This window comes from Pongo pygmaeus, chromosome 7, assembly GCF_028885625.2.
Source record: "Pongo pygmaeus isolate AG05252 chromosome 7, NHGRI_mPonPyg2-v2.0_pri, whole genome shotgun sequence".
Taxonomy (NCBI): Eukaryota; Metazoa; Chordata; class Mammalia; order Primates; family Hominidae; genus Pongo; species Pongo pygmaeus.
In genome coordinates this window covers 78,059,895-78,303,665 of record NC_072380.2, presented here as the reverse complement: position 1 = coordinate 78,303,665, position 243,771 = coordinate 78,059,895, and the positions used below count along the sequence as shown (strand labels likewise).

General features: G+C 41.1%; 3 protein-coding genes, 1 long non-coding RNA gene and 3 other non-coding genes across 12 annotated transcripts; 2 read left to right on the top strand and 5 right to left on the bottom strand.

The window, feature by feature from the left end:
* The first annotated feature begins 18,528 nt into the window (after window positions 1–18,528).
* CRH (corticotropin releasing hormone) lies at window positions 18,529–28,867 on the top strand. 2 transcript variants are annotated; one of them, XM_054497531.1, is made up of 5 exons: window positions 18,529–18,637; window positions 22,264–22,364; window positions 23,367–23,425; window positions 26,651–26,955; window positions 27,744–28,867. In XM_054497531.1, exon 5 carries the CDS (start codon window positions 27,758–27,760, stop codon window positions 28,355–28,357), a length of 600 nt encoding a protein of 199 aa, XP_054353506.1. In that variant the 5' UTR covers window positions 18,529–18,637; window positions 22,264–22,364; window positions 23,367–23,425; window positions 26,651–26,955; window positions 27,744–27,757; the 3' UTR covers window positions 28,358–28,867. The 2 variants fall into 2 exon arrangements, with proteins under 2 accessions (XP_054353506.1, XP_054353505.1); XM_054497530.1 differs by having other exon boundaries at window positions 18,547–18,598; window positions 27,744–28,843.
* An 893-nt stretch (window positions 28,868–29,760) lies between these two features.
* On the bottom strand, window positions 29,761–94,619 carry TRIM55 (tripartite motif containing 55). 2 transcript variants are annotated; one of them, XM_054497529.2, is made up of 12 exons: window positions 91,010–94,619; window positions 78,433–79,329; window positions 77,389–77,561; window positions 70,720–70,885; window positions 68,692–68,787; window positions 56,004–56,237; window positions 55,643–55,665; window positions 55,416–55,540; window positions 53,259–53,509; window positions 51,481–51,768; window positions 50,104–50,191; window positions 29,761–30,780 (listed from the first exon to the last, which is right to left on the bottom strand). In XM_054497529.2, the coding sequence occupies exons 2-12, from the start codon at window positions 78,598–78,600 to the stop codon at window positions 30,770–30,772; spliced, it is 1,623 nt and encodes a 540-aa protein (XP_054353504.2). In that variant the 5' UTR covers window positions 78,601–79,329; window positions 91,010–94,619; the 3' UTR covers window positions 29,761–30,769. The 2 variants fall into 2 exon arrangements, with proteins under 2 accessions (XP_054353504.2, XP_063524888.1); XM_063668818.1 differs by lacking the exons at window positions 50,104–50,191; window positions 51,481–51,768.
* Window positions 91,526–91,598, bottom strand: TRNAA-AGC (transfer RNA alanine (anticodon AGC)). Its single transcript has one exon. It is a non-coding gene; the product is annotated as a tRNA-Ala (tRNA).
* Window positions 91,703–91,791, bottom strand: TRNAY-GUA (transfer RNA tyrosine (anticodon GUA)). Its single transcript is given in 2 exon segments — window positions 91,703–91,738; window positions 91,755–91,791. It is a non-coding gene; the product is annotated as a tRNA-Tyr (tRNA).
* TRNAY-GUA (transfer RNA tyrosine (anticodon GUA)) lies at window positions 92,321–92,413 on the bottom strand. Its single transcript has 2 exons — window positions 92,377–92,413; window positions 92,321–92,356 (listed from the first exon to the last, which is right to left on the bottom strand). It is a non-coding gene; the product is annotated as a tRNA-Tyr (tRNA).
* A 10,858-nt stretch (window positions 94,620–105,477) lies between the features above and the next one.
* On the bottom strand, window positions 105,478–229,533 carry DNAJC5B (DnaJ heat shock protein family (Hsp40) member C5 beta). Of its 4 annotated transcripts, XM_054497528.1 has the most exons (9): window positions 229,449–229,533; window positions 205,181–205,286; window positions 204,242–204,342; window positions 203,950–204,073; window positions 162,728–162,851; window positions 154,660–154,795; window positions 128,841–129,054; window positions 125,189–125,360; window positions 105,478–105,801 (listed from the first exon to the last, which is right to left on the bottom strand). In XM_054497528.1, the coding sequence occupies exons 6-9, from the start codon at window positions 154,776–154,778 to the stop codon at window positions 105,701–105,703; spliced, it is 606 nt and encodes a 201-aa protein (XP_054353503.1). In that variant the 5' UTR covers window positions 154,779–154,795; window positions 162,728–162,851; window positions 203,950–204,073; window positions 204,242–204,342; window positions 205,181–205,286; window positions 229,449–229,533; the 3' UTR covers window positions 105,478–105,700. The 4 variants fall into 4 exon arrangements, with proteins under 4 accessions (XP_054353503.1, XP_054353501.1, XP_054353502.1 ...); XM_054497526.1 differs by lacking the exons at window positions 203,950–204,073; window positions 204,242–204,342; XM_054497527.1 differs by lacking the exons at window positions 203,950–204,073; window positions 204,242–204,342; window positions 205,181–205,286 and having other exon boundaries at window positions 229,449–229,531.
* LOC129041992 (uncharacterized) lies at window positions 182,982–186,886 on the top strand. Its single transcript, XR_008504038.1, has 3 exons — window positions 182,982–183,080; window positions 183,189–183,333; window positions 186,807–186,886. It is a non-coding gene; the product is annotated as an uncharacterized LOC129041992 (long non-coding RNA).
* Window positions 229,534–243,771: the final 14,238 nt, after the last annotated feature.

Sequence of the window (243,771 nt, the reverse complement as noted above, 5' to 3'; positions counted from 1 at the left end):
TCTTGTAAGTTTATATAAACAGCAATAAGACTATAGCTCTTCTTACAGGATACTTTGTTATTTCTTAATGGGACTGTCTATCCTGTAGGCTATGAGCTATTTGAGGGCAAAGAATATTCTATTCATCTTTATATTCCTGGCACATGATAGGCACTCAGTAATGCTGCTGCTGAATTGAATTGGCTGTGGGAAAAAAACAAAATGCGTCTCCTCAGTCAGCATTTGTTTTCTAGGCTCTATTCCAATATATTTCCAACAAAAATATGAGATTTAAAAGATAGGCAGAGAGTGAATTGAACTGAATATTGCACAAAAACTCCTTGTCTTTAAAGGTGGAAACAAAATCCACCACCTTCCCAAGATAGCTGTTCTGTCTCACATCTTCTTGAAGCAATGAAATGATGAGTGCTGTGATCAGAGAGGACCCTCAGAAAATAAATAAAAACCCAGCTCTACAAATGCAGCCGTAAGCCAGGAGGATATGACGAAGGATATCATTATCATCCTGATATTTTTAGAAGTTCTTTGGTGACAGGTCAGATTTTTGAGAATCAGAAAATGATAAAAATAATCTTGTTATTCCACAAAGGAGGCTCTATATATATCAGGCCAATTTTGAACACTGCCTGAGAATGTTGAGAAAATATTTTTAAATGTTAGTGAAATGATAGGCTTTGGGGGCAGACCCAGCCTCGCTTTAGAAAAAGCTTTATTTTGGGGGGATTGAGAGATTTTAGTGATGTGAGCATCATAAAGAATCAGCGGTGAGTGGATGTAAGTTTTTGTTTTCCAATTTTCCAGAGGAGGGTCCACATGGAAAGAATTTCATGAAATTTACAGAAATCTGAAAATTGCTTTTGAAGCTATTACAGGTACCTGGGGAGTCCTCCTTGCTCCCACAGGCTGACTACACTATCTAGATCTTAAGGGACCCTCATCTTTCCTAACTTCTAGGCTGCAGGATTCTGCAGAATTACTTCTGCAGCTTCCATTTGTAGCTATTGCTAAGTGGACCCATAGCTATATGGGATGTGGGGCTCTGGATTTCAGGTAGAAATGACCCTTTGTTTATTTGAGATGTTTGCTTCTTTAAATACTCAGCCATCTGACTCTCTAATTGTTTAGGATTAGTCATAAGTTAAGTAGGACAGGGAAGATGTTATAAATAGTTTATTGCATATCCATTCAAGAAATTTAGGCTAAGTTTATATATTTTACCTTCTGAAAGGAGAAAGCCTATGTGTTTATTTAAAGCATTGTAGTTTTTTTCTCATTTAGAATATATGAGTCTAATATAAAAATTGATTCTAGATGATTTATATGTAAGTTGCTGTTTTCTTCATACTTATTTTGCTAACTTTTTATTTCATGTTTTTTCTTAAGTATGACTTTGAGCCTTCAAAAGTATTTCCTTTATGTCTCTTTTGAATATTAAAAACAACATGAATTAAAAATAGAAGTCTACATATCAAGGAAACTTTGTATATATATTTCTTTGGAGTTAGGGGGTGATTTCTGTCATTATTCTGAGTTTATTTTACTGAACAGTATATTTTTGAGAAAGTGGATCATACTATGACCAATAAGACTTGATTATAAAACTAAAATAATACCAAAATATAATACTGATAAACATATAGGTGCCTAAAGGAAAATGTTGCATATTTCTACAGCAGGGCAATTAACTGTAAGACTTCTAAGAGGCCTATGTCACATAGGGCCCACACATTCCTCCATCTGCCAAGCCTTTAAATTTAGGCACCAGAGATCACCTGCAAAATGCAAGCATGTTATCGGGAGGCGCAATACAATAGTACCTACCATCTGGTGGTGTTAGTTATTAAGTCACTGGCCTGTCTCCTAAGCGTAGCTCTGAGACAAGGGGAAAGAAGGAAGAGATCTGAGGAGGCAATGTTGTTCTGGCCCACCTGGGGGAGAACCATGAAATCCATCTCTGAGCAGCCAGCATCCCAGGAGGGAAAAGGAAGTCAGAGGGACCATGGGGGAGCCAGGGGGACCACACTGACTTCACAAGGTTGCTATGAGGCTGCAATTACCCATGTGGCAGATCCACTTGGAGTAAGTAATATTTTCATGGAAGTTTATGTAAGCTCTGTCCAGTGTTTCATGGAGTTTCTGCAGGTAAAGGACTGTGTGATAATATTTCCAGTAAACAACTTCTTTAGAAACTCTGCAGCCCAACAGCACCAAGCATGAGTTTGATGCAGGTAAGTTGAGTGGACAACACATTCTGGGAAGACAGGTATTGGGAGTTCTCTTTGGCAGGTGTGAGTGGTATCTCGGAGTGTTCCTGGAGTTCCCACTCTGAATGGCTGCCTGTGCTGAAAGCATTCTCACTGCAGCACGAGAGAGAAATGCAGAAGTGTCTCATCATGACTTGAGACTTGCAAAAGATGTCAAGAATGAGAGTGGGTCAAAGATAAGGAACAGTGCTCAGTTGGGGTCTAAATGGTCTCATCCAGTACCCTTTGGATGCTGCACACTGTGTTGGTGCCAATCACTTAGGATGAGTCTTTCCAGGTTCTTATGAGCCTCACAGCCTTGGTGAAGTGTGTTGTCAGATGGCTGATATTCATGACCCCAAGTGGAGAAGGAGGCTATAGTTTGCCAGCCTGCTCCATCAGATTCCCAAAGGAGCTACCCTATAACCTCAGGGCAGTGCATTTATATAGACATCTTACTGAAGGATTGGCTCTTGGGCAGATAATTGTTCTTACTTTCTCTTTCTGCTCAACCAAAAGCGTAATGCGGTGGGAGAGAAAATGACTTAGTGTGGTGAGGCCATGAATTTAATCTCATTCTAACAATTTAAAACTCATGTCATTCAGGACAATTAATTTAGTCTCATGAATCCCATCTTTGAAATGCAGATGATCATAATAATTGCTTCAGAGGGCTGTTGAGAAGATAAAATAAGGTCAGGAGTGAAAATCTGACATTTATCAAAATGTTTGCGAGGTTCCTAGTGGCATGAACTGGCTCCTAATAAGACAGTCAGCTTGAATATATACCAGACTTTCTGAAGGGAAAAGTTCCAGGGTTCCTCCTGAGTAGACTAAGCTTTGGGAGCACTTAGTATGAATTTTAGATATAAAAGAAACCTTAGAAATAATCTTGTATAGCCACCTTTTAAAAAAATTGTATTTAGAATTTAATTTTATGAAAGAAACCTCTGTATATATTTTTAAAATCAAATATTTATAATGAAAAGTAACAATTTCCTACCCCACTGTGTCTCAAATCCCATTCCCTAGAAGCTAATAGCCTGATAAATTCAAGGAATTCAATGTTATACGTTATCTAGTATGTACTGCTCTAATATATGAGTATTTATTTTATTACACTCACAATTTCTCTACCCATCCTCCCAATATAGTCTTATCACTACATTTAGTTTCTCCATGGGATAACTTTGTAACTGTAAAACATATACAATTTTATTTCTACATTTGTCATTGGGCTGTAATCCTTGATTCCACATTTTGATGAATCCTTGATTTTCACAACTTTGAAAGATGAGGTCATCCAACTTTTCCTTCACCCCTCTGCACTACTTCCCACTTCCAAGTCTTTATCATTTGAATTTTTATCTCTCTGCTGTTAAAAGTTAATGACATTTACATTTTATTTATGAGCACAATTGTGTCTCATGCCTTGTTTATAGGTTGTATATAAAAGCTTAAAATCAATTAACAGTGTTTAGCTAAGTAAATGTGGTTTACTGTAGAATCAAGTGGAATACATTGATTAGTTTCCTGTTTTGTACAGCATTTTGTTTTTCCAAGAGTTTCTAATTGCCTTTATTTTTCTTCATAGCAATTTTGCCTTATCATTTACTTATTTCAAAATGTTAAAATTATATTAGCTATTCTTTTTTTATTTTATTATTATTATACTTTAAGTTTTAGGGTACATGTGCAGTCTAAGAGCTTGACCTTGAAACTGTCAAGATCAGGAACTCTCCATTCCCCAGGGACTCTCTACTCTCCCCCCAGAAACTCTGTTCTTTCCTTCTGATCAACACTGGTTGACTTCTAGACTGGGGTTTATATTTTTTATCTTAAGATTTGCCTTTTTTCTTTTCTGGGTTGAATCTCCTGTTTCTTGGATCCCAAGATTTCTGTTTTCTTGATTTACTTGCTGGGCTGAGGCACATCCTCAAGTAACTCCCTAACAACAGGGTTGCTCCTAGATGTGTGGGGCCTCAGATAAATATTTTTTTGTGGGACCTTTTTCTAAATAAATAATTTGACTAAGAAAGTATTACAAAATTCATGGGCCCATGTGGGGTATAGTGTTTTATTGAAAATCATTCAGAATAATGGATAGAGATGAGGTACTTACATATTCATTACTTAATCAGTGCATGTGAGAATTCTTTCTTCATAATGTCCAAGCAGTATCTCTGTGTTCTTGGCTAATTCCATATCTCCAGTCATGAAGAAAAGTAGCAATACTGTCATTACTCACAATGCCAAGTTCTTGGGAACTTGTTTACAATGAACAATATAGATCTGTACTACTTTTGCAATACAATTTATTGAAGTCTGGTTATATTGTTATAGATGATGCTGCACCATGAATACTGGCTTTCAATGACTTTCTCAAAAGTTGTTGCTGTGCTTCATTGTTGATGACCAAAAATGCAAGTCTTATCCACAGTATGCAAGAAAATGTGAACAATAATTTGTTTTCTGATTATGTTGAATTTACTCTTTATAATCTAAACATAGAGTATGTCTTCCAACTCTATCTTCTCTTAAACTCTATGCTGTAATTACTACATTCCTAGACAGTGATTCTTTTAATGTTAACTGCACTCCCGCCTTCCAATCAGTGCCACCAGTGGAGAGGACTAAATGAATGAGAAGAGCAGTGTCATCGGCACAAGGAATGTCTCTCATCAGGAATGGCTTCAGCTGATCCAGGAGTGCTTGACATCCCCACATCTGTGGAGGCAGGGGAGGACATCAATTGGAAAAGCCCCTTGCTGTTGAAGAGCAAAGATCTTGAAAGCACCAGGTAGAGGAAGATGTAGCCATTATCAAAAGACTGACTGTCAGATGATTGGGGCAGTGGGATGACCACACTGGGTATCAGTGGTAAAGTCAAATGGAGTAAAGGATGCCTGTTTCCACCCCAGCTGTACTTGGGTGCTGAAGATCAGAAGTGAAACTACAGAACAAATCCAGATGAGAGCTGACCTAGGGGCTCACACATATAGTTCAGGCCAAGGTTCAGTGATGGACCATCATCAGTACTCAGAGCACTGAACTTGTCCTGGGTGTGATGTATTTGAGAGTCACTTAAAATCGTCATATCGCTGCCATTTTAGCCACCCAATCTCACAGGATTCTGTAAAACAAATATGGCACTGGGCAGCAGGAGCAATCCACTTGTCAGGAATCCCTCCTGGAATCAGGGCTTGGCCAAGGACTTCAAGCCAACCACCCAAGGCATGAATCCCAGAACTCCTGGGGGCATCTGGCAACTTCATGTGCAGAATATATCTTCTCTGACCTAGTGTGGCTGATGATGAGAGGTCTGATGCTGGTTGAAGTTCTTGGTTTTCACAGGTATCTTTTAAATTTCTATCTTTCCTGCTAAACCTTCTCAATATCTTCTATTATGGATGTATTGAAGTTTTATAGTGATGGGTCTAGATGTGTGTGTGTATGTCTGCATGTGTATGCACATATGTGAGTTGTCAACCTGAGCACTTGGGTACTTGATTGGCTTCTTAATTTGGATACTTATGTCCTTTGACTCTGGGACAATCCTTTGCAATAATTCTTTGATTTCTTTCTTTTTGTTTTTCTCTTTTTGTCACTCCTATTGATCAGATGTGGGGCCTCTTGGACTGATCCTCGACACATCTTACCTGTCTCATTTTCTTACATCTTCTTGCCTTTGTTCTACAACATTAGTTTTATTATATTTTACCTACTATTAGAATTTCAGGCTCATATATTTATTTTTCAACAGTTTTTCCTTGTTAGCTAGTTGTACTTTGTTGATGCAATAATTTTTTTTACTACTCTTTCTAAGAATATTTATTAAAGAGTTTTTAAAGGTTAAATTGTGTTTCCAAATTATTTCTGTTCTTTCCAGCGTTGCATATGCTGCTTGTTAATCTTGGTTTCTCTCTGTTGTGTTGTAGATGTTCCTCAGAGATCTTTGGGTGTTACGTCACATTTAAGAGCCAGACAATAAGCTGATCTTGAGCTGTGTGTTGTGTGTGTGTGAGGCGGGAGTGGGTGGGTGGGGAACAGTGATTGTAGGCTGGCAGTTCCCTTTAATGTGATGTAGGGGAGTAGGCAATAATTCTGGGGACCCATAATTACCAGATTGGAGGTCTTTTCTCTGTGTTCATCCCATTTCTTTGGAGAAGAACCCTCTCATTACTTGCGTAGTGGGTGTATTAGTTTTCTTGGGCTGTTATAATAAAGTATTACAGACTGGATGGCTTAAACAACAGAAATTCATTCTCACAGTTCTGGAGGCTGGAAGTCTAAGATCAAGGTGTTGGCAGAGTTGATTTCTTTTGAGGCCTTCCTCCGTGGTTTGTGGATGGCTGCCTTCTCTCTGTGTTCTTATGCAATCTTTTCTTTGTGCATGTGCATCGCTGGTGTCTCTCTGTGTGTCCTAATCTCCTCTTCTTATAAGGACACAAGTCAGATCAGATAAGGGCTTACTCTAAAGGTCTCATTTTAACTTAGTTACTTCTTTAATGGCCCCATCTCTAAATGCAGTCACATTCTGAGGTACTGGGGATTAGGTCTTCAACATATAAATTTTGAGGAGAAAAATTCAGCCCATAACAGTGAGGTAGATGGATATCTGTTAGTCTTCAAATATGAAGAAGGTTTCAGAGTGGGAGATCAACTCTTGGGTGTAGAGTGGAGTTTCTTAACTTTGAGATTTTTGACATTTTGAGCTGTATAACTCTTTGCCAATGGGGCTGTCCTGTGCATGGTAGTATGTTTGGCAGCATCTCTGGCTTCTAACCCCCAGGTGTCAGGAGCACCTCCCAGTCATGATACTCAAAGATGTCTCCAAACATTGACAAATGTCCCCTGAGGGTGGGGCAAAATCATGCCAGTCCAGAATCAATCTGTGGCTTGCTCCGATGCTTAATTATAACTGGTGTTCCAGAATCCCAAGTCTCTCCAAGGTTCAGTAAGGTGCATGGCTGTATTTATTTCTTTGTTACTGTCTCCTGTGGCTTCCTCCACCTTGTTTGATCAGTCACCACCTACCCAATAACCCAATGTCTTCCACCCTGGAAATGTATTGATGTCCTGCACCCACAGTGGGTTCTTATGGTTAAAGAGCTTAGCCTTTGTTTTTAAAAATATCTTAGGAGGATCTTAAGAGGGCACATAAATATGGATGTATGGAGGGGTAATGCCCTATATTTAAGTAAAGACTCTCTACTCCGCTCCCCAAATTATAAATGAGAAAATGGAGACTCAGAGAGAAGAAGAAATTTGCATACAGTTACATTTAAAAATAGTAAAAAAAAGGCAGGATTGAAACCCAGTTCAATTGGCGCCCAGTCCAGGGCCATTGCCACTAACTTGACTCTGTGGCTTCAGCGTGACGACATTGGTAACATGGCTGTTTTCTTCAGAAGTTTCCACTCTTTAAAGGAAAAACAATTCCGAAAAACTTATTGAATTCTGAAAAACAATAAACCCCGGCAACAGTAAAAGTTTTGGGGGAACATTTTACCCTAAGATTTTAAATTTCTTTTAAAAATAAACTCCAATATTAATAAATGTTTAAAACTGGGATGGTTGAGAGTAGGTGGCTATTATTCTCCATCCTCTGTTAAATGATTACAGATAAAATAATGATTTCATTCATTCATTTATTCAATTTTTTTTTTAAAAGCTATTACCTTAAACTCTTAGGATGAGGACAAGCCTTACAATGGTGTGTGAGTGTGAGTGTGTGTTCATGCATACACTCACATCCCTGTGTCTGAGTGTTGTGGGTGTGTGATGTCTGAGCATTTCTATGTGGTATGTATTCATATGCATGTGTATTGGGTACACTAAATTTGGGTTTGCACAGAAAAGAATAAACAGAATTGTACTGGAATAGTCTACCTAGTGCTTCCTCTAAGAACAGCACACACTTCATTCAGTTTTGCTGATTTTCATCCTCTGCATCCACAGAGCACTCTAAGGTCTTTCCTATCACCTTGACAATGGGGATTTGACCCCAACCATCTCCACCACAGTTGGAATGACAGGCAGCATGTGCTGCCCATCAAAGACAGCTCTGAGGAGGCTTTCGGGAGACACCCAGGTGCCAGGCTGGTGTGAGAGAGTGGCATGACTGGGCTGCTAAAGGCACTGGATCCTAGGCTAGGAGGAGAAAGGGTGCTGTGAAGTGGAGTCGCCAGAGATCCAGAAGAGGGACAGCTGCCTGGAGATGAGACTGCAAGGGAGAAAAAGCACAGCTTTAGAAGAAGGAGAGTGGGGTTCAGTCATCTTCTTACCACATGGGCTCATTCGTTTTGTTTCTTCAAATATTAAAAATTTGATGATAGAATTTCTGTTTTCTTTTTCAATATCGCCCATAGGGCCCAGCAGATAGTTTCTGAATGCTAGTTGACTGATAGACGTACCCTATTCTCTGTTCCAATAGTACTTACATGAGGATTTCATTCATCAGACATTCAACAAATAGTTATTGAATGTCTACTTTGTGACAAGCAGCATTTAACTCCAGTTACAACAGTGAACAAAACAGACAAAAATCCCTGCCTTTAATGAGACTTACATCCTGGGGTGGAAGATAACAAGAAATCAGATAATTCAGTGAGATAGAATTTGAGTGCCAAGGAGAACAAGCAGAAAGGGAGAGTTCAAGTGTGCAGGAGAAAGCAGTTGAAAATTTTTGAAAGGGTGGTCCGGGAAGGCCTGAGTGAAGATCTGAGTGAAGGCCTAAAGATTTCCTAGGCTGGAGATGAGAGGAACTTTCAGTTGGGATCACTTTGTATCAGACCCAGCACATCAACACATCGCCACCTACAAAGTGCATGCTTCTGGGAAACATCTTTCTTTACTTCTCAGAAGAATCCATGTTCTTGCTTCTGTGTTAGCCAATTCCTTCTTGAAGTTCTGGCTCTGCCTCCATCCCTTACCTTAGTTCAGATAATGACAATTGTAGTTACAAAGTGCTTAACTCTTCCGGAAGCACTGGATTCCACCATCCTGTCTCCTTCAGTATAGTCTGTAGTATATCTGTAGTATAGTCTGTAGTAGGTCTGTCTTATGCAGTTGAGATGAGGACTGAGATACGCCCTGGTCTCCTGCAGTACCCTCAGGCTTATTAGGGTAGGGAAAAATTCCACCCTGGTAAATTTGTGATCAGACCTGTTCTCTGCTCTCGAACCCTGTTTTCTGTTGTTTAAGATGTTTATCAATACAATATGTGCACTGCTGAACAGAGACCCTTATCAGTGATTCTGCTTTTGCTCTTTGCCCTGTGATCTTTGTTAGACACTTATTAGTAGCTCTGCTTTTTGCCCTTTGAAGCATGTGATATTTGTACCTACTCCCTGTTCTTACACCCCCTTCCCTTTTGAAACCCTTAGTAAAAACTTGCTCCTCCAAGACTCAGGCGGACTTCATGGTCCTACTGATATGTGATGTCACCCCCAGCAGCCCAGCTGTAAAATTCCTCTCTTTGTACTCTTTCTCTTTATTTCTCAGCCAACTGACACTTACGGAAAATAGAAAGAACCTATGTTGAAATATTGGGGGCGGGTTCCCCTGATACCTCTTGTTCTTAACATGCCTTGAAGTTCTTGCTCTGTCTTCAGTCCTTACCATTGTTCAGATAATGTGAACTACACTTAGAAATCACTTAACTCTTCCAGAAGCCAAAGTAAGGACATCACATACATCTACGCATTTAATCCTCACAGCAATACCTCTATGAGGTAGGTCCTGTTTTCCTCGTTTCACCAATGAAGAAACTGAGAGACAGAGAAGTTCCCTGAGCTACGTAGCCACATAACTAATAACCCACAGAGCTGGGATCTGGATCTGGGAAGGCATGGGTCTGTTAACTACGCTGTTTGACAGCTTCTTTGGCACCTTGGGCTGCTCCCAGCGGACCCAACTCAGTTGGAAGATTTCTGACTGGTGTCTGTGTCCTTGCCATCCCAGCATTGTGCCTGGCACACAGTGGACACCCAATATGCTCATTATCATCTTTACTTGACATGTCCATCTAGCCCAACAAGCTTGAGTGTGTTTTCTAAAATATACATCCTCCCATGTATTTTCCTTGTTAAAAGCCCTCATTGACTCTGTCCACCAAGAACCACATCTCAGATTCAGGAGCAGGCCTTTGCTGACTTGTCTAGCTTTACCTGTGAGAGCTTTCCTGTGTGCACAACTTCATACACTCTAGGAAACCACTTGTAGTTTCTGGAACACTGGGAACTTCCTCACAGCTTTGCTTATGTTGGGAGCACCCTGTCTAGAATGAGCCCCCTTCTGCTGCTCGTTGGCCAGCTCCTGATCCTCTTTCCAGTTTCATGGCAGGCATTGCCTCCTCTGGGAGCTCTTCTCGAACCCTTCCTCCTTCCCCTACCAGAGGTAGATTCCCTCCTCTGTACCTGCAGAGTGCTCACCGTAAATGTTGTCTTTAATGTGTCTTCCTCCAGTGGGCAGAGGATACCTCAAAGGCAGCAGGACATTCACCTGTTCATTTTTATCTTCACCTCTAGCACAGGCTCTAGGGCATAGTAGACGCTCAGTAAATGTTGGGATTGAGTAATAACTGTTTTCCCTACTCTCTGGCTGGTTGGCATTCAGAGGTCAGAACCTAAATTGGGGCCTTTCTCTGGATACAAGTGTATCAGCTGAGGGAAAAGTTACAGAAACAGGAGTCACCTGTGTCAGGTTGACTTTGGCAGGGTAACCTTTGCTGCCTGGCAGTCCCTTGGATAATATAAGAAAATTTTGGCAAAACAGTGTTACCTGTGCTTGGCTCTCAGAATCCTCCCAAATGGTGGAGAAACAAGAAGCAAGACTCACAGCAAAGGCAGAATGCTAATCAGCTCTCTGTGTCTTGTCTTGTGTTGGAAGAAAAAGGAATCATGCAAATGTTGCCTAATTGTTTACTTCATTATGTGAGCTTCTTCCTCACCTCATTATGCACAGAATTTGCAAGTTGCTTTCTACCTTCCTCCCATTTCAAATAGCTGATCTGAAACTTCAGCAAAGATTCATATTAATTAGCAAGCCTCCATATAGCAAATATTAATTTGGAAACTGATGTGAGGCATCAACATCAACTTATAACATCCATTATAGAATGAGAAAGTGCAAATCTTTCCCAGGCCCTAAGATGTGGGGAGGTTTGGTTCTATTTTGAGGATCTGCATAAGCACATTTGTTAGTAGGTTGTAACCATTGCTCCTGGGAATGGCCCCACTAAGGATGGACAGAATGGATGTTGAGCATGGTTTTTACAGAAGAGGTGTAAGGATTAAAATTGATGAAGGAAACCCAGCAGCAAACAGAAGAATTACTGTGGATAATGCTCAGGTAAGTTTCCAGGGACGCTCTGGCTGAGCCTGCTGGTTTAGTCTTCTCTTGAACAACATGAGCATGAACAGTGAGTATTCCTCATGATCACGCCTTGTAGTCAGTGCTGAGGGAAGAGGCAAACTGGTAGCATGGCATACATATGGGGTTCTCCCTTCAAAACCATGTGATGCTGTCCTACTCCTCCCCAGATTGAGAAGGAGGAGATAAAGGGAAAGAAGGGGCTCTTTGGGAACCCCAACACCCCTCCACATATCAGCTGGGAGACATCAGCCAAGTTACTTACCCACTCTGAGCTCTGCTTCTTCCTCTATGGAATGTGGATAATCACTTCTACTTCCTAGCAGAGTTCCAGGAGACAGGATGAGAGAGAAAAAAAAAAAAGAAAGAAAACACATAAAACTTCTAGAAGAATCATAAACAAGAGAAGCCATGATTGCACTTTTTTTGACCAAAAGAGAAGGAGCTGTAGTGCCCCAGAGTTCCCAGAGGAAAAGTCTCAGTGGTTAGTTCTGAGAACTGCTTAGTGCCTTTTAGTTCCTGTATTGGTCAGGGTTCTCTAGAGGCACAGAACTAATAGGATAGATGTATACATGAAGGGGAGTTTATTTAGGAGTATTGACTCACATGATCACAAGGTGAAGTCCCACAATAGGCCGTCTGCAAGCTGAGCAGCAAGGAAGCCAGTCTGAGTCCCAAAACCTCAAAAGTAGGGAAGCCGACAGTGCGGCTTTCAGTCTGTGGCCGAAGATCTAAGAGCCCCTGGCAAAACACTGGTGTAAGTCCAAGAGTTCAAAAGCTGAAGAACTTGGAGTCTGATATTCAAGGGCAGAAGGCATCCAGCACAGGGGAAAAGTGAAGGCCGGCAGATTCAACAAGTGTTCTTATCTTATCTTCCAACTTCGGCCTGCTTTTATTCTAGCCACACTGGCAGCTGATTAGATGGTGCCCAACCAGATTGAGGGTAGGTTAGCCTCTCCCAGTCCACTGGGAGGTTAACCTACTGGGAGAGGTTAGCCTCTCCCAGTCAAATATTACCTCGTTTGGCAACACCTTCACAAACACACTCAGGAACAATACTTTGCTTCCTTCAATCCAATCAAGTTGACGCTCAATATTAACCATCACAGTTCCCCTAGAAGATTTCTGATAAAACCCCAGCAGATACAAATGTGATTGGTATTTTTGTATTTCATAAAAAACCTAAAACCCCAATTTTCAGCCATTGTTAATGTTTATTCTTCGTCTTCTTCTTGGTTCTTAGTCAACTACTTTGCTCAAAGAACCTAGGGGCTTAGTATTGGAGAGTTGATGTGGCTTCAGGGGCTTGACACTGCTTTGGGGATGTGAATGAAACTTGCATGGACACAAGGGCCCTGCATTGAGCCATCTCTTTCTTGGTGCCCCCAACCCCATTTTGACCAGGCTCACCTCACTCACTCTGCACCAGGGGTCAGCCCGTATGTGGGAGAATCAGTGACTCACCAGTACAATGCTCTTTGATCAGGAGCTGCCCCCATGATTAGATGCAGAAATGACAGCAGGAAGGAAACAACAGCTCCTTTAAAGAAATCCAAACCACCCAGCCTCAGGCAGTTTGGTGAAGAACCTTCTCTTTCCCCCGTCCATGAAAAGTTCAAGGGCCAGGAAGGTGGCTTTTTAAAAAGCACTCCAAAAGCCAAGTAAATATATTTGTGCATTTTCTAAACTAAGACCAGTGGAGTGACATACTGCTTGTAAGTGCTTGAAGGATATAAACTTTAAAAAGCTGAGAGGGAAGACTGAAGGGCTGCAGAAGAAACTGTATCTTAGAGTATCTAGTGGAACAGGACGAACACAAAATTATCAAGGAAATTAAGTCTGGAAGAGGCCTGCTCATCTGGGGCTGGCCTCCTGGGAAGGCATGAAGGCAGCTGTATCTGTGCTGTCCCCATCTCCTTGTTGCAGGAAATCAGGGACCCTGAACGGAGGGACCAGCTGGAGCCACAGCAGAGGAACATAAATTGTGAAGATTTCATGGACGTTTATCAGTTCCCAAATAATACTTTTATAATTTCTTATGCCTGTCTTTACTTTAATCTCTTAATCCTGTTATCTTTGTAAGCTAAGGATGTATGTCATCTCAGGACCACTGTGATAATTGTGTTAACTGTACAAATTGATTGTAAAACATGTGTGTTTGAACAATATGAAATCAGTGCACCTTGAAAAAGAACAGAATAACAGTGACTTTTAGGGAACAAGGGAAGACAACCATGAGGTCTGACTGCCTGCAGGGTTGGGCAAAAAGAGCCATATTTTTCTTCTTGCAGAGAGCCTATAAATGGATGTGCAAGTAGGAGAGCTATCACTAAATTCTTTTCCTAGCAAGGAATACTAATATTAATACCCTGGGAAAGGAATGCATTCCTGGGGGGAGGTCTATAAATGGCCACTCTGGGAGTGTCTGTCTTATGCTGTTGAGATAAGGACTGAGATATGTCCTGGTCTCCTGCAGTACCCTAAGGCTTATTAGGGTGGGGAAAATCTCTGCCCTTGGTAAATTTGTGGTCAGACCAGTTCTGTGCTCTCTAACCCTGTTTTCTGTTGTTTAAGATGTTTATCAAGGCAATATGTGCATAGCTGAATATAGACCCTTATCAGTAGTTCTGCTTTGCCTTTGTCCTGTTCCCTCAGAAGCATGTGATCTTTGTTTTGCTTTTTGCCCTTTGAAGCATGTGATCTTTGTGCCTACTCACTGTTTTACACCCTCTTGGCTTTTGAAACCCTTAATAAAAAACTTGCTGGTTTGAGCCTCAGGCAAGTATCATGGTCCTACTGATATGTGATGTCACCCCTGGTGGCCCAGCTGTAAAATTCCTCTCTTTGTACTCTTTCTCTTTATTTCTCAGCTGATGACACTTATGGAAAATAGAGAGAACCTACGTTGAAATATTGGGGGTGGGTTCCCCCGATATCTCAAGCTGGAGAAAAAGAGGATCCTCCAGAGATGCAATCAGGGAGACAGACAAGATGAGTAAAAGGGGAGTTTTAAAATTTATGATGAATGATTCTTTTCTATTACCCTGACCTTAGAGAGAGAGACCAAGAATGGAATGATAGTAAGGTCATCCAGAAGCAATTAAGTTATAGATAATTATAATAAAAAAAAAGAATTTCTAGCCAGTTTGCTATGAGTAATAATTCATGTTTCCTTAGGAGAATCTGACAGGTCCCTAACAGCCTGTGGTATAATTGAGGCTCCCACCAAGAAGTGATGGACTTACTAATCATGAAAGGAAAAAGGTATACATATACTCTTGAATTTTACCTTTAATTAGCAGTTCATTACCAATTAGCATTTAATTACTAATCATTTTTAATCATTGTTTTTAACCTCTCCTTAAGATGCAAAAGTCCCCTTTAAGTGTACCTGTTTTCAGTTAAATTAATAAATTAGACAAAGAATAGGGGTTTCAACAAGGAACTAGTCCTTAAGTGAGCATTTACTAAGAAGAGAAACATTAGCCAAATGGATAATTCCCATAAAAATGGCCCTATTCCTAAGTAAAAGCATAGCTTTGTTTGAATAAACATGGAGGAACTTACACATATAAAATATATATTGTGTAAGTGAAAAAAACCAGTCAGAAAAGGCTCCATACTGTGTGATTCCAACTGCATGTCTTTCTAGGAAAAAAGCAAAATTACAGAAACTAAAAGGATGAATGGTTGCCAGGGGCTGAAGGGAGGAAGGGATGAATAGGGGAAGTGCAGGGGACTGTTAGGGCAGTGAAACTCTTCTGTATGATACTGTAATGGTGGATACATGAGATAATGCATTTGTCAAAGCTCACAGAATATAAAATGCCAACAGTGAACCCTAATGGAAACCATGGGCTTTAGTTAATAATAATGCATCAATATTGGCTCATCAATTGAAACAAATGCAAGATGTTAATAATAGGGTAAAACTAAAGGGAGGGGTGGTATAGGGGTGGGGAGAAAGAATCTCTCAGAACTGTCTACTTTCTGCTCATTTTTTCTCTCAATCTAAAATCGCTGTTATAAAATAAAGTCTATAAATTGAAAAAATAATCTTCAATCAACTAGGTGGCTGAAAGCTTCTAATATTAGAAGAAAAACCTAGTGAGTATATTTATCTTATTCTTTTATTTCATTAATAAACACTTATTGTGACTGAGCACAGAAAGGTAGGCTTGGAGGACCTGAGATTAGACAGAATTGCCACCTTCAACAGTACCAAGCAACACATCATTACCCCAACAACAATGACAAATGTTTATTGAATACTTATAACTAGGCCCTGAGTGCACTATCTCATTTACTCCCACAAGAGAAACAAATAAGGGGACTTACATTTTATATTGGCTTGACAAAAAAAAAAAAGGAAATGAGTTTGGAAAATTTAAATAAATTGCCCAAGGTCAGCCAGCTAGAAAGCAAGAGTCAGACCTGTATTCAGGTAGCTTGACAAATGTCATACTTAGAAGTCTAGTGTGTCCCCACAGAAAAGTGTTGTAAAGCTGCTTTGAAGTGCTTTGTTTTTAGTGAAATATTTAAGTAAAGATATTAGAACAAATTCCATTACAAACAAGAATCAAATATGCTTCTTACTTTAATCAGTTCGGGCTGCCAAAAAAAAACCAAAAAAAACAAAAAAAAAAACAAACCATAGACTAGGTGGCTTCAATAACAAACATTTATTTCCCACAGTTCTGGAGGCTGGGACATCCAAGATCAAGGTGCCAGTGGATCCAGTGTCTGGCAAGGGCCTTCTTCCTAGTTTGCAGATGGATGACTTCTCACTGTATCTTCACGTGGCCAAGAGGAAGAGAGATCATCTCTTCTGTCTCTTTTTATAAGGGCACTAATCCCACTTGTGGGGTTTCCACCCTCATGACCTAATTACCTTCCAAAGGTCCCACCTCCAAATACCATCACATTGGGGATTAGGCTTTAACATATGAATTTTGGGGGCACACAAACATTTAGTTCCAGGCACTGTCCTACTTCAAAAAGCAGAATAGCACTTTTATAGAATAAATCTATCAGGTTATAAAATTGTATTTCTCCATTCAAATAAAAAACATCCCTTTATTACAAGTATCATTTTTTCTGGAAAGATAAAAGTACATTAGCACAAGGCAGAACTTTATAGCTATTAGGAATTACAGTACAAAGAAAACAAGTTGAAAAATGAGGTGAGGGTCAAATATGTATCTATATTTAACTTTATATAAATAGGAGAATTAAACATCACTGCTGCTTTGGGCTGTTAAGTCTTTTTCTATTATCCTGGCAATGTTGTTGCTCAGATCACTCCTAAAATGCAAAAAGAATAGTGACTATGGGAAATCAGATCCTTTCTTTTTCAGACATAGGTTTCCCACAATCACACTTCAAGGACTCATTGACTTTCACAGTTATAAGACCATCTTGAATTGATGTAGCCTTTCTCCTAAGTAGGACACACATAGTCAATCCCCAACAACAAATATGTACCATGCATAAGCAGTATATTATGAGTCATGGACTAAAAGAAGTGGGAGGTAAATTCATAACTGAACTGGAGGACAGACAGATAAACACACACACAAACAAAAATAACTGGCTCTCAAAATGGAAGAGAATGTTCTACAGATGGATAACAGAAGGAAGATGAAAAGATCTTGTTCCAAGGTTTGCAAAAGGTCTGAACCCACAACCTGTAACATCTTTGAAATCCACAGCTCCTGAATGTTGGCCTCCCAAGTTTCTGTCCACCTCTGTAGCCCTCATTGCTTGCTGTTTCTTGAATAACTGACTTTCCCTTATGAAAAGCCCAACTTCATCCATTGCAACTACTTTTGTCTAGGACATGCGTGCCTACTCTAAGAGGGTTCTCCTTTGCAAGGTAGGTCCATGGATTTCCACTGGGCTACATTTCTGTAAAGACCAACTCCTTCCTCTGACCAGGAACTTTATAGCTATTAGGAATTAAAGTACAAAGAAAACAAGTTGGAAAATGAGGTGAGGCTCAAATATGTATCTATATTTAACTTTATATGTATAGGAGCATTAAACATCACTGCTGCTTAGGGCCGCTAAGTCTTTTTCTATTATCCTGACAATGCTGTTGCTCAGATCACTCCTAAAATGCAAAAAGAATAGTGAATGTGGAAAATCAGATCCTTTCTTTTTCAGACATAGGTTTGCCATAATCACCTTTCAAGGGTGATTACACAAACAGAGTTGACCATTTTATGGACGGTAAGCAGAGGTTTGGCAGCTTCTTGCTGGAAGGTGACCTTTCCCAGGGCAGGTAATCCTCAGAAGCAGTGAAAACAGACAAGTTTCCATACCCTGGGACCCTCTCTTCAAGGGCAAACAGTGACATTTAAAATTTTCTCCTTGGAGTGGTAGAAAATTACTAGTAGCTCTAATCATGAACTTAAATATCAAATGGTAAAGAAAAAAAGTCTAGCTGGACTCCTCATAAAATGCCTTTGGGCTTATAATATTTCCCAGCTAGTCCAATGATATACATGTTCTGTGGTCAAATGAGTCTGGGAAATGCTAAAGACTTAGGGATTTACACTGCTGAATAAAAATTTAAAAACACTAACAAATTCTGCAGTAAAATATGAGTTTAACTTTTCTTTAACTTTTCCCTTCCCTTTTTATGACACCAGCAACGTTCCTACGAGGCTTCTTTGGGAACTCTTTCTTCAGAGTCAAGTGATGTTCATGAATATAAATACCTGTTTGGGGTGCCTGGTTGATGAATTTCTTTTTTCTGAGCGACTGTTGTAAGATGATTAGTTCCTGTAAATTGTCTTTCATGACAGAAAGTTCACACACATCCTTTCACAGCCCTCCATCCATTACCTGGAGTCTGAAACAGAACAATCGATGTATTATGATGTAAATAGAAAGGACAATCGTGTCTGTCAAGACCAGGGCTTGTAAGAGAAGCAGAAACGTGCTGGTTTTCTGATGCTCTGAGTCATCTTCCCAGGGTCTGTTACTTCTCAACTTATGGAAAAATAGAGGCATAGGTAACAAAGTCCTTGCCGTTTTCTCAGGAAAGGAGATAAGACACTCAGTGATGACTCATGGGTGCTGACAGAATTTTTATTGATGGGGAACTGTCCCCACCAAAACGTGGACAGCGATGTGGCTGCCCATAGGTAGAGAGTCCTGGGCTCCTGGGATGCTGCCCTTGCCTTCTGCACCTCCTGTCATCCCTGGGCCTGTGATGTTCATTCTGCAGAGGCCCAAGGCTAATAACCCAAAGACCATAAGTCTCTTTTCTGCCTTCTTGCCCCACCAATGTACCCTCCCTCCATACTGCATTCAGAGGGGTCTTTCCAAAATGCTTGTGTGTTTACCTCTCATTTCTATGAGACTCCATTAAAATGATAGTATAAACCCCAAATGATGAAAATAACAGGATAAAAAACATAAGCAGGTGAGAGGGTTTAGCAAACTTCTGAAATAATGAAAGCAGAGAAGATGGTGTTTGAGGAAGAAAGGGAGAGAAAGCAGCTGTAAGGGGTCCACAAGGGGACAGGAAGGAGGAGGACAGAGAAGATGGAGTGTCTCCCGAGGAAAATGCAGACGAAGCGGCTGTAGGAGGCAGGCAGCTGAGGGAGGAGTCCATCTGCAGAGCCTGGGAGGGGCTCAAGGCTCAGAATCTCCAAGTCTCGCCAAAGACAGGAATGAGAAAAGGGTCAAAAATACGGGGAATACTTGAAAGTTTATATATGGAAGAGTCAACCTCTCCACCAGCTTTTCTCATCCCATGTGAAGAATGCCAGGCATTCAAATGTCTGCCTGTTAGGCAACAAGCAAATAAAGAAATAAACATTGGCAGGTATATTGTTATTGGCCTAAATGTGTCTCCTAGATGTAGAAAAATTCACATGTTGAAGTCCTAACTTCCCATATTTCAGAATGTGACTGTATTTGGAAACAGAGCCTTTAAAGAGATAATTAAGGTTAAATTAGGTCATATGGGTTAGCCCTAATCCAATACGGCTGATGTCGTTGTAGGCAGAGGAGATGGAAGCATGGACATGCACAGACGAAAGGCCGTGTGAAAGCACAGGGAGAAGATGGCCAACTACAGGCCAAGGAGAGAGGCCTGGGAAGAAAGCAACTCTGGTGACTTTGATCTTGGACTTCTAGCCTCCAGAAGGGAGAAAATAAATTTCTGCTGTTTAAGTTATCCAGACTGGTATTTGCTATGGCATACTCAGAAAACTAATACATACATTTTTCTTAAATAAAATTGAATGGCTACAGAGAGGAATTCTCTACAATATGACATTCATGGGTATCCTGAGTAAAGACTAGCTCACCATGTGATCACCCTGGAACGAAGGCTGCTTGGCGAGAAGCAGGCTCCTTACCCTGCACATAGAGTTCTTCATCAACTTTGTACTGAATAATTATGAAACATGAGGGTGCTACCAATCATACACAGGGTCACCTTCAGGGATTTCACAAAGATCTCCAGCATAAAATTGAGAAATTAAGATAAATAAAGATTTTTAAATGACCACGGATGGAATAGATAATTCAGGGAAAGAAAGAAAACTTAGAAACCTTCTAGTTAACATTCTTAAAGAAATCAGAGAGAACATTCCACTGTAAAGCAAGAGAACAGGAGTTATGAAAAAGGAATGGAGAAAGAATAAAAAGTCTGGAGATTGAATATACAGTTGTAAAATGAAAGTAACTGAAGAGCTGGAAGACATTGAAGACTATCTTAGAAAGTAGAATCGCAAGCTAAAAGTTCAAACATGACAGAAAATAGTAAACACAGATGGCCAATAGAGGGGAGAACATCTCATAATAGAAATCCCCAAAAAGAAAGAATAGAGAAAATGGAAAAAATTATAATATAAATAATACAGGAGTTTTTTTTCACTGTTGAAGAGTAAGAACCTCCAAATTAAAATGAGTACATGGAAAAAAGACCCAAAGACCATTCTAAAATTTCAGAACATCAACAAAAAAAGAAGAGACTAAAAGCTTGAAGAGAGAATAAGAAAAAAGGTCCTGTGAAAATGAGAATCAGGCTGGGCATGGTGGCTCACTCCTGTAATCCCAGCACTTTGGGAGGCCGAGGTGGGTGGATCACTTGAGGTCAGGAGTTCAAGACCAGCCTGGCCAACATAGTGAAACTCCATCTCTACTAAAAATACAAAAATTAGCCAGGCGTGATGGCACATGCCTGTAGTCCCAGCTACTTGGGAAGCTGAGGTAGGAGAATTGCTTGAATCTGGGAGGCAGAGATTGCAGTGATTTGAGATCGCACCACTACACTGTCCAGCGTGGGCAGCAGAGTGAGACTCCACGAAAAAAAAGAAAGAAAGAAAAGGAAAATTAGAATGATACTGGATTTCTTATCAGCAGCACTGGATAATACAACACAAGAGAATAATACTTTAAGTTCTAGAAGAGAATTATATTTAACTTGAAATTATATACCTTGGTAAAGCATCATTCAAATATCTGGGTGAAATATAACCATTTTCAGGAATGCAAGGAGTCAGAAAACATGCTTCTCATACATCCTTTCCTAGAAAGTTACCTGAGGATGTTCTCCAGCAAAATAAAATTCAGAAATCAAAAGGGAAAAAGTCCTGTGATTCTGGACAGGGAATTCAATCCAGGGAAGAAGAAAAGAGAAGTCCCAGGAAGAAACCTGCACGTCAGATTGAGAAAGTAACTAGTTTGAAAGCAGCAGGTTAGCATGCTCAAGGATCGAGGTCTTAAAAAGAGGGGGAGGACTTAACAGATTACTTATCATGATTGAAAATTTGAAAAAATATGAGAACAAAATTAAGGCAGTTCATAATTTTAGGAAAAATCCAAACTGGGATTATAAAAAATATAAAAGTGTCAATTGAAAATTATAGAAAAAAAAACAAGATAGGAAATGTAATCAGAGTCTATGATCTTATTATTCAGTGAACAATTTACATAGTCAATAATTAAAAACTATATTGACTTCCCACTTTTAGAATCTATCTATCTATCTATCTATCTATCTATCTATCTATCTATCTATCTATCTACCTATCTATCTATCATCTATCTATCTATATCTATCTAGAGCTTCTTGGCCCTTTGGCTAAGATCGAGTGTAGAATCAATCATAGTAAAAGCACAAAAGCATGGGAGATTTAACTATGATTGTAAAAATAATTAACATGGACAATCTAGAAGTAAAAGTATAGATGAAAGACACTGAGAGATCAAGGTGCAGGAGGGTGTCTGAAAAGTTGAAGGGATAAATAATCTCATCTTACAATCTGGGAGTTAACAGATATTGTTTATATTTGAAGAATCAAGAAATAATTCTGTGGGTATATTACTTAAAAGTGCAAGGGTAAGATGAAAAAGAATAAAAAGCAGGTCATTAGGGCAGGGATCAACAATGAAGAATGAATAGAAAATTTGGCACATATTGATGCAATACCACGCAATAAAAAAAGGATTTCATTTGGATATAGGAAAATGCTTGAGATATAATTTTAAGTGGAAAAAAGTAGATTATAAAATTTTAACTATAAAATGTTATTTAGTTATGTCTGGATAATATGTATGGTTTATGGGTAATTTTTATACTTCATTCATTCAACAGATTTTCTGCATTTCATTCATTCAACAGGCTTACTGGAAATCTACCATGTTTGGGGCAAGAGAAATGGATATGGCAACTTACAAAGATGATCAAAGCCCTCCTACACAGTTTGCTGTCCAGCAAAGGAGGTACATATTGTACCAGTAACTATAACAAAATGTGAGGTTTACAATGAAGGACATTCATGCTGTTAGGAAAATATAAAGCACAGGTGCTGAACATAATATAGGAATCTGGGAAAGATTTCTTCAACAAATTATTTTGCAATGAATTAATTAATTAATGTAAATTGACAAATAAAAATTGTATATGTTCATGGTGTATGACATGTTTTGATATATGCGTATATTGTGGAATGGCTAAATCAAGTTATTAACATATCCATTACCTCACTTACTTACCAATTTCTGGCGATGAGAACATTTAAAATTTACTCTCTCAATTATTTTAAATGTTAAAATGAGAGATTTTTTTTTAAAGCAGAGATTCAGTATTAAGAACATGGTGTTATCAAAATTGTGATTATGAGCTCAGGAAAAATGCTCAAGGGAAACAACAAAATATTATCTGTGACGATCTTTAGATTCTGATATTCTGAGGAATTTTATATTCTTTATGCTTTTCTGATTTTTCTAAGTTTTCCGCAAAGAGCACATATGGCTTTGATAATCAGAAGAGACTAACAAAAGTTATTGTTGCCAGTGAAGCAGTTAGATATTTTGCTGTTTGAGAGCCTTTCCTTAGTCCTCCTGTGGAAGCAGAAGGCAGTTACTTAACCTATCTAAAGAACAGTTACAATTACCAAACCACCTGTCCACCCTAGGCATTTCTGAAGGCTGTCATTGGAAACAGTAGATTTATTTCAACAAATGTTTCTGTTAGCCAACTTGGAAATGGTGTTTGTTCGCCACGAGCTGTGCTACTAATAGAAGCTTGTGAAGGTACAAGATGTGAGTGACAAAAATATGCCCACCAGTTACCTATTATTTCTGATATTTCTTTATTAGACTGTTGTGTTGGGTCTGTTTTAATTTACCTATACCGTATATTATGTAGCCATTGAAGAATATTATTTAAGACATGAAGTAATCCCTGTTTTTGTGCCCATGTTTCTTGGATTGTGTTTTTAGGTTCTAAAAGCATTGAAATTGATTCTCCAATGACTCCTTTCCAGAAGTTATTCTTACATGTAAGATCAGATCTGTCAGTGGTGATTTCTATGGATTTGGATATTTAGTTTACGGCACATTTAAGTTATCTGCATTATGTTATTTCTCAAATCATAGATCTATATTATAATTTTAAGAATCCCTTTCACCCTCCATACTGTATCCAAAGATCACTTTTTTCAAAGGTCACCTAGGCAGAATAATCAAATTAATGCTTTTAATTTGGTAATACTGAAAAGTAAATTGCAATGTATGCACACACAGATTGAAAATCAGGTGCCACAGACATGAGCATGCACAAAGAATTTCTGCATTCTCATGCCTTTGTTTATCAAATAAGGAAAATGTATAAAAAGCTACTCCACAATTGGTGTGTGAATATATTACTTTATCTAAATGCATCTTCTCAGACCAGGCATGGTGATTGATGCCTATAATTCCAACTGCTCAGGAGTCTGAGGATCGCTTGAGCCCTGGAGTTCTAGGCTGCAGTGAGCTATCACAGTGCCTTCAGCCTGGGCAAGAAAGTGAGATTCTAGCTCTAAAACGTTTTAAAATTCATCTTTTCACCTCAGTTTGTGTGCCTCTGCTGGAAAAGAAAGTCCAAAGGTTATTGTTACATTATGCAAATAATATGGGCTGGCAATCAAAAGAGCTGGGTCCTAATTCTCACTTTACCACTAACTAGCTGAGTGACTTCAGGTAAGTCACTTAACTTATCTGGTTCTCATTTAAACCAAGTGATATCTTTAAGTCATTTCTAATGTGAACACTGGGTGATTTAATGAGATATACATTTTGGATAATGATATGGTTAGGTTGTGTCCCCACCCAAATCTCATCTTGAATTGTAGCCCCCATAATTCTCACATGTCGTGGGAGAGACCTGTTGGGAGGTAACTGAATCATAAGGGTGAGTCGTTCCCATGCTGTTCTTGTGATAGTAAATAAGTCTCATCAGATCTGATGGTTTTAGAAAGGGGAGTTCTCTTTCACATGCTATCTCTTGCCTGCCACCATGTAAGACGTGCCTTTGCTTCTCCATTGCCTTCTGCCATGATTGTGAGGCCTCCCCTACCACGTGAAAATGTGAGTCCATTAAACTGCTTTCCTTTATAAATTACTCAGTCTCAGGTATGTCTTTATTAGCAGTGTGAGAACAGACAAATACAGATAAATTGTGGCTGTGCATAGCTTCTCTTCCTCTGGGGTTCAGGAACATTTTTTTCCTTACTCCCTAGTTGGAGCCACTTTGGCTCCATTAATGACTTACCCCAAGAAAACCTCACAGCAAAGACTCAACAGTGATGAGGGAGCTATACTAAAACAATATCCCCCAGATAGCCCAATGGGAGAGAGATTGGTACGGGCATGAGGTTAGTCAGAGCCCAAAACTTGTGTCTTCTCTGGAAGAACCTCCCAGACCTCCCCAGCTAAACTCATAACCACATCCCTTTCCTAGTTTATCTTCTGTATCCATTTACTGCACTGAAACTTCCTATTCCAAGTCAACGTTTCACCTCCAGATTGACATCCAAGCTGAAATCTGCTAACAGGGTCAGAAAACAGGTCATAAAAGAAAGTAAGCAAAAATGTTGAACCCATTCCAGCTTAATAAAAAAAAAAAAAGCCCACAATAACAAAATCTAAGGTTCTGTGTGCTTTCCTACCAATATAAAACACAGCTTTCTCCCAGAAACTCAACCATTTTCCATAATCATGATCTTTTATTAACAACTCACATCTTTCCAAGTAGGCACATTCTCTCTGTTCTCTTGTGTCAAAAGTACATAACATGGTGCAGTGATCCAACTATGGGCTGGCTTCTCTGCAAACTGTCAGCATTTCTCTCCCTGCCTTCCTTTTGTTCCTAAGAGCAGTTGTGGATTGGTATAGACCCAAAATGGAAGTTGAAATATGCATTGCATCATTTGTCACATTAGCTACAAAGGAAGCAGCAGAAGTAATCAGAAATGAGGAGCAGGAAATTTCCGATAAACAACTCTGATGGTTATCTGGAAGCTGAATTGAGTCACAGGCACAAGAGCTTAGAATTGCATTTTGAATTGCAGAATTAGAGGTAACTGCCTCCCACCTATATGATAGTGTCAATTAATTCAAAAATTGAGTATAGTTTTACAGGCTTAGCATTCCATTCCATTCTGCGACGTGTCAGAGAGCATTTATTTATTTAACAGGCTCACATGAAGCACATTTGCATTTGGAAAAAGAAATGATTAAAAAGAACCATCCTGGGTGGCCCAGATGTGGATACTATTATGGATATTGATAGTATTTGGAGGTGAAATGAATGAGATTATTTTTTTACAGACTCAATATTGACCAATGAAAACATGTAACTGATGAATTTAGCCCTGTAGTCAAGCAGTTTAAGCCTTTTTCAACATAGATTAGGAGGTTAGAATGGATGTCCCTCACTGAGTTTGCATTTAGTAGAATAAGTAAAGCTTGTTTAACTCATGCATCTCTCACTGGCCTTCTCTCTCTTTAATTTGGGAATAGAAAAGGGAGTCCACAATTAATTTTAGATTGTGAGAAGAGAGACAAAGAAGGAGCAGAGAGTTTCTGAGATAACCTAAAATCTTTGTGGCACCCCTTACTAACCCTGATTTGTGCCCCTTCACTGTGGGAGTAGCTCTTGTCATCATTTAAAAAACTTGAACTACATTTTGAGAGACTTATTGGCCTTGCTTCTGCAGGCTCATAACTCCTTTATGTGCTTGCTCTTGGGAGGAAAAAGCAGATAGACGTTTAAAAGCTGGATGTTCCTGCACACCCCTCTCCTGATGCTTCATTCTTTTCCAGGCAGAAAGATGGTGGGACTCTGTCTCTAGCAAAGGGATATTTCCAGATACTGAGGTGTTGTCAGAGACAGCTGGTCAGGGAGGTTAGGAGAAGGGGCATCCAGATCCACCCCCTCCAACTGGCTGCTGCTTTCCTGGCAGGGCTGCACTGGGACACCTCACTTCCTTCCCACTTCCCCTTCCTCCTCCCATTCGCTGTCTCTTTGCACACCCCTAATATGGCCTTTCATAGTAAGAGGTCAATATGTTTTCACACTTGGGAAATCTCATTCAAGAATTTTTGTCAATGGACAAGTCATAAGAAGCCCTTCCATTTTAGGGCTCGTTGACGTCACCAAGAGGCGATAAATATCTGTTGATATAATTGGATGTGAGATTCAGTGTTGAGATAGCAAAATTCTGCCCCTCGTTCCTTGGCAGGGCCCTATGATTTATGCAGGAGCAGAGGCAGCACGCAATCGAGCTGTCAAGAGAGCGTCAGCTTATTAGGCAAATGCTGCGTGGTTTTTGAAGAGGGTCGACACTATAAAATCCCACTCCAGGCTCTGGAGTGAAGAAACTCGGAGACCAAGTCCGTTGAGAGACTGAGGGGAAAGAGAGGAGAGAAAGAAAAAGAGAGTGGGAACAGTAAAGAGAAAGGAAGACAACCTCCAGAGAAAGCCCCCGGAGACGTCCCTCTGCAGAGAGGCGGCAGCACCCGGCTCACCTGCGAAGCGCCTGGGAAGGTAGGGAGCGCCTGGACGGAACACGCCACCAACTTAGCGTTGCCTGAGCTGCCGCGATGTGCGCCGCGGAGCCGGCTGCCCCTGCCTGTGTACCTGTGTATGCATGTGTGTGTGCGTATGTGTGTGTGTGTATGCATGTGTGTATGCGTGTGTGTGTGTATGCGCACGTGCGTGCGTGTGTGCGCGCGTGTTCGCGGACTGTTCCTTAAGATTACAATAGTAGCTGGGATGTGGCAAAAGCAAACTTAGACGGCTGCTCTTCGTTACCCGTGCTGCCAGTTGCTCCTTGCTGGCTGTGTAAAGGAGCTCCCCCACCCCTTCTATCCTAATCCCCGAGATAAGGCAGCAAGGGCAGGAGTGGAGAGGGAGGACCAGGAGGCAGTAGTTCTCAATTTGGAAGAAAATGCTGAAATATCCGGAAGGGAGGTAGCGCGGGTGGGATCTTAAATCTGTGGCTCTTCTCTAGGATTGGAAAAATTAGTTTTGAGGATCGTTAGGAAGACGACGCAGGGACCGTCCCTTCAGAGTCTAGAAAGAAGGGTCACTCCTGGCCGGTGAGCGCGTGAGCTTAGGTGCGGAGCCCTGCAGGCGCCCCCTTTCCCCACTCCCCAGGCGCTTCAGCACCGCGGACAGCGCCCACACGACCCACCGAGGCCAGATCCCAGCACGTCTAAGGTAGTCCCGTAGGAAGACCCTGTGTGCACCTCCCAGCTGAGCGAACTCTAACCAACTCTTTCTTTCTCTCTTACCCTCTCTCATTCCGCCCTCCGCCCACCTCTGTGCCGCAGCGAGTGCCCCTAACATGCGGCTGCCGCTGCTCGTGTCCGCGGGCGTCCTGCTGGTGGCTCTCCTGCCCTGCCCGCCATGCAGGGCGCTCCTGAATCGCGGGCCGGTCCCGGGAGCTCGGCAGGCGCCGCAGTACCCTCAGCCCTTGGATTTCTTACAGCCGCCGCCGCAGTCCGAGCAGCCCCAGCAGCCCCAGCAGCCGCAGACTCGGCCGGTCCTGCTCCGCATGGGAGAGGAGTACTTCCTCCGCCTGGGGAACCTCAACAAGAGCCCGGCCGCTCCCCTTTCGCCCGCCTCCTCGCTCCTCGCCGGCGGCAGCGGCAGCCGCCCTTCGCCGGAACAGGCGACCGCCAACTTTTTCCGCGTGTTGCTGCAGCAGCTGCTGCTGCCTCGGCGCTCGCTCGACAGCCCCGCGGCTCTCGCGGAGCGCGGCGCTGAGAATGCCCTCGGCCGCCACCAGGAGGCACCGGAGAGAGAAAGGCGGTCCGAGGAGCCTCCCATCTCCCTGGATCTCACCTTCCACCTCCTCCGGGAAGTCTTGGAAATGGCCAGGGCCGAGCAGTTAGCGCAGCAAGCTCATAGCAACAGGAAACTCATGGAGATTATTGGGAAATAAAACGGTGCGTTTGGCCAAAAAGAATCTGCATTTAGCACAAAAAAATAAAAAAAAATACAGTATTCTGTACCATAGCGCTGCTCTTATGCCATTTGTTTATTTTTATATAGCTTGAAACATAGAGGGAGAGAGGGAGAGAGCCTATACCCCTTACTTAGCATGCACAAAGTGTATTCACGTGCAGCAGCAACACAATGTTATTCGTTTTGTCTACGTTTAGTTTCCGTTTCCAGGTGTTTATAGTGGTGTTTTAAAGAGAATGTAGACCTGTGAGAAAACGTTTTGTTCGAAAAAGCAGACAGAAGTCACCCAATTGTTTTTGTTGTGGTCTTAGTCAAAGAGAATGCCATTCTCTTGGGTGGGTAAGACTAAATCTGTAAGCTCTTTGAAACAACTTTCTCTTGTAAACGTTTCAGTAATAAAACATCTTTCCAGTCCTTGGTCAGTTTGGTTGTGTAAGAGAATGTTGAATATTTATATTTTTAATAAAAGTTGCAAAGGTAACCATGACTTTATTTTTTCTCTTCAGTGCTCATACACTGGAAATACTCTCTTAGCTTCCTCCAAATTGTCTTCAGCACCAGAAAAGAAAAACAAAACTTCCTGCATTATATTTTTCCACTAAAAATGCAAACGTATGTCAGTGGCTTACACAGACCCTGCAATCACGTTGGGCTCATCTCTGTGCCATGGACTACTTCTCTGAGGTTGAGTTAATAATTCAGGAAGTTGCTCCCAGCAGCTCTAAAACATGGTAATTCTAAAAGGGAAGATCATTTTATAATGGAAATAACATTTAGCCCTGATCAATTAAAAGATGTGAAATAATTGGAGATAGTGGGGAAAAGATGAAAGGAAGAGAGACGTGTCAAGGTAGAAATTCCTCCAAATTATATGGCCAAAATGCTGCATTCTTTTTCTATGAGAAAGACTCACTCTGTCAAACTACTACTGTGGTACCATAAAACTATTTTTTCTGAACTATTTTCCAATGACTACGTCTAATAAGAGAAACTTAATAGCATCTCCACTTAAGACGACTAAATTTAGTCATTATAAAATGTCACATAGGAAAAATTTTCTTATGAAGAACATTTTGACTTTAATAATTACACAGATATCCTCCACATTTATGCCTATGTCAACCCTAATCACGTTTATTCTTAGGAACAGGAACTACCTTTGTTCATTTCTAAAACTGAACAGCACATTTAATTAGTTTTACAGTGCATTTGCCTTTGGTAGTTTAGTTATAGCTTTAAACAATTCAATCAAATGTTTAATACTTCAAAATTAATTTGTCTGTATGAAGATGCATCTTATCCTGGGACCCTTGAAATAAACTTAACTAACAGATGAATAAGATAATACAGAACATTGAATAAATCATTATAAGACGAAGCTTTTAAAAACATCATTTATTTAAGAGTTCATATAGAGTAAAGTTACACTTATGTTCTGAAGGAGGCATTATGGTGGGACAAATATTAACAAAGCATGATTTAAATATATATATATTTAATGTGTGATATGTTTGTATATATATTAAAACACATGCAATTGTTCTACAATTTACCAGATTGGTGCCACAGTGAATACAAGAGAAAGTAGACAGCTTTTGCTGGAAGATTCAACTAAAGTGCCTAATATGTGAAAATCTAAAACTAATATTAGAAAAATGTCACAAGAGATGCCCAGGCCTTCAGCTTTCTGGACCATGAAAGTGTCACCAAATTCAAAGAACATTTCTGAATGTACATCCAGTGACATCTGTTATGTAAAAGAGGAAAACTTTGTGAAACATTTCATAGCTTTGGTCAATGATTTACTTTTTGTCCATGTATTGATAAATCAGTCACTTCTGAGTTGACACTGATTTTCACTGACCACCTGCACTGTTAAAGAGTAAAGGAAATGAGAGCTACTATAATATAATAACAAAAAGTCAGTGCCTATGAGAGACAAGAGCATAGTGACCACTTTTTTCACCATTTGCCACTTGTTACTGACATACACATGTACCACACCTACACACCCTTCACAACGTTTTCCACACAATAAAAGATTTGTATAAGATCAAGTTTATTATTTCCAGTGCTTTCTGCAACTATTTTCTCAAAATATTCTTTCCCCCCAAGATGTTAGATAAGTCATCTGGAATTACAGTTTGGGGTTATTTTTGCAGAAATCCTGTTCAGAGGTCCCTTTCATCATCTGCATAATATGAATTTCACTTGGGCTTCCTGCTGCCCACATGCATCTCAGCCAGGCAGACAGAGGGGCAGCAGTTGGAATGAATATCATTCATTTAGGGAGTTCAACCAGGAAAAGGAGAAGATATGGCGAGCTGGCTCAGAATCAGCTCCACTGCCACTCGCTGGAGCTGCAGCCTGTCCCTGGAGGGGAGGAGCCTCAAATCCAATCTGCAATGGAAGAAAATGGGAATCAGAGAAAAAAGAGGTTTGTTCTTTTTGGATTGGTCCAGTTACTTTTCTACTGAGGAGAAAGTATAATAATAATAACAATTATTATTATAATAACAATATTATTATATGGCATGTAATTATTAGAAATAGAAAGCAAGCTCAGATTATTTTGGCTACAGCCAAGAGTCATGAAAATAATTCACACTCATGATACAAAAAGAAGGAACAGTAATGCATGCAGTGGAGAGAAGTTCTTGGGAAAAAGGAGTTCAGGCTATTCTAGTTTTTTTTTTTTAAGTCCACTTGTACATGATTTATTCAGATGAAAGTCTCATTGAAACTGCTAGGAATTGGGTTTAGAAAGGGTTGCAGAATTTTAAAAAATTCCAAATTTAAATGGCACTGCTGTGCCACATGACATTGTGGGACATATTAATATAATCCCTCCACTGCTGAAGAAGTTTCTACCATGCATATACATATATATTTTCTTACTATAATTTTTACAAAACTACAGGCTTAATTTTGGGCAAATCATGATGGGATTTTTTTTCCATAGGTAATAAAATCTAATAACCATATCTATATTAAATCAAATCCAATATAAGCATGTCTAAAGAAATAATTATCTTTTGTAGACACCTGAGATAGACAGGTTGCAATTCTGAATTCATTGATTAATCTAATGTCATAAGCAAAATTTACTTATGTTGTTTTGCCTTTAAAAATCACAACTTAATGGAATGAGGGACAATCATGAAGAAGTCTTGCTGAGATGCAATTTGATTTTATGAGCTCAAACTCTTTACATTTCAAGGTACCATGACAAACACCGTTCTTCCTAGGAGAACTATGGATAAATAAGCAAACATGTTCCAACGACATCACTGGTAAAACTATCCCACCAGATTAGAATGCCACTGATTTCAAAGCAATGAGGTAGCCACATGCATTCAGCTCAGAAGCCCTGGATGATTTTATGAAGCTGCGATACGAATGGATAATACCTGGCGCAAGCAAAGCAGAACTTTGGTTAAGTACGTGGTTTTACTGCCACTCAAAATAGTCTTGAGAGCAAAATGAGTTATTGGCCTGCACTTTACCAGATTTTACCCTAAACATATGTTTGGGGATGATGTTTCAAGAGCAATAAAATTATCCTAAGTCTTTATGGCTTTGGGATAATCCTTTGTACTGCCACGTTGCTTCCTGATAGAAAGTTAAAAAGGGCCATGAAATCATATTAGCCACAGTAGAATAAAACTGAAATATGTAGTTTTCTATGAAGGAATAGTGGAAACATCAAGTAAAATTGGGCTTTTTGAAAAAGAATGTTACTAGATTCTGTTGGTAATGTGTCAGATACCTCAATGTCCTTGAAAGTGAAGTAAAATAAACATTATCCTGACAGAATCCTGCACCTATTTTTACACGTCAAACTCCTCCCTTGCCCACCATAGTCCTCTTACTCTGGCTGATAAAAAAACAAAAAACAAACCCTTAAGTGTCATGTATGGTTTATGCAAAAAACAACAACAACAAAAAACCCCGAAAGCCCAAATGACCTGGGCATATATGAAAAGACTTATTTCTAACCATTCAATTTGAGTGAATAGCGAATTCCGCCTGGATGAACAGACCATAAGGTCCATTTTGTGGCCTCGTTTTCTTGAAGGCAGTTTCTAATCTAAAGGGAACTTCCATGGCAGCTGTTCTGACATAGCTGAAGGGTGACACAAGTTGGGTAATGTGTTTTCTGCAGAAGGCATAATCTTTGGGAAACTGCTGGTAGCGAACAAGCCCCTGGGAATGCTTTTGGAATGTGTATAAATTTTTGTGCTTTCCTGTACTAGAGATTGACATCTATCTTCCATTTAAAATGTTTTAGTTGTTAACCCACTATTGCCTTCATATTTGGGATTACATAGTTTGGGTTGGCTTCTCTTACACCTCCATGTTTCCAGGAAATTATTAAGTTTTCCTCCAAACAATATGGACCAATGCTATCTTTCAGAAAAGAAAAGCCAGTACCAGAGTGGGGGATTATCCAATAGCAGAGGTTATCCTGAGTATCTTTAGATAATTGCACCATCTCCTTGGTCTTGTTTATATCCACTGAGGACCCAACAACCAGCTCAGCAAAGAAAGTTCTGTACAAAGAGGCTTAGCCTAGTTTTGAATCCCACACCAACTACTTATTAGCTGTATGACTTGGACAAGTTAGTTAACTCTCTGAGCCTTAGTTTTCTCTTCTGTAAAATAGAGATAAGAACCTAACTTACAAGGTTGTTGTAAGGACTGAATAAAGTAATACACATAAAGCACTTTACACATGCCTCACTTATATTATGTTGGTCCTTCCTTCCTTCCTTCTTTCCTTCCTTCCTTCCCCTCTTCCCCCTCTCCTTTCTTTCAACAGTGAAGAGGCTCCTCTGCCATGCAGAATCACCTGGGTACTGTTTATGACAAACCATATACAATAGCACCGACCCCCAGTAAGAAAAGACAACAGTATTTGCAATCTCATTTTTCCAGAATTGGGCATTTTTTCTATGATTTAATCCCTTCAGTGTGCTGTAATCACAGGCATCAATGACACTGTCCAGTGTATCTCCAACAGGCCCAACTTCATACATGGCTACTTCATAAAGGAAGAATGAGTTAAAGATCTAAAACTCTTTTCTGTAAGCACAGCCCATCAAATCAAAAGCAGATCTTTTTCCTACAGCCTTCCCGAGATGGAGTTGTATATATGTGTTCCTTAAAATAGTTTCCTAAATGCTGTCTCTCCTTTATCACAGGAAGTGCTATTTCTTGGGAATAGTGATGTTCTATGAAGCAGAACAAGGGACAGAGAATTACAAGCACTGATCTCCTCTACCTGCTTGGGAGCTTGTCCTGCATTCCAGTTTGGTCTGATATGTATAAAAAGGAAAACAACAGATTGTTAGTTCCATATTACAGTCACATGTTTTTTAATGACAGGGATACCTTCTAATAAATGCATCCTTAGATACTAAGCAGACATAAAAAAGAACAAGATCATGTCTTTTGCAGAGACATGGATGGAGTGGGAGGCCATTATCCTTAGCAAACTAACACAGAAACGGAAAACCAAATACCACGTTCTCACTTATCAGTGGGAGCTAAATGATGAGAACACATGAACACATAGAGGGGAAAAACACACACTGGGGCCTTTCGGAGGGTGGAGGGTGGGAGGAGGGAGAGGATCAGGAAAAACAACTAAGTGCTAGGCTTACTACCTGGGTGATGAAATAATCTGTACAACAAACCCCCATGACACAAGTTTACCTATGTAACAAACCTGTACCCCTGAACTTAAAATAAAGTGTTTTTAAAAAAGAAATGCATCCTTAGGTGATTTTGTTGTTACGTAAACATTATAGAATGTACTTACACGAACCTTAGTTTGGGTTAGGCAAACACTGCCCGTAACGTGGAACTGTCCTGTACACAGAGACAGATGTCCACAAGGCTCTGTCACAATGCATGCTCATTAACACCCATCAACAAGAAATGATTTTAGATTTAGGTTGCTTCTACCTCTTGGCTATTGTGAATAATGTTGCTTGAACAGGAGTGTGCAAATATCTGTGTGAGGCCCTGCTTTCAATTCTTTTGAGTATATACTCAGAAATGGAATTGCAGGATTTTATGGTAACTCTGTTAAATTTTTTGAGGAACCTCTGTACTGTTTTCTATAGCAGCTGCTATGGACCATTTTACATTCTCCCAGCAGTGCATAAGGGTTCCAATTTTACCACATCCTCACTCCTAATTGCTTAATGTTTGCAATGTATTTTTTTTTAATGTGAATTTGTTGCAAACAAAAAAGAAGGACCTGGCACAGATACTTGCCATGTTCACAGAAACATTATTCACAGTAGCCAAGAGGTAGAAACAACCCAAGTGACCATCCGTGGAGAAGTGGATAAACAAAATATCATGCGTACATACATTGTCAAGAATCAATGGAATACAATGGAACACTGTTCAGCCTTAAAAAGGAGAAAAATTCTGGCACATGCTACAACATGGATGAACCTTGAGGACCTTATGCTAGGTGAAATAAGCCAGACACAAAGGGACAAATATTATATGATTCCACTTACATGACGTATCTAGATAGTCAAATTCATAGACAGAAACTAGGATGATGGTTACCAGGGGCTGGGGAAGGGTGAAATGGGGAGTTTTTGTTTAATGTGTATAGTGCTTCTGTTTTGCAAGATGAAAAAGTTCTAGCAATTGGTTGCACAATAGTGTGAATATACTTAACACTACTGAACTGGACACTTAGAATGTGTAATGGGAGTATACACATTATATACTCCCATTTTCTGTTATACTGTTTATACTAACTTTTTTTTCTGTTACCTGGCCTGCTTTTTCATTCATGTTACCTTCTTGGCTCCTAAAGAAACAGAAATTTATTGCTCTTAACAGACACTATAGACACTTAGAATGTGTAATGGGAGTGGTTAAGATGGTAAATTTATGTTCTACATTCTTCACTAGAATTAAAAATTTTAAAAAAATTCAGGCAACATCACATTAAAATCTGGATTTGCAGGTTCTTTGGACAAAGCAAAAATGAACAACCCAGAACTTGCATGGAGAGCTAAGCAGTGTTGTGCCTTGGATTGGGAATGCTCCCTCCCTTCTGCCCATCTCGGTCAGGGTCACAGTGCCCAACACTTCCTTTGCTGCTGCAAGGCTGGTTTCAGTTGCCATTTATCTTTGTGCTTACACAGTTGCTATGCTCAGAGTAAAAAGGAAAGCAAGCAATGTCTTGTATTTATGCTTCTATTAACATTTTTCTGTTACCTGGCTTGCTTTTTCATTCATGTTACCTTCTTGGCTCCTAAAGGCACACAATCTTACTGCTCTTAACAGAAGGTTAATTTTTAGTATGAAGGTGTCAAAGAAAAGAAAGTAAAATGCTCAGTGGAGATTTGGCTTGATTTTTATGTTAAATGTGATGAGTGATTTTTTTTAAAGCTAAAGTGTGTCTCATGGCAAGAATCTTGACAGTGAAAGCATGAAACTGCCTTTAAAATTCATTTGAGTGCAGATTAGTCCCCAGGATCTTAGCATAGGGAATATAACTGGATGCAGATTGGTGGATATGTGCTTGTTTGGGCTTGGGGGGTCAATGCCAGTAGCCCCCTTTACCTAAATGCATCTCACCCCACCTCTTCTACCTAATGAAACTAAACAAATGCTTTGCTGGCATTCACTCTGGCACAAGTTTGGGTAGCCACATTTGGAGGGGAGGGGCATTATTTTTTTTTTTAGCTGCCCCAAAGTAGAAGAGTGAGCTCATTTTAATCAGTGACCAGTGCCTTTGAGTCTCTAAGTTTCCCAGGGCCTCCATGACATGCCAGCATCAACCCTTGCCCAAATGGTCATTCTCTACATCATCCATGACTCTGATCCACTAATGCTTACTGGTCTTGTGTTCCATTCCTTAAGGCTCAGTCAAGCGATAGCAGTCAAGCTGAGAAGATGCATTGCAACGAAGACATTAATGGATAATGATGGCCTCATGTATGCTCCTGCCAGATAATACTTTACCTAGAAATATTCATGTCTTATCCTGAGGGATGACTGATGCCAGGCCATTGAGGAGATATTGGGGGCCTTGAAGAAATTTACGCCCAGGCCCCCACAGCTGGGCTGCCATTTCCTCAATCTCTGAGTACTGCAGGGAATGCCAGTCAGAAATTCACCCTGACATAGGATCTGGTTACCAATGCACGTTAAATGCCTGTCTTTCTGGGTCAATTTAAAGAAACCTTTGCCCATCTATCATGAAATGCCTTTGCCTTAAAGAAATGTGGACAGGAGGGGTACGGCTAGACTTAAGGCTGCTGAGTGGACAACCACCCAGTATCCATCTTGCACCTGCTAGGCTGGGTCAGAGAACCAAAGCCAGATGCTGGAAGCAGGTGTGAGTAGGAATGCTGAGACCAAGTTTAGAATGTTTATTCAGAAAGACCAAGCCCAAGCATTGGCCTGCTCCCCTACTTAGCATTCCTGAACCTCAGGCTCTTGGATAGTTTAGGTGTTACAGATTCCTAACTGGGAAGGAGAGTACAGCCAAGAACCCAGGCCAGTCACCCATGGTGAGAAGTAACTGAGGCACTATCTCTGACTCACAGCCAAGGGTTGAAGCTTTAGAAACTCTGTTAGGCAGCTCTGCCATCATGAGTGTCTCTTTCACAGGAATGCAGACATTTCTGCTTGGGACAGAGCAATCAAGGTATGTTAGGAATGAAATGTGGAGCTGTGAAAATACAGCACAGCTAGAGGAAGCAGAAAATAGGAACCCCCAAAAAGAGCCTGGAAGGAAAACACTCACTAAAATGCATTTTCTGGCCAGGCATGATGGCTCATGCCTGTAATCCCAGTGCTTTGGCAAGCTGAGGCAGGAGAATTGCTTGAGGTCAGGAGTTTGAGGCCAGCCTGGGCAATATGGCATGACCCCACCCCTACAAAAAACTTCTAAAAAATTGCTGGATGTGGTGGCACGTGCCTGTAGTCCTAGCTACTCAGGAGGCTGGGTGGGAGAATCATTTGAACTCAGGAGTTCAAGGTTGTAATGAGCTATGATCACACCACTGCATTCTAGCCTGGATGTCAGAGAGAGATCCTTTTTCTAAAAAAAAGAAAAGCATTTTTTCTTGGGAGGATTCACAGCCATACAAACTAAGTGATTAAGGGTGTGTGTGGAGTGAACTGACTAGGGGGCTTTGTTGCCATCAGCTGCCTCCTCCTTGCTAAGAGAAAATCGGAAATGAGAATAATTTCCTGAGGCCCATCAAACAAGCAGGAATTAAACTCACTTCTTCCTGACGTGGAGGAGGATGCTGTGGTGTGTACTGTTTGGTTTGTGTTAAGTGTGTTGTCCAGGAATTGATGGGATCAGGGTGGAGAGGACAGGTTATGGAAGTTGATATCACAGTCTGGCAAAAACTTGCAGCCAGCCTTCTTCTCAGATATGGAGCTGACAATTTTGTGTCATGTAGAGAGTGTGTATGTATTCCTGCTCTTCCTGAAAAGAGAACTGGATTGTGAAGAATTAGGTCATTAATTCTTCACAGACAGGGGTTTCTTACATTGCGTTAGGCAAACAGACCCAACAGGTTGTCCTTAAGAACCATGGGAGGTCGATAGTATTATTATCAGTTATAGATGAGAAAGTTCAGACTCAAGAAGTTTGAGGACCTTGCTCAAAGTAACTCTAGGATAAAGTGCCAAGAGTTGTTCATAGAGACCAGAAGTCCAAAGGGAAAGAGGGCAGCTGGTGTTGTTGCACACCTGAGACTTGGGACGGGGTCAGCCTCTCCACTGAAGGCAGACAGAGAGGCAGGTTGGTTGACAGCATGGGATGCAACTGAAGGATCGGCTCGCCCTCATTTGCAGTGGACAGCTACATCCCTGCCAGCAGTGGAGGCCTAGAAACGACCCATCTGTGCTTGTGAGGCTGTGCCAATCTATCCAGAGTGGTGAGTCAAAGCAGAACAGCCCCTGGTCACACTGATTTTTGCCTCAGTCCCATGAACCTAAGTGAAGTGGGGATTCATCCACTTTTCTTAGATGCTGCTTGGCTTCCATTACACTGCATGCCCCACTTGGTGGAGGACGAGAGATCAAAAGGCAACAAGCTCCCAGCTACTCTGTGATCCTAAGCAAGTCATGCCTCCTCTAGAATCCTCATTTTCCTCCACTATAAAATGGAGAAGTTTAACAGTTCCTACTCTAGTGGGCTGTTGTGAGGTTTAAACGAGAGAATCCTTATGAAAGACTTTGTAGATGATAAAGCAATGGGCACACATTTGTTACAGCCACTGCCACGTGCCATTGTTTTTTCAGATGCATTAACACCTTGGTGGACTAACTCTTCACTTCGTGGAGTGTAGTGGAAGAAAAGATGTACCATGGAAATCACTGAGATACACAAATAAACACAGAAAAAACCCCACAGGATGTATAACACTAACAAAAGTCTTAGGTTAAATCAGAATAATAAACAATTTGAAAACACAGGAAGCTTAGCTCAGCTAGCTGTGTCATAACAGCTCCCCAAGAGAGCTCTCCCAGAGCTGTGTTCACAGAATTGTAGAGTTGTAGGCACAGGTTGCCAGGGGAAATGAATGAATTCATTACCCTACTCACACACAATTTACATTATATTTTCCTCTTTAAAATGGATACATCCATTTTAGCTTCTTATTAAAGTGACATTTACTTAGCATGCCATTTGATCCTGAGAAATGTAGTCTACGATTTTAGTATTGACTTTTTTTTTTGTCCTTCTGGTAAAACACCCAAACTGACAGTTAATAGGAGATATAGTGACAGATATTGGGGGCCTTGAGGAGATTGAGGAGATGGCAGCCCAGCTGTGGAGTCCTGGATGTAAATTTCCTTAAGGCCCCCAATATCTGGCACTTTCTCAGCAGGAAAAAAAAAAGCCCAGAAAAACAATATTGCAGTTGTAGGGTACAAATGAAAAAGCATTAATAATGTTAATATAAAGGTCTCATTCAAACTTACTTCTTAAAAAAATCTTACCCTCTCCTACAATTTTTTTTCCTAGGTAAGAATGTCTGCATCTCACTACCATAGCTTCTTATAATTTCCAGGATTATTAGGCCCCGGACAATGTTTTGAAGTAAATATAGGCCAGTCCTGAGGACTGATCAGTTTTTCTCTATTGTTATCAAGTTGAAATTCCAGCACAGTCAGGGCGCCTGGCATATCAGCAATTTGTAAGCTTGAATCTCCTAATTTGTAAAACACGTAGCAATTGCTCTCAGTAGGGATCTCTGTTTGAAAATAATTTGACACCCTGAATCCTTCAATTAAATTTAGAGAACAGAGTTAAATTTTCATTCACTTCCGTTTGTTTTGGAAAATTAAATAGATCATTTCAAAGAACCTGAGACCTATAGTCACACTCATGGGAAATCATGTTCTTAGCCTCTGGTTTTTTTTTTTAATGCTTTGTAATATCTTGTGAAATTAATCTTCCTCAGAAAAGCAGCTTCCTGGCCCTCTAGCCTCCTGCATCTCTCACCTCTCAGTCTCTAGTGGCAGCTGGAGTGGATGTTTGCACTTGAAATCAGAATGTATAGCTTGGTCTCAAAAATCATTTGCATAAAAGTGCCTTTATCTTTTTGCATGCTATACCCAGTAGAGATGTGGGGCTCACAAAGGTTACTCCTCCTTGGAACTTTGGCCCATTGTCCATCCTGGCTTAGGAAAATATGAATATTTTCAAGGGCACTGAACCTTGAGTGATGAGAAAGGCTCAGGTCTGGGGACACATGTATTGGTTTCTGAAAGCCTGGGAAATAAACCCTGGGCTTCAAGAGGGAAAAGAGTCTTTGCTACCCCCTTCCTCCCTCACCCGCTACCAGTCTTTTAAACCATTTAAACCATAAGTCCCCTCCTTCCTTCCTTCCTTCCTTCCTCTCTTCCTTCCTTCCTTCCTCCCTCCCATTTTTCCTTTCCCTTCCATTTTCCTTTCCTCCCTGTTTTTTTCTGTAATGTAAGATTTTTTATTTTCCTCTGGGATCACCTTTATAATCTTACAAAACAACTATTGCAGAGCCTGGGTTGGAGACTAAGAGGACCGCAGGCTGGTTTTCCTTGGCGACATTTTCTCCACTGCATCTGCCTATAGTAGGCCATTGGCCTTGCCCTCTGCATCTCTGCTATTTGAGAGTGAAGAGCCATAAGGTGTGAGGAACCCACTTTGTTCCTGAGGCTGTCTCTGAGATAATGACATGTCAGATAGAAAGAAACTGGGGACACTTGGGAAAGGGGAAGGGACTATTTGCACCTTTTTGTTGATACTTGGGCTGGGAACCATTGGACTTTCTCAGCCAAGAGGACAAGCCAGTGCTGGAAGTCACTGGTCCATGACAGGTGGCCTCTGCAGTTTTGTGGAAACTGGTTTAGACAGAACAAGGGATGAACTAGGGCACAGGTATGTCATGAAAATGTACAAGAGATATCAGCTTCTAAAGCAAGTGATATCAAAACTAAAAATAGAGCCCCACAGAACAGTGACAACTAATTATCAGACTGTGAGGTTCAGCTTAGACACTTAAAGGTATCAGGCACCTCAACTGCACCAGTCTTTGTTGTGCTTGGCCGTGCTTGTGGCTGAAGGAGGAAGGGGACGCAGGCTTGTTGGATTCAGGCAGTGAAGCCTTCCCCATGGCCTGCCATGTGGAATAACGCCTTAATGACTGTCAGCATAGTTCCCCTCCAGGTGCCCCACCCCTATCTTTTTAAAGTTACCTTGGAAGATGTCGTATGTGAATGAGGACCCTCTCTCTACCCATTTCAGCATGCAGACACAAAAAGAGGGAGGTAGACAAGTTTTGCTTTAAAAAAAAACACTTATCTTGGAATCAATTCTTCAAGAAAATAAACAATGCTAAATGTGAATGTACCTAAACAGTTTCCAAATACATGAGTAAAAACTGATACTGTAAGAATAGACAAATCCACAATTCTAGTCAAAGATCTCAAAATTCCTCTCTCAGAAACTGATGAAACAGGTAAACTGAAAATCCGTATGGACATAGTAGACTTAAACAACACTATCAACCAACTGCCTTAATTGACAGGTACAGAACACTATGCCCAACAACAAGAGAAAACACTTGTGTTTTCCCATGCATGTGGAACATTCACCAAGGTTGATCACATTCTGAGACATAAAACAAATCTTAATAAACTTAAAAAGATTGGAAACATATAAAGAATATTCTGGTCTTTCTCCACAACAGAATTAAACTGCAAGTCAAAAAGAAAGATATCTGAAAATCTTCAAATATCTGGAAATGAAATGCCACTCATCTAAATAACCCATGGGTCAAAGAAGAAACTACAAAGTAAGCTAGAAAATGTTTTAAGTTAAATAAAAATGAAAATACAACATATCAAAACTTGTGGGATGCAGCAATAGCAGTGATGAGAAGTAACTTTATAGCATTGAAAGCTTATATCAGAAAGCAAGAAAAATCTCATGTCAATAATCAGAGCTTTAACCCTAACAAACAGAAAGAGAAGAGAAAATTAAACCCAAAGTAAGCACAATGAAGAAAATCATTAAGAGCAGAAATGAATAGAATAGAAAAACTGACCAAAAAATGGAGAACACCAACAAAGCCAAAAGCTGGGTTTTTTTAAAAGATAAATAATCAAAACATTGTGGAAACTAGATTGAATTTGGAGACTACATTGACTTATTTGGAGGCTTCTATTAAAGCTATAATAATCAAGACAGTGTGGTATTGGGGGAGGGACAAACATATATATCAGTGGCACAAAATACAAGTCCAGAAATAGACTCACACATATATGGTCAATTGAATTTCTACAAAAGAATTAAGGTAATTCACTGAGGAAAAGGATAGCTTTTTAACAAATAGTGCTGGAATAAATGAATATCTATATCAAAAAGCAAATAACAAACTTTGATCCTTACCTCATCTACACAAAAATCAACAAAATGATCTTAGACCTAATTTAAGAGCTAAAACTATAAAAATTCTAGAAGAAAACATTGGAGAAAATCTCTGTAATTTTGAGGTAAGCAAAGTTTTCTTAAATGGGACATAAAAAGCACAAACTATAAAGAAAACAAAATTGGGCTTCATCAAAACTAAAAATGTTTACTCCTCAAAATATTCTAAGAAATGAATAACAAGCAGCGAGATTGAAATCGTAATAAAAACATTGCCAACAAAAAAAGTCTAGGACCAGATGGATTCATAGCTGAATTCTATCAGACATTCAGAGAAGAATTGGTACCAATCCTATTGACACTACTCCAAAAGAGAGAGAAAAAGGGAAGGGAATCCTCCTTAAATCATTCTATGAAGTCAGTATTACCCTAATACCAAAACCAGGGGAGGACATTACAAAAAAAGAAAACTACAGTCCAATATCCCTGATGAACATAGATGCAAAAATCCTCAACAAAATACTAGCAAACTGAATCCAACAGCATATTAAAAATTTAGTTCACCATGATCAAGTGGGTTTCATACCAGGAATGCAAGGATGGTTTAATATACATAAGCCAATAAATGTGATATGCCACATAAACAGAATTAAAAACAAAAATCACATGATCATCTCAATAGATGCAGAAAAAGCATTTGACAAAATCCAGCATCCCTTTATGATTAAAACCCTCAGCAAAATTAGCATAGAAGGGACATACCTTAAGGTAATAAAAAACCATTTACAACAAACCCACAGCCAACAATGAACAGGGAGAAGTTGAAAGCATTCCCCCTGAGAACAAGAACAAGACAAGGATGCCCACTTTCACCATTTCTATTCAACATAGTACTGGAAATCTGGAAATCCTAGCCAGAGCAATCAGACAAGAGAAGGGATAAAGGCATCCAAATCGGTAAAGAGGAAGTCAAACTATTGCTTTTTGCTGATGATAGGATCGCATACCTACAAAATCCTAATGATTCATCCAAAAAGCTCTAGAACTGGTAAATGAATTCAGCAAAGTTTCAGGATACAAAATCAACATACACAAATCAGTAGCTCTGCTATACACCAGCAGCAACCAAGCTATTCTTGATCAAATCAAGAACTCAAACCCCTTTCATAATACTTGCAAAAAAAAAAAAAAAAAAACCTTAGGAATATATCTAACCAAGGACATGAATGACCTCTACCAGGAAAACTACAAAACACTGTGGAAAGAAATCGTAGATGATACAAACAAATGGAAACACATCCCATGCTCATGGATGGGTAGAATCAATGACCATACTGCCAAAAGCAATCTAAAAATTCAATGCAATTCCCATCAAAATACACCATCATTCTTCACAGAACTAGAAAAAAGAATCCAAAATTCATATAGAACCAAAAAAGAGCCCTCATAAGCCAAAGAAAGACTAAGCAAAAAGAACAAATCAGTAGGCCTCACATTACCCAACTTCAAACTATCCTAGAAGGCCGTAATTACCAAAAGAGCATGGTACTGGTATAAAAATAGGCACATAGACCAATGGAACAGAATAGAGAACCTGGAAATAAAGCCAAATACTTACAGCCAACTCATCTTTGACAAAACAAACAAAAACATAAAGTGGGGAAAGGACACCATATTTAACAAATGGTGCTGGGATAATTGGCAAGCCACATGTAGTAGAATGAAACTTGATCCTCATATTGCACCTTATACAAAAATCAACTCCAGATGGATCTTAAATCCGTCTTAAATCTAAGACCTGAAACCATAAAAATTCTAGACAATAGCATCAGAAAAACCCTTCTAGACATTGGCTTAGGAAAAGACTTCATGACCAAGAATCCAAAAGCAAATATAACAAAAACAAAGACAAATAGATGGGACTTAATTAAACTAAAAAGCTTCTGCAAAGCAAAATAAATATCAGCAGAGTTAACAGACAACCCACAGAGTGGAAGAAAATCTGCACAATCTATACATCTAACAAAGGACGAATATCCAGAATCTACAAGGAATTCAAACAAATCAGCAAGAAAAAAAAACAAACAAACAATCCCTCAAAAAGTGGGCAAAGGACATGAACAGACAATTCTCAAAAGAAGATATACAAATGGCCAACAAGCATACAGAAAAATGCTCAACCTCACTAATTATCAGGGAAATGCAAATCAAAGCCACAATGCGACACCACCTCACTCCTGCAAGAATGGCCGTAATCAAAATATTAAAAAAAAAAAGTTGGTGGGGATGAGGTGAAAAGGGAACAATTTACTCTGTTGGTGGGAATGTAAACTAGTACAACCACTATGGAAAACAGTTTGGAGATTCCTTAAAGAACTAAAAGTAGATCTACAATTTGATCCAGCAATACCACTACTGGGTATCTACCCAGAGGAAAATAAGTCATTATACAAAAAAGATACTTGCACATGCATGTTTATAGCAGCACAATTCACGATTGAAAAATTATGAAACCAGCCCAAATGCCCATCAGTCAATGAGTGGCTAAAGAAATGTGATATATATATATATATACACACACACACACACACCCCCCATGGAATATTACTCAGCCATAAAAAGGAATGAAGTAATGGCATTTGCAACAACCTGGATGGAATTGGAGACTATTATTCTAAGTGAAGTAACTCAGGAATGGAAAACCAAACATTGTATGTTCTCACTTATATGTGGGAGCTAAGCTATAAGGATGCAAAGGCATAAGAATAATACATGGGACTTTGGGGACTTGGGAGAAAGAGTAGGGGTTGGGGAGGGATAGAAGACTACACACTGGGTACACTGTACACTGCTTGGGTGCACCAAAATCTCAGAAATCACCACTAAAAAACTTATTCATGTAATCAAACACCACCTGTTCCCCAAAAACCTACTGAAATAAAAAAATAAAAAATTAAAAGAAATGAAAGGGAAAGCCACAGACTGGGAGAAATTATTTGCAAAACATCTACCTGATAAGGAAGTTTTATCCAGAACACATAAAGAACTTCTCTCTAAGAAGATAAACAACTGAATAAAAAGTTGGGCAAAAGATGTGTACATTTACTTCACCAAAGAAAATATAAAGATGACCAATAAGCACAAGAAAAGGTGCTAACCATTAGTCTTTGTCAAAATGCAAATTAAAACCATAAAGAGATACCATGCATAATCATCCACCCAGAATAGCTGAAATATGAAAGATTGACACAATACCATGAACTGGTAGAACGTAGAGTAGGTAGAGCTCTCTTACCTTGCTGGTGGAAACAGAAAAAGTTGAATAACCACTACGGAAAACAGTTTGACAGTTTCTTATGAAGTTAACCACAAACTTACCATACAATCCAGCAATTCCACTCCTTCATTTACTCAAGAGAGATGAAAACATGTATTCACACAAAGACCTATATGTGAGTGTTCACAGCAGCTTTACTTATTATAGCCAAAGCTGCTAAGAACACAAACATCCATCAAGTGATGAATAGATAAATAACTAGTGGCATACCCACACAATAGAATACCACTTGGGAATAAAAAGAACTGAGATACTATACATGCCACAAAATAAACAAATCTCAGAAGCATTACGCTAAGTGAAAAAAAGCCAGTTATAAAAGCATACAATAATGTATGTTTTCATTCACAGGACAGTTTGGAACTGGCAGAACTATAATGACAATCAAACACATCAGTGGTTGCCAGAGGCAGGGATGCGGGGAAGGGATTTAATGGTAAAGACACATGAGGGAACTTTCTGGGGTGATGAAAATATTCTACATTTTAACTGTGGTGGTAGCTATACAATGCTACACATTTGTCCAAACTCACTGAACTGTACACTTAAAACGGGTAAATTTTAGTGTATGTATATCTCAATAAAGTTGATTTAAAAAATCACATCTTTCATTTCTTCATCCATTGACTGTTCTGTGTCTGCCTCTGCTGTGTACATCCTGTCTTTGCTCTACTGAGCAGTGAGGTTTGTAAGTAACTTTAGGCAACTTCAGAGTGGAGTCATCATGGATGTGGAGTTCATGGAATCTGAAGGAGGTAATAGCAGCTGTGTAAACATTCAGCTAAATGAGTGCCTAGTGAGAAATCTGGAAAATGGTTTGGGAAATTGGGATTTATGTAAGAGCTTCAAGTCAAGAAATGTACTTTGAGAAATGCAATGGACTCTCTAACTCACTGAGAATCTGTTGTAATTATTGTCACACATAATGACTTGTGTCAGGCCTAAGTCCATAACCCTCCCAATGAAAATACCTGAAACAAATTATAAAATTCCTAGTGCTAGATTTTTCACTGCCCAGTGTGAAAATAAATGAATCTACTTGTTGAGTAGTCTCTTTATTTTCCTGATGAGAAAACTGAGGCTCAAAGAATTTAAATGCCCAGAGTCAGACACTGAAGCAGCTCCAGGACCAGATCTGAAGTCCTTTCTTCTAACTTTTGGATCCTTCCACAGTCTTGAGCTTTGGCAAAATTTCTACCCAATTTGTTTGTCTATTTTTCAGGCTTGAAGAATAGAATGTGAAAAATGGATATCTTTGAAACAACAAATCGCTATGATATAGTAAAGCTTTCAGGGCCTCTTATCACTGCAACTTTGTGTTCTGGTGAAATACTGAGCTGTGGTTCTATATAGAGGGAGAAATCGCAAAGATTTCAATGCCAAAGTCCCTATCTCCAAAGCAATTGGCTCTGGCTGCAGAGTGTGTGTGTGTGTGTGTGTGTGTGTGTGTGTATGTGTGTGTGTGTGGTGGGGAGATCCTCTTACCCTGAGGCAGCTGCTGTGTCCAGCTCAAGTATCAGCCAGAGCAGCTGCTGAGTTAATCCACCAAATAGAGAGACATTTCTCTGGAAACCCCTGTTCCCTGCATAGCTCCCATTAAATGGTGTGGGCAAATTCTTCCAGGTGAGGCCACTAAGATGCACTGGGAAGGGAGGAAGGGGAACTGGGAGGGGGATTTCATTGCTGCTGCTCCCACCTTTATAACAATTTGATTGCCACACATAGCCCCAATAAAATGCCCAACGTCCATGGGGAGTGGGTAGGGGGTGGAAGCAGACTGGAAAAGAAATGGCCATAAGAAGGCATGCCCGAGAGACAAGGCCTCACAGAGACTGCTTCCAAGGCCGCCAACCTGTCTCACAGCATCCTTCTCCCACCTTATTCATGCCTTGTTTTCTGAGGTTGACTAGGGCATGGTGTAATTCCTTCAAAATAAATTTTAAAATTAACATATGAAATAAATCAAAGGTTATTTCTACCAAACTCTCTTTGCATTGACTGAGAATACAGCAGGCCTGGCTCAGAAGGGCAGAAACTGAGAGGATGACTCTGCAGCTTAAGATCAGTTCATAAGTGAGGGCTTTGCACGGTTTTCTGGGAGGACTGGGGTTTGTGGAGGTTTCAAGTGCATCCTGTAGAAGCCCGAGGAAACGGGGGCCTTTGATGAGTTCAAATTCACCACAAGGATGAATCCAAACCTTGCTTTTTCTTAGAGAATGCCCATGGGGGAGCTACAGCACTCTTCTGATCTAACAAAAAGTAGTGGTCCTGTCCATCACTGGTAGAGGAAGCTGATGTTTGGTTTTTGCCATGACCAGTTTTTTTGCCCGTGTACTTGGGTGAAGAGAGAAGGTATGTGATAAAGTAGAAATTGTTCAGCACCAGAAACCACAGGCAGTAAAATCAAGGGCATGTTTCACTGTGTACATGGATATGAGGAAAGCACCAGGAAATAGAGCATTTGCTTCTAAAAGGTTTGCAGTTCAGCTGTTGTGGGCTGAATGTAGTTTACAGGTCAGCAAGTGAGCCTGAGATGCTTCTGAGTTTTAAAAGCAACATTACTCTGACATGGGACCACCTAGTAAAGAGAGATAAGACCACCACTGAATCAAAGAGAACTCTTAGCACATCGTAAATGTTCAAGGTAAGCCTAGTGATGAAATGTGAAATTCCAGCACTCTAACCTTGAATTGGACAAATATGAATCTGGTAAACTGAGTTCTGAAGTGGTGAAGGTGAATCAGACCTGCAAAATATTCTCAGAGGCCAGGAATTTGCTACTATAGTGAGGTCTCTATCAGCCTGCCCATATCCCATTTCTGGGATCAAAGAGTAGTACTCCATCATGAACAGGTGTCCTTCTCTATGTGAAAGGCCCTTCCTCAAATACCAAGAACTATACAGCAAGGTTCTTTGCAATACTGGATGTCAATGCCCTCCCCACACCTGCTCCACCTGCCCCCACCCTCCTCTCCCCAGGCAGGCATGTGGATGTCAGCATACATGACATGGGCTCAGTGGATGGCAGCCTTGAAGCATGACACTCCCTCTGCAGCCTCAGAGAAGCAATACAAGACATATATGTAGTGACAAAGCCCCAAACCCGAATTCTCAGAATGTAAACAGAACCCTTCAGACAATTATTCAGATCCACAATTAGGTCCTGGTTCCAATAAAGCATGGAGTTTTTTCTCTCACCATTCACCCCTCTGAGTCCATGGCCAATACATCCTCCCACTCCTTTTTACCACAGATAACGTCTGAAGGAGTTGGGCAGCTGAGCAGACTGTAAGGACACTCAGGACACTCTAAGGTGCACAGGTTTCCAGCTGACTATTGGACATTGTGGGCAGGTCCTGCTCACACACAGTTCCAGACAAGGCAGAGACCAATGGAGACACCACCGCCATTGCTGAGCAGATGGCTAATGAGGCAGAAAGTCTATGAAGGGAGCTTCTAGAAGAGTCAGTGTCAACCCAGGGAAAAGTCAGTGAGCCAGAAATAGCCGAGGCCTTTCAGCACCATTGACCCTGAACTGCCTTTGAGCTACAGGCACAAGGAGCTGGGTCTCAGGCCCAGCAGGGTCATTTACACAAAAGTACATGGAAGTTGGAATCTTTAAATATTATTAATTAAACTGAGAACTTTCAAAAGGGTATTAAAGGATTATGATGTCAGTCCTCAAGCAAACCTCATAACAGCAATCAAGCAAAGGCTTGGCTATGAGAATGGTGACTTGGAAATAATATACATGGACTGCTTGATGACTTTATGGCTTAGTTCTTTGGTTCTAATTCCTAATAGCTGGTAAGTGCACATTGATCCTCTGGCTGTTAATTCATTCAGGTCTCACGTGGCTGCAATCCCCCAGATATTTCTTCAGTCAGGGCATCTTTCTCTCAGGGACCTCCTCTCCCAGGAGAAACTCTGTAGAGTCTGAAGGTTCAAAGAGAACCCACCTGCTCACCTGCATAGGAACTGCCTAGAACAGCATCCCACCAGGATTCACTTGGCCACCTCCTGGGCATCTCTGGTGTAAGCAGATGAAATGCTTCTACTTAATCTATGGAAACCTGCATTTTCCTGCAGGAGTCCTTTGCCGCTCCTTTCTCTACAAGCAGTAAGTCCTCACCGCATTATGGACACTTGAAACTGGCCTCCCCTAATGACCATTCCGGAGGGTTTGCTTCTCCTGGATTACTGAATAATTGCCCATGGAGTCACTGTTCTCAGTTAAGGTTCCCCTCCATGCAGGAATAGATAATGGAGCAATTCTCCTCAGGAAGAGGTCTTGAAGCGATTGCATTGTGGGAGCTTGAGGCCTCCAGTATAATCTGAGAACAATGTTCTTTTGGGAGGACTGAGCCTCAAGATTTGGGGAGAAATTAATCTCTGGGCCTACAGAAGAGGAACATTATGGAAGAAACTATGTGAGATGTTAGTCAAGGGAAAAAAAAATATTTCCTACCCATTAAAGTAAAAATCAAGCACTGAATCTGACTCCAGATGTAGTGAAGTATAAGAAAAGCCAAAAGCACTAGGCAGATTACTAACTCCTGTGAGAAAACAAGAAGAAAGCTTCACTGATATTATCACAAATAATTATATTCAACATTATTTCAACGGACTTTTCATTCTGGCTTGAGCCCTACTACGTGCTCTTCATGGGGTAGTGCGCTACCGTTTTCAGAAAACAGCCCCTCCGCACACAGCTTCTACTACCATGTATAAGAATTGCCATATATTTTCTAGAAATAATCAGTCTACTGCATCTTTTACCTAAAAACCACCTCAAAAGATTTCTTCACACCAAACATTTATTTTTGTCATTTTATCTGTGAAAATAAACATCCAACCCCAAAGCATGTTACTTTTAATTTTCCAAAATCATTTCCTTTTACTACCTCATGGAATTGAAGTCTACTTGAGCAGATACAATCAAAATAATAAGTCATTTTCTGATTTTTGAGAACATGTTGTTTGTGGTTCATAATCCATCACCTGATGACCCAGGAGCATGGAACTGGAGAGTGCTTTCCGGCAGCCTCTTGCCTGGGCAACACTCACACCTTACACATCATTTAAGAATGCTCATGAGTATGGAGTCACCATGAACATTCTTCCTTGTGAAGAAATTGTAAAAGATTTCTTCTGTGGACTCTTCGAGACATGCAAACATCTAACCAAGTGTTAGGGGAAAGACATGGACTTCAAATTCATTATGTAAAGAAAGAGTCTCTTGAAAAAAATCTCTATGGAGGAGCACCTGTGCTTTTCCACTCCCAGGAGCACATGCTTAGGAAGCACAGGTTTAGTCAAGCCAAGACTGTCTCTGTCTAGCTGTAGCCAGCACACTCCAAGAATCCATGAATCAGAGGTTATTCTCCAGAACAGACTTAAAACTCAAGTGTGCTCCTTGGGGGTTTCTGGGAATGACACAAAAGCAGGGGATTAGTCTTTAGAAGCCCAAGGAGGACACAGGGAAGGCTGAGCAAGGGCAAGTGGCCACTGGTAAGGAGGACTAGGGACACAGCCAGTCACTGCAGATGAAGCAGCGCTCAGTAGCATGCCTAAGGGCCAGGCTCACTTGCGCCCCTCCCCTGGGAAGCCAGGTGTGAGGTCACCATGCACCAGCAGAGTGAACTCAAATTTGTTTTGTTTTATGTTTTCTTTTATATAGAGCTCAAAACAAGCCAACATTGGGGGATGAATTGTTTCTGTACTTTTCCCCTGGCTGAGGTTTCTCTCTGCCCCTTTGAAAACCCTTTTTCTTCTTGCTGTGGCCTGTTCCAGTGGGACCCTAGGGGGCACGGGAAAGCATAGACACAAGTGCATCATCACTAACCTGAGAAGTAGCTGCAGGTGCACTAGTTTCCTTACCACTCATAGCTGCCCTCTCACTCGTTGCAGCTGCTGCCACTTCTGCCTTCTGTACATTCGAATCCTCAGAACCTGGAGGCCCTATTTGCCCCAGACCTTCGCTCCCTGGGGTGCAAGGTGGGTTGGTGGTGGCTTTCCGGGTTTGGCCTTTATACCAACTAGGGTAAAACAAGGGATCCGCAGTTTCCGCTGCTGCAGGGACTGGAGTTTCAGACTCTGTGGTCTGCTCAGAGTCAGTGGGTACAACCTCCCCCTTAATCAGAACAGATAAATTCAAAAGTTAAAAAAAAAAAAAAAAGAAGAAGAAGAAGAAGAAAAAGCAGTTGATTTTAGCTCCCTTTGGGTTTGAACACTGCGCGCTCCCTGCATGCAGTGCCTTGGTGGCCGTTTTAGTTCCCTTTGGGTTTGAACACTGCGCGCTCCCTGCATGCAGTGCCTTGGTGGCCGTTTTAGTTCATCCCACCCTCCAGAAGTGCTAAGGGCAGAATGGTGACCACAGTGTCCCTCTGTCCAGCATCTGGATGTGTGCCCTCTTCTTTTCTGAGCTTGTCTTTCACTCATTGGGAGCCCAGGTAGGCAGAAAGCAGAAACCTCAGTGAATGTTGGTTATAAAATACCAGATATGGGAAAAGGGTCAAACTATTGACTAGAATAATTTGTTGGCATTATACGTGAGTCCCAAAAACCTCGTTATAAAAAACAAAAATTAATCTTATTGATCAAATCCAACCCTCACTTAGTTACTATATCTCTTTCAATTTTAGTACAACTGAAATACTCAGAATTTAAAAATTCTAGACTATAAATGGCATTTTAGCCTGGTTTCCTGTGGAGACAGAGCATAGAAATACAATTCCACCTCTGAGATCCCCCTCTGGAATTTTGTTTCAATCCACTTCAAAAGCAGTTGCAGAAGCAGGACTCCTCTCTGATGAGTCTGCACTGCCTGCAAACTCAAAAGGTTGGGATCCTGTCTGCTGAAGTATCATGGAGTCTGCACGAAGGCTTGAAAACTGGACGGTGACATATTAGAAACATGAGGTCAACCAATTAGGTGCAACATCTGGGGTGAGCTTATTTCCTAAGATATGTTTTAAACAATTCTGTCAACACACAATCTCATCAAATGACAAATCTATAGAAAATCAGGCTTCATTGTTTGCTCACTGAAGGAAAAATACATAAGTTGTATTTCAGGGTAAGCAACAGGAACATAAACTAGTGTAGTTTTTCTATTTACCCCCTCAATTATCTACAGAAAATTCAAAGTTCTGAAAGTATAATCACTTTTATTTCTTACTCTATATGCTATTTATTTCTCATCCTATACCCTACATCTACGTTCACTAAGTAACAAAGAGCAGACCCAGTCCCCATGATATCAGCTCTCTATGAATTAACATGACACACAGACATGGACACACACACACACACACACACACACACACACACACACACACAATTTCTAGACAAAGATTGCCTTTGATTTGAGGGCATTACTTCGATTTAAGGGAAAGTTGTATTAAATTTTGTTAACTAACAATAACAACAAAGAACCTGTTGAATCACCAAGAGGACTTTTCTCCCCGACATGGGGACTGTCCTGAAATCTTTTATCTACCATATACAAACGTCTGGCATATAGTTATCTTTTTCTTAAGGCAGAATAGGGTAAATTGTTTAGGCTATTCAGTAAGGAGACACGCCCACGTGCCCTGTAGAAAGAGACTCAGGAGGGGTTACCTGTGTCACAGGGGCATCCGCAGCAGGTGGCAGGGCTGGAGGTGGCTCTGGAGAGGAAACTGGAAGTGCCCCAGGGGCAGCCTGCAGCTCCACCTGAGAGAGCTCTGAAGCTTTTTCTGGGCTTTCATCTTCTCCTGGAAACTCTGTTTGAACATTTTCTACCTCTTCCACTTCTGCTGCTTCTCCTCCCACTTCTCCTTCTCCTTCTCTTTTTCCTTCTCCGCCTTCTTCTTCTTCTTCATCTTCATCTTCTGGTAAGGTAAGGTAAGGTATCTTGTAAATTTTTATAACTATCCCTGCAGCCATGGACACAGTTAATGGCCAGTGCTTATAGCCCTAGTTAAGGTCAAGGCTGGGGAGTTTTTCTCTGACAGACACTTGACAATGGTCCAAGTGTCCCTTGCCGAGGCTTTGTGCTTCTAGTGGAATGTGGACTCGACAAATGTGAAGGAACCATCCCTATCCTCCTTGTTCTCCTCCCCAGTACAAAGTCTTCACCCCTGCTGTGCATCATGCCCTTCACCTTCCAGAGCCCGTCCACAGTTTTATTACAGTCTGCCACATCTGCAAGCTCCTGGAGGCCTGGGATTGTCACTTATTTATCTCTGTCAGATTAAATGGAAGTGCAACTGTCTTCCCTATCTCAGAAAACATACAAAGTCCTTTTGTCATTTTAGCTTTCTACCTCCGTTGTTCAGTGAATATTGACTTTTCCCATAATTAATGTCATGACTTATTTATTTATTTATTTATTTATTTATTTATTATTTTTTGAGACAGAGTCTCACTCTGTCACCCAGGCTGGAGTGCAGTGGTGCAATCTCGGCTCACTGGAACCTCCACTTCCTGGGTTCAAGTGATTCTCTTGCCTCAGTCTCTGGAGTAGCTGGGATTACAGGCATACGCCACCATGCCCGGCTAATTTTTTTGTGTTTTTAGTAGAGATGGGGTTTCACCATGTTGGCCAGGCTGGTCTCAAACTCCTGGCCTTAAGTGATCCACCCGCCTTGGCCTCCCAAAGTGCTGGAATGCCGTGACTCTTTTCCTGACTCACTGATCTTAATATTCCCTCAGGCAACATTAAGGACAGGCAATATTAAGCGATTTTTTAAAAAAAGATACATCCTAAAGATTTGCCTTTAAAATTTTGTCTGTGGATGTTGGTGCAGCCTCATAGCATTACTAGTGGTCTAGTGGTCTAGCTGAGGGGTGTAATCATCTAGGCGGGCTAGCATGAGTCAAGGTGATCAAAGTTTTGGTCAGCTCCAAGATTATTTTCCACTTTTCAATTATTTAATCAGGATAAAATTTCAGAAATGGGACTTCTGGGCCAAAAGGTAGGAATGTGGTTATAGCTCAGGGAGTATAACTAATCACACAGACCCAGGTTTATGTTCAGGTTGTGACTTATTCTATGAGTTGTTACTGTTCTTGTCCTCTAAAATTTGATTAAGTTGATGTGCTGCAATATCTATCCCACATGCCTCCTATGTATTGTTTTTATCTCATCTTTAACCTTGCTCCTGCTGACGCTTTACATTATTTTGGCTAACACTGTGCATAGGATTGAAGTTGAGATATCATCATTATCAATTATGAAGCATTTGCTTATCCAGAGTCAAATACCCAACCTGACATTAAAATAGGCACCAGGCTGGGCATGGTGGCTCACTTCTATAATCCCAGCACTTTGGGAGGCCGAGGCAGGTGGATCCCCTGAGGTCAGAAGTTCGAGACCAGCCTGGCCAAAATGGCGAAACCCTACCTCTCTAATAATTCAAAAATTAGCCGGGTGTGGTGGCAGGTGCCTGTAATCCCAGCTACTCAGGAGGCTGAGGCGGAAGAATTGCTTGAACCCAGGAGGTGGAGGTTGCAGTGAGCCAAGATTGCGCCATTGCACTCTAGGCTGGGCGACAGAGTGAGAGTCCATAAAAAAAAAAAAAAAAAAAAAAGCACCATATATGCAAAGCTAAATAAACACTGTCAACAAACGACGTGATCCTGTAATGAAATAGAGCTTCACATTGGATATGATCCTTGTAAAGTTGTCGACATTGATTCTGGAGGTGATTCTGAATCCCGCTTTCCTCCCACCCAACTCTTCAGCAGCTTTCACACACCTGCAACTTCGGCCAAATGGTCAAAAGAATAACAAACCTCTGTAAAAGTCAATTTCACGTATTATCTTTTCTTCTCTATTGAGGTTGACTGTGAAGTGGTTCATGTTCTCATAGCCATGTTCTATTTTCTCCATCTGAAATGCCTTTGATGCTTCCGAGATTCTGCAACAAAGACAAGTTGCCACTTTCTGTCACTGTTTAAAATTGGATAGCCTTGGGTAAAGGGGAAAATATGCATTTTTACATAAAATAAAAAGTTCTTACTTTTGTAGCAGGGTTTTGGCATTCTGTGAAAGCAAACAAAAGATAGTCTTACTTAAATTATTTCCATAAAAGACAGTGGTAAGACAATTATTTCCTTTGTTGACTCTGAGAATCTCATAGCTTAGTTTCTAAATGTCATAAATAACTGCTGTCTTATAACAGAACCCTATTAGATTTAAGCAGTATCATAGACATGCTTTTTAAGTTGTTTAAATAGATTAATATATAAGCATATGGGGTTTATATTTTAGTTGGTAAAATAAATAAAAACTGAAATGTACATAAAATAATAAAAATGTGATAACTAATTTTCCAGCACCTACCTTTTGGGTTGTTACCTTGGTGCCAAAAAGAGACTTACCTGAAGAAACACTGCCATTTCTGGCTCATCCATAAACTGAATTCCTGACTCAACCAACTTTGAGACGTTCTCCAAATGATCAGAATACTTTTTGATCAGAGCACGGACATGTTCCAGTTTCTCCTCTTGGGTTCGGGTAATGACTTGGGTCATTTCACTCTTCCTCTCCTCCAAAATGCCATACAGGTAATCAAACTTCTCACAAAGCTCTTGTTTCTGTTTTCTGCAACATTCCTATTAGTTGGGTTAGCTAATGTTAGAAAGTATTTGAAACAAAGTCGATTTGGAGAAATCACCTAGTTTTCCTGGGCAAGAAGAACATTTACTTATGTAGGATATTTTTTCTTTTCCCTGAAGATGTCCATTTAGGTATGGATACCCACTATGTTGGTGCTTTGGAAATTCCATTTTTAACAAATTTGATATTTAGACTATCTAAAACTCAATTAAACTGGCTACATGAATCAATGGTTTTCTAATCTTCTGTTCTTTATAAATGGAGAATTTCATAGAAATAAAGAATGATTTTCTTTTATATTATATTTGGGTTACATAGGTTTTAGGTTATATTTTGCTTTGGAGTGTGTGTGCATGTGTGTGTACACAAGGAAAATGCTATGATACTTCCTAGTTTGTACTTTAAAGTCTCTTTCTGCTCCACCTATACCAATATTGTCCTAGTTTCAGTCCTCCTATATAGATTTTGTAGCTTCCCAAGGGCCTCTGCAGCTAGGATTCCCTCCTCCCAGCCAACTCACACACTGCAATCAAGTTAATTTTCTCAGAGTATAGTTCTAATCATGTTTTTTTGTTCTTTCCGTTCTTTCTTTTTTGAGATAGAGTCTAGCTCTGTTGTCCACGCTAGAGTACAGTGGTGTGATCTTGGCTCATTGAAACCTCCGCCTCCCAGGTTCAGGCAATTCTCCTGCCTCAGCATCCTGAGTAGCTAGAATTACAGGCACCTGCCACCACACCCAGCTAATTTTTGAATTTTTAGTAGAGATGGGGTTTCACCACATTGGCCAGGCCAGTCTTGAACTCCTGACCTAAAGTGATCCGCCCACCTCAGCCTCCCAAAGTGCTGGGATTACAGGCGTGAGCCACCGTGCCCGGCCTTAATCATGTTTTTTTCTATGACTCCCCCCCATTACACAAAGAATAACACTGAAACTTCCTAACTAGCTTTCAAGACCCCTCCACGATCTGGTTCCAATTTCTCTCATAACATTCTACTATCCTCTATTGTATAGCCTGAATTCCAGCAAAAATAAACCACTCACTTTCTTTGTTCATGCTTTCCCTTCTGTCTACAATGTTCTTCCCCAAGTCACCACTGCAAACTCTAAGCAATCTCAAAGACATTGTCAGACTACCACTTCTTCCATAAAGTGTCCCTTGATGTTTATGGCTGAATGCAACTTTTAACTTTCTGAAATCTCATAATAGTTACCATTGATAGCATATATCTGTATCTACCAGATCCTCTATTTATCCAATACTGCCTAAGAATGGGAAATACTGCATCCGGTCTATGCTCTTGGAGAGAAAGGCTGTGTTGGAAGTCTGGCTTGCACATTTGTGTTGTGTGGCTGAAGTATCTCCAGTACCATCCAGATCCCTTTACTCTGGGCCCATCTTTAAATCATAATTAATTATCCAGTTCATCTAGTCATTGGCCTTTTAGTTTTTCAGTCCCTGGTAAGCTTGGTGTGCATGTATGCCAATCTCCTTGGACTTGACCATCTGTGGGTCCAGGGCCTTTATAGCTGAGAGCAGGCTGTGAGCCATAATGATCTAACCTAGCTCTCCCGCACAGTGAGAGCTTCTTGGGAATCCAGCAAATTTATTTCTGACATCTCTGACCATTCTATAGCCTTTATTACATATTCTTTCATCTTGGTAAACATTGAAGTGTTTTATGTCATGTATTGCTTCCTTCCTTTATGTGAATTTCTTAAATATCTAAACTATATATTTTTTTGAGGGTAGAATCTGGGTCTGCCTAGGACACAGAGCACCTTGGATAGTAGCTGTTCAGTAAATATCTGTTGAATAGATTTTGTGGGTTTTTTTTTTTTTTGAGATGGAGTCATGCTCTGTCGCCCACGCTGGAGTGCAATGGCATGATCTCGGCTCACTGCCACCTCCACCTCCTGGATTCAAGTGACTCTCCTGCCTCAGGCTCATGAGTAGCTGGGATTACAGGCACACGCCACCTTGCCTTGCTAATTTTTGTATTTTTAGTAAAGACGGGGTTTCACCATATTGGTCAGGCTGGTCTCAAACTCCTGACCTCATGATCCACCCGCCTCAGTCTCCCAAAATGCTGGGATTACAGGTGTGAGCCACCAATCCTGGCAGAATAGATTTTTTTTAAATGTGTTTCATTTCCTCTCAATTTCTCTACTATTCTCAGTATGGAGTCGGGGAGAATGACCTAAACCAAATTGTTGATTATGAAGATACTCTGCAAATGTACAAGAAATACATCCCTTACTCCATTGCCTTCCTTGGAACACAGTCAGTTCTCATCACAGTTCCTAACCAAATTATAACGCATGGAGATCCAGTGGTGCCAACTATTTTAACAGTAAATGCCTTACCACTGTCATCCACACATTCATTCATGGATTTAACAAACAATGCATGTCATTTGTGTCAAGACTCTGGGGATCCAAAAAAGAATTAACATAGTTCCTATTCTCAAGGAGCTCACAGTTCACTGAGAAAGACTATAGACCAATAATGTAATTCAATATGGTAGGCTGAATAATGTAAATATTTTAGAGATTTATACCAGATGCTTTAGAAGCATTTATGGAATCTTTGTCCAACCCTTTGTGTAGGTGGAGGAACTTTGAGGGGAGCCAGAAATGTTGACTCAGGAAGAGTTTCTTAGAGGAATTAGTGCTTGAGCTTGACCTTAAGGAGGAATAGGAGTAAAGGAGGTTGGGGAGGGGAGGAAAATGCTTGAAGTCCTAGCAGTTGTCAAAGTAATGGAACAAGGGCCCATGCAGCATGTCAAGATGTGGAAATTGCCTGGCTTGACAAATTTCCACTCATTTCCAGCCCTTTAGCTTGAGAGTCAGACTGTTCAACCAGGCCTAGAAACTGAAACCTATTAGTAGCTTTCCAATCAAACTCTCTTTCACTGTATTATCTTTTGTTCCAACCTTCAGGCAACCAGGTGCCCACTGTACACATGAAATAAGCCTCTCTGATATTTAGAAGCTCTACTGTGATCATATAATGGTTTCCAGCTTGTTTCTCCCAAATGAGTTGTGCACTTGAAACATTTATAATATAATGAGTATTATATTAAGATGTAATACAGGTAGAAAGTCTTTGATTCACAAAAATTTTTTCCTATGTGATTTAATATGTGGAACATTCAAGTTTATGGCAGCCAAGTCATTTACCATGAGACAGATGTGAAGTCATGTGTAATCTAGTGTACTCTCTCAAGTCAAATAAAGATTAAATCACTTATTTTGACCATATAATTTTTTTGGCAGTTTAAATGGAATAACTAATTTCATTCCTATATTACTTCCAATTCCAAGCATTATTTTATTTCTTTTTTCTTAAATAACTTATATTGAATGTCAGTAAAATTACTATCATTTGTTTATACTTTATAGTGCAGGCAATGCTACCCCATATGTGGTCTATGCTTTATTAAAATTATTATATCATTAAATACTTTGTAAAGTGCTTATAATACTACCTGGCATATATTGGTACTGGATCAGTGTCTATTAAATTTAGGTCCAAATTCCTTAATCTGAATTATTCAGTTGTGGAATTTTGAAGCTGCATGGAATATTAGAAGTAACCTACTCCAAATCAATCATGTCACTCATGTGGAAACTGAAACCCAGCAGAGCTGTCACTTTCTCAAGGCCATCCGACCATTTATTATGGGTGCCTGGCCTACAGTCAAGGTCTTTGAACTCCTGGGTCATTGCTATTCTCACCACACCCAGCTGGGCCCATATTTTAAGTAACTTTAAAAAATTATATGAAGTGCTTGTAAATGGAATATATGCCTTTTAACCAATATACTGGCCAGGCGCAGTGGCTCACACCTATAATCCTAGCACTTTGGGAGGCCGAGGCAGGAGGTGGAGGCTGCAGTGAGCCGAGATCACACCATTGTGCTCCAGCCTGGGTGACAGAGTGAGACTCCACCTCCAAAAGAGGAAAAAAAAAAAAACAAACCCAAATTCACTATGCTTAAGGTAGGTTTTTTAAAGGCAAGGCATCTTAAATTGTTTCAGAATTATATTCACTAGTTCTTTCAACAAAATTCACCAACTACTCACTTTGTACCTGGCATTGTGTGATCTAATAACCTGCCATAATTTTCCATTGTTCTGGAGAATAATGAAGAAAAAAAAGTATCATAAATGATAAATGTAAAATTATTATATTTTCTAATTCCTAATGGAAAAAACATTTTTCTCTTGTTTAATTAGCTTTTAATATAATTCTATGCAAAAAAATGGTAAGAGTTAGATAAATCTGTTTCTGAAACGGCAAAAATACATGCCTCTTCCTTAGAATTATGAAATTGGAACTTACAGACTTTTAGAAATTAACTCAAAATGTTCAGGTTAACCTAATATCATATTCAAATGTGAAATACTCCATGAAATGAAGTCTCCTATTTTTTCACACTCTTTGAGGTAGAACCCACACACAAGAGACTAACTTTGGTGCCCCCTAATCTTTCTTGGCTTCAAGACCATCAAAGTGCTGTGAAAGTCAGGGAACAATAAGCACCTCAGGTTATCAATTTGCCCTCTAAGCTGATGAGGGAACAGATATGTGCCATGAAAAAAAAAAAAATGTTCTCAGAGGCCACCTAGCTACTGACAGTGATGACTCTGAATTTCAGTACCTACTGTGCCTTTGTTAATGTGAATCTGCAACACTTTCAGCAGTGACTTTCTAGCAGCCTGAAAAATGGAATAGGAAAAAATGTGGACTTTTGCATTGTGAAAACGTCTGCAGACAGAACACTTTAAAGGACTGTTGTTACCCACAAAAGCATGACAGCAACCATATTTGTCTCTTCTCCACAAAAACTTCCTCATCTCAAAGATTGCTCCTTGCTTTTAGCATACTTTTTCATTTACTTGAGTAAAAAGGTATGTATCTTTAAGACCAATTCGGAGCCATATACCTCCCCTCTTCTCTGGACAGTAACTCAATCAAGATATACACTTTTTGAGCTTTCGAGTTTATCTTTTCAAATAGTCTCCATTTTCATCCTTTTGATGTCTGTGGTTCCTACATCCTCTGTGTGTGTGCACCTGTGTGAGTGTGCTTAGCAATTGAAGTATACCTCCACCATAAATGAAGTAGGTATTGGACTCCGGGCATACTCTGATGCAAAGCCTCTGGCTGCTGCACAGCCTTCCTCCTGGGTCTGCTAGGACAGTTATATTTCTTGGCTTCTTGGGAGAACCAAATTAAAGTTGTCTATAATATTTTAATGAAAATAAAATTCATCCCATCTCTAGGGAGAATGCAGTATGGATGCAATATACCAAAAGGGGATGATTTTATAAAATGAAGATCATCCTTCCCATATTGAAACGGTAAGATGATGATGGGTGGGATATTTGTTTCTAACCAATGCCAACATTTCTGGATGTAGAGAAAAAAAATCAAATGGTCATTTGGTTGTTTCCTTAGAAGTGAGTAGGTAACATTTACCATTGATCTAAAGCCATTGTTGAACTGTCGCCATCATGGAAATGTTAAAATTGGCAAACTCCAATTTCTAGCCACCTTTATATTTTAGTAGTAATAAGAAAAACAAAATATGCAACTGCAAAGAGAACCTTTCATGGAAAGAAAAATCAACAATAGATGACCTTACATTAAAAGAGAAGACAGCCTTCCAAGCAAAGCACCACCATACCACTGTTTTAAATGGCTAGATTTTTATTGGTTCACTTTTCTCTCAGGTAATTATCACTCTCTAAAATGATCTTGTTGTTCATTTGATTACTGCCTAACTCCTCTATTAGAATAAAAAATGCCTGTGAACAGAACCTTTTATGTTTAGCTCACCACTAGTTCCCAGCATTATGTGTACAGAACATGGCACACAATGCACTCTTGAGAAATATAGATTGAAAGAAAGAATGAATGAATGAATAACATGTGACTTGCATCTAGAAATATTCAGCCTTCATGCAAAAGCTTCAATTTTGTTCTGTTCCAAAGAAATAGGTATTTAAGTGGATATTCCAAGCTTCTGCTTCATTCAGTGTTAAAAAAAAACAAAAAAAACCCCAAAACCAAGAAACAGTAAAATATAGCTATGCAACCTTTGGGAAACCATTGAACCTCAGGACAGTTGTTAGTATGTTTGTATTTGTACAGTGAAAGATTGAATTATATAATTGCTAAAGTCCCTTCTGACTCTACAGTTCCAAGACTCTCTAATTTCAGGTAAATGTGACGAAGTTTCAGAGAGTCATTAGGCTATGATGTGCCTCCCTCTGTTCCTGGCAAGTCTTGTGTCATCGACAGCATTAAGATATACATTACATGTCCTAGCCCTGAAAGCTCAGCACTAGCTTGCACATGTGCCATGGCCACAATAGGAAAAAAACCTAAGGCAACAATGACCACTGCTCTTACCATGTAAGGAACACAGCTCTGTGACCAAAATAGAGCTGAAGATAAGCTCTTAGACCCACCACTTGTCACTGAGCAACTGTGGCTTGATTAGGCCCATTCATATCTCCACCACATTCCTCCAACATTCATCGAGACATACTTGTTAGAGCTATACCTTCATTTGAAATAAGGAACTTCAAAATTCCCTTCAATAAGCAAACAGGATTTCCTGCCACCAACCCTCCAAAAAAGAAAAAAAAAGCAGCCTGTAGATTAACAATACTAAAAAAAGAACTGCATTAAAGTAAGAAGTTCCAAGAAAATCAAATCCAGCCTTTCATTCATAAAGCTCCAGTTACAAGCACTTGGAGAAGTCCCATGAGTACAGACTAGGGTGTCCCTAGAAAGGGGACAGATAAACTACAGAGACACCAACTTTTGGGCACCCAGGCTGGGATTCAGCCCTCCATCAGCTGGCCCCTTTGTGTAGTGCTCAGCAAACAACTCCATTCAGTGGCCGTGGATCTCGGGTCTTCCAAACTCAGGCTGTTTTCTACTACTTTATGTTGCCGCTCCATGTTCAAAGGATAATTATGCCATAATTTGAGGGATTTCTAACACTTACTCTTGGGATTCTTGGCATTTTGGTTCTTCTGGGCTAGGCCAGATCATTTAGAATCTTCTTGAGTAGACGGTATGAGGGCTGAGGGCCAGGTGGGCCTGTTCTGACTGGAGCCCCATGGTTCAGCGAAAGCCACTTGTCAGACTGAGCAGATGTTTATCTCACTCTGGTCTGCTGTGGGTAGTCACCATGTTTCCCAGAAGAGGCTCAGTCTCCCTTGGTTGTCAATATTTCCAGTTGCCACAAAGCCTCTTAGATAAAGAACGGAAGTCATGTCTAGCTCCATTCATTCTCAACGTGTCCCTCTAGAGGGAGTTTCTCAGTCCTGCCATCACAATTAACTAGGACCTGATAGTCTTCTGACACCATTTAAAAGATGCTCCAGAATCTCTAGAGGTTCCTATTGGATCACATCATCAGAATAAGTGTGTGCTTTCCAAGCTGACTCTGAGGCTGTAAGGTGACATTTACCAAGCCCCTGCCATGTACCTCTTATTTCAACTTTGTCATCATGACAATGCTGTGAAGAAGGTATTATCATCCCCACTGTAACGCTGAGGAAGCCGAGGGACAGGAAGCTTAAGTAACGTGCCCAATGTCGTGTAATTAAGCAACAGAACTAAAACTCAAACTCTGAAATCTGTTCTTTTAAACATATGTGATATTGCCTTTAAAATTCTGGCATGCTATTTAAACAATTCTAATTATATTCATACTTCATATTTGTAATGGCATGGACAATGTCTCAGAGACTAGAAAAGGTCATTTTGGGTAAAATCACTGTTTTGGAAATACAATGAATTTGTTATCACTGCAAAATCATTGGAGGGTTTTATTCAAGTTGTCCTTTTTCAGAGATTGGAAATGCTCAATATCAAATATTTATTATTTACTTGGAACAGTTTCCACTAGACAGGCCATACAAAACAGGGATGTTTCTAGGCCTGCCAGCCTGCCTTTGGGATGGCCAGTATTAACAGCCTGTGCCCTTAAGTATCCAGTGACATAGGATAAGTGCCATTGGTAAAGTTTACAAGAGGTAGATTATGTTCTCTAGGGATGAGGAGTGAAAGTCAAGCATGTTTCCCTGGAATCAGAGAGCTCCCCAGTGGACATTTCCATTCCTACAGGCAGCCCCCCATCCAGTTCCATTCCGTCCCAGAATATCTCCAGGCCTAGAAAGGCAAGTGAACCTTCAGATCATGCTGGGCTCATGGAACAGCCCAGAAGCCCTCCATCAACCTGCAGTCCGGAGTTCAGGGAACATCTTAGGCCAAGCCACTCTCAAGAAGCGGAGGTAAAAAGACTCACGGCTCAGTTCATTCACCATCAGCCCACAGCACGGAAGGAAAATGCCACTCCCCCTTTCAGACCACCCTTTTGCAACTATAGGCATTCTCAAATCCTTCTTCATTATCACAGTAAATTCATGTTAAGTGCAGACATTATTCTTAAAGGATAACAAGGAGTCCACAGTGTAATTTACCCTAAGCTCAGCATTGCTTCAGGGCTGGTCCTGGGACAGGTGCCTCCCCAGGCCAGTCCTGTGTGACATTACATGATTAGGACAAAATTAGACATGTGCAAGGAAGGCACAGCCACCAAAGGGCTCTGGGGCAGGTGTCAGGGCCCCAGGCGGGGAGAGGCTGTGTAATTATGGAAGGATAATACCCACCCCAGGGACTACTTCATTTCCCATCCCTAAGGAGCTCTTCACCAATCAGAAAAGAGAATTCTTTAACAACAGCTCTCCACCCCCTGGCCAGGAACCACTCATAGCTTCTCAGAAAATGTTTCTGGGCAGGTGGGAGCAAAGCCAGAAAGGGAAACGAACTCCGGGCAGAACTGGAGACACAAGAGCACTGTGGCCCTGACCCCGGTAGATAATCCACCCAGCTCTCAAGCTAGGACCATTTCACTGCAAGCCAAGGACCTGGTTTGCTCCATGTTGTCCTGCCTTGCAGGCTGGCAAGAAGCTGAGCCTCTGGGCTTTGCCCACTGATATGGAACTGGCTCTGGGAGATCACCCCAGCGATGACAGATGCACAGGGTGGCCATCTGGAAGCGCCCCTGTCCTCAGGGATGCTTCAAACAAAGGTTAATGTGTCAAGAGGGATTCATAAAGTCAGAGACCTCCATGGGGCTTTGAGATATTCTCTACATCTCCAGATGAGCCACCTAAACTGATCTGAAAGAACCATGCTCATGTGAGTCATATTCACTCATTCTTTATTTTGCTGGTTATTAAAAATGTCAGACTTACTTTATAAAAATGTGAATACAGGAATATATAAGGGAGGCAGTGAAAATCACCTGCAGTCCCACTATTCACAGCCCTTAAACTTTTGGTGTTTTTCATTCCTAATTTCTCCCCATGAATGTATAGGAGGCTACACGTAAATATCCACAGTCATGGGTTGCTTAACTAGTATGTTCTGAGAAGTGCATCCTTACGTAGTTCCATTGTGTGAGCATCACAGAATGTACTTACACAAACCTACATGGCAGAGCCTACTGCCCATTTAGGTTGTATAGCACAATCTATTGCTCCTAGGCCACAAACCTGTACAGCATGCTACAGTACTGAATACTATGGGAAAATGTAACACATGGTATTTGTGCATCTAAGCATATCTAAACATAGAAAAGGCACAGTAAAAATATGATATTATAATCTTATGAGACCTCCATCATATATGCAGTTCATCATTGACCAAAATGTTACATGGTGCACGATTGTACTTTCTATACTGTTATATATGAACATACATCTTAAACAATAAATAAGAACGTATACTTGCCATGTTTTTTCATCTTATAAAAACAGGTATGAAAGAAATGAAAGAAATGAAAATAAACAGGTAAAAGGATGGATTTTTAAGACTCCTGATAATTTGCAGCCTCATCGTAAGTCCTGCAGGGAATGATTACATACCCTCCCCTAGCCACCTGTGAAAATACTTATTAGAAAAGTGTGTCATGTTCAATGAATTGTATTGCCAATAAGAATGGGGGTAATGATCCTGCCCTTCCCTGCCAGGACGTTCTTCCTTACATCTGCACTAATCCCTTCTGCTGATTTAACTTCAAACCTGTTCCTTCTTGTCATTTCGGTGAATAAAAACAGCACTTCCTACCATGCCCCTGATCGGCTTCTATGAAGAAAACCTATTGTCAAATCTCTGCGGCCCACTCAGCGTCCTCTGATGCTGGCTAAAGGGAGCCCCAGTCATTTGCATTTGCTCAAGAATCAAATTGCTCAAGGCCCAGATGGACCCCCCCAGGACTCTTCTCCTGTGCATTCTCCAGCTTCTCCATCCCAGACAGAAAGCCTGTTCCTTCCAACAGACATCTCCAGTAAAGCCCTGAGATTACCTCGCTCACCCACAAGCAACATGTTCCTATTTATAAACTCAAGACTCAGCTTGGTACTACCCTGGAGTGCTGATTCACGGTGTTATGACCGAATTGTATTTTGCCTTTACTGTAAATAAGTACAAAGAAAAAAGTTTGTACTGTCTGTTTCCTAATCTCTTTCGGCTCTTCACCAAGAGAAAACTTTCCTTCTATAAATGGATCCCAGACTGATCATGGATCTTTTCAGGAATATGAGTGTGGAGAAGAAACGAGATTGATTTTAATAATGTGCAAATTTAAAATGAGATAAGTATAGCTAATGTCCTAAAGCCCTCATTTAGAAAATGGCCTTTAGCTTTCAACAGAACTTGCCTTCCTAGTGATAAAATAATAAGAATAGTATTTACTGAACACTCACCACATGCCAGGCACCGTGCTAAGCATTTTGCTTCTGCTTATCTAATTATTCGTAGTAACTCTATAAGGTAGGTACCATGATTGCCCCATTTTTACAGAGGAGAAAACTGAGGAACTGAATCTCCTTGTAGCAATACGAATGGATCTTAAAAACATAATGCTGGCTGGGCGTGGTGGCTCACGCCTGTGATCCCAGCACTTTGGGAATCCGAGGCAGGCAGATCAGGACGTCAGGAGTTTCAGACAAGCCTGGCCAACAGAATGAGAGCCCACCTCTACTAAAAATACAAAAACTTAGCTGGGCTTGGTGGCGGGAGCCTGTAATGCCAGCTACTCAGGAGGCTGAGGCAGGAGAACCGCTTGAACCCGGGAGGCAGAGGTTGCAGTGAGCCAAGATCATGCCATTGCACTCCAGCCTGGGTGACAGTGTAAGACTCCATCCCAAAAAACAAACAAAAACCCCAAAAACATAATGCTTAGTTTTTTAAAAATAAGAAGCAGAATGAAAAATACCACCTAATACCATTTATAAAATTAAAAGACATGTATATAACACAATACTTATTTTATAAGAATACAAACAGAACATCAAACATGTTAGAGTGGCAATCTATGGGGAGGAGAACAAGAGTGGGAAATGAGGACAATGGGAAATAAATAGATAACAAGAGAGGCTTGCACACAGCAATGAGAACTATATGCCATGAACTGAACAGCATCATACCTCCACCCTCTGCACAGAGGTCCAACTACAAAAACAATGACCCCAAATCTTAGAGCAGGGAGACTGTAATGGACTGCTCCAGTTACAGAGCCAGGGCCTGGACTTGAACCCAGGTGTCTTGCACCTGCCCCAGAGCAGCATGGATGTAACTAGTCAGTGAATCTTCAATTCCTGAAAAGATATATGCCACATAGCTAACTCTCTTTAGGCTTCCACACTTTAAAGGCCTCCGGTAGTGACATACTTTATGTTTGATCTTGAGGGACAAGTAGATTTGCTCTATTTATTATACGGCAAGCTCAAATATGAGCTAAACAACCGGCCACTCATCTCTTCATTCAGCAAGATTTTTTTTTTTTTCTTAGTGTTGATTATGTGCCAGGCATTGGGCCAGGCAGAGGGCAAGTGGAGATGAATGAGCTCGAACTCTGGCCTCCATGAGCTCCCAGCGACTGAGCCATTCTCTAACTACAGCTAGGCAGATCTTTCTCCTCCTTATGGCCACTTCGCAGCACTGCTGTAAGAGCAGAGAAGTGCAGCTCAAACCTGCCTATGACTGTCTAAAGCACTGATGAACATTTCCTAAGACAGTTTGGATTTCCACCAAGAAAGTTTGCTGTAATAGCAACAACACTGATTTCCATGATGGGGGATTTATTTTTCTTGTAGCTAATCTTTCAAAAGGAAGAAAGAACAACACATGCAACAACAGCCCTAGTAATTGTGGTAACATCTGCCTCAGTGACTCATGTGGTAATGTCTCTTTCTGTGCAGGAGGTGAATATTTCAGAGACATATCAGGAAGGAGGCCATTCTAGAAGCAAAGAATGAAAGGTCAGAATAGGGATGTCTAGTGTGGCACTGAGGAAGTCATAAACCCCCGGGCGTTGCAGGCTTGGTTGAGACACTGTGGGAGTCACCTGACTCACCTCGATAGTTTTGCAGGTGTCTTCCAGCTGGCTGATCACTCCCTGGACTCGATCGTTGCTGCCCACGAGGATGGCGATGCCATCACTGAGCTCAGACTAATGAAGAGAAAACATGAATCCAATATCTTAGGGGTTTCCTAGTCACCTCGACTGTGAGTTGGTCATAATATTGTCTTTACAGGTTCTTAATTTAGGATCCATGCAACCCCTAAGGACTAACAGGGAGGCCTGTGGACCTCCTGATATTGCAAGCAAACCTTTGTGTATGAATCCATTTGTGCAGGGAAAGGTTTCAGTTTTCATCAGTCTTAATATTGAGATCAACATGTTCAAGCTAAAGAATTCTAAGTATTGTTTATAAATGGCATGGAGACCAATATGTGACTTCAGGGACCCAAATGGAATTATTTGCCTAGTGGAACTAAGGGTCAATTTTACTTGGGAAATGTGTATAGTAAATACTCATTTATTCAACAAATACTTATTATGGGCATAAGAATGTAGTGTATACAGACACAAACACTCACACATTAGACTAAGTCATCACAAACTTCACACCGAAACAAAGAACTAGTTCTAGGGGAGAAATGTCAACTTTGAAATTCCTTTGCTCTTTTGACTTAGGAAGAGATTCTATTGTTCCTATTCACCCCCTTCCCAAGACTGGCTGATGGAGCCACCAGGAGCACTGGAGGGGCACTTGGGAGACCCATGCACTTGGTCCAACTCTACCCCCAACTTCTCTGTGATGTTGGGCAAAACATATATTCAATTTCGACCCTAATTTTCTCACATTTAGAAGGAGAAGATTGGACCAGAACAGTGATTATAAAATATTTGAAAGCTGCAGAACCTTCTTCAAGTGAAAGCTAATATGGAGGTGAAGCTGCTTTGGCCAAACAGGAGCAAGGGTGAGGGTCCTACCAGTCTGTTCTTCTGTCCATCTCACATGAGTCTCCAGGCTCTGAAGGAAGGAGTGTGAAACAGCTACCATTCAGTTCTATCATGCTATGCTTTGGGGGAGGTGGGCAGAAGAGAAGGGGGAATAAATTGTAACTGGATTCGAAAATAAACAAATGTGGATAATTTGCAAAATCTGCTTCTTTAGGACTTAGTGGCCACTAGTTGTAATTGGTGTTGCCCAAGAGTTTTGCTTCCAAATTTGATTCCAGCACTGATCTTCACAGTAAAACACTGATCAAATGTGGAATGATGATTCTAAATGAAAGAAACTGAGAGGTGGAACTGCTCAAGTTCTCAGTGCCTGGAGTGGCTGCACCTATTGGAGTACCCAACTCCACTTTTATCTGCACCAGATGGATAAATTCTGACCTGCTTGTGAATGAAACCAGGTTGGCAGGTTGGTAATGTGTAGAGGGAGACACTATCTTTCCGTCTGCTCAGAATTAGGGGGCTATGGCTGACGCCCTGGGGCCAGGGGGCAACACCACACTCAGAGGGGCTTTTAGGCAACTGGCCCTGGTGACAGGAGGGCCAGCACAAGTCTGTGTTTTAAAGCTGTTCTGTAACTGCATGTCATTAGTGTAACCCTCCCTCACTAAGAGTGCGGGATAAAAGGCGTTGAGGAGGGCCAAAGAAACCTTTCATGGGTGGATGAAGAGAAGTATTCTGTGACTAGGGTAAAAAGCTGTCATTTTCTCATCTGTAGTCTAAACTTCACATAATCTTGAGCAGTTTGAGCTTTTGCTGGGTCCCCTAACATTGCTCATCTTCAGCAACCTCCAAAGGGCACAAAAACAGGGATCCTGCCGTTCTGCACCCCTTCCTGAACGTGGGCACCCCTGCCCTGTCTCGCCTTGCCCCCCACCGTCCAGGGAATTTGATGTGTGCCTCGTGCACAACTGTGCACATGTTTTCCTGCAGACCTTGTGTGCCCTCCAGTGTCCCATGGCCCTGCGTGGCTTGGGCTCCTCCTCCACCGCAGGGAGCCACTCACACTGGCCCCAGGAAGGGCCTGAGGTGTGGGGGTGGGGAGGGGTTGTGGGAGGGAGGGAGCAGCTCTGTTACCTTCTGTCTCTGGAACACATGAGTGAGGGGAGCCACCTGGCAGTCCTTGTGTGCACCAAACACCTTGCACAGAGAGCAGGTGGGTACTTCGCAGTTCAGACAGTAGATGTTGATGCGCTCCTCTTCATGTTCCTCGCACATGGGCTGGTCGGATTTCTTTTCTGGCCTGGGAGGAGGTAGGCAGATAAATGTCCATTGGCTCTCACTGGGGCACTCTCATCAAGGCAGAGCTGATGTTGCTGTGCCTTGCAAATTCCCTCTCGTCCCTGTATGCCCAGCAATTCTATTCCAGAAGACCCCCAGGGGCCCTTTCACGTGCTCAGAGCCCACCAAATTCAGCTTCCCTGCAGGTGTAGCAGGGGAGTGCTGGCAAATCTCTAACAACCTGCTTGGGGTAGGGACAGAGACGTGGAGATCCTGATTTGTACCATTTGCCCATTTCCATGGTGTATTTCCACATGGCCGATTTTAAGTTATTTAAGGTTTAAGAATCTGCTAGTGAAATTCCTGAAAGTTGAATATCGAACCCTGGTGAGCCATCAGGAACGTGGTCCAGCACTGTGTCTACATGCTGGAGTTTCTCAAGGGACACTTTCCCATTATGGACCAAGAACAGGAAGTTGTTGATGAACTAAAAGTCAAGTTTGCACCAGCTTTTAGGAGTAGCTAGATCGCCCCCCTCCAGCCTCTGGCCCCAGGAAAGACCCTTTTCACCTGAAGAAATGAGGATAGGTGTGGCTCACATGGAACCGAAATCTTCTGATTATTAATTCAAGTACTGGTTGGATGCAACTGTGTATGAGAGGCAAGTGTGGGTGTACCTCCTTATATAAACCCCAGGAATTCTGATATATCCTATCTAATGACTGAGGCTGCTAATAGTTTTCAGAAGTATTCAAAAAATTCAAATCCAAATCCAGAAGCTTTCTTCAAATTTCCAAACACATAGTTATTTAGCAACATCTTAGATTTGGGACTACATTTTTTTTTGTTGCTATACAGATCCAATTTTTAAAAACTACACGTTTTTATGAGCCATGAAATCAATTTAGGGAGCTATGATCTGCATTGTTAAAATAAAAATAGAATGGAATAGCAAATACTGTGAATTACATGTAGTAAGAATAAGTATTGCTGTTCGAAACTTTTGTTTCAGGTGTACGTGTGCATATATGTGACTGAAACAAAAGTGTATGTGTGTTTGTGTGTGTGTGTGTTTGTGTATGTGTGTATATACGTATGTACGGGTGTGTATATATATCCATCCATATATGTAAGTGGTCACAATGTAAAATGCACTTCCTACTGTGAATCATGAATACAAGTGTTTGAAACCCATCGTTTTTGATGTGTGGTATCTTGTAGCTGCAGACCCAGAACTCAGAGAAAGGCAGAGAACATGCTGATGTGCCTCTGTAAGACGCTAATGTTCCTTTATAAGTTGCTAGGTGGACGTCAATTACTTGAGATTAGGCTAAACATTGAGTGAAGCCCTGGGTCTTGTAAGAAAATTGCATGGACTTCCAGTTTCAAAATGTTAGAATCTGACTGTTGCAAAAGGAATTTCTGTCTGGTCTTGCAGCAATATGCTTTCCATGAAGTCTATGACCTTCTGATTTGACCACATTATTTGGAACTCAAATAAGGAAAGTCAACTCCAAAATGGAGAAAATTATCCTCCTCTCAGGTCTGTCTGTTTCCTCCACTAGAATATCAGCTCCATGAGGGCAGGGGCCATGATGAGTCTTCTTTTTTGCTGCATCTCCAGTACTCGGAACAGTGCCTTGCACAGAGGCAGTGGCTCCGTAAATGTTTGTTGCACAAATGAGTGAGACAATGAAAGGGAATTTGACCTATTAATGGACAATATTCCCTGTGCTCTAGTGTAACACCACCCAGCTGGAGAAGGCATGGGAAATATGGGGAAAGCCTGGGATCACCTGGCACTCCTGAGTGGCAGAGGAAGAGACCAGAACACATCCCGATTACTCCTTTAATAAATGACAGTGTCCTCTGGGGTTTGGACTGGCAAGTTGGTCTCTGCCTGGTCAAAGGCTTCTTCCCCTCTAAACCCTTCCCTCCTAGGTATCTCCACCTTATTATTAATGTGGGTCAAGCAAGAGTGGGCAGCTTGAGTCCCACATGCTGTTCTGATATCAACAGCTGTGACCAGAGATAGCGTCATAGAGCACAGGTCTATTCAGTATATGCAAATATTGAAAATGTGAAAACAGCCATAAGGCTCTACATTTAGTTTTGTTTGTGATTCAATTTATTTATTTTTTTCATGGTGCTGTACACACTGAGAACGATTTCCCATATTCCTCATTGGGTTTTTCTTATTTAGGTTGTAGCCCAGCCCCAGAGGCACCACTTACTCGTAGATGAGCGTATAATGAAACCTCTGTACGACTTCAAACGTGTAACAGACTTGGGACAGATGTAAAAGAAAGACACAAATACATGTTTATGAGGTGAGAGCAGCCAAGCTCACAGCTATGGTCAGGGCCCAATGCTAAATGTTGGCTGTGGCCCCTCACCGTTCAGTGTAGGCTAGACTGAGGAGTATGTAGCCTGCTGTTTCTGGTCTCTGAGGTTCCTGGGGCCACCCTAGAGTTTCCTGAGGAGTGGGCATCTGGTCTTGGTGAAGCAATTCAAGTAGTAACTTTGTAGTCAAACTGATATTTTTTTGAGATGGAGTTTTGCTCGTCACCCAGGCTGGAGTGCAATGGCTCAATCTCGGCTCACTGCAACCTCCACCTCCTGGGTTCAAGCGTTTCTCTTGCCTCAGTCTCCCAAGTTGCTGGGATTACAGGCGCCTGCCACCATACCTGGCTAATTTTTCTTGTATTTAGTAGAGATGGGGTTTCACCATGTTGGTCAGGCTGGTCTCAAACTCCTAACCTCAGGTGATCTGTCCACCTCAGCCTCCCAAAGTGCTGGGATTACAGGTGTGAGCCACCGTGCCTGGCCAAACTGATCTTAAAGCTTCATTCCAGCTCAGCTTCTCCATGTAGTGGCTATGTGGCCTTAGACAAGTTACTTAACCTCTTTTGGTCTCAGTTTTTACTCATATCAAAAATCGGATTAAGGGTCTTCTAATTAAATGTGGCAGAATGAACACAAGCATGTATTTATTTATGTATTTATATATGTACATATGTATTTATGTATTTATTCTGCTGACATCCCGGTGAAATGAGGATAAGGAAATAAAAGGGCATAAATCAATAAGGACAAAAAGTGAGCACAGTTGACAGCAGATGAGAGATGTCAACCAAATGTTGGAAATTAGGAACATCTGGAAGAAGGGACATGACCTACTTGAGTTGCATCTTAGTTCTGTTACATTCCTGCAGTGAGAAGCTTACAATAAGCAAGCTGACTTGAGCTATGGAACCCTGGAAAGGCTCTGGAACTGCAGGAGCCAGGAGTCCTTAAGGTGGAAGTAGGCAGTGATGGAGTGGGAGAGGCTGAAAAGAGGAGGACTTTGTGCACGTTTTAAGAGATTACTTGAGGATGTGCTCCATAGAAACAAGAGAGTAAGCCACCAAACAAGCAGACCTGGAATCCAAGGAGCAAGGGATTCAACCCAGGGGAGAGTAAAAGAATTCCCAAGTAGAGAGTAAAGCCCAGCCATGTGAGGGCTCAGTCCTAATCGTCTAAAGTGCAAAGTCAATAGAAAATGTCTAAAATTGAAAAATCAAAGAATAGGAGCATACCAGTAGTATGCACATGTCATTGGTGATAAATAGCAGAAAAACAGCTAAAAGAATTAAAAGTGGTTGACTCTGGGGAATGAGGCTTGGGGGTAGGTAAAGAGAGAACAGAGTGGAGGCAGCATTTCTCTTCAGAGGCCTAGTAGTAATGAATTTTAAAAACTGTGTATGTTGATTACTTTAAGGCACTAAAAACTTTAATAGGGTAGCAGTAATTATAATAATCAACACCTCACAGGATTATTGTGAGAATTAAAGAATTGCACATGATTCATGTGTTAGGCACCCTGAACAATGTCTGGCACATAGCACATAGTAGTTTTACTTGTTCTATTTTAAAGTTAATTATTATTATATTAATTATTAATATTAGCCAAAATAGTACCTTCTCTTACCATCTCCCACTCCCAACTGTGGCTAGTCTGGCACCATGCAGAATTCTGGATAAGAATGCCAGGTTTTGGCTGGGTGCGGTGGCTCATGCCTGTAATCCCAGCACTTTGGGAGGCCGAGGGGGGTGGATCACGAGGTCAGGAGATCAAGACTATCCTGGCTAACACGGTGAAACCCCATCTCTACTAAAAATACAAAAAAATTAGCCAGGCGTGGTGGCAGGCACCTGTAGTCCCAGCTACTTGGGAGGCTGAGACAGGAGAATGGCATGAACCCGGGAGGCAGAGCTTGCAGTGAGCCAAGATTGTGCCACTGCACTCCAGCCTGGGCAACAAAGTGAGACTCCATCTCAAAAAAAAAAAAAAAAGAATGCTAGGTTTTGTGGAGACTTACAGTCTCCAGCCTTTCTGGAGGAGGTCAGAGTTGACCAATAATATCCCAGTCTGTGATTGGTCACCCCCCACCCCCACCCCCTTCCAACAGCCACAGCTGAACTCTTCTCACTCTGTATATCCAAGGTCATTCCAGCGTTACCTAACGTACCCTGAGGCTCAGGGTTCTGGTCTAGTAAGGCTGCCTGCCCCCAGGGGACACCTGCGTTTCCTCCCAGACATGTGGCCAAGTGCTCTGTGCAACTTGTGGTTTTGCTACCAAGTAAAATTGTCCCACAGGCAAGTCTCAAGTTCAAGAAAAAACAGCATAACAAAATCACAGAAAATCACAAAAGCATCCCTAGTCCACTCAACTATGAGCTTTATTGTTGGAAATTTGGTTCGTTGCTTTTACGCAATTCACTTCCCAGCCCTGGGTACTATTTTTGGCAGCTGCACCAAGCCAACTTCATAGTTAAGGTGAAGATGTGTTTTGTAGTTTTACTAATACTGCAAGTTTTAACATCTGTTCTCTGGATTTCATAACAAGTATTGCTGTTTTTTCATGTCTCAAGTTCCCACTGTGACAAGTAACAAAACATAAATTTATTGCAATAAATAGAACATGTAAGAATATTTGTGGTGTTGCTTAATCAGCTGGGATTTATGGGGCAACTATTCTGTGCAAGGCACTGTACTAGCTCTGAAACTTGTTATGTAAGAATATTTGTGGTATTGCTTAATCAGCTGGGATTTATGGAGCAACTATTCTGTGCAAGGCACTGGACTAGCACTGAAACTCTTGTTATATAAACTCTCTTAATATTAGGTTGGTGGAAAAGTAATTGCTGTTTTGGCCATGAAAAGTAATTGCAAAAATCGCAATTACTTTTGCATCAATCTCATAATTAATTGGTTTTCAATTGGCTGGTTAAGTTTTTAAGAGACAAGTGTGTATTTGTATTTTAAAGTAGTGAAATACAATGAGATCAAATCTGTAAAGTAACAGCAACAGCAATAGTACTTTTGTTCTTGTCAAGAGACTTTGGAAGCAAGGGAAACAGCCAGCTGCAATCTCTGCAATATGTCATCAGCAATTCTTCCCCAAACCCATCTAGATCCTGGTACTGTCTAATTTAGTTTTGGATCTTTAGCGGAAATTAATAGCTATAATAATTATAATAATTATGTTAGATTTATAGAACAGCTTTCCTTCCAAGAGCACAAGCCTCTTCGAGCTCTGCAGATGTTCCATAAATACATGTCCCCTAATGGAATCACAATGAGGCCATTTCTAGATGGTCTCAATATTGCTATCAAGCTTTGTGGACTGGACTGACCTGCACACAATTGAAAAGGGGCTCTTCACACCGTGCCTTCTAGGAATAAGCTTCCCGCAGCATTGTGTCTAGGAAAGGAATTCTATAGCTAATGTGGTTTGGTGAATAAGAAGACTTTTTTGTTATTTTTAAAAAATGAATGGATAGATATATAATGCTATCACAATGCTATTCACAATCAACAAGTGAATGCTGACTATGCAGTAAATACAGTATAAGGAATAGGGAAACATAACCTGAATTTCATCTTTTTTTTTCCTCATGGCTCTGAAGTTTAAGTCCCTAAAGGCCAGGGTTTTGCCTTGCTTTGTGACTTCCCTTAGAGTAAATACAGTGACAACCTATGTTAGAGGATTTTGTTTTTATTATTATCATCCAAACAATTTTAAGGCAAGACTGTCTGAACTAGGAACTGGGCTACTTTGGAAGATGCCATTTCTATTAATTTTCTATTAAGTTTTTACTAGATTTTTTTTTTCTTTGCTTTGTAGGGATCTGGAGCTACAAAGTACCTGTGAAGTGCAAAATGTGTAAAATGGATGTAATACCAGGCTTTAAGGTGGAGGGGGACAGCAGTATGTCTCTTTCAGCATCACCATCTGGAATGGATTAGTGTTAATGAGTCACTTCATTCTTAAATTGATACAAAAGCATGGGCACAAACTCCCCTCTCTCCTGCTGTGAGCAACTCTCAGTCTCACTGGGAAGGACTGACTTGGAAAACCATTTTTCCATAAAACAGTCTGTGATTGATAAACAAGCATTCAGAGTAGCAACCCATTAAAACAAACAAACAAAAACAAGTTTCAGATGGGCTTGACACATGGAAGAGTGGAAGAGTGTTACCTGGTGGACTCCTGCTTGTAGATGTCAATGATATTTTCCACCAGCAGGTTCCTCTGAAGTCCATATACCCCATGTCTATCCAAAACCACTTCATGTCTACAGGATGGGCAGCGGAATCGGCCCCCTGATGCCATGGTGGTGCCTCCTCTTGTGGGCAAATACGGGTTAGAGGCCTGTTCTTGCCAAGTAAGAAAAAAGGAATTGGGTAATGCCACAAGCAGCTTCTCTGAGACTTATTTTCACTCTGTGCTACTACAAACAACATGAACTTCTACTTTAAGCTTGCCATAAGATCATCCCTCAGGGCTTTCTCAGCAAGTGGTCCTGAAACACAGGGCCAGACCTTATCCACAGTCATCTGCGAATACGCCATTGTCCACATAACGTGCTTTTCCGTCCACCACTTTCAGAACCAAAAGTTCCAGCCAGAAACTCCACACTCATGTCTTCAGCAGTTACTCATTCATAGTTTTGAAACACATTAAATGGTTTGATTTAAAAAGATATATGATTCTTAGTATTAAAATAAAACTGGATTTGGGAGTAAAGAGGACACAAACCAAATCATTAAAAGAAACATGTTTTTCTTGAAAGTAAATGCAACTTTATGAAGTTTTTTTGTTTGTTTGTTTGTTTTTCTTTTTTTGAGACAGAGTCTCGCTCCGTTGCCCAGGCCGGAGTGCAATGGCACGATCTTGACTCACTGCAATCTCCGCCTCCTGGGTTCAAGCAATTCTCCTGCCTCAGCCTCCCAAGTACCTGAGATTATAGGTGCCCGCCACCATGCCCAGCTAATTTTTTTTTTTTTGTATTTTTAGTGGAGATGGGGTTTTGCCATGTTGGCCAGCCTGGTCTCGAATGCCTGACCTCAGGTGATCCACTGGCCTCAGCCTCCCAAAGTGCTGGGATTACAGGCATGAGCCACCACGCCCGGCAACCTTATAAAGTTTTTTAAAGGATTTCACCTCAATGTTAAGCACTTGATTCCAAGAGGAAGGAATCTTTTCCACCCCCTCCCCTCAACCAAATTCCAAACAAACCTACCTGGAAAATATCACTGGCACATTTCCTACACAGGTTGTGCTGACAAGGGAGAATGACCACAGGTTTCGTGAACATCTCTAAGCAGATAGGACAGATGAGTTGCTTCTCTAAGTTATCCATGGTCTGCTGCTCTTTGGAAAAAGATTTGTAATTCAGAGATGCACTCATCTCCTTGCTGTCCCCAAGTGTGCTGCCAGGGAAGGGTGCTGCGAGTGGTTCCAGCAAGTGTTTCCTGGATATTATTCCAGGGATTGTGTGATCAAGTGTCCTTTACGTTTCTCTCGGTGGAGGACATTGTTTCAGGCCCTGGTTTGGAGTGGGTGTCGGAGCTGTTTTTAGCAGCCTGCGGTCACGTGATGGTGGGCTGACGTGTCCATATAAGCCAGTGACAGGAGGATGGATCCTGACAGGTGACGGAGAGCAGGAGTCAACATTCTTGCCCCAGGGAGTGAAGAGAGTGGGTGGGAAGGAGGATTACAAACCCCATTTAGATGGGGTTGTGAGGAGAAGGAGGTCGAAGCTGACAGTTGTCAACAACAAATGCAAATGTGCATGCCTAGCCACTGAACCATGCCCTCTGTGAGCACTCATTGAGAACTTGGCGATGGCTTCTCCAGGAAGGGGCAGAATGCAGCACAGAGTCTGTGTAACTAATGCCAGCCCCGTCTTGAGAGTGTAGGAATTGAGTCACCGAAAGTAGCCTAATAGCACCTTCTTAGGTGAAAATGAACAAAACATGTCTTGAAAATTGTTATCCTGGCTTCACAAAGGCAATCATCAAAAAGACTTTCTTAATGTTAAGTATTTCATCTTTGCCAGCTGGGGTTGTGGTCTTTGAAAAATTCCAATTTAAAAGCTAAATTCAAATCCAAATCCCTTCACCATAAAGGTATCCACCTAATAAATAAATAAATACATGCATAAATAAAAATTCAAAATCAGTGGATGATCTAATTATTTGAGAATAAAGTTATATTATAAAACAACTCTAGTATGCTGTTTGCTCTTCCACATTGCTTTCCTCTTCCTTGGCCCTTTTTCATCCTATACTGTCCCACCTCCTAAATACAACCAAAAGCACAAAGAAAATTTGATAGTCTTTTACTAATTATTTAAATTCTTAAATTATATAATAGTTTGCAACAATAATCAGTAGTGAGGTAGTAACTGGAAGGCGCCTGGAGGTGGCAGATCTATTATTTCATTTTGTTATCCCTTGGGGGACAGTTACCAGTGCCATTGACAACTGAAGTATAAATGGAGTCCTACCTCCATATCTGCATGTCATCTGCCTCCAAAATACCTATTCTCCCTTGCATTTCCCCTTCCTCCAAGGTGACTTTTTAAACCATAGTTTCCCTGGTCATTTCTGATATTCTTGGTCTGCTCTTGAGTCATAAACATCGATTCTGACATTCATCAGGATTTTGTGAAGCGACAGTTTAACCAATACAAATTGTATTTAAAAATTTTAAATCAGATCAAAAATAAAAAAATCCAAGTCTGTTTATATGTGATAAATTTCGGCTTTCTTTCTCCTTGATTTTAAAAACCTTGGACAATGGACACATTTTGTTAACATATCCCTGGTGTGAATTAAATTACCAGTGAAGTGTAGGTCAATTATGTGTGGTCTTAGTGCTGTGTGCACGGAGAGCTTATTGAGAATCTAGTAAGCTCTATTAACTAATAATAAGTTATATGTATTCATAAGCATATCAGGGATCTTTAGAGAATTATCTTAGTCCTTTCAATATTTATTTAGCAACTACAGTGAAGACGGGAACTGGTAAAGTTTTTTTACTGAGTTACTTCGGTTCACCCAGCCTAGGCAGTTAATTGTGTTTATCAATTCATGGGCTATGGAGGGGAGGTCTGAGTACAATATGTGAGATATTTGCTAGGAAAGATTAAGTTTCTACTGCAAAAGACCTTGCAATCTAAGTAAAAGCACTTAAACTAATCGTGCACATTGCAGCAGAGTCTTTTCTTGTAGAAGGAATTCATTCCTTCAAAATACATTCATTGATTATGTGTAGTGTGTCTCCATTGTGTGAGGCTCTGGGGATTGAAAGATGAACAAGACATAGGTCATTGTCCTCAAGGAGCTCAGTATAAGAATGGAGATGAGACATGCACACAAAGAACATAGTACAAAATAAAATGTGATAAAGAGTGCAAGCCAAAAAGTACCTGAGACAGGTGTCAATCGAGAAAGTTTGTTTTGTCAAGGTTAAGGGCGCGTGCCAGGAGGCAGGCCTGCACCTTTCTCCAAACAAGATTTCGAAGGCTTTAATATTTAAAGGGAAAAGAATGGATATTGGGGAAAGAGAAAAAAAAAATTTCAGTTGTGGGTAGATAAGAGGCAAACAGTTGCATTCTTCTGAGTCTTTGATCAGCCTTTCACCAAATACATAACTTACATGTTGGGGCTGGGCAGTGGGTAGAGGAATAATAGTCATTTATGTCTTCCTTTAGTTCAGTGAGTCTGCATTTTTACATCAGAGGAAGAAAGCAGATATGCATTTGTCTCAAGTGAGCAGAGAGATGACTTAGAGTTCTGTCCTTTGTACCATGCCTATGAAGATAAGCTGTCAATTTACATTGTCAGGGTAAAATTCAACAAAACTGTTTTAGGGTAAAGATATTGGGGCCTGTAAGGAATTTCCCAGTGTGCAAATTGTAAGGGAGGTATGTAGTGTTTAAATCTTTGTAGCTATCTTATTTAGGAATAATGTGGGAGGCAGGTTTGCCTGACGCAGTTCCCAGCTTGACTTTTCCCTTTGGCTTAATGATTTTGGGGTCCCAATATTTATTTTCCTTTCACAACAGCTACGGCATTTCAGGGTCAGAAGAATCAGAAGGGCTTCATGGGTGGGGGTAGCGTTTGAACTGCTGCACCGAGGATCTCAGAGGGATGGACGTGTAGTTAGGTGGGGCATGGCTGGGGCTTTCCAAGAGAAGGCACAGAAGCAGCAACATGGGCATGCACAGGCATGCAGGGGATCTCAGAGCCACGGTGGCTTGAGGGGGAGTGCAGGCACGCTGCTCAAGCATTGGCTGGCCATGGATACTGTGCTAAAGAGTTTTTAACACTTAATAAATTAAGCAGCAGGAAGTCGTTAAAAGTTTCTCACTGGACACTTTCGTGAGAGCAGTGGTTGGTTAGATTGATCTTTCAGCGATGATTGGGTTAGATTAGCATGAAGGTGACTGGCTAAAGACCAGATCAGAGGCTGTTGCCAATAGTCCAGGTGAGAGGTCGCGAAGCCCTGGCACAGGTCATGGCAGTGGGGAAGGAAAGGAGGAAATGATCCCTGGGGCTGCTATGAAAGTAGAATCCACACAGATGACTCAGATGCCTGAGCTTGAGTAACCGATGATGTAGTGAGAGGCTGCAGAGTGAGTCAGAGACAGTCAGGCTTTCTCCCAGCTTCTGCATCTACCTCCCTTTGTGGTCTTGGAAAGTGACTTCACCTAGGAGGATTTCAGTTCTGCCATCTATAAGTGAGTGGGGTTCATAACCTAACTTAGCAATATTTGTAGAAAAAAACAAAAACCTCTGAAACAGAATTTTCTTTTAAGAGACAGAGGGTCACTTTGTTGCCCAAACCGGAGTGCAGTGGCGCAATCATAGCTCACTGAAACCTCAAACTCCTGGGCTCAAGCAATCCCCCCACCTCAGCCTCCTGAGTAGCTGGTACTACAGGCGTGTACCACTATGCCTGGCTAATTTTTTAAATTTTTTGCAGAGACGAGGGTCTTGCTATGTTGCCCAGGCTGGTTTTGAACTCCTGGTTTCAAGCCATCCTGCTGCCTTGGCCTCCCAAAGCTCTGGGATTACAGAGCTGATCTCTATCTTCCTTTCTCTCTCTCTTTTTTTTTTCTCTCTGTTCTTTCTTGCTCCCTGCCTTTTGCTTTTTCTTAGAACTGTCTCTGGAGGCTACACAGGAAAACAGCACGAATCCCATAGGCGTAAGAGCCCAGTTGATGAATGTCAATGAAAAAGATTTACTCTGTAAAATATTTGAAAAGATTTACTCTGAGCCAAATATGAGGACCATGACCTGTGACAGCCCCAGGAGGTCCCGAGAATAGGTGCCCAAGGTGGTCAGGCTACAGTGTAGTTTTATAAGTTTCAGGGAGACATAAGACATCAATCAATATATGTGGGGATATACATTAATTTGGTCTGAAAGATGGGACAGCTCAAAGTGGGGGCTTCCAGGTCATAGGTAGATTTGAAGATTTTCTGATTGGCAGTTGGTTAAAAGAGTTAAGATATTATCTAAGGACCTGGAATTTATAGTAAGGTATGTCTGGGTTTAGATAAGGGGTTGTGGAGACCAATGCCCTTGTGCAGAAGAAGCTTCCAAGTAGCAGTCTTCAGAGAGAATAGAAGTTAAATCTTAGTTAAATCTCTCCTGGATCAGGGAAAAGACCTGGAAAAGGAAGGGATTCTCTATAGAATGTAGATTTTCCTCAGAAGAAACAGTGTTGCAGGGCCATTTCAAAATATTTCAAAGAAATATATTTTGGGGTAAAATACTTCAATTTCTTTCAGGGCCTGCTATCTGTCATATGATGCTATACTAGAGTCAGATTGGAATTTGGTATCTTATTGCTACAAAGAGTCTGTTTTTACAGTCTTAAGATCTCTGTTTTAGTGTTAATGCTGATCAGCTGAACCTGAATTCTAACAGGGAGAGGCTAGAAGGAGGCATGTGTGATCTTCCCATAATGGCCTGAACTAGTTTTTTAGGTTTACTTTGGAATGACCTTGGCTGAGAAGGGGCATCCATCAGTGAGTTGGGGGGCTTAGAATCATATTTTTGGTTTACCTTGTGAACCCCAAAAATCTGAGACAGGTCTCAGTTAATTTAGAAAGTTAATTTTGCCAAGGTTGAGGATGCATATCTGTGACACGGCCTCAGGAGGTTCTAACAACGTGTGCCCAAGGTGATCAGAGCACAGCTTGTTTTTATACGTTCTAGGGAGACATGACACATCAATCAACACATGCAAGATGAACATTGGCTTGGTCTGGAAATGTGGGACAGCTCGAAGCAAAGGTGGGAAGATTCGAAGTGGGGAGGGGGATTCCAGGTCCTAGGTAGATAAGAGACAAATGGTTGCATTCTTTTCAGTTTCTGATTAGCCTCTCCATTTATGCGTTTATCTCAGTGAGCAGAGGGGTGACTTTGAATAGAATGAGAGGTAGTTTGGCCCTAAACAGTTCCCAGCTTGACTTTTCCCTTTAGCTTAGTGATTTGGGGGCCCCAAGATTTATTTTCCCTTCACAACATGAATAATAACCACCTTCCTCTCTGCATTCTTTTTTCTCCATTCCTTGCTCCTCCCTGCTCTCAGACACCAATCCATGGGGTGGGTGTGTGAGCTGGAAGTGGGACACAGGAGGGAGTGCTCTGCTCTAAGGAGAAGTCAGAACATTTTATTCACTCCCAAATCATTCACAGGGTCCAGGAGGTTGGGGAAATTCTGGACTTGAATCAGAATTTAAGTCATCTTCAGGCTCTGGGATCTGGAGTGGACCTGAGCCTGCGCAGGGACATGAAAACCAGCTGATAAAAGAAAAAATTTAGACAAATTAAAATTAACAAAATTTAATAGAACAAAGGATGATTCATGAACGGGGCAGCCCTCAGAACAAGAATAGATTCAGAGATTCAAGGGCTGCCCTACAGTTGGATAAGATTTATGGACTGAGAAAAGGAAGTGATGTACAGAAAACAGAAGTGAGGTACAGAGTTAGCTGGACTGGTGACAGCTCAGCGTTTGCCTTATTTGAACCCGGTTTAACAGCTGACCACCTGGGATTGGCTGACACTCAGCGACCTGTTACAAGAGCACATTACAGTCTGTTTAGACACCCAGTTGGGTGACAGTTCACTATGTACAAGAAATCTTTAGGTGAAACCTAAAATATGTATGAAGGTAGCTTCAGGTCAAACTTAATTTAACAAAGCGTAGTCTCCCGAAGGTATTTTGGTTTATATAGAAGGAGTGCTTTGCTTGCCCCACTTCCACCCCCACTCTTACCACACACATCAGGACAGAGGCTAGAAACTGATCGGGAGCAATTACACAGGGAGCTGCCATGGTTGGAAGTCCTGGTTGTCCCTCATTTCTGAGTCCCACCAGCCAGCGGCTGGAGTATGTTTAGACACATCGAAAAACTGAAGCAAAGTCACCACCACCCTCCCCTCTTTCAACAGTTTTCCAGTCTCCCAGGTATGTCTGGGGAAATTAGATGGGTCCCTAGGAACCTGAGTGTGCACCCAACAGTGGATGTGACACTGAAGGGTAACAACAAAAAGAGAAGGCTTTTGACCTCTTTCAACCTGTAGCTGCCGGGCCAAATGGAACCAGGCTTTTTCAGGGGCCAGGGCCCAGGAAAGAGATGTAGATCTGCAATGGAATTCTGACATGACCTACCTGGAGTTAGGCCAAATTTCACAAGTAAAGGGCATGGTCTGTCCTCACTTCATACACCAGCAGCAAACTCTGGGGTTCCCAGGTCCTGCACTTCTGACCAACTGGCTACAAATTTGGGGGTTCCCACTACCTCCTCAGTTTGGTAGAATGACTCACAGAACTCAGGAAAACATTATATTTATGATCACAGTTTTATTAGAGCCAAAAAGAATACAAATTAAGACCGGCCAAAAGAAGAAATGCCTAGGGCAAGGTTGCAGGGTGTCTCAAATGTGAACTTCCATGTCCTCTCCCAGTGGAGTCAGGATGCATCACCCTTCTGGCACACGAATGTATAACAATGCACACAGAGTGCTGTTAACCAGGGAAGGTCACCCGAGCTTCTGTGTCCAGAGTTCTTACGGGGGTTTCATTATGCAGGCATGATTGATGGAATCATTAGCTTTGTGAATGATCTCAATCTTCAGCTTCTCCTTCCCTCCCTGGAGGTTGGGCTGACATCACGTGGCTTAAAGCCCCAAGATTCTCATCTCATGGTTGGTCTTTCTGACATGGCCAGCCCCACCCCCTCTTCCCCGTCTGCAGTTATCTCATTAGCATAAACTAGCAGGGCCCACGATGAATAACAAAGGCATGTCTGTCACTTGGGAAATTCTAAGGATTTAGAGGCTCCCACTCAGGGACTTGGGACAAAGACCAGCTAAGTTCTTTATTATATAGGAAGAGCTCAGTGTGTTTTTCATCTAGGGAAGAGAGGAAAGGGATGCTAAAATTATTTTTACTACTATACCACTACAACAAATATGATAAATATGTACTGAATACCCATTACTTCATGTCATAGCTCCCTGTCTCAGGTATTATTATCTTCACTGAGTCAACTGTGGCTGAGCAAGTTAAGTAGTTGCCCTGAGTCACGTGGCTGCTGAACTGTGATGCAGACTGAGAGACACATCTTTTGAGCACAGAGCCCATGACCTCACCCACTAAGCTGCACCACACCCATGCTTTAGAAGGGCACTGTCCATAAGAATTTCCACTAATGATGGAAATGTTCTATATCTGTAGTGTCCAATCTCTAGCCACTTGTGGTTCTTGAGTACTTGGAATGTGCACAGTGCAGCTCTGAAACTAAATTTTAAACTGTATTAATTTAAACTTATATTTAAATGTCCACATGTGGATAGTGGTTATTATACTAGACAACCAGCCCTAGAACATGAGATATAAAAAAATATTGGGGGCAAACTCAAATGCATATGAAGGACTCTCCAACAAGAACTGGGTCTCCGTCTTTTGGTGATTTTGTACTCTCTGGCTAGAGTGATGTGAATCCCCACTTGCCCCAGAATGGTCAGAAAAGCAGCACCGATTCTTCACTGTAACTGTCAAAATAGGTCAGAGCATTCTGAGAATAGGAGACATTAGAAAATCCCAAAGAATACTGAAGATTCCAGAACATCCTTGGCATTTCATTTACCCATGTTCTTTTGTCTCTTTGGTGTAGGTAATTGCAAGTCCAGGTACTTGAAAATAATCCAGGCTTAGTTTAAGGAGCCATTTGTTCATCAAACAGAGCAGAGAACTTATGGTTAGATGGAGAGTAGAGCTAAAAGGAAATGAAAAACAGATACGGTTTGAAGCAAAACAGTGAGCAGAGAGAGTGCAGTCCTGATGAAAGAGAAAACAAGAGGAGTCGGAAGACTGATCTTACTCCTGGCTCAGCCTCTAAGGTAGAAAGGAAGTATTCTTGCTTTCTTGTGCCCACTGGAAGTGAGAAAGGGGGTGGCTGACTAAAGAATTAAAACAGGGAAAGAACATCAGATGATGTGGATGTGGAGGAAGAGAGTCAGTGATTGCTGAAGAAGGAAGTTTAGTTGGGCTGGAGCACTAGGGCATCAGTGGACCAAGACTTTCAGGTCAACTCCAGCACCAATATAATTTGAAAATTATTTTAATCCCATGCCAAAACAAAGGTCAACACTTAATCTTGTGCAAACCAGGTCCTCTTAAACTAAGCCAGTGAGGCTGTTAATTCTTTCTTGCAATATTCACACATGCATGCATGCATCCACCCGTTCATCCATCCATCCATCCATCCATCCATCCATCCATCCATCCATCCATCCATCCATCCATCCCACCCTTTTTTAGTGAGAACACCACTCATGACCAGTGGAGAGAAGGCCACACTTCATTTGGGATTTCAATGAGCTGGTGTTCCAAGCACCAGGCTCTGTTATCAGTCCTGCCAGATATAACCCATGTGACCACAGAAGGCATAATGTTATTTCCTTTGGTATCCTAGAGCTCAGGGTGTGGCCCAAATAAAGCACTTTCTAACCATTATTTGGCTTAGAAATTTTCCTCCATGTAACAACTTTAAAAGTTATTCCAAAAAATATAACCCAGAACTCTCTTTCCATACAAAGATTCTTGCCATCCCCTTGCACTGAGGACTTGACCCATGACATCTACAAAATACTTAATGTTTTCCCTCTGCCTGTGTCATCAGTCTTTTCTATTTAGCTGTCTACCTGGCAATAGGTAGCTTGCATATGTGATTTTTAAATTTTAAATGAAAAGAAACATCTTACAAAATCTAAAATCAAAAAGAAATGAACTTGAAAAGCACTAAACAGCAGCTAACACTGGCATTTCTTTCATTAGATGGTTTGCCAACTTCTCCTTGAAATCTTTTGTTCATTTGATAATCACTCCTTCTTCAAATCTGTTGTTTATAAATTTTACTTCATCATAAAGATTTCTGAGGAAATGTTAGTAAAATGAACATATTTTACTTTCCTTTCCTCTGAACACTTCTTGGAAATAAGAAACACTCATTATATATGTACCAGAAATAAGCAGTGACAGTCCCAACAAGTAGCGAATACTTTAGCCCAAGCTCTTCCCAATGGCCCATGTCTGAACCCCACACGTTGGCTTCACCCTCACCACCCATACCCACCCCCACTTCTCCTCCACCCCAGCTTCTTAACTGATTTCTCTGAATTCACTCTTGCCTTCTGCAATCCACTTCTCACAAGTCACCCCTTATTTAAATCCTATTAATGGTCACATCACCTCCAGGATAAAGATATTAATCCTCACTGTGGTCCCAAGACCTGATGTGATCTGGCCCTTGCCTATCTCTCCGACTTGCACTGTCCAAAGAAATAAGATATATGTGACAAATATGAGCCATATACATGATTTTAAATTTTGTAGTAGCCACATTTTAAAAAATCTAAAAATAAATAAAAACAATATTATTATATTTTACTTAACCCCAGAACATCTAAAATATTATCATTTCAACATGTAACCAATATTGTTTAAAAGTTAGACGTGCACACAGAGACAGTTTTCCCTCTTCCTTTCCTATGTGGAGGTCTTTTACTTCATTTCCTTTGCTTTATTGCCCTGGCAAGAGCTGAAAACTCAGAATGGACACCCTTGCCTTGGTCTTGGTCTTAGGAGGAAAGCACTGTTCTTTAATATTAAGCATAATGTAAGCTGCATATGTTTCACTTATGTCCTTTATCAGGTTGAATAAGTTCCCTTCCCCTCCAAATTTGCTGACAGTTTTAAAAAGCAGGAATGGATGTTGAATTTGGTCAAATGTTTTTGCTGCTTCTGCTGAGATGATCACATGATTTTTTTCCTTTAATCTGTTTAATGTTATGAATTTGAATGTTGAGCCAGTCTTGTATTCCTGGGATAAATCTCACTTAGTCATAATGTATTTTCCTTTTTATATGTTGTTGGATTTACTTGGCTAAAATTTTGTTGAGAATTTTTGCATCTATATTAATAAGCTATATTGGTCTGTAGTTTTCTTTTTCTGTAATGTCTTTGCCTGATTTTGGTATCAGAGACTTCACAGAATGAGTTGGAAAGTACTCCCTTTTCATCAGCTTTTTGGAAAAATTTGTATATAATTGGTATTTTTTTCTTCCTTAATTGTTTGGTAGAATTCACTACTGAAGCCCCAGGGGCTGGTGTTCTCTTTATGAGAGAAATATGTTACAACATTTAAAGTACCTACAGCTGTGCTCAGCTTGTAGTAAGTGCTGGGTAGATGTTAGCGGTTAATTTTTTTAAAGTCATCCATATTTCCAATTTAAAAATAATGTTTATTTCAGAAAACTTAGAAAATAGTTTAAAATTTTAAGGAAAAAATACCACAGTAATCATACTACCAAAGATCATTACTGTTGTTAACATTTTAATGCATGTTTCCAGTCTTTTTTTCTTTCTTTCTTTCTTTTTTTTTTTTTTGAGACAGGGTCTCCCTCTGTTGCCCAAGCTAGAGTGCAGTGGCGCAATCACTGCTCACTGCAGCCTTGACCTCTCAGGTTCAAGAGATCCTCCTACCTTACCCTCCTGAGCAGCTGGGATCACAGGTACACGCCACTGCACACAGCTACTTTTTGTATTTTTTGTAGAGACAGGGTTTCACCATGTTGCCCAGGCTGGTCTCAAACTCCTGAGCTCAAGGGATCTGTCTTCCTGGGCCTCTCAAAGTGCTGGGATTATAGGCATGAGCCACCATGCCAGCTTGTTTCTAGTCTTTTCTATAAATAACTTATGCTTGTTTATATTGCTTATTGTTTATATTGCTCTATACCTACTTTATTTCTTAGAATTTGATTATTAACATTTCCCGTGTCAATATAAGTTCTTAATAAATATAATTTTGAGGGCTATATATATTTCATTACATGGCCACACCATAATATATCTAAGCATCATATTGTATTTTTAGCATTGTTTTTCCTACTTTCCCTACACAGTAGATCCAAGCACCTCTTTCCAAGCACTTCCATATATATTTATATAAACGCATATACAAACCCTTAGACTAATTCCCCCAGGCCTTGGCTGTATGATGCTATGCTTGCCCGGCCTCTAGGTGCTGAAATGTGTCCGAATCTCTACAGTTTGCCAGGGAAATGACACTTTATGTTTCTGTTTCTTCCTTCCTTGCACACTGGTAACGGCTAATGTTTACTTTGTGTTTACTATGTGCCAGGCACTGTACTAAGGCCTTTGCATGTTATATCTTAATTAAAAGTAGGTATCATTATTATATCCCCACTTGAGAAACAAAGACACTGAAGCACCGAAATGTCAAGCAACCTGCCTGTGGTCATGCAGCTGGAAGTAGCAAAGCCAAGAAAGGCCATCAGGTTTTACAGTCTGCCTGACTAACCACTATGCATTACTGCTTCCTGATTTGTACCTTTGAGCTTTGTATGTGAATTTCATTCCCAGCTTGGGTTGCTGACTCGGAGATATCCTTTGAGCTCTGGCCCAGGTCACCTCCCCCAAACGTGTGTCCTCCACTGGGTTTTGGGTGCATTACTTCCTATTCCTTTGACTTGCTACTTACTTCTTGCTCTTTCGGTCACTTAAAGTTTCACTGCCAGTTCTTCCCCTCAGCCAGCTAGAACACCCATAATCCCAAACTAGAAACTGGGACATGTCATCTGATAAAAGAATTCTTTTTCTTACTTTGTGAATTTGTTTTTATGAACATCCTGATGTTATATTTCAAGTAATTTACAATACATTCAACTAAAAGACTATTGAAAATAATAAAATGAGGTAAAAATGGAGACCACCCTAGAAAATGAAAGATAGCAATAAACCATAGCATGTTGTATACACTGGTAACAAAAGCATACAGGTTGCCTAGGACCCTAAAGAAACATCATTTATTTGCTGCACTCCTCACAAAGGATGATACTGTATTTCTGCCTTTGTGTGGAAGATGTGTTTTGTCTTGTGAGAACTGCGCGGTGGCTTCAACAGCTTTTTTTCTAGAAAATTAGGATAGGGAGATTTTATTACCAGAAAACTATTTGTGTTCTGTGCAATCTCTGAATCTTTCAGTGAGTGTGTGGATGTGTGTTTAGGTTTTACTCGTTTTGTTGTTGTCTTGTCTTTGCTTCACAAAATTACGCTCAAGGACTGTCCTAGATAGAACTTTTATCCAATTAATTCTCTCTCAGCGCTGGTCTCTAGTTAATTCTCCACAGTTACTTCCACAGGAGGACAATGACATTATAACCTCCTCCAACGGCAGCCCCTGTGTCCAGGGACTTTATCCACTCACCTCTCCAGGGCTACCTTTTGCCTTGTCCTATCCACCTCGGATCTGCCCAGAGCCAGGCAGCCCGCCCTGCGGACTTGAGATGGGGCCGAACAGTTCCTGCTTCCTCGGTTGAGCAAACGTTCAAAGTAATCAGCGTCCGTTTCCAAGTTCTGTTTCTTGTTTTGTTTTCCCTGTGGGTCTCCCCGAACTATGGGCAGCTTAGCCTCAGATGAGTCCCTGGAAATGCAGCCATCTTATCACAAATCATAAAGGATTCTGAGTGATAATACATGTGACGGCAATCTGTCGCCATTTTTGAAGCAAAAATAACCAGTTTCGTGAATTTCCCCCAATTAAATGGGTCTAAAAATTTAAAGCTAGAAGAATACACTGCTAGCGCCCACCACTTCTTGTCTGGGAAGTTTTAGAGTGGTAAGCTGGAGCTCGCCGTACTCTTCACTTGACTTGTCTGACTTTTCAGCTCTAGTTTGGGATAAGAGAATCGAAAGAAAAACCGTAAGGGACCGTAAAGAAAACTGGAGGATGCGGGCATCGATCCCGCTACCTCTCGCATGCTAAGCGAGCGCTCTACCATTTGAGCTAATCCCCCACGACTGGGCAGGGCTTATTATCTGTTCCTCTAGAGAAGGGTCAGAACATTGAGCACTGAAGATAGGTTTTTTTTGGACCAAAGCAACAAAATAACAACGTCTCTCCTTCGAGCCGGAATCGAACCAGCGACCTAAGGATGGCCACGGGCGCGCGCCTACAGTCCTCCGCTCTACCAGCTGAGCTATCGAAGGGAGCGGGCACAATTGCCCCGGTGACGCCTTGTCTCCATAACATTGTGTCATTTTTTAGGCTTCGTGTTTTTAGTATTGTGTTCTCTCTCTTTCTGATTCCCAGGTTCCGGGAGCACCAGATCCCTCTTCCCGCGGACCCCCTCACCTCCTCACGGCAGCCGTTGCGAGCCCTTGGGTCGCAGAAGCTGCCCGGGGCTCTCAGGAGTTCCTCGCCTGGCCCCCTGGAGCCGGCGCTGCCTCCTGTGTGACTCGGGGGCCCGGGCAATGCCAAAGACGGGTTAGAAAGACGGAGAAGTCGTGACCCGGCAGTCGCTCGGCCGAGCGCAGACCCACAGTTGCGCTGGGAACCTGCCCGGGCACGTTCCCGCAGGGCGAATCGCTAAAAAGAATTACCGTGCAGGTTGGGAGACCCAAAATGGGGAGAAAGCGCTAGACTTTCCAACTGCTCCTTGGAATGCAGTGTGTCATTGAAGGCACCCAAGGAAAGGGCCGTAAGTCATCGGGAGCTGGAAAAAAGACCGCCCTTGTCTCCTTCGAGCCGGAATCGAACCAGCGACCTAAGGATGTCTCCTGCTGAGGAAGTAGCTACAGTCCTCCGCTCTACCAGCTGAGCTATCGAAGGGACGAGTGCGTATATCAGCGCCCGTGAGGTTCAGCACAGAAAAACCGGAGCGCCAGTCCAGGCAGCCGGAGATTGCACTGAGCATGCGTAATTCGAGGAGCGCAGAACCCCAGAGCCGGACTGTGTGCTCTACGCGTGCGCAGAAAGACAATACGCTCCGGCTCGTTAGCCTGACTGACCCGGGAAAGGCCCTCAACCCAGGTGTCTGCGGTCCGCGGTGCCAAGACTCTGCGATTCCACCGCCTCACCTCGTGGTACTTTTCTTTTACCAGCCTGCGTTGTCCTTTAAAGTGGTTGCCGAGTGTGTTCTCAACACGCAGTAATCCAACGGCGAGTGAAGGAGTTGCGTGGTAGGCCACTGGCGCAATGGATAACGTGTCTGACCACGCATCAGAAGACTGTAGGTCCAGCTCCTGCCTGGCTCGGCATTATTGTCACTTGAGGTTAACAAACCAGAAATCATTACCTCCTCTGGCGTCCCCAAACCGCGAATGCCAGCAGTTTGGATTTCTGCAGTGTCCGTTGCACTTTGAGCCCGGGAGGCCTTACCAGCGCCGCCCGTCCAGCTTCCGCGGAGTGAAGGAAAGGCCCTGAGGGTCTCGGAACGCCCCCGGCAGGCAAGCCCGGTTAGGAAGACGCCACTGAAGCCCGCGGTTCTGTAGACAGAGCTGGTTCCACCGCATCTACTAAGACATCAGAGTCACTAAGTTCCTAGAGAAAGTCCCCTCACCAACCCCCAGCTAAGCAAAGAGAGGGAAGAAAATTAAGATTGCATAAAATGTCTTCTTGATCTGGTTCCTATTTTATGCTTAATTTTAACAAAGTTATTCAATCCCAGATAGGCCTATAATCCTGCTTCGTCGGCCTATTTTTGTAAGGTCATAGCGTTTATAAATTGTTAAAGGTTAGCTGCCATATTCCCACTCAGTTTTTAGCGTAGCATAAAAACCATCCAACGACCTGGGTTTTGCCCTTAGAGATCTTTTAACCAAGAAGGCATCATGTTGGTTTGGGCAAACTGAGTTTCTATGTTAATGTTATTATAGTAATATTTTTGGAAGGGAGATTGGAATTATTTCTTAAATCTCCCCTATAAGATAGCAGTTCCCAAAAGTAAAAGCTTTAATAAAATGGAAAATTAGGGAAGATAAAATACGAAGTTACAGAAAAGAAAAGGGCTGGATTTTTAAGTGGGAAAGCGGCTTCCTTAAGGCTGCACAAACATGAGATTATTTTTGTTTCCTGGTGAACATTTTGCCATTTTTGCATGTAACAAGCTGAAGTTATACAGCGTTTCTGAGAGTTTGAGAAAATGACCTCTGAGAGGTGGAGGAGGTGAGTTGTATCCCCTGGCTCAAGTTTGTGGACAGAACCATGAAAATCAGGCTAAGAGAAAAGAGCCTCCTTTTACTCCTACCTTCTCCTCATTTTACAAAGGTGGCAAGCAGGGTGTTTATTAAATTATTATTATCATTATTTTTTAGAAAAAGAGTCTTGCTTTGTTACCCAGGTTGGGGTGCAGTGATGCCATCATAGCTCACTGCAGCCTCAAACTTCTGTGCTCAAGTGATTCTCCTGCCTCAGCCTCCTGGGATTACAGGCATGTGCCGCCTCACCTGGCTCTGACTTTATTGCCCAGGCTGGTCTTGAACTCTTGGCTTCAAGTGATCTTCCCGCCTCAGCCTCCCAAAGTGCTGGGATTAAGGCATGAGCTACCATACCTAGCCAAGCCCTCTTCCCCAACAGCCAACCTTACTTGAGTAATAGGTTTCAGGGAGGCCAAACATGTGATTTTTGGCCTTCTTACTTGTAAGTGACAGAAATTCCCAAGAGTTAGTACAAGCAGGACATTTATTATAATGATACAGGGGTGTCCCCAGGAAACCAAAGATGAAATGTAACTAGGCCTCCTTAAAGGTTTCTCTCCCAGTGTTTCTCAGTTCTGCTGTAGTGCACACAGTTGGAAACATGGTGCTGTCCCCCACCCTAAAAGTTCTGGAGCTTTATTCTTCACAGTCTATCACACAGAGGGTTACTTCTCTTTCTCAGGCCTCACTGCAAAACTCTCCGTTATTCTTGGCCTCACTTAGGTGCTCACCCACTGTGTCCAGGGATCAGGATTACATATATGAAGGTTGGGCGCATACGACTATACCCCTTCCTCCCCAGGAGTACATTGAAAAGATGATAAAAATACACAAAAGAAAAAAAATCTATTGCAACATGGAAAACTACAGTAGGTATAATTAACAAATAGAGATTTTAAATAACTTCTAGAAGGTGAAAATTAAATGAGATTATAATGGAGAAAAATACAGCTCCAAATGCACATTCTGCAAACTAGCAGACAAAACCATTCTCCCCGTGGAGCTCACAAGAGACTCCAGGCACAGAGACAGCAGCACAGAGGTCAGCCGCCCACAATGTTGTGCAGCTGTTGCTGAATTTTTTGCCAGGGAGATCCCACTGGAGAATGGCTTAAGCAGAGTAGATTTGCCAGACTAGAGTCTGTGGAGTGGTATAGGGCTAGGGAGTAAGGCAGAGTAGAGCCTAATAGAGATGGAAAGAACAGGAAGGCCACCCCACCCAACTCTCAGAGTGAGTTCTTCCTTGAGTTGGTAGGTTGGGGGATCTTGGGCCAGCATGGCTGTTCGCCACGCATGCACCATAAATGCAAAGCCTGATTGTCCCCAGGACACAGCCATTTTTACAGATAGCAATGTATTCCTTCATGTGTGTTTACCAGACATTTGGGAGGAAATAACAACTTCAAAAAGAAAGTCCAAGATGAACAAGTTAAATAAATGACCGAGGAGAAAACAGAGATAATGCAAGGAAAGAACAGAACTATTTAACAAAAAAGTAGTTAGGGATATCCTTAGGGACATCCAAGAGAGAGTTACAGCAATGAAAACCAAAATACAGTGATATTAACCAGAGCAACTAGGGAAGAAAATTCCTGAATACTAAAAGTATTATTGCTAAGTTGAAAAGTAACATACTGGTCATGGCTAAAGATCAACTATGAAGATATAGAAGACAGAATGGAAAATATATCCCAGGACATCAGACCATGGAAAGCAAAAAATAAAAACTTGACACTGGGTACGGTGGCTCACCTCTGTAATTCCAGTACTTTGGGAGGCCGGGGCGGGAGGATTGCTTGAAGCTAAGAGTTTAAGACCAGCCTGGGCAACAAAGCAAGACCCCCATCTCTACAAAAGATACGAAAATTAGCTGGACATGGTGGTGTGCACGTGTAGTCCCAGCTACTTGAGAGGCTGAGGCAGAAGGATCTCTTGAGCCCAGGAGTTCAAAGCTGCTGTGGGCTATGATTGGTTGCACCATTGCACTCCAGCTCCTGGGACAGAGTGAGATCCTGTTACACCCCCCCCAAAAAAAAAGACAGAAAAGAAAAAAAAAAGAAAGAAAAGATAGATCCTGAAGACATGAAGAGTATCTAATATGAGCTCCAGAAAGAGAAAACAGAGACAATGCAGGGGTAAGAATAAAAGAAAGACATTGGTCATCAGATGGAAAGGATCATGCAAGTTAGGATGAATGAAAAATAACCATGCCTGGACACAGCCTAGTGACATTCAAAAGCATTGAGGATAAAGATGACACCCTGTAACTTTCAGAGATGGAGGAAAACAAAACAAAATCTAAACAAGAACTAGGCTAGCTACAAAGGAATAAGAATTGGATTATAATCAGACTTCTCATCATCATTACTGGATGTTAGAAGATAGTTGAGCATGGCCTTCAAAGCTCTGCAAAGAAATAATTTTAAGCCTAGAATTGTAGACCAATCAAAGTAGCAATCACATATGAGGACAAATAGTTCATAGTTGCAAGGTCTCATAAAGTTTAAATCTATGATTCCTTTCTGAAACAAATAAAAAGTAAGTAAACATTATTTGAGGATGTCATACTGGATGGGTTCTTCAGTAAGCTGAAGCTCATGCAGAATTAGAGCACAACATTTTACAGGGGGGTAACATCTGTGAATGGAAAAGGGGAGGACACAGGATTGGGTACGGGTAGTCATTAGACAGTGATGCAGACCCGACAAAGTTTCTGCCAACCCTCTTGGTGGCTCCAGAGCAAAGATTTCCTTTTGGAGGAGTCTCAAGTTGGGCAGAAATGATGGGGCCCTAGCATCACCACCTTGCTCAGTCATTGGCCAGAGGCTTAGAACCTCGGCTAGAGGAGTTAACACCTGGTGGCTACTAGTTAACCATCCTTGCAGCTGGGCAGTGAGTTCTTTCTTGAAAGACAGTCTAGCAGCATGTCTCTGTGTATGCCATGGATGTACTTCAGCAAAGCAAAGTAAGAATCCAAGAAGGAGGAGTACACAGGATTTAAGAAAAAAGGAAACCAACCCAGGGACCCAATGAAAATAAAATCTCAGGTTGACAGTGATGCAGCTGGCAAAGAAAGCAATCAGGGCAAATTAAGGGGAGGAAAAAAAAAGTTAGAGGGCTCTGGGAAGTTTATTTTTCAAAAAGAAGCAGATTCTTTTACAGTAGTAGTGTGATTAAGGATCTGGGAGACCTTAGAGATATGATAAAGGCACATGTCACTTTTCTCTAAAAGACAGAACGAAGATACTTAGGGATTTCTAAAAAAAAAAAAAAACTTTATAAAAAATATGCGGTTCAAATATAAAGCAAAATGAAATATGGCAGAATTTTCAGAAATTGGTGGCATGCTTGTTGTTGGGCTGAATTGTGTTCTGCCTTCCCTCCCCACCCCAATTTATTTGTTGAAGACCTAACCGCTAGTACTTCAGAATGTGACTGTATTTGGAGTTAAGGCCTTTAAAGAGGTAATTAAGCAAAAATGAGGTCATTAGGGTGAACCCTGATCCAATACAACTGGTGTCCTTATAAGAACAGAATACAGAGACAGCAGGCACATGCATGCATAAAGAGACGGCTACAGGAAGACGCAGAGAGAAGATGGCCATCTACAAGCCATGGAGAGAGGTCTCAGAAGAAACCAAACCTGCCAATACCTTGAGCTTAGACTTCTAGCCTCTAGAAGTGTGAGAAAATAAAATTTATCTTTTTAAAAGCCAGCCAGTCTGTGATATTTTGTTATGATAGCCCTAACAAACTATATGGGGATGGTGAAGAAATTTGCTTTTGTTTCTGCATTTTTTGACATCATTACATTTTTGTTTAACCATATGTAAGTTATTTTACATAACATGTACGGGTCAGAGTGTCCCATAATTGTCATCTAATTATAGATATTCTGTAATAAAAATTGCTTAAGAATGAAGAAACTGAGGCCCAAAGATGTGAAATGACTATCCAAGGTAACAGAGGGGAGAAGTGGCATATGAGATCTTAGGCCTCCTGAGTCACAGCCAAGGGCTCCTTTCTGTGGCACTGCTTGGTGTCTCTGTCCTCAGATGGACACTTGGGTTAGGGATATTGGGCTGGTGGCTGCTACTCTGGGAGGAAGGAGGTTGAAAGGCAGGTTCTGATACCAGTACGGTCAGAAAATGGACATTCTGGGAGTAGCAAAGTGTTCTATCTATTAAAGGGTATTCTCTTCTCACCTCTAAATCCAAAGGTGAAATCCCTTAAATTTGTTAACAGCAGTGCTCCAAGGAGGTGTGTCAAGACTCTGTGAAATGTGAAAAAAAAGCCATTGTTTACTTGAAAAATTATTCCTTAGACATATGTGCACTAAAGAGCCTTCAAATTTTTCCTTTCAGTCAAGGAAACCATTCTACAGATCAGGAAGCTCTATCCAGAAAGATTAAACAATGTCTTTAGGATGACCGTCCAGATTAGGGGAGCAGGGCTAGATTCAGGCTTACTGACTTATCCATGGTTTTCTCTAAATATGCACCATCTCCAAGAAGGATATTTGTGAGAAACCACAGAGATGTTGTTTCTAGGTCAGAAAGGGAACTATTCTGGGGAATTCCAGGGAAGGTACACTTGATTCTCATTATTCATGTAATTGCATTATATAAAGTCATTTTGCACTCTGATTTAGTGAATGCTGAAACCATTGCTCCCAGGGGAAATAAAGGGAGGCTCTGGCCATAATGTTTTTGTTAACTGATCAATAGATAATCTTGTTTTATGTGTGTTTCTGTTGAAAGACACCTTATTTAATACAGTTGATCCTTGAAAAACAAGAATTTAAACTGGGTAGGTCCATTCATACATAGATTTCTTTCAATGAATATATTGGAAATTTTTTTGGAGATCTGAAACAATTTGAAAAAACTTGACATGAGCCAAATAGCCTAGAAATATCAAAAAATTAAGAAAAAGGTATATCATGAATGCATAAAATACATGTAGATAGTAGTCTATTTTGTCATGTATTACCATAAAATTTTAAGAAATTAACATTTCTCAAAACTTATACAAACCCAAATTGTACATGGCACCATGTACAGTTAAAAGAATTGTGAATAAACATAAAGATGCAATATTAAATCACAGCTGCATAAAATTAACCATAGTACATACTGTACTACTGTGATAATTTCATAGCCACCTCCCATTGCTACTGTGGTGACCTCAAGTATTTCGAATATCTGCTTAAAATGCCATGTATGTGACTTTAATAATCTCCCTATGAGCAGTTTGTCTCCAGTAAATTGCCTGTGGCAGTGAAAAGTGATCTCTTGTGGTTCTCGAGGATTTTTTAATTGTATGTAGTGAAATACCACAAACCTTGAATAACACCACAGGACCCATACGAAGTGCCACTCGTGATGCTGGATATGCTCCCAAGAAGCAGAGAAAAGTCTTGATCCAAAAAGAAAAAGTTGAATTGCTTAATATGGACCATAGATTGAGGTCTACAGCTGTGGTTTCCAGGCATTTCAAGATAAATGAATCCAGTGTAAGGACCTTTGTGAAGCCGTCACTGCAGCTAGGCTAGCAGGCATAAAACCCTTGCACGTTTTGCCAAAAACCTCTTTATCTTGTATTGAAAATGCAGCTTTTACATGGGTACAGAATTGCTCTAAGAAAGACATACCTGTAGACTCTAATATAATTCTAGAGAAAACAAAGTCATTATATGACAACTTAAGGCAAAAGGAAGGGGAAGGGTCTAAAGCTGGAGAATTTAATGCCAGCAAAGGAAGATTTGATAATTTTAGAAAGCAGTTTTGGCTTTAAAAATGTCAAGATAACAAGAGCAGCTTCCTGACCAAGAGGCAGCAGGTGAATTTCCAGATGTCATTAAGAAAATCATTGAGGAGAAAAGACATCTGCCTGAATGGTATTTAATGCAGATGACAATGCCCTATTCTGGAAAAAAAATGCCACAAAGGACATGTATTAGTAGGGATGAGAAGTAAGCCCCAAGATTTAAGGCAGGAAGGGATAGGCTACCTCTACTGTTTTGTGCCAATGCCATTGGGTTTATGAGTTAGACTGCCCTTATCTGTGAAGCTGCTAACAACCAAGCCTTGAAGGAAAAAGATAAAACACCAGCAGCCAGTCTTTTGGTTGCACAACAAGGAGGCCTGGACAATGAGAACCCTTTTTCTGGATTGCTTCCATCCATGCTTTATCCTTGAAGTCAGGAAGTACTTTGCCAGTAAGGTACTATCTTTTAAAAAGTTCTTTGATATTGAACAATGCCCCTGGCCACTCACAACCCCACAGTCTACTATACCCAGACCAAGCCCCTTTGTCTTGCCACATCCCTAATATTTATCATTCTTTGTTTAAAAAGGTACTTAAGCTTTTGGACCTAATGTCTTCTTTGGGTCTTCATTTTTCTTATAAAGACTTCCATGGACATATAAATATTAAATAAGATGCGTATGCTTTTCTCCTGTTAATATGTTTTATGCTATTATTGTTTAATTCTTAGGCCCAGCCATAGAACCTAAGATGACAGAAGGAAGTATTTCCTCCCCTACAGTTTGTGTAAAGAAAGTTTGTCCTCTTCTAGGTAGGTAACTCCACAAATATGGAATGAAGATTGACTGCATTATTCATCCAAATGCAATCCTGAATTATATGCCAAATCACTACATCAAAAGATATTTAATGAGACCAAGCCCCAGCCTACCTCCCCTTTGAAGGGGTTAACATTTGTACTACTGGGAGATGGCAAGGCCAACCCATCTCATTCCCAGGGCTCCATAAGCCCTGCAAGCTCACTTGCAGTCTTCAACGCTCGGGGAAGTGGGAGCATCATCTTGCTCATACAGCATCTTTCCCAAAGGTATGATTGGTGGTGGTGGGAGGGTGTGGCCAGGAGGTTTTCTTCAGAGACTCACATTTATTCTTTTACCAAATATTTATTTAGTCCATACTATGTGCTAGGCATTGTTCTAGAGCTGAGGATAAGGATACAGCAGTAAGCAAAGCAGACAGAAATCTCTATCTTGGTGGAGCACACATTCTGGAAGGGTAAATAGACAATAAGAAGACAATAAATAATATATGCAGTAGGCTCTACAGTAATTAATGCCAAAGAGAAAAATAAAGCACAGTAGAGCAGGAGTGTGGCAGGTGTTGTGCTTCCCATAATGGCAAAATGACACAGATGACCAGAAGCAAAATAAATTGCTTATGGTATATAGGCATCTATGTATATATACACACATGCACATACCACACACATATATTCATACACATATACACACAAATGTATTCATACACATGAACATACACACATGTTCTTTATTTTAAATAGCAACAAAGTTCTTTTTAAAAATTTGCAAATTGTATTTCCTTTGTATAATACTGTGAAAAATAATAAAGGATTGCTAATTTAGTAGTCTGGCAGATTCAATGGTATGTTTTAACTTCATAATTTGTATGATATTTTGTACAATGGAGAAATTGGGTAGAATTTCACTTTTATTATGAATAGATAACATGAAAATATTTTACTTCTAATTGTATGAGTGATATTAAGATGACTTATTTTTATATATAGTAACAAATGTTCCCACCCCAATCTTATGGACTCAGAATAATAGAGCAAATTGTATTAACTTGGATTTATAAGCTTATGGTATTCACTTTTGTTGAGAGGGACAAATTAGAATATACTCAATGTATACACTATTTTGACATTAAATAAGCAGTTGTAAATCCAAGCTTAAAGAATTCAAATATGTCTTAGGGCACCAAGGTGGCATAGTAATTAAGCAGACAGATGCTACAACCAGACTAGCTGAGTTCAAATGCTGGCTCTCCCATTATTAACAGCCTGAGTTAATTAATGACTTTCTGCTGCCCAATTTTCCCATCTGTGAAATGGGAAATAGTAATTGTGCCTACCTCATAGGGTTGCTGTGTGAATTACATGAGTTAACCTATATTAAGCAGCTAGAATCGTGTCTGGCACATAGTAAGCACAACATATGTTTGCTATTTTATCCTTAAAAGTTTTCTCGGCACTATCTAAACATCCTGGAAAATTATGGCAGGAAGTTATGTATCAGAACTTTTAAAATCACAATTATTAATACCAGCTACTCTAGAATCACTTTGAAAATTTTTTTAAAATCCAACTTTTCACTTTTTAGGGTTGCAGTTATGGGTTAGTCAGAGAAGAGAAGGTGGTAAAGACATAGCTGCTAAGACCACAGAGATCTCCCAAGTAAGGAAGTGCTGGGGTGGCGGGGAGCAGGGAGAGGAAGAAAAAGGGGGAGGGGAAGGAGTGGGAGGGAAGTAAGAGATATAGGAAGCCTTCAGATTTGCTCTTGAGGAAGTCACAGGGAATTAACAAGGAAGATTTCTTAGAGGGATCTCCTTAAGCTGCAAAGGGCAGTTGAAGAGAAAGGTAGTTAATAAAGGGAGTGACAGAGTGAGTATATTCTCTTGAAAGTCAGAGAACTCTGGGAAAGAGTTGGATGGGGAGTGGGGAAGAGACTAGGATTCATTTTCAAGAACAAATGTAGTTGGAAACACAAGGTCATCCTGGAGAGGCTATATAGTGCAGCTGTTAATATCGTGGCCTCAGGACCAGCCTGCTCTACTCCATAGCTAGGTGATCTTAGCCAAGTTACTTATCTTTTCTGTGTTCCAGTTACATAGTCTAAAAAATGACAGATGATGATGGTGACAGTACTTCTCTCACAGGTTGTTGTATTAAATGAATCAATATAAAGCTCTTAGGGCAGTGTCAGGTACTAAGCACTAAGACTCTTGGTTATTATTCTCTTAGAAATTTTATTTTTAATTTATGAAAGAATAAATCATCTTTCTCAAATACAAGTAAATGCACCTATGAGCCTAAGGCCAACACTTTCAAATCCTCTATTTTGGGGGATGGGATGAGAAGGGAAGAGGTAAAAGAGAGAGCTAAGAAATGCAGAATATGAGTAGGAAGGTGACTCATTTTATTTTGTTAAAACTTTACCCTTTGACTCAGAATAACATGTATCTTTCAAGTTTTGGTAGCTAAAAATTTAATTTTCTAGTACGTTACACATTGATTTAAAAAAATAATTTCCATGCCAAATACAATAAAAAATTTTTTGAAATGAAGGCATTTTATATAAAACTATTATGCTAATAAGTTAATCAATGTAGCCGGGCATGGTTGTTCACACCTGTAATCCCAGCACTTTGGGAGGCCTAGGCGGGCAGATCACCTGAGGTCAGGAGTTCGAGATCAGCCTGGCCAACATGGTGAAACCCTGTCTCTACTAAAAATACAAAAATTAGCTGGGTGTGGTGGCACGTGACTGTAGTCCCAGCTACTCGGGAGACTGAGGCACAAGAATTGCTTGAACCCAGGAGGCAGAGATTGCAGTGAGACTCTGTCTCAAAAAAATAATGATAATAAGTTAATTAATGTATAGACAGTTTTTTCGTTCTAGATATAGAATGTCACTTATTCTAAAAGAATTGAGAGAGAGATATATATATATGTGTGTGTGTTTTGGTAAAGAAAAATGCACATGTATGTTTTTTATTATGTTCTACTGTAAGACAGCAAAAAAATAAATGGATGACCCATGGAACTTTTTAAGAAGTCTCCCATTTCAGTAGCACAGTGCCCAGGATAGGTGGTAAGCTGTTGACGCGGGCTGTTCATTGGACTCTGTGCGACCACTGATGAGGCTCACGCTCAGCATTTCTCTTCTTGCCTTGAAACTTCCCTGCTAAGGGAAGACTTCTTGTGGGTTCGGAATGACTGCCAGTGCTTCTGGATAGCACTTCTGTAGACCCCCACAATATACTTCAGGAGCTCCTCCTCTGATGAAGAGTGGATTCTTGTATCTCTGTAGCTGAAGGAGCATTCTGCAGAATTCATTCCCTCATTCATAGGTATTCAAGTGCTTGCATTTGTCACACATCATTGTAACCAGAAACTAGCCCTTTGTGAGGAACATTGGCCAGAACCCCTCTAGCAATTTGATTGTACCATCTGATTCTGATTCTGATCCATGTCCTGTTCTCATCTTAACCGCTCTTGGATCAGCTTCCTGGGGAACTAGGAGTGGAGGCAAAAAATTCCACGTGAGAAAGGAAAATGAGGTCTGGGCGAGAAAGAGAAGGTGAGCTTTGTAATCTGTAAGTTGCTTTTCAAAATAGACCTAACCTTTTGCTTAAAAAGACCACAGGAAGGAAATGGAATGGCTCAAATTATCCACAGATTGCGCTATTTATCCTATTGTTTCCTCCAAATGGAAAGTAGCATTTGTTTGTTGAATACAGCGTTCTAAGCACTTGCTGGTTACTGGGGCTGTTAATACTGGGTGTCTCCATGGGTCTTGTTGGGTGAGAGAGTTTATATGCATCAAGAGTCACAGTACATTTGTCTGTGTGCGTCAACATATACAAATTCATTTAAAACCACCTCACATTTGTTGAACATTTGACTTTTCAGATTTCTTTCACTTTAGCCATTTTATCTGGTCATCCAGCAACTTGGAAGGTGGTCAGGGCAGATATGGAAACAGAGCCATAGAGAGATTAGCCACGTTATTTTCATCTCACTTGGTCACAAGGCTAGTTAATGAAAGCTTAGATTAGAACCAGGTTTCTTAACTTTCAAACCAAGGCTTTGTCTACTTGATTACATAGAAAAAGAATTTCAGTAACTAAAGAGTTAGAGCGGAATTTTAATGACTTCAGAACTGTCAGAGCTATAACACTAATTCTCACTTACAATATATATTTAGCAGATATTAACTTAATTTTTTGGGGGGGAATAAGAAACAAGAAAAAAGATAAAGGCATTTTATACAATATTATGTAAAAACATAATAAGATCTTGAAAATGCAATATTATATAAAGAATTAAGAAAGACCTAGAAAAACGAACACTTTTTCTGCCATAGTATTTTAGAAATAGAACATGGTTTCTACCACATAATAAATATAAGAATCAAACAAGCAAATGCAGAGATGACCTCTGGGATTAAATTGTGTAACATGCACAGAGCTGAGCAATTTCTGGTCAAGGCAACTAATTTTAACAAAAATGAGGTGATATGTGTTTTGGTGTAAATTTAGGCTCTAGAGTATAGAGTTTTACCCCTTCATGTGTTTTTTTTTCCCTTAGTCTGGCTAATCTGAGCCAGTTATACAAAAATTATTTTACTAGAAAATGATCAACATGCTGATGGGGCGGGTTCAGACTCAGAATGATTTTCTGGTTGACTTACAACGTTTAACCAGGTTGAAGTTTTGTTTTGTTTTGTTTTTAAGCCAATCTAAAAGTACACACAAAACCTATTTCTTCCTGGTTTTACTTACCAGTTTTCAGTAAATGCCAATTTTTAATGTTCAAAAAATATACCTTAAAAATGTGATTTTTAAAAAAATATAATCATCCCTTTCTGGCTCTTGAAACATTTCTATAACTTTATTGAATATTGACATGGAAGAGGCTCCACACACAAAAACTCTCCATAAGTTCTCATATATTTTGATGATCATGTTCGTGGTAGATATGAATATTGTGTTAAATGGAAGAAAAGTGGCTTTTGTTCTGGAATATTACTTTGGTCAGTTAGGAATCAGATCTGCCTCACATAAAGGGCAGGTTCATAAAGGCTGTACAATTCCACTGTCCTACATCAGGCAAGGAGCGTAAAATAACTCTTCAGGCCTTTATTCACCCAAATTGAATGTGTTTCATAAGAAATTCTACTCAGAAAGTCTGCATACTGAGAAAATTATATAGCAATCATGTTTTCCTCACCCAAAAATAAAACACCAAGATGGAAAAGTTCACAGCACTTTATGCCCCACACGCTCCCCTATGACCATCTGGAGACAAGACTGAACTGAGAGGAGGGACTGTGGACTCTCTGAGGGCTCAATATCTAGAGTCTGTGCAATAACTTCGAGATTCTTCTTTGATTAGCTGTGTTTTCTCATTTGCATTTGTAGGCTGGAGAAAAACTGGAAAGTCCACATCTAAAAATAAACAAAGCAAAGCAATAAACACTCTCATCATGTTACAGTTCTTTTAATGAAGCGAGTGATAGGTATTTTTGTTGAAATCATGACTGGCAAATCAACTCAATTCATAAGATATCAATATACCTACCATTTTAAGGACTTCAAAAGGGAGGAGACACTGTCTTTACTCTTTATTCAAGTTTTGTCAGTTATGGAATTATAAAACCAAAGCACCAAACCCAGCTTTCACCTGGAGGGTACTTGCTAAACCTGGTGAACTTGAACTTTAGTTTTCACCATCTTGTGGGGATACAGACAGAACCATCACATATAGTTGTGCAGATTGGAAACTGAACACTATCAAAGGGCACCTTTCATATAGACTACAACGTATATCTACAGGAAAGGTATAGTTTATATGAAAGATGCACCCTGGCATTACGTAGTGTACAATTGGATGACTGGCCCTTGTTGGGACAGGAGTCAAAACTGAGAGTTTACTTAGAGGGAGAGTCTAATAGAAATCTCCTCACATAAAGGTAGTGCCCAAAATGGTTATGCTTTCTCTAAAATAACTAAATCTACTCCTAAATCTACAGAGAGATTTGTTAGCCTTTGATTTGGGTGCTGAGTTGAGAAAGCTGCCCTAAAAATGTTCAATGGCAAGCCAATGAATACACAAGTTGGTGGACCAAGTTTTCAATACCTCTGTGTTCTAAGAAACCTCAAGATGATAATTTAGTTTAAAGAGGTCCAGTGCAAGATGTGCTCTCAGGCACTTAGCAAAAGTGAATGACCTCACCTTCAACCTAGGCCTCAAAATATCATTATAAAATTGCAAGAAACATGAGCTCATAGTAAAAACTATTAGAGGTAGAGAAATAGATGTGTGTGTGTGTGTGTGTGTGACAGAGAGAGAGAGAGAGAGAAAGAGAGAGAGAGACAGAGAGAGAGATTACATATAGAAACAATGCATGCTAAGATCCAATATAAACAGCAGAAGGCCAAATCAGACCCAGAAAGACTTCAAGAACTGCTTTTATCAGACACAGAATACAAAAGAATTATGTTTTAAAAGTAATTAAATAAAATAATAATCTTAAAAATTTTAAACAGAATTTCTGGAGATTAAAACATGGAAAAAACTTTCTTGAATTGGCTTAACAGCTAAAGAAAGAATTAGTGAAGTAGAAAACAGATTGGAAGAGATTATCCAAAATTTAAGAGAGACAAAGAGAAAATATAAAAGAGGTTAAAGGACATGATGGATAGAATTATAAGGTCTAACATATCTAACATAACTTTCAGAAAGAAATAAAAAAAAGAGAGACAATATTTGAAGATTTGATGGCTGAGCTTATTATGGAATTGATGAAATACACCAATCCATAGATCCAAGAACAAGCCAGGATAAATTAAAGAGTGCAGTGGCTCACTCCTGTAATCCCAGCACTTTTGGAGGCCGAAGCAGGCGGATCACAAGGTCAGGAGATCAAGACCATTCTGGCCAACATGGTGAAACTCTATCTCTACTAAAAATCCAAAAAATTAGCTGGGCATGGTGGCACAGACCTGTGGTCCCAGTATTCGGGAGGCTGGGCAAGGAGAATTGTTTGAACCTGGGAGGCAGAGGTTGCAGTGAGCTAAGATCACGCCACTGCATTCCAGCCTGGTGACAGAGTGAGACTATGTCTCCAAAAAAAAAAAAACAAAAAAAAACCCATATTTAAAACATCTTAGTCACATTGCAGAACAAAAGACAAGGATTTTGGGCTGGGTGCAGTGGCTCACACCTGTAATCCCAGCACTTTGGGAGGCCGAGGCAGGCAGATCACCTGAGGTCAGGAGTTCAAAACCAGCCTGGCCAAAGTGGTGAAAGCCCGTCTCTACTAAAAGTACAGAAAAAAATTAGCCAGGCGTGGTGGCAGGTGCCTGTAAGCCCAGCTATTTGGGAGGCTGGGGCAGGAGAATCACTTGAACCCGGGAGGTGGAGGTTGCAGTGAGCCAAGATTGTGCCACTGTACTCCAGCCTGGGTGACAAGAGCGAAACTCCGTCTCAAAAAAAAAAAAAAAGACAAGGATTTTAAAAGCAATCTTACTTCTCAATAGCAAATATGGAAGCTAAAACTATGGAGCTAAAAAAACTATGAGCTAAAACATATTGAAACTATGTCTCCAATACACTGAAAGAAGACATAAATCTATATTTATTGACAAACCCTCTTAATAAGTTACATTTCTTTTTTAAAAAAGCATGATAAAGATATTTTCAGACAGTAGAAACAAATTTTTCTAACTGCAGACCCAATTTAGAAGATATAATTCAGGCAGAAACAGTTATCATATGAAAGAATTGAGCTGTAAAAAGAAAATAATTGAAAAAAAACCCAGTAAATATGTCAGTAAAACCAAATAATTATTGAATATATAAAGCAATAATAAAAATTTATGAGGCTTAAAATTGAGAAAAATCTAAAATATAAAAATAATGTATCAGTCAGAAATAGGTTGATCAGGGTTAAAGTGCTACAAAATTCTTGTATTGTTCAAGAGGAGGGTAAAGATAAGAATTGACTTTAAACTTTGACAAATTAAGTGCATTTGATCAATTTTCAGGGTAATTCCAAAAGACCAGAAAAGAGAATATAATTTCCAAATCAGAGGACAGAAGGAAATCAAATAAGAAAAGACACTCTGACAATTTAAAAGAAAAAAAAAGAGAAACAGGAAAAACATGTCAACTTAAAGTGATAAATATAATGATAAAAAATTACCAGAAAGTAGGTATATGTATATATCTTATTACATGTCCAGCAGTGTTCTTAGCACTTTACGTATATTAACTCACTCAATAGTTATAATAATGCTATGAGGTAGGGTTGTTATTATAACCATTTTACAAATGAGAAAATGGGCACAGACTGTGTAACTAGGCCAAGGTTACACGGATAGTAAGTAATAGAGATGATATTCAAACCAAGGCAGTGTTTCTCAGAGGTCTGTTCTTTTCAAGACTATTTCTCTATTGCCTCTCACAAAAAGTAAGTTAGTAGAAAAAGATCAAAGTACATTATATTGAAGATAATAAATACCAATGGATATAATACTCTATTTAAAAGAAAAATATTGTTAGACTGAATTTTAAAAACCCAAGCTACATTAAAAAATAAGGATAAAAATAGAGAGTAAAATGATGAAAACATATTTACCACACAAACACTAGTGGGAAGAAAGCTAATGTAAGTATATTTTAACAGACAAAATAAGATATAAGGCAAAAGCATTTCTGGAGCTAGAAATAACTCCATAATAATAAAATGTTTAATTCACCAAGTAGCTATAAATATTCTGAACATATATATTTATAACATAACCTCAAAATCAAAATCATAAATCAAAAATCGAGAGAACTTTATAGAGAAATAGAAAAATTCATCATCACAGTGGAAAATTTGACTGCTTTCAGCACCTAACTCATGAAATCAAGCAAGGAAATCTTATGTAGAATTTGAAAAGGACTATGTTATGGACTGAATTGTGTCTTCCCAAAATTCGTATGTTGAAGTCCTAATTCCTAGTACCTTACGATGTGATCATATTTGGAGATAGGGTCTTTAAAGAGGTAATTAAGTTAGAAGGAAGTCACTAGAGTGGGCCCTAATCCAATAGGACTGGTGTCCTAATAAGAAGAGATTTGGACACAGAGGAAACACCATGTGAAATCACAGGGAGATGAACAGCTACAAAACAAGAAGAGGGGTGTCAGAAGAAACCAACCCTGCTTCCTTGATGTCTGACTTCTGACCTCCAGAACTGTGAGAGAATAAATTTCTGTTGTTTAAACCCCCAGTTTGTAGTACTTTGTTATGGCTGCCTTAGCAAACTAATATATACAATAAATTAGCTTTATTCAATAGACATATATGGAACAATGAACCTAACAAATGCAGAATGTGTTGTTTTGAAGCAGTGTAGAACATTCATAAAAACTGGCTAAGTTCCAGGCTGTACAGCAAGTCCTAAGACATTTCAAAGCACTGGTATCATAGTGTTGACATTTTCTGATCACAGAGCAGTCAAGTTAGATACAAACAACAAAAAGTAACCTCGAAATCCCAAGATTGAAAATTAAGATATACACAGGCCTAACTTAAAGAAAAAATCATAATAGAAATCAGAAAATATTTAGAACTCAGATGATGAGAACAATGTAAGAATGTGTGTGTGTGTGTGTGTGTGTGTGTGTGTGTGTGTGTGAAGCTAAAGTATAACTTATAGGAAAATTCAAAATTTATAGTCTTAAATTTTTAAGGTAAGAACAGAGGAGGGGCTGAAAATTAAGAAGTACAAAAATTAAGAAGTTAGAAAATAAACAAAATAAACTGAGAAATAAGAAAGAAAAAAGAAAGAAAGAAAGAAGGAAAGAAAAAGAAACTAAGTAGAAACAATCAACAAAACCAAAAATTGTTCATTTGAGAAGACTGATAAGATTGTAAGACATGTGGTAAGAATGGTTAAAAAAAGAAAAGAGAGAGAGAAAGCAGAAATGACCAGTGTAAAGAATAAAAAACAGAATAATCATGCAGATACTATAGATGTATAAAGGGTAAGAGGAAATCTTGAAGAAACCATTTTTTCTTTTTGTAAATAAAGAAGGGAAACTTAACTGGTCTATAAACATTAAGTAAATTAAATCAATAGTTTAAAATTTGCACAGTTACATGCTATCCCAGAAAGTTCTTCAAAATCCTGTAGAAAGAACCCCAGTATTACACAAACTCTCCAAGAGAAGTAAAAAACAAAGGAATACTTCGTAATTTACTTCATGAGGCATAATCTTGATACAAAATACAGTAAGGAAAGTTCGAGAAAGGGAAATTATAGACCACTCTCATTAACATTGTCACAAACATCTAAAACAAAATATTGACCAGCTAATTTCATCAAATAATACAATAGTTAATACATGAAGACTATGCTGAGTTTAATTATCTAAGGAGTGCAAGGTTGTTTTAATATTGGAAAACCAATTCATATAATTCACCACATTAACAGATCAAAGGAGAAAAATCATGACCATCTCTGATGAAGAAAAAAATTTGAAAAAATTTTACATCCGTGATCAAATATGAAGGTCTAACAAAATAGGAATAGAAGACAGTTTTCTTAACCTGATCAAAAACCTACAGCAAACCTACTAATTATGACACAACCCTGAAAGTACCTTCTCTTCAACATTTTACTAGTAGTCTTGGCAAACACAGAAAGGCAAAACAAAAAATGGGTTCACATACTTGGTGTGGTTTAAAAAAATAAAAAATGATAAGAGATGGAGGGGAAGAATCAAAACTGTCAGTACTCACAGATGAGACAAACAGTTATGTAGAAACCCTAAAGAATTTACAGGTAAATAATTAAAATTAGCAAGAGAGTTTAGCTAGTTTCTTGGATTCAAAAATCAATGTTTTTAAAAGTACATTTCTATATGCCAGAAAACAAGTAGAAAAATACATATATAATTGATTGGTAGTAAGAAAAACGGTAAAGTATTCAAAAATAAATGTAATAAAGATATAGAAAATACATCCTTAGTGAAAGCCAATAAATGACGAAATATACCATGTCACATACTAAAAGACTCAAATTCTTGAAGGTGTCAATTCTACCTGTTGATCTGTAGATTCACTGCAATTCTAACCAAGATCCTAAAAAGTTTTGCTTAGGGAATTCTTGTTAAATAACTTGACAAAAACCTGATTTTGAGATTTATATAAGAAAGCAAAATGCTAAGGATATATGACTCTCCTAAAGTACAAGTGAGGAGGACTTGCTTAAACAGATATTAGGGATTGTTATAAATGGGCTTGGTATTGCATAAAAAAAAAAAGACCAATGGACTAGAACAGAAAGCCCAGAAACTGCTCCATATATCTATTGAAACTTAATGTTTATCAAAACCAAAATTAGAAATCAGTGTGCTGAAACAATTTGTTTTCTATCTGGAAAAAAATGAAATTGGAGTCCCACATCATACCACATGTAAAAATCAATTCCAGGTGATTAAACTCTTATATGTGAAAAGGCAAAACTATAAAACTTTGAAAATCTATATAAGAGAACATCTTTATATGTTTGAGGTAGTACAGGATTTCTTAATCAAACCACAAAAATCACTAAACATAAAGGTAGAGACTGAAAGTCTGTCTACATTAAAATCAAGAACTTTGATTCATCAAGAAATACCATAAAGAGTAGAACACCAAGTCACAAACTGGGAGAATATGTTTTAAATAAACATAATCAATGAAGAATCAATACCCAGAATATTTTAAAAATCAGAAAGGAAAAGGCAGATGATATAATTTCAAAACCTGCAAAAGATCTGAATGGGCATTTCATAGAAGGGGAAACCCAAATGAGCAATGAACATATGAAAAGATGTTCAATTTTAATCAAGGAGATAAAAATTAGAACCACAATGACACACCATTTCCCACCTACTAGATTGTCACACATTTACCATCTGGGGATGTCAAGTGGAGGCAAGGGTGTGGGGCAACAGGAACTCTCGTTAACTGTTAGTGGGCATGCAAATTAGTGCAATGATTTTGCAGAACTGCTTGATGTTACCTAATAAGGTGTACAAGTGCATATCCTTTGACTAAGTAATTGCATCCTCCGTATATACCTAGAAAAACTCTAGCATTCATGCACCAGAAAATACATGCAAGAACATTCATAACAGCACCGTTTGTAATGGCAAAAAGTGGACAGTACTCAAATGTCCATTAGCAGTAGAATGGATAAGTAAATTATGGGATGTTCTCCTAAAATATTATACAACAGTGAAAATACATGAATGACAGCCACAATGTGAATGAATGTCAGGACAACGCTGAATGGAGCACCCACAGACATAAAATGGGAATAACAGACACTGCGGGCTGCTAGAGTGGGAAGGGGAGAAGCAGACATGGGTTGAAAAACTAACTATTGGGTACTATGCTCACTACCTGGGTGACAGGATCTGTACCCCACACTTCAGCATCACACAATATACCCATGTAACAACGCTGCACATGTACTCACGAATCTAAAATAAAAGTTGAAACTACTTCTTTAAAAAAAGAAATATTACACAGTAAAAATAAAGTTGAAGAAAGATAATTATTGCATATAAATCTATTCATTTAAAGTTTAACAATAGGGAAAACCAAGCAGTATGCCATTAGGATTATAAATATAGTTGTAATACTAAAAAGAATAGTAAGAACTGGTTACACATGATTTAAGATCATTACATCTGAGGAGGGAAGAGCAAACAAGGAGCTCTAAAGGTGATGGTAACATTCTTTTTCTGAGGTAGAAACTCAGGTCATATTTATTTGTATCATTTAATATTTGAGAAAAACAATAACAGATAAAGGAGTTAGGTGAATTTCCCCCAGAACCTCAACCAGTATCTTAGAGAGCTGAGGCCTGAGCCAGGATTGTCTGACTCCACAGCCCTCTGTCCTAGCCCCTGGCGTGGACTGCCCTCAAGGTAGCTGGTGTAATAGGCTGAGTCACCTTTGCCCTGTCCCTTTTTGTGAATGTTAATGCCTTGCTTAGGCCTGTGATTTCCTCCACTCGCTGTGCTGCGTGAATTTGCAGAGAGCAAAGGACTCTCCTTTTCTGAAGGAAGGCTGTTCAGTTTCTTTTTCCAGTCAAATCTTGGTCTACTCTCTCCCCTACTATATATTTTTAAAATTGAGATGAGATTCACATAACTTAAAATCAACCACTTTAAAGTGAACAATTCAGTGGCATTGAGTACATATACAGTTAATGTATGACTCACACTTTGTCTAATTGCAAAACATTTTTATCTCCCCAAAAGGAAACCCAGTCCCCATTAAACAGTTGCTCTCTATTCTTCCTGCCCCACAGGCCCTGGCAACCACCAATCTACTTTCTGCCTCTTTGGATTGACCTATTCTGAATATCTCATATAAATGGAATCGTACAATGTTTGTCCTTTTGTGTCTGATTTCTTCCATCTAGCATGATCTTCCCAGGTTCATCCACATTGTAGCATCCACGTGTATCAGTACCTCATTCCTTTTTATGGCCAAATAATATTTCACCTCCCTTCTATATTTTTGCATTTTTCTCCATGGAGTCTCTCAGGTCCTTTTCCCCCTTTCCTAGGTAATCCTACCACTCTTGCACTTCCCTAGCACACTGGGAATGGGGATTCCAGCTACTTCCACTTATCACGTTTCATTTTGATGGTTTGAACCTTTGTCTAAGCATATCTTAGTTTGGGTTTCTTTGCAAAAATAGTCATTGCACAACTTCTGCTTCATTCGATTACTTGATAAAACTATTCAATAGAACAGCCCAATATGACTCTACCTGCCTTGCCTGGCATGCAAAGCTCCATTCACCATCTTATCCACAGGAGTACGGGGAGAGGCTGTGACAATTCTTTGCGTGTACTAAGATTGGTCCCTTCTAGAGTGCACCATCCCCAGAATCCACTACCCCTCAACTCCTCCTCCTTCTTAAAGTCTTCTGCTTTAGATGTCACTTCCTGGGAAAGTGTTCTCAGCCTGCATGCAGGTGAGGCCCCAAGTGCTCACTTTCACAGCCCCTGTGCTTCTCTTTTGGCAGACTTATTGTACCTGTAAATTAACTGGTTCTTCATGTGATTATTTACTTAATATTTGTCTCCCCTTCTCCCCTTCTAGTTTGTAAAGTCCAAAGTACCAGGAACTATGTCTTCATTTTCTCTAGCCCCTGGCATGGCATCAGGCAAATACTAAGTGCTCAGTAAATGTTTGCTGTTGAAAGACTATCTCAATAAACCTGACCAGTAAGTTTGCTGACTGAAACTTGATGGCCAAAAATCAAAGAAATCTTGGGTTCATGTTGAGCTGCTTTTTGGGGTAGCATTCAGAGCTGACAAACCTGTCCTACTGCTCTGGCCCGAGACCTTGATGGTGCTTGCTTGATATTTTCATATAAAGAAGAAGCAAAGCATTCTTGACTAGTTGCAAGCATTGTTTTCCATGTATTATTTTTAGAAATTGATTCCTTTTGACTGGGGGAAAGGGGTAGGAAGAAGCTTGAGTGGGGAGTGGCAAAAAGGGGAAGGATGAATTTAATCTCTTCCTTGGTGCCTTTTTCCTGGGCAGTAAGATGTGATGAATACTAAATAGCAAATGTAATAAATGTCTCAATATCTTGGCCAAGAGCGAGAGTCTAATTACAAGCCATATGGCCTCTTCATCTCAGTGGTTGTGTGGTTGTGAATGTATTTGGGTTTTATCCAGGTGAGTGGCAAGAACAGTTAAGCAGTCAACAGATTTTTCCATGCACTGAATCTCACATTTTTAGATCCAAGGTCAATAATATAAAACACTTTCTCTTTTATTCTCGCTCCTTTAAAAAAAATTGGGGAAATCATGACTCTACAGTTTTTTTGTTTGTTTGTTTGTTTGTTTTAGGGTTTAGCTGGAAATTTTGGTTGGATGTCATTCTACTGCCTTCAGCTTGGAAAAACCAAACTGAATTTAGATCTTATATTTTGGGTTTGCTTTGCCAGGGTGTTCAGAGGTAACTGGTTCCAATTTGGGCTCTTGCTTCCATACCTTCTCTCTCTCTCTCTCCCCCCCCCCCACACACACACACAGACATGCACACACACACACATGCCTGCACGCACACACACTACATACACATACATTGTCCCATGAAACAAGGCTCTCTCTCAAGATGGTCTGTAAAGCCCTCATAGTGGAATTCTGATTTCATTGTGGCCTTCAGCTGCTAGAGGAGTATAGGGTCTAAGTGAGCTTTTTTAAAATATACCACCCAAAATTTCACAAAGTAGAACTCCTAATTTGTGAACATATGAAAGTAAGGGAAATAAGTTGGTACCTATTACCTTTTACCTTTAAGGTTTCAAATTTTCAAAGACAACAAAACTGGGGAAGGGTTCCCCCAAGACACTATCTATCTTCCATTTGATCTTGATTGATTCATAAGAACAATATAATGCCTCTGTGTTCCTGGGATCCCACTGGGAGTATATTTCTATTTTAAGAAAGACATAGGAATCTGCTTAAAAGTTCTGTAGTTGCCAGTGAATACTGAAGATGCCACTGTTTGAACTTTCCCCCCTTTACTTCTTAAAGGTAGAAGCTGGATTATACTTTCTGATATAGTTTAAAGGGACATAAAAACCCAAACAAATCTCTCCCTTCTGCTACCAAATCCCACCCTGTACCACCACTATTGAACAGAGATTGGTACAATTTTGTATCATCAAAAGGTATCTTAGACTTTAGCTAGAGTCAAGGAGTAGGCATGTTTGAATATGCACATAATAACAAATATGCAAGAAAAAGTCTTAGATACATAATTAGAATGGTTAAAACTATCTTACGGCAGGTGAAAAATATTTCTAATAGTTTTTATAAGTCAACAGTTAAGAAAGGATTTGATATTTCAAATTTGGATTTAATAAATTAAGAAATAGTTATAACATGTACTTAAACATGTACTTAACATGTACTTAAAAGTGAAATTTGTGGTGTTTGTCACTGATATGGTTTGGCTCTGTGTTCCCACACAAATCTCATCTTGAATAGTAATCCCCTACATGTCGAGGGAGGTGATTGAATCACGGAGACGCTTTCCCCCATGCTGTTCTCTTGGTAGTGAGTTATCACAAGATCTGATTAGATTAAAAGTGTGGCACTTCCCTTTCACTCACTCCTCTCTCTCCTGTCGCCTTGTGAAGAAGGTGCTTGCTTCTCCTTCACCTTCCTCCATGACTGTAAATTTCCTGAGGCCTCCCCAGCCATGCAGAACTGTGAGGTCAATTAAACCTCTTTTGTTTATAAATTACCCAGTCTCAGGTGGTATCTTTATAGCAGAGTGATAACAGACTAATACAGAAAATTGGTACAGGCAGAGTGGGGTACTGCTATAAAGATAACCTGAAAATATGGAAGTGACTTTGGAACTGGGTAACAGTCAGAGGTTGGAACAGTGTGGAGTGCTCTGAAGAAGACAGGAAGATGTGGGAAAGTTTGGAACTTTCTAGAGACTTGTTGAATGGCTTTGACCAAAATGCTGATAGTGATATGAACAATGAAGTCCAGGCTGAGGTGGTCTCAGATGGAGATGAGGAGCTCGTTGGGAACTGAAGCAAAGGTCACTCATGCTATGCTTTAGCAAAGAGACTGACAGCATTTTGCCCCTGCCCTAGAGATCTGTGGAACTTTGAACTTGAAAGAGATGATTTAGGGTATCTGGTGGAAGAAATTTCTAAGCAGCAAAGCATTCAAGAGGTGATCTGGCTGATTCTGAAAGCCTTCAGTTATATGTGTTCACAAAGAGATGGTTTGAAATTGGAATTTATGTTTAAAAGGCAAGCAGAGCATAAGGTTTGGAAAATTTGCAGCCTGACTATATGGTAGAAAAGAAAAATCCATTTTCTGGGGAGGAATTCAAGCCTGCTGCAGAAATTTGCATAAGTAACAAGAAGCTGAATGTCAATAGCCAAGATGATGGGGAAACTATCTCCAGGGCATGTACAGACCTTCACAGAAGGCCCACCCATCACAAGCCTGGAGGCCTAGGAGAAAAAAAAATGGCTTCTTGGGCCAGGGCCACTGCTCTCTGCAGCTTCAAGACTTGGTGCCCTGCATCCCAGCCACTCCAGCTCCAGACGAGGCTGAAAGGGGCCAAGGTACAGCTAAGGCTATTGCTTCAGAGGGTGCCTCAAACCTTGGTGGCTTCCACTTGGTATTGGGCCTGCTGGTGTGCAGAAAACAAGAGTTGAACTTTGGGATCCTCTGCCTAGATTTCAGAGGATGTATGGAAATGCCTGGATGTTCAGGCAGAAGTCTGCTGCAGGGGTAAAGCCCTCATGGAGAGCCTCTGCTAGGGCAATGCAGAAGGGAAATATGGGTTTGGAACCCCCACATGCAGTCCCCACTGGGGCACTGCCTAGTGGAGCTGTGAGAAGAAGGCTACCATCCTCCAAATCCCAGAAAGGTAGATCCATCAATAGCTTGCACCAAGAACCTGGAAAAGCCACAGGCACTCAATACCAGCTGGGAAAAGCAGCTGCAGGGGCTGTACCCTGCAGAGCCACAGGGGCGGAGCTGCCCAAGGTTGTGGGAGCCCACCTCTTGCATCAACATGCCCTGGATATGAGACATAAAGTCAAAGGAGATTTTGGAGCTTCAAGATTTAATGACTGCCCAGCCAGGTTTCAGACTTGTCTGGGGCCTGTGGTCCCTTTGTTTTGACCAGTTTCTCCCATTTGGAATGGGAACATTTACCCAATGCCTGTACCTCCATTGTATCTTGGAAGTAACTAACTTCCTTTTGATTTTACAGGCTCATAGGTAGAAGGGACTTGCCTTGTCTCAGATGAGACTTTGGACTTGGACTTTTGAGTTAATGCTGGAATGAATTAAGACTTTTGGGGACTGTTGGGAAGGCATGATTTGTTTTGAAATGTGAAAAGGACATGAGGTTTGGGAGGGGCCAGGGGCAGAATGATATGGTTTGGCTCTGCACCCCTATCAAATTTAATCTCAAATTGTAATCTCCATGTGTCGAGGGAGGGACCTGGTGGAAGGTGACTGGATTATGGGGCTGGTTTCCCTCATCCCGTTCTCACGATAGTGAGTGAGTTCTCATGAGATCTGAAAGTTTAAAAGTGTGGCACTTCCCCTTTGCTCACTCTCTCTCTCACCTGCCACCTTGTGAAGAAGGTGCTTCCTTCTCTTTCACCTTCTGCCATGATTGTAAGTTTCCTGAGGCCTCCTCAGCCATGTGGAACTGTGAGTCAATTAAATCTCTTTTGCTTATAAATTACCCATACTCTGGTTGTATCTTTATAACAGTGTGAAAACAGACTAATACAGTAAGTGAATTCAAACCATAAATGTATTTCCCTAGTTAACCCCTGTTCCTTTCTCTTATTTGTTAGTATAGTAAGGTATAAGAAGACAAACTGTTAAGTAGCTATTACTTTTATTCTGGAGTAAAGATTGCCCATCAGTTTTACTATACTTTGCATCTTGACATTTCTGGATAAAAGATGGGGAGAATAATAGAAGAAAGGACTGCTAACCATATTTCCTTAAAATCAGTGCTCATGTATGAAAAATTAATTTCCTGTGGTAATCTTCATATGCTGGTCAAATCTCCAAGTACAATATAATAATCTGTAACATAGCATTTAGATGGGTAATTAATATAAAGCCCTGGCTCCACTTAGTCTTCCCCATCCCACCTTGTCTCATCTTAATTAGTTTTCCCCTTCCCTAAAACCAGAGTATTATGCTCTGGAGGCATTTTGCCTTCTTCCTTGGCAGTGAGGATTGGCTCCTCTGTTCTTTTAAACATCCTTATATAATGTAGATTTTAAAATGTAAATGTAAAGTTAGCTAATAGTTCCTTCAAAGAAAAATTTCTGTTGGCAAAAGTCATCAAACTTGAAGTGCTGATTTATAGTCCACACAAGGAAATATCCTCAGTAGTGGCTATATAACTTGCCAAACCCAGTTCAAAATGAAAATGTGAGGTACCTTATTCAACAATTAAGAATTTTAAGACAGTGATAGCACAGCAGCAAACCAAGTGCTAGAAATCTTAGGCAGTGCAACAAGGCAAGAAAAAGAAACAAAAGGAATGCAGATTGGAATGGAAGAAATAAAATTGTTTCTATTTGTAGGTGATATAATTGTCTGCATAGAAAATCCCAAGGAATTTACACACACACAAAAATCCAAACTGTTAAATGAGTTTAGCAAAGACATGGGATACAAAGACAATACAAAAAGAAATTGTAAATACTTGCAATGAACGACTGCAAACAAAATTAAAACCAGTGCCACTTACAATAGCTCTCTCCAAAATGAAATACTTAGGTACCCATTTAACAAGACATTACCAGCTTTGTATGCTGAAAACTCAAAATGTTCATGAAAGAAATCAAATGAGACCTGGATAAGTAGAGATACATACTGTTGATGGATTGGAATATTCAACATAGTAAAGATGTCAATTCTTTCCAAGCTGATCTACAAATTTAATGCAATTCCAATAAAAATCCCAGCAGGATTTTTCTGTAGATATAGACAACTTGATTCTAAAATTTATATAGAAAGCAAAGATACTAGAAGAGCCAAAACAATTTTGTAAAAAAAAAATAAAGTTGGAAGAATCACACTACCTGATTTTAAGGCTTACTTTAAAGCTACAAGAGAGCAAGACAGTGTGGAATTGATGAAGAGACAGATACATAGAACAATGGGACAGACTAGAGAGTACAGGAATAGGTCCATAGAAATATGGCCAATTGATTTTTTTTTCTTTTTGAGATGGAGTCTCGCTCTGTTGCCCAGGCTGGAGTGCAGTGGCATGATTTTGGCTCACTACAAGCTCCACCTCCTGGGTTCACGCCATTCTCCTGCCTCAGCCTCCCGGGTTTATTTTTATTTTTATTTTTATTTTTCTGAGACGGAGTCTTGCTCTATCGCCCAGGCTGGAGTGCAGTGGCATGATCTCTGCTCACTGCAACCTCTCCCTCCCGGATTCAAGCAATTCTCGTGCCTCAGCCTCCTGAGTAGGTGGGATTACAGGCACCTGCCACCGTGCCCAGCTAATTATTGTATTTTTAGTAGAGACAGGGTTTCACTGTGTTGGCCAGGCTGGTCTTGAACTCCTGGCCTCAAGTGATCCACCAGCCTCAGCCTCCCAAAGTGCTGGGATTACAGATGTGAGCCACTGTGCTCGGCCCTGGCCAATTGATTTTTGGCAAAGATGGAAAGACAATCCAATGAAGAAAGGATACATAGTAGAGACCATGTAGAGGATACAGAGAACATTTTCAACAAATGGCCTTAGAACAATTAGGTTCCATATTGAAGAAGAAAAAAAAAGAGTCTGGACCTAAATCTCACACCTTATATGAAAATTAACTCAAAATGCAGCATAAATCTAAATGTTAAACATAAAACTCAAAAACTTTTAGAAAACATTGGAGAAAGTCTTTATGACGTAAAGTTAGTCTGAGTCCTCAACATAACACCACAAAAGCACAATCAACTTAAAAAAAACTGATAAATATGATTTCATCAAAATTTTCCTCTGCAAAGAAGCAGGAAAAGGGCATAATAACATGTGGATACCACATTTTTGTAAAACAAAAAAAAATTTGCACAAAAATTGTATAAATGTAGTTGTGTTTTGGTATCCTTGAGTGGTGCCTAAGGGTGAACTGTAGAGTTATGTTGGACTCTATGCCCTCCTTTGGTGGTTGAATTTTTATGGGCATTTCTTACTTATAAACAAAGTCCTAAACCTCCCCACCACAGGCAGCTTTCAAATGAGCAGCTGGCTAGAAAAGCCATGCAGAGGTGAGGGTTGATTCCTCAGATTCCTCCCAAGTCTAAAATCCTAAGATTTTATGATTAGATCCTACCTAAGAGTGAAGGATTCCCCAAGTGAGAAAAAGTTTGCCATTTTTGAATTAAATTTCAGAATCACTAAAATAAGATTCTTAAAGCCCTAGTGTCATACCAGTGCCTTCTAATGGATTCAAACCTTGATGAATGCTGTTTATTCTTTGTCTTGAGTCACTTGATTTTTAAGTGGCTAGTAGACTCTTTCAAGTGCATTTTCTTAAAGAACCTTAAGTGAGTCCCCTTCTTTCGCAGAGCAGATGCAAGTGCAGTCCATTTATTGGACCACAGTACAGAAAGCTTAGTCTTCAGATGAAGTCTGATTTTCATCCTTAACAAGCCTGAGCTCTGGATTAGTGGAGTACAAACGTTAATCTAACTAATACAACCAACTGCAAATAAGGCATAGTTCCTTATAAGGAAAGGGTAGATCCAAGAGCAGTGCTGGATTTACTGCACAGTTAATGAAACTTCAGCTCAGGGACCCTCACCTGTGCACAGCCTTCCAAGGACCTGTTGGGGCCCTAACGATGTGTTCACATTTTTTGTTATTTGCAAAAGACAGATATTTTGGCTACAATCAACAAAAACATCTCTTTCCACTTTGACTTTCCTTCCATCACATTTCTCTGTCTGATGAGTGGCAGCAGAGGGACTGTAAACATTTTGGGGATTTGATTAAGGGGATAAAGAGTTAGGGATAGGTTTCAGTGGAATTTAGTGGGATATGTTTTTGTGGTTTGCAGCAACTCTGTTTGTTAATTATTGTTAGCCCTACGAGTGTAGAAATGACTTTAGGTAGATTCCTACAGCTCACTGTGCCAATTCACTTGCTGAGGGGACATGAAAATCTAAACCAGAGGTGATGTTACAAAATGTGAATGTGTCCATTGGGCTCTAATGCTGGGAGTACTGGTTGGAGTAAGGACAACAAGGTTTGAAATGTACAGAATCAAAGGTGTTCTGTGGAAAATTCCTCCAAATCTTATATCTTCTATATGAAATAAACTAAATAAGTGTTTTCCTGAATTTGACAACAATCCCTAAAAATGTAGACGTTATCAATAATGAGTTGTAAAGCTGAAATAAACTTTTCTAATTTACCAGTAATAAAACTTTTTGATCAAACATGCTAGAGGAAAGGCAGATTTTTCTATTTTTTTTCATAGAAAATATTTCAAAATGGCCAGGTGTGGTGGCTCACACCTATAATCCTAACACTTTGGGAGGCCAAGGCAGGAGGATCACGAGGTCAGGAGATCAAGACCATCCCGGCTAACACGGTGAAACCCAATCTCTACTAAAAATACAAAAAATTAGCCAGGTGTGGTGGCACATGCCTGTAGTCCCATCTACTTGGGAGGCTGAGGCAGGAGAATTGCTTGAACCCAGGAGGCGGTGGTTGCAGTGAGCTGAGATCGTGCCACTGCACTCCAGCCTCGGCAACAGAGAGAGACAGACTTCGTCTCAAAAAAAAAAAAAAAAAAAAAAAAAGAAAAGAAAAGAAAAGAAAATATTACAAAATTATTGCTGTATTAATATGAAGAAGCAATCAATGGATATGCAGCCGCAAAGCCTCAGGGGGAGCGTATTGCAGAGGTGTGCCAGACAGTTAATTAAACAATTGTGATTTTTCTAGATTTTGTGAAATTTATGGTATTGTTAAGTATTTAAGCCTTGCAATTTGTTGTGATTTCTTTTTCTCATTCTAAATATATATTCACTTTCAGATCTAATTTTGTGTTCTTTTTCTTAAAGAGGTTTGCCCAAATTGTGTAAATTTCAAGTCCCACAAAATTTGGATCCCTGCATAGGAGCTGCTAAATATTTAGAAATAAGATAAAGCTTTTCCTTTTGGTTAAGAATTCTTAACATAGTCAAACAGGATCGTGGTTTACTTCATCCAGGATCTGACCTCTGTGATGGAATTGGTAGCTCTGGGGTGTCAGAGCTGAGAACAGTGAGAGACATGTAGATTCATCACCAATCACCCAGCAGGGAGGAAACCTGGGTGGAATCTGGCACCTAGTATGAATTTCTGTTCCAGAAAAGAAATCTTCCACAAAGAAGGTCTACTGAAATGACCTGGTGGAGCTTTTATCTAATTTAAAACAGGAAAGACTGTGAGGCTGTTCAGAGAAGTGTGAAACACTGGATTGGGGATATCTAGGTTCAATTCACCTAGGTTTGGTTTTCCCACTGTAAAGGAAAAGTTCAGTTAGGTTGACCCAGTGGAGGATGTTGAAGATACTCTCCTATCTTGCTGTCTCTTCTGGTCCTGTCAGTGACTGAGTACTGGGCTGGGCTGATGAATGTTATGGGAGATCCTATGGTCTATGGGGCCAGCAACCCCTGACATAATCTTGTAACAGTTTCTCTCCTTTACAAGAGCAGATAGGATTCAGATGCTAGGATTGTCATTCTCAGGCAAGTTGTGTCAATGTCACGGACCTTTTCCTGAAGAAAAGGAGTTTCCATGCATACATTACTCCTTAACCCATTAACTTGTATTCCTGCTTGCTTGGTCTTCTTGGTATATATGACCCCATTAAAAGATTAATTTGTCCTTTTACATCTCAAATAAAGGAAAAGAAAGTTATAATTCTGTTTCACCGTGGGCCCACAATTTGGCTTCAAGGTCAGTAATAAAAAATGGTCAGAACACCCCCTCTGTTTGCTGGACTGGCCACCTACAGGTCCCCACAGCAAGGGGTCCCAGGTTTCAAGAAAACTCCTTCTGTCTTCTCTGAGCTCCCAATCCTGAAAGAGTCTGGGAATCTATACAATTCACATGATTGAAGACCCTTCCTCTGAGCTGGAGTCAGGGTGGGTAATACCTGGAAATTACTTAACACTGCATTTCATAGGGAATAAAAGGTGTGTGGAAGCCTTTAACTAGTCTCCAATGCTTGACAACCTGGAATTTCCATTTCAGTGTGATCAAAAGAATCAGAGTACAATATAGTCCAGAAAAGTACACTGTTCCTAATTTTAGCAGTTCTGACAAAAATGGGCCACTGTCTGAATTATCAAGTAATTCTTTTATTTGGCTGTCTAGGTTTTTTTGGGATTCAGTGATAAAGTCTGTACTCCAGGATAACTATGAGAGAGAATAATGGGAGAGAATGACAGGAGGATATTGGCTGTAAGGTGGAGCAGGACAATGGCAGGTCTGACCCCAGCTTCTTTAAACAAAGGCATTTCCCAGAGGACATAAAGTATTCCTGGTGCGGTGAATCCTGTGAGATCTCATCTTTCCTTACATTTTAAGAAATTTTTCATTTCTGGATAGAATGAACTTGAAGAATCAAGTACTACATCACAGTCATGCATACACATGGACACACGGAGGTGGGTTAGCAAAGCAAATAGTCCCATCCTTGATGCTGGTTTGAGGCTACTCCTGAAAGAAGCTACATTTCAGGTAAAGAAGGACTTCTCTCTCCTAGTTCACCCAAATTCATAATCAAGTCATTAAAAAGAAGCAAAGTCGAGGGTTGGTGACTTTTTTTGATGCCCACTTTCTTCTATTTTAAAGGAGATCCTAAAGGAACCGGCTGAAATACTTTTTCTGTGAAAAAATTTCTACCTTGGTTCTCCTGCCCTGAGCATTCTCACCCAATCCTCCCTGAATCCAGTGCTCACTCTCTTGTAATGAGACCTGAATTGTATTTCCTTTGATTCATCATCAGCATATTTCATGATTTTCTTTCTAACGGCATCAGGCACTGCTTTTCTCTATGCCTGGTAAAGGTATCTATCTTTTCATCCTCCCCAGAAGCTGTACCAAAGCTGACAGTCTGTGAGGTTCCACCCATTTGGTTGTGGGAGCTCTCCTACTATAGTGATAGCTGTCCCCGTGGGACCTGGTGCTTGCTCAGGCCTATGAATGGACACTCACTACCTCTGCTCTTATCCTACCCCACCTTTTTCCATGTCGGACTTGATCTGCTCCTCCAGATCCTCTGGGGACACATAGAAGTCCTCTTCTGACACTGACGGCTCGGGCCGGCAATGTCCACAGCAGCAGTTGCAGCAGCAGCACAGGCAGCAGCAAAAATAGCAGCCCGTCAAGAGGCCAATGATGACAAACAGGGCCTAGGGAAACAGAGGCAAAGCAAAATGAGGATGAGGGGTGATGGGGTGAGGGGAGAACCCATGAAATCAAGTCTGTACCCAGGTAACCCCAGAGACCTGAAGACTTCACAGTTCACCCCACAGGCCACATCTTCACCCTCATCCTTACTCCACATAAGAACTATTTCACTTCCTTAGAAACCAATTTCCTGGTAAAGTTTTGCCTAATAAATTAGACCCACAGGAAATGACTTGTAGCCAAAGTAATAAAGTATGGCCTTTCTTTTTTTATTCTTAAGCTATATGGTGATCATTATTAAGAGCAGAGCAAAGCAAGACAAAAACCAAAAAACCAACCAACAAAACCTCTGCAGGTCAAATGAGTTAGCAAGCCCCCTGCCCAGGGGAGCTGAATCATTCTCACCAGAATGATAAAGAATGAACTGTCCGATACCTCCCCCTCCTACACTCACATTCCTGCTGGTCACCAAGTCCTGGAGAGCATCTCTCCTCAAGTCTCTTGCATCCTCCCTCATGCCTGTATCCTGGCCAGCAGGGCTTCAGAACAGACCTTCACTATGTCTAGTCTGGACACTTCAGCAGCCTCCCCTCTGGCCTCCCTCAAATCCATGCTGCACATTGCTGATACAGTGAACTTTCTGAAATACATGTTCTCTTGAACCCATGCGATGGCGCTCCTGTCTCTGAGATACAGCCAAGATCCTTATTACGGTGATCTGGCTCTGCCAATGCCTCCCTGCACCAGCACAGCCCTGTTCTTGCCTTTCATTGCCTTATAGCTCTGCTCTCCCTGTGGATTCATCTGTCTGGACGTCCACCTCCCAGTTCCCCAGTCACCTAACAAAATATCCACCTGGTGTGTAAGACTCATCTTAAAGATCCCTTCTATGACATCTTTCCTGATCCTGCCCAAAACAATGACTCCCTCCTTTGTCCCCAGTTGCATTTCATGCAGACTTCTACTTTGGTGCTTTTTTTAAGGGATACTTTTAGAACATTGATCAGTTTGGACTAGACTATGAGCTTCCTGCAAGCTGGCACTGTCAGCTAGTCATCTTTCAGTTCCTCCTACTGAAGGACTTAGTACCTAGTATGTGTTAGATGCTTATAAAATACCAGCTGAATTAATGATTGTATAAAGTAATAAATAAACAAATGATTTGCTCCACCTGGTGAACAGCAGCTGGGTTTCCCCCAAAACATGAAAGGTTTGCTCGCTGTTTGTTATAGCTAAAAACTAAAAGAAACTCTCAACTCCTCCAATATGAAGTTATAAAAAGTCAGTTTTTGTGAATTGAGCAAAATCAATTTAAGATTGTATCAAAAATATGTAATTTGAAATAGAAATAAAGGGGTTTATATACCTTTAATTGAAACACAGATTTTATCTAATTAAGGGAGCAAGAGGGATAAAGAGGACTTTTGTGCCTGTGTATTTCTTCAATAACTTCAGGTAGAAATCTTTAATGTTGACAGCCCTCACCTGCCCCACTCCTGCTCCGTAGACCTGGACTTCATCTCTGATTCTGGCCCCAGGTGTGAGGTGGAGCCTCTGGTGGCTTGGAGCAGGGGAGCTTCAGTCACATCCTCAAACATACAATCTCTTTGCTATGGAAAATTTACATTTTCGTAGTCTTAGATAAATTACTCTGAAAACAACCGCAACACCGGCCACCTCACTAACAGTCTCCACAGCCTCCTGTGCAGTGTTCTTGAGCCATTGCCCCAAGAAACTCCTCCCTTTTCAAAGCTATTTTTGTCCTTTTTGTTTTTACTATGCAATTCCCATATTGTTCTCTTCTCTGAATTTTTCTTTTCATTCATATAATGTTTTGTTCTTTATTCCAACTTGATTGTCTGCCTTCTGTGGAAATAGACTTGCTTTATCCCTTACAGTGCTTAGTACAGTACTAGGCACAGGTAGGTGTCTAATATTTTTATAAGTACATATTTTTGTGGTACACTGATTCATTCATTTAGTGCATATTTAACACATGATTGCTACATGCAGGGCCACTCTGATGGGTGCCGTGAAATTGGGCTTTGGCACAAGGAGAAGGAAAAATACTTTTTTTGTGGTCTTATGTTTAAAGAACCACACCAGGAATTATTTTGCATGTCTCTCACACTACTGGGCAGATTCTGCTTGTCCATATGAATTTTGATCAATTTTGTCAGCTTCCAAAGCAAGGAAGTTTATTCTCATTTTTATGCAGGCAGGCCCTGATGTGCCATCAGGTGGATGTGTGTAATTATCTGGACCTGCCTTTGCAGTATCTTCCCACAGAAACAGTGTCACGCCCAGAGGTTGAGTTCCCACGCAAACCCACAAAAGCTTGTACTGTCCTATGAACATTCAATCTATTGTCATAAATGACATTGTCAGTGTATACACTCTCATTCCAAATTCCAAATCTGCTCAACAGGAACTTGTCTCTCCCCTAAGTCTTCAACAACAGAGAAAAGGGTTTCAAATGGGAATCCCAGGTATCCCCGAGAAACAGAACTCTGAGGACTATAGCAAGCATATTAGGCTAGGTTGCAAGAATACTTTTGCATGCTGATGTACAAAAACATATTCTCTCTCTTCCTGCATACATAAAACTCAATTTAGCAAGATTTAGTGGAAGAAAATAGCAATCAGATACTACTATTAAACCTGCCTTTTTAGATATTTAATAATTATTATTATTATGTATTGGAACTTATATGAATGTGAACTGTCCACAAAATATGTTGATGGACTACATGTATGACCCATGTGTAAATATACTTTTATCAGAAGATAAGGATATTAATATTCACAAATAAAAACCATCACCAAACATAGATATACTAGAGATTCCTAGGAAACCAAACAAAATTTACCACACGAACGTCAATTCTGATTGAACTAAGCCCTTAAAAATGTCACCCTTTTCTTGACTACGTATCCATTTTGCTCTCTGTCCCCCTGTCTCTGCCTCTCCAATTCCCTGTCCTCCACTAGTAAATTCTCACCTTTCCCCCTCATTTCCTCCTCCTCTACCTCACAGCAGGCTCCAAGTGAGTCTCTGACATAATTATCACTTATTTTCCCCAGTATTGTGTTTGCTGATGTAGCCTATGCTATAGATAGAAAAGGACATGGCTAAATTTGCCCTGTAATAATTTATTAAGCAGTTGTCACACTAATAAATTATTTTTGGTTTTGAGAAATGAGTCAGTCCTTAATTAGTCATTATAAAGAATTAATCTGAAGCTCCAAATTCAAATATAATTAATGTCTAGAAGTATTTTAAATCATGTTGTATCTTACAATTATTTGATGAGCTAAACCAGAAATGATCCTAAATAATAGCATTCAGTGGAAGCAATATCTCCTTTTATTTACCAGAGTTTAATAGCAGGAAGGTTAGACTTCCTTTGAGATGGAATCTAAAAGAGTGATTAATATCATGGTCTTACAGGAGATTGTGAAGAAAGGAAATTCAGTTTCACCTTTGCCCACCAGCTCGACAGCATGAAGTAGGTGTTAACGTTTTCGTCTCCAAACTGCTCGGCCACGTAGAGTCCCAGCGATCCGTACTTGTCGTATATGCTTCTCTTTGAAATGTCGGTAAGTATGGCGTGGGCGTTGTTGATTTCTTTAAACTTCTCAGTAGCAGCTGGATCATCTGGATTCTTGTCTGGATGGTGTTTCAGGGCCAATTTTCTTTTAAAATAAAAGAAAAACAAGGAGAGTGTGTTATTTGACAAGAATGAACCATGGCATTTTAGAAGGGCACTGTTCATTTGTATATTCTTTATTAGTGCAAATACTGTGAAATGGTAAGTTTCAGACTAGCGGTGATTAACAAGTACATTTTCACTAAATGATGTCTCTTGTTTCGAATGCACAGGCGCAATAGTACTATTTCTCCTCTCACATTTCCAGAGGAATTCTCAGTATCTGCATGACTGTTGAGTCTGAGAGACATTTGTTGTTGGCAAATATGCGAAGTTTCTTTTTACCAAGAAGCTATCAGTAGCCTGCCCCTACAGACCTTTAAGAGTTTCAGCAACAGGACCAGTTTACACCAAACTTCCATTTAGAACCAGAAGAATTTTCCAGAATTAACAGAACGTCACAACATATATTCTAAAAGTTCAACTCAGCTATCAAAAAAGTCTCTCTTGAACAAAATTAAGACCCCTTCATTAATCTTCCACAAGTCCTAACTATCTCTTGGTTTTCTGAACAAATACTGTGACTTCCTTTGTATTCAAATGCATATTTGGCCTCTTTCTAAATAGGGTTTTCCACTTAATAATCTATAGAAATTTTCTTGTGGGCATAAGGCCTTCTCCTCTGTGGATCAGAAAGCAGTTCCTGAGGGACTCTGCTGGAAATTCCAGCTGACTCATCTCCCTACTGTGCCTATCATACGTCTATGTAGGAACACACCTTAAGCTTTTGTTTATTGTATTAGTTTAGAACAAATTGTTTCATTTTAAAACAGTAAGTCCAGAAGTAAAGCAGAAAACTAAAGTATACCTTATAAATCAATCTACATGATAAATGGAAAAAATCACATCTATTTTAGGAACTGAAGTATTATTGATTAGGAAGTAGATGAATATTTAAGGAGCTCAGCATCAGGATGCTTTAATTACCAAAATATTTAAAAGCATAAATCATGATGTATAATCCATTCTAATCCTAAACACAGAATAAATTTTTAAAAATCAAACAATGATGATTCATCTTAAATTTATTTAACCAAAACTTTTTTCATCCTTTTTGAAAGATATCTGGGGTACTTATAAATTCTTATAGATAGGACCATTGGAGACATGTTTTTTTACATACAGAATTTATAATGAAATATTTGCTAATAGCATAAAATGCCTTTTATCATTTTTTTACTTTTATGTTTACTACATTTCAGCACTGTTAATATTCCTGGAATTCTCACTCTGGGCCCTGAAATAGGAATTGCAGCATTTCCCCCCCATGGTTCCAAAGATATCACATCTAGGCCAATCAAATGAAAGGGCTGTTATTTCTGCCTTGAAAGGAAGAAATCTCCAGGCGGACAGATCACTTGAGGTCAAGAGTTTTAGACCAGCCTCATCAACAAGCCCATCTCTACTAATTAGCCAGGTATGGTGGCACACACCTGCAATCCCATCTACTCGGGAGGCTGAGGCAGGAGAATTGCTTGAACCCGGGAGGTGGAGATTGCAGTGAACCAAGACTGCATCACTGCACTCCAGCCTGGGCGACAGTGAGACTCCAAATCAAACAAACAAACAAAAAAACAGGAAGGAAGAAATCTCTGGAAAATGCCTCTTTACACACATTTTCTTGTTTCTAGGGTGGCTTCCTGTCATTTTTTAAACAGCTTGGATCTCTGTCAGCTCACAAGGGCAGATGCACCCAATCCATTTTTCACACTCCTAACAATGGAGTTGGCAAATTCGGAGAGCTGGAACACTTCCACTTGTAACATATCCAATTCCTGGTCATCAGCAACATTTTGATTCCTCTTGGCAGATACTCTTGGCTCTGAGGAATCCTCGGGAAATATGGTGGGCAGAGACAGCTGCCAAAACTCTACAACCGTCAAGGAGGTGGTCGTGCAATGCCTCACCCTCTTGCATGTTGTCCATAGAGAAAGGAAACAACTATAGAATGTAGGGTTTAAGGAAGTGCCTGGAATATTTTTAAATAGAATAGGCACCTATCCATTGTTAAAGGTATTTGTTGTCATTTCTACATTGATACTTAAAGTGACATAATATTCAACCAGAATGTGAGCCTTTAATTCTAAACGTCTCCACACTCTTGGTCACCTGTCAATGTGGCATGGCTATAGCTAATATTAGAAATAGCATTCAATGCCTCTAATTTCCACTTCAAAATCTAATGACAGCTTTCAACTAAAATGCATAGTGAATTTAATTAGTGGCAGATAAGATAAACATGTGGTTTATAGTTATAATTATCTAAAGCCCTCAAGATCTTCCTATTTTGAGGCAGTGGCATAATTCTAAGAGTTACAGTGTTTTGCTCCATTCTCTTCCTTTCCCCATCCAACATTTCAAGATTCAATTAAACTACTGCTACCTACCACTCTCTACCAGTCTCTGAGTCACCTGAGGCCTGATTCTAACCATGCTGTCCCAGCTCTTAAAATATTTTAATGTCTGTCAATCTCATGGTTTATATGAGGCTGTTATATGTACCGTTTGGATATTCTCTAAGTGCATGTAAGTCCTTTACAAATTTTTACTTTGGTTTTTAAAATTAATTTGTGGTATTTTAAAAATGCATATTCTAGATACGAGTTCTTTTTTCAGTTATATGTATTGCATATATCTTCTCCCATTCTGGGGCTTTCTTGTTGTTTTACTTTATGGTATCTCTTGGTAATCACAAATTCTTTATTTTAATTTACTGAATTAACCAATTTGTTCCTCAATTCAGGAAGATATTGTTCTATAAACTCTCTATAACTCTAAAATCTTTATAGCTTTTCCTTTCATATGGAAGTCTATGGCCCATTTATACCTGACATTTTAATGTGCTGGAGGGTAGATGTCTAATCTCACTTACTTATATAGATATTCCACTCTTGTAGCACCATTTATTAGGAAAAGAAAATCCTTTCCCTGGATTTCTGGGATCTCTATTCTGCTCCATTGGTCAATTTGATTATTTCTGGGCCAATAACAGTCTAACATGTGATGCTTTAAAATATGTCTTCATATCTTAAAGAGCAAATTCTGCCATATTGCTGTTCTTCAAGAGTTCTGTGGTTATTCTGGGTCCTGTACATTTCCACATGAATTTTAGAATTAGCTTGTCAATTTACACACACACACATACACACACACACACACACCCAAACACATGCACACACATTCACACAACCTATTGAGATTTTTATTGCAATTGCATTGACTCTATAGATTAATTTGGAGATTGACTTTTGTATAATATGTCAACCTATTTCGATCTTTTTAACGAATTTTAAAGTTTTATCATTTTTACCTTTATGTCCTATGTATATTTTCTTGGATTTAGTCCTGGGAGCTCAATTTTTTGTGGTTTTGACATTTAAAAATGTTCCTAATTATTTATTGCAGATAAAAATAATTTTTTTCTATTTTTATGCTTAGGTTTGAAATAATTGTTGTATGTTGATTTTTTTATTCTTCCAACTTGCTAAGCTCATGTCCAAATTTTATTAAATTATAAATCTTTTAAATTTTCTATATAGACAATTATATAAGCTCAAGTGATAACTGGATTTTTTCCCTTCAAATCCTTATGTCATTTACATTTCTTCCCTTATTGTACTGCCTTGGATAAGACCCCCCACCCCAAGTACGATGTCAAAAGTGGCTGTAACAGGCGTCCTTCTTCTGAATTCACTAAGAGTGAATGGATGTCGAATTTTATCAAATGTTATTTCTGCACCTATAGAGGAGATATATTGTTTCTCTTTTGGTCTGTTAATGTGATTGATTGAGTTTTTAAATGTTAGATGAAGCTTATGTTTCTGGGATAAACTCAATTTGGTCATTATGTATTTTTAAAATTTATTTCTGGGCTTGGTTTTCTAATATGTGAATTAAACTCTATAAATTTTCCTCTAAGTGCTATTTTGACTGCATTTCACATCTTAATATGTAGCATTGAATTATAGATATTTTATAATTTTAATTATAGTTTGTTATTTTTAGCCACAAGTTGTTTTGAATTATACCTCCTAATTTTCAAATATATGGAAAATTTCCAGCTATTTAAAAATTTTGCTCTTTAACATAATTGCATTGCTGTTAGAGAACATATTTGGTATGATTGAAATCCTTTAAAATTTGAGACTTTACTTATGTCTTATTATTTTTATAAATGTTCCATGTGTGTTTGAAAAGGGTATATATTCTGTTCTTATTGGGTACTTTGTTTTTATAGCTTTTGATTTTGTTTGTTAATTGTTTTGTTCAAATCTTCTATATCCTTAGCCATTTTATTGATTTATCAAGCCAGATGTGTTAAAACTTTCCACTATGAATGTAGATTTGCAGATTTCTCCTTAAAGTTCTGCCAACTCTTTGTTTTGTATATTTTAGGCCATGTGTTTTAGAAGCCCATAAACTTATAACTGTTATATATTCTTGGTGAATCAATTTTTTTTATTATACTTTAAGTTCTGGGGTACATGTGCAGAACGTGCAGTTTTGTTACATAGGTACACACGTGCCATGGTGGTTTGCTGCACCCATCAATCCATCACCTACATTAAACATTTCTCCTAATGTTATCCCTCCCCTAGCCCCCCACCCCCAGACAGGCCCCACTGTGTGATATTCACCTCCCTATGTCCATGTGCTCTCATTATTCAACTCCCACTTATGAGTGAGAACATGTGGTTTTTGGTTTTCTGTCCTTGTGATAGTTTGCTGAGAATGATGGTTTCCAGCTTCATCCATGTCCCTGCAAAGGACATGAACTCATTCTTTTTTATGGCTGCATAGTATTCCATGGTGTATATGTGCCACATTTTCTCTACCCAGTCTGTTATTGATGGACATTTTGGTTGGTTCCAAGTCTTTTTATTGTGCATAGTGCCGCAATAAACTTACGTGTGCGTGTGTCTTTATAGTAGAATGATTTATAATCCTTTGGGTATATACCCAGTAATGGGATTGCTGGGTCAAATGGTATTTCTAGTTCTAGATCCTTGAGGAATCGCCACACTATCTTTCACAAGGTGGAACTAATTTACACTCCCACTAACAGTGTAAAAGCGTCCCTATTTCTCCACTTCCTCTCCAGCATCTGTCGTTTCCTGACTTTTTAATGATCACCATTCTAATTGGCGTGAGATGGTATCTCATTGTGGTTTTGATTTGCATTTCTCTAATGACCAGTGATGATGAGTATTTTTTCATGTGTCTGTTGGCTGCATAAATGTCTTCTTTTGAGAAGTGTCTGTTCATAACCTTTGCCCACTTTTTGATGGGGTTGTTTGTTTTTTTCCTGTAAATTTGTTTAAGTTGTTTGTCGATTCTGGATATCAGCCCTTTGTCAGATGGATAGATTGCAAAAATTTTCTCCCATTCTGTAGGTTGCCTGTTCACTCTGATGGCAGTTTCTTTTGCTGTGCAGAAGCTCTCTATTTAATTAGATCCCATTTGTTAATTTTGGCTTTTGTTGCCATTGCTTTTGGTGTTTTAGTCATGAAGTCTTTGCCCATGCCTATGTCCTGAATGGTATTGCCTAGGTTTTCCTCTAGGATTTTTATGGTACTAGGTCTTACATTTAAGTCTTTGATCTATCTTGAGTTGATTTTTGTATAAGGTGTAAGGAAGGGGTCCAGTTTCAGTTTTCTGCATATGGTTAGCCAGTTTTCCCAACACGATTTATTAGATAGGGAATCTTTTCCCCATTGCTTGTTTGTGTCAGGTTTGTCAAAGATCAGATGATTGTAGATATGTGGTGTTATTTCTGAGGCCTCTGTTCTGTTCCACTGGTCTATATATCTGTTTTGGTACCAGTACCATGCTGCTTTGATTACTGTAGCCTTGTAGCATTGTAGCATAGTTTGAAGTCAGGTAGCATGATGCTTCCAGCTTTGTTCTTTTTGCCCAGAATTGTCTTGGCTATGCGGGCTCTTTTTTGGTTCCATATGAAGTTTAAAGTAGTTTTTTCCAATTCTGTGAAGAAAGTCAGTGGTAGCTTGATGGGCATAGCATTGAATCTATAAATTACTTTGGGCAGTATGGCCATTTTCACAATATTGTTTCTTCCTATCCATGAGCATGGAATGTTTTTCCATTTGTGTCCTCTTATTTCCTTGAGCAGTGGTTTGTAGTTCTCCTTGAAGAAGTCCTTCACATCCCTTTAAGTTGGATTCCTAGGTATTTTATTCTCTTTGTAGCAATTGTGAATGGGAGTTCACTCATGATTTCACTCTCTGTCTGTTATTGGTATATAGGAATGCTTGTGATTTTTGCAGATTGATTTTGTATCCTGAGACTTTGCTGAAGTTGCTTATCAGCTTAAGGAGATTTGGGGCTGAGACAATGGGGTTTTCTAAATATACAATCATGTCAACTGCAAACAGAGACAATTTGACTTCCTCTCTTCCTATTTGAATACCTTTATTTCTTTCTCTTGACTGGTTGCCCTGGCCAGAACTTCCAATGCTATGTTGAATAGGAGTGGTGAGAGAGGGCATTCTTGTCTTGTGCCATTTTTCAAAGGGAATGCTTCCAGTTTTTGCCCGTTCAATATGATATTGGCTGTGGGTCTGTCATAAATAGCTCTTATTATCTTGACATACGTTCCATCAATACCTAGTTTATTGAGAGTTTTTAGCATGAAGGGCTGTTGAATTTTGTCAAAAACCTTTTCTGCATCTATTGAGATAATCATGTGGTTTTTGTCATTGGTTCGGTTTACTTGATGGATTATGTTTATTGATTTGCATATGTTGAAGCAGCCTTGCATCCCAGGGATGAAGCCAATTTGTTCGTGATGGATAAGCTTTTTGATGTGCTGCTGGATTCGGTTTGCCAGTATTTTATTGAGGATTTTTGCATCCATGTTCATCAGGGATATTGGCCTGAAATTTTCTTTTCTTGTTGTGTCTCTGCCAGGTTTTGGTATCAGGATTATGCTGGCCTCATAAAATGAGTTAGAGAGGATTCCCTCTTTTTCTATTGATTGGAATAGTTTCAGAAGGAATGGTACCAGCTCCTCTTTGTACCTCTGGTAGAATTTGGCTGTGAATCCATCTGGTCCTGGACTTTCTTTGGTTAGTAGGCTATTAATTACTGTCTCAATTTCAGAACTTGTTATTGGTTTATTCAGGGATTCGACTTCTTCCTGGTTTAGACTTTGGAGGGTGTCAAATTTTTATCATTATGAAGTATCCCTCTTTATCTGTAGTAATGCTTTCTGTCTTCATTTTAATTTTAATAAAGCTATACAGCTTTCTTTTGTTAAGCATCTGCATAGCATCTTTGCCCCTCCTTTTATTTTCAAATGTTCTGTATTCTTAAATATTAGATATGTCTTTTGTAAAAACCATATGATGTCAGTTTTTTATTCAGAGTGACTTTTTTCTTTTAATTGAAGCATTTGGTCTATATTTATTATTAATATAATTTCTGATATTTTTCAGGTTTAGTCACCATATTCTATTTGTCCTTTCTAAAATATACTCATATTTCTTTTCCCTTTCCTTTCTTGCCTTCTTGTTGGATTAATTTCTCATTACTCTACTTTTTTTCCCTGTTGGTTTAGAAATTATGTATTCTTTTATCATTCTTTTCAAATCCACTGGGGATTAATTCACAGTTTTCTTTTAAAAAACAATAAGTTTTTATTTCACCTCAATTTTGAAAATTTCCCTGGATGTAGAATTGTAGGTTATCAGTTACCTTCTTTCACCATATTGAAGACTTTTGTCCTCTGTCTTCTGGCTTCTGTTACCTTGGTTGAAAAATCAGCTGTAAGCCTAATTGTTGTGCTTTAAAAGTAATATGTATTTTTTCCTCTGGTTGCTATAAAGGCTTTACATGTTTAGATTCTGGAAGTTTTCCTGTGATATGCCTGGGTATAGAGTTCTTTGTCTTTATTTTGCTTGCTTTTATTGAGTATATGTGGTTTAATATCTTTCATGAACCTGGAAAATCAACATGTTGTTTTTTCAAATGGCTTTTTCCCATTCTCTTTCTACTCTCCTTTTTAGACTCCACTTGCTTATATCTAACTTAATAAATCTTCTATGTTTTTTATCTTTTTCCATTTTCCATCCTTTTGTAATTCTTTCTTGTTAATGAAACTTCATTTTTATCTTGTTAATAAATCTTCTATTTTTAAATCTTTTTTCATTTTCCATCTTTTTGTAATTCTTCCTTGGTATTTTCTTCTGAGCTATCTTCCAGTCAACTCTCTAACCTGATAAAACCTACCTTTGGGTTTTTTCCTTTGGTGGTTGTATTTTCTGTTGTAGAGTTTCTATTTCTTTTGCAAATCTGAAATATCCCTTTCCATAATTTTCAGGATTTTTAAAAAAAATTCTCAGTCTCGTATTTTATCTTCTTGGTCATAGATAGTTATTTTAAGATCTGTATCTGATCATTCAAGTGTCTAAAATTCTCATGGCTCTGTTCCTATTATTTCTGCTAAATCTTGTTCATATTGTCTTGATTTGTATGCTTATCTCTGTGGCAAACATTGCATTAAAACATATTTAAGAAATAATTTGAGGACTAAGAAGATATTATCTTAAACCAGAAAGTGTTTTTATTTCCTATTTTCAGATTTCTGTGGTCTTTGCAAAACTAAGATCATCTTAATCCAATATTAAAGATCAAGGTTTCCTTGGCTACCCAGATGACTCAAAGTTCAGTTGCAGTCCATACAAAACTGGTGTTCCTATTATTTATTTCTCTGTAACAAGGTACATAAAGTTTAAAGTTTAGTAACTTAAAACAACAAGAATTTTATTTAATTGCTCAAATGTTGTCATTGAGCAGAACTTGGTGGGGACAATTTTGAGCTCTGCTTGGCATTGGCTGAGGAAACTTCATTGGAGCTGATGGATATGCTCCCAAGATGGCTTCACATATATGCCGATAAGTTGGTGCTGACTGTGGTTGGGAGCTGAGCTAGGGCTGCTGTCTGGGGAACTCTGTTCTCCATGTGGCTTTTCCTCATGGCTAGATAAGGCTTCTCACAACAAGATGGTCTTGGGGTAATTAAATTTCTTGAATGGTGGCTAGCTTAAAACAAAAGCAGAAACTGGTAGACCTTTTTAATATTTAGGCACAGCATCACTTCTGCCATATTCTAAGGGTTAAATTGAGTCAGAGAGCCATCCCAGATTTATGACTTATAACACAAGGACATGAAAACCAGCGGGCATGGTTGTTGACGACCACCAAAGTAATTGTCAACCACAGAAGATTTCCTTCTAGTTTACCCTTTCTCCTGGATTACAGCACTTCAGAATCTCAATAAAATTGCAGGACCTTCATCCTTGTTGGACTAGTGTCCAAGTTTTCTCCTTTTTTTGTCTGTAGGGCTGTTTTTTAAAGTCCTGCTTAGCCTTTCAGCTTCTGTCCTCCAAGATCAGGGCCCAGTTAGCAGTAATTCTTTACTCTCAAATGCTTTTAAGATATGTGGGGGGGCAGTGGGAGGTGGGGTGCGGGGGTGGGGGGTGTGTTCTTTCAGTTTTTCTAGTTGCTGTCAGCAGGAGGAACAATCGCTACAAATTACCTAGTCAGTGAGAACCAGGAAACTCCTGATGATCACTTATGTCTTTGTTGTCTTCTTTCAACTGTATGTTAATCCCACCAAAGGCCTTACATGCTGTTACACAAATGAGCCAAAGACAGCCTCTGTGTATTGGCCCCTAGCTTTTTAAAAATTTCTTCACTGCAGGATGAAACCCAGTAGCTCAAAAGCCTGCCAGCACCAAAGTCAGGTTTTTACACATCTAACTGTTTATGTATTTATTCTTAAATATTTTTAAAATTTCAATAGCTTTTGGAGTACAGGTGGTTTTTGGTTACATGGATGAATTGTATAGTGGTGAAGTCTGAGATTTTAGTGCATCCGACACCTGAGTAGTATACATTGTAGTTTTTTATCCCTCACCCCCTTCCACCCTCCCCCTTCTGAGTCTCTGAAGTCCCTTATGTCACCCTGTATGCCTTTGTGTACCCATAGCTTAGCTTATAAGTGACAGCATACAGTGTTTTGGTTTCAATTCCTGAGTTATCTATTTAGAATAATGGCCTCCAGCTCCATCCAAGTTGCTGCAAAAGACATTATTTTTCTCTTTTTTATAGCTGAGTAGTATTCCATGATGTATATATATCACATTTTCTTTAGCCACTCATTGGTCAATGGGCACTTAGGTTGGTTCTGTATCTTTGCAATCGTGAATTATGCTGCAATAAGTACATGCATGAACATGTCTTTTTGATATATTGTGTTATTTCCCTTTGTGTAGATACTCAGTAGTGAGATTGCTGGATCAAATGGTAGGTCTATTTTTAGATCTTTAAGAAATCTCAATGCTGTCTTCCACAGTGGTTGTACTAATTTACATTCCCACCAGTAATGTATAAGCATTCCTTTTTCACCACACCTGTGCCAACATCTATTGTTTTTTGACTTTTTAATAACGGCCATTCTTGCAGGAGTAAGGTGATATCTCATTGTGGTTTTAGTTTGCATTTCCCTGATGATTAGTGATGTTGAGCATTTTTAAATATGTTTGTTGGCCATTTGTATATCTTCTTTTGAGAAATGTCTATTTAACCCATCCAATTATCTAAAAAATAGCCCAACTATCAGATTTCCAGCCACGTAGAGCCAGTCTGCTTTACCTACCCTGCAAAACCTCACTCCGCTTCTGCTGGCTTTTGATAAGATAGAGCTTTGTGGTTATAAGACCTCAAGCTTTTATAGCTCTTTGGACCTCTCTGACTCAAAGACCTGCTATGCTGCTGGATGACGTAACTAGACCCATAAGCCCCTGTTTTGACCCCCTCTTCCTTAGAAGTTCCCTCACCCTCCTCTCCCGGATGGTGCCCCTTCACTGAAAGCCCCTGGGCAGTCTTATGCTGTGAGGGCCCCTCTCACACAGCCATATCGAAGCACCCAAGCACCAACAAAGCTTATTATGTGTTACTGCCTCTTGTGGTCATATCTTTTCTCTTGATCAGCCCCTGAATCCCTCAAATCCCCTATAACCACTTCATGCACTTGCACCTAGTACAACTGCCCTCCCACAAGAAGCTTGAGTACAGTATGTGGCTGAGAATGCTAGCAAGGCTCAGGGACTCAGGAGCCACTGGGCCTAGGATTAGTCTCTGTCCTTCATAAGGGACAGAATAGAAAGCTCAGGGCACCATTTGGTTTCAAATTGCAGATTGTGATGCCAGTGCTACCCCTGCTGTGTAATTATTTCTGAAACACCTGCTACCATAGTACATGATTCAAGTACTTTGACCAGCAAGGCCCCACTGAGGACACACTGAAGGCCACATTACACAATCCTATGATTTTCTCACATTTGCAGATGGAATATCTGAGCAACTCACCCCAACCATTGTTTGAGTGTTCTGTCATTTTCTGGGATGCAGTCACCTTTGTGATTCAAGACAGATGGCATGAGATAACAATAGGAACCGTAGATGATGAGCTGTTTCAGAGAATTGGTCTTTTCCCTCATACAGAACCATATGGAGAGTCAAGTGCTGACCTCTAGTGGTAGTGGAGATGGTGAAACCGCTGTGTCTCAATCATTGCATGACAAGTATTTTCCCTCATTTTTACTAGAATGTGTATTAACTTGACTTTATGAGGAATTATACTTGATTTTTTAAATGTAAGGATTAAAAGTACAACAATACTTAATCTTTTTTTTAGGTAGCTTTCTGGTCACTACAGTTTTTTCCTATGGCTGATTAAGAGCCAGTTCATTACCCTCCCTAGTAAGGTAGAAGGAACTGGGATATTTGTGCAAACACAGTAGATAAGATACACGTCCAACACCAATCATAAGGCACTACTTTAGGGGATGAGGACCTGAACTTCTGACACCAGTGGGTCACTGACAGCTTTTAGCAAGCCACTGAGATTTCTGTGTACTGTATAATATAATCCTTTTCCAACAACCTACCAGCCCACAGCTCACTCAGAATCTGTAGGCTGCATACAGCTCAAAATATCTGTATCTGGCCCAAGCTCCCAATAAAAGTTTCTGGGCATCTAACTTTATTATGTTTCCTGGGGGAGATTTTACATTTGTGGTTTTTATTCAGGCCAGCAATCTCTACTGAACTAGAAGGTCAAGGGAGGATAAGACTGGAGTGTAGGAGAAATGGCTGTATAGACTTCCTCCGCCTGATATCTTGTCTCCTACTTTCAATAGCAGCTCGCACCACTGGTTCTAGTCAAAGCTCTCAGCAAGCACTTGCTCTCTCTAGGCCTTCCTCCTGCTGGCTCCTGGCTTAAGTTCCAGTGACAAAGCTCCAAGCAGGTCCTGGTAGTTTTCAGAAGCAGTCCCTGCCAATAGCTCTTTTCAGGCTCCCAGTGTCTCTAGTCTTTCAGTTTTCTCAGTGCAAAAACAAACAGCATTATCCTCTGATCTTTATGTCAAGCTCTCACTTTCTTATTCTTCCTAAACCCATTTTTCCCCAAACTCACTTTCTAAACCTAATAGGACCTATTTTTCTAGACTGGAAGTCTCACTGACAATTTCCTTAACTGTACAGGCTGAATCTTGTGTTCATGCACTTGAATGCTACTCAAACCATCTTACTCAATTTCTTAATCATTCTGATTTCCTGTTTCACCCCCAAGAAGATGACATTAGCCACCCACTAATTCCACTCCTGTTTCTCTGCTGACCAGCATTGCTGGAGAAGATTGCACAACCATGCAAACCAGAGCCAGTAAATTTAAAGAGTTTACTACATAGAGTAAAATTTAATAAGGTTGAAAAGATATGTCTCAAAGACAAGCAAAACAAGGGAGAGTATAATGAGTGGGATAGATGAACTTGAGCATAGGGTCCATATTAATGAATACAATGAATATTATATGTATATTCATCTCTCATAGTATAATATAAATAATTATCCAATACTAAATAGATATTGAGTGAATGAGTGAGTGAAAAAGTTATGGATCATAATGACTCCGGCACCCAGCAATGACTGAGATTGGTACTGCATGAAGAACTAAGAGGCCCGATTAAGTGAAAGACTTGACAAGGGAGAAGGGAGGTTATGCAGCCCACCTGAAGACAACTCTTCCAAGTGGGCTATGAGTATGGCCTCACATACTCTTCTTTTCAGTGGAAGGTTTTAGAACTCAGGAAGCAAATTAGTGCTTGATAGAGATTAATGTCAATTAATCTTGTGAGCTTGAATCATCACTCTGCCTTGTAAATATTTACAATTCTTCTATTAACTATGCATTCCCCTGACATTTACACTTTATTCATAAGCAGTCTCTGTTTTCACCTATAATTGCTAATAAAGATGGGTGAAAGCACCACAGATTGGGGTTGCCACAGATCATTATGGAAATGGCACTCTTTTCTGCTCCTTTTGAAAACAGAATTTGCCTCACTTTGGTCTACTCTGAGGCAACTCATTTCTGCAGAACCGGAAGATAATTTCTAGAAAATTCCATGTGAAGTCAAATGAAAAAGAAGAGTCAACTGAGTCTTCTGCTGTCATGTGAATCAGAATACTTGGTACCTTGTCAACAAGGAGGAATTAAGCCTATCCATGAGGCACAGAGACCCAAGTGCTAATGTGCAAAACTAGTTTACTTTGAATTTTTTTTTTTTTTTTAGAGTCAGGGTCTCACTCTGCCACGTAGGCTGGAGTGCAGTGGTGCAATCATGGATCACTGCAGCCTCAAACTCCTGGGCTCAAGAGATCCTCCCACCTTAGCCTCCCAAATAGCTAGGACCACAGGCACATGCCACCAAGCCTGTCTATAAGTTAATATCTATTTAAGGTTTTGTTTTGTTTAGAGACAGGATCTCGCTCTGTCACCCAGGCTGGAGTGCAGTGGCATGATCATAGCTCACTGCAGCCTCAAACTCCTGGGCTCAACTGATCCTCCCACTTCAGCCTCCTAAATTACTGAGATTACAGGCAACAGCCACCACACCCAGCCTCACTCCAATTTTGTGGCTCTCTAAAAAGCCAAGGAAGAGCTAGATCTTTGCATGATTTCTTACCCAGCATTTTGTTAGGCTCTTGCACCCAACATGCCAGAGAAACCAGTCAGCCTCACGTTGGGGCATCTTAATCTTGTTTCTAGCTCACTTCAAAAATGTACGTATTGGTGTAAATAAAAACCAATGCTTATGTTACAAATAAGATTTTAAACACTGAAGACACATTCTCTAAATTGCATACCTGGCTGTTTTTTTACTGTTTTCCTTTACTTATCCCCTAACTACTTTTCACTTGAAGGTCCCAGAATCATACGAAATGCTCTGGATCCCAGATGGAAGCTAGTATCTTTCCTTGCTGATCTGCCTCTCCTCTGTTTATCGTGTCAGTGAATAATTCCCTGTTCAGCAAAGTGACCAAACTAATTATTTGAGAAATGGTCCCGAAGAAGCTGAGACTATAATCAGGGAGAAAACAGATATTTTCTATTTTCTAATTCTTTTTTGCATTCAGCAAATACTAGCATGGTGCTAGGGCTGGAAGTACAATGAGAGACCAGGCACAGTGTCTGCCCTCAAGGAACTGATAGAATGGGAAAGGCAGAAAAGCAGCAAGGGAACTACTGTCTGTGAGGCTGCAGTGCTCTGCTGGGACAGCGCAGTAGGCCAGGAAGCAAATAAAACCCTCAGGAAGGGGCTCGGCTGCACCCCCACAGGCTGCCACTCCCCGAAGCCACCTGAATGTCTTCTTGTCATCACTCTCGGTGGGATGTTTGGGTTTCTTCTGTCCTCCCCACCCCCAGTTAAGTTCTTTTTGCTTAGACACCTCTTAAAATAATATTGAGAAACTGTGTCCCTTCAACATTTTAAATTTGGTATCTAAAAATTTTTATAAGATTAAACAGATGCAAAGAATGTAATTTTCAGCATATTATAAACATCAGCATGTTAAAATAAAACAGTTGTAACATTATTTTAAATGTATTCAGTGGAATCTAAATGTCACATAATCTAAATACCCCCATACACACACACACACACACACACACACTCTCTATCCATTCTTTCTCATTCACACACTCAACACTTCTTGGCACTTCACCCTGCGCCCGTGCCCTAGCTGAGTTTGGAAACTGCCATTCTGTATGAGAACCTGTTGGTTCTCAGGCCCTTGTGTATTCTTTTTAGCACCCAGTACCCATGTGCCAGACTTGGCTAAGCATTTTGCATGCATCATCTCATGTAATCCTCCACAACCCTCTGAGATTGGATCATTATCTGCACTTTACTTATGAAGAGAGGGAGGCTGAGAAAAGTGAGTTGAATTCAGGTCTTTCTGAATATCTTGCATTCATTTTTAGATATGGGATCTTGCTGTGTTGCCCAGGCTGGAGTGCAGTGGCTATTCACAGGCTCAGTCATAGCATACTACAGCCTCAAACTCCTGGGCTTAAGAGACCCTCCCACCTTAGCCTCCTGAGTAGCTAGGACTATAGGCAAGCACCACCACACTCAGAAATACCCTGTGCTCTTAACTGCTACATTATATTTAGAATACACTTCAATGGAGTGATTTTAGTGTTTATGTGAACATCTCAAAGAGAATGTAGAACTTCCAGCATACTCCTAACACTCCCTACCCTCTTCTGCTTTTCTTCCTAGCATTTAGCAACATCTGATATGCTGTGTGTCTTACTTATTTGTTCATTATTAAGTCTCCCCCTTCCTCTGGCCCTATTTAAAACAGGTTTAAGGAAGCAGGTCTGTTTTGTTCACTGCTATTTTACCTAGGACAGTGGCCAACACAGAGGCGGTGCTCAATACATATTCGTTGAATAATGAACAAGACTTGCTGGTATAAAGCCATTGATAGTGTCAGAGACTCTAGACATACTGGTGGTTGCTACATGCTCTGATCAGCCTTCTTAGCTTCTGCTATCATTAGGTAGCAGTATGGATCAACAATCTAATGACTTTGGAGTGAAGGTCCTTTATGTGCCAACAAGAAAAGAGGAAACCTAATCACACACCCACAGTTCTTGCTGAGCAACAAACAGTAAAATGACACACTTTATTTATCCACTTCAACACAGAATCAGGTGGACTTGCTGCAGGAATACGGTAGGGCCGCTCTTTGAGTCATTGTCACCCATTGTTCACTGCACAGGGTTAGGGCACATCAGGATGTGTTTGAAAAGCTGGTGCCCGTGGCCTCTCAGAAGTCCCACAGAGCTGAAGAGGCTTCCAGAAAGGAATACAAGCCACAGCTGTGGCAGCCCCAGCTGGGTAAGTCTAAAGAACCAGTGGTACAGCCTGACAGAAACCTCTCTTAGTCTGGGGAGGGAACTGTAGAATCTTCTGGAAAAGAATGCATCTTAGGAAAGAGCCAGGTGCGATGACCTTGACACAGGAGGAGGGGTGTCTGTTGGATGAGATCTAGAGTCTAAGCAGAGTGACATTACTGCTAGTGTCTGGCTCACCCCCTGAGCATGTGTCTGGGTCCTAGAGAAAAAGAGAGCTACAAGGAAAACTGGAAGGAGCTTTTCTACCATGCTTTGAACTCACAGGGGGCTCTAACAGAGCATATCACAAAGAGGAGGGAGGGAGCCATCCGCTATGCCCAACCTCAACCCTGCCAGAGGTACAGCCCAGCAGGCTTTGGTGCTCCCTCGGCTCTCAAGGTAAACAGCAGAAGAGGCTTCTGGGCCTGAAGGAGTGGTCAGAGGACTTGGGGACTGAAAGGTTGGCAAGGAGCACCTTCTGTGCCTACCATGCCTGGCAGGGTGATGCAGCTGAGTGGCAGGGGAGCTACAGCAGCAAAGTCTAGCACCCAGGGTTATGTCTAGCAGTGACTGTGGGCGTGCCCACCCAACAAATGGCAAAGCAGCATCAGCTACAGGGTGGCAACATGGCTTGGTGGACAATGCCACTACATGGAGATGAACTGGCTCCCATGCCCTGGGAGACTTCCGCATAGGAGACCCCTAGAAGAAGGACAGCAGAGACTCTGCAGTGAACCCAAGTTCTCAAGTCACTTGAAAGGGTCTTGAGCCTGAGTATTGAGGTTATGTAGAGAAAAAGCTTTGAGTTTCTTATTTCAGCAGTCTCCTATCTCCCCAACTCTTCAATCATCCCACCGTCCACTAGTGACTCTCCCTCCTCCTCACCTCCTATACTAGTTTTCTAACTCAAAATTCCTGTTGGCTCTTGGAGCAATATCTAAATTAGGTGGAAAGGCAAGACATGCCAGTTTAAAGTTCAGGCAAATGTATGAATGATGGATAACTTCTTCTAGGCCTATCTGAATTTAAAAGATTAACTCAAATAAGTCTCCTTCAGGCAGCATGATAAGGGGAGACTTAAGACTTTTAGGCAGTGGGAGAAGCAGGTAAAATATTTGCTTATCTCATGCAAACACTGGTCAGATTAAGTGACATGATGAAGCAACGATAAAATTGGATTAAATAAGCCTTAGACTTCAACCCCTTTGGGATGATTATGCAATACTAAAGGCAGATTTATTCCATAATGAAGGCCCTGGATGAGACCATACCATGAGTTTCACCCTGTGATATGTCACTTTTGACTCGGATCACAAATTCATCTTATGCTAGATAAATGGTTTTTAAACAGCAGCACTAAAGGGCAGGATAATTTTAGACTTGGATATTTGTTCATCCACAGTAGTACCTGATATTTTCACTGTGCTTTGCCACAAAGAGCTTGACATCCCTTGAAAAAAAAAAGATCTCATTTCTCTTCACAAAATGTCAATAAGGCACAGCTTCAATACCTGATGGATTGGCACAGTAAAAGCCTTCCTCTTGTCCCCTTTCTCAGCTGGGGACTCTCCTTTGAGGTAGCTGGGGACTCCATTTTATCAGCTGACTAATGAAGTATGGTTGAGTTTCAGATGACAGAGGAAAAAGGGGCTTTATTCACAGGAAGACTCTATGATAAAGATCTACAAATTGACACGGGAGGGACTGAGATAGGTCTTTGAGGCTGCTTTATGGTTAATTCTGTAAAAGAATGAAGAACTGGAGATACTGAAAATTTCTTTTCCAACTTTGTCCCCTTTTTTAGAGAACACTGTCCCTTTCCCTTCTGGTAAAAGTTGGATCACACCTCCTTGCTAAGTGATAGTGGGAAGTTGTGATTCCCTGAATCAGAGCTAGTTAGACATGAATGGGCATCTGATCTGGCTGGGTCCGTGAGATCTTTGCTCCAGGAGTTTGGGATCAGGACATGCAAATATTGAAAAGGGATCAGGAACCAAGATTGTTTCCCTTTCCCCACCTCTATCTACCTTTCTGGACTATGGGGTTTCCCTCTCCGAGAAGCAAAAAGTTGGTTTTAAAAAGACAGCCTTTAAACAAAAAAAAAGACAGACTTGATGGGAAACAACCTGAATATCTATCAATAGGAAACTAAGTAAGTCATGGGACATCCATGTCGTGGAATACTACATGGTAACATGAAAAGAATGAGAAAACCTTTCATGAACTGATCATTCCTTGGAATTATCTTTAAGATATATTGTTAAGGGAATACAAAGTACAGGCTAGGAGGGAGAACACTCCAACATCGAGGGTGGGAGGACACACACCACTCACGAGGAAAAGGATAGTCTTTTGTATTTACCCATATTTCTGCTTTCTCCCTTATTCTTTCCTTCACACTACCATGTGTAGAAGAAAGGAAAATATAACATATATGCTCAGGATGTTTACACAATATAATTATTATGTGAGGGTTTAAGGCTACAAGTTTTAGATAATGGGAATTGGACAATTGGGGAGATGGTAGGCTGCTGAAATAGATTTTAAATTTTCTGTTGGTTTCATTTGTTTCTCATTCTTCTGGTTCTTTTTTCTTGCCTTCCTATGGGTTATTTGAACATTTTTAGGATTCCATGTTGATTTATTTGTGGTGTTTTGGAGTGTATTATTTTATATGGGTTTCCCAGTGACTCGGTATTATATATGTGTATGCATGTGTGACATCACAATTTATTGATATCAGTTTGAGTGAAGGTGCAAACCTTACTCCCACTTTGGCTACTTTATCCTCCCATTTTTAAATGTCATTGTCTTGAGTTTCAGATGGTATTATACATTTTGTCTCAATCATCATACATAATTTAGAACACTCACGAGGAAAAGGATAGTCTTTTGTATTTACCCATATTTCTGCTTTCTCCCTTGTTCTTTACTTCTTCCTGATCGTCTAAGATCCTTCCTTTATCATTTCCTTTCTTTTGAAGAACTTCCTTTAGCCATTCTTTAAGAGGAGATCTGCTAGTGACAATTCTTTTAGATTCCGTTTATGTGAGAACGTATTTCCCCATTCACTCCTGAAATATAGTTTCACCAGATACAGAATTTTCTGTTGACAGTTCTTCTCTTTCATAACTTGAAAAATGTTTTGTCACTTCCTTTGGGTTTCTGTTGCTTTAGATGAGAAATATGCTGCCATTCAAATGGGTGTTTGGCCATGCATTGTTTCTCCCTGGCTGCTTTCAAATTTTTTTCTTTGTCTGTAGTTTCCAGAAGTTTAATTATAATGTTTCTTGGCATTGATTGCTTTGGGTTTATCCTGTCGGAGTTCTCTCAGCCTCTTGAATCTGTAGGTTTCTATCTTTTGCCAAATGTGGGGAATTTCCAGCCATTACTTCTTTGAGTACTCTTTTAGTCCCATTGTTTCACTCCTCTCCTTCTAGGATGTCAGTGCTATACATGTTGGATCTTTGTTATTGTCCCACAGGTTTCTGAGACTCTGTTTTCAGTTTATTGTTTATCGGTTGTTCAGATCGGGAACATTCTATTGATCTGTCCTCAATTTCTATTCTCTGTCATCTCCACTGTACTATTAAGCTCATCCAGTTAGTTTTATTATTTATGTTATTTTTTGGTTCTATAGTTTCCATTTGGTTCTTTTTTGTTAATTCCTATTTCGTTCTTTTTTGTTAATTCCTATTTCGTTCTTTTTTGTTAATTCCTATTTCTTCACTGAGAATTTCCATTTTTTTTACTTGCTTCAAGAGAATTTGTCATTACTTGTTGAATTTTTTATGATGGTTTATGTATTTATGTATTTATTTATTTATTTATTTTTTGAGACGGAGTCTTGCTCTGTCGCCCAGGCTAGAGCGCATTGGCGCGATCTCGGCTCACTGCAAGCTCCGCCTCCCGGGTTCACGCCATTCTCCCGCCTCAGCCTCCTGAGTAGCTGGGACTACAGGCGCCTGCCACTAAGCCCGGCTAATTTTTGTGTTTTCAGTAGAGACGGGGTTTCACTGTGTTAGCCAGGATGGTCTCAATCTCCTGACCTCGTGATCCGCCCGCCTCGGCCTCCCAAAGTGCTGGGATTACAGGCGAGAGCCACCGCGCCCGGCCTATGATGGTTACTTTAAAATGCTTTTCAGTTAGTTGCAACATCTGGTTCATCTCAGCACAGGAGTTAGCTGATTGTCTTTTCTTATTCAAGTTGTGATTTTCTTGCTTCTTTGTAGGGTGAGTGATTTGTTTGTATCTGGATATTTTGGCTATCATGTTGGCAGATTCTGGGTTCTATTTAAGTTGTTTTATTTTAGCAGGCAGTCCCCTTCTTTAGGTTTAGCATGCAGGTTCTAGCCTACTTTTGTGAGTGGTTCCAATAACAATCTACTTTTCAGAGTCTTTACGGTGCTTCTTGGTTTGTTTGGTTTGTCTCCTGCTTCTGAGGCTCCCAACACTCCTTGTTGGTAGTAGCTGAGGAGTCAGGTGACTTTAGGTGAAGGGATTCTCCAGCCTGTGGGGACAAAAGCATTCCTGGGCTGGGTGCTTGTGGTGGAATCCCCCTACTAATTTCCTCTGTCAAGTGGGGTCTCTAGGTGAGAGAGAGGAGTCCCAGACTGGTGGTGGGAAAAGACAGCATTTCCCGGCAAGATGTTGATGGGGAGCTTCCAGTTGGTGCCCCTTGCTGTTTCTGTGGGTCTTGTCTAATGTTGTTGGCAGGATTTCTGTTCAATTTGGAGGAAGAATAAGACTACCTGGATGCCTTCTCCTGCTAGATTGAGTATTGGGAAAAGCTGGGCCTGGGTTATCTTTTGTTAGGTTGGAGTGGAGGGGATTATAAAATGCCCTGCTGCTGTGACCTGGGATTTCTGACCCAGTTAACCTTTCTCTTTCTACCTTTCAGAGTTCTCTTTTGGTTGTCTCTTGTGTTATTTCTAAGGTTTTTAGTTGTGCTTAGCAGGGAAGAGAAAAGTCTACATCATCTTGCTTAGACTGGAAGTTCTGAATATATGCTTATTTATTTATTTATTTATTTATTCCAAGACACAGTCTCATTCTGTCACCCAGGCTGGAGTACAGCAGCATGATCTCGGCTCTCGGCTCACTGCAACCTCTGCCTCCCAGGTTCAAGCGATTCTAGTGCCTCAGCCTCCCGAGCAGCTGAGATTACAGGCATGTGTCACCACGCCCAGCTAATTTTTATATTTTTAGTAGAGATGGGGTTTCGCCATGTTGGCCAGGCTGGTCTCAACCTCCTGACCTCAAGTGATCCATCCACCCGCCTTGGCCTCCCAAAGTGCTGGGATTACAGGTGTGAGCCACCGTGCCTGGCCTATATATGCTTATTTAGACATAAGATCTCTCTAGAAGGGTATACAAAGAATTGATAATATTGTTTCCCCTGGGGAAGTGACTTGGGGGAAATGAGGTAAGAGAAAGACTTTTTTATATACCTGTTTTCCTTTTAATCAAATGAAAGATTATCTTTTTAAAAATAAAATGCAAAAGAAGAAAGAAGTCTTCTAACTCAGCCTTGTTTTCAAGAGCACAGCCAAATATTATAACAGTGGCCAAGTGGTGTATGGATTCAACAGCTGGTAATTTTATTAAATTTCACTGACTTTTAATTTCACTATATTGTGACTGCTTTGATCCAGATCCTACAATATAAGAATAATATTCTCAGTGGATTTCCAGCTTGCTCATACATTTTGAATAACTTGCAGAATACAAATGTGTAATTTAGGGAGAAGTAGATGCTTTTGGTAGCATACTAGTACCCTAATCACCTGAAAAAATAATGTTCGTATGACATTAAAACAAAATTAATAGCAAGACACTAGACTTTATGTTGCAATTATTAAACTTGCAAACAACTGAGCATAATTAATGACTTAATTAACATATGACCTGAAATTTTGGCTTACAAAATTAATAAAGACAATTAAGAGTCACATTTGTAAAGTAAAGTGGATTTTAAAAATTACAAGGAAGTTGGATGTCACTTTTTTCCCTCCCCATTTTGGGGAGCATTTTTGTAGATATTACAAAAATTAACTGACAGTGCAATTATGGCATTCCCTCCCACCTCCCCTACCCCAGCACAGTGTCCCAGCCTGAAGCCTTCAGTGAAATTTAGTGATCTTCAGCCAAGGACGTCCACCAACAGGTGTGGGCAGCTCCCAGGCACGCGCCTCTGGATAGGTCTAAGGCAAAATGGAACAGCAAAGACTTTTCTCTCCCTAGCACCTTAAGGGAAATATAAACTAGAAGATTGATATTGACTTTTATCAGACTCTACCATTTTCATGTAACTATTTGGTTCCAAATTGCTGTTCACACCATTGTCATTTTTTCTTCAAAACATGCTTCTTAAAGGCATTTCAGTTCCTACAATTTGCCACATGATGAAGGTTCCAACCCAAACCCAGAGAACTTCCCATTAATAGATAAAAATAGAGACTCAATAAGTATTAGTGGGCTAAGGATTTGGAAAAAAATCAGATCTGGAATTCTCTCTCATTCCTTATGCCAAAATAAACTCCAATTGGATCAAGATTTAGTGTCAAAGCAAAATCATAAATGTGCTAGAAGAAGATGAGGTGAATATTTTTACAGTGTTGTAATTGCGAGAGGTCTTTTAACCATAATAGGTAAAACAAAAGTCATAAATGACTAACAAATTTGCCTAATTTTAAACTTCTGTACAGTAAGAAAAAGCACATAGGTTTAAAAAACCTAATTCAAGACTAAATCAAGAAGTAACTGATTAAAATCTGAAAATTTATTTATATTTTGATTCTTTTTTTCCTGTAAAGGCATAGCTTTATACCTCATAAGAAAATAAGTAATTGAAAATATGCGTTATAATCTATGTATATTAAGTATAAGGAATAAGTAAAAGAACTTACATGCTCAATAACAACTTGCAATGTGACTAAATAAATTACAGAATAACCGTAGGCCGCAGCCATTAAAAATCAGACTATTTAATAACATCAAGATAGTTTCATGATAAGACCTTGTTAAAAAAAAAAAAAGGGTAGTAGACCAGGCACGGTGGCTCACGCCTGTAATCCCAGCACTTTGGGAGGCTGAGGCAGAAGGATCACCTAAGGTCGGGAGTTAGAGACCAGCCTGACCAACATGGAGAAACCCCGTCTCTGTTAAAAATACAAAATTAGCCAGGCATGGTGACAGGCACCTGTAATCCCAGCTACTCGGGAGGCTGAGGCAGGAGAATTGCTTGAACCCAGGAGGCGGAGGTTGCGGTGAGCAGAGATTGCGCCGTTGCACTCCAGTCTGGGCAACAAGAGTGAAACTCTAGCTCAAAAAAAAAAGAGGTAGTTGAAGAATATAGACTAATACAACCTGATTTTTAAATGTCTTTTCTAGATAGAAAAAAAAAGACCAGAAGGAAACAAAATATTAATGATAATTATTACTGGAGGTAGGATTATGGATAAATGGTATTGCCTTCATTTTTGGTAGTTTGCAAATTTTCTACAATAAGCTAATTTTGTACTCAACATTTTTTTTGCAAGTTGGAAAACAGTTTAATCATCAGTCACCAAAACCCACAGGTGAATCTTAAATGTTTACAAGCACAAATTATTCCACTATTTCTGTTATCACCATGTCCTTCATGGTAGAGTATCACAAGTCAAAAGTTTCTCGTTGTTTCATCTACTTAAAACTATATGTAAGAAAGAGCCTGAGTCTTAGCAAATTTAGACTTCAATGTGAAACTGTCAAAGCTCTCCTGGCACTCTGGGAGGCCAAGATGGGAGGATTACTTGAAGTCAGGGGTTCAAGACCAGCCAGGAAAACAAAACAAGATTCCATCTTTTTAAAAAAGTAATTTTAAAAAATTAGTGAGGCATGGTGGTCCTGATAGCCTGAGTAGCTAGCCTGAAGTCCTAGCTACTCAGGAGGCTGAAGTGGGAGGACTGCTTCAGCCCAGGAGTTAGAGGCTGCAGAGAGCTATGATCAGACCACTGCACTCCAGCCTGGGTGACAGAAGTGAGGCCCTATCTCTAAACAAACAAGCAAACAAACAAACACTCTCTTGGAAAGATTTTCTCTCTCTGAAAGCAGCTCCCCTGTCCAGAAGGTGGTTAAGGTCCACACATCTTTCTTCCTCCAACTAGCCAAGAGACAGTTAAATACCTCAAAATGCCCTAAGAGGTCCCCAAATATTGTCAAGACAAGTATCAGATAGGCTACATGCCTTATAGGTGGGACAAATATCAGAGTTTTGAGAAATTCATTAAAATCATCATGGAATTCTTAGAAGACTGACATACTATAGCACCAGTGCAGAAAGTCTCCTGGAGTAGGAAGCCCCAAACCAGTGCTTCTTCTGTCACTGAAAGGCCTTTCTAGACTTCGGTGTAGAAGAAGATGATTTTTTTGTGCTTTGAGTTGGGGATTTGCCCCTTTGACTTTAATTTTCAGACAGCTTCTCTCATACGTTTGGGTTGTAGTAATGGCATTTCTCCCTCAATATTTTTTTATTCCCTGGATACTTAAAATAAAAAGACATTTCAAAGTTTCCAAAAATAACTACCTTGGAACTAGACCATAAAAGATCAAAATTAAGGACTTGAGAAGTATAGCTTACAAATACAGCATTCCACCAAACTCCTTTTATTAAAAAAGAATTCCTCTGACTCAGTGATGCTATATCAGATGGGTTAAATGACATCGATTGGCAGGGCGCAGTGGCTCATGCCTGTAATCCCAGCACTTTGGGAGGCCGAGGTGGGCAGATCACCTGAGGTCAGGAGTTCGAGACCAGCCTGGCCAACATGGTGAAACCCCGTCTCTACTAAAAAAAAAAAAAAAAAAAAAAATTAGCTGGGCGTTGTGGCACATGTCTGTAATCCCAGCTACTTGGAAGGCTGAGACAGAGAATCTCTTGAACCTGGGAGGTGGAGGTTGCAGTGAGCCAAGATTGCACCACTGCACTCCAGCCTGGGCGACAGAGTGAGACTCTGTCAAAAAAACAAAAAAAAATGACAGCGATTTGTTGTGGTTGGTTCACTCATCTCTCTCTCTCTCTCTCTCTCTCTCTCTCTCTTTCACTGCAGGTCTAAGACACAGGCTGCCCTTTCCTAAGGCCCAGCATCATCAGTGAATTCTTGCATAAAATCACTCTCATGCCTTTCCATTCCTAACTCCTATGTTGTAGAGCAGGGAACATTGGATCTAAAATTTGGATTACCTGGTCTTAGCGAGAAGCTTATGTCTTTAATGGAGGAACCTGCCAGTCACAAAATAACTCACTAGTAGCAGAAGAAATGTCACCATTGAAACCCGTACCTGTAGGTTTTCTTAATTTCTTCATTTGATGCTCCCTTATGCAGACCAAGAATTTCGTATAGAGCTTCTCCTGTTGTTGACAGAGTCCGCTGTCTTTGGTTAGGTGTGTTACATGCCATTTTCTAAGGCTGCAAAACTAAAGGGGAGAAAATAGCCATGAAGGTTATGCACACTACTTCCCACTCTCTAAAGGGGAAGACAGCTCATTTTTGACCTTTTGTAAAATGACAATTTGAAGAATATTTGTGTACCAACTACCAAAAGAGGAGAGAAAAGGGTTAGGAGAGCCAAAAGCAGAGCTCTGAATCAGGGTGTTAAAGAATACAGGCAGCCATGCAAATGGAACAGGGCTTTCTCCACACGGTTAAATAGAAGCAAAATGTCATCTAAACACCCAGTGAATTCAGAATTGTTGAGAATCAATCCTCAAAGGCTAGGCAAATGTAGAGCTTTTTGGTCTTTCATTTTTTTCTGGAATTTGCTTAACTTGTTTTTCATATATTTTCCAAATTTAGCCAGCAATGGAAGTGGTGGATATGGGGCAAGCAGTGGCTGGGGGATGTTGTCCAAATTATACTAAATTTCAGTTAAATAGGAGGAATAAGTTCAAGAAATCTGTTGTACAACTTGGTGACGATAGTTGATAACAATATATTATATATGTATGTGAAAATCGCTAGGAGAGTAGATTTTAAGTGTTCTCACCACACAACAAAATGAGAAATGAGCTAATGTGTACGCTAATTAGCTTACCTTAACCATTCCACCATGTATGTACACATAAGTCAAAACATCACACTGTACACCATAAATATACACAATTTTTATTTGTCAAATAAGTGAACAAATCAACATAATAATTCAAATCCTAGGACTACAGAATATAGAGTTAGAGGCCATCTAGGCCATCCTAACAAATGCCTTTTGGGGCGTTCTGGCCAGAGATCATAGTCGTAGATAACTTTCCTATTAGCTGTTTATCTTTTCTTTTTCTGGGGAGTGCATAGGTCCCCACTGCAACTTGTGCTTTTCCTGAGACCTGCCTCAGCCTTCCGATCTCAGTTAGTCCACCAGGAGGAAGTACCTGGACCCAAGCCAGACCAATTAGAATCCTTCCCTAGAATTTTCAAAATATAGAACTGTCTCTCAGATGGTGAAACCTATACAATTGAACATTTGGGTATTGTTGGCTGGCCTGAATTAAGAGAGGGTGAAAGAGAGTGAGAGCCTCAGTGGGGTTCAGTTCTTGGCTCCGGTTGTTCTTGGGTGCACCTGCAACTCTTACCCTACAACAGCTTGTCTATCAACCCTTCCTTGGATTAAGCCAGTAAAATTCCTCTCCATGTACGAATGTACTTGCATACTTTTTCTTGTGTGTTTCAGCTAGGTTTTGGTCACTGTCAACCAGGACTCCTAAGTGCTATTATAGTCTCTCAATTAAACACCAGTGGCAGCTCCCTGAGCATCGTCAAGCCAGACTAACTATTGTGGATGTTTCTTAAATCACTGCACCTACTCTGCCTTTAAGTTGAATGTGGCTTCTGGGTACTTGGGAAAGAATACTTTGGGAAAATAATAGTGATAAACTAAGATATTCAAACCCAACAGATTCAAATGTATTGTGTTGACATTTCTAGTACAGATAAGAAGAGTTATGTCTGCTTTATCGATTTTTCTCTATATGCAACATCCAAAAGAAACCATTTTGATAGTTTCAATTTGAGGGAAAAATGTATTTCCTCTTTATCATCTATGTCATAAAATAAAAGAGATGTCATGACTCCCATAAATCAACAGATAGTTGTAAAATCAATTTTAAAAAGGCACAGAGAAGCATAATTTTCATGCTTGTGAGCATCGTGCTCTATGACTCACTCACTTTGATTGCTTCCTACTTGGATCTTGCTGTCACTGATCCAGGAAAGAGATATACAGGTTACTGTAGATAATCTACTACACGGATTATGATAACACCCACAGCCAACAATTCAATTACAGTTATGCACCACTTAACGATGAGGCTATGTTCCAAGAAATGCATCTTTAGGGGATTTTGTCATTGTGTGAACATCACGGAGTGTATTTACACAAACCTAGATAGTAGGGCCTACTACACACCAAGGCTATATGGTATAGCCTATTGCTCCTAGACTACAAACCTGTACAGTGTGTTACTGTACTGAATATTGTAGGCAACTTTTTAACACCTAAACACAGAAAAGCTACAGTAAAAATGTAGTGTAAAAGATAAAAATTGGTACACCTGTATAGGGCACTGGCCACAAATGGAGATCAAAGGACTGGAAGTTGTTCTGAGTCAGTGAGTAAGGGATGAGTGAACATGAAGGCCTAGGTCATTGTACACTTTTATGTAACAGGCAATGCAGTAGGTTTGTTTACACCAGCATTTTCACAGACATGAGTCATGTGTCACACTACATTATGACAGCTATGGTGTCACTAGGCAATGGTAATTCTTCAACTCCATTACAATCTTCTGGGATTACCATTGTATCTGTAGTCTGACATTGACCAAAATGTTGTTATTCAGATGACAGTATTTATTCAGAAGCCTAAAGTGTGGGCTAGGTCTTCAGAGAGGTTGCAGACTAATATGGGATCCAAATGTATAAGCCAAAAATGAAACTAGTGTTCAGGGTCAGAGAAGTACCAAGTATAGAGATCAAACAGACGAGGGATCTCCTAGAGGACAGGATTCTGCTTGGGAATCATGCCATTAGAGGCCTCGCTTTGTGCTTGGCACATATTAGGTATTTGGCAAATGTCCGCTGGGTGATTCAAGAGCAAGTGCTTAACTTGAGTGAGAGTGGGAGGGATGGCCTTGCAGAAAAGGTGAAGCCTGAACTGAAAGCAAGACTACCACTTGCTTCTATAGTAGAACTTGGTTCATATTTTTCTATTATTGCCCTTCTATCTAAGTCTAACCTCAGATCTGTATGGCCTTGGTGGCCAGTGACTCTCTTGGTCATCTATTTGCATATATCAACATGAAATAGGACTTCTGGGTTTGGGGGCTGAAAGAGGAGGGAGGAAATTTTGATTGGGATCTAGCTCAGAGAGATGAGGGGAGTCTAGATCAGATGATGCCCACTGGTCCCCTGCCCTACCCAAGAATGTGTTTTCGAGCTCCTTTAGGGGAGAACTTAGAGACTGAAGAGATGTTTGCATGAGCCCTCTGTAAAGACTAAAGGGAACAAAGATCTGCAACTTTGAAACCGTTTCATAGGGAGAGGCAGCACCCAGGCCAGGCTAGGCCAGCATTTTCCTACAAAGAAAGTAATGACAGAGAACGTGGTGGACAGTCAGGGGACACTGCTGCCTGCCCCTTCCCCTGACCCCCAGGCCTGATAGGAGAAGGGCTGGTGGCAGAAGGCCCAGAGTCATTACAGAAAACATTTGCAATACCCCGTAGGGATACTCAGAAATATTTGGGGTGTTTGGAAGCTCCAGAATCACAAGGTAGGAAAGACTCAGTACCAGCAAGGGGCAGGAAGAGTGAGGGTGGGTAGCTGGGTGGTGGGATGTGGGGGACCTTCAGGTTGCTTTGCATATACTTTAGCTGGAGTTAAGAAAACATCATTGATTCAAATTTAAAAATGGGCATGGTGTGGACTAATACTAATGGAGATAATGGTGATAAAGGGTGGACACTAAAGCTCTTCTCTGCAACTCTCTCTGAGCATTGGCACATCTTTGGGAGGATTCTGCAGGAGGTGGGTCCCTGTATTTGTACAGGTGAGGTCTAGCAGCACAGCAAAATGAATACATGAATACCAGGAAGACCACATTTATTCCCACAGCCAGTGGGCCTGGCAACAACAGGGTTTTTATGCTCAACAAAACATTATTCACTTAAATGTGCCTGCACCACTATACTCTGAGCTCCTCAGGGGCTGGAATCCTATTTTCTATTAATCTTTGAAATACAAGTGACATAGCACAGGGCTATGTTCCATAAAAGTCTTAAGAGCTGTCATATTGCATGAAAGGGAAGGAGAACAGGGAATTAGGCTTTGCTGAGCCCCTCCTATGCACCAGAAAGACAACTTTCATATGTCGTATCATTTAATCCTGTTATCAGTACTTGGGGGCATCAGAGAGGGACCCCCAAAAGTTTAGGAGTAAGAGAAATAAAACGGTTTTCTGAGAGTTAAAATGGGAGATCAGTGCATGCTGGATCAGGAAAAAGCGATCTTATAAAATCATCTTAAAGGGATAAATGGCTCCTGGGCCTGCAAGACCTGATAGAACTTGATTAACTGCATAATCGTAACTGACAGTGTCAGGTTCTTCTTGTGTCAGTTATTCAGGAGGATGAATAGACATGGGCAGGCAGAGAAAAACAAATGTGGAGGCCAATGCTGGCTGGGCCATCCAAGCGCTATTGCAAGGAAGGAGGGAAAGGACTCAGGCCCCATTGGCCAGGCAGTTGCTCTTGAGAGAAGCCCATCCAGCAATTTTGGCCCTCATTGTTAAACATTGGACTCATCTAACTCCATGCTGTCAAGTCTTCTTCCGGTTATTATCTGGCATCCTACATAAGTCTTCCTCAAGGAAGAGAATGCACTGGTCACATGGATTCAGTTCTTTTCACTGGTCTCAGGGTCAATTCTATCTCCTGGTAAATGAATAAATTGGAATCTGTTGATTTGTCTTGCCCTGAGATCCACCCACAAGGAGGGCATGAATTGGTCACGCTGACACAAGTGGTCTTCATCCAAGGATAGCTGTTTCCCTTCATAAAATAACAGACATCCAAAATTTGTGCGCCATCCGGAGAACATGGCTGCAGGGAGTGTGGCCTTCAGCTCTCTGGCTGCCGCCATCTCAGCTGGTTGAGCTTCCAAGGCTGAGAACTGGACAGCCTTTCACTGTTTTGACCACAGTAAGTTCATGATATGGTGATGAATGCTGTCATATGAAGTCTTTAGAAGACAAGCGGCCTGTAGCCCCCGAGGGGCAGCGGGCATATACCTCTCTGCTTTGCAATCTCATTTTATGGATGAAAGAAGTGAGTCTCCCAGAAGTAAAGCAACTTGCCCAGGTTCACACAGGCAAGTTTCGAATTTAGAGCTGTCTGGTTCTAAAGCCCATGTTCTTACTAGAGTGTCATATTGAATAATACTTGACATTTTTAAGATACTTTACAATTTACAATTTCCCCCAACTAGTATCTCATCTAATCCTCACAAGAACTCTGAATAGTGGAGACACTGAACTGAAGCAGACTTGCACTGTGTCCAGCTACAGGACGTGAGGGGCCCTGCAGCTCTGTCCAGGGTGAGGGGCCACAGGAAGGCGCAGTGGGATCTAAGGGCTATGGTGGCAAGTGTTTTCCCTCTGCGCAGCCACTGAGCCTGCGCGTGGACTAAGAGGGAGCTCCTGAAGGAGTTAGTTAGGAAAGTAGAGTTATCTGGAAGTAGAGGAATGTGTGAGTTATGCAAGAATTTTAGAACTTCTGCAGGGAGCCCAGTTTGTAAGCCACACAGGAAAGAAGATTTCTAGCCTCTGGGTCAAAACCTCCTGAGGATCTCCAGGAAGCCCTGTGGCTCAGGGCTACAGGAACCACATGAGCCATAGTCCTGAGCGTTTCTAGTCTTGTTAAACGTGCTCCTACCACCTATGAAAAACCACTCTCTCCTCTCCATTCCCAAACTCCTGGTTCTTATTTTCCCTGCTGACTGGGTGGTGACAGGATGGGGGCATGTTAGGTTTGGCATTGGGCAGCACTTTTACTGGGTACACCAATGTCTGTGAGCAAAGCAGCCTAACATTAGCATTCATGCTTTTCACAAAGGAAGACTCTGATCTGGAGTTCAGGGTGCCTGAATCCTGTCCAGTGTCTTTTCCGGTGTGAGGAAAGCAGCCCTGGGGAGCCTGCAGAGCCCTCTGGTGCCCTTTGAGGATGGTTTTCTCCAAGGCTGCCTCCTTCAAAATTATCCCAGGTGTGGAAAAGAGAAATGAGCTCAGATGAGGGCTGCTCCCAGCCCCTTCCAGAGAACAGTCCTGGAAACAGCCTGGAGCCTGTCTTTCCCTGCCCCAGGCCTTTGCTTTTCTACCCTCCCTTTTCTAGTATGAAAAAAAAAGGCAGATTCCATTTCTCAAAGAGTTTCATACATAGAAACTCACACCCGGGAAGAGACAGTAGCTAGCTAATTCTTTGGTTTATAATGTTTTTTCCAATCATCACTTCATTTAAAAATTGAATCACATTATAATCTATTCCCACTAAATGAAATTGAAGTAGCCAACTTGTTTGATAATATGCATTGATCAATATTCAGAATGGGTAGTATAGAGTGTTTATTGTCTGTTTCATCTTCTTTTGCCCTATTCCCAAATATTTCCTTCCAGACAGACAACATCTTTTAATGAAGAAACTTTTTTAAAAAGTCCATTTGCATTATGTTAAAATGCAAGCAAAAGATAGTCGGTCAATGTGGGAAGTAGTTGGCTGACTCTACACACTGAAACATGAAGGAACCAAAAGACCATAAAGCTGCTTTGTGCCTCAAGCAGCAACAACGCACTACTTTTTCGGCCTCCTTGTTAAGCTATAAACCAGATTCTTCATGTATTATTGATTTCTATGATATTGAGTTTCAGATTCAATAGAGTAGTACATTGAAACCTTTAATGGCTGTAAAGATATTATGTCCTGAGAACATAATAACATAAAATCTCTTCCTTAAGTAACCTTAAATAGTGGGCCCATAACCTTTTTAAATTCCTTATATAAAATGCAACTTTTAAAACTCTTTTTTCTGTAACCTTTTGAATTATAATATTCCTATGCAAATTTCAAGTCTTTATTATTTATTCATAGTCCCTCATCTATCAGGCATCCAATGGGGAGAAAAATCTTGTCGAGAAAAGTCATTAAGTGATTTAATTTTGAACATCTAGTACATGATACTTAATCTTCTGAACTTAAAATTACTTTCTAGCTGCACGACAAAGCCATTAATATTACAAAAAGCATTGACCTCTATAGAGTGACTACTAAACCAGGTACTACTCATGTGCTTCTTGATAATGGATGTAACTGAAAGAAGGTACAACCCCCCAATGACAATAGGCACTGACTCAAAATTAACGAAAATTTTAAAGATTCTAATTCCAGGGGTCCTAAGAGTGCGGTTCTATGTTTTTCATGTTGAAATGAAATCTTCATTTCGAAGCAAAAGAAGCTTCACCTATATCTATTATGTGAAGTTTGAAAAAATAGAAAAAGTCAAACTATGCCTTTCTTGGCAGGGTCCCTTCACAACTGAGAAAATGAATGTGGGCAGAGGAGATCTAGATCATTAAACACAGCAAACACACTTTCCATGGCATTCACTGGGGAAATCAACAAGCTTTGCCGTTTTGTCATTACTTCTATGATTCCTTCATAGAAATTTGTTTAGTGGAGCAAAATTCCCATAAGCCCAAATAATGTATCTTAAAGCTAAATGCACTTCCAAAATGCAAATCCTATGTTTAAAAGTAATAATTCTCCCTAGCAGGATTACTTATTTGCTATTTGAAAACAATGGTCTCGGCCAGGCTCACACCTGTAATCCTAGCTCTTTGGGAGGCCAATACGGGTGGATCACCTGAGGTCAGGAGTTCCAGACCAGCCTGGCCAACATGGTGGAACCCTGTCTCTACGAAAAATACAAAAATTAGCTGTGGTAGCAGGTGCCTGTAATCCCAGCAACTCAGGAGGCTGAGGCCGGAGAATCACTTGAACCTGGGAGGCAGAGGTTGCAGTGATCCGAGATGGCGCCACTGTACTCCAGTCTGGGTGACAGAGTGAGACCCTATCTCAAAAAAAAAAAAAAAAAAAAGAAAAGGTTATTTTCATTGCACTAATCCTTATACAAACGGCCACCTGAAGATGGGGCAAGTCAGAATGTTACTAGTAAACCACAGTACCTGTTCCTGGAACACGGAACCCCGATTCTGTGTCCGCAAACAGGAACAACTTGCTGTTTTCAACTGGTCTGGAAATAGATGTGCAAAGAAATAAAAGAAGGCAAGAGCAAAAGCTGCTGTTCCATACCTGTTCCACTGTTTCAAAGCAAACAGCTGCTCCTTTCCATCCTTCCCCCCCATGCAGGGTTAAGCGGGTCAATAGAGTCAGGTTACTTTTCATTTGTTACTTTGCCAGCCAATTGGTTATCCCTCTGGAAAACACAACAAAGAGAGAATGAAACATGCATGACCGTAAAGCTTGCAATTACAAGGCATCCACTATAGCAAAATATACGCCGCAGGCCACTTTTGATCCTTTGTCGACTGGTGCTTGGTTCAACCAAACACCACTGAGGAACTGCCTCCAGCGTCTCCACCAGGACTCTCCATTAAGGAAATAAGCTCATCTCCTTACATGTGATGTGGGTTCCTTCAAACTTCATTTTCTTTTTGGTCTAAGGCTAGTACTGATCAGTTGATTTAAAATTACTGGAAAGAACATGCAACATTAATACGGGGTAAACTTTAACTGCTCACTATTTATTAACCCAATATTTTCAAATCTGCATATTTAACCCTCGCCTAGTTAAGAGGCATTGAGTCACAGTACTGACTGAGGTGGTTTTAAGAGTTAAGGCATCTCTTGCTAACGTCCATACTCTCACAGACATTAAAAATCTCGTGAGACAACAATTCCTATGATTTAGAGTAAGATCCTACAGACTAAAAAAGTTTTACATGAGACAGGTTTTATTCCTGAATTTGGCACAGTGGGGTCCTGGAGACTGAAGGAATAGTTTAAGTGTGCTGTTTACCAAGACAAGTAGCCCAGCTTCAGGCAATTTTGTGTGACTGATTCAGAGCACTCTCGCCTCTAGAGGGCATTGGTTTTTTAGATACCTTCGGATTTCCAGCCAGAGTTTATGAAGCTGCCCATCATCACAGAAGAGGAAGAAGACGAGGAAGAGGAAGAGGAAGAAGAAGCAGGAGAAGGAGAAGGAGAAGGAGAAGGAGAAGGAGAAGAAGAAGAAGAAGAAGAGTGGGGGGAGGGGGAGGGGGAAATGGGGGGAGGAAAAGGGGGACAGGGGAGGGAGGAGGGAGAAGAAGGAGGAGGAGGAAGAAGAGGAAGAAGAAGAAGAAGAACAACAACAACAACAACAAACAAATTTAGAACGAAATACCCAAGTTCCAGCATCACTTCAGCTTAAGGACAGTGTCCTTTGATGAAATAAAAATAGTTGCTATGTAAATATAGTGAGCTTATGGGTAGCTTTTTAAAAATGTATGTTTTAGTTTATGTTTCAAATTTAGCCTAATAAGAAATACTTTTAGTAGAAGTCATTCTTTTTGCACAATTAATCACTCTCCTTAACCATTAATCTTTATTTTAAAGTATTACGTAGAACATTAGTTTCAAAAAGTTAAGTAGTGCAGAACTCTTCAGCAAAGTGGAACTGTAGCTGAGTTTCAAAGAGAAAGCGCAGTATTCATTCAACAATTAGTCACCTATTGAATTCAAACACTGGACTAACTGCTAGAAATATACTGATAAACAAAAGTCAACACAGACCCTGGGTGTGTGAGTCAAAGAGTTACAGCCTTCCAAGACAGGCAGTGAGCAATCAAATGGTCACTCAAAAAAGTGGAAAAGTGAGACTTTGGAGAGATGCTACAAGAACATAAAATCAGTGAATAGAGGAAGATTAGAGAAAGCTTCCCTGAACAAAAACAACTGGGCAGAGATCTGAAAAGAACTAGATAAAGGAGTTGCTGGTAGTAGCAAATATATTCCAAGCAGGTGGAAGAGCATGTTCAAAGGTCCTACGTGCTTAAGTCGGAGAAATTAAAGGGACATTCTGATGTGTGCTCTCATACATAGGACGTCATTACATGCCTATAAGCATATGGCTTCTGATATCAAAAGATACAACCAGAGATCAATGGGATCATATTCCACGTAACCAGGTGAGGCTTTCTAGAAATGGTGAGTTTCAAATGATGTTTGTAAAAGGAAATAACTCATGGTAAGCACATTAAACAATTCCTTGATTCAAAATGCACTAAATGTATTGTAAAAGCATTGCCAAGTGGATCATTTATGTTTTGAAAAAAAAGAACTTAGTAGATCTTCCAAGATTGAACCAAAAAGTCCTGTCTCTGAGGTAAGAAACTGAAGATAGAACCATGATGGGGAGGAGGGTTTTACTTGCTAATTTTCCTTGTCTTCTCTATTTGTGGGGTCTTCACCATTCCCTTAGGGGCTCCTAGGGACCTCTTATACACCTCTTTCAATTGCCGCATATGGTTAGGGTTATTTTAAGAAATGACTGGTGCACCACCACAGAATCTGCAGCAGGTACCAGATGAATTATTTGAATATTCAACCCAAGCTATCTAACACATAAGCATTAGGGTTACATAGTCTCTCTTTTACATTTCATATCTCAGCAGGCTCAAACACCACTTGTTTCGAACATGTGATGTGCAAGGACATGATGAACAAAGGCATTATTATTACTAATATTATTATTTTTACTACTTCTCTACATCATTTATGTTATTAGTATTACAATATATGAAACTCAAGCCATTACTTTGTAAATTTCAAAGAGATAAATCATCTGGTCAAGATTCATTGTGTTAACTTACTTGGGAAAGGGAAAAAACAGGTGGTTGCTTTGATTGTATAAAATGAAAAAGCCGTCACTACCACTCCAGTATCTAAGATGTAGCTACTGAACAATTCTGGCAATTCTTCTATAAAATCGAGTGCTTATATGTTTCTTCAGAAGAACAAACTGATTAATTCCTATTATGTTTTATCATTTTACAAAGTTAAAAAAAATCCCTTTTAAAGAGAAGTTACAAAGGGGAGAGAATTTTAATGTGTGCTGAAATCTATGAACATGTATAAAACATAGACTTATAGAAGGCTAAGCAGAGAGAACTAGATTATAACTCTCTCTAGAAACACTTGGAAAGATTTTAAGAATTCTGACACCTGGGGCCCACCCAGACTATCCCAAAGAAAAATCTGGCTCAGTGGGGCTGGGCTTGTGCACTTTTTAAGGCTCATGGGGCAGTTCTAAAGAGCTGCCTGGGTCGAGAGCCGCTGTTTACCCCATGTCAGAGAGATCTGACTGCCGACAGCTCTCCAGTCAAGTAATGTGGAAAACACCTGCCGACCAGCAGCTCTCTAGAGGAATTTCCCACTGCCTGGGTTTCCCAAGAAAACATTTACTGAAGATAATGGCATCCTTGTGAAAAAACACAAAATAAAATTCAGTTTAACTCAAGAAGGAGTATCCAAAAACATTGTTATTTCTTAAACATTGGGCAAGTCACTTTTTTTTTTTAAATGGAGTCTCGCTCTGTTGCCAAGCTGGAGTGCAGTGGCATGACCTTGGCTCACTGCAACCTCCGCCTCCTGAGTTCAAGTGATTCCCCTGCCTCAGCCTCCCAAGTAGCTGGGACTACAGGCATGTGCCACCACTCCCGGCTAATTTTTTGTATTTTAATAGAGACGGGGTTTCACCATGTTGGCCAGGATGGTCTCGATCTCCTGACCTCATGATACGCCTGCCTCGGCCTCCCAAAGTGCTGAGATTACAGGTGTGAGCCACTGTGTGTGGCCGCAAGTCACTTTCTTGAAGCCTATGTCTCCCCTAAAAATCATCATAAAATATAAACCCATTTTACTTTTTATCTGTTAGAACTTTTATCAAATGTCTACTACGATGTGCCAAGAATTATACTAAGAGCCTTTATATACATAGATTATTTTCTAGGGTTGAAGTTTGGAAAATTTTTAAGAAGGTACTCTCTCCCTGCCCCCCAAAATGGGAACAAAATACATTGGAAGAGCTTTAAGAATTTGAATCTGTAATCCTGATAGATTTCATTCCAAATTTAAAATGCATCAGTGGATGGAATGAGTTATACAACAAATGGAAATTGTTCCCCCTTTATCACAGTGCAAGGCACTATACTGGGTATTTTGGGAGACTAAGAGGCAGTGATGATGATGATGATGTTAGTGATAGTAGCTAACACTAACTAGATTATCTCACTGAAGCCCTAAAAAGTATAAAGTGGGCTGGGCACAGTGGCTCATGCCTGTAATCCCAGCACTTTGGGAGGCCGAAGCTGGTGGATCACCTGAGGTCGGGAGTTCGAGACCAGCCTGGCCAACATGATGAAACCCCGTCTCTACTAAAAATACAAAAAATTAGCCAGGCATGGTCGTGGGCACCTATAATCCCACCTACTCAGGAGGTTGAGGCAGGAGAATCGCTTGAACCCAGGAGGCAGAGGTTGAAGTGAGGCAAGGTCGCACCATTGCACTCCAGCCTGGGCAACAAGAGCGAAACTCCATTTCAAAAAAAAAAAAAGTATGAAGTGGGTGTTTTTATGCACTCATTTTCTAGAGGAGGAATTTAAGATTGAGGAGGTTGAGTGAATTGCCCAAGGTAACCAGCCAGTGAACAGTGGACTCTGGCTTTGAAATGAGGCTGGTTGATTCCATAGCTCAAGCTGTCACCCATTACGGAGCTTTGCTTCAGGAGCTTGTAATTCCAGGGGACTGCTGCCTGCTGTATTCCCTTGCTTATCAGCCTATGACTGTGCCAAATGGTGCATGTGTTATAGCTCAAGGAAAACATTGTGGTAATGGACTTAAATGAGGAACTACCAATAAGTGTGTTCACTAATAAAGTCTAACTCACAGTTCTAGTGTCAAGGTTAAGAACTTGCTTCCTTTGGTAAAATAAACTTTTGGTTAAGTAAAGCTCAGAATCTGAGAACTGTGCTACAAAAAAATATTGACTGAGTCTTGGCCCCTGCTAGGCAACATAATATGTATTTCACATGTGTGAAATTTAAACACCTTGTTGCTTACTTACAGTAAGCAATTGCTGTAATAAACCAAGGAGGCTTCAGGTCAAACAGATGTATTTGTTTGACAAAACGTAAACAGAACCTTGATCCCTGATTTTGCCAGTAGTTATTCCCTGTTCCCATTAGCCCAAGATGTCTCTAACGTTAGCTTAAAAAAAAGTAGAAAACAAAAACAAGGATGGTATTCCCTGCTCAGGACAAAAGTAGTCCTTTTTAGTGAATGTTTTTGGATACTTCTTCTTGAGTTTAACAGAATTTTATTTTGTGTTTTTTCACAAAAAGTTCTAATATGGAAGTTGCTCTGCAAATTGTTGTCTGAATGTGGCTAAGCAGTCTACAAAGCCATGAGTACCCAGAACCCAAAATACTTTCCAATCCTATTTGTTTGGTGATGGTAACAGCATAGGCCTGAAGATATATCTTTATCTTAACTCTAAATAAGCCTCCTTCAAATGGAGCCTCACTCAGCCCAAGTAACAGACACATATTTGAAAGAGAAGGAAATGCTAAAGATTCCCTCCTGAGATTAATGACGCCACTTATGTCACACTGGATCAACTCCTAAGTGCTTTCACAGGTCATATCATATCCATTATTTGATACTATTAATAGGTGCCCATTTTAAGAAAGGTAACCTGTTAGGTGTGATCATGTGATTTCTGCCAAGCCTGAACATCACTCATGAGTGTCACAAATCTGGAATTGGAATCCAAATGATCTGCTACCAATTATATCCTTCTTGATCCCAGTTAAAAAGACTGAATGGAGCAAGTGAATTGTAAATGACAAATGGAACCCCCTCATGGCCAGGTAGACCCCTCAGTGGTCACTGGTCTTCGAAGCAGGGCAGTCCCTCTGCCTGCCTCCTGCGCCCACTGCACCAAGCAGATCATGGCCTTGCACAAGTTCCCATTATCCACAGTGGATCTTCTCGGTGGAACGTTTCAACTTGCTCGTGGAGGTCACAGCCATGCCCTCATAATCTCTTTTATAGATATACATTCTCCCCTCATTTTGTTGAAGTTTTCTCTTTCATACAAACAGCAAAGGCTCACTAAATTGCCATCAACTCATTAGTAGAGCTTCTGGTCTGCAAAGCCATCTGCTTTCCTGCAGAGTGAGTGCTCCTTTGCTATTTACAACATGCTGTTGCTAAGAACAGTCTTGCTCTCTGCTGAGTGTCATCGGAAGGTGCCCAAAACCGTATGGCTGACACTGAGTGGACTGTCCCAGAGGTTAGAATGGAAAAGCCGCTGTCTGAATGAGTTGTGTCATCTGGTACAGATTCTTCCACAAGCATACACACACCCTCTTGGGGCCCAGACACTCACGATTAAACAGGTGATGGTGCTGGTAGTATCTCCCTCTGCTGCCCACCTCTGGCAAGGCACCTCTCCCACGTGGTCTCTCCTCCCAGGCCTCAGGTCTCCCTGGAGGTCAGCCCAGCCACCCCTTCACAGAGCCCCCAGCACCCACGAAGCCTCCCATGCCCTCAGTAGCTCTGCTCCTGCTCCTTCCAGAGCCTTTTAGGAGCCTACAGAAAATTTTCTATATTTCTCCGGAACCATGAATGCACTGCTGTCAGTGGGAAGCTACTAGAGGGCATCAGTGGGAAACTGTTCAAGACCCTAGACACACACACCAGTCAACTTGTCCCTGTTGTTGAAGCCCCACTGCTGTTGAGGCAACAACTGTGCAACCTCAGCAATCCCTCAACCTTCCCTGGGGAATCCTCTATTCTCCCAGGGCCAGGCCTCACCTCCAGATGCTAAGTGGAACAACTCACAGAGCCAGTTTAAAAGGATGAGCCCAGGAAGTAATGAGCTGGGTTCTGCATGAGGTAGCTCTGGCCTGGGACACAGTTCCAGCCCTGCCGCAGAACTGACCAGAGCTGGACAATCTCAGGACTGGGTGGGAGGGCAGGCAAGGAGTGCTGCCCAATAGGTCCCCCTGCCCCAGGCCCTGGGCGTGAACATCCAGCAAGTGGCCCCAAAAGTCTCCTCTGCAACTTTCTTAGAAGCCTGAGCAAAATATTCAAATGAATACATATTCAATTCAGCACTTCTTAGTCCTTAAACTTAAAAAGAAAAAAAAGTTGGGTACTGGGATTTCAGTCCTAAAGCAAGGCCGACCCACCATTCAGTATGACTGTGGTGCCCTCTGGTGTTCATAAAGAAAGAAACTGTAAACAGGAGTTACAACTTCAAAATATTTCTCACCCCAAATCAACTTTGATTTTCCATGTGCCTGATGCCTGTCCCGCAGCCACCTAAGATGACGAGAGCTGCCGAGAAAAACACTCCTGGAAATATCCGGGTGGGGCAGGTCATGTCTGGAGAGGACGCCGCCCTCTCGGTGCATTCTTCTGAAACTAGAGTTTTGCAATATCATCCCAGAGCTTGTCTGTTGGGGGATTTATAACCTACAAAATCTGTTTTTTTTGTAAGGCTTCTGTCTGAAGGGAGAAACATTGGAGCAACTGTGGAAATTCTGAGATCTATACTCCATTCACTCTTCAGCTAGGTCAAGACAAAAGACCCCTGAGAGATCCAAGTAGCAAATGACAACAAAATCCCAGGAACCAGCCAGAGACAATCAGCCAGTTCACCAGCAGAGAATAAATGCTGCCGGTGGCTGCCGGGGGAATGCCAAGGCTAAGAGATGTCCTCCACCTCTCAGAGCACGTTAAAGAGTTCCCAAAATGTCAGGTCTCGGCCAGGTTTTCCTTGGCCGGTTCACTGGGGTGTTTAATTTAAACACAGAATGCGCTTTCCAATTTGAAAAGGTTCTCCCTGCATCATGCTGAAGAACTCTGACCCACAGGGACATCTGCATTTACAACCCCTGATTGCCATTTAGAAGGGAAAGCATGAAGAATGACCCACAATACTTGGCACTTCCCATTGGAAGGACCAGATCATGGTAAAGAAAACATGTGCTGGAGGTGCCGGGAAGAGGGAAGGTCCCCTAGGAGCAGAGACAGGGAAAGGTAAAAGTCGACCTTCCCTTTGCTGTTCACGTGGAAGAACTTCCCTGCCCTCCTGCCCAAACATGAGGCTGTGACGGGGTTGTCAGATTCCCCAGGCTGCCGTAATGAGGTACCACAAACGGCGTGGCTTAAAGCAAAAGGAATGTCTTCTCTTACAGGTCTGGAGGCCAGAAGTCAGAAGTCAAGGTGTCTGCAGGATTGGTTGTTTCTGGAGCCCCGAGGGGAGTTGGTTCCATGTCTTTCTCTTGGCCTCTTGTGCCACCAGCAATCGTTGGTGTGTGTCACTGTGGTGTGCCTCCAATGTCACATGCTGTTCTGCCCTGGGTCTGCGTCTTCACATAGTTTTCCCCACTCTGTGTGTATTTCTCTGTATCTCTTCTCCTTTTCTAAGGAGGACTCCAGTCACATCGGATTAAGGGCCCACCCTACTCCAGTAAGGCCTCATCTTAATTTAGATCTTAATTACGTCTCCAAAGACCCTGCTTTGAAATAAGGCCACATCCACAGGCACCAGAGATTAGGACGTGTCTCTTTTAGAGGCACAACACATTCACTCCACAACAGGATTGTAAAGTAGGGCAGATTTGGAGATTTTATTTATGCCTAGGCAGTGGTGCTGGGAAATATTTAATAACTAGATTTCCAGGGATGGTGGGGGGCATTAGTGGAGGGAAGCCCTGGTTTGTAATGTTTGCTGATTTCCCTTCCAGGCCTATTTCAAGCTATCAACATAACACCTGGCTTGCAAAACTCCTGAAAATTCAGCAACGTGCTCTCCTTCATTGATACTAACCATGCCCTTGGGCCTATTTTATGAAAAATGTCGATAGCTAAAAGGAGTTATTTATTACAGTTTTTTATGCATATTTTGTATTATTGAGGACAAGATGCCCCAACAAGATTATCTATATGTAAAATGACCAATTTGTATGTAATTCATATCCAATTTCAAATCTGAGCATGCGTCCAGGCAGATCTGTTTTCTGGGCCTCCATTACCCTAAAGCAGGATCAGCTTCTCCTCCCAGCCCTTCCAAACACCTGCCCCCACCTCTGATGTCCTCACCACTCACAGATTTCCCATCTCCTCAGGTGTGACAACTCCACCTTATTCTTTGAGATGACCCTGGCACTCAGCTTCTACTCTCTCCATTCCAACCTTGTGATTGGCCTGGGGCCCTTCAGCACCCCTGTGGCCCTCCCAGCCAGCACCACCTTCCTTGTCAGATCTTGGATGCCCTCCACCTTTCAAATCTGAAACTCCAGCCTCACCTCTCTGCCCACCACTGCCACCTTGCCAACAACTCCCTTATGCACGTGATGCTTACATCTCTCTGATACCTCCGAGCTCCCCAAGCCTATCTGCTGGGTCCCTTTCTTCAACCCTTTCCCTGTTCAGTGAAATCTCTGGGATCACCATTGTAACTGCTGCCTTGTCAATACTCCTAACTCTATCCACCATCCCAGCCAACATTGGACTGCACGTCCATCTGCTGGTGGGGTGAATGCTGGCACTGCAGACCCAGGGTCTCCAGTGCTAGGGGGCTGCAACCCTACCCAGCACCCTCTGTGTGTCCCAGTAAGACCTTTTACCATTCTCCACCACTCCTCAGCATTCCCATCTCACTTCCAGCAAAAGACATTCCCGCCTACATCACACACACACACACACACACACACACACACACACACACACACAAAAATAGAATTCTCCCTTGTTAACAAAGTGTGTTCACATAGGGTCATTTGACCCACACACCTGGGACAGGTAGGCAGGGCAAGTGTTATTATTCCCACTTTATAAATCAAGAAACTGAGGCTCAGAGGGGTTTCATGTACACATCAGACGGTTATTAACGGAGCGAGGGTAGGAACATGGGTCTCCCAATTCTGAGCATCCCAGGTCAAGCGGTGCAGTGATTTTACCAGTGAGACCTTGGCATCCAGAACAAGCTCCCACATCTCTGGACACCATCCAAATTATCTATCCACCTCTAGGGTGTGCTGCCTTCTCAACTATGATTCAATTGCTCTCAGGGCACCTGAAGCAGTTTTATTTCCCTTTCCTCTGAGAGTTGTTACCACCAATTGTGTTTCCTTGTGGAAGCGTTCGGCTGGTAGAGTATTCTCAGAGTCCTAGGCTGAAACAAGACAGTTCACCCTCTGCTCCTGTGGTCTGGTTCACAGCTCGGGAGCAGACCAAGGGTCTGATGTGGAAACATCATCCCATGGAAGCCAAATGCATGTCTGGAAACCCACCAAGATGTCATGGAGAAGAATCCGCTGGGTGGATCCAATGCTGTGGGCTTACATGGATGAGATGATTCTCTGTAAACAAATAATACAAGCCAAAGCCACTTCCTCTGGGAATGGGAGTCCCAAGTGAGTCATATTCTAGTCAATTAGGAATCTCAGCTCTTTCCCGGGCCTTCCAGCAAAGCATGCACACCAGAGGGAATCTGCTTCTGCCAATGTAAAAAGTATTTCCCCACCCCAGTTCCTCTTCCAGTACCTTTGTTTGTGTTGCACCCACACGGTTGTACATGGAGGCAAATATGCAAAACAGGTGCCGACCTCCCGTGTGGCCTCAGGCCAGCCTGTGTGCCTTCCTGCAAGGCCACCTCCAGATGTCTTGCTCTTTGACCTGCCCATCCCACCCCATAAGAACCGATGTCTGTGGGATATACCAGAAGCACTGGACTGGGGCACGGATGGCTTGGCTTCTAACTGTGTGAACTTGGGAAAGGCCCATGCTCTCCTGAGTCTCCGATTCCTCCTCTGCAAAATGAGAGTTTTGCTATGGGTGAAGCTAACTGGGCAATGCCATGAGGACTGCTTATGTTGTCATGATGAAGGGGACTCCATAGAGCAAACAGAGAGTGCTGCAGGGAGTCGAGGACAAAGGAGCTCGTTTTATACAAGATTTATTTAGGGGCTCATAGTTATGTTTAGAACTAGACAATGTTTTTGCCAAGCTCTAGTGGAAATGGAAAATGAGGAACAGCAATGTATCAAGCGATGAGGAGCAAATAAAAAGAAGGGAAAGCCCAGGCCTGCTCGTGGGTGAATCCGCAGGCAGCACACACCTGCGGAATCATTGATTCATGCACATTTTAAGCAGTTTTGATGGGCAGATTTTGAGGAGAGATGGAACAGGATTGGACTGGCCCATGGGGCCATTTAAGGCAACCTAGGGCACTCTTGGTGGCTCTGAGGACAGCAGTTTAAAAGGATGCCTCCTAGTCCTTGCCCATGGCTGCCTCATGGGGGCACTGTCACTATCTCCCTCCCAAGCAGAGTGGGGTGGTGAGAAGAACACAGAAATGTTGTGAACGTTAAATAATAATATCCACACAAAGCACGAGCAAGTAGCTTTCAACAAATACTAGCAACTATTTGTGCTCTGTGGGTCATCTCAAAGGCAAAGGAAAGGGGAGCCTTCCTTCTCAAGGCTCCCAGCTGCACTCAGGTCCCACATGTTCAGGCGTGCCTGCCCCGCTGCTGCCCTGAGTGTTGGCTAGCGGCCAATGCCTTCAGCTCTCCTCCGTCCTAAGGAGGAAGCCCCAGGGCCTGTAGGAAGCACAGCACCAGTGCTGGTAGGCAGTGGCCATACTGGTTCAGAGTACCCAGATGAGTATTTTAGACTTGTGTTGAAATCGTGGCCCTGCCATTTACTAGCTGTGCTGCCTTAGACAAGTTACTTTACTTCTCTGAGGCTCAGTACTTCATCTCTAAAATGTGCAAACATTTATTAAATAAACAGCTGTGGAGTAAATGGGAATAAGACTACTTTCCATATGGGAGGTCTTTGTGGCAATTAAATGAGGTAATTACTAGGCCAACTGATTACATAGTAGGTGCAATGATTAATTTTATGTGTCAACTTGACTAGGCTGCAGGATGCCCAGATATTTGGTCAAACATGATTCTGGGTGTGTCTGCGTGGGTGTTTTGGGTGAGATGAACATTTGAATCATTTGAATCAGTTGACTGAGTAAAGCAGGTTGCTGCCCCCCACCCCACCCCCACTGTGAGTGGCCCTCATCGAATCAGTTGAAGGCCTGAATGGAACAAAAAGACTGACCCTCCTGCCTCACCACTTTGAGCTGGGACATTGGTTTTTTTTCTGCCTCCAGACTCAGACTGAAACATTGGCTCTTCCTGGGTCTCAGGCATGCTGAGTGCAGATCCTGGGACTTGTCAGCCTCCGTAACCACGTGGGCCAACTCCTTATTTTATATATGTGTATATACAAAATACATACATTACACACATATATCCATCTCTCCTACTGGTGCTGTTTCTCTGAAGAACCCTGACTAATACAGTAGGTGCTTAAAAAAAAAATAGATTGCTTTTAATGATTGCTATTTCTGTTATCTCAAAACTAAGCAAGAAATGATGTCTAAATGTAAAGCTGATTGAAATTATGTTGTTTAAGAGGTAGGAGGAAATGCCAATAATGACCTAAGTAGCACTTATTATTTGTATGCTATTCAGATGGTATATTTCATCTTCTAAAATGAGCATTTATAATAACATATGTGTGTATCAGTTGTGGCAATATCATTACCTTAAACTCTGGGAAAGACATTTTTAAATTTATATTGATAACTACCTTCTGTTTGTATAGTTCTTTAAAATTAAAGAATCATATTAATTGTACTATGATTTTACCATTCCATAGTTATGATGAAATCACTGATATGCAAACCTGACTGTCTGCTAAAGAGGCTGAAGAAAGTCCTCAATGATTGCTTCTGCAACTTATAGAGGTGGTGAGGGGCTCTCACGAGCATGAGCCCAGGAGAAAGCCATCACTACGAGATTCCAGACACAAGGGAGGACTGTGAGCAGCCTCAAGATGTGAATAAGGAAAGACTCGTGCCTGTAATTTCAGCACTTTGGGAGGACGAGGTAGGCAGATCACCTGAGGTCAGGAGTTCAAGATCAGCCTGGCCAACATGGTGAAACCCCATCTCTACAAAAAATACAAAAATTAGCAGGGCATGGTGGTGGGCACCTGTAATCCCAGCTACTCGGGAGGCTGAGGCACAAGAAACGCTTGAACCTGGGAGGCAGAGGTTGCAGTGAGCTGAGATCTTGCCACTGCAATCCAGCCTGGGCGACAGAGCAAGACACTGTCTCAAAGAAAATAAAAGAAAAGAAAAGAACATGCCACAAAAGCACAGACTGCAGGTGGAGGAGGAAGAGAAGGAGACCTCCCCACTCTAGCAGGTGGGCTTACCAGTAGAGGAAGGGGGCAGTGGTGGCAGGGGAAGGACACAGCAAGTCCATTGTGACCCATGATTCTGGAGATGAACTACTTTCTGACAACATGAGTATGCCTTGAAATGCTTCATAAGAAAAGATGCAGTCAGAAGAAATGGTATGTTTAGTTCCTTTAAGGTTCTAGGTAGGAATAAAGGACATAGGTCTCCAGGGGATTTTAATCTTTTGTTGTACAGGCCATGACTTTGAAGAGAAAAGAAGATGTAGGAAGTGGACATTGGCCCAGGAAGGTGTCAAAGGACACAGTTGATTTTCTGGTCATGACTCTGAGCTACCAGACATTAAATAGCCATCAAGGAGCACCATGAAGACTACGAAGGCTATCAAATAACCCGGCTGGCAGAAGACTTGCCTCCTGATGAAGACTTTCAACCGAAATCTGAGTTGGAGAGGAAGACAGACTCCATTACATTTACACTATGACGGGCAATAAAAGATAAAATGCCCAACATTTTTTAGAAAACATAACAGGAGGACTACCAGGAACAGTATTTATAGGCACAGTTGTTTATTCACCAAGGTTTATTGAATAACTAGTTGCCCTGGAGACTGTAACAAATGAATGAGATCCAGGCCCCATATCAACTGGAAGTGTCTTCTCCAAAGCAAATGTCTGAGGGGCTCTCGACCACCCCCACCCTCACTGTCAAAAGTTTCATCTCTGAGAAGGGAGAGAGATCCAGTCTCTTTAGAGGGCATAAGCAGGAAGTGATGCTGTGCCATGGATGGTTTCATTTCTGGGCCATGCCGGAAACCCAGGTGTCTCCTTTCACTCACCCTCTCCATTTAAACCAGGCCGATCAATTAACCAGGCCTAATCACGTCTCCTTTCTAAAGCTCTCTGAAGTCCACTCTCTTCCTCTGTTTCTTGAATAGAGGTAGTGAACTTGGTCACTACGCTTGACCAAGCTTATTGTCTCCTGCCAGCCTCCTAACTGACAGTCCTTTCTCCAGTCTTTCTCTGGTCCCCATATACTACATTCCTTTAAAATGCAAATGTTATCCCATCGCTGCCCTGCTGATAACTCTTCAAACTTGCCCATTGATCTTTAGCTAAAAGTCCAGCTTCTTAGCAGGGCCAGCCCCACGGACTTGCCCCTACCTCTCCCTCCAGTGCCACTTCTTCCCAATGCCGTCCTGTCCACTCAAGCCCAGTTTCTACTAACTACTATACATTGTTTAGCTCCATGAACACACCATTCTCTCTGTCCTCTGAGTCTTTACACATGCTGTTCCCTGTCTCAAAACATTCTTCTACTCCCTTTGCCCTGGTCTCCCAATTCCACCTGGCTCATTCCTTCAGCACAAAGGGTCAAATTTTTTAAATGTCAGGAGAATGTCACAAATGATGGAGGTAGGAGGCAGAGAGAGGAAAGCAGTGGCCTATGTGAAGCAGGAATCCTGGAGGAGGCCGCACTGGGAGTTCAACTATCAGAAAAGCTGAAGAAATTGCATGAGCAAGACCATGGAGGCAAGAAAAGTACGAGGCAAGCTGGAAAATTGAAGGCAGACAGATCTGCCTGGTGCATAAGAGGTGGGGAAGAATGGGTAAATGGGTGGCCAAGGGGAGAGGCTTGGTCCAGTGAAGCTAGAAGGTGAGAGGCCTTGAAGACCAAGCAAAGGCGTTTAGTCCTCGTTTTATAAACAACGGGAAAAACTTGAAACTGGAGAGTGCCGGTTTCTATTTTAGAAAGGTGTGGCCAACAAGTGCAGAGGAATGGGGTTGGAGAGATGAGTGACCTTAGAGGAAGATGAGGAGATGAGGGCCCAGACCAGGGTGGCAGCAGGAAGAACTGGCTGAGATGATGGGTTCGGAAAAGATGTGGATATCCAACCCCCAGGCTCAATGTTCAATGACCGAATGCAGCAGTAGAGAGTGACCCAGGAATCAGAGGGGAATTGAGATCCTCGCCAGAGAAATTGGGAATATGGTGAGGCCCGTTGGCTGAGGTGGGAATCACAAAGGGGGAGCAGGTTTGGGGAAGATAATGAATTAGTTTTGGAACATGTTGACTTCAGTGTGTAGGCTCTAGAAGCCCTCGTGCCTAATTAAAATCAGACACAGCCCTGGTTTCAGCATGCAGGGCCATTCACAGAAACCACCTGTTAGAGTTCATTTTATCCTTCCTGGTGTCCTTGTGTTTCCATGACTCCTCTTTTTCATATACCAATGAAGCAATGTGAATTGTTTGCTTTGCACGCCAAGAACGAGTTGTCAAAGCGCAGGTAGAGTGGACATGAGCGCCGGTGAGTAAGAGAAGAGTGGTTGTGCCGAGGCCAAAATTTTCACTAGGAAATTGTTTTTCTCCCTAAGTTTGTGTCAATCAGTCATAGTCTGTTTCTCTTCCTTTCAAGATTCCTCCCAAGTCCCAGTGCTGACCTGCCCTCATGAGCAACCTGAACACTCCAGACAACACTGCTTCTTCGCTCTGAGCCCCTGGGGCACTTTGAAGTTCACAGTGCGCACATTTTTCACATAGTTTTGTAGTTTCCTCTTTGCTTTTGAACTCTTTGCAGGTGTACATCTTGTCTCCTTAACTAAATTCTTAACTCTTAAAGAGCCCAACTTATGTCAAACATTTTATTTTGCTGTTGTCACAGTGCCTAGTGCAGTCCCAGGTGCATATTAAGTTTTCAAAAATACAAACTGGATTGAAACTGACATTGAATTCATTTGGCATAGAAAGGAGAGTGGAAAACAACCTCCTTGAAAGGACATAGTATGAGAGGAGATAAGGTCGCTGCGGGGAGGGAGATAGCGTCAGTTCCTACCATGCAGAGGAACGTATCCTAACATTAAAAAAGGCTTTCCCTCTCTTGTAATAATAATGATTTTGCATTCTAAATATACCTGAAAGGATGAAAATACTGGTCTTCTAGTTGCCAAGTAAGTTGTCTTCTCAACTGGCTAAAACGTCTGTTTTCCTGAGACCACCTTTTGTGATCAACAATACTGGTAATATAAAAATGTGGAACTTTCATTTATAGTGAATTACATGCCATAGTACTCCGCACCACTTAAATGGCAAGACTGAGAGTGAATCTTTCACTTCCTTTTGGTTAGAGCTCCATTTGTGTGGCCATCATGATGTTTGGGTAACTTAAAAGGAGAGTATTCATGACTCAGCTCGTGACATTTTCCCCAGGCAAAAGAGATGGGACAACCCCAAGTATTATGGTGGCCAGATTGTGTACTTGTCATATTGGAGGAAGATGTCTATGAGAGGTGAGGAGAGGAGGCAGGAAGCTGGTTTTGTAAATCAATGCATCTCAAAGATTTCCCGGGCTGTCCTGCCATCAGTGACTGGCACTCTACCATCCACATCACATTTAATATGGATCCCTGCTCCCCAGACAGCAGGATGCCCTTTACCCTTACAGGGCATTGGAATAATGGGACCACAACTTGTAGCTTTCAGTAGGAGACACAATTAAGAGGAGGAGGAGGAGGAGTAGCTTGAAAGGAGGATGAGGGGGTCAGGTGATGGGCATCCTAAAAGCCCAAACTTGACCACTACACAATCTATGCATTTTTAAAAATTGCACTTGTACCCCATATGCTTATACAAATATAATAAAAATTAAAGCACATCGGGTTCTACTCTGGAGCAGCATGAAGCATGCCTCCGGAGGTCAGCAAAGATGAGGGGAAAAGACACTAACTAGAGTGCTTGCTTCACAGCTGTGCCGAGGACTTGACTCCCCATGCATTTTAGAGCATAACCTTCCCCTTTTGAGGTTCCCACGGGATAGCAGGGTAAACAGCAGGAGAGCTCCTTCTCAGCCCTGGTGGCACCAACGCCCCTTGGCTCTGGGTCACATTCCTCCACAGACTTCACAGGCCTCAGGTTACAAAGGCCCTGTTGCACAATTCTTGGGAGAGTGGGCATGGGGGCTGGGCTGGGATGACAGGCAGTGTCCTGCGCGTGTCGGAGATCCAGTGTGGCCGCCTGCCAAGGCGCCTCAGGGGACAGCAGCAAGAGGAGACTGCTGTCTCAGGATCTTCAGAGAGGTAGCTTCCTTTTGCTTTTTTTCCTTCCAAGCCTCTTAAATAAAACTTGTCAAGGCTGCATCTTCTCCGGTAATTCAAGAGAAAACATTTCAAAAGTTTACTTGGCATACCTGTGTTTCATTTTACTGGAAAGATTTGAAACTTCAAAACCACAGTGAAGAATCCTGAAGCTAAAACTTCTTTTATCCCTCTGTTTTCACAATTAGCTTTCTTCTGCAGTTATACACTGTAGTGTGTGTAAAATTCCTCAATATATTACACAACTTTTAAAATTAATAAGGAAGCTGAAAGCTATTACAACAACTGTTTAAAGCCTATGCCATGATGGAATGCTCTTTCTTATGCTCCTTCTTGTTGGTAATTGCTTCATAATTATCTTTTATTAAAGGCAATCTGCATGTAATACCAGAAACATATGGAAAATCCTTACAGGAAGTACACATTTTAGTTGGCTAAAAAACAATCTAATGGCCTAGAAAATACTTACCAGACATCTCTAAGGCTAACGATGGCGCTGATGACTATAAAAGTTAGGCCTCTATTTGTATTAAAAAATTCTTCATTTCATTTCATTTTTCTTTCAGAATTTGGATCTTTGGACTGATACTAATACATTTGCAATGAATTTAATTGGAAAAATGCTGACTACCTGCACCCAGGGACTGCCTGGGCTCAAACTTGCAGATTAATTAGGGATGCAAGACATATATAGCTTCATGTATGTCAAACCCTGGACAAGTCTAAGGAGGCTCCTCCTACACTATCATGTTAATTCCAAATAGAATATTAATTCATGGGATATGTCACAGAAGGCTCATATAGAAGATATATTAGGTAAGCAAGGGTAGGTCGGATACCACGGATGGATGTAATAGCCAGCCCCACACCTGCCAGATAAAGTGTTTACTCATCTGCACATTCAAGGGTGTACACACACACGTTCATAAACAAAGTATTATCTACCTAAACTGGAAAAGACAAGGCCACAGGAAGACTGTATAGTTATTATAAAGTAAAAATCTGGTAAATTGTATACTTTTTTTAAGAAAAAAAAAGGGTTACTTCTAATCAGCCCTCAATTTACAGTAGCTAGTCAATTTCCCTGGATTTATTTTCACTGTTATCTCAGTCTTTTGAATGGGGTCTTCGGTGCTTTTTCTTGTCATTGACCAAAGCTTATTTTGTATGGAGCTGCAGAGGCTAGGAGAATACCTGCTTTTACCAATAACCACACCAAGGTGATAAATGAGATTTCCTCCTTTTAGAATATTCTAACTTAGAAAATCAAAGAGTTAGCTCAAATATGAACCAATACATTCATTCATTGTGGGGCAGAGTGTATTGGAGAGACCACCAGGCTAAGAGTGAGGGGGCTTAAACTTTAGTCCCCAGCACTAACTAGCTTAATACGCTTAGCCGAGACACTTCTGTGTGTGGTTTCTCCTGGAAACGAAGCTGTGGAATGGATGATCATCTAGTTCCCCTCTGACTCTAAAATTCTGCAGTATGTGACAGGCTGCAGCAGCATGTGACTAACACAAGGGTCAGGGAACGTTACAGTCAATAAATGCAAATGGAGATGAGTTAGGACATTCTGTGTTTTGTGGGTATTATCTGAGGTTCAGCTTAAACTTAGTTTTCAATGGCTATCAAGGAAGGAAGGCTAAAAACTGGGCCAATGAGATTTTAATGTTCAAGGTCTTAAGTGGTTATGATTAGATCATAACCCAATTGTGAAAATCACAGTGACTTCTGTACAGAAGTTGAATGTGTGCTATAAAGTTAATGTGCAAGTGTATTTTGTTTTTATCTGGATCTCTCAGTTTTACATGCTTTGGGGACTATTACTACTTTCACAGAGCGTGAAAGTATTGGCCTTACTGCTGTGACATATTTATTTGTGATGCGTTGGAGGCCAAGGAGAGTTAGAGTTGTGTCCTGTGGATAGAGAATCCATCTCCTCCTCCTCCTGTCGATAGCTGTTGGGGTCCCCTGTAGGTAACTGACCTACCTGTCAGAACATGGACTCTTGCTCCCACTGAGGGAGCATCGCCATCAACTCTGACCTTGCAGGCAGAGCTCAGCGTGCCTGCCTGAGCTGTCCTGTGCTCCAAATCCGGGGTCGCAGTGTGCTAAGACCCAAAGGGAGCCCACATGGGGATGAGTCAGGGCCTGGCGCTGGCCCCGTGCTCCGCCCCACTGGTAAACAGAACAGCTCTTTGCCGTCACTCAGAGCCTCTCAGGGCCCCAAGACTCCAGGAAGAAACAAGTATTGTAGAAGCCAAAACCCCAAGGCAAGGTAAAGAAAACAGAACTGTCTGCATCCCCAGCAATGATTTCACTGGCGGGAGTTGCTGGGGGCGGGGTGGGGGGTTCGGTATATGTTTCAGCAGAACTGTTTTACTTACTTCTCAACCAAAAGGCCCTTCTCTTTTACTCTTTATAGGGGTGGCCTTTTGCCTTTCAAGATTTGAACTTTCAAAACTTGACCTTAGAGTCAGTCTTGCTTGCTAACCCACAATACAACTTTTCACCTTTTATTCCTTTTGTTTGTTTTTGTACTGGCTTCTATTAAAATACTTCCTTCAGTTAACTTATTTTTGTTTACTCTACCCTGTCATTCCAGGGAGAAGCTATTGAAAGAAAAAAACCTCTAAATAGAAATATATCACCAGCAGCACAAGTGGACTACAGCCTCGGAAATGTCCTCACCGTCCGGCTTCATGACAAGCAGCCTGGCTGTTGGCAAGATGCACCCAGCTCTGCTTCTGCTTGTGTGGAGCCTTACATTACCCTAACGCAGCTGGGGCACACGCTGTCTGTGCTGGGGCACATGCCGTCTGTGCTTATACTGTTCTTCTTAAGCTTGGAGACACACTCGCCTTGAGATCTCTCCTCTTTTTCATTTAGACACTGGCAAGTCCTGTTCTGAGCTTAGCAATGCCACGTACCTGAACTGGAGGCATGGCTGGCTGTTCCCTTCTAGCTCCCTCCAGTAGCGTCCCACCTTGGCTCTATCAGTAACTGCGCCTCCTGTTATTTCTCCTTCCCAGTTGTCAAGGTCAAACCTGGGCTGGATATTGTGATGTCACAGAGTGGAATCTTCACTCCTCCAGATGGTCCAGCTGAGGCCCTCTTGGACAGCACTTCCTCTCCTGCCCTCGGCGGGAGGTTGGGAAGGACATTCCCCCATTTCCATTTGCTCTGCCATTCAAAACCTTGTGAGGGCCCTCAGGGAAGAATCCCTTTGCAGGTCATAAACTGACCTGCAAAATTATGGGACCTTAACTGTGGGGAGAGACATAGAAGACCGGCTAGTGACCAGATTCTCATCTAACTCCTTTTTTTTTTTTTTTTACAGATGAGGAAACTGAGACCACACTAGGTGAAGTGGCAGATCTGATTCTAGAGCCCAGGTGCCCTCAGTGTCAGCCCCTGCCATTCTGACCACGCTGCACTCAGATCTTGTTCTACTCTCTGGAGTTTGTCCACATCACAGTTTTCTGGTAGGCAGCTCATCAGACAATTTTTACCCGAATCCACCCACGACAAGAGACCATTTGGATAATGTGCATTATGGGAAGAGAACAGAGTCTCAGTGAAGATCATTAGTTTCCCCAGCAACACAGGTGCCAGGAGTAGCTGGCTTTGGTCCTAGCCCAGACTCAGAAATCCTGAGCCACCAGACAAATTCTAGATTAACAAGTAAGGTGACTTCTGAGCTAATGTAATGAAAACTAATGTTTTCATTGAGATTTGATGATAAGCAGCGAAGCTCAAATGAAAGTCCAGAGTTAGTGTTGGCAGGGCGAGGTGGCTCATGCCTATAATCCCAGCACTTTGGGAGGCTGAGGTGGGAGGATCACTTGAGCCCAGGAGTTTGAGACCAGCCCAAGCAATATAGTGAGATCCCATCTCTACAAAAAATACAAAAATTAGCCAAGCGTAGTTGTGCGTGCCTGTAGTTCTAACTACTCAGGAGGCTGACGGGATGATCGCTTGAGCCCGAGACGTCGAAGCTGCAATGAGTCGAGATTGCACCACTCCACTCCAGCCTGGATGGCAGAATGAAACCTTGTCTGAAACACACACACACACACACACACACACAGACACAGACACACACACAGTATTGACTACAGTGCTACACCAGGTTCTAGTGTTGAGTAGGGGACAGGGAGGAGCAATCTGTAAAGAAATAGAGTCTCACTGGAATTTCATTCTTCATTCTTTCTTACCCTTCACTTTTTCTAGACACTAACTGCATATGATACTAAAAATTATCTGTATTGCATCAGACATATCTGTGAAGTCAGAGAATTGTGCTTTAAGAATCTCTCAAGAGGAGAACATATATTGGGCTTTTATAATACCGATAACATTTTACATCATGCTTGATTTACAAGCTATTTTCACATATATCACTCTATTTAATCTTCACAACTTGGTGAGATAAACAGAATATTATTTTCAGTATAATTTTATGGATGAGAAAATTATATCTTAGAGAAGTTGTGTCTTGCACAAGATCACAAAGCTAATTAAGTGGACAGGTTACTTGACATTAACTACAAACCAGATCTTCCACTAAGCCTTTTCCCCACCACAGGGCTTCGCTGGTTGGGGAGAAATTGTCATTTGGTCCCAGAACACACTTGAAGGCCACTGCCTTAAGCAACCCTTTGAGTAACAAGGAAGAAAGTATTCCCATAGGTCATAAATACTGCTTTACTGACTTCCTAAATGTCTTCACAAAATCTTAGGGAAACCGTTAATGGACACTAATTTTAAACTTTAAAATAATATAATTATTGCCCTTCCTTCCAACAATTCCACATCTGTGAATTCTCCTAAGAGAACCATTATGGATATGAAAAATATTTAGCTACAAGAGGTTTTTTGAACCACTATTTATAACAGAAAACAAATATAAAGCTCAACATTGGAAAAGTGGTAAAATGGATTATGCTGAACTCATGAAAATAATGCCAGAGTTTCCCACACTTTGATTATTCATGTGGCATCTTCAGAATATTGCCATCTGCACTAATATTTACTTAACATTTTCCTTTAAATTAATTCATACATTTTACTGGAATAAAATTATTTAAAGGTATTTTTTATTATTAACATAAGTAGAAATACAGTACTAATTGCCTTAAATGTCAGATGACAATAAAAACAAATACAATGAAAACAAAGTAATGTTATTAATGCATGAATTTGGTCCCAATACCTTGAAGAAAACATATGACTGATTTAATAAAATCACAAGTAATCCCCTTTTTTGCCATCACAAACTTCACCTTTCTGCATTAAATCTCTTTTTTCACCTCTGATCTATAAAAGGTTCAATGGAAAAAAGAAATGCAGTGTGTGTCTGATTCCAAATCACAGTTAGATATATTTATGCATACCTTGCATACTAAATCAGTAATTCTCAAAACTTGCTTGAAAGGTCACCTTGCTTAGAACAGGGTATTCCTCTGGCAGGATATGCAGGGATCAAGCCTGTTTGCTCAAAGCAGTCTTCCTCCAGCTATCATCTCAGGGCAAATAAAAATGACATCTTTCCTTGTGTTTTGTCTTGGCTGAGCATACTCAATACTGTACATTCTGTGGAGGTGTGTGTTATGCCGCATCCTTTGAGCATACATCCCTGTGATGGAACAGGTGCACACCTGTAGCAGAGGCAGGTAAAGCCTCACACCTGGAGCACACAGAAGCTCCAGTCCCCTATGGCAGTGATGAGGGAAGCCTGCGTACCTCTTCGGAAGCAGGCACTCTGCAGGCTAAGTCAAAGTTATAGATATTTGTAAGTCGGAGTTCAAAGGTTTATGCTCAGTTATGGAGGACGATTTTGTGGGGGGAAATGTTAATTTCGTCAACACTTAAATTCCACTTCAAGACAGAATTTCTCAAATTGTGTTCTACAGACCACCTGCACCAGAATCACCTACTTCATATATATATATATATATGCAGATTCCCACACAGCTTCCTGCATTTACTGCCTCCAAATCTCAGGGGCTGAGTAAGAGACTCATGTTAAGTCAAGCTCCTCCAGGAGCTTGTGGTGTAGGTGTACACAAATACTTGAGAACAATGCTCTAGGCCAGAAGTTCCCAAACTTTAGAGCAAACCAAAGAGTGCCTGGAGGACATGTTTTTGTTTTTTGTTTGTTTGTTTGTTTTGTTTTCTGAGATGGAGTCTCACTCTGTTGCCCAGGCTGGAGTGCAGTGGCACGATCTCAGCTCACTGCAACTTCTGTCTCCCGGGTTCAAGCAATTCTCTGCCTCAGCTTCCCTAGTAGCTGGGATTACAGGTTCCCCCCACCACACCCAGCTAATTTTTTGTAATTTTAGTAGAGATGGAGTTTCACCATTTTGGCCAGGCTCGTCTTGAACTCCTGACCTCGTGATCCACCTGCCTCGGCCTCCCAAAGTGCTGGGATTACAGGAGTGAGCCACCGCGCCCAGCTGAGGACTTGTTAAAACACAAATTGCAGGCCCCATCCATCAAGTTTCTGGTTTGGGATGCCTAGAGTGAGGCTCAAGACTTGACATTTTTAGCAGGTTCCTAGGCCTGATGGTGGACACCAGACTTTGAGAACTACTGCACTTGGACCAAGAAATTGAATGTTCAGTATAGAGTGCTCTCGATAGTAGTACAGAATGTACAGTATTGAGTACGCTCTAAAGGTGTTTTCAAAGGCCTAGGAAATGGAGTTTGGACCTTGAGTCTTTACGTATTCAGAAAAGAATTGGTATAGAAAGGAATTTTTTTCTTATTTTGCTTTTGGTTTTTGTTCTATAGGATTTTTCTTACAAAACTTTTTATTTTTCCACTAAAATGCTCGTAGTCTATATCCATGCATTCAGGATACTTCAAGGTTAAACAGAATCACTTTTCCTTATTTTGTACCTTTTAAAATATGGGAATCTTAATGAATGAACACAATTAATGTCTGACTTTTCAGATGCCTGCATTAATTTGATTTCAGTGACCCACTGGAAACCATTGTCAGCATAACAACAGTTACCAGAGCTAAACCTACAAGTGGGTAAGGCACATAAACAGACTAAGTGCTAGAGATTTTAATTAAGCCTAGTGACTCTGAAGCTGGACTCCCTCTTAAAAGATGTTGAGAATTCAACTTAATTCTGAAAAAGTACATCTAAATTCGGGTCTTTTTACCAACCAAACTACTTATGCTTAATAGAAATGGAAGCGTGCCTGTGGAATCAGAAAGATATTTCTGTTGAATCAGAAACATATTGCTAATGTTTGTAGCTATGGGACCCACCTCATGTACACACAAAATCATAACATTTTCTAAAACAAAGGTAGTACTATATACCCCAACAGAATTCATTGTTTAGGAGTGCTAATGACATTATTAAAAGAAAATGTCAGCCAAACTGCAATAAAACATTTCCAGGCCAATAAAAGTAGTTTGAGTTGAATGCTCTAAAAGTATTGGCTTTGAAAGGTTAAAATAATAAGCGATCACAGATCCAAGAAATACAATGCTCAAGTCATTAGCAGAGGCATTTTATGCTGTATTGTAAGTAAAGTGTAAGGGATGTATTGGTTTAGATCCTATAAGCTGATCCCTATAAGACCAGTGCCTGCCCTTTCTATGTGGCTCTTCTCTGAAGAACAGAAAGTTATATATAGGAACAAGAACCCACACATTTTAGAAACTAAAAAAAAAAATTATATTTGGCTTTGCAATACATTTGTGTGATTCCATTCAGACATAACTGTCTGATATTTTGGAAGTGCTTTAAACCAAACATGAGACACACTGTGAAGACCTACATTCCCAAAGACTGCAGCTAATATTGGTCTAACTTTCCCAGTGAGTCTCTGTCTCAGAAAACTTTTCTACTTTCTCCACCCATGATAGAAATCTGTCTCTTGTACTTTTTCTTTACCCTCAAATAGTCACAATTGCAGAAACACATAATGCCATACAGACCACGCCAAGTACAATTGGTCTCTGCTGTGGCCTGAGAGTTCTACAAAATTCATATGTTGAAACTTAATCTTCATTGTGGTGGTACTGAGAGGTGGGGCCTTTTGTAGAGTGACTAAATCACTCATTGTATTAGTTCATCTTCACACTGCTGTGAAGAAATACCCAAGACTGGTTAATTTATAAAGAAAGAGGTTTAATTGATTCATGGTTCTGCATTGCTGGGGAGGCCTCAGGAAACTTACAATCATGGCAGAAGGCAAAGGAGGAGCAGGCATCTTCTTCCCACTGTGGCAGAATGGAGTGAGTGCTAGCAGGGGAAATGCCGGACACATAAAACCATCAGATCTCCTGAGACGCACTCATTATCACAACAACAGCATGAGGGAAACCACCTCCAAAATCCAATCACTTCCCACCGGATCCCTCCCACAACATGTGGGGATTATGGGGATTACAATTCAAGAGGAAATTTGAGTGGGGACACAGCCAAACCATATCACTCATGAATGGATTAGTGCCTTATAAAAGGGCTGGAAGAAACTAGCCCCTTTTGCTCTTTTGCTTTTCTGTCATATGAAGACACAGCGTTTGACCCTTCCAGAGGATGTGGCCATAAGGCACCACCTTGGAAGCAGAGCAGCCTTCACCAAGGTCAGTGCCTTAGTCTTAGACTTCCCAGCCTCCAGCACTGTGAGAAACAAAATCCTGTTATATATAAATGACCCAGCCTGTGGTCCTTTGCTATAGTAGCATAAATGGACCAAAACAGTCTCCAATCTCAATTACGCCCTCAGCACAGGGCAGTTCTCTCACTGTCCACTGCACACTCATTGCAAACTCTCACCAGTCCTGGAAGCCTTTCATTTGTGTCCCTCTCATTCTTAGCGGTGAGCCTCATCTTCTCCGCAAAAAACTCAGAAACCATTAACTATTCCCTTTTTCAATTTCAACCCTACCCTACTCTAAATACATCCACATCTGTGCCCACTCTGAACCCCTTCCTGCAGCTCAGTGGAAAGGCATTCTCTTTCAGACCCATGTGACCTGAGCCCCCATTTAATACTGCTACTTTTGAGAACTTGCTCCTTCAATTCTTCCCTTTAGCTAATTTCTACCACAGTCTCTGTCTCTGTCTCTGTCTCTGTCTCTCTTTCTCTCTGTCTGTCTCTCTCTCTTTCTCTCTCTCTCTCTCTTTTCTGGCTCTCCCTTCTCAGCATAAAAACATTCTCAAGTCTTTTCTATTTATAAAAACATGAAACCTCCCTGAACCCCAAGCCCCTCTCCCCAACACAGCTACTTAAAGTTCTCTCTTCTCTTCCAAGCTAAGCTAACGGAAAAAAAAAATAATCTACTACATTTCCTTTCAAGTCATAAGGCCAATGTCCAAAGCAAGACAAGGAGGAGACAAAAGAACACAGGCTTGTTAATCATTTTATACTTAATCATTTCCCTTCATGGCATCACTACCAAACTCTCCCAGGACTTCTTCAAGCTACAGCTACAGCTAGAAGACAGATTACCCATGTCCTTGCCTCAAAGTTTGCAGCATTTTAATGCGATCTTTCTCATTATAATGCTGTTGCCAGGATATCGGGGAATGGAGCGTGTGTAGTTCAGAATCCCTCCAATTACCCTCCAGCTGTGTTTCTGGCTTACCTTGGTGTTAGAATCACAGGAAAGCAAGCGTTTGGAAGTGTCCTCTCCTCATGAGATCTTGTTGCTATCTGTACGTTCCCTTGAAACCACTGACTTTTCATTTTTACTAAGCCACCTCTGATCACCTTCCCTTTTATTTTCAGATGGATTATCCTCTGAATTCCCCCTGTGCTTAATACTCTTATAGCATTAAGAAACCTAAAGAAATCTACCTTGATCTTTTCTCTGAGCAGTCTCTCGTTAGGTTGAGTTCTACCCAGTTTATTTGCATAACTACTCCTTGATTCTAAGATTAAATTGGTTAGGAGACAACTAAGAGCTAATAACAGCTTTTTAGGAAAAGAAAACAAGAAAAGACTACCATATAAATCAAGGCATCAATTGAACATATGTTCCAATTTAAGAGATGCTTAAATCTAGAAAAAGGGGCTGCTGTTTGGAATATATGGAATACAGTATTGGCCAGACACCAGAGCCAGGCCTGTAGTCCCAGCACTGTGGGTGGCCAAGGCCAGGAGTTGGAGATCAGCCCAGACAACAGAGAGAGACTTCATCTTTACAAAAATTTTAAAAAATTATCTGAGCGTGGTGGCATGCACCTGTAGTCCTAGCTAGTTGGGAGACTGAGGTAAGGAGGATCACTTGAGCCCAGGAGTTTGAAGTTACAATGAGCTATGATTGCCCCACTGCACTCCAGCCTGAGCAATAGAGCAAAACCCAGTCTAAAAGAAAGAAAGAAAGAAAGAAAGACAGTATTTACTTTTGTTGACTACTTACTATGCAAAACACTCCCATGGGATAGAAAGGGTCACAGTAGTACCTGCTGGAAGAACTAGCCCACAGAGCAGGGAGACAAAAGTCACACACAACTCAACTGCAAATCAAGTGTGAAAGCAGCATCGTTAAGACTACCATTTTTGCAGTTATAGCCTGAATTCCAATCCTTGCCCAATTTTTTCATCTGTAAAGAGGAAAGAATGATACCTTCTTTGCAGGAGTGCTGCAAAGAAGAAAGGAGACACCGGCTATAGACTTTAGCATGGTTGAAGCATAATGGAAGTTCTCAGTGACAAGGCAGTGTGATTTTTACTATTATTAGCTTTATTATAGAGAAAAAATAGATGCTCTATGGATTTAAAGAAGGAAGAGATCATGTTTTCTCAGGAAACACTAGAAAGACTTCATTTAACACTTGGTCTTTGAGAAGAGCCTTGAAGGATGAGTGACACTTCTTTAGGGTAAGGTGGAGAACCGCTTCTCCCAGCTCTCCGCAGTCCTGACTTAGGCACCATGAGCCTGCCAGCATGACCACCTTGAGAGTCATGCACAAAGATGACACTTTGTACATGTTAAAATTTATAATATTTATAATTGTACCTGGTGAACTTTTTAATTCAATAAATTCCTACTTATATCATTGCTTTGAAACAGGCAATACTTGTTGAGGGGCTATAATGTTCATAAAATAGTCAAAAAAGCAAATAAAGGATATTTTGAATAAGCATTACTGTGAAATCATTTCAAAAGAATGTACTTGTTATTAATGACAGGCAGTGCGTTATGTGCCTCTGGCTTGTCATCCTGTCTCTGGAGTACATGTTGTAAAGGAAGAAAAGCGGGTAATTATATTTTACATGAACATCAAATTGAGTGTTCCTTCCTTGTAGTTTTGTAAAGTAAAATTGTGGCAAGATTGTCCCCAGTTAATGCCAGGAAAAAAATAAAAAATAAATGTTATTTAAAAACCTGTCTCTTAGAAACACAAGTAAAACTTGTTCAAGTGGTTTGCAGTCGTTGAACGTAGATCAGCTCCTATGAAAACAAACTCCATGGGTAAGTCTGAATTATTTTGTTATGTAGATATTTTGTTGCATCAAACGTTGCTTAACATGAAATTAAATATATAGTTTGTATCAGAGTGAAATAAATATCAGTGTTATTATTAGTTAATCCATTATTGGCAGACTCTAATAACTTTGTTATAATAAGGATTTTAATTATATCTATATTCATCTTAACAGGTGCAAACTTATGGTTCAAAAAATGAACAAGTAACTTTTCAATCTTGTTCTATAAATATAAAAGTTAATTTTTGTCTCAGATGTCTGTTTTAACAATTATATTTAAGGTATTTATAATAAAAACACAGTTGAAAGTGTGTCCTTAATACTTGTGTATTCTGCATAAAAATGATCTAACATAGGTCATTCTAGAACATAAGATTCTAACATTTATTAGGATTCTATATCTCTATCTGATTACCAAGGTATTTCTTGTTTTTGTTTTTGTTTTTTTGTTGTTTTGCTTTGTTTTGTTTTGTTTTGAGATGAAGTCTTGCACTGTCCCCCTGGGCTGGAGTGCAATGGTGCAATCTTGGCTCACTGCAACCTCTGCCTCCCGGGTTCAAGCAATTCTTCTGCTTCAACCTCCCGAGTAGCTAGGATTACAGGCACACGCCACCACGCCTGGCGAATTTTTTTGTATTTTTAGTAGAGATGGGGTTTCACTATGTTGGCCAGGCTGGTCTTGAACTCCTGGACCTCATGATCCACCTGCCTGGACCTCCCAAAGTGCTGGAATTACAGACATGAGCCGCCGTGCCCAGCCCAGTATTTCTTTAGTATAGAACCTTGTCTGGGACTGTAATTATTGCCTAGGTGGTTTTTTTTCCTTCAACTTTTAAGTTCAGGGGTACATGTGCAGGATGTGCAGGTTTGTTACATAGGTAAACGTGTGCCATGGTGGTTTGCTGCACAGATCATCCCATCACCCAGGTATTAAGCCCAACATCCATTAGCTATTCTGCCTGATGCTTTCCCTCCTCCTGACCCCCATCAACAGGCCCCAGTGTGTGTTATTCCCCGCCATGTGTCCATGTGTTCTCATCATTCAGCACCCACTTATAAATGAGAATATGCAGTGTTTGCTTTTCTGTTCCTGTGTTACTTTGCTGAGGATAATGGCTTCCAACTCCATCCATGTGCCTGCAAAGGACATGATCTCGTTTTTTTTAATGGCTGCATAGTATTCCATTGGTGTATATGTACCACATTTTCTTTATCTAGACTATCACTGATGGGCATTTGGTTGATTCCATGTCTTTGCTATTGTGAATAGTGCCACAATGAACATATGTATGCATGTATCTTTATAAAAGAATAACTTATATTCCTTTGGGTAGATACCCAGTAATGGGATGGTTGGGTCAAATGGTATTTCTGCCTCTAGGTCTTTGAGGAATCACCACACTGTTGTCCACAATGGTTGAACTAATTTACATCCCCACCAACAGTGCAAAAACATCCCTTTTTCTCTGCAACCTTGCCAGCATATATTGTTTCTTGGGATTTTTAATAATCTCCATTCTGACTGTCATGAGATGGTATCTCATTATGGGTTTCATCTGCATTTATCAAATGATCAGTGATGTTGAGCTTTTTTTCATATTTTTTTGGCCACATGTATGTCTTCTTTTGAGAAGTGATTGTTCATTCCTTTGCCCAATTTTTAATGGGGTTGTTTTTTCTTGTAAATTTGTTTAAGTTCTTGTAGATCCTGGATATTAGATCTTTGTCAGATGGAAAGATTGCAAAAATGTTCTCCCACTCTGTAGGTTGTCTGTTCACTCTGATGATAGTTTCTTTTGCTGTGCAGAAACTCTTTGATTTAATTAGATCCTATTTGTCAATTATTTTGCTGTTGATGTAATTGCTTTTGGCATTTTCATCATGAAATCTTTGCCTGTGCCTATGTCCTGAATGGTATTGCCTAGATTTTCTTCTGTATTTTTTTTTTGTAGTTTTTAAGTTTTTAATCGATCTTGAGTTAATTTTTGTATATAGTGTAAGGAAGGGGACCAGATTCCATTTTCCACCTATCTTTGCCTGAGTTTTAATAGTATCACTAATTATTAAAGTTTGATATAAAACACTGCATAAAGAATACTTTATTGGACTCTAGTCATTTGGAAACATTTCCTTTATTTATTTGTTTATTTATTTATTTATTTATTTATTTATTGTACTTTAGGTTTTAGGGTACATGTGTGCAATGTGCAGCTTAGTTACATATGTATACATGTGCCATGCTGGTGCGCTGCACCCACTAACTCGTCATCTAGCATTAGGTATATCTCCCAATGCTATCCCTCCCCCCTCCCCCCACCCCACAACAGACCCCAGAGTGTGATGTTCCCCTTCCTGTGTCCATGTGTTCTCATTGTTCGATTCCCACCTATGAGTGAGAATATGCGGTGTTTGGTTTTTTGTTCTTGCGATAGTTTACTGAGAATGATGATTTCCAATTTCATCCATGTCCCTACAAAGGACATGGGCTCATCATTTTTTATGGCTGCATAGTATTCCATGGTGTATATGTGCCACATTTTCTTAATCCAGTCTATCATTGTTGGACATTTGGGTTGGTTCCAAGTCTTTGCTATTGTGAATAATGCTGCAATAAACATACGTGTGCATGTGTCTTTATAGCAGCATGATTTATAGTCCTTTGGGTATATACCCAGTAATGGGATGGCTGGGCCAAATGGTATTTCTAGTTCTAGATCCCTGAGGTATCGCCACACTGACTTCCACAATGGTTGAACTAGTTTACAGTCCCACCAACAGTGTAAAAGTGTTCCTATTTCTCCACCTCCTCTCCAGCACCTGTTGTTTCTTGACTTTTTAATGATTGCCATTCTAACTGGTGTGAGATGGTATCTCATTGTGGTTTTCATTTGCATTTATCTGATGGCCAGTGATGGTGAGCATTTTTTCATGTGTTTTTTGGCTGCATAAATGTCTTCTTTTGAGAAGTGTCTGTTCATGTCCTTCGCCCACTTTTTGATGGGGTTGTTTGTTTTTTTCTTGTAAATTTGTTTGAGTTCATTGCAGATTCTGGATATTAGCCCTTTGTCAGATGAGTAGGTTGCAAAAATTTTCTCCCATTTTGTAGGTTGCCTGTTCACTCTGATGGTAGTTTCTTTTGCTGTGCAGAAGCTCTTTAGTTTAATTAGGTCCCATTTGTCAATTTTGGCTTTTGTTGCCATTGCTTTTGGTGTTTTAGACATGAAGTCCTTGCCCATGCCTATGTCCTGAATGGTAATGCCTACGTTTTCTTCTAGGGTTTTTATGGTTTTAGGTCTAACGTTTAAGTCTTTAATCCATCTTGAATTGATTTTTGTATAAGGTGTAAGGAAGGGATCCAGTTTCAGCTTTCTCCATATGGCTAGCCAGTTTTCCCAGCACCATTTATTAAATAGGGAATCCTTTCCCCATTTCTTGTTTTTGTCAGGTTTGTCAAAGATCAGATAGTTGTAGATATGCGGCGTTATTTCTGAGGGCTGTGTTCTGTTCCATTGATCTATATCTCTGTTTTGGTACCAGTACCATGCTGTTTTGGTTACTGTAGCCTTGTAGTATAGTTTGAAGTCAGGTAGCGTGATGCCTCCAGCTTTGTTCTTTCGGCTTAGGATTGACTTGGCAATGCAGGCTCTTTTTTGGTTCCATATGAACTTTAAAGTAGTTTTTCCCAATTCTGTGAAGAAAGTCACTGGTAGCTTGATGGGGATGGCATTGAATCTGTAAATTACCTTGGGCAGTATGGCCATTTTCATGATATTGATTCTTCCCACCCATGAGCATGGAATGTTCTTCCATTTGTTTGTATCCTCTTTTATTTCCTTGAGCAGTGGTTTGTAGTTCTCCTTGAAGAGGTCCTTCACGTCCCTTGTAAGTTGGATTCCTAGGTATTTTATTCTCTTTGAAGCAATTATGAATGGGAGTTCACTCATGATTTGGCTCTCTGTTTGTCTGTTGTTGGTGTATAGGAATGCTTGTGATTTTTGCACACTGATTTTGTATCCTGAGACTTTGCTGAAGTTGCTTATCAGCTTAAAGAGGTTTTGGGCGGAGATGATGGGGTTTTCTAGATATACAATCATGTCGTCTGCAAACAGGGACAATTTGACTTCCTCTTTTCCTAGTTGAATACCCTTGATTTCCTTCTCCTGCCTGATTGCCCTGCCCAGAACTTCCAACACTATGTTGAATAGGAGTGGTGAGAGAGGGCATCTCTGTCTTGTGCCAGTTTTCAAAGGGAATGCTTCCATTTTTTGCCCATTCAGTATGATATTGGCTGTGGGTTTGTCATAGATAGCTCTTATTATTTTGAGATATGTCCCATCAATACCTAATTTATTGAGAGTTTTTAGCATGAAGCGTTGTTGAATTTTGTCAAAGGCCTTTTCTGCATCTATCGAGATAATCATGTGCTTTTTGTCTTTGGTTCTGTTTATATGCTGGATTATATTTATTGATTTGCGTATATTGAACCAGCCTTGCATCCCAGGGATGAAGCCCACTTGATCATGGTGGATAAGCTTTTTGATGTGCTGCTGGATTCGGTTTGCCAGTATTTTACTGAGGATTTTTTGCATCAATGTTCATCAAGGATATTGGTCTAAAACTCTCTTTTTTGGTTGTGTCTCTGCCTGGCTTTGGTATCAGGATGATGCTGGCCTCATAAAATGAGTTAGGGAGGATTCCCTCTTTTTCTATTGATTGGAATAGTTTCAGAAGGAATGGTACCAGTTCCTCCTTGTACCTCTGGTAGAATTCGGCTGTGAATCCATCTGGTCCTGGACTCTTTTTCGTTGGTAAGCTATTGATTATTGCCACAATTTCAGATCCTGTTATTGGTCTATTCGGCAATTCAAATTCTTCCTGGTTTAGTCTTGGGAGAGTGTATGTGTCCAGGAATTTATCCATTTCCTCTAGATTTTCTAATTTATTTGCATAGAGGTGTTTGTAGTATTCTCTGATGGTAGTTTGTATTTCTGTGGGATTGGTGGTGATATCCCCTTTATCATTTTTTATTGCATCTATTTGATTCTTCTCTCTTTTTTTCTTTATTAGTCTTGCTAGCAGTCTATCAATTTTGTTGATCCTTTCAAAAAACTAGCTCCTGGATTCATTAATTTTTTGAAGGGTTTTTTGTGTCTCTATTTCCTTCAGTTCTGCTCTCATTTTAGTTATTTCTTGCCTTCTGCTAGCTTTTGAATGTGTTTGCTCTTGCTTTTGTAGTTCTTTTAATTGTGATGTTAGGGTGTTGATTTTCCATGTTTCCTGCTTTCTCTTGTGGGCATTTAGTGCTGTAAATTTCCCTCTACACACTGCTTTGAATGTGTCCCAGAGATTCTGGTACGTTGTGTCTTTGTTCTCGTTGGTTTCAAAGAACATCTTTATTTCTGCCTTCATTTCGTTATGTACCCAGTAGTCATTCAGGAGCAGGTTGTTCAGTTTCCATGTAGTTGAGTGGTTTTGAGTGAGATTCTTAACCCTGAGTTCTAGCTTGATTGCACTGTGATCTGAGAGATAGTTTGTTATAATTTCTGTTCTTCTACATTTGCCGAGGAGAGCTTTACTTCCAAGCATGTGGTCAATTGTGGAATAGCTGTGGTGTGGTGCTGAAAAAAATGTATATTCTGTTGATTTGGGGTGGAGAGTTCTGTAGATGTCTATTAGGTCCACTTGGTGCAGAGCTGAGTTCAATTCCTGGGTATCCTTGTTGACTTTCTGTCTCGTTGATCTGTCTAATGTTGACAGTGGGGTGTTAAAGTCTCCCATTATTAAAGTGTGGGAGTCTAAGTCTCTTCGTAGGTCACTAAGGACTTGCTTTATGAATCTGGGTGCTCCTGTATTGGGTGCATATATATTTAGGATAGTTAGCTCTTCTTGTTGAATTGATCCCTTTACCATTATGTAATGGCCTTCTTTGTCTCTTTTGATCTTTGTTGGTTTAAAGTCTGTTTTATCAGAGACTAGGATTGCAACCCCTGCCTTTTTTTGTTTTCCATTTGCTTGGTAGATCTTCCTCCATCCTTTTATTTTGAGCCTGTGTGTGTCTCTGCATGTGAGATGGGTTTCCTGAATACAGCACACTGATGGGTCTTGACTCTTTATCCAATTTGCCAGTCTGTGTCTTTTAATTGGAGCATTTAGTCCATTTACATTTAAAGTTAATATTTTTATGTGTGAATTTGATCCTGTCATTATGATGTTAGCTGGTTATTTTGCTCATTAGTTGATGCAGTCTCTTCCTAGTCTCGATGGTCTTTACATTTTGGCATGATTTTGCAGTGGCTGGTACCGTTTGTTCCTTTCCATGTTTAGCACTTCCTTCAGGAGCTCTTTTAGGGCAGGCCTGGTGGTGACAAAATCTCTCAGCATCTGCTTGTCTGTAAAGGATTTTATTTCTCCTTCACTTATGAAGCTTAGTTTGGCTGGATATGAAATTCTGGGTTGAAAATTCTTTTCTTTAAGAATGTTGAATATTGGCCCCCACTCTCTTCTGGCTTGTAGAGTTTCTGCTGAGAGATCTGCTGTTAATCTGATGGGCTTCCCTTTGAGGGTAACCCGACCTTTTTCTCTGGCTGCCCTTAACATTTTTTCCTTCATTTCAACTTTGGTGAATCTGACAATTATGTGTCTTGGAGTTGCTCTTCTCGAGGAGTATCTTTGTGGTGTTCTCTGTATTTCCTGAATCTGAATGTTGGCCTGCCTTGCTAGATTGGGGAAGTTCTCCTGTATAATATCCTGCAAAGTGTTTTCCAACTTGGTTCCATTCTCCCCGTCACTTTCAGGTACACCAATCAGAGATAGATTTGGTCTTTTCACATAGTTCCATATTTCTTGGAGGCTTTGCTCATTTCTTTTTATTCTTTTTTCTGTAAACTTCCCTTCTTGCTTCATTTCATTCATTTCATCTTCCATCGCTGATACCCTTTCTTCCAGTTGGTTGCATCAGCTCCTGAGGCTTCTGCATTCTTCACGTAGTTCTCAAGCCTTGGTTTTCAGCTCCAACAGCTCCTTTAAGCACTTCTCTGTATTGGTTATTCTAGTTATACATTCTTCTAAATTGTTTTCAAAGTTTTCAACTTCTTTGCCTTTGGTTTGAATATCCTCCCATAGCTCGGAGTAATTTGATCGTCTGAAGCCTTCTTCTCTCAGCTCGTCAAAGTCATTCTCCGTCCAGCTTTGTTCCGTTGCTGGTGAGGAACTGTGTTCCTTTGGAGGAGGAGAGGCGCTCTGCTTTTTAGAGTTTCCAGTTTTTCTGCTCTATTTTTTCCCCATCTTTGTGGTTTTATCTACTTTTGGTCTTTGATGATGGTGATGTACAGATGGGTTTTTCGTGTGGATGTCCTTTCTGTTTGTTAGTTTTCCTTCTAACAGACAGGACCCTCAGCTGCAGGTCTGTTGGAGTACCTGGCCGGCCATGTGAGGTGTCAGTCTGCCCCTGCTGGGGGGTGCCTCCCAGTTAGGCTGCTCGGGGTTCAGGAGTCAGGGACCCACTTGAGGAGGCAGTCTGCCCGTTCTCAGATCTCCAGCTGTGTGCTGGGAGAACCACTGCTCTCCTCAAAGCTGTCAGACAGGGACATTTAAGACTGCAGAGGTTATTGCTGTCTTTTATTTGTCTGTGCCCTGCCCCCAGAGGTGGAGCCTACAGAGGCAGGCAGGCCTCCTTGAGCTGTAGTGGGCCCCACCCAGTTTGAGCTTCCCAGCTGCTTTGTTTACCTACTCAAGCCTGAGCAATGGTGGGCACCCCTCCCCTAGCATCGCTGCCACCTTGCAGTTTGATCTCAGACTGCTGTGCTAGCAATCAGCGAGACTCTGTGGGCGTAAGACCCTCCGAGCCAGGTGCAGGATATAATCTCCTGGTGCGCCATTTCCTAAGCCCGTCGGAAAAGTGCAGTATTCGGGTGGGAGTGGCCCGATTTTCCAGGTGCCATCTGTCACCCCTTTCCTTGACCAGGAAAGGGAACTCCCTGACCCCTTGTGCTTCCCAAGTGAGGCAATGCTTCGCCCTTCTTCGGCTCGCACACGGTGCTGCACCCACTGACTTGAGCCCACTGTCTGGCACTCCCTAGTGAGATGAACCCGGTACCTCAGATGGAAATGCAGAAATCACCCGTCTTCTGTGTCGCTCAGGCTGGGAGCTGTAGACCGGAGCTGTTCCTATTCGGCCATCTTGTCTCCTCCCCCAATTTGGAAATATTTCTAGCATCTCTCAGGGGTGTGGTGTTTGGAATACTCTAATCTGATTTCGGATATAGAGGGCCTCCTTATCCAAAAAAGCCCTTCAACTTTCTTTCCTACCTACTTCCTCACTTTTAAATCCCAAATAGAACCATTCCTCCCTTCCTTGGGAAACTTTACCAGCTGTATGAATCAGCTTTTGTTGTGATAATGTTGCACAATTTCTGGGTTTGGCTGGGAGTGGTGGTGTATGCCTGTAGTCCTAGCTACTTGGAAGACTGAGGTGGGAGGATTGTTTGATCCCAGGTACTCCAGGCTGCAGTGAGCTGTGATAGTACCACTGCAATACAGCCTGGGCAACAGAGTGAGACCTTGTCTCAAAAAAAAAAAAAAAATTCTCAGTGGTTTGCAGTACCAAAACATTTACTTCTTGCCCACAGATTGGCTGGTCAGCTACAGCAGCCCTGCTCCCCTGTGCTGTGGGTGAGGCTCAGGTCGGTCCCATGAGTCTTTCATTTTGGGACCCACATTGGAGGAACAGTGGCTACCTGGGGCAAGCTCTTCTTAATGGTAGAGTAGGAAGGAACACAAAAGACTGAGAAGTCAAGGCAAAGGGTGCAGGCACATTCAAAGCCTCTGCTCACATTCATTGGCCAGAACAACTCCATGACCAGCCCCAACATCAATGGAGAGATTATGATACCCCTAATATAGGTGAGGAAAAGAGACAGAGAGAATATTTGCTGAACAGCACTCCCGCTGAACATATAAGGGTGGAACAGAAATAGGTTAACAAAAATCAACATCCTGTGCCAAAAGGGGAAGCAGTCACTGTTCTGTGGCACTTGTGAAATCCCACTGGGCAAACATTCTGCTGGATGGGTCACTGGGTAGCAGAGCAGGCTTGAAAGCCTAAATACCTACAAGCTCATGTTCCACCGCAGGCCAACACCATGTACTACCCACAAACTCCCCAAAAGGGGAAATGACCAAAGACAGAAATGAATTAAACCTTCGAACGCATGGTATCTGTGCCACGGATCATGAAACTGAAATCCTGCACCCACTTAAATCCTGTACCAAGAGATGCCTCTGTCTTCTGAGGTGTCGGGAAGTGAGTATAGGAAAAAGAAAGTAAAGAAAGCAAAGTCAGTAGAGCAGTAAAAAACATCAATTAATCAATTGATCAATTCAGGAAACTTGAAATAATTTTCCTTTTCGAGATCAAGGAACTAGAAGAAAAGAATTCCTGCCTGAGAAAGGAGTGGAAGACCTCATGAGATACCTTCTTCAGAACCTCTGGCAGCCTTCCTGGGATGTGGAAAACACTGTTTGTTTTTCCTTCCATTTCAATTAGATGAAGAGTTGACTACTCGCACAGTCATACAGTTGATGGCATTGTCAGGAATAATCTGTAAATAATCTGTAACACTCATGTTTACTCATAAACAGATCCCTCTTTCCTGGACCAAATTGCGGTTTTCTTTGGAAACTACTTTAATCAAGGCTTTTTTGTTTCAAAGTGACATCAAGTTACATCAAACTAACTCAAGCCAGCCAAGTGGCTGTGGTAAGGATTCTGGGGAATCTCACAAAACTCAAGGTCAAGAGAGTGGCCTTGTGAGTGACTGGAATGAGCAATTGGCTGCACAGTAAAAACTGAGGCCAAATCTGAGCAGGGTTTGTTGGAATTGATGTTTTCATGTAATTAGCAATGCCACTCTCTCAGGGTACCCAATGTTGGACTTGTCAAATGCCAGCTGTGTCTGTCGTCTCTTTCACACTGAAGCTGAGCACCCCCACCATATTCTACACAGGGGACCATGATGGAATTCTCCCCGACACATGGCAGCCACTGGTGGAACCAGATGTGGGCATAGGACCCAAAGGCAGCTTATGCATTGCTAGCCAGAAACCCATGAGGTGCGCCTGTGCAAAGGTCTTACCCAATGGTAATGAGAGTAGTTAACCAAGTCAATTAGTTTCGGTTACTTTGGACTGGGAAATATGGAAGATGGGCCAGTGAGTAGCCAAGGCAAATGGACCCAATGTAGGGAGAGACATATCAGCCACAGCTAGGAGGCCATACTGGCTCAGAGAGCTGAAGGCAGCAGCTGGCCTCTACAAGTGTCTCCCCCAGTTCTAGTCCATAGGTGTCTAGATGAATCTGCCTGGGCTGCCCCAAAAAAGAAAAAAAAAAAGATACTACACACCAGGTGGCTTAAACAATGGAAGTTCACGTTTTCACAGTTCTGGAGGCTGGAAGTCTCAGATCAAGGGATCAGCAGGATTGATTTCTTCTAATGTCTCTGTCCTGGCTCATAGACAGCCGCCTTCTTCCTGTGTTTTCACATGGCCTCCCCCCTGAACATGTCTGTGTCCAAACCACCTCTCCTTATAAGGACACCAGTCATATTGAATTAGGACTCACCATAAGGCCTCATTTTAACTTACCCCTTTAAAGATCCCATCTCCGAATACAGTCATCTTCTAGTGTATTTGGGGTTAGGACTTCCACATATGAATTTTGGGGGGTACCCAATTCAGTCCATAACAATGCCCACTCCCTTTAAAAAAGTGTCTTGTGTGAGTCTATGTGATCTCGAAGGTCTAGCAGACTCTATTAGGACTCTCTGTTGTAAGCAACAGAAAAACCCAACAGGCTTAAGGAAAAAGGGCATTTACTGGTTCCAGAAACTGAAAAGAGTCCAAGAGTGTCACTATCTTTAGGCATGTCTAGATCCAGAACACAAATGCTGGCATTGTATCTGTTGGGGTTCTGGCAGGAAATAAATGGCTCCGTCCAATTGGGCTTTAAAAAGAAGACTACTTACAAAGATGAGGGTGGGTCTTAGGAAATTCAAGGGATATTGAAGTACCAGATTAAGTAATAGTGGGACACCGTTGTTGCTAACCCTGAAGGAGCAAAGCAAGAGTGGCTGCTGGAACCTGAAGACCAAGAGCTGTGTGGAGACAGTTCCCTGAGAGAGCTGCAGCCTTCAGTAGGGAGACACAGCCAGTCCCAGGAGGCCCCACAGAGAGGGAAATAAATAACCCAATTTTTCCGTCAGCACTCCCATTTGGAAGCCAGAGAAGAGTTTATGTAGTCAGCCGAGAGAGAGGAGGAGAGGGTAGACCTGGAGCAAGTGGAAGATATGCAGCACCATCACAAAGTCAGACTTGCTCTCCACCCTCTTCCTAACCAGGGTCTTGCTTATCAGCCTCACAATTTGCAAGCTACAGGAGGAGAGCTTCTCTTGCCCAAGTTTTTGAGCAAAATCCCCCGCCACTGAATTTAGTCTTATTGACCTGGCTTATATAACCAAACCCATCTCTATTTCAATCTGTATTTATACCCATCTGTAAATCAATCACTGAGGCCAAAATAGGACTGAGCAAGTCATGATCACCTGAAGACCCTTGGAGCTAGAAGGGTGAGGTCAGTCATATTGAGCACAGCGTGTGGAATAAAGTAGAGTAGCTGCCCAAAGGAAAATTCAGGCATTGTTAACAGAAGAAGGGGGAATTCATAGAGGCTGATCAGGCAAAAACAGCATATGTACATTACATTATCCATACTACTCATAGTACAATCCTTGGCAAATAAGTAATGACTGGTTGCATTGATTGGATGCAGTGTTATGAGAACTACTCATTGCACATAACTGGTGCTCAATACATGTTTTCAGAAATTTGTTGGAATATAAACGTTAATAATCATCAAATTAGAGCTCCATGGACAGAATTATTTTGCAATTGGCTAGGAGACTTCTGAATCCAGAGGATATTTTTTCCACTTCCAGTCTTTAGAGTGATCCTTATGAATGTGGACTTATGATTATTAGCTGCTTGTTTGTAGAAATCTATATTTACATCCCAAACACTGTCTCTTTCAGTGTTCTGAATTATTTTGTAAACTCTATTTATTTGCTTTCATTAGACCACAGTCTTGAGAATTTCTGGCTTGTTTACACACATCACCACGTTTTTTTTTAAGACTCATTTAGCAAAATATCACCATGAAAGAGGCAACAAACTGAAGTAAGATTAGTGAACAATTTAAATTTAAGTTAATGAGCCTTCTTTGTTTTTGTCCATGAAGGATGACTATCAATGTTGCTAAGAGCTGTTTATTAAACTGGTAAAAATAAATATTGTCTTTAAAAAGTCAGGCTGCCTTTATCTGATTGCAAAGGTGAGCTTGTAAAATTAATCCTTCTGGTGTTTGCTTGTCATTCAAGCATAACTTTTCTTCTACCTACACCCACTGTTTTTTTTGTTGTTGTTGTTGTTCAGCTCCAGCAAGTTTTTGGCTGTGGTTCTATCAATGGCTCTTTGATAAGAAGCCCTGATGGTAGGATGTAAGCTACATTTTTTTAAAAGTGGGAGCAGGGAGTTAGACTGGGCTGACATTAAAAATCAAAGAATCTTCAAAGTGTAAGACTCACCATTACTAGGGTTTTAATGCCGTTGAAAGTTTCAGATAGGGAAACTTTCCCTTCGTGTCTCCCGTAGTCTGGAGAGTGATTATACTTTCATTTATTTATTCCATAAATATTTATTGAAGGCCTGCTTTGTGGAAGGTAAGATATACACAGTAGACAAGAGAAACATTAATTAGGACCCACCCACCTTAATGAAACTTATTCTACTATGGGAGTCCCCAAATGCACAAATGACGGGACTGTCAGGGCATCTGTAGATACGTGTGTATAAATGTGTGTGATGTAGTGAACTTACTGTGCATGCTCATCTTTGCGCAGAACAATAGTGGTTAATGAGGATGTCAGGGAGAATAGAAGAGACAGCCTGAAATCTCGTGGCATTTGCTTCTTGATTCTCTGCCAGCAAAGACAAGCAATAACGTAAAGAGCTCCCAAAATCATACCCATTGGATTTTGAGATGCATGATGCACCAGAAAAGTGGAAGATAATTTCCTTCTTACCTTTTACATACACATCTCACTTATCTAAATTCCCATCTCTTCTGCTAAGCTTTTCTGATCATTCCAGCCCAGAATGATCTCACTGCCTCCTTAATATCAACTCTTATAGTGCTTAGACTTAATTACCTACCCCCTCACAGTAGGATCTGATTTTTGGAGGTCTCCCTATGCTACTTAAGGGCAGGGACCAGATTTAATGCTTTTTTAATATATTGTATGGCCCATCGTCTGGGGGCAGAGTGGGAGCTCTAGAACCACTGACTAAATTGACATGAATGCTTTGCTCAAGTTAATATTAAACTCAGTTTGCATTTTCTTGGGCCATAAACCACCCAGTAATTAGAGGGCCATTTATGAAGGAGGAGCTCTGAATGTACCAGTAATGGAACAAATCTTGTCTGGTGGCTGGAGGAAGTAGACATGGCCTAATAACAATCGGATCAATTAGGTCAAAACTGACCCAGACAGCATCAGAGCTGGAAGTTTATACAAAAATCATTTGGTACACAATCCCCTCACTTTACAGGAAGGAAGCCAGGGCCCATCGAGTTTGTAGCTAGCTCAAGGTCACATTGAGTTTGTGGCAGGTCCCACTGAATTTGTGATAGAACTGGTGACTACAGCTATTGACCAAGTCTGTGCTGGGTAGAGTGTCAGGCTTGAGAGCCAAGTAGATGTAGGCTTAACCTGGTGTTTGCCAAGTCCTCACAGTAATAATGACCATGTTTCAAACCTGTTTGAATGTTCCTGGCACCATGTCAAATGCTTCCCATCTGGTAATACCATGACTTCAATTAATCTTCACCGCACATGAGGGAGGCACTGTATCAGAGTTCCACCTGAGAAACCAAACCAGCAAGAGATATTCAGAATTTTTATGTGTAGGTTTATGTGATTGTGGGGTTGGTTAAGGAAGTCCAAAATCCACAGGGCAGGCCATTGAGAAAGACAGGCTGGAATTTGAGGCACTCAGGGAAGCTGGTCCACAGATGGACTTTCTTCTTCAGAGAAGCCTTAGCCGTGCTTTCAAGTCCTTTCAACTGATTGAATCAAGCCTACCCAGATTATCTAGAATAACCTTCCTTACTTAAGGGCAATTGATTATGGACTTTAACAACATCTACAAAACACATTCTCTGATTGAGGACAGCGATGCTGGAATAGCATCTGTGATTGAGTAATTGGAGACAGTAGCTTAGCCAAGCTGGCATATAAAACTGACCATCCTGGATACTACTTTTCACTGGTTTCCCAAGTCACAGGGCTGGTTAGTGGCCGAGCCAGATCCCAGGCCTTCTCTGCCTGTCTCCATGGTCCATACCTGAGATGCACAGGACGGTCTGTGCATGTAAACTTGGGCAAGTTCTTATGCTACTCTGAGCCCCAGATTCTTTCCCCTATGAAATGTAGGAAGTCATATTTATCCACAGTGTTATGTTAATCAAATGGGGAAAAGTGAGTGTTAGCACTTAGTAGGGGCTCAACAAATGTTAGCCATTTCCTTCCCCTTTGTACTACATCAGTTGTCCCCAACTTTTTGGTACAAGTGGCCAGTTTTGTGGAAGACAATTTTTCCATGGACCAGGAGTGGGGGGTGGTTTCGGGATGATTCAAGCACGTTACATTTATTGTGCACTTTATGTCTATTATTATTACATTGTAATATATGATTAGGTAATTATACAACCCCCAATAATGTAGAATCAGTGGGAGCCCTGACTTGTTTTCCTCCAACTAGACGGTCCTATCTGGGGGTGATGGGAGACAGTGACACCTGAAGTGTGTTGCTTATGTCCAATCTACTTCATAATCTCATTTTGGTTGCTGTCACTGCAGAAAGCCTTGCTTCACAAATGATGTTGTGAAATGGCAGCAAGCTTTTCGATGCACTTGTATCAATCTTAGGATATTCTGCCTTGACTTTTGGCTTTAATACAGAAGGTATGGTGATTTGAAGTTGTCTCAAACATACTATTAAGGTCACTGTCATTTGTGATCTCAATCAGTTGTCCCACCTGGCTTATTTGGAAATGGTTCACAGACCCATTCCTTCCCAGTTTGGGGATCTTTTGTGGTTGGAAGTAATGCTTCAACTCTTGAAAGCTAAGATAGGTGATCATGCACCAGGCCCTCGCTTAGTCTCTTTCAAAATCTCTGCTAATGTTTGAAACATGTCAGAAATTCCAATGTTCACTCGTCACTCACATAATTCCATTTTGGCTTTGAAGGCAGCCACTTTATTTGCCTACTTGAACACAGTTGTCATTCTCCCCTAAAGTGACAGATTGAGTCTGTTGAGCAGGTTGAATATGTTGCACAAGTAAGCAAATTTTGTGACCCATTCTGTGTCACTGAAATGTGCAGCCAGTGGTGACTGTTTTTCTAAAAGAAATCTCTGGTGCCGCTCTAGTAACTCGAAAACTCTGGCCAGCGATCTACCTTTAGAAAGCTATCTCACTTCTGTGTATAAGAGAAGACATGTGTGTTCTGTGTCCATCTCCTCGCGGAGCTGAGCAAACAGATGTGAGTTAAGGGCATATACTTTAATGTGGTTGATAATTTGAATCACATTCTGCAAAGCGTTGTTAAGTTCAGATGACATTTTTCGGCTAACCAGCATTTCTCTATAGATGACACAGTCCATAGACTTAATTCAGAAGCTACCTCTTTGGTCTAAGCAGTGAAACCAGAGAGCCATCCAGTCATGGTAGCAACTCTGTCCATGCACATGTTGACACAAAATGACCAGTTCAGTTTTTCTGATATGTGATCATTCAAAGGCTTGAACAGTTCTGTAGCTGTGGTGTTGTTTGGCAACAAAAGTGCACATAACACATTCTCATGCCCAGCCTCCTGAAAAATATGTCACACAAAACAAGCATTGTTGCCTCATCATCAACACTGGTAGACTCGTCAACCTGGATTGTGAACCACAGTTACTCATTAATCCTCTCTAACAATTGTGCCTCAATATCCTCTGTTATTTCATCAATTTGCCTTGTTATGATCCTAGCCAAAAGGGGAATATGTGCCACCTTTTGAACTGCAGCCTCTCCTAAAATTTTGCAACAAATGTCCTTAGCAGCAGGCAGGATCAACTCTTCAACAGTAATGGGATTCTTAGGTTTAGAAATGTGGTTAGCCACTAAGAATGATGCTCTCAGTGCAGACACATTTGATGAAGTGTTGGCCTTCAATAATTGCTTCTATTCTTCATGTTCACATTGTTTTTCTTTTGAAAAACTCCAACGGTAGGGTGCAGGTCTACATATGGCAAAGCAGTTTTGAAGGCTTCATGGCTTCATTGGATATCTGGTCACCATGTACTATATAAGTGGGCTTGGAGAATGTGAATCACCTGTTTCAATGAACTCGTAATTTAAGTAGGACTCAGTATTTTCTTTTAAATGCAGCTCTCTTTTTGTTGGCAGTCTTAGAGTCTTCTTCTGTCTCATCATTGGGTCTTTCCACTTTTCAAAGAAACTCTCCAGTGGCATTTGTTTTTTTTTCTGATTTTGGCTAGGGTTAGCTTGTGGACTTACCAAAACTGTGACTGAGACAAGTGTTCAGTGCAGGAAAGAGGCACAGATGGAAGTGGCAAATAAAATAATAGACCACATGCACACTAAAATAAGTGTCAGATTTGTACTTAAAGCCTGCCACCAGATCCAGTTTAATTGTCACTTACTACCTACTGATAGGGTTTTTATATGAGTCTGCAAGCAATTGATTTATTATGGTCTCTGTTCAGTCAAACCTCTCTGCTAATGTTAGTCTGAATTAGCAGCCACTCCCCAGTGCTAGCATCACTGCTTCAGCTCCACCTCAGATCATCAGGCATTAGCGTCTCATAAGGAGCACCCAACCAAGATCTGATGGCATTGCGTGTGAAGTTCACAATAGGGTTTGCGATCCTGTGAGAATCTAATGCCACTGCTGATCTGATCGCAGACAGAGCTCAGGTAGTAACGCAAGTGATGGGGAGTGGCTGTAAATACAGATGAAGCTTTGCTTGCTCACCTCCTGCTGTGCAGCCCAGTTCCTAACAGGCCTGCACTACATCACCCACTCACACTCACATGGGAGCTGTGCTACCAGTTCAAATCAAAATCAATCCCACAAGAGAAGCTCTGGCTCAGATGTGGGTTTCTTTCTGAAATCTTACACAAACATCAATTTCAAGGAGTAGCATATCCATGACCATCTCCACATATCCTTGGACATTATTTCCAATATTCCCCATATCCTTTTCCTGCTTTGATGCCTACCTGCAAGAGGATTGATTTACTTTCTCAACCAGGCAAAAGTGGACAAACTGATTCATTCAGGCTCTTGTTCTCTTACTCTTGCTTCTGCTTTATCTGAATTCAGATCTCTTTTCTAAGAAAAAGGTATTTCTTCTTTCATGCAATTATTGTAATAAATGATCTCATGTGCTGGACACTTCATGAGCATGTTCCCAAAATTTACTGTCCTATTACTTCCTTTGAAGGTTGTCTGCAAAGTCAAGATTGGATCTGTTGGAAATTCTTTTGTCTCCCTTGACTTGGGTAGAGCAGGAAGGAAGTTAATTACTTCTGTTGTGTTCTCAAGATAAGGGCGGTCACAATCCCAGGTCCAATAACCAAGTAGCACTACCTGATATTTTGCTGTTTACCTTCCCAAACTTGAAATCAACAATATATTTTTATTTTTATGTATTTATTTAGAGATTGGGGTCTTACTCTGTCATCCAGGTTGGAGTACAGTGGCACAATCATGGTTCGCTGTAACCACAAACTCCTGGGCTCAAGTGATCCTCCCACCTGAGTAGTTACAACTACAGGCACATGCCATCACACCCAGCTAGTTTTTTTATTTCTATTTTTTATAGAGATAGGGTCTCACTGTGTTGCCCAGGTTGGTTTTGAACTCCTGGGCTCAAGCAGTCCTCCTGCCTTGGTCTCCTAAAGTGCTGGGATTACAGGCATAAGCCACTGTGCTCAACCTGAAATCAACAATTTTAGAAGACCTTCATATCCTTGATATTAACTTCCTCAAATGGAAATATTTCTTCTCACTGGAAAGTCACAGTTGCATATTTCTGTACTACCAACCTGCACTGCCTAGTGGGGGAGCAGACACTTACTGAACACCTCATCTACCTCCACCTGCCATCCCTGAGCACGTCTCACATGAGTATCTCTACACCTCATTCAGGTGCAGAGGGGAAAAATGTATTATGAGTTTCAAATATACTTGGTTTCACAAACATGTGGTCCCACACATGTGAGCCCTCTGTGCCATTTATTTTGTCCCCCTCTCCTATTATCTACTGTCATTATTCCAAACCTCTCTATGTCCCCTGAGCCTGTCCTTGCCTCCTAATTTTGCTCTCAGAGGATGACCTTGCTAGTTCCCTTGCAGAGAACTTGGAGGTTGGAGGCTAATAGACAAACTCCCTCAACTTGCTGACTGATCACCTCCTGCTTTCTCACAAAACCTTCCTATGTACACCATTCCATTAATCCCTTCCCTCCATCCTCAGAAGAACAGATATTCCTTTCCTTCTACTCTTATTCAAGGTCAATGCCTCCATCTGTGCCATTTCCATTCTGGACTTTCAGACTCTTCATCACAAGATCCTACTTAACAGCCTTTAAAAAAAGTATATGTTGCTGGGTGTGGTGGCTCACGCCTGTAATCCCAACACTTTGGGAGGCCGAGGCAGGCAAATCACTTGAGGTCAGGGGTTTGAGACTAGCCTGGCCAACATGGCAAAACCCCATTTCTACTAAAAATACAAGAAATTAGCTGGGCATGGTGGCACATGCCTGTAATCCCAGCTACTCGGGAGGCTGAGGCAGGAGAATTGCTTGAACCGGGAGGCGGAGGTTGCAGTGAGCGGAGATCACGCCACTGCACTCCAGCCTGGGCAACAGAGCAAGACTCCATCTCATTAAAAAAAAAAAAAAAAAAGGGTATGTCTTGCCTATTATGAATGTAGAGAGAAGGAAGAGAAAGAAGGAAGGAGACACAGATGGAGGGAGAGAGGATGGGATAAACTCCTCTAGCTATTGTCCTGTGCCACTCCTCAGACAGGCTGATCAGGAGACTTGTCCTCATGTCTGGAGTTTGTCATCTTTCACTCTTAATGAGCAATCTGCCTTTTGCTCCCACCATTCCACTAAAGATGCTTTTGTTAAAGTCACCAGTAACTTCTCAATTGCCAAGCCCAATGGATACTTTCCATTCCCTATCAAACTTGACCTTTATGAAACATTTGATACTGTCTCTTTTAAAAATACGTCCTAATTTCCAGGACACCACACACTCCTGGTCCTCATCCACATCCTTGACAGTTTCTCATCAGAATCTTTCATTGACTCTTTTTTTCCACTTGCTCCCTAAGCATCTGTCCTGACTCTTGTTTTCTTCTCACTCTATACCTCCTTCCAATGATGTCCAGGCCTCATTAGCACTTTAGTAACTCCTTTCCCCTGTGCTAGAGACCACTAGAACCTGTACAAGCTGCTTCAGCCATTCTCTGCAGGTCAGGGAATTTCTCTGGGCAATACCTTTCACCCACTGATCAGAACCTTCTTCTTTCATTTGGTTGCCGTCTACTTCCTGGTACAAGGGTCCTTGCTCTCTGCTAAGCCTCTTTGCATGTATGACTTATTTGGAAGATCAACCTGGCTTTTGAGTCCACTGTGACAGGAACAAAAACATTAATGCAAGAGCCCTTCCAACCTTTCCCCAACTCCTGGCCTCTAAAACAATCCTGACTTTGCTGGCTTCATTTCTTCTCCTTTCTCACTCTTCAGAAAGCCTCTTCTTGCCTCACCAGACTGGAAATCCTCTTTTCAAACATTTCCAAAGACTTCTTCTTTGAAATCTTTGCAGATTGCAAGATATAGAATAAGGAGAAAGTGGGAGGGAGGTAGAGACAGGAGATGTGGGGGCTAGGACTAGAAGAAGGCTTTGCAGAATGTGTAGGAGTATTGGAGGAGCAGTCTGTGATGAGAGAGAAGTAAATGGGAAAGAGATGAGGTTTTAAGTGTTTCTGTGGTCTATGTATTCATTCAAAATGTTAAAGAAACCCAAGCAAAAAAAAAAAAAATAACTTTAACTATTTTAATAGCATTTACTGGGTTTGGGCAGGTTTTCTTTGATGGCAGTTCTGCTCTAAAGATGGATAAGAAAGGAGGTTCCAAGATGGCCGAATAGGAACAGCTCCAGTCTACAGCTCCCAGCACGAGCAACGCAGAAGACAGGGGATTTCTGCATTTCCAGCTGAGGTACCCGGTTCATCTCACTGGAGCTTGTTGGACAGTGGGTGCAGGCCAGCGGGTGCAGCCCACTGAGCATGAGCCAAAGCAGGGTGAGGCATCGCCTCACCTGGGAAGTGCAAGGGGTTGGGGAATTCCGTTTCCTAGCCAAGGGAAGCCGTGACAGACAGCACCTGGAAAATCAGGTCACTCCCACCTTAATACTGTGCATTTCCAATGGTCTTAGCAAACAGTACACTGGGAGATTATATCCCATGCCTGGCTTGGAGGGTCCCATGCCCATGGAGTCTTGCTCATTGCTAGCACGGCAGTCTGAGATCCAACTGCAAGGCCGCAGTGAGGCTGGGGGAGGGGCGCCCGCCACTGCTGAGGCTTGAGTAGGTAAACAAAGCGGCCAGGAAGCTCCAACTGGGTGGAGCCCACCGCAGCTCAAGGAGGCCTGCCTGCCTCTGTAGACTCCACCACTAGGGGCAGGGCATAGCTGAACAAAAGGCAGTAGAAACTTCTGCAGACTTAAACGTCCCTGTCTGACAGCTTTGAAGAGAGTAGTGGTTCCCCTAGCACGGAGTTTGAGATCTGAGAACGGACAGACTGCCTCCTCAAGTGGGTCCCTGACCCCTGAGTAGCCTTACTGGGAGGCACCTCCCAGTAGGGGCCAACTGACACCTCATACAGCTGGGTGCCCCCCCCAACGAAGCTTCCAGAGGAATGATCAGGCAGCAACATTTGCTGTTCTGCAATATTTGCAGTTCTGCAGCCTCCGCTGGTGACACCCAGGCAAACAGGGTCTGGAGTGGACCTCCAGCAAACTCCAACAGACCTGCAGCTGAGGGTCCTGAGTGTTAGAAGGAAAACTTACAAACAGAAAGGACATCCACACCAAAACCCCATCTGTACATCACCATCATCAATGACCAAAGGTAGATAAAACCATAAAGATGGGGAGAAACCAGAGCAGAAAAGCTGAAAATTCTAAAAATCAGAGTGCCTCTTCTCCTCCAAAGGAACGCAGCTCCTCACCAGCAACAGAACAAAGCTGGACAGAGAATAACTTTGACGAGTTGAGAGAAGAAGGCTCCAGAAGATTGGTAATAACAAACTTCTCCGAGCTAAAGGAGGATGTTCAAACCCATTGCAAAGAAGCTAAAAACCTTGAAAAAAGATTGGCTAACTAGAATAAATAGTGTAGAGAAGACCTTAAATGTCCTGATGTAGCTGATAACCATGGCACAAGAACTACATGATGCATGCACAAGCTTCAGTAGCCGATTTGATCAACTGGAAGAAAGGGTATCAGTGATTGAAGATCCAATGAATGAAATGAAGTGAGAAGAGAAATTTAGAGAAAAAAGAGTAAAAAGAAATGAACAAAGCCTCCAAGAAATATGGGACTATGTGAAAAGACCAAATCTACATCTGATTGGTGTACCTGAAATTGATGGGGAGACTAGAACCAAGTTGGAAAACACTCTGCAGGATATCCCCAACCTAGAAAGGCAGACCAACATTCAAATTCAGGAAATACAGAGAATGCCAATAAGATACTCCTCGAGAAGAACAACTCTAAGACACATAATTGTCAGATTCACCAAAGTTGAAATGAAGGAAAAAATGTTAAGCGCAGCCAGAGAGAAATGTCAAGTTACCCACAAGGGGAAGCCCATCAGACTAACAACAGATCTCTCAGCAGAAACTCTATAAGCCAGAAGAGAGTGGGGGCCAATATTCAACATTCTTAAAGAAAAGAATTTTCATCCCAGAATTTTATATCCAGCCAAACTAAGCTTCATAAGTGAAGGAGAAATAAAATCCTTTACAGACAAGCAAATGCTGAGAGATTTTGTCACCACCAGGCCTGCCCTAAAAGAGCTCCTGAAGGAAGCACTAAACATGGAAAGGAACAACTGGTACCAGCCACTGCAAAAACATGCCAAAGACCATCAAGGCTAGGAAGAAACTGCATAAACTAATGAGCAAAATAACCAGCTAACATCATAATGACAGGATCAGATTCACACATAACCATATTAACCTTAAATGTAAATAGGCTAAATGTTCCAATTAAAAGACACAGACTGGCAAATTGGATAAAAAGTCAAGACCCATCAGTGTGCTGTATTCAGGAGACCCATCTCACGTGCAGAAGACTCACATAGGCTCAAAATAAAGGGATGGAGGAAGATCTACCAAGCAAATGGAAAACAAAAAAAAAAGCAGGGGTTGCAATCCTAGTCTCTGATAAACCAGACTTTAAACCAACAAAGATCAGAAGAGACAAAGAAGGCCATTACATAATGGTAAAGGGATCAATTCAACAAGAAGAGCTAACTATCCTAAATATATATGCGCCCAGTACAGGAGCACCCAGATTCATAAAGCAAGTCCTTAGAGACCTACAAAGAGACTTAGACTCCCACACAATAATAATGGGAGACTTTAACACCCCACTGTCAACATTAGACAGATCAATGAGACAGAAAGTTAACAAGGTTATCCAGGAATTGAACTCAGCTCTGCACCAAACAGACCTAATAGACATCTGCAGAATGCTCCACCCCAAATCAACAGAATATACATTCTTCTCAGCATCACATTGCACTTATTCCAAAATTGACCACATAGTTGGAAGTAAAGCACTCCTCAGCAAATGTAAAAGAACAGAAATTATAATAAACTGTCTCTCAGACCACAGTGCAATCAAACTAGAACTCAGGATTAAGAAACTCACTTAAAACCACTCAACTACATGGAAACTGAACAACCTGCTCCTGAATGACTACTGGGTACGTAACAAAATGAAGGCAGAACTAAAGATGTTCTTTGAAACCAATGAGAACAAAGACACAACATACCAGAATCTCTGGGACACATTTAAAGCAGTGTGTAGAGGGAAATATATAGCACTAAATGCTCACAAGAGAAAGCAGGAAAGATCTAAAATTGACACCCTAACATCACAATTAAAAGCACTAGAGAAGCAAGAGCAAACACATTCAAAAGCTAGCAGAAGGCAAGAAATAACTAAGATCAGAGCAGAACTGAAGGAGATAGAGACACAAAAAACCCTTCAAAAAATTAATGAATCCAGGAGCTGGTTTTTTGAAAAGATCAACAAAATTGACAGACCGCTAGCAAGACTAATGAAGAAAAGAGAGAAGAATCAAATAGATGCAATAAAAAAATGATAAAGGGGATATAACCACCGATCCCACAGAGATACAAACTACCATAAGAGAAAATTATAAACACCTCTACGCAAATAAACTAGAAAATCTAGAAGAAGTGGATAAATTCCTGGACACATACACCCTCCCAAGACTCAACCAGGAAGAAGTTGAATCCCTGAATAGCCCAATAACAGGCTCTGAAATTGAGGCAATAATTAAGAGCCTACCAACCAAAAAAATCCAGGACCAGATGGATTCACAGCCGAATTCTACCAGAGGCACAAAGAGTAGCTGGTACCATTCCTTCTGAAATTATTCCAATCAATAGAAAAAGAGGGAATCCTCCCTAACTCATTTTATGAGGCCAGCATCATCCTGATAGCAAAACCTGGCAGAGACACAACAAAAAAAGAAATTTTAAGCCAATATCCCTGATGAACATGGATGCAAAAATCCTCAATAAAATACTGGCAAACCAAATCCAGCAGCATATCAAAAAGCTTATCCACCATGATCAAGTGAGCTTCATCCCTGGGATGCAAGGCTGGTTCAATATACACAAATCAACAAATGTAATCCAGCATATAAACAGAACCAAAGACAAAAACCACATGATTATCTCAATAGATGCAGAAAAGACCTTTGACAAAATTCAACAACTCTTCATGCTAAAAACTTTCAATAAATTAGGTATTGTATCTTAAAATAATAAGAGCTATTTATGACAAACCCACAGCCAATATCATACTGAATGGGCAAAAACTGGAAGCATTCCCTTTGAAAACTGGCACAAGACAGGGATGCCCTCTCTCACCACTCCTATTCAACATAGTGTTGGAAGTTCTGGGCAGGGCAATCAGGCAGGAGAAAGAAATAAAGGGTATTCAATTAGGAAAAGAGGAAGTCAAATTGTCCCTGTTTGCAGATGACATGATTGTATATTTAGAAAACCCCATTGTCTCCGCCCAAAACCTCTTTAAGCTGATAAGCAACTTCAGCAAAGTCTCAGGATACAAAATCAGTGTGCAAAAATCACAAGCATTCCTATACACCAATAACAGACAAACAGAGAGCCAAATCATGAGTGAACTCCCATTCATAATTGCTTCAAAGAGAATAAAATACCAAGGAATCCAACCTGCAAGGGATGAAGGACCTCTTCTAGGAGAATTACAAACCACTACTCAATGAAATAAAAGAGGACACAAACAAATGAAGAACATTCCATGCTCATGGATAGGAAGAATCATTATCATGAAAATGGCCATACTGCCCAAGGTAATTTACAGATTCAATGCCATCCCCATCAAGCTACCAATGACTTTCTTCACAGAATTGGGAAAAACTACTTTAAAGTTCATATGGAACCAAAAAAGAGCCTGCATTGCCAAAAAAACCCTAAGCCAAAAGAACAAAGCTGGAGGCATCATGCTACCTGACTTCAAACTATACTACAAGGCTACAGTAACCAAAACAGCATGGTACTGGTACCAAAACAGAGATATAGATCAATGGAACATAACAGAGCCCTCAGAAATAACACCACACATCTACAACCATCAGATCTTTGACAAACCTGACAAAAGCAAGAAATGGGGAAAGGATTCCCTGTTTAATAAATGGTGCTGGGAAAACTGGCTAGCCATATGTAGAAAGCTGAAACTGGATCCCTTCCTTACACCTTATATAAAAATTAAATCAAGATGGATTAAAGACTTAAATGTCAGACGTAAAACCATAAAAACCCTAGAAGAAAACCTAGGCAATACCATTCAGGACATAGGCATGGGCAAGGACTTCATGTCTAAAACACAAAAAGCAATGGCAACAAAAGCCAAAATTGACAAATGGGATCTAATTAAACTAAAGAGCTTCTGCACAGCAAAAGAAACTACCATCAGAGTGAACAGGCAACCTACAGAATGGGAGAAAATTTTTGCAATCTACCCATCTGACAAAGGGCTAATAACCAGAATCTACAAAGAACTTAAATACATTTACAAGAAAAAAATCAAACAACCCCATCAAAAAGTGGGCAAAGGATATGAATAGACACCTCTCAAAAGAAGACATTTATGCAGCCAACAGACACATGAAAAAATGCTCATCATCACTGGCCATCAGATAAATGCAAATCAAAACCACAATGAGATAGCATCTCACACCAGTTAGAATGGTGATCATTAAAAAGTCAGGAAACAACAGGTGCTGGAGAGGATGTGGAGAAATAGGAACACTTTTACACTGTTGGTGGGACTGTAAACTAGTTCAACCATTGTAGAAGACAGTGTGGCGATTCCTCAGGGATCTAGAACTAGAAAAACCATTTGACCCAGCCATCCCATTACTGGGTGTATACCCAAAGGATTATAAATCATGCTGCTGTAAAGACACATGCACACGTATGCTGATTGCAGCACTATTCACAATAGTAAAGACTTGGAAGCAACCCAAATATCCATCAATGATAGGCTGGATTAAGAAAATGTGGCACATATACACCATGGAATACTATGCAGCCATAAAAAAGGATGAGTCTATGTCCTTTGTAGGGACATGGATGAAGCTGGAAACCATCATTCTCAGCAAACTATCACAAGGACAGAAAACCAAACACCACATGTTCTCACTCATAGGTGGGAATTGAACAATGAGAACACTTGGACACAAGGTGGGGAACATCACACACCAGGGCCTGTTGTGGGATGGGAGGAGGGGGGAGGGATAGCATTAGGAGATATACCTGATGTAAATGATGAGGTAACGGGTGCAGCACACCAACATGGCACATGTATACATAAGTAACAAACCTGCACGTTGTGCACATGTACCCTAGAACTTAAAGTATAATGAAAAAAATAAAATTAAAAAAGATTTGAATTTCAGATTTTAAAAAAAGATGGATAAGGAGTTTTTCAAGCATATCACTCCTCTCCCCAAGACTCTGACCTGTGGATTCTCTCTTGAACACTGCCCCTACAACCTAGGCTTCCTAATATTGCTGGTTTGAAGCCAACCTGTATAAGAGGGAAGATCCAAGTGCTCATCTGGCCCTAGAAATAAGGCTCTGGGTTCTGAACCTGAATCTCCATGTCAGTTTTCTCTTCTGAGTTCCACAACACTACAATGAACTGTTTACAAGACATTTCATGCAGACATTTCAAAGAACTCTGACACTCAACTCCAGCACTCCCAATGTTATCTCTTTATCTTTACCATCTCTTCTTATGTCTCTCAGTAAAGGACATCAGCCTCAGCGAAGCAACTCAATACAGAAAATTGAGTGTCATTCTTTTCTTTGCTATGCGTTCTCCTGCAGATGGTCACCAAGCTTCTTCCACTTCTTAAATATATGGAGATGCTGAACAACTTGACATTTCCTGAACTCCTAAAGTTCTGAATTTGTTTACAATGCCATTGAGCATTCTGTTGATTTTGCACTTGATGTCTTTCCATTTTATTCATCTGTTAAACATTAGATGATGCCTAAATTTCTCTTCTTTGAAGCCTTCCTTGATTGTCCCAAGCAGACCTGATCACTTTCTCCTTTGTACCACCTTGAACTTACTAGCATTAAGACAGTTTCACAATGTGCTACAATTATTTTTATATTCAACAGTGTCTGCTCCTAGACAATGAAATATTTGAGGGAGAACATTGTATCTTATTTTTAAATATCTAGCACCCAGCTCAATAAATAAACATTTATTAATTACTTGATTGAATAAACAATAAATTTATGAGGTAGTTAGGAACCCAAATGTAAAGATAAGAAAGAGAGTCTTCATGAAGTTAAGTAATGTGCCCAACATTACATAGCCACGAAGTCAGGGAGCGGGTATGAACCTGGCTGGTATTACAAAGTCCACGCTTTTCTTTCACAACAATCACACTGTCTCCTAGCTGATCAAAGCTCTAATCTTGTAGTTTAGAAACTTATGTAGAAATTTTCCTTGCTGATGGTGATAATGTTGTCTCTTTACGGTGACATTTCAAGGACATTTCCTTGGAGGCATCTCATGGATATAAGAAGCATTTCAACAATTAAGTATTCAGTGCATATCTTTATGCTCATCTTTGAAGTTTCCCCATGTTGTTCAAACTTTTTAGGCCTTTCTTTCAGCAATTACTTGACAAATCCTGGGTGATGACATTATTAGGAAGTAGGTCAAAATTAGACTCCTCTGTCTCCATCTGTTGTCATTCAGGGAAGGCCAATCTTCAATGGCAAGGGGTGCCTTGGTACAAGAGTAGGTGGAAGAGTTTATTTTGAAAAAGAATTAAGGGGCACAGAAAAGTGTTGGAGGAATGATGTTTTGTGTTCAATAAACCCTCACAATTACTTAGCAAGGACCTCCCTGTGGATTTCCCAAAAGCCAAGTACAGTAGCCACTGATATCTAGTGAATACCTTTTTTTTGGGGGGGGGGCATGCATTTCTGAACCTGTATTCGACTCATCTTCTGTAATTGCTGCCTATGGCAATGTGACATGTGATGTCTGAACATATATCTCAGGATAGAAAAAAGAAATCTTGGCAGCCCACATTCTTTTTAAAAAAACCAGTTGTTCCTCCCCTGTTAGAGGACAGAGAGTAAGTGAATCAAATTCATCTTATTTGTTTTGCTTGGTCAGAATAACTTTTAAAAATTATTTCATCTGACCAGAATTCAAGGTAATATAGGGTCATTTTTAGTCATTTAAAAAAGTTGTACCACTTTCCTAAGTAGTGAAGGATACTTGTATTCTCCACAAGCAGAGTACGAGGACAGATGTGGCAATCACCACAGATCAAAATCATTAATGTCTTTTAAAACATGCATGGCCCCTTTCCTTCAAGGAGCTAAGTCTCCTTACAAAATCTTCATTGCCAAATAGACATTAATCTTTCCAACACCCAAGGAGAAAGGTGAAAGTGTATGCTTTTTCTTTTTTCTTTTTTTTTGAGACGGAGTCTTACTCTTGTCGCCCAGGCTGGAGTGCAATGGCGCAATCTCAGCTCACTGCAACCTCCACCTCCTGGGTTCGAGCTATTCTTCTGCCCCAGCCACCCGAGTAGCTGGGATAACAGGCACTGGTCACCATGCCTGGCTAATTTTTTGTATTTTTAGTAGAGACAGGGTTTCACCATGTTGTTCAAGCTGGTCTCAAACTCCTGACCTCAGGTGATCCACCTGCCTCAACCACCCAAAGTGCTGGGATTACAGGCGTGAGCCACCGCATCCAACCAAGTGTGTGCTTTTTAAACACAACTTAATTATTTGGGGGAAGCCGTCACAGTTCACTTTCAGATGAAGGATGTAGGGAGGATGGAGATTCTTATTAGTTTACTCCACCAACACTTACTAAGCACTTTCTATGCATCAGGCACCATGCTTTGTGTTAGGGACACAGAGATTAGAGAAATGAATACCATCTCTACTCTCAACAGACTTCCAGGAGAGTGAGAGGTCCTAGCAATTATACACTGACTGATGAGGGCCACAAGGCCACAGTACCAAGACCATGCACACTGCAGGGGCACCTTGTAGAAGGGATGGGGATGAAGGGAGACTGCACAGAGGTGGGTCTTGAGAACAAATAGAAGATAGGCCAAAAAGAATATTAAAGGCAGAAGCAGCAGCTCTGCCTTTCATAAATAAAGAAGATGGCCAGGCTCAGTGGCTCAAGCCTGTAATCCCAGCATTTTGGGAGGCCAAGGAGGGCAGATCGCTTGGGCTCAGGAGTTAGAGACCAGCCTGGGCAACATGGCAAAACCACATCTCTACAAAAAATACAAAAACTTAGCCAGGCATGGTGGTACACTCCTGACATTCCAACTACGCAGGAGGCTGAGGTGGGAAGATTGCTCGAGCCCAGGAGGTGGAGGTTGTAGTGAGATCGTGCCATGCACTCCACCCTGGGTGACAGAGGGAGACCTTGTCTCAAAATAAACAAACAAACAAACAAATAAATAAATAAATAAAGCCCTTTAGGAAACTGGAAGGATTTCAGCATGGCTGAAGTAGACACATGGAGGCAAGAAGTGTTAGTCCTGTGAAGGGCATGGCCAGGGGCAGAGAGCAGACCAGGTAGGACAAAGGTATGAGCAGGGAAAAGGGCAGAGAGGGGGCTCATGAAGCAGCCTCCCCAGCTCCATGTCCAGCTATAATGGATCCAAATTCCTCTGGGGGACACAGCCATTTCCCAGGTATGCCCTCTTCTTAGCAACAGCCCTGAGAGAGTTGCCACTTCAGAGTTCACAAAGCCTGTTCTCCAGTGTCTCAGGGACTCTAAGCAGTAAAACTAGTCTCTTCCCATGTCCCCTCTCTAGAAAACATTTACCCAGGAATCTGTGGCTTCTAAATGGGAGCAGACCTTCCAACTACTGTAGGCCTTTACTTTTTTATCAAGGCCAGCCACCTTCAGCCATCCAAAAGCTATGTTGCCCCCCACTATGGAACAACACCCTGCATTGCATCACTGTGGGAGTGTGCACCCATCAGGGGGACCGAACACACAGTCTCTGACCTGTATCTCCTAGCCCATTGCTTCTGAGGGTTGTTTAGTAAATCCTCACATACGTATTGACTCTCCTGAACTATTATTTAATGATAATGGATTAATGTTCAATAAATACTTACAAACAATCATTACAATCAGGCTCTACAGTGAGAGAAAAACAAAGGAAAGAGAAACGAAGCAGAGAGGAGTAAGGGAACAGGAAGAATGTGGAAGAAGTAAACATTAATATGAGCTTCTTGTGTGCTTACTAAATCATGAGTCCCAAGCTTATCACTTTATGTACCTTATCTCTTTTAATATTTTTGAAGGCTTCATTTGGTTTTGTTTTTTTGGTTTCTTTTTGAGACAGAGTGTCAGTCTGTCACCCAGGCTGGAGTGCGGTGGCACTGTCATGGCTCACTGTAGCCTTGACCTCCTGGGCTCAAGCAATCCTCCTGCTTCAGCCTCCTGAATAGCTGGAAACAAAGACACACATCACCACGCCTGATTAATTTTTCATTTTTATTAGAGGTGTGATCTCTTTATGTTGTCCAGGCTTGTCTTGAACTCCTGGGCTCAAGCAATTCTCCCATCTCAACCTCTCAAGTGTTGGGCTTACAGACATGAGCCACTGCGGCGGGTTTCATTCAATATTTATGGCAACCTATGATATACATCATTACTCTGTTTAGCAAGTAAGGAAACCAAGGCTCAGAGAAGTTGAGTAACTCTCCTCCAGCCAAGGGAATGGTTTTCTGACAAGAGACCGGTGTTCTTATTTGTTACGTTTAGCTTCTGTTAAGAGAGGGAGAGGTCTTAGGCTTCTCTGTAGAAGCTTAATAACAGTTCTTCCTTGAGAAGAAATAGCAGGAGATTCTGCCTTATGTTTTAATAACTAAAGATAAAAGTTTAAATCTTGCTTGGGACACTAAAAATACTCTGTGGATCCAGCTCCTGTTCAATGACCTGCGCCATTTTCCCTGGGCATTCTAGATCATCATCACTTCCCAGACCTGACCCCTCACCACCCTTGCTCCAATTATCCTGATCTTTGTTTATAATCCTTTTATATCCATGTTGAACAGGGACCTCCCAGGAATGACAAGTGTGTTTACACTTTTCAGGGCTCTCTGGCTTAGCAGGGAAGTCAAAGACTAGAATCTGGTGTCTAACATATGATACCACGATAAATCCCCAAATTCAACGTATGCTTTCCCATGGTGTAGGCCTGAAACTTCCCATTAGATATGAAAAAAACAAGTTTCAACAGAATTATCCATGAATGAGTAGTGACCTGCTTTAAAAGCATTAATTCGTAAATGCACTTTGGCTATTTGAGTGTCAAAAGCCCCATTAGAAGATGCATTTAAAGATTAAGCATGGGTGTGTATGAAGACCCCTGCTTTTGCTGCACATAACCTGAGTATGTAGTTTTATGGTTCATTCTGTGTATCTAGGAGGCAGCTGTTCTGTCTTATTTGGTCAACAGATAAAATATTGAGGAGTAAATAAGCAGTAACATATTTTAGAATAGGTTAATGAAGATCAAAAGGGTATATTAAAATGAGGAATATGTACCCCCATGTCACAGTGTTTATAAACAGAAGGTCAGTTTGTATTTAAGTCCAATAAAATTAAATATACCAGGCTATTTTCTTTCATAATTAAAAAAATTATTTTTAGGAGATCGAGATCATCCTGGCTAACATGGTGAAACCCCGTCTCTACTAAAAAAAAATACAAAAAAATTAACTGGGCATGGTGGCAGGCGCCTGCAGTCCTAGCTACTTGGGAGGCTGAGGCAGGAGAATGGTGTGAACCCAGGAGGCGGAGCTTGCAGTGAGCTGAGATCCTGCCACTGCACTCCAGCCTGGGCGACAGAGTGAGACTCTGTCTCAAAAAAAAAAAAATTGTTTTTATAGATTTGGGGGCACAAGTGCAGTTTTGTGACATGGATACGCTGTGGAGTGGCAAAGTCTGGACTTTTGGTGTAACCATCATCCAAATAGTGTACCTTGTACCCATTAAGTAATTTCTCATCCATCATCCTGCTCTCACCCTCCCACATTTCTGAGTCTCCAAAGTCTATTATTCCGGTCTCTGGGTCTAAGTGTACACATTATTTAGCTCCCACTTATAAGTGAGAACATGCAGTATTTTGACTTTCTGTTTCTGAGTTACTTTACTTAAGATGATGGCCTCAAGTCCATACATGTTGATGCAAAAGACATGATTTTATTCTTTTTATGGCTGAATAGTATTCCATGGAATTTATATGTATATACCACATTTTCTTTATCCAATCATCTATTGATGGACACTTAGATTGATTTCATATCTTTTCCATGGTGAATAGTGCTGCAATAAACATGAATGCAGATATCTGTTTTACATGCTGATTTCTTTTCTTTTGAGTAGATACTCAGTAGTGGGATTGCTGGATAAAATGGTAGTTTTATTTTTAGTTCTTTGAGACATCTCCATACTGTTTTCCATAGAGGTTGTATTAATCTACCTTCCCACCAACAGTGTATATATGTTCCCTTTTCTTCGTTGCAGAACACAGGAGCTATGTGGAGAATTGATGGAGGGACATTCCAGGCAGAGAGAACAGCAAACACAAAGGCCTTGAAGAATGAGGCTGCTTGGCATATTTGAGGGACCTTGAGGATGAAATACTTGGGATTTAAATCTCAATCAACCATAAATATGGTTTTTCATTCTTTCAATTTTTCTTAGTTTTTCATTCTTTTAATTTTCTCATTAAGCAGAAAAATGTTTTTGTTTCAATCTACGTTAAAAACCCGTTTCCTTCCAGGAGCAGTGGCTTACATCTGTAATCCCACCACTTTGGGAGGCTGAGGCAGGTGGATTGCTTGAGCTCAGAATTCGAGACCAGCCTGGGCAACGTGATGAAACCCAGTCTCTACCAAAAAATACAAAAATTAGCCGGGCATGGTGAGCATGCCTCTGGTCCCAGCTACCCAGGAGGCTGAGGTGGGAGAATCACTTGAGCCTAGAAGGTCAAGGCTGCAGTGAGCCGTGATTGAGCCACTGCACTCCAGCCTGGGTGATAGGGTGAGACCTAGTCTCAAAAAAAAAAAAAAAGTGCAAGTTTCCTACTCTCTATAAATACTATATAACCAACTCACTTTAATTTTTCATTCTTTTGTTAGTGTTTCCTCTATGCCAGGCACATGCAGACGCTGTTAGGGGCTAGGCATGTGTGGCAAACATTACAGACAGACACATTCCCACCTCCAAGGAATATAGAGTGTTGAAGAATTTGCAATACCTCACAATCTTCATTTTCATGATCCAGTGCAGGTAGATTTAGGAGGCAGGATTGAGAATTCCGTCAGAAAGAGAGATGGGAGAGCACTGAGTGGAGGAGCAGGAGAGCACTGAGTGGAGGAGCAAGAGGGCCTCGTGGGGAGATGGGCTCCAGCCTCAGAGGAGGGAGAGGAAGAGGTGGGGGAGCAGACAAGCAGGCCAAGCGGTCCACACACCACTAGGTTTGCGCCCCAGGAGGTGGGAATTCTAGCCGAGTACCTCAGGCAGCTGCAAGGGGCTTATGTGAACAGCAGCAGACATCCATGGCAAGAAAGGAGCTGAGACAGCCTGTGTCTTGGCCACTGCACTCAAGGTTTGGTGTGGAGAGTTTTCAAGCATTATTGTCAGGGCCAAAGGACATCTCCCTTTTTCTGTTGTGCCCAGGCCACAAGTTGAAAAGGCAAAGGCAGGATTGAACCGCATTGCTCAGCACAGAATTTGGGTGATGCCTGCTCGTTGAGTTGGATCGCCTGGTTCCTGACTCATTACCTGAATTGGACCCCATCTGCCTTCCAGCACTGCGCCCTCCTCACCTCCCAGGGGTCTCCTGGCCCCATCATTCTCGTCCGCACTGCTAGTTGCTGCTTTCATCTGCCTCCTCTTTCCTCAGCCTTCTGCTACCGACCCCTTGCCCCCCACCCCCTACCCCCACCGACTGATAAGTACTCTCATTGTAGAAAGTGCCAGAGCACAAAGCAATGACATTTCCAGTAAATCTCTCAGTTCAGGTGGATTTCGAATGTGTTTCTTTCTTGCAGGAGAGTGCCTAGAAAAATCCAAAACATTTGGTCTTTCATTTCAATTCAAATGTGAATAATCAAGATTTTTCATGATTGTTGTTTGTTTTGGAGGATCTTTTTCCTTGAGTAGCTCTTTCTCTATTTATGTTTTTTAAAAAGGCATACTTTCTTCCCCGTACATGGATACATAGGTCATACACCTTTTGTATGAGCAGCGGATTGTATAACTCCATACATGAACATACCTAGTATACATTCATAACCATTCTTATCTGTGAAAGGACAACAGTATTCAAAACGTAAGCCAAAGTAGAATGTGAATGCTGGGCTCAGGACCTTATATATATTTTACACAAGGTAAAAGAAATCTGGTAGCTGGGCCAGGCATCGTAGCTCAAGTCTGTAATCCCAGCACTTTGGGAGGCCGAGGCGGGTGGATCACCTGAGGTCAGGAGTTTGAGACCAGCCTGGCTAACATGGTGAAACCCTATCTCTACTAAAAATACAAGAAATTAGCTGGGCGTGGTGGCACGTGCCTGTAATCCCAGCTACTCGGGAGGCTGAGGCAGGAGAATCTCTTGAACCTGGGAGGCAGAAGTTGCAGTGAGCCGGGATCACGCCACTGCACTCTGGTCTGGGCAACAGAGCCAGACCCTATCTCAAAAAAAAAAAAAAAAAAAGAAAGAAAGAAAGAAAGAAAGAAAAGAAAGAAAAGAAAGAAATCTGGTAGCTGGCATTCATATGATTAGTTCCAGTGTTTGAAGCCTATTGCTTGTTTCTCAGCTGCCTTGACAACCTGGTGTACAGATAAACTCTCTTTGAGGAGATGAAACACTTGGAAAGAAGGCCAGATGCTCACACTGACTTAACAAAACTATACTATTATAAGGAGGATTGCATTCACCTTGTTCTATCCTCCTAACATTTTTTTTATTTAAGCATATTTTTATTTTGTGGGCTCAGAAAGTTTTTCTTGTTAATAACTTTTTTCAATAATTGTGTGTTTTTAAATAAACATACTCCATGCAGAAAATTTGAGAAACATAGATATTCCCTTTACTTCTGAAAACCTTACCTTCTCAACCTCCAGCTGAATGATGATGTGCGTGGGATCAACCCTTGTATAACACAAGCTTCACATAATTTATAGAGAGGTTCCTTAACCTAGGGATGTGGCAAAGGATTTGTTGGGAATGACAACTACATCTAGTTTATTAAACAAGAAACTTGGATGTAAATGTGTAGGTGATTCTGGATATGCTGCTTCTTTCTCACTCTGAAGTTGGTGGTAACACCTAGTGTGGTTGTGGGAATTGTATCAGTATTATCCAGCTTAGATTCCCTTCTTCCTGGCTTGGGGGTATACTTCTGGGTGTTTTTATCCTTCTTGGCATGGAGTGTTGATTTCTTATTTTGGGGCACTGATATGCTTTAGCTGTTTGTTCCCTCCAAATCTCATGTTGAAATATAATCCCCAATGATGGAGGTGGGACCTGGTGGGAGGTGATTGGATCATGGAGGTGGATTCCTCATGAATGGCTTAGTGCCATCCCCATGGTGATGAGTGAGTTCTCACTGGGTTACTTCATTCAAGATCTGGTTGTTTAAAAGAATCTGGGACCTCCCCCTTCTCTTTCTTATTCCCACTCTCACCATGTGATACAACACCTGATCCTGCTTCATCTTCTGCATGATTGGAAGTTTCCTGAGGTCCCAATCAGAAGCAGATGCTGGCACCATGCTTCGTGCACAGCCTGCAGAACCATGAACCAATTAAACCTCTTTTCTTTATAAATTACTCAGCCTCAGGTACTTCTTCATAGTGATGTAAAAAATGACTAATACAGGGCCATTATTACCAAACCCCCAAATTTTCAGGCCTCACTTTTGACAAGTACAGACCATAAATATGTGGTCATTTGCCTCTCTGAAACACTCTATACACCCTATTTTAAGAAAGACCATTGCGCTTCCTATGCAAAATATATCTTAGGGAGCAGCACCAGAAGGGGCATTATACTTTATGTCCGATATCCCGTAGGCTCCATTTATCTGCCCCCGTAGGCCTCCACTGAACATACTGCTGTCTCTACCTCAAACCCAACATCTAAACTTGAACTAAGCAACTGCTTCATAAAACTAGCTCCCTTCTTGATTTCCTACTTCGGTTACACATTTTCCCAGTCATTAGGCTTAAACCTGTAAAGCCATCTTCAATGCTCCTTTTTGGTCCTCTGTCAGTCAACACGTCCCAACCACTTTGAATGTCGTCACATCCCTTGTACTGCTGCTCCATTTTGCTTCTAGAAAAATTATCATAATTAGTGTCAAAATGTGGATTCAATAATATGTCATTATGGGGGCTGAGTGCTAAAAGAAGAGTAGTTTAGAGTATCTGGTTTACTCAACTATATTAAAGATTCTTGTCTGGGAAACATTACACTTATTCTTGAAAAGTTGTTAAAATTTCTCTTGTTTCATTGTAGAAAATATTCAGGTTTTTTCCTTCCTTTTTTTCCTTTTCCTTCTTAGTTTGATGGAGAAAAGAAGAGGGAGAGGGAATTGCTTTTTTGATGTCCTGGAAGTGACAGGAAGGTTAACGTTCTTTCTTTTACTTAGTTGGACAAACGAAGATGGTGGCTTTAATAATTAGAAGCTGCATTTTGGTTGTTCTAGGGCCTGGAACAGATGTACTATTAACTGGTAGTCATAAAACTCAGGGCTTGTTGTTTACCTGGATTTCAGCAGATCTCTTCACAGAGATGTTATGTATTTTACTTTGTTCCAGAGTGTGCTTAGGGGGTTACCAAGTCAAATTGGCCAACCCACAAACTGTTGAACTTTAGTCCACAAAGCAGTAGCTATAGAAACTGAAAGGGTCATTTAGAAAGGCCATGTTCAGTTAAAGACATCTGTGGTTAACACCAAAAAAGAAAGAAGGAAAGCCCGTTGATCCTCAATCCACTCTATGAACAGTTTTACTTCTGTTTCTGAACAGTGAAGTGTAAACCATTTTCAAAGCAAAATGTCTCTGAACAAAAGAAGTTATAATGCAACCACAGCTACCAAGGTCAGACTGAGCTCTCCCTTTGCATAGGCAAATGATGTTTGATCCTATGCACCTTTGACTAATGTGGCTTAATAATCAACAATTTTCTAAAAGTTCTTGTAAAAATACAATTCCCTAAAATATTTCAGTTCTGACATTTATGAGGAACATCACTTTCTAAAAGGAAATACAGTCACATTTGCTTTACAACACTTGTCACATGTTTAACCAGGGTAGATTTACAAGCTCAGTGTCTTAGGCATATGCTTTTAAAAGCCAAAGTTCGATCCTAAATCTATCCCAATGTGGATAAGAAGAGAGACCATATTTATAACAAACCACTGAAAAGCCAAGAGCAGACAGGAAGCATGAGAAGAAGGAGAAAGCTAGTGAGGGTATGTGAAGTGGGGGGAGGGCACAAAATGAGAGTCAAGTCCTCATTCCTTCCCACAGCTCCCAAGATTCCTTCCATCAAAAACACATAAGCCCAGTGCCAAACACAAGTGTGGGTGTGGGTGTGGGCATGTGAGTATGGCGGCGTGTCCAGAATATAGGAGACTTTCCCTTTAGGATCTTTCAGTCTCATGAGGGAGACTGATGTAGATCACTAGTCATGATGAAAAGCTGGCCTTGACAGACATGTAAATAGCTTTCCGATACATAGCAGAAGAGCAGGGGCAGAAAGTTTCCTTCCCCCTGGATGGAGCAGGGATGTTCTGATGGAGATGGTGAGACTTGAGCAGGGTCTCGAGTGATTAGTAGGATCAAGAAAGGTAGGAGATGAAAGAAAAGGAGGCAACCAGCCATGGTGACATGGATTGTTCCCAGGGAATAGCAAATGAATTGCACTTTTAGGACAAAATTTGCATGGGGAGTGTATTCATCCATTTTCATGCTGCTGATAAAGATATACCTGAGACTGGGCAATTTACAAAAGGAAGAGGTTTAATTGGACTTACAGTTTCACATGGCTGGAGAAGCCTCACAATCATGATGGAAGGCAAAGAGGAGCAAGTCACATCTTACGTGGATGGCAGCAGGCAAAGAGAAAATGAGGAAGTTGCAAAAGCAGAAACCCTTGATAAAACCGTGAGATCTCGTGAGACTTATTCACTACCGTGAGAACAGTATGGGGAAAACCGCCTCCATGATTCAATTATCTCCCACCAGGTCCCTCCCACAACACGTGGGCATTATGGGAGTACATTTCAAGATGAGATTTGGGTGGGACACAGAGCTAAACCATATCATTCCACCCCTGGTTCCTGCCAAATCTCATGTCCTCACATTTCAAAACCAATAATGCCTTCCCAACAGTCCCCCAAAGTCTTAACTCATTTCAGCATTAGCTCAAAAGTCCACAGTCCAAAGTCTCATCTGAGACAAGGCAAGTCCCTTCCGCCCATGAGCCTGTAAAATCAAAGGAAGCTAGTTATTTCCTAGATACAATGGGGATAAAGACATTGGGTAAATAGAGCCATTCCAAGTGGGAGAAATTGGCCAAAACAAAAGGGCTACAGGCCCCACACAAATCTGAAATCCAGAGAGGCAGTCAAATCTTAGAGCTCCAAAGTTATCTCCTTTGACTCCATGTCTCACATCCAGGTCACACTGATGAAAAGGTAGGTTCCCACAGTCTTGGGCAGCTCTGCCCCTGTGGCTTTGCAGGGTACAGCCTCCCTCCCAGTCACTTTCATGGGCTGGTGTTGAGTGTCTGTGGCTTTTCCAGGTGCTCAGTGCAAGCTGTCAGTGGATCTACCATTCACGGTCTGGGGGATAGTGGCCCTTTTCTCACAGCTCCACTAGGCAGTGCCCCAGTAGGGCCTCTGTGTGGGGGCTCTGACCCCACATTTCTCTTCTGCACTGACCTAGCAGAGGTTTTCCATGAGAGCCCCACCCCTGCAGCAAACTTCTGCCTGGGCATTCAGGCATTTCCATACATCTTCTGAAATCTAGGTAGAGGTTCCAAAACCTCAATTCTTGACTTCTGTGTACCTACAGGCTTAACACTACATGGAAGCTGCCAAGGCTTGGGGCTTGCACCATCTGAAGCCATGGTCTGAGCTCTACGTTGGCCCCTTTCAGCCATGGTTGGAGCAGCTGGAACATAGGGCACCAAGTCTCTTGGCTGAACACAGCTCAGGGACGCTGGACCTGGCCCATGAAACCACTTTTTCTTCCTATGCCTCCAGACCTGTGATGGGAGGATCTGCTGTGAATACCTCTGACATGCCCTAGAAACATTTTCCCCATTGTCTTATTCTGTGCCTCATTGCTTAAGTAAATTTCTCCCTCATTTTCAGGCTGCAAATTTTCTAAACTTTTATGATCTATTTCCCTTTCAATACTGAATGCTTTCAACACACCCAAGTCACATCTTGAATGCTTTGCTATTTAGAAATTTCTTCCACCAGATATCCTAAATCATCTCTCTTAAGTTCAAAATTCTACAAATCTCTAGGGCAGGGGCAAAATGCCACCAGTCTCTTTGCTAAAACATAACAAGAATCACATTTGCTCTAGTTCCCAGTAAGTTCCTCATCTCCATCTGAGACCACCTCAGCCTGGATTTCATTGTCCATATCATTATCAGCTTTTTGGTCAAAGCCATTCAACAAGTCTCTAGGGAGTTCCAAACTTTCCCACATTTTCCTGTCTTCTTCTGAGCCCTCCAAACTATTCCAACCTCTGCCTGTTACCCAGTTCCAAATTCGCTTCCAGATTTTGGGGTATCTCTTCAGCAGCACCCCACTCTACTGGTACAAATTTACTGTATTAGTCCATTTTCATGCTGCTGATAAAGACATACCTAAGACTGGGCAATTTACAAAGGAAAGAGGTTTAACTGGACTTACAGTTCCACGTGGCTGGGGAAGCTTCACAATCATGGCCCAAGGCAAGGAGGAGCAAGTCACATCTTATGTGGATAACAGCAGGCAAAGAGAGAATGAGGAAGATGCAAAAGTGGAAACCCCTGATAAAACCATCAGATCTCATGAGACTTATTCACTATCACGAGAACAGTATGGGGGAAACCATCCCCATGATTTAATTATCTCCAACCAGGTCCCTCCCACAACATGTGGGAATTATGGGAGTACAATTCAAGATAAGATTTGGGTGGGGACACAGCCAAACCATATTAGAGAGTGTTTGTCTCAGCCTGCGATGTAATTTATATATTTGTCCCCACCCAAATCTCATGTTGAATTGTAAATCCCAATGTTGGAGGTGAGTCCTGGTGGGAGGTGATTGGATCACAGGGGTAGATTTCTCATGAATGGGTTAGCACCATCCCCTTGGTGCTATTCTTGTGATAGTGAGTGAGTTGTGATAAGATCTTGTCATTTAGAACTGTGTGGGACCTCCCTGCCAACTCTCTCTCTTGTTCCTGCTTTCACCATGTGAAGTGCCTGCTCCTGCTTTACTTACTGCCATGATTGTAAGCTTCCTAAGGCCTCAGCACAAGCTGAGCAGACATCAGCACCATGCATCTCATAAGGCCTGTAGAACTGTGAGGCAATTAAATCTCTTTTCTTTATAAATTACCCAGTCTCATGTATTTATTTAAAGCAATGCAAGAATGGGCTAATATAGTCTATTTATGCTGCTATAACAAAATACCTGAGACTGGGTAATTTATAAAGAACATAAATTTATTTTCTCACAATTCTGGAGACTAGGAAGTCCAAAATCAAGGTGCTACTGGTTCAGTTGTCTGGTGAGCGTTGCTCCCTGCTTCCAAGATGGTGGATTGTTGTTGCGTCCCCAGAAGGGAGAAATGCTGTGTCCTCACATGGCAAAAAGTGTAAGTGAGAGGTGACAACGTGCTGGTGGCCCTCACTCGCTCTCAGTGCCTCCTCAGCCTCAGCGTCCACTCTGGCCACCGTTGAGGAGCCCTTCAGCCTGCTGCTGCACTGTGGGAGCCCCTCTCTGGGCTGGCCAAGGCCGGAGCCAGCTCCCTCTGCTTGCCGGGAAGTGTGGAGGGAGAGGCACAGGTGGGAACTGGGGCTGCACGTGGAGCTCGTGGGCCAGCGCAAGTTCCGGGTGGGTGTGGACTTGGTGGGCCCCACACTCAGAGCTGCCGGCTGGCACCGCCAGCCCTGGTCAGTGTGGGGTTTAGCACCTGAGTCAGCAGCTGCAGAGGGGGCGCTGGGTCCCCCAGCACTGCCGGCCTGCCTGCGCCGTTCTCGAATTCTCGCTGGGCCTCAGCCGCCTTCCCACGGGGCAGGGCTTGGGACCTGCAGCCTGCCATGCCCAAGCCCCCCACAGTGGGCTCCCGTGCAGCCCAAGCCTCCCCGATGGGCACTGCCCCCTGCTCCGTGGCGCCCAGTCCCATTGACCGCCCAAGGGCTGAGGAGTGCAGACGCATGGCGCAGGACTGGCAGGCAGCTCTGCCTGCGGCCCTGGTGCGCGATCTGCTAGGCGAAGCTAGCTGGCCTCCTGAGTCAGGTGGGGACTTGGAGAACTTTTATGTCTAGCCAGAGGATTGTATATGCACCAGTCAGCACTCTGTGTCTAGCTCGGGTTTTGTGGATGCACCAATCAGCACTCTGTACCTAGCTAATCTGGTGGGGACTTGGGGAACCTTTATGTCAAGCTAAAGAATTGTAAATACACCAATCAACACTCTGTGTCTAGCTCAAGGTTTGTAAATACACCAATCAGCACTCTGTGTCTAGCTCAAGGTTTGTAAACACACCAATCAGCACTCTGTGTCTGGCTCAAGGTTTGTAAATGCACCAATCAGTGCTTCGTGCCTAGTTAATCTGGTGAGGACTTGGAGAACTTTTATGTCTAGCTAGAGGATTGTAAATGCACCAATCAGCACTCTGTGTCTAGCTCAGGGATTGTAAACGCACCAATCAGCACCCTGTCAAAATGGACCAATCAGCTCTCTGTAAAATGGACCAATCAATAGGATGTGGGTGGGGCCAGATAAGGCAATAAAAGCTGGCTGCCCAAGCCAGCAGCGGCAACCCGCTCGCTCCCCTTCCACACTGTGGAAACTTTGTTCTTTTGCTCTTTGCAGTAAATCTTGTGCTGCTTACTCTTTGGGTCTGCACTGCCTTTATGAGCTGTAACAGTCACCGCGAAGGTCTGCAGCTTCACTCCTGAGGCCAGCGAGACCACAAACCCACTGGGAGGAATGAACAACTCCAGACGGGAAGAACAAACAACTCCAGACGCGCCGCCTTAAGAGCTGTAACACTCACCGTGAAGGTATGCAGCTTCACTCTTGAAGCCAGCGAGACAATGAACCCACCAGAAGGAAGAAACTCCAAACACATCCGAACATCAGAAGGAACAAACTCCGGACACACCATCTTTAAGAACTGTAACACTCACCGCGAGGGTCCGTGGCTTCATTCTTGAGGTCAGTGAGACCAAGAACCCACCAATTCTGGACACATAAGGGCAAGAGAAGCAAACACTGTGTGAAACCTCTTTTTTATTTATTTATTTTTTGAGATGGAGTCTCATTCTGTCACCCAGGCTGGAGTACAGTGGTACAGTGGTGGGATCTCAGCTCACTGCAACCTCCACCTCCCAGGTCCAAGCGAGATTCTCTGGCCTCAGCCTCCCAAGTAGCTGGGACAACGGGCATGTGCCACTACACCTGGCTAATTTTTGTGTTTTTAGTAGAGATGGGGTTTTGCCATGTTGGCCAGGCTGATCTCAAACTCCTGACCTCAAGTGATCCATCTGCCTCGGCTTCTCAAAGTGCTGGGATTACAGGCGTGAGCCACCACACCTGGCCTGAAGCCTCTTTCATAAGGGCCTTAGTCCCATTCATGAGAGGAAGAGCTCTCATGACCCAATCACCTCTTAAAGGCCCTACCTCTTAACACTATCACATTGCCCTTAAGTTTCAACTCCTGAATTTTGGAAGAGACATATTCAAACCACAGCATTCCACTCTGGCTCCGCTAAATTCATGTCCCTCTCCCAAGCAAAATGTATTCATTCCATCCCTCAAAGTCTTAACTCATTCCAGCATCAACTCAAAAGTCTGAAGTGTAGAGTCTCATCTAAATCAGATATAGATAATACTCAGAGCATAATTCACCCTGAGACAAATTTCCTTCCAGCTGTGAGCCTGCAAAACCAAACAAGTTATGTGCTTCCAAAATACAATTTGGCCATTTATATTCTAAAAAAGGAGAAACTGGAAAGAATAAGGGGTAGCAGATTCCAAAAAGACCAAAACCCAACCAGGCAAACAACATTAAATCTTGAGGCTCGAGAATAATCTTCTTAGACACCGTGTCCTGGATTCTGGACACACTGGGACAGGAGTTAAACCTCCAAGTCTCTTTGCAGCCTCATCTCCATGGCTTTGCTGGGCACTACACACACTAAACCTCTCACAGGTTGGAGTCAGGTGCCTGTGGCTCTCTTAGGCAGGTGTTGCACGCTGGTGGCTCTACAGGTCTGGAGTCTTGGGGGCAGCCCTCTTCCCGTGGCTCCACTGAGCACTGCCCTAGAGGTGGCTTTCTGCAGTGGTCCTCCCCTCTTAACTCCAATAAGGATGTCTCTAGTGGGGGCTCTCTTTGGCACCCCTGCTTCTGTGACAGATGTCTGCCTGGGCTCCGCAGGTCTCTAAGGCATCCTTTGAAATCTAGCTGGAGGCAGCCATGCCTTTATAGCATTTGTATTCTGCTAGCCTGCAGAATTAACACCACATGGATGCCACTAAGGTTTATGACCTGTACCTTAGAGGTATTCCAAGCCGCATGTGCCTGCTTAAACCACAACTGGGGCAGCTGAGAAGGACTTCACAAGAATGCTGGGAGCAGAGACTTTTAAGATGGCCTAAGCGATCCCTTATGTTCCATGGGAATCCTGGGTTCTTTCACGGAAACCATTCTGCCCTCAAGGCCCTGTCACCCTGGCTTGTAATGGGTGTGGTAGCCTCAAAGATCTCCAGAATGCCCTCGGGGTCATTCTCCCATTCATATTCTTGATGAATAGCACCTGGCTTCCTCCTGTCTATACTAATCTCCTCATCAAATGGTTGCTTGGCCACGCCCTTGGAGTTCTCTCCTGAACACACTTATTTTCACGCTTTACATGGCCAGGCTGAACATTTTTCAAATCTTTAACTTCTACTTCTCTTTTAATGATAAATTCTGTCTTTAAATCATTTCTGTCTTCTCACATTTTCTCATCTTCTTACATTTTATAAGCAGTTAAAAGAAGCCATGCACCGCCCTGAACATTTTGCTGCCTAGAAATTTCTTCTGCCACATATCCTAGTTTATCACTCTTAAATTCTGCCTTCCACAAAGTGTAGGACATGGACATAATTCAGTTTTTGGCCATGTGGTAACAAGGACGACCGTTCCCCCAGTTTCCAATACCTTGTTTTAATTTCTAAGAACTCATCAAAATAGCCTTTTCTGTCCATATTTCCACCAGCGTTCTGATCAGAACCACTTAAATAATCACTAAGAAGATCAAGGCTCTTTTTTCTTCTGAGTGCTCACCAGAATCACCCTTAGTGCTCTGTTCATGGCAATACAGGCTTTTTTTTTTTTTTTTTTAGCATTTACTTTAAAACTGTTCCAGACTCTACCCATAACCCAGTTTGAAAGCCACTTTCATATTTCTAGGTATTTATTATAGCAACCACCCCACTTCTCACTACCAATTTCTGCCTCAGTCTGTGCTGCGATAACATAATATCTAAGACTGGGCAATTTATAAAGAACAGAAATTTATTTTTCACAGTTCTGGAGGCTGAGGAGGCCAAGATTGGAGCACCAGAAGATTCAGTGTCTCGTGAGGCCTTGCTCTCAGCTGCAATATGATGACTTCTTGCTGCACCCTTACAGGGTGGTAGGGCAAGGGAGCTCCCTTCAACCTCTTATATAAAGTCACTGATCCCATCCACGAGAGCTCTGCCCTCATGACTGAATCACCTCCTAAAGGCCCCACCACTTAATGCTGTTGCACTGGAGATTAAGTTTCAACATGAATTTTGGAGGAGGCACAAACATTCAAATCACAGCCTTTCACCCCTGGCCCACTAAAATTCAAGTCCTTCTCCCATACAAAATGCATTCATTCCATCCAATAGCCCCCCAAGTCTTAACTTGTTCCAGTATCAACTTAAAAGTCTGAAGAGTCTCCTCTAAATCAGATATGGGTGACACTTGAGGTATGATTCATCCTGAGTCAAATTCCCCCTCCTGCTGTGAGTCTGTGAAGTCAAAAAAATTTGCTTGCAAAACACAATGCTTCGACAGGCATAGAATAGACATTCCCATTCCAAAGGGAGAAATAGAAAACAAGAAAAAGTAACAGATGCCGATCAAATCCAAAATCCATCACGACAAACGTTACATCTTTTTTTTTTTTTTTTTTTTGAGACAGAGTCTCGCTCTGTCACCCAGGCTGGAGTGCAGTGGCACAATCTCGGCTCACTGCAAGCTCCACCTCCTGGGTTCACGCCATTCTCCTGCCTCAGCCTCCTGAGTAGCTGGGACTACAGGCGCCTACCACCATGCCTGGCTAATATTTTGTATTTTTAGTAGAGACGGGGTTTCACCGTGTTAGCCAGGATGATCTTGTTCTCCTGACCTCGTGATCTGCCCACCTCGGCCTCCCAAAGTGCTGGGATTACAGGCGTGAGCCACCACGCCCAGCCCAACATTAAATCATAAGTGTCCAGAATAATCTTCTTTAACTACACGCCCCACCTTCTGGACACACTTGGGGTACAGTTGGGCCCCCAAAGCTCCAGTAAGCCCTGCCCTCATGGCTTTGTTTGGTGCCGCCCATGCAGTAGCTCTTACACATTGGAGTCATGTGCCTGTGGCTTTTCCAGGCTGGCACTGCATGATGGTAACACTAGAGTTCTGGGGTCTCAGGGGTGCCCCACTCCTATGACTCCACTAGAGATTGCCCTGGTGGGAGCTCTCTGTAGTGGCTCCACACTGGCAGCAGTTCTCTGCCTAGGCCCCAAGTATCTCCAGGATATCCTTTGAAATCTAGGTGGAGGTAGCCATGCCCCCAAGCTCTTTGTGCTTGTAGAGTTAGCACCACGTGGATGCTGCCAAGGTTTACCACTTGTGCCCTCTAGAGGTGTGGCCATAGCTGACCACGCTGCACATGGGCCTACTGGAGCCACATGTGGGGCAGCAGAGGAGCGCTACGCTGGAAAGTGGAGGGACAGGAACTTAAGGTGGCCCTAGGCAGGAACCTTGAGGTCACACGAGCACTTCCATCTGGGCTCTTACATTGGAACCCGTTCTGCCCTCAAGGCTCTGGCACTCTGGGCCTGTTATGGGAGTGGCAGCCCCAAAGATCTCCAAAATGCCTTCAGCGTCATTCTTCCATTGTCTTGATGAATAGCACATGGCTTCCTTCATTCATGCTAATCTCCTCATCAAATGATCTTTTAGTCACACCCTTGGTTTTCTGTGCCAGGCATGCTTTCTCATTCTTTACTACCTAGCCAGGATGACAGTTTTCCAAATTGTTATGTTCTGTCTTCTTTTTGGTTAAAATTCTGTCTTTAATTTGCTTCTCTCTTCTCACATTTTACTATAAGCATTTAAGAGAAGCCAAGCTGCATCCTCAACACTTTGCTTAGAGATTTCTTCCACCAAATATTTTAATTCAACACCCTTAAGTTCTGCTTTCCACAAAACACTAGGATACAAATACAATGCAGCCAAGTTGTTTTTTGCTTTATAACAAGGATGGCTTTTACTCCATCTCCAGTATCATGTTTCTCATTTCCATCTAAGATCTCATCAGAATGGCCCTTACTGTTCATATTTCTACCAACATTCTGTTAATTTTTTCTTAATCACTAAGAAGTTTGAAGAATTCTCTACTGCCTACCTCTTCTTCTGAGCCCTCAACAAAATCATCTTTAATGTCCTGCTCATGACAGTATAGTTTTTTTCTAGCATTCACTTCCAAACTTTTCTAGCCTCTACCTGTTACCCAGTTCCAAAGCTACTTCCACATTTTCAGGTATTTATAGCAACATCCCACTTCTCACTACCAATTTCTGTTTTGTCCCATTTGGGCTGCTATGACAAAATGCCTAAGACTGGGTAACTTATAAAGAACAGAAATTTATTTTTCACAGTTCTGGAGGCTGGGGAGGCCAAGATCAAGGTGCCAGCAGATTCAGTGACTGGTAAGGGCTTGTCCTTTGCTCCGTAGATGGTGCCTTGTTGTTGTGTCCTCACATGGTGGAAGGGCCAGTGAGCTCCCTTTAACCTCTTCTATAAGGTCACTGAATCCATCCATGAGGACTCTGTCCTCATGACTTAATCACCTCCAAAGGGCCACACTATTTAACACTATTATATTGGAGATTAAGCTTCAACATGAATTTTGGAAGGACACAAACCTTCAAACCATAGCAACTTCCAATAAATTTCCTTTTTTATCTGTTAGTTTCTGATAAGGTTCTGTCACTTGCAATTGGAAGGATCCTGGTTGCCTGTGCTGGTTATCTTCATTTACTTGGCTATTCCCTCCATCCACAGTCCTCATTTTCTTCTGCATCCCCAAAAGCTAACTGTGTGGATTACATCCATGGGTTCCCTTGCCCTCCTACTTCTAGTTGGAGTTCACCAATGAGAGTCCCTAGCAGGGACAAAAGTAAGGGGAGAGTGAGGCTTAGGATTTATTGCCCTGACACTGCTCCATCCAGGCCCTGTGGATTTTGTGCAGGCCTCTCCTGAATGCATAGCTCCTGGCAGCAGCCTCATCCACACAGCTGTCTCCCAGCCTTGGTAACTTCTCCCTTCCTCTGTACCTTCCCACCTGGATGTGGAAATGGCTCCCTGTTGTGACTAGCCTAAAGTAGGGCAAAGTCTTTTGTTGCTCTTTTTAAATCCTGCCCACACATTTTCAAATAGTACTTTTACTAAAATCACCTTAATTACTCAGCTAGAGAGTGTCACCGCCTTTCTCCTAGGATCCTGACTGCTACAAGCCCTCAGCTGACTGGTGGGTTGGCGGTTGCAGGGATGAATCTTTCCTAGACTAGGACTCTTGGGATCTAAATTATAAACAAACTGCTAAACATTCTGGATTATTCTGTTTTGAAACAATACCATCATCAACTGTTAGCCTATAGGTGACCTTCTTAGCCCAGGATCTGCAAATCCATAGCTAAGGTACCAGCATTTCCCATTCCCATGTCTTCGTATGAATTCATTAATGAAATTACAAGTCTGTCCACTGGGTCTTCAGCAGTCACCATCAGTCCACTGCTTGCCCTTCAAGTATTAACCCCAAAGTCCTGCACTTTTGTCCTGATATCTACTGTGCCCAAGACATGTCCTTGAAATACAGGGACAGCCAAGAATCCCAATGCTCCCCTGGAGCCTCACTTGCAGCTGAGAATTCTAGAGCTAAGTCAGGTATCACTTGCCGTGGAAATACCCAATTCTAACTTTTCTTGGGGCAATCTTTGGAGGCAGACTCCTTGCTCAGGTCCTTCATCACTGCCTGCTTGCCTTGGTCACTCTGGTCATTTGTGCCATCTTAAACAGCCTTCCCAAGACTTGGATTACATGGGTGAGGCATTCGGACCCTTCATGAACATTGATGATGAACTTTGCAGACGTCTAGCTAGTCACAGAATTTCATAGTCAGCAACCACAAACTTCTGTACAGCTTTGAAGAAATAGTTATTTTATTTTATTTATTTATTTATTTATTTTAGAGATGGAGTCTAGCTCTGTTGCCAAGGCTGGAGTGCAGTGGTGTGATCTCGGTTCACTGCAACCTCTGCCTCCCAGGTTCAAGCGATTCTCCTGTCTCAGCATCCCGAGTAGCTGGGATTACAGGCATGTGCCACTGCACCCAGCTAATTTTTGTATTTTTTAGTAGAGACGGGGTTTTGCCATGTTGGTCAGGCTGGTCTTGAACTCCTGACCTCAGGTGATCTGCCCACCTCAGCCTCCCAAAGTGCTGGGATTACAGGCGGGAACCACCGCGCCCAGCCATATTCTCTTTAAAACAACACTCCTCAAACACAGTGCACTTCCATAGGTGTATTAGTTTCCTAGGACTGCCATAACCAGGTACCACGGACTGGGTGGCTTAAAACAATAGAGGTGCATTGTCTCACAGTTGTGCAGGCTACAAGTTGAAATCAAGGCATCAGCAGGGCCGTGCTCCCGCTGAAACCTCTGAGGAGGATTCTTCTTGCCTCTTTTCAGCTTCTGGTGGCCTCAGGCATTTCTTGATTTGTGACAGTGTAACTCCAACCTCTGCTTCCATCTTCATATGGATGTCTTCTTCTGTGCAACTCTGTTTCTTCACATGGCATTCTTTGTTATAATGATAACAATTGTATTGGATTCGGGGCCCATGCTACTCCAGCAGGACCTCAGCTTAACTCATCACGTTTGCAATTACCCTGTTTCCAAATAAGGTCACATTCTGAGGTACTGAGTGTGAGGACGTTGACATATCTTTTTTGAGCTACACAGTTCAACCCACAACAATAGGGGGATGCAAGTTTGGCCACAGTTCTGCAAAATATTAACCAAAAGCCCAAAACTTTCTCTCTGATTCAAAAAGGCAGCAGTGGAATGCAAACAAAAGTTATGTTAGTATAGGGATGATCTTGAATCTGTTCTCATTTATTTCTAAAAAATATCCTGGGTCTTACTAACTCGCAACTGACAAAGACAATGGTTTGTGATAGAAAAAGGCACTACCCAGAGACTTGTTTTCAAGGCTGACTTTCCCCCTTACCAATAGTTGATATCTGAGAAAGATACTTGGTTCTTCAGTTTCTGTTTTCTCATGTTTAAAAAGAAGGATTAATACCTAGTTCATTTATGTTACAGACCATTTCAGATGATAAATAAGATTAAAAAAATAAAAGCACTGCGTAAGCTGTAGCATAACACAGAGGCATCATCATTAACATTAACTGTTTATTGACTATAGTCAATTCATTAAAGATATTAGTAAGTTAATACACACAAATTCTGGTTTATAACTCTGGAAAGTGTATGTGACCTAAATGATATGCTCTAGGTTAGAAAGATAAATAGTATGATATAGATTTTTCTTTTTTTAAAAAAAGGCTAGGGTTGGTTTATTGTCATCAAAGAATAAATGCTTGAACAGTAAAGTAATATATTTAGTTAAAACGATATTAAGTCTTCAAGTAACTTTTTTGTCTTACCTTTGAGGAATTATTTCTCAATGTAAACAATAAAGTTAACGAAAGAGACAAAAATCAGTCTCTGGGGGAAAAAACAAACAGGGTTTTAAGATATATTATTAATCATAAAAATTATAGCAAAGTCAGAATGGGATATTTGTTAATTCTGATTTTTTATTATTTATTTATGTATGTATGTATTTATTTATTTATTGACAGAGTCTTGCTCTGTTGCCAGGCTGGAGTGCAGTGGCGTGATCTCAGCTCACTGCAGCCTCTGCCTCCTGGGATCAAGCTATTCCCCTTCCTCAGCCTCCCGAGTAGCTGGGACTATAGGTGTGTGCCTCCATGCCCGGCTAATTTTTTTTTTTTTTTTTTTTTTTTGTATTTTAGTAGAGACTGGGTTTCACCCTGTTGGCTAGGATGGTCTCAATCTCCTGACCTTGTTATCCGCCCGCCTCAGCCTCCCAAAGTGCTGGGATTACAGGCGTGAGCCACCATGCCCAGGCTGTGAATTCTGATTTTTTTAATACTATCCGATCATGGTATACTTACTTCCATACTTGTATCAAGGCTCTGCATTCAGTAAATACCACTTGAAACATTGGCTTTTTCTTTCAAAACTGATTTATGCTTTAGAAAGAACGCACCAAGGGAAAGCTACAAACAGGCCATGCAGCTACTTACAATTTAATGAACTGGAAATTTTGGTAACTTGCCTAGATGTTTAAATTGCTTTTAATTTTTTAAAATACTTTTTATAGGCCAGGCATGGTGGCTCACACCTCTAATCCCAGGACTTTGAAAGGCTGAGGTGGGCGGATCACCTGAGGTCAGGAGTTTGAGACCAGCCTGGCCAACGTGGCGAAACCCCGTTTCTACTAAAAACACAACAATTCGCTGGGTGTGGTGGCGATCACCTGTAATCCCAGCTACTAGGGATGCTGAGGCAGGAGAATCGCTTGAACCCGGGAGGCGGAGGTTGCAGTAAGCTGAGATCACGCCATTGCACTCCAGCCTTGGCAACAGAGCGAGACTCTATCTGAAAGAAAAAAAAAATCTATCTATCTGTCTATATATATATATACACACACACACACATTGTACAAGGATTTTTAAAGTAAAGATTAATTTTTCCTCTTTTACATAAAGACACAGATTTAGTAAAGAAAATATAATTAACAATCTTTACTAAAGAAAGATTAGTATTGTACTTAAAAGACAGCATGAAAGATTTAGGTTTTTCAATTATGAATCCAAAGCTTATAAAAAGTACGAGTCGCTTGAATGTATTCTGATGGTCAGCCTTGTGGGTAAATGGGCTGAGCAACCAGTCAAGGCCTGAAAGGGGTCTTGTCCAAAAAGCCTGCACAGAACTACCTAGATTTACTCTTCTTCTGGATTAAGTTACCATTTGTCAGATGTTCCCTGTTAATACACAATAGACACCGGGAGAGTCACACCTTGTCTTTTAATTCTGTAAGGTAGTATTCACTCTTGACACTTCCAGCCAATCCATGTCCTGTGGATTCTAACTTCTAGATAAATTCAGAATGTACCCATTTGTTCCCATCTCTACTGTCTCTGACATCGTGACCTCTCACTGAACCACTGTATTATCCTAGCAGGTCATGTCTCCACTCTTGCCCTGGCCATGCATTCTCCATCATGAGCCAGAATGTCTAAGGTGTATGTCATTCTCTCTAAGATACATTTTTTCCAGTGGACGTCAAGCTTATAATTCAATCCAAACTCAGAAGCAAGGCCTTTCATAATCTGGTCCCGGCGGCCTCTCCAGCTCTCTTGGTATTTGACCTCCCTCCTCCTCACCTACGTATTCATCTTAGCCGTACAAGAAATAACAAACCACCATCAATAATAATGGCCTCTAGAGAGGCAGTAAAATCTCAGCCTTGACCGTTACTAGCTTGGGATTCTACGCCAGTCTGTCTGACTCTCATCCACTTCTTGACCATGTTACTGTACAGTCTCTCTGCTAGCTTTCATTATTATTCATTGTTATTAATAATAATGTTTATTATTTTTAAAATACTCTCTTGTACAGAATTAAACTCATGGGTGATTTATAAAGTCTTTCTCAATAATTTTGCCCTAAAACTTAC

Coding starts and splice junctions, on each gene's coding strand:
- CRH (XM_054497531.1), top strand. CDS start 27,758: ATGCGGCTGCCGCTGCTCGTGTCCGCGGGCGTCCTGCTGGTGGCTCTC.
- TRIM55 (XM_054497529.2), bottom strand. CDS start 78,600: ATGAGTGCATCTCTGAATTACAAATCTTTTTCCAAAGAGCAGCAGACC. Junction 56,238..68,691: donor ACACCTGCAAAACTATCGAG/GTGAGTCAGGTG, acceptor CCCAACTAATAG/GAATGTTGCAGAAAACAGAA. Junction 51,769..53,258: donor CGGATGCCCCTGTGACACAG/GTAACCCCTCCT, acceptor GTTCTGATTAAG/GGGGAGGTTGTACCCACTGA.
- DNAJC5B (XM_054497528.1), bottom strand. CDS start 154,778: ATGGCATGTAACACACCTAACCAAAGACAGCGGACTCTGTCAACAACA. Junction 125,361..128,840: donor TGTCGAGCTGGTGGGCAAAG/GTGAAACTGAAT, acceptor CTGTTTCCCTAG/GCCCTGTTTGTCATCATTGG. Junction 105,802..125,188: donor CAAGTCCGACATGGAAAAAG/GTGGGGTAGGAT, acceptor GTTTATTTTTAG/ATGTGGACTTTCCAGTTTTT.